Below are 288358 nucleotides of genomic sequence, written 5' to 3'. Positions count from 1 at the left end.
TGCACATGTGCTATTTATTCCAGGCTTATTTGTTCTTCACAGTGTTGACTTGACATTGAATTCATTTGGCAATCTGGGGTGCAGTGAGAAGGACACTGAGCCCAAGGATAGGAGCAGAGCAGGAGAGTAGGTGGCGATGACCAAATATGCAAGTCGAACTTACTTTGAGTCACCCTTTGAAAGTGGGTTACCAAGTGTAAGGGTTAAGTTTAAGAATTGTGATGTTTAAATCCACAATTCCATCCCCAAGTGGACATTCATCCAGCTCTTTTAAAAGGCAATGTTTGATCTACTTATATTTGCAACTTAACTGTTGCAAAAAAAATTATGACTGAACTGGACCTTCTAAAAATTCATGTTCTGTCCAAATATGGTTTACATATCGAGATACTGTACTCTAACTGTGTTTAATTATATGCAGCATGTTGAGGTATGTTGTAAGAAAGTTATAAACATTAAAATATATTTGTACATAATGTGTGTGTTTTTAAAGTGTCATTACCACAAAACAGATTCTTAGATTCTGATAACTTGTGGAGTTGCAAAGAAAATCTCTGCCTTGTATTTACTTAGACTGTTAATGCCACATCTTTCAAATTGTGGCAGTGGAGTAGGTACAGATTAATAGCAGGTGACAAATTACTGCATTAAACTGTGCTTGAGACTTTGTACATTTGGTAAGTGGAAAATGGAGAAACGTAAGGAAATCTGTGCTTTGATGAATAAAATACACTTCTGCATACTTGTTTCATGATGTTTATCTGTTTGTAATTGCTTGTACTGAGACCGGATTTACCCACTGTAATCTATTTGAACATTTTGAAGGATGAACTAAAATACATCAGGCCGGCTGTACATTACTGTTTGGCTAACAGTTAATAGGGTGTTTATCCTTCAAACTGTTCAAATTGATTACAATGGGTAAATCAGGTCTTAGTACCAGCAATTACAAGCAGATAGGCAGCACATATATATGCTTTTATTGAAGTGTTTTTAATGATGCAGTATTTATTTTCAGGTAATCACATTAATCAGTGCATCCTTGTGCCAATTTATCCATAAACAGTTGCATATGTGGTAACATTGGGCCACAAGGGTGGCACAGTGGCTCAGTGTTAGTCCTGTTGCCTCACAGTGTCAGGGATCTGGGTTCAATTCCAGCCTTAGGCAACAATCTTTGTGGAGTTTGTACATTCTCCCCATATACATTCTCCCCATATCTGTGTTGGTTTCTTCCAGGTGCTCCTGCTTCATCCCACAGTCCAAAAATGTGCAAGATAGGTGGATTGGCCATGCTAACTTACCGATGGAGTTCAGGGATGTGTAGGCTAGGTGCTTTAGCTATGGGAAATGCAGTGATATGGTTGGGGCTGGTTCTGGGTGGGATGCTCTTCGGAGGATCAGTATGACTTGTTGGGCCAAATGGCCTGTTTCCACCGTGTAGGAATTCTGTGGATCATGATGAATGGAATTATATAATGATGATAACAAGACTTGTTTTAAACTCCACTGCTGTTGATGTACCTATTTGCGAAATTGTACCTATTGAAATCACAGAAATGTAATCTCTGTCTCTGCATCACTCTGAGTATGGTTAACAATGCACAAACATCATGGCCACAGTTGAAGTAACACAGTACTCTAGCTCATCTTGATGTTCAAGTTTACATTTTCAATGCCTTCAGAGTGAATTTCACAAAAAAGCCCCAAAAATATTTCATGAAAAAAATTTTATCAAGCTACTTATTGGGAAACTCAAATTTTTTAGAGTAGAATCTCAACTCACAGATGTAGGAGGCTCCACAAATATCCCCATCCTCAATAATGAGAGACTCCAGCACATCAATGCAAAACATAAAGCTGAAATATTCACAACAATCTTCAGCCAGAAATGTCAAGCAGATGATTAATCTTGGCCTCCATCAAGGTGCCCAGCAGCATAGGTGTCAGCCTTCAGCCAATTTGATTCAATAGATTTGATATTGAGAAATGGTTGGAGATACTGGATACTGCAAAAGCTATAGACTCTGACAACATTTTGGCAATAGCACTAAAGGCTTGTGCTCCAAAATGTGTTGCACCTGTAATTGATCTGTTCCAGTACAACTACAACACTGGCAGCTACAATGTGGAAAATTGCACACATATGTCCTATATACAAAAGGCAAAAAAATCCAACCTGGTCAATTACCGCCCTATTGGTCTCGTCTTGATCAGGATTAGAGAAATTGCAGGATCTGTTATAACACGCTACATTGTGACAATTCAGAAGTCTTAGTTGCATGGATTCATTCCTAACAGAACATAAACAAAGATAGATAACAAAGTGTGAAGCTGGATGAACACAGCAGGCCATGCAGCATCGCTAGAAATTGCCAGAAAAGCTCAGCAGGTCTGGTAGCTTCTGTAGAGAGGAGTCAGAGTTAACATTTCAGACCGAGTGACCCTTCCTCAGAGCTGACGTTAACTCTGATTCCTTTCCACAGATGCTGCCAGATCTGCTGAGCTTTTCCAGCAGTTTCTGTTTGTGTTTCTGATTTACTGCATCAGCAGTTCTTTTAGTTATTTCGGACTTCACAATTACATGCTCCTAACTGGTAGACAAGTTACAGTCATTTCACTACACTCCTTTTCCACTTGTTTCAAATTAGGCGTCTTAAGACCATAAGACCATAAGACAGAGGAGTGGAAGTAAGGCCATTCGGCCCATCGGGTCCACTCCGCCATTTAATCATGGCTGATGGGCATTTCAACACCACTTCCCTGCACTCTCCCCGTAGCCCTTAATTCCTTGCGAGGTCAAGAATTTATCAATCTCTGCCTTGAAGACATTTAATGTCCCGGCCTCCACTGCACTCCGTGGCAATGAATTCCACAAGCCCACCACTCTCTGGCTGAAGAAATGTCATCTCATTTCAGTTTTAAATTTACCCCCTCTAATTCTAAGGCTGTGCCCATGGGTCCTAGTCTCCCCGCCTAACGGAAACAACTTCCCAGCGTCCACCCTTTCTAAACCATACATTATCTTGTAAGTTTCTATTAGTCCTCCCCTCAGCCTTCTAAACTCTAATGAATACAATCCCAGGATCCTTAGCCGTTCATCATACATTAAACCTACCATTCCAGGGATCATCCGTGTGAATCTCTGCTGGACACGCTCCAGTGCCAGTATGTCCTTCCTGAGGTGTGAGGTCCAATCATGCTAAACTAAAACTATCAGCAACCACTAGGTTTTGATTAGCTCTTTAGTATTTCTGATGGTCCTTTATATATATAATGTGTAAGCCATGCAACAACTCTTTCAGGGCTTGGCTGAAGTAATTTCATGATTCAATGGACACTAATGCTTCTGCACATTTATTACATTTAAGCACACACACAGAAATGGTGAAGCAAAGTAACAAGTAGGAAAATGTTAGTGTACTTTCAAACATTGTTCATTAACTACTATGGCATTTGTTCTTTATCAGTGGCTTCAGCAGCTCACTGGCCTATTGTTACCTGTAAAAATCAAAACAGACTTTTCATACATATTAAATAAAAACCAAAAGAACCGCGGATGCTGGAAATGAGGAACAACAGCAAAGTTGCTGGAAAAGCTCAGCAGGTCTGGCAGGATCTGTGAAGGAGAAAACAGAGCTAACATTTAACGTTTATACTTACAGTGTAAAAGCAATTTTTGATTTGAGCTCAATATGATCTGCCACAGGTTCCAACGAAGAGACACTGGACTCAAATGTTAACTTTTACTTTCTTTGCACACATGCTGCTAGACTTGCTGAGGTACGCCAACAACATGTGTTTTTGTTACAATTAACAGTGTTGCTTTAAAAAAATATGGGCAATGCTATGGTTCTTCATCTATATTTAGATTTTTCTTATTTTTAGAGAACATGAGTTGCTACCAGGGCTCCTATTGACTTCAACAAATTGGTAATTAGTGGTTGCTGGGAAATTATCATGGATACTATTGACCTCCCGTTGACAGAAATCTCTCCAGCAGTCTGCTTCTTCATATGTTAAACAGTTGCTATTGATTACATAGAAACAAAGGCAAACAATAGCTGGATTGAAGCATACCAGCATCAACATTTTGGAATGACTGCTTCGTCATCTACATGACAGCCAGGTTGAATATTGCATTTCTCCAAGTAGGGCCACAAGTTAAGTGACCACTGATTTATTTATCTATTTAATGCTGTTTTCATCATTCTGCCTGCCATGATAATGTAGGTGCCTTTGTGAATGTACAGTTGTTGGCATCTCTTTGGTATCTTATACAATGTTATCTCAAACAAACAGTCTATAAAACTCCTTGATCAATATAATGATGAGGGAGTCAATGGACTTGTGGTATTATTGCTGGACTGTTAATCTAGAGACTCAGATAACATTCCGGGGACTTAGATTCAATTCCTGCCATGACAGATGGTGGAATTTGAATTCAATAAAAATACCTGGAATTAAGAATCTAATGGTGACCATGAATCCATTATCGATTATCAGGAAAAACCCATCTGGTTCACTAATGTCCTTTAGGGTAGCTTTCATCCCATTAATGAATAAAGGGAAATAACGTTGTGAAGAGTATGGATAGTGCAGTAGGGAGCAGATGAAATACCTGTTGTTAAATAAAGTTTATACTAATGAAACATGCTAATGATGAACTCGGACTAATGTGAATAAGTAGAGGATGAGTTTTGAGTGTATTCAGATGAATGCAGGGAGGGTAAATAAAGTTGATGAGCTGGTGGCACAACTCACTACATTTGGATAGGCTACAGTGACAATGAAGAAGTCCTAGTTCAATGCAGTGACAACAAGAACGGAAAATGTTAGTATTCAGTAGGTCAGGCAGCACTGATGTAGAGAAACAGAGCGCACAGGTCTGATTTTCATCCTCCAATCAGATACTATGGGTTGAGAAATTCTCTGGCTAAGATAACCCACCCTAGCAAAAAAAGGCAACAAGGATGGGAACATCATTGCCAAGGGGTGGATGCCCGCTGATGTTTGACCAGCATATTCTGGGGAAGGTTTGGAAGCAGCCAAAGGCTTGCCTGAGCCCTGGAGGACTTTGTCGCAGTAACAGTGAATTCAGAAGGCCCTCCTTCTCACCTCTCACCCCTCCCCCCAAACTTAATCTGATAACACTCCCTGGTCCATCCATCCCCCTTTAAATCCCTATAGCTCCGAATGCTCCCATTCCAGACTATGCTCCTTCACCCAATTCCATAGACCCAGATACATGCCCTCCCATGATATTTCCATATTCAATCTCCCAATATACTCTGTAAATAATTAATGAATCCTTTGAAACAACTGGAAGTGTAATAAAAAAGTTGTTTTTTTAAACAGTTACTCTTGTTGTTGTTCCACAATATTAAAAGTCTTTTAACCATACAATAAAATGAAAATGTCAATTGTTGGACTCTTCATAAAAATTTCAATGGCTGAAACTCAAAATCTCTTGAAAAATCTTAACCTTTTGTAAATGAGCAATGAGGAATTGATAGAAAAAGTTGAGTAAGCAAAGCTGCCAATGAGCAGTGGCTCATGTACTTCAAGAGACTAATGGATTTTTGGGCTCTCAGCCATGTATCATTATGTATTCTTGGCACAAACCTGCTCCAATTCTGTGAAACTTGTAGTGGGCTAGGCTAAGCCTATCTCCCTAAGGGAATCAGCATGTTGGATTGCTGGGTGTGGGTTTGTGATGCAAACCGGTCTGCACCCTTAAAAAGCACTCCTGAAAACCTGAAACCTTGGGAATAGCGTCAGGAATCTCAGAATCGCGACTCACATGTCATTTTAAAGGAGCCCTGAGTCATGCTAACTCAGCAAAAATACAAGCCAAAGTTTCAGACCAGTGATCGTTTATTAGAACGTTCAAAATGGAGATGGTTTGAGTACAGAATGTATATATGAGCATAAGAACAGAAGAAGATAGGAGCAGGAGTAAACCAAATGGTGGTTTGGGTCTGTTGTCATTTGATAAGAACATGGCTGATCTTCTGCCTTAATTTCATTTTGCTACCTGATCCTCACATTCCTTAATTTCCTCAGAGAATAACCATCTATCTATCACAGCCTTAAATACATTCACCCCCTTGAGATAGAATAATGAGATATTCACATTGTTTCACTGAATTATTTTTCACTCATTGCAGTCTCAAATGATCAACACTTTATCCTGAGCATTTGCCCTCCATGTTCTCAATTTCTCGACCAAAGGAAACAACCTATTTGTGCCAAACATAGCAAGCTACTTAAGAATCTTATAGCTTTAATGAGATTACCTCTCCTTCCTCTAAACTCCAGAGAATATAGGTTGAATTTACTCAGCACCTGTTCATTCAAAGAAACAGCCCAGTGAATGTTCACTGTATCACCTCAAATACATATTTTCTCTTCCTTAAAGATGGAGAACAAAAGTGCATAGCAGGTTTTCAGATGTGCTTTCACCAACGTCCTGTCCTTATTCTTGTATGAACATACAAACTTATGAAATGTGAATGGAATTATACACGTGAGTCTTTCTGCTTTAAGATTATAGTTTATCAACTTTTGTTTCAAATTCTACATTCCAAATAACTTTGACTGGTGGCTCTGTGGTTAACACTGCTGCCTCACAGCTCCATGGACCTGGGTTCAAAGTGCAAAACCTCACATTTGCTCATGTTGAATTTCATCAGCCATTTCCTGGACCACTCTCCTAAACTGTCTAAATCTTTCTGCAGCCTCCCCACCTCCTCAGTACTACCTGCCTTTCCACCTATCTTCGTACCATCGGCAAATTTCACCAGAATGCCCACAGTCCCTTCATCCAGATCATTAATATATAAAGTGAACAGCTGTGGCCCCAACGCTGAACCCTGCGGGATACTACTTGTCACTGGTTGCCATTCCAAAAAAGAGCCTTTTATCTCAGCTCTCTGCCTTCTGCCAGACAGCCAATCCTCAATCCAAGCTAGTAGCTCACCTTGAACACCATGGGCCCTCAACTTACCCAGCAGCCTCCTGTGAGTCACCTTATCAAAGGCTTTTTGGAAGCTTAGATAGATAACATCGACTGGGTTTCCCTGGTCTAACCTACTTGTTGCCTCTTCAAAGAATTCTAACAGGTTTGTCAGGCACGACCTCCCCTTACTGAATCCATGCTGACTTGTTCTAACCTGACCCTGCACTTCTAAGAATTTACAAATCTCATCCTTGACAATGGATTCTAGAATTTTACCAACAACTGAGGTTAGGCTAATCGGCCTGTAATTTTCCATCTTTTGTCTTGATCCTTTCTTAAACAAACGGGTTACAACAGCAATTTTCCAATCATCTGGGACTTTCCCAGACTCCAGTGACTTTTGGAAGATCACAACCAAAGCCTCTGCTATTTCCTCAGCCACCTCCCTCAGAACTCTAGGATGTAGCCCATCGGGCCAGGAGATTTATCAATTTTTAGACCTTTTAGCTTTTCTAGCACTTTCTCTTTTGTAATGCCAACCATACTCAACTCTGCCCCCTGACTGTCCTTAATTGTTGGCATACTACTCATGTCTTCCACTGTGAAGACTGACGTAAAGTGCTTATTAAGTTCTTCAGCTATTTCCTTATCTCCCATCACTAGCCTTCCAGCATCAATTTGGAGTGGCCCAATGTCTACTTTTGCCTCTCGTTTGTTTCTTATATATCGAAAGAGGCTTTTACTATCATTTGTAATATTACTGGTTAGCCTACCCTCATATTTGATCCTCTCCTTCCTTATTTCTCTCTTTGTTATCCTCTGTTTGTTTTTGTAGCTTTCCCAATCTTCTGATTTCCCAGTGCTCTTGGCCACTTTATAGGCTGTTTCTTTTTCTTTGATACATTTCCTGACTTCCTTTGTCAGCCATGGCTGTCTAATCCCACCCCAGATAATCTTTCATTTTTTTTGGGATGAACCTCTGTACTGTGTCCTCAATTACACCCAGAAACTCCTGCCATTGTTGCTCTACTGTCTTCCCCACTAGGCTCTGCTTCTAGTCGATTTTCGTCAATTCCTCTCTCATGCCCCTGTAATTATCTTTATTTAACTGTAACACCATTTCATCCAATATTGCCTTCTCTCTTTCAAACTGCAGACTGAACTCTACCATATTATGATTGCTGCCTCCTAAGTGTTCCCTTACTTTAAGATCTTTTATAAAGTCAGGCTCATTACATAGCACTCAGTCCAGAATAGCCTGCTCCCTTGTGGGCTCCATCACAAGCTGCTCCAAAAAGCCATCCTCTAAACATTCCATGAATTCCCTTTCTTTGGATCCACCGGCAACATTATTCACCCAGTCCACCTGCATATTGAAGTCCCCCATGGTCACCTTGACCTTGCCTTTCTGACATGCGCTATCTATTTCCCGGTGCAGCCGTCAATGGTATCATGATCAGTTGCCGTAACCCCTTTCCCTGACCCCATTCAAAAAAGTTGATAGAAGCTCAAACCTGGACAACTGCAAACGCTGCCAATCCTGCACCTCTGCCCTGGGATCACCTTGCCTGGCTCACTTGCAGTCACATCTAGTTCTGATGACTGGGCAAATCAGAAGACTCAACCATTACTGATGTGACCCCATACTGGTTCAAAGAATCTAGATAACCTTTCCCAGTTCTGATGTATTGCTGTGCCTGCAGTTCAACCCCCAGCTCAAAAGCTCCCACATGCTACAGCCTTGACACGTCCACGATGAGATTTATTAAAATACCTAATTGCATTATCCATTCATTTATGTTGGACTTTACGCTGATCTCAATCTACAGATCCTCAAAATTGCTGCAGCTGCACAACTTCGAAGAAGCGTTGTTGTCAGACCTATTGAGTTTATCCAGTACATCCTGTTTTTAGAACATAGAACATAGAACAGTACAGCACAGAACAGGCCCTTCAGCCCACAATGTTGTGCCGACCATTGATCCTCATGTATGCACCCTCAAATTTCTGTGACCATATGCATTTCCAGCAGTCTCTTAAATGACCCCAATGACCTTGCTTCCACAACTGCTGCTGGCAACGCATTCCATGCTCTCACAACTCTCTGTGTAAAGAACCCACCTCTGACATCCCCTCTATACCTTCCTCCAACCAGCTTAAAACTATGACCCCTCGTGTTAGCCATTTCTGCCCTGGGAAATAGTCTCTGGCTATCAACTCCATCTATGCCTCTCATTATCTTGTATGCCTCAATTAGGTCCCCTCTCCTCCTCCTTTTCTCCAATGAAAAAAGTCCGAGCTCAGTCAACCTCTCTTCATAAGATAAGCCCTCCAGTCCAGGCAGCATCCTGGTAAACCTCCTCTGAACCGTCTCCAAAGCATCCACATTTTTCCTGTAATAGGGCGACCAGAACTGGACGCAGTATTCCAAGTGCGGTCTAACCAAAGTTTTATAGAGCTGCAACAAGATCTCACGACTCTTAAACTCAATCCCCCTGCTAATGAAAGCCAAAACACCATATGCTTTCTTAACAACCCTGTCCACTTGGGTGGCCATTTTAAGGGATCTATGTATCTGCACACCAAGATCCCTCTGTTTCTCCACACTGCCAAGAATCCTATCCTTAATCCTGTACTCAGCTTTCAAATTCGACCTTCCAAAATGCATCACCTCGCATTTATCCAGGTTGAACTCCATCTGCCACCTCTCAGCCCACCTCTGCATCCTGTCAATGTCCCGCTGCAGCCTACAACAGCCCTCTATACTGTCAACGACACCTCCAACCTTTGTGTTGTCTGCAAACTTGCTGACCCATCCTTCAAGCTCCTCATCCAAGTCATTAATAAAAATTACAAAAAGTAGAGGCCCAAGGACAGAGCCCTGTGGAACACCACTCACCACTGACTTCCAGGCAGAATATTTTCCTTCTACTACCACTCGCTGTCTTCTGTTGGCCAGCCAATTCTGTATCCAGACAGCTAAGTTCCCCTGTATCCCATTCCTCCTGACCTTCTGAATGAGCCTACCATGGGGAACCTTATCAAATGCCTTGCTGAAGTCCATATACACCACATCCACAGCTTGACCCTCATCAACTTTTCTAGTCACATCCTCAAAGAACTCGATAAGGTTTGTGAGGCATGACCTGCCCCTCACAAAGCCATGTTGACTGCATTTAATCAAGCCATGCTCTTCCAGATGGTCATAAATCCTATCCCTCAGAATCCTTTCTAACACCTTGCAGACGACAGACGTGAGACTTACTGGTCTGTAATTGCTGGGGAGTTCCCTATTTCCTTTCTTGAAGAGAGGAATTACATTTACCTCTCTCCAGTCCTCAGGTATGACTCCAGTGGAGAGCAAGGATACAAAGATCCTCGCAAGTGGCGAAGCAATTGCATTTCTCGCTTCCCAAAGCAGCCGAGGACAAATCTGGTCCAGGCCTGGCGACTTGTCGATCTTAATGTTTTAATTCAGTTCTCCAGCATCCACAGTATTTTGTTTTTATTTAGGCCATAGCTGGCCACCCACCTGCTCAAACTTGTCGGAGGTAAGAGAGTATGATCCCACCTCCTGCATCACCATCCAATTAAGGATGGCCAGAGGGATAGGTGTCCAGCTGTTCCAATGGAAGAGCATGCAAAAATGTTCTGACTTCAGCCACACTAGAAAAGATGAGTGCTGATATGAAAGGCATGAGAATGCAAAGTTACTTCAAGATGAAAGTGTCCTCTGAGAAAGGGCATATGATTTATAAGGGTTCATGGTCACAACTGCCAAGCCATCATTGTTAACGTGAAACCTCCTCCACAGGAGAGCCCCTTGCTGTCATTGGGATGCCACCTACTCTGGTTACATTGCAGTAGGATCCCCAAGTGGCCAATTAATTGGCATTTTCTGAAGAAGGGTCTAGGCCCGAAACATCAGCTTTCCTGCTCCTCTGATGCTGCTTGGCCTGCTGTGTTCATCCAGTCCTACACCTTGCCTTCTCATTTAACTGGCACTAATTGATTACAAAGCACTGCCACTTGAATGGTCAGTTCCATTGCTCACTGACCTCTTGCAATAACATTTGGAGACAGGAATGTGTCAGGTGGAAAAATGTCATTCTCAAAATATTTCCCATCACCCATACCTAATTCTGCCTTACCATGGCTGGTGAAATTCTGTACAATGACTATAATTCCAGACCAAGCGGACTAAGTTAAGGGGAGAGAATGGTTATCCCATGCGCTTTCATGATAAGATTGAGGTATAATTTCTAAGCAGGGAATGGGATATAAAGACTTCAAACAATTTTTGGGAGTGTTTGGTTAAATGGGCCAGCAAACTTCTGCTGCTGGAAGAATTTGAATGACTTAGGGCTGACAAAAAAACAATGCTGGCGAGCAAATTCCCCATGACAGCATGAGACCTGATCGAAGTGGTGACAGATAATACAGTCGCAGTTGATTTTAACTCCGAAAAATTTGCTTCCTATTGCTCCAGTTCCCTTCTCACAATGCCAGTTGACATTTGTCCCTTACTATTCAGAACTGCCAGTGGGTATTTTGCTACATTAGAAATGGCCCCTTTTAAAGGGGACAGAATGCAGCTGAGAGAGGTTTCTACCTGTGATTTAGCTTTGGCAACAAATCCATCCCAGATCCTGTTGTTAAGTAATTTAAATATCCAAGATGAATGCTTATATTCGTGGGGCATAACTAAGGTGCTCACTTGCTGAGAAGACAGAATCTGAAAGGCAGCATGCTGCTGCAAGTGGTGTGCACTGTATGTCTTGCATCAAGGCAAACGGGAAACATCGGATATTGAACCTTTATAACAGTAAAGATCATCAAGCTGCACCTCCATTTCCTACCTACTAACCTCATCCCGCCCCCTTGACCTGTCCGTCCTCCCCGGACTGACCTATCCCCTCCCTACCTCCCCACCCATACTCTCCTCTCCACCTATCTTCTCCTCTATCCATCTTCGGTCCGCCTCCCCCTCTCTCCCTATTTATTTCAGAATCCTCTCCCCATCCCCCTTTTCTGATGAAGGGTCTTGGCCTGAAACGTCAGCTTTTGTGCTCCGAAGATGCTGCTCAGCCTGCTGTGTTCATCCAGCCCCACAATTTGTTATCTGAGATGAATCCACTGTGTTTTCAGCAGTAATAGACCCAAGGACCAGAATTAGATCACCACCCCTGCTGAATTACATTTCCTTGAGCCCATCAGAGGTAATGTTGTGGCATTCCTGTGGCAAATGCGAATTTCTCTAAATAAGTCCTCAAGGCACACTCTGGATAGAACTGAAATTATAAATTGTCTCCAATTGGCAATTTGCTATAGGAACATAAGCAGTGAAAGGTCTTGGTCCTCACCATAAATACTGATTCCTGCAACTCCTCACCAGAATCACTGAGGATGGCCTCTATCCTATTAATTTGTAGATGTTTCAGATCAAGTGCAATTCCATTTGTAAATCATAGTGACTGCATTTTACAGCCATACCACAGGATGGCAGCATCATCCTCCCTGACGAGGCCTTCCAGATGGCTGAGTGCAGAGAACCATCAAAACATGCCTTCAGCTTGTGGCTTTATTGTAGAAAAAGGTCCCCAATAAGCTTCTCAGAAACATGACCAAATGATGAGTGCAAAGCCAGTGCAAGAGATAATTACTAAAACTCTGGACTAAAACATTTGGTTTAAGAAGGATATTAAGAAGGGAAGTGAGGGGAGAAAGGGTCTAGGGAGGAATTTTGGAGCATTGGGCCGACAAAGCTGCTAAAGTGGGGAGGGGAAGCAAGTGTAGGTGGGGGTTTCAGGCAATCTGGGGGAAATGTGTGGTGAAGAGAAGATTACAGAAATAGCATGGACACGCTAAATAGATTTATTCACAAAAATGAGCATGATAAATTTGAGGATTTGGATCTGGGTTGGAGAGGATAGGTGATGAGTGAACAAGAATTAATATGTTTTGCTGGAAAAGAAATGCAGTTTGTAGCTAGTGCAAAAGCTTTGGCCTTCCATATAATTAGCTGGAAGAAGCTAGATTTCATGGAAGACTGACTGTTGGGCAAGTAGTCTGATAACTAAGAAGCAGTGAAGTAGTTAAGCATACTGATGGAACGTTATAGCCATTAGCATCCAAGTAGAAGCAGACTTCATATGTGCAAACTATAGCATAATGGCTGTTTCGCAGATGACAAAGAGGTTGGGAACAATGGTGGATCCATTGGGCCCCCAGAGGAAAAGGTGCAATGCTGCAATAGAAGCCATTACTGAAGACGATTGCAAGGAAATGTAAACTTTCCCATTCAGATGGATGAAAGAAGATCAGGGTGTAGATTCATTTTGGGTGGGGATGAGGAATTGCATATGAAAGAACTCACTTGTGTCAGCGATTGAGAGGTCTGAACTTGCTATTGTATAATATTGGATTAATTACTGCTTCTGAGTAAAGGCACCTCTAGGTAGCAGTTATATCGAAGTTTACATCCAATTTGAAAAGGAGAAGACTGGGTCGAAGATTGATATTTTTAAACTTTGGAAAGTGTAACTGTGGCATGAAAGCTGAGCTACCTGAAGTGAACTTGTATATTAGGCTGAGGGACAGGTTAGTAGAGAAGAAGTAGCAAGTTTATATAGGGATATTTGAGAATAAGTATATTCCTACCATTAAAAGAAAATTCCAGGGGGTGGAGGACTCATTATCTGTGGTTGCCTAAAGAAGTTTAGGAGTATACAAAATTTCAATGAAAAAAAGAGCAGCATAACAGCTCAGTCGCTGGCTCTCAGCACCAGTGATCCGGGTTTGAATCCACCTTTAGACGACTATCTGCGTGGAGTTTGCACATTCTCCCTGTGTGTGTCTGAGTTTCCTTTGGGTGCTCTGGTTTTCTCCCACAGTCCAGAAATGTGTGGGTTAAGTGGATTGGCCATGTCAAATTGCCTATAGTGTTCAGGGAGGTACAGGCTAGCTGAATTAGCCATGGGAATTATAGGGTAGGTGTTGGGTCTGCGTGAGATGTTCTTTGGAGCGATGGTATGGACTTGATGTGGTGAATGGCCTGCTTCCACAATGTAGGAATTCTAATTCTACTCTATTCTACTTAATCGCAGAAAATTGATTGACCGGTCAGATGATTGGTCGTAATGAAGAGCGTGACTAAGCAGTTAATCAGGGCTAAGAAATAGAAATGTTTAAACAGCTGACAAGATTTTCCGTAGGATTCTAAAAAGGCAGAGAGTGTGCTGATCCACTCAAGAGCGAAAACGATAAGTTAATAGCAGACAATAAAGAAATGGCAAATGTGATGAATAAATATTTTGCTTCTGTCTTCACTATGCAGGATGCAAAAAGCATCCCAGTCATATACATATAACTCAGGAGGTTGAAGCAAGAGAAGTACTTGGTGTAATTATAAGTCGCTAAGTCTTGATGGTCCTCGTCCTAGAGTCTTACATGGTTGCTGATGTGATGGTAAGTCCATTACTGACATACAGTCATAGAGCCATAGAGCTGTACAGCATGGAAAACAGGTCCTTTGCTCCAACTTGCCCATGCCAACCAGATTTCTTAAATTAATCCAGTTCCATTTGCCAGCATTAGGCCTATAGCTCTCTCCGCACTTCCTGTTCTTGTATCCATCCAGATGCCTTTCAAATGTTGTACCTCCACCACCTCCTCCGACAGTTCATTCCATACACACACGATAAAGTTAACCCTTAGGTCCTTTCTAAATCTTTCTTCTCTCACCTTAAATATGCGTCCTCTGGCTTTGAACTCGTCCCACCCCGGGGGAAAAGACCTTGTCTATTTACCCTCTTCATGCCCTTCATGATTTTATAAACTTCTATAAGGTCACATCCATAGTCTCCAATGCTCCAGGGAAAATAGATCCAGCTTATTCAGCCTTTCCCTATTGCTTAAACTCTCCAACCCTGGCAGCATCCTTATAAATCTTTCCAGAACACCTTTCAAGTTTCTTGGTTCTAGTTTCAGCAAACTATTAGGATTGAAGGCAGACAAATCCCTTAGACTTGATGGCTCACGTCCTAGGGTATTAAAGGAAGTGGTAGTGGAGATAGTGGATCCATTGATGACAATATTCCAAAATTCCCTGGACATGGATAAGGTTCCAGTGAATTGGAAAAATGCTAATGTCATACCCTTATTCAAAAAGGGAGTGAGACAATACGTGGGAATGGAAAGAGTAAGCTTCCACTGGTCGGTAACAACTCAGAGGTGGATGAGTTTGTTTAAGCAAATCAAACGGTTTATTACAGGTAGTCACCAGTAACTGCAGAGAGAGGAGTTCTAGGTAGACATGCAGAATACTGTACACACTCTGATTCATGGGCACAAGTTCTAGCTTTCTATATACAGAAATAAACAACTTGCCTATCAGCAGTTTATCCCCACCCCCCTTCCTAGTGTGCTCACTCCCTAGGGCACATTATGTGCTCTCATTTTAGTTTGATAATTTAATCAGCTGTCTACTTTGTCAGCTATTCCTGTCCTATGGTCCTGTCTAATCTTGTCAACCAGCTATTCAACGGTCAGGGTGCACGGGGTCCTGTGGTCTAATTGAAATGTCAAAGAGGTGTCAGCTATTTCAACACAGTCAGTAGACCACATTGTTCCACCCAAAGAAGCCTTGCTTAAGCAGTTCAGTCAACTATTTCCAATTATACTTACATGTATGTGTGGATAATCTTCCCCTTCAGGAAATTATAGACCAGTTACTTTAACATCTATTGTTGGCACAGTGTTCGAATCAATTATCAAGGAAGCAATATCAGGACATTTGGAAAGTCAAAATGCTATTCATTAGAGTCAGTATGGTTTTGTGAAGACCAAATCATGTTTGACCAATTTGCTAGAGTTCTTTGAAGATGTAACAAGCAAATTAGATAATGGAGATCCTGCAGATGTAATATATCCATATTTCTGAAAGGCATTTTGGTAAACTGCCACACAAGAGGTTAATTTATAAGATTGTATTGTATTTATTTATTAGCTTGGATAGGTGACTGTCTGGTGGACAGAAGACAGAGAGTTGAGATAAATGGTTTTTTTTCTAGGTGGCAAGGAATAACTAATGGAGTGCCATAGTGTTTGGTCCTTGGACACCAGCTATTTACAGTCTACATGAATGACTTGGATATAGAGATAGAGGGCTCTAAAATCAAGTTTGCAAATGACACAAAAATAGGCAGGATAGTAAATTGCAATGACAAAATAAGAACTTAACAAATGACTCTAGATAGGTGAGGAGAGCGGGCCAAAATATGATAGATGGAGTTTAACGTGGAAAAGTGTGAGGTCATGCATTTTGGTTAGAAAAATGGGAAGGCAACCTATTATCTAAATGGAGAGAGACATCAGGATGCTTGGATGCAGACGGATCTGGGTGTCCTTGCTCAAGAGTCACAGAAAATTAACATACGAGTACAGGTGATAATAAAGAAAGCAAGTGGAATGTTGGCTTTTGTAGCTAAAGGAATAGAATATAAAGGTGAAGAAGTGTTGTTGCAACTATACAAGGCATTGGTGAAAATGCACCTGGAGTATTGTGCACAGCTTTGGTACCCTTATTTCAGGAAAGATTTAGTGGCATTGGAGGCAGTTCAGAGGAGGTTCACTAGATTGATCCCAGAGGTGAAGGGTTCATTATATGAAGAGAGATTGCACAGTTTAGGAGAATGAAGGAAGATCAGATTGCGGTATTCAAGATGATAAAAAGTTTTGGATAAAATAGATGTGGGTGGATGCTTCCTCTTGTGGGACATTCTAGGACAAGGGGTCATGATCTTAGAATAGGGGTAGCAAATCTAAAACAGAGTTGAGGAGAAACTACTTCTCCCCAAGGGCTGTGAGTCTGTGGAATTCACTACCCTAAATTGTGGTGGCTGTTGGGACAGTGAGTAAATTTGAGGAGGAATTAGATTTTTAATTGAAGGGTTATTGGAAAAAGGCAGGAAAATGGGGGTGAGGAGCATATTGGCCATGTTTAAATGGAGGAGTAGACTTCGATGGGCTGAATGGCCTAATTCTCCCCCTATATCTTATGAACTTATAAGTTTCACATTATTCTCCCCAGAGCAGGGAGACAAGAACTGCATACAATATTCTAAAAGTAGCCTAGCCAATGCCCTGTACAACATGACCTCCCAACTCCTATACTCAATGCGGTGATCAACGAAGGCAAGCATACCAAACACCTTCTTCACTATCCTGTCTACCTGTGGTTTTATTTCCAAGGAACTACGGACCTTCACTCTAAGGTCTCTTTGTTCAACAATGCTCCCCAGGATCTTACCATTAAGTGTATAAGTCCTGCCTGATCTCCCCATCCAAAATGCAGTACCTGACATTTAGCTAAACACAGTATTCTGGGTAATCCAAGATGGCTGACAGGAAAAATTTGTGGCTGTAAGCGCTGCTCCTATTTTGAAGTATTTTCAGTGTTGGAACTGATTTCCTTGAGTTCTGGGAGCAGTGCTTACTGTTTTATATGCTGTTGCATTGTTTTGGAACTTTGGGAAAAAAAGAGATCAAAACAATGGCACTTTATAAAGGAGGAAGAGACGCAAAATAGTGACCATGTGGGAAGTGAAACAAGCGGAGAAGTAAATCTGCACAGCTGTCTGACAATATTCCAAACGTTGTCAGGTTCTGGAAATGTTCCATTGAACTGGAAAATTGTAAAGATAACCCCTCTGTTCTAGAAAGGAAGGAGACAAGAAGCAGAAAATTGGAGCCAGTTAGCTTAATTTTGTCACGGTAAAGGTACTAGAATCGATTGTTAATGAGGTTATAACTAGGCACTTGAAAAGCTCAAGGTAATCAGGATGAGCCTGCATAGTTTTGTGAAATGGGCATCTTGTTAAGACAATTTATTGGAATTCTTTAAATAAGTAATTTGTGCTGTTGATAAAAGGGATCCCGTTGTTGAACTGAACTTGGGTTTTGAGGAGGCATTTGACAATGTTCCACTGCTTGTGCAGGGCATAATAGAATAGCCTGGGAAGACGTTTGACTGGCTAAGAGAAAACAGAGAGAGTGCAGAAATAAGTGTTTCTTAGATTAACATGAAATGACAATTGGTGTCTGCAGGGGTCTGTTCTGGGCAATCAAAATTATACAATATGTACCATTGACTTAGGTGAGGAAATTGAAAGCTTAACAGCTAAATTTGAAGATATCACAAAGTTACACAGGAAAGCTGGTTGTGAAAATGACTTAACAGGATTGATATAGATTGATGAAGTATTTGGGCAAAAATCTGACAGACGGTACATAATGTAGGAAATTGTGAAGGTGTTCATTTTGGCGGGTGAAATAATTCAGCGCAGTATTATTTATATAGAGAATTTCTGCAGAACTCCAATGTACAGAGTGATTCAGGTGTTTGAGTACAATAGGCACAAAAGTTATAATGCTGATACAGCACATAATCAGGAAGGTTAACAGGATGCTAGACTTTTCTACGAGAGGAATTGAATACATGGTTCTGTTATACAGGTAATTGATGAGACCACATTTTGAATATTACGTACAGTCTTACACTCCTTTCTTACGAATGGATGTAAATGCATTGGAGACAAATCAGAGGTGATTTATAAGATGGATACCTGGAAAGAATAGATTGTCCCAGGTAACCATAACTGATGTGATGGTGATGAAGAAACTAGGAGAATGGAAGAGATGCCTTATAGGAAGTGGATTAGGAACAAGTGTAACCAGGAGAGCTGCGAGCTAAGCCGTTTCCGCTCTTTGGAGTTTTGCCATCAGCAGTTCACTTCATTTGGGATAAAGAGAGAAGTTTGTCAGTATCATGGATTGAATGAGCACATGAGGGATATCAATGGTGGGACAAGAATGTACAAGATAAATTCAGATTCCAGCAAAGGTATTGTGGTATTTGTTTGGATGGGCAAAGGGCAGGGAGAAATAGCAAAGGCAGTAGGAACAGAAATTCTCAATCTTTGTAAAGACAAAGTTCATGAGCCACTTATGTTTGTCTAGGTGGGGTGGATGGTTTAATATAACGAGATCCACTTAAAACATGATAATGTAACTGATCACAATAATTTGACATTAATAAAAGAGAAGACACCAGTCTAGAATGGACATGTCAAGGGAGAGGTCTTAGACATTATGCTAAAGAAATGTATTTGAGAATCTGATGCTGTTAAAACAGGAGCATTAAAATACATTAAGAGTTGAAGAATGCATTATGTAGTGATAAAGAGCAAGCAGCCTGAGATAATCCAGACTGGCATCTCAATGTGCCAGTTGCAGTATTGGCTTAAAACACAAGGTAAGTACAGGAAGAAAATGATAAGGGTGCAGTTGGTGCAAGAGAAAATTTGTCTTGGACAAGCTTCTCCTTCTCCAGTCTGTTCTTTGTCAGGTGTGTAGTTTTGAGAGAGGACAGTGAGGCTTGAAAGCACATGATACGCATAAATCAACACTTGTGATAAATGGCTTAATTGATTATGTTTGACTTGAGGAGGCAAACTCTTACTGCAAGAACAATGAAACTCCAAAAAAAATTGCTCAAGCAGGTTGCTAGGATAGAATGAATTTCACTTTTGTTGACTAAAAACTGACATTGGCTTCCAGAATTAACCTATTGCATTGCATCACTTTCTGATGTTTCAATATAATAAGCAGGTATTAATGGAAGTATTTTCATTTTAAAACTAAAGTTCCTTGCTTTGATCTGCACACATACCGAGAAGGAAAGATGCTGGAAATGACCTCATGGTCCCTGCACTAGATAGTCACCTAATAGTTTGTTTCTCATCCCTCTCCAAAATCTTTGTACAGATTGCATTGTACCATATATTTTTAATCAAGCTGTTCAAAAGTGTCAGGACACCTCTCCATGGCAGATGAGACACTGAACTGCATCACAAGAATCCCTACTAGCTTCATTTTATCCTGTCATCTAGGAGACACATCTGATTTAGCACCCAGCTGTAGCTGCAAATATCCTTATCTACTGCCTTGACTAGAGGACCTTATTACAATTGAGCTTTTATGATTAACTTCCTCCACCATCAATTCGCATCTCCTCCCTGGCTTGTTGTTAACATTTGGTCCAGAGTGGATTAACTTTTCTTGTGCTGACCTTCCTTCACGCTGTTATCATTGACACAAATATTTGTCAATTGTGCTCCCAATCTTATACATTGACTATTTTTCCTGACCCAAATGATTGGCAATAAATAGCTCTAAATATTAAGTACAAATACTAAGTTGCTGCCTCCCAGTGCATGTATTCTAAGCACATTTTCATCTCCCCACGTGATGCAATATCAGTTTTATATCATTGTATTATGCATCATTGCATTGCGTTGAATTACCATTCCCATTCCACTTTCTTTTCTTCCCCTTTTAAATATTTTAAAATCAAATGAGTAACACTGCAATTCAGTATTTTCCTCGTAATTCTTTTCTAAAGTAAGATTTAGTTATTTTTAATTATTCTCACCAAGCTTGTCACGATACAGAAAACATTGCATCTAAGTCACAAGGACAAAGTAGAAGTTTTAGAGCACATCATAATCCAAGTGAATATTTCCCACTTGTTACAAAGGTTGATTTGAACAGCAGGGATAATACTTATTGAGCTCCAGCCAATTCTGCAATCGTGTTTGCCTTTGAAAGTAAAGGCCATGTTAGCCGTGTCCAATCTCAGGACACCCACAGTCTGGACCTCTCTACTTTTGTGGTTGAGAAGTCCATGCTAAGGCAAGAAAGGAATCAGGAAAAAAATTATCTGTGTTAGTTTTGAGCCTTTAAAAGATCTACCGCTGAAATGAAAGCATCATGCAGCCTTTTTCTCTGGATGTAAGAAAATTAGTACCATTCCACAGATTTCCAAATATATGTTTTCCCTAATTCCTTCCAACATTTTTCCTGAAGGATTTGACTCCCCTGCGATTTAATTTTACAATTATTGGTTATTCTCCAGCACCTCTACCAGTTAAGCATTTTCCCTGTATATGTCTAAACAATGGATGTTGTGGCATGCTTCACACTGATGACGCTGTCTTCACTCATTAGTTAATGTACAAAATTTTCTGGCAAGGATGTCTACATAGTAATCAATTAGAGAATCCCTTGCAGAATTTTACGCTCTACATTTGAAGGCAATTGTAGAAACTCATTAGTGCAGATCACATTATTTAATATAGATCATTTGACTGGGCTGGGTCCCATTGAGAGGACTCATATCTAAGCAGTTGGAAGCTGTTTCTGGTCCCATTCATTCACTGTGTTAGATTTGACTGAAATGCCTTATCCTACTGGAAATGTACAGCATAAGATTTTGCCTTGTCAGGAATGGACAAATATTCTACCTCTCGACATACAGAAAGCATTCCGAGATAGCAAGATCTGGGCAAACAGATCTCTATTCTTTATAAGAATTCCACTAGTTTTCTACTGGAGTTAGAATTAGAGATCATTATTAAGAAATTCTGGGTCTGTCATCTTATTTTTACTGGACATGGAGACATAGAGCTGAACAGCGCAGAAACAAACTGTTCTTTCCAACTCGTCAATGCTGACCAGATGTCCTAAATTAATCTAGTCCCATTTGTCAGCATTTGGCCCATATTCCTCCAAACCTTTCCTATTTGTATATCCATCCAGATGCTTATTTTTCTCCACGTTTTGACATTTCCAGACATTCTAATTATAAAACAGGTATTTCTAAAAGATAAAGGACCATCCTTTCTCTCTTTGAATCCAAAGTGTGTCTATTTTCTGTGCGATGCAGCATAATAAGTGGCATTCATTTCTGAAATAATGGGAACTTCCTCCGCCCACTGCTGACAGAACCCCGCCCACAGCCGACGCTGACATCGCTCCGCCCACAGCCTCCACAGCCAGCAGCTGCAGAGGAGACAGCCACACTGAGCCCTGCCGAATCTTCACCATCCCCCCAGACCTCCCCCTGACTGAGGACGAACGGTCAGTCCTTGGCAAGGGGCTCACCTTTGTTCCCCTCCACCCACACATCAATGAATACCAGTCACGTTTGGACATCGAGCAGCTTTTCCGCCGCCTTTGCCTCCACGCTTACTTCTCTAACCGGGAGCCTAACTCTCCCTCCACCGACCCCTTCTCCCACCTCCAACACAAGCCCTCCTCCTCCTGGACACCACCCCCAGGCCTCCTACCCTCCCTCGACCTCTTCATATCCTACTGCCATTGAGACATTAACCGCCTCAACCTCTCCACCCCTCTCACCCACTCCAACCTCTCCCCCGCAGAATGGGAAGTCCTCCCCTGCCTCCGATCCAATCCCAACCACACCATAAAACCCAGGGACAAGGGAGGTGCAGTTTTAGTATGGCTCACTGACCTCTACATTGCCGAGGCCAAGTGCCAACTCTCCAACACCTCCTCCTACCACCCCCTTGATCATGACCACACCCCCGAGCACCAAACCATCATCTCCAATACCATTCATGACCTCATCATCTCAGGTGACCTCCCACCCACAGCCTCCAACCTCATTGTTCCCCAACCCCGCACGGCCCGCTTCTATCTCCTTCCCAAAATCCACAAACCCGCCTGGCCTTGTCAATCCATTGTCTCCGCCCGCTCCTGACCCACCAAACTCATCTCCACCTATCTGGAATCCATTTTCTCCCCCTTGGTCCAGGAACTTAGCACCTATGTCCGTGACACCACCCACACCCTCCACCTCCTCCAGAACTTTCAATTCCCTGGCCCCCAACACGTCATTTTCACCATGGAGGTCCAGTCCCTATACACCTGCATTCCTCATGCAGATGGCCTCAAGGTCCTCTCCTTCTTCCTGTCCCACAGGCCAAACCAGTCCCCCTCCACTGACACCCTCATCCGCCTAGCCGAACTCATCCTCACCCTCAACAACTTCTCTTTCAATTCCTCCCACTTCCTACAGACAAAGAGGGTGGCCATGGTTACCCACATGGGCCCAAGCTATGCCTGCCTCTTTGTAGGTTACGTGGTACAATTCCTCTTCCGTACCTAAACTGGGCCTAAATCCCACCTCTTCCTCTGTTACATTGATGACTGTATCAGCGATGCCTCTTGCTCCCAAGAGGAGCTCGAACAGTTCATCCACTTCACCAACACCTTCCACCTCAACCTCAAGTTCACCTGGGCCATCTCCAACACATTCTTCACTTTCCTGGACCCCTCTGTCTCCATTTCAGGCAACCAGCTAGAAACTGATGTCCATTTCAAGCCGCCAACTCCCACAGCTACCTAGGATACACCTCCTCCCACCCACCTTCCTGCAAAAATTCCATCCCCTATTCCTAATTCCTTCGCCTCCGCCGTGTCTGCTCCCAGGATGAGGCATTCTATTCCCGCGCATCCCAGATGTCCGCATTCTTCAAGGGCCGCAACCTCCCCCCTCCCAGTGGTCGAGAATGCCCTTGACCGTGTCTCCCACATTTCCCGCAACACATCCCTCACACCCCAAGAGAATCCCCCTCGTCCTCACATACCACCCCACCAACCTCCAGATACAACGCATCATCCTTCGACACTTCCACCATCTACAATCCGACCCCACCACCCAAGACATTTTTCCATCCCCACCCTTGTCTGCTTTCCGCAGAGACCACTCTCTCCGTGACTCCCTTGTTCGCTCCACACCGCCCTCCAGCTCCACCACACCCGGCACCTTCCCCTGCAACCGCAGGAAGTGCTACACTTGTCCCCACACTTCCTCCCTCACCCCTATCCCAGGCCCCAAGATGACTTTCAATATCAAGCCTGCACATCTGGCAATGTGGTATACTGTATCCACTGTACCTGTTGTGGCTTCCTCGACATTGGGGTACCCAAGCTTGGGTACCGCTTTGCAGAACACCCAGGCTCGGTTAGCAGTAAATAATTGCACCTCCCAGTCGCGAACCATTTCAACTCCCCCTCCCATTTCTTAGACAACATGTCTATCATGGGCCTCCTGCAGTGCCACAATGATGCCACCCGAAGGTTGCAGGAACAGCAACTCATATCCGCTTGGGAACCGTGCAGCCCAACGGTATCAATGTGGACTTCACAAGCTTCAAAATCTCCTCTTCCCCACTGCATCCCAAAACCAGCCCAGCTCATCCCCGCCTCCCTAACCAGTTCTTCCTCTCACCTATCCCCTCCTCCCACCTCAAGCCGCACCTCCATTTCCCACCTACTAACCTCATCCCACCTCCTTGACCTGTCTGTCCTCCCCAGACTGACCTATCTACTCCCGCGCTCCCCACCTATACTGTCCTCTCCAGCTATCTTCTCCTCTATCCTTCTTCGGTCCGCCTCCCCATCTCTCCCTATTTATTTCAGAACCCTCTCCCCATCCCCCTCTCTGTTGAAGGGTCTAGGCCCAAAACGTCAGCTTTTGTGCTCCTGAAATGCTGCTTGGCCTGCTGTGTTCATCCAGCTTCACACTTTGTTATCTCACATTCATTTCTGAGCCAAGTTTTGAATATAGACATTCATTTGAGGGCCTCAACATGCACCCCAATATTTTTGGTGAGCTGTTAAACTGAGGCCTCCTCTATACAAGTGGACAAAAATTATCCTATGACATTGTTCAAGGGCATTCTAACTTGGTCCATCCTCATTCCTAAATCATTACTACCAAAAACGAACTGAGTGGTTATTTATCAAATTTACAGTTTGTGTTTCCTTACTATATACATATTGGCTGTTATATTTGTTTATATAAAAATAAAGACTACACTTCAAAAGTAAATAATTCACTGTCAAACACTTTGGAGTGTTTGGACTGAAGGGTTTTGTTAAATGTAAGTCCTTTCTTTTCTTCATTCTTCCAGAGTTGAATGGCTACCTATTCTCTTTTCCTGGTGCTGAATTACTCTTGTTTCTCTGCTTCCAAGGCTGAGTCTTTTCATTCTTTCTCTTCCATAGCTAAATAGCCTAGCTCCCCCCCCACCCCTCTCTTAGTGCTACTGTCCTTGCTACAGAGATATCATATCTCAATTATGAAACTGGAATTCATGTATTTGATTGCAGATGTATCCAAATTCACTTCAAACAGGAGCCTTGCAAATCAAGTTTGCAAGTATAAGACTGAACTGAATGTTAAATTATCTCCTGTACAAAGGAGAATTGGTGCAAATAATTTTTCAGCGTTTCTATGTGTAACCAGAATGATTATTGGCCTCTCCTGTGTTGTGTTAAGGACAGATTATTATGATTAACATGAGGCAGGAATTAAAATGTCAGGTAGCATTTAGGTAGGAATAGGAAGATTCTCAATGCTTCACTCATGAACATATAAATTTTCTCACAACATAAGTTGCATTCAAACCTAAGCCATTCTCCAAAAAGTGAGAAAACTATTAGACTAGAGAATAAATTGATGATGTTAGTGGAGACTACTAACTATGTCTGTATGACATGCCTGTTGTTCTGATAGAGGCAGACACTAATTTTCTTTAACTATGTTTATTTCTCTATCATATAAAAGCATTCATTCATTAATATCAGCAACAGTAAATTCTGACCTTTTAATTAATTCGCTGATAGGATACACTTGCAATTTAAGTTTCTTGGCTAAAATTTTAATAAAGATCAGTGTGAGTTAATGCACTATCTATGCTTTCCCAAGCAACGGTTGCTGATGGATGCCAGAGTGTATTTTGTAATTGACAGTAACTTTGTTGCTGACTTACTGCTAAGCAGAAATGTGTTGATGTTAAAGCTTGTTTTGTTGGTTTTAACACTATGTTGGATATAGCTCAGCAATAAACTTACTGTCAGTGGCTGTCTGAATATACCATTGGAGCCAATTAGGACACAGACACAACTTAGTTCAGTAATTATGCCATTTTCAGACTGACAATATACCATTTATTTTCATTTCAAATTATTATCATGCAGAATAAAACAGTTGAGCAATTCAGTTTTGAAAGTGGTTAGACGTTTTGACTTGAGTGAAATACATACAATAAATCTTTAATGCAAGTGGCTCAGAAACATAAAATTAGCCAAGTGTTGGAGGAACAAAACCAATTGATTTAAATCAGACTGTACATTCCCTACAGTTATCTAGTTTATTCTGCCAGTGTTATACATCTGATAAGATTTTATTCTATACTGGTAGTTGAGCATCAATGTGATCAAAGTTAATTTTAAATATCTTTAGTTTCGACAGTTACTTTGTCCGTGCATAATGGATCCATGAAGACAGTGTTACCACATTTTAGTTTTGTTGAAATTGTTTTAGACTGTGACTATTGCAACAATTTTTGTATTGCGTTACAGTTTTGCATTATTTTGAAGATATATAATGATATGGATAGGAATATGGCATTAATGTGGGGACAATTATTTATCTGATGCAACTGGAACAAGACAAGGCACCCTGCACATGAATTCATCAATGACAGCAAAGCCTGATAACACCAGATAGATGAATGTTCTTGAAGCATTAATCATTACAACTCAGAAAATGAATGAAGTGGACTGACTGCATTGTGTTGGTATTAAGCAGGGAGACAATATAGAGGAATAGTGATTACTGATACTACATTTGATGAGCTACATTGGACCAGTAAAGTTTGGACAGTGGGAAAGAGAGCTTGAGAAGGAGGGGAGAGGCCAAGGTTTTAAAAGCCTTGGCTCTGGGGAGTGGGGGAGTGGACGTCAGTTATATGCCAGAAATGGTGGAATGAAGATATTGAGGAGGCATTAATAACCCACCTATAGGCCTCAATTAATCCAAATAGAAGGCTGCGGATGCCTGATGCCAAATGAATTGCTGGTTTGGCTGTGGTGGGGGCAGGAACAAATGGGGAGGCTGCCCCTGTATAAAGTGCCCCTTCCACACTCAACACATTGACAGCGGAGTTTAAAATCCAGCCCTGCATCCTAACAGGTGATCTGTTTTCAAAATAATGTATGTAAACAAAGAGCTGGAAAATGAAGATCAAATCAACTGATGTAGAAATTCCCCAATCAAAAGCATTCCTGAAGCCTGTAGATTGAAAATATAAGTGACTGTATACTGGATCAAACCAGAAAATGATTGCTTCCATTGCATCTGATTATTCACAGTCTTTACCTACTCCTTTCACATCTCTCTCTCTCAGCAGAACATCTCCAATCCTCTGCTCACCATTTCCCTTCCCACCACCCGACTCCCAACTTCATCTTCAGTATAAATGCTACCATTTCCTAGTCACTAACAGTTGTGAAGAAGAATCACCAGACTCAAAACAGAAAGCTGAATTTCACCAGCAATTTCTGCTTTTGTTGCATAATTTCTGCCTTGTGTGAGTAAACTGGATAATTCCTGCCTTTCTCACAGCTAATTCTAGATGAATCTACTAATCACAGCCTTAAAAACATGTCCCATTTCTTTACCGGCTTTATTCAATGAACCCTGCTCTCTATGTCTCTATAAGTTTTGTTCTTTTAACAGTTTTTCCTAGGTAATGTCCATTGTCTACAGTTCTAAATAATAAACTTTGCTGCTTTCACTGTTATTTCCTGGATAAGTCTACTGTCTGTGGTTTAAATAAATGCATCTCACTTTTACGTGATTTAAGTAATTGATCTCTCATCCTTTTATGTATCCTAACTTCCTGCTTTGTTAGACTTTGTCTGCTAAGCTTCTAAATTGCCTGTTTATGATTTTAATTCTTTCTTTACAACATTCCCAGGTCCAATACATTATTGGTAATGCACAGATAGTGCATTAACTCACATAAAGACTGAACCTTATTAAAATTTTAGCCAAGAAACTTAAATTGCAATTGATATTCCTTCCTATAGCTGTGTCTTGTAGTGCCTGCTCGCTTTGGTGGTAACATTTGATCTGAGCTGTAAGTACTTTGTATACTTTTGGCTTTCCCAGGCAATAATTCTTCAGATTTTTGTTAAAAACAATTTCATTAGGGATTTGATTCAGAGCCTCCAATGTCCATTTACTCTCCAGTTGAGTCAGGACCAATTTCACAGATCACCAACACCCAAAGCAATCTGTAATCACCTTGGAGTGACTAACGCTCCAGTTACAGAGGGTCCCAAAGACACTGCTGCTATAGTGTATATCTTACCAGATCTGAACTGATTTTACTATTAACTGTAGGTTTTGTCTTACTGAATCTTTACATGAGGTTCTCTTGTGTATGGCTCTGAAATGTTCCGCTCTTCCAGTCGTTGATGCTGTGCTTGAGCGGTCATTTAAAGCTGTGGTCTGAAGAAACCTTTAGATTTCTATGCCTATCAGTATGTAGGTGACAGCCAAATGGAATCTGTACTGCTTGCCGCCAAGTTGTAAGTATTATTGATCAAGTCGTAGGAGCCATCTAGGCCTCAGCCTATTGCTGCTGGTATTGACCAAATCTGCAGGCAGGGCTGGGGCGGAAAGTGGGTAGTAATCACTGGAGTTCAGAAGAATGACAGAAGATCTCATTGAATCATGTAAAATTTTGACTAGGCTGGACTGACTGGATGTGGGGATTGCATTTCCCTGGCCAGGAGTCCAGAACGAGGAGATGCAGCTTCAGGATACAGAGTAGGCCATTCCTGGTTAAGATGAAGAGAAATTTCTTTACTTAGGGGATTGTGGACTCTGTAGCATAGAAGGCTATGGAAGCCAAATCACTGAATATATTTTCGAAAAAAATTGATCGATTTCTAGTTGCTAAAGGTGTCAAGGGCTATGTGAGAGAGCAGAAGTATGCCATTGAGATCGAGGATCAGCCATGATTTATTGAACGGTGAAGAAGGCTCAGTGGCCATACTCTTGCTCTTATTTTGTTTGTTTCTCGGAAGGACCCCTAATGTCCACATAACTGGCAGATGATATCGTTGAGCCTTACTGAGAAGAGATGGTACGATTTTTTCACCAGATCTCTAGCTAGCAGGTGAGCTCCCTAATAATAAGGGAGGATAGAGTTAGGGTAAGGTTAAAAGAGTTGGCATGTAGATCCATCTATTGCTCCAGTACTAATAAGATCTAACAATCCAAGTAATGTAACACATGTCAATTCTATTAACCTCAACAATCAAGAGAACCTTTCTCATGAGTTTTCTTCTGAGCTGTGGAGCAAGATTGTGACTGATATTTTCTATGTCCAAGGATACAATTACATTTTGGTGACTGACCATTTCACCAAATTCTCTTTTGTGTGACAAATTAAAGATACTGCTTGTGCCAAGGCCGTTGATACATTGACTGTCATTTTTCGTCTGTTCAATGTACCTCAACAAATTGTGTCCAACAACAGTCCATAGTATGCTTGTGCATACTTCCAGGAAATAAGGTGTTCAACACATTACCTCTTCCATCACTACTGACAGTTGCATGGTCTCACAGAATACATGGTTGAGACTGTAAAATCCATGATCATTGAATGTAAAGCAACTTGCCAAGATTTTTGGATAGTTGCGTTTAATCCACATGTTACGCTTCCAAACAGCAGTTTACATTCAATGGCAGCTCTCATGCTTGGAAGGCAGATCCACATGGTCCTTCGTTTCCACTCTCTTACCACCCAACCACATGTGCACAACATGATGTGGAAAGTGAAATAATAGTACAACAATATGATATTTAGCATGCAGACAGTTTATTCAACTTGAACTAGAACAAAACATATGAGTTTGCTTTTGTCATGTGAACACGTTTGTGGAAACATACTATGTTATTCTACCAAGTGTAGGGGTAATAGCAATGGTCAAGTCCTGTGAAGAATCAGGTGACATATCTGAACTGCATATCATCAACCACCCAACGCACAGAATGATGACTTCAATACTGAAGCCAGACAATGGCCACACATCGATGACAAATAATATACATCATTGATGACAAATAGCGCAGCACAGAGTGAAACAACGCCACCTAGTCATGTTAACTGTATGAGGACTGGATCTGGTTATGTCATACATCCTCCAAGGCAATTTTTGAAAGTATAGTGATAATAAATTGAAATGCAAGTTTATAGATGATATTCTTATTCTTCAAAAGGGAAAAGGAAAAATGTTGTATTATGACATAGATCTCAGACCTGTACCTTTAAGACAGTTACATGATATCATGAAATGTGATGCTCTGGGATAAAGATACTTACCTTGCATTAATTTACTGTCTTTGTGTAGTGAATTCAGTTAGTTTTTTGTGTGTATTGAATGGTAAACTTGGAACCAGTTTATGTGATACTGTATCAGAGATAATGGGAACTGCAGATGCTGGAGAATCCAAGATAACAAAGTGTGAAGCTGGATGAGCACAGCAGGCCAAGCAGCATCTTAGGAGCACAAAAGCTGACGTTTCGGGCCTGGATGAAGGGTCTAGGCCCGAAACGTCAGCTTTTGTGCTCCTGAGATGCTGCTTGGGCTGCTGTGTTCATCCAGCTCCACACTTTGTTATTAAGTGACACTGTAGCTTTGTAAATATTTAGTGCTGTATGTAAATTTTGGGATATCTGACTCAACAGAACCTTACAGTCTGTACTGTATTTGTTTTGTGTTAACATGTATAAAACCATAAACAACATTAATTTTTGTTGCTTTCTGAGTTGAAACCCATATAGATGCAACTGTTTTTGCCCAAGGCCCACTTTTTAGGTTAACTACAAATGTGTGGGTCCTGGCTCTTGCTGCTTTTCAAAACAAGAGTTGACAAACAACTTCCAGCTACAGTATGCTGGAAGAGGGTGGTGCAGGTCAAGTGATGCCTTTTTTGCACTGAGACATGATGAGTGTCGACTTAGTTTGTTAAACATAGATTTTTCACAAACCATATCAAGGAATATAACTAAAGAACTTTAAGGGCGTGATGAGTCTGAAATAGTTGTCTTCTTTTCCACTTTATGTAAACACCATAACCCGTTAGAATTGAGGCAGTCCTGAATAAAATACATAAAGCTGTTTAATCCTGAGTAGCCAATTCTTTGTGCCAGTTTTTGGGATACTGGAGATGTTGTGCCAGTTGGCTGACTTGCAGGTCTGCAGACAGCAGTAAACATATTTACTTTTTGGGTGTGTTCTGGGTTCCACCCTTTGCAAGGCTGGAATGGAAAACCACAAAGCTTTTGGGGCTATAAATGTTGAATTCTCACTTCAGTGATGTCTGACGTTTGTGATTAAACCTCCAACTGTAAGTGAAACTTCTGCTGTGATGGGATGTAAATGCATTTTATTAAAGAACAAAACATTTTCTTATCTGTGCCAAGGCTGTGAATATCCAAATTATTTTACTTAAAGCAGTTAATTTTCAAGAAAACCTGTTCGCTATGTTTTTGTTTTCACTAGAACCCTGCACTGAACTGTATAATTTTGGTCCTATTTGAGGCTTACTTCCAAAAAGGTAAACTCCAGGTATGTGCATTTATCAATGGATAATTCATTTTCCCAGAGCTTGTGCTTCTCTTTCTCGCTCTCCCTCATGCGATCTGGGCCAATTTCTGCTGGCTACAGGCTTAAAGCACAAAACTGCCACTATTTATAAAAATAAAGCAAAGAAAATGTGCATTAATAGACAAAAAAATTAATCAAAGTATTGCAAAGCACTTCACAGAAAATGGATTGTTTTAACATTTAGTGACTTTCAGGGAAGTGCTGTGCAAAATGCTGATGGGGGATGTGGAGCATACGGCAAGATGAGGTAGGATGGGGCTAATATAAGTTCATGGAACTGTGACGTGTACTTGTGTTCCTCTTGGCTCCACATAAATGAAGAAATTTTACTCACACTGTGACTGATTATTATGTTGTATTGATGTAGACAAAGCTTGGTTCAGTTTCTAAGTCCCTTGGGCCCCTCAGCACAAGGTCTGAACTGCCTGATTCATCCCATTTCATTCACATTATCTCCTAATACTGAGACACAAATTTTATCACTGAGCCAAGTCAACCTTTTCACAGAAATTAATGAAGAACTGAGAATGGTGGCTCAGTGGCCAGCACTGCTGCCTCACAGTGCCAGAGATCTGGGATAAATTCCACCCCCAGGTGATTGTGTGGAGTTTGCACATTCTCCCTGTGTCTGCGTGGGTTTCCTCTGGGTGCTCCAGTTTCCTCCCACAGTCCAAAGATGTGCAGGTTAGGTGAATTGGCCATGCTAAATTGCCCATAGTGCTCAGGAATGTGTAGCCTAGGTGGGTTGTGGGTGGGATGCTTTGAGGGACAGTGCGGGCTTGTTGGGCCAAAGGGCCTGCTTCCACCCTGTAGGGATTCTATGATTCTATGATTTCTTAACCATTTCTGCATCTACATGCTAATGTTACAGGGCTCATGCTTCAGTACACCTAAATCTTTCTGTACCTTGAAATTCTGCAGCCACATTCCATTTAGGTAATGCTCTGCATTTTTATCATTCCTGCCAAAGTGAACAATTTCGCTTTATACGCCATTTGTCAGATATTTGTCCACATATTCAGTTTTGTTTGCAATTTCCTGATGTCTTCTTCATATCATATTTTCCTAACTTTGCATATTTGTGTCAAAGGAAATTTTGTGCATATTTAATATGCATGCCTTTGATACTGATATAGGTGCAAGCTGTGTAGTACTGCAAAATTCAACAGGTACTTATTACAGCTTCTAATATTTACACATATATTACAATCAGATGCATTGCCATGCCTGGGCTAACACTGAGCAATTCAATTACAAATTGTACCACCCCTCCTTCAATGGGTCATGTAGCAAGTAGGCACAGTTTGGTGATAACTGAAACCTTTATACCATCAGGTCACATACTATGATATGGTATTGACATCAAAAGCTTGACCAGCAGGCAGCTATATTCATTCCCTTCACTACTAATGAACATGGCAGCAGTGTATACCATCTATAAGATACAATGAAACAATTCACTAAGGCTCCTTAGACAGCGCTTTCCAAACCTGCAAACTCTACCACCAAGAAGGACAGGGGCAGCAAATGCATGGTAACAACATCACCTTCAAATCCTCTCCAAGCCACTCACCATCCTGACCTGGACGTACCTTGGCATGCGTCTACACCATAGGGCTGCGGCAGTTCAAAAATGCGGCTGGTCATCACTTTCTCTTGAGGGCAATTATGGACAGGTAATAAATACTGGCTGAGGTAGTGAAGCCTGCATCCCATGCATAAACAAAATAAAACTTGTGCTGATCTGTTACTTAGGGGGTTTTCCTCAATGTGTTAAAATTGTCAAACATGACATGATACTGACACACAGATGTACAGGTAAGGGAGAACATGCCAGATGAGGCACCAGGAAGTTGCAGCAGGTAGAAATGACTATAGCTGCCTACCAAAACAGACTTATACTGCCTGCTGGTCTTACTTTACTACTGGTTGTCAAAGTCACCACAACCATTTACCACTTTCTCAACTTGTGCTGCTAACTTCAAAACTTTTTTGTACGCTGCTGGATATTTCTGTTCTTACTCATGCTTTAGCATAGTACCATTTGCGTATTTGCGTCTCTGCATTCTTTGTACCTAAATGCATTACTTTACATTTCTTCATATTAATTCTAATTTGGTACATGCCTGCTATTTCACCAGTACTTTTGGCACTCTGATGTTAGTTAGTATCCTCCTCATTGTCTCGCACATTTCAAGGTTTACTGAAAGTTTCAAAACTTAAAATAATGCCCTGAGGACCGAAGTCCAGAGCTGCAACTACTCCCTCAGCAACCTTGGACAAGTTCCAGCCGAACCCAATGATTTAGAATGCTGTCCATGTTTGATTGCAGTCTCATCATTTATTTTTATCAATTTGCATGATTGTTTCCATCAGTAAGAGGATGATGTGTGACTACTGCTGACTTTGAATGGATATTAATTATTTACCAATTTATTCCACAAATGCAGCCCAGGCATCCCTGCAAACAAAACATTGCCACCACTATGGAGGCTGAGTCCACTTGCGCATGGTTCTATGGGATGATATCAACCCCTGGGTGTGTGAAGTAAATTGGCCATGTCTACAACTTTGAACTGCCTGTGTCTGATCTTACGCATGGTTTTCCTGCATTTGGGCTGGCTTTCGTACAGCATGGAAACAGACCCTTCAGTCCAACTCATCCACGCTGACCAGCTATCCTAAATAAATCTAGTTCCATTTTCCAGCTTTTGGCCTATATCCTCCTCAACCTTTCTTATTAATAGACCTATCCAGATACCTTTTAAATGTTTTAATTGTACCAGCTTCCACCACTTCCTCTGGTAGCCGCTCTCTGGTGAAAAAGTTGCTCCTTAGGTCTCTTTTAAATCTTTCCCCTCACACCTTATACCTATGCCCTCAAGTTTTGGACTCCTCCACCCCAGGGAGAAGACCTTGTCTATTTACCAAATTCACACCCCTCATGTTTTTATAAACTTCTATGAAGTCAACCCTCAGCCTCCGATGCTCCAGTGAAAGTAATCCCAGCTAATTCAGCCTCTCCCTGAAGCTCAAACCCTTCAATATCCTTGTAAGTCTTTCCTGAACGCTTTCAAGTTTCACAACTTCCTTCCCATAGCAGGGAGAACAGAATTGCATGCAATATTCCAAAAGTGGCCTTACCAATGTCCTGTACAGCTGCAACATGACCTCCAAACTCCTATACTCAATGCACTGACCAATAAAGGCAAGCATACCAAATGCCTTCTTCGCTATCCTGTCTACCTGGGAATCCACTTTCAAGGAAATATGAATCTGCACTCCAAGGTCTCTTTGTTCAGAAACATTCCAAGGACCTTACATCTAAGTGTATAAGTCCTGTCCTGGTTTGCCTTCCCAAAAAGCAGCACCTTATATTTATCTAAATTGAACTCCATCTGCCACTCCTCAGCCCATTGGCTCATCTGATCAAGGTCCTGTTGTACTCTGAGGTAACCTTCTTTGCTGTCCATTACACTTCCAATTTTGGTGTTATCTGCAAACCTACTAATCATACCCCCTATGTTCACATCCAAATCATTTACATAAATGACAAAAAGCAGTAAACCCAGCACTGAACCTTGTTACACACCACTGGTCACTGGACTCCAGTCTGAAAAGTGACAAGTGGAGTATCCATCTCAGCCTCCTGCAGTGGTCCCCAGCATTACAGATACCAGTCCTTAGCCAGTTCAATTCACTGCACGTGGTATCAAGAAACAATTGGAAGCACTGGATACTGCAAAGGTTATGGGCCCTGACAACATTCCAGCAGTAGTACTGAAGACATGTGCTCCAGAGTTTGCCACTCCCCCGTTCCAGTTCAGTTATAACACTGACATTGGATAGAGGGTGTAAAGTGGCACGGTGGCTATCATTGCCCCCTACACTGCCAGGGACTGGGGTTCAACTCCAGTCCTGAGCGACTGCCATGTCCGGAGCTTGCATGTTTTCCCAGTGTCTGCTTGGGATTCCTGCTACCAGGCAAAAATGTGCAATTTTGGTGAAGTGCCATGCTAAGTTTCCTGTCGTGTCCAAGGATGGGCAGGCCATGTGGATTAGCCATAGGCAATGAAGGATTATGGAGGGGATTGAAGAAATCAAGGGTTATGGAGAGCAGGCTGGAGAATGGGGTTGACAAAGATACCAGAGATAACAAGGTGTAGAGTTGAGACTTTATAAAGCTCTAATTAGGCCCCATTTAGAATACTGTGTCCAATTTTGGGCCCCAATTTTGATCATCAGTAAAGCAATGGAAGTGTTATCAAGCAGCACATGCTCACTGATGTCCAGTTTGGGTTCTGCCGGGCTGTTCAGCGCGTGATCTCATGACAGCCCTGATTCAAACATGGACAAAAGAGCTGAATGAGGTGAGAATGACAGCTCTTGGCATCAAGGTTTCATTCAACTAAATATGACATTAAGGAGCCTTAGCAAATGGCATTCAGGGGCAAATCCTCTGCTGACTGGAGTCATACCTGGCACAAGGGAAGATGGTTGTGGTTGTTGAGGTCAGTCATCGCAGCACCAGGACATATCTGTAGGAGTTCCTCAGGGTAGTGTCCTAGCACCTTGTGTGATTATATTCCATACTTTCTTTTTGATATATAGTTATTGTGTAAAATATAGTAATCAACATGAGACACAAAATCACTTTAATAGCAATGAGCTTTTAATCAGACAATAGGAACTGCAGACGCTGGGAATCCGTGATAACAAAGTGTGGAGCTGGATGAACACAGCAGGTCAGGCAGCACCTTAGGGGGACAAAAGCTGACGTTTCAGGCTGAGATCTTTCTTCAGAAAAGGGGGAGGTTTGTCCGGAGGGAGGAGGGTAACTTCTTCAGGTCAGGGGTGCCTAGCCTGAAAAGCTTCTTCCAGGGATGCCTAACCTGAAGAGGTTACCCTCCTCCCTCTGGACAAACCTCAGGGGATCTCTCTCCCACTGCAACTCTCTTGTAATCCTCTATCCATCTTCAATCTGCCTCTCCCTCTCTCCCTATTTATTCCAGAACCCTCACCCCATCCACCTTTTCTGATGAAGGGTCTAGGCCTGAAACATTAGCTTTTGTGCTCCTCTGATGCTGCTTGGCCTGCTGTGGTCATCCAGCTTCACACTTTGATATCTTTTAATCAGACAATTTATTTTTGTTTGGTGTTGGCGACTGAAGTATCCCCTACTTCAAAATGTCACCTTAGGATCTTCAAATGCATATGAGGGGGAAGAAGGGGCTTCAATTTGTCTCATCCCAAAAGATAAGTGCCTCAAGCTGTGGAGCATCTCCTCATTATTGCACTAATAGTGTTGGTCGAGATATTGCATTCAGGTCGCTGATTTGTTTGTTAAAACTTCAATCTTCAGATGTGATTGAGGTGACATCAAGCAATGTCTAATACCTAAGAAGAGTTTAACACCTACTTTTAATCTTCTTTTTGGATTGAAATAATTTAAACCAGCTGAAACAGCTGTTGGGAGCATCCCAATTATGTCTCAAACTCCTAAGCTAGAGAAGAAAATGTTAGGCCATAAGATCATAAGACATAAGGCCATTCGGCCCATCAAGTCCACTCCACCATTTAAATCATGGCTGATGGGCATTTCAACTCCACTTCCCTGCACTCTCCCCATAGCCCTTGATTCCTTGTGAGATCAAGAATTTGTCGATCTCTGCCTTGAAAGCATCCAACGCCCCGGCCTCCACTGCACTCCGTGGCAATAAATTCCACAAGCCCACCACTCTCTGGCTGAAGAAATGTCGTCTCATTTCTGTTTTAAATTTACCCCCTCTAATTTTAAGGCTGTGCCCACTGGTCCTCGTCTCCCCGCCTAACGGAAACAACTTCCCAGCGTCCACCCCTTCTAAGCCATACATTATCTTGTAAGTTTCTATTAGATCTCCCCTCAACCTTCTAAACTCTAATGAGTACAATCCCAGGATCCTTAGCCGTTCATCATACATTAAACCTACCATTCCAGGAATCATCCATGTGAATCTCCGCTGGACACGCTCCAGGGCTAGTATGTCCTTCCTGAGGTGTGGGGCCCAAAATTGGACACAGTATTCTAAATGGGGCCTAATTAGAGCTTTATAAAGTCTCAACTCTACACCTTGTTATCTCTGGTATCTTTGTCAACCCCATTCTCCAGCCTGCTCTCCATAACCCTTGATTTCTTCAATCCCCTCAATAATCAAGAACCTTGCTCTGTCTTAAACACACTCAATGAGCCTACACAGGCCTATGCAGCAATGAGTTCTACAGATTCATTACCCTCTGGCTGAAGAAATTTCTCCTCATCTCAGTTCGAAAAGGTTGTCCCCTTACTTTGAGGCCGTGCCCTTGGGTCCTAATCTTGCCCACCAGAGAAAACATCTTCTCCACATCCACTCTATCCAGGCCTGTCAGTATTCTGTAAGTTTCAGATTCCCCCTTCATCCTAAAACTCCGAGTCCTGACCCAGAATCCTCAACTACTTCTCATATGACAAGCCCTTCATCCCCAAGGTAATTCTTGTAAACCTTCTGTGGACTCTCTCCAAGGCCAGCACATCCTTCCACAGGTACAGGGCCCAAAGTTGTTCACAACATTCCAAACGTAGTCTGACCAGAGCCTTAAACGGCTTCAGCAGTGCATCCCTGCTCTTCTTAAAATGAATGCTAACATTGTACTTGTCTTCCTAACTGCCAACTGAACCTGCATGTTAACCATGAGAATCCTGAACCAGGACTCCCACCTCCCTCAGAGATAGTAGGAAGTGCCGATGCTGGAGTCAGAGATAACACGGTGTGGAGCTGGAGGAACACAGCAGGCCAGGCAGCATCAGAGAAGCAGGAAAGCTGATGTTTTGGGTTGGGACCCTTCTCCAGAAATTTCTCCACAGGGACCAGTGCTGGGACCTTTGTTATTTATTAGTTACATAAATGATCTGGAAGTGAATGTACAAGGCATGATTGGTAAGTTTGCGGTTGATACAAAATTAGGAGATATCATTGATAGTGAAGAAGGTTCACATAAATTACAAAGGGATCTTGATCAGATGGGGAAGTGAGCAGAGCATTGGCAAATACTATTCAATACAGATAAGTGTGAGGTGTTGCACTTTGGAAAGTCAAAATGTTGCCAAGGATCTCGGCATACAGCTTGGCACCAGTTCAGTTAGGATGATGGCCATATTAAAAGATAGGGCGGCACAGTGGTTGGCACTGCTGCTTCACAATGCCCAGGACCTGGGTTCAATTCCACCCTTGAACGACTGTCTGTGTGGAGTTTGTACATTCTCCCTGTGTCTGCATGGTTTTCCGCTGGGTGCTCCGGTTTCCTCCCACAGTCCAAAGACGTGCCAGTTAGGTGGATTGGCAAAGCTAAATTGCCTGTAGTGTTGAGGGATGTGTAGATTAAGTAGCGTATAGGGCAATGAGTCTGGGTGGGATGCTCTGTGGGTTGGTGTGGACTTGTTGGGCTGAAGGGCCTGTTTCCACACTGTAGGGATTCTATATTCAATATTCTGGCATTCTGTCTGTCTAACCTTTTACATAGAGTGGGCACTTTGGCATAGTAACAAGGGCTGTGAGTTCATGTGGAATTATACACTCACTACCTTCAGAATGGGGAGGAGCAATGTTGAAAAAACCGAAAGAAATCGCTTTTCCCTTGTTGCTGTCCATTTCCTGTTTTTTTTTGGAACAGTGGAGACTAGTGGTATCTCTGAGGGCAATGCTGAGAAAAATAAAGTCACAGATCAAATGCAAAAGTACGAAAGTCATGATGGAGTTGTACAAGTTGCTAGTTAGGCCACAGCTTAGAGATTTAGAGATTTTAGATTTTATGGTTAGGTACACTCAAGTACAGAAGTACAAGGAATACTGTGCAAAATGTATAATGTTGCCACACATGGCGCCATCTTAGGTACGAAGGTAAAAAATTGGGAAGCTGCCGAGAGACCAGGCTGAGGCCTGCTGAGTGACCAAAGGGGAGACAAAGAGAAAAAGGAGGGGGTAAGAAAAAAAGAAGGAAACAGAAGGAATGGAGGAGACTCGGTTGAAGCGCCCTGCTCTGTCACCATCTTGACCAGAGTACCTTGTCTGCAGTCTGGTCATCACACTACAGGAGGGATGTGATTGAACTGGAAGGGGTGCAGAGGAGATTGTCCAGGATGGAGGCATAATTTAAAAATAAGAGGCACCATTGAGGATTGAGATAGAGAGAAGGATTTTTACTCAGAGAAATGTGGATCACTGACGGCGGTGGAAACTCAAGTTTCAGTATGTTGAAGGTTGATAAATTGGTGGTTATAAGCGACGCATAGGGTAATGGGGAGTGGGTAAATGGTATTGAGGTGTTCGATCAGTTTTGATCATGTTGGGACTAGTTTGATGATCTGAATGATCTATTCCTGTCCCAGCTATCTATGCCAATGACTTTTAAAAAGCTGAATGAATACTGCTTCAGGCCAGTGAAGAGTCTGTACGTTGGGGTCTTTAATCGGAGCATTCCAACAATGAGCCATGTTGTTGATGAAAAGAAAAATGTTTCCCAAGACTTCCTGAAACAACATTGTCATTCACCAGCAGTTAGAGAAAACTTCTTGCCAACTATTCCCAATCTAAATTCCACCTGCTGACTGCTCTGATGGTTTTCTGGAACGTAAGGGACAAGGTTTCCATGCAGTAGGTTGTGTGCTTATGGAATGAGCTGCCACAGAAAGTGGTGGAGCCTGGTACAATTACAACATTTAAAAGGTATATTAATAGGAAGGGTTCAGAGGGATATGGGCTAAAAGTTGGCTCATGGGACTAGAATAATATTTGGCCAGCATGGACGATTTGGACCAAAGGATCTGTTTCCATGCTATACATTTCTATGACTCTATGATTTGGGGTGTGCATCTTAACCTTGTTGTATGATTAAGGGCAGAAGGGATCCATGTGATGTGGGGTCCAGTAAGATTTGTGACAGAATTGAATTAGACCTCTGGCAATGCCCATCTTGACATTTGGTAGGCGTGCTCCATCTCTTATGCTTTTGGCAAATTGGCACAGCAAGATTCTTATGAGGCAGCAATGCATTGCCAATTACAGGAGATTATTATTTGTTAAAATGCCTTATTGGCAGCTCAACAGGCTTTATTTAATATTAAGCTTTCCATCTTCCCAAACTCTTCAAACAAGCTAGAGGCCGAGAAAACTCAGTTTGAACCAGGCTGCGTATTCAGACTGCTTAGTTGCCCTTAGCTTTCACTTAGTGCCTATGTGCATGCTCGTACCATCCTTGCGTTGCCTTGCCAATTAATGTAGCCATGCAGCCAGGCAGCATGTCTTGCTGCTTAGCATTCCTCAGTCAAGGGGACTCATAGCTGCACCATATGCCATAGCTTACTCAGCAAACACACTATATGTACAGCCTGCATACAGCCATGGCTCAACATGTTAGGGGAGTAGTCATCACCTAAACATGGAGGCAGCTATTAAGCAGCGTGTTTGAACAAAACAAGTCATGAACAATCTGCAATATCATTCCAGTCCCACAGTCGCATGCTCATTCAAGTTGATCTTGGTTGGCTGTCCATTCCCCTATAACCCAGAAGTGGGTCACAATCAGTCCCATGGCTCTATAGCATCCTGCCTGTGGACAGGGCTAACCTAATTGGGAAGATGTACAGCCACCAGGTCAAGGATCTGGGCACTTCTCATCCAGAGATCTCCAGTTAGGGCACTCAAGGGGGTGGGCCACAATTGGTCTATTGGTTCTAACCCCAGAAAATCAAGGATTTGCAAGTGATGCCCACTGCAGTGGGAAGGAGACTCGGCAAGTTATCCTTCAGGATGGGGGCTGCAGGTTTGGGGGGTGCGGGGAGGGCAGGAAGTGACAACTGTGAAGAAGGGCATATCTGTAAGGTGGGTGTGTAGTAAAGTAGGGATGGTAAGGAGACAATGTAGCATCTGGGACTCGTCCAGTATCAGGAACACCCTGGCTTCAAGTACAGTGGTGGGGAGTGAATGACCACAGGCACAGTCATCTTAGGTGCTCGGAGTTTAAGGGGGAAAAGTGGGCAGGTGTAGACTCATGTTGACATGTTGGGTGCAGATCTGTGCGATGCCTATTGGGAAGGGCTATCACAAAAGGCATCGAGGATATTTGGGCTGCACTAACACACTGAGGCAGAGTCTTCAAGCCGTCAACAGAGGAGCACTCGCTTTCACTTTCTAGTGTCCTGGAAGTTAAAAGTACACAATGGGGAAGAAAATGGCTGTGATGACAGTCAGAGTTGGTAGGATAAATGACTCGAACTGTGTGAGAGGGAGCTGCGGGCCTCACCGATTTTAGGACTTTTAAAGGGGAGGAATATTACAGGTCGGTCCGTTTACTGTCCTGGACAGAGATCCAAGGGGCCCTAGTTTCTGGCCATCCTAATGCATTGCTCCTTCTCTGTCTCCTGTGTATGTTGCATCGCCTTGCCACAGACATTGCTAAACTGTCATTCAAACCTATACTTCTGGATATAGGGACCATGAAGAAAATACAGACGTTGTATAAGGAGGGCCAAAGATGTCAGTGGCATCCATTGCCCTGTATACCCCTTGTTCACCTCACTCCTAGATGCTGCAGCAGGCTCTCAGCACAGACCTTTACCCACAAGACATCATCTGTGAGCCAAGGGGTGATGCCTGATTTGGTAGCAATGATATTCCGGCTACACAGAGAGACAACTTGCCAGATTCAAGGTGAAAGCAGTGACATTTATTTTAAAGAAAAGATGCTAAATAACATACAGTGCTTAGAAACCTGTGTCAATGTGCCCTCAATAGGTACGTTTCTTCCTCTCCTCCCACTAGGTCCTAGTGCCCTCCCTGGATCCGGCACTGGTTTGGAGGGTCTCTGCTCAGCAGTGGAATCTGGTTGTCCTGGGCTTTGGCTATGGCTTGTGTGTGAACAGGGCCAAGCATGCTAGGGGTCTAGAGGCAATTCAACCCTCCTCAGTGCGAACTTCTAAGGGGCAGAGAGGAGCAGGGAGGATATAATTGGGAGGGGTATGTCCTCCTCTGCGGGGTCCGACATGCAAATGTCTGAAGGACCTGTGTGAGGTTCCTCCTGCAGCTGGCTACCTGGCCTTGTGAAGACCAGCCATCTGGAGTTGGTGCCAAGCTTCCCAGTACCCTGTTGATATGGCCTTAGGCCTTATGGCTGGGTGCTGGGCTACCATTGTGTGTCCATCTTGATCAGGCCCTGAGAATGCTGGGCCAAGCTCTCCATGGCTACCACTAACGTGTCCATTGAGGCAGCAGATGGCATGATTTGCTTCAGCTTCTGGGAAAAGAGGGCAACAGCCTCCCACATTTCAGTTCCTCCCTGTGCCTATCGACAAGGCCACAGATTACTGACCCCACAGGGTCCACTTCTGCTTGGTGCTGAAAAGGTGCCTGGTCTTTGGCAGTATTTGGAATGCTCCTGGTCTCAGGCATTTCTTCCTTAAACAGCTGTCGCAGTGTGTGATAGGATTAGGGTTAGAGTCAGGGTTAGGGTTTGGGTTAGGGTTAGGGTGGCCCTGTAGTTTGTCATCCCTCACTCTAAACCTTACATGCCTACTGAGGAGTCAGCATCTGAGCTGATAGGGAGGATGTGCAGGAGGCAGCCTTGCTGATATTTCCTCTGAGGCCTTGGTAATTTTGTCCTTGGATGTTGAGGAGATGGGCTCTGCCATTTCACTGCAGAGCTGGCGGAAATGCTGGCTAGAGCTGCAGGATAGAGCGGCAGGGTATTGTTGACAGTGAGGTTACAGAAGTGGTGTACAACAAATGACACTGACAATGGAGTTACTGTGAGAGTTGCAGTGAAATAGACTGCATTTCTTTGTTGGTGGGGCACCCAGCAGGAGTGGCCCAGTCTTCTCCAGTGGGGCCAGGATTCTATCTCATAGAGAATGAGGAGCCTAGTGTCTGGCACCCTTCCCGCTGTACAAGCTCGCTCTGCCTTGTGATGGGTAGTCTTCTCCAATGAGAGAACAGGAGGAATGGAGTAAGCTGAAAGTGGGTTGCACAGCTATTAGCCCGGGCTCAGGGGAAAGGCAGTGACATATCTGAGGTAGTGAGGAGGCAGTGCAGAAAGCATTTAATTTGTGGGGGGTGAGAGTGAGTGAGGGAAGATGCTTCAGGCAACAGTGAGAGTAGTAGAGCATGAGCCTTAGTGGGAGATGGATGCACCAGCAGAGATGGAGTGAATGTGAGATATAGCAGACAGAAGAGCGTTGCACCTACTCTGGCACAGTGGAGAAGACTATAGAACCTGTTATGGCACTGCTAGCTGTTTGTCCAGACTGTGAGTGTGCCATTGATCTGGGTGGCAATCCTCCTATACCAGCACTCCAGGAAGAGGTCAGACCTACCTTTGCAGCAGGACTTCCAGGTCCTAGTTAGACAACCGTGGTGCTGCATCACAGGGATGTTTGTAACTGAACAGGACTGCTTCAGAATGCCAGTGCTTGTCCGAGTGCACAGTGGTGTTTTAAAGATGACACAGTCGCAAGGTGTGCTGGTCTTTTGGCAGATGTACTGGGAGTGGCGAGATGTTCTGGTGATGGTGTGTAATAAAATGAGGCTGGAATCTGACATGACGGACGTCATAAGGGGAGGGTAGGTAGTTAATGCAGTGAGTTTGATAAGATATGGTGGGGAAGCTTGCGAGGATGAAAAACCCTCCACAAAACTTGACGCAGGTTAGACTCCATGAAAAATCCATCCGATTCAGCCCATAGAGTTCATTTTAAATAGATGTATCTAGCATTCCAGGTAAGAAAGTCAAGTTTAATTATTAACATATAGTTTTTAAACATCATACGAAAGCCAAAAGTTCCTCTCACCCATTTTAACTTGTTAATGCGATACAGCGTTTTACTCCTTGTTTTGTTTTAAGTGGTGATATGTCCTACTTTCTGCAGCACAGGAACAAATTGCTTGAGTAAACACTCCACAAGGTTTCTCCCAGCCTATTTAGCACACCCTGTCAGTGCAATCTTCTGCTCCAGCCCTCCTTGATGAACCTAAGCTGTTTGCTTTCATGACTCCATTGACTCCAAGTTTATTATTTGGATGGTCATTTTTGTTTGAATCTAATTCCAGATCAATCTTTCATTCTTGAAAATAAGCCAAAGTAATAGAAAATAGGAAGCAGAGGAAACATTTCTGTTCAAAACAACTCCAGTGTGCTCCACTAGCATCACTTTCCTCAACGGGTTCGAGTCAGATGAAATTTAATACAGACATCTATAAAGTTTTGAAGAGAGGAAGAGAAAGGTGTTAGGTGTACATCCTCAACAATGTCATAACAGCTAAAGATGAAACTGAAGTCATTGTCAGGGTATTAGTTTATTCAATTCTCAGTAAGTCCAAACTCTGCAGTACTGTATCAACAGAATGAATGGTAAATGTTATAAGTTGCTTTTACATTGCAGTCGAATTCTTTAATGAGAAATCTAACATCATCACTTCAGCATTCACTTGAGTAAAACGCAGGTGATCTTCGTGTAAACTGTGCTACGTTAAAGACCTTCCTTTTCGGGCGCTCGCTGAGGTGCCTCTCCTCATGAACCCCTGCCCCATCACCTCCCATGGCCAGCCTGATTGATCTTGGCACCTTCAGATCTCATTTGTCGAGGCACACATTATCTCTTCATCCTTGAAAGGAGAAAACTCAATGGGCCATGTGAAGGTAAATGCAAATTTTTAAAAATTCGTTTATTGATCAAATTATAGAGCCATTGTTTAGTTGTATAATGTTACTCTAGAAAGAAAGTTAGGTTTGTCTACACTTTTAAGCAGAGCTGATAAAGTAAACTGAAGAGATTAACACTGTGGAAATCACTCTCTGTGAATGACCCACAGTGTAAAAATGGTTTAAGATACTGGTGGATACGATGATAGGAATAATTGTGTTCTTTGTGGATGGAAGAAGTAGAATGGACTTATTGGTTACCAATCCTATGAATTCTCACCTCAAAATACTTTTTATATTGATACCACACAGACTTGATTGCCATTAAGAAATGCTACTATATGACACTGAAATCACTCCTTTATCTTTCAAGTTTTAAACTTTCAATGCTTCATTTACCAATTTTAAGCAGGGTTAGACTGTTTACACCAGACATCATGCAGGCATTGTTATACAGCCTTGTTAGTAATGTCTCCTCATCCCTTTATCAAACTGTTTATTACCTGATGCACATTGAAAGTGAATATTATGAGAACCTATCAAACACTTTCCTGTGATCGTTGTCACCACGTGCCTAAGTACATAAAAGTTATTTCCATTCTCAGAGCAGCTGAAAATGACACAAATCAGTTCATTCTAAATGTGTATGATTCAATACGAAGTGAAAGTAATTATAGAAGGGTCCCGACCCAAAACATCAAGTTTTCCTGCTCCTCTGATTCTGCTTGGCCTGCTGTGTTCATCCAGCTTCATACCGTGTTATCTCAGATTCTCCAGCATCGGCAGTTCCTACTATCTCTAAAAGTATTTATAGTTGACCTTTTCATGATCTACAAACCCTCAATTTTGCCACCATTTACCACTAGTGTTTCATTGAAGAGGCAAGAAATCAAGTGGCACATTTGCAGCAACATCAATGCCTGCAATCCAACCCCACCTAAGAATATAGGAATAATTGTCGAACCAGAACTGTTGAGCTGAAGCAATGATAGAAGTAGAGATTCACACGATAACTGGGAGCATAAACGCTGGTAAGGATGCTCCCCTTAACAGTAACATGTGTCTGAATGGCAAACCACGATCATTCTAGCATGCATGCTACAGCAGCCGTCATGTGTGGGAAATTCTTCAATAGGAGTTCATTGAGGCAAGTGTAATCAGTACATTCCACTCCCCTTTGCATTTTAGGAGTGTTAGTGTGGGTTGGGTGTATCTATTCTCACAATGTCATATCACAATACAACTTGTGGGGTGGACTCTTGCCAACTCCTAAAATATTCTAGTTTTAATGATAACAGACTGCTGTTTGCTGCATGCCAACCTTGGCTAGGTTTTGGCTGCTTACATGTTATTTTTCTCACCCTTTAATTCTACCACAATCATCCATTCTATTTCATAAGTGTATAATTGCTAATAAGACAGCAACGACTTGTGCAGTACCACTTAAGGAGCCCAATTTTATTCAAAACTATGTTTACATTTTAGATGACCTAATTTTTTTTTCTTTTGTATCTGTGACTGTTAATGCTGTTTCAGGATAAATTATGTCATTCTAATTTCCTTGAATATATATTTCCATTGAAAGTACTGGTAGATCTTTTGAGGGGCTGGTAAAAACAATATATTTTTCTGTGTTTATATTTTTGTTTGTTCTGAAAAGGGAAAGAATGTTTTGAAAGCCAAAGATTGCTGCACATTTTAAAAGCAAGTTGCCTGACACCGAGTACTGCATATACAGTTGTTAGTTCAAGCAGTGTGAAAGAACTTAGTTTCAGGTGAGCTGGATCTAGTGGCAGTGTGCAAAAAGTGTCTTGGCCAGCAACAAGCAGACTATTCTTCTGTGATATGGTGACCAGTAATTGATGACAAAGACCTTCGGCTTGCCAACAGCTTTGTTGCAGTGCAAGTGTTTGAATGAGAAGACATCAGATCTCTGGCAGGGAGAGGGTGGTTTCCACTAGTTATTTCCCCTCATCAGTTGCTGGTAACTGTGTCCTTTAATTCAAAAGTCAGAGCCACCCTGTGCCTTCTGCAAACAAAAGAAAAAAAGGAATGAAGGCTGAGAAGCAGCATTCCAATCAGCAAAGGGATCATTTCAAACAAACACTTTGCACAGGGATTTCTGTGCTACCTTTCCTGTTTTCCTTCTACCTATAGTCATTGATTCTTTTTCACATCTCTCTATGAGTGTCGGGAGAATTTCGTAAGTGGTTGGGAGTTTTAACTAGTGGAGTTTATATAGATGGTTCATCGTTGCTTATCTGTCATTATAACATATTTACTTGTAATAAATAGGAATTCTTAAATATAGAAATGTGATCCGTGCTTTGTCAACCTGGCTCTAAAAAATGGCAAGTTTGATAATTCAACATAGAATCACTAATTTTTGTGACCATCCTGGGAATAGTGTGATTTGATTTCCATCTCATTATCCCAGTGAGACATAGCAGCAGCCTTTTTACTACTTCCATAACTTCCATATAATTTACTGCAAGAAACATGTATGAGGAGGGAATCCAGGAGGACATGGGCCCCAACCACATGCTAGCATTTGTAGGATGCAGGTAGAAAAGAAAGAGGCAATCAATGGCATCAGATGTCTCTCCCTCATCATGTGGCCTCAGCATAATTGGATCACAATCTCTAGGCACACGCTGTTAACCCAATATGTCACATCTTCTATCCACAAGGGACCAGGGGCACTTCAGGCTAACATTGTGAAAGCAGTGGGACAAGAAAGAGTTATGGTGGCCAATGCCAGAGGCCCCATGGACTCTAATGCAATGCAACAAGAAGTTCAATGAGTTCACATGTGTGGTAAAAGTCAGTGAATGCACTAACTGCATCATCAAGTTCAGACACTGCTGAATACGTCACATCAATTCACTCAATACAGCAATCTCTATCAATTAGGAATTATATCTAATGTTGATAGCATCACCTATTCTCACACAGAACCCTTAACCCAGAGCTTGTACATGCCACTAGCCAGTGATATTAGCCATATCAGTCCGTTGTGCTGTCTGAAACTTAGGTCATTCTACAAGGTTGGCTGTGGTCTCTTCCACTGAGCTTCAGCTGCTTTTCACCAGTCAGCCCACAGCCAATTGAGTATCACAGTAGGAGCACTAGGTCAGGAAAAGGTCAACAATGATTACAGGAATTCACAATGGTGATTACTGATTGTGAGTCCAATATTCCAAGTTTTAATTTATAAATTTTGTTTGTAATTTTCTTCCCCTCCACCCTGCTCTGTTGCTTTTAAATTTAGCATCATAGCAATAAGGACAGGGTGACCATCAGCAGTAGGGATGGGCTTAGCTGTTGGGGCTTTTGATGCACTAGGAGTAGGAATTGTGTGTTTGAGAGTGAGTTGATCATAGTTTTAGTCTGGCTTGCTTGTCTGTTAGTTGTTTCCTCATTTTTCTCATCTTCCTTTTCCATGTCCTTCTGCACCACCTGCTGTCTCACTGGTAGCAAGGACTATAGCCTCACTGTCAAGGATCTGATTTATGTGACAGACCAGCACAAGTCTTGACACATGCTCTGCTGCATTCAGGGTTTCCCCTAGAAAGACAGGCCAGGTGGATGCATGACTGAGGAGCTGGTGGAGGGGGAAAGGTTTGCAGTTCTAGAATCATTGGGATCTCTTCTGGGGTGGAGGTGACCTGTACAAGAGGGACTGGGTGCACTTCAACTCGAGGGGGTCCAATATCTCGCAGAGAGATTAGCTAGTGTTACCCAGAAGGGTTTAAACTTGTTTGGCAGTGGGATGGGACTCTGAATAAGAAAGGATCCTTTGAGAAGTCAGGGGGAAAATACATTAGCCATTGAGAGCAAGTTTACTATTCAAGATAGTCAGGAGTACTGTAAAGGAAGGGAAAAGACTTCTGGTTTAAAGTGCAGTTATTTCAACGCACAACGCCTGACTGGTAAGGGAGATGAGCTCAGAACATGGATTGGCTCTGGGGACTCGGATATTGGAGCTGTAACAAAAACATGGCTGAGAGAAGGGTAAGACTGGCAGCTCATTTTTCCTGGATACAGAAGCTACAGATGTAACAGAAGTACAAGTAAGCAAGGAGGGGCAGTTGCCCTTTTGATAAGGGAGGACATAACATCAGTGCTGAGAGAGATTATTCTGAAGGGGTCATTAAATGAGGCCATTTGGTTAGAACCTAGAAACAAAAAGTGAATGGTCAGTTTGCTGGGACTATATTATAGACTCACTGCTGCAGAGGGTCAGGTCCTCACCTGGGGCATCACCTGTCTCCTGTACTTGACAGTCTAACTTTTTGGTGAATCTGGTTGATAGCAGATAAGGGCCAAAACCTCCACTTGCCTAGGGCACTGTACGGGGCTGCTCAAGTCTACAGGAGTTGAGTGTAGTTAATAAACAGACTGATTGTCTCAATGCTGTGGCATTAATTGATCACTTGGCCATCTTGCCCAGGTTTGTCAGAGTTCAAAAGACGCCTACGGGCTCCTGAGATTTGGAGTCTCCCAATCAGCTAGACAGTCAGGTGCTGGTACACCTTTGTATGGAAATGGTGGTTTTTACATCTTCAGACCTAACACTGATACCTTTATGGCAGGTCTCCATGGAGATTATGCGCCCTACTCATACATTTCATCTGTTAGGTGCTCAGTTATGACATGGACGCCTTGTCCATGAATTGTCTTCATACCACTTTACAGGGGCTGCTGGTCTTTTACTAGCCCATGACCAAGATTTAGGACATTGTCACCTTACACTGGAGTTCTCTCCCATCAGAAACCATGGATTTCATTGGGGCAACTCTTCTGGCATTCAGATCCCCATCAGTATGGGGTTAGGTGGCTGCTGGGGTAACTGGACTCAAAATGTGCTAAAACATAACAGAATGGTGCTGCAAGAACTTGCCAGATGAGTATCTATTAATGTAAAACAAAACTGCAGAAGCTGGGGATATGAAGCAAAGACAAACTGCTGGAGAAACTCAGCAGGCACAGTAGCATCCAAGGGAAGAAAGTAGAGTTAAAATTTTGAGTCCAGTGACTCTTCAACAGTGTCTGCTAATGACCAGTTCACAGCCAAAGGAATCCAGAGCCTTAGAAACAGTGCTGCTTGGACTTGTGTGCAAACATGATCTTGATGTGACTCAGATATGCAGAGAGCTTCCACCTGAGCTGATCTCTATTAGAGAAATCTCACACTGGTCCTGAGCTCCAGAACCTCGCCACACCTTGAAATAATACCAGCACCACATCTACTAATGCCCTACAGTGTTGAAGACCCCTTATCACATTCACCAGAGGATTAAATTGGATTGCACCCTAAAAAAAGTGCCCATTTCACATTGCACAAGTAGTATTCTCCCAGGTGATATACAAATGCAGCACATCAACTTGGTGCCTCCTGCTTATTTAGTGGAAGCTACGTGTAGCCAGTGCTAACTCTGCCATACACTGGATACACGCTTCAGAGAAAGGCCTAAATACAGCATTAACTCACACTACTTAGAGCTATCCTTGTTACTAGACCAAGTGATGGGAGCTGTTAGGTCACAAAATCTGATTCAGAAAATGAACTATGGCTGATCACAAGAGAAAATGGATTTTTAGAAGTCTCAAGAGACAAACAAAACTGATAGCAATGAGAAAGCAGGATAAAGAAAGATCTGGAATTTTAAATAGAAGCTAAGTAAAATTCACTCATCTCTGCTGAAACAAATAGAAAGCTTGGACTGGTAACTGCACATGTCTGAAACAGATTTATATAATTTTGCAGGCCACTAAACCATTTGGCTGCTAAAATGATCCTAAAATGGTTATAAGATGTTTTTAACGGGCTTGAAGGTCTCCTTGATGATCATCATCTCGAAATGATGATAGTGAGGGATCAAGTGCAGAGGACAGTTCCAGCTGTCCTCAATCCAATGTATAAGACATATTTAGAACATACAAGATCATGTTGAATAACAGAGAAAGCTCAAAGGGCCAAATGCCTCTTTCTATTTCCATGTTTCTAACTCGGTTTGTTGGTCACCCATTCTCTTTCTGCCTGTGCACTCTTTACCAGAGGTGTGAATGCCACATTATATGTGCTATCCTCAAAGATCTCAGCCTCGCGGGGCAGCATGGTGACTCAGTGGTTTGCACTTCTGCTTCACAGAGCCAGGGGCTCAGGCTCGAATATACCTCAAGCAATCCCTACAGTGTGGAAACAGGCCATTTGGCCCAACAAGTCCACACTGGCCCTCTGAAGAGCATCACATCCAGACCATCCCCCTAGACTATATTTCCAATGGCTAACACATCTAACCTACCCATCCCTGGACTCTATGGGATAGCCAATCCATCTAACCTGCACATCTTTGGACTGTTACAGGGAACTAGAGCACCTGAAGGAAACCCAAATAGTTATGGGGAGAATGTGCAAACTCCACAAAGCTTGATCAAATACACAAATTTTAGGAGTGGTTTAAAGGAGATGAGAAATAGAGAATCAGAGAGGATGGGAAAAGTGGTGATTCCAAGACCTGGGGCTTAAGTAGCTGAATGCATAGTCAACAGTGGCAGAGTGATTAAAATCAGGCCAGGCACAAGACTGGCAAGGATAGCTCAATAAGTTATAGACTGGAGAAGGTTACAGAGATAAAGCAGGGGAATGCCATGGACAAATTTTAATACAAGGACAAGAATTTCAAAATCAAGATTGGTGTTAACGTGAAAATATGTTATCCTAATTGTACTTGTTAACACATTTTATATCTCAAAACAATTTTACAGAAAAAGATAAATCGTATTTATCTTTGGATTCTAAAAAAGGAAGAGTTTTGATTGCATTGATAATTATTATGGGAGAGTAATTAAGGAGGTATAAATAAGTTGAAAAAGATTACTACTTTGTGCATTAGATTGAGGCAATTACTTGCTTATTCAGTCTGGTGTAAAATATTATAATTGATTATCAGCTGTAAACTCAAAAATTAATTGCACTATAATAACTTCTATTATAACATTATAATAAATTTCTAAAGAAGGGTCTAGGCCCAAAACGCCAGCTTTCCTGCTCCTCTGATGCTGCTTAACCTGCTGTGTTCATTCAGCTCTACACCTTGTTACCTCTACTACCCTATCATTCTACTTTCAACCATTAACAATTAAATAGAATTGTAGATACATCAAGGCCACTCCTCAACAACAACCTGCTCATTAATACTCTGTATGGGTTCCACCAGGGTCACTCAGCTCCAGATCTCATTGTAGCCATGATTCAAGCATGGACTAAAGATCTAAATTTCAGATCTGAGGCAAAAAGCCTTGTCATCAAAGCACAATTTGACTGAGTGTAGCAGCAAACAAGCTCAGCAAAACTGAAGTAAATAGAAATCAGAGGCGTGTACTCCAGTAGTTGGAGTCATAGTTATAATCCATTCTACCAACAGAATATGGTTGTGGTTGCTATAGGCTGTGGGACATAGAGTCCATGAACTCTCTTTTGTTGGAGGTGAGAGTGGAGGAGGCAGGGCAGATGGATTCAAGAAGACAGTTTATTATTGAGAAAAGAAAACAGGGATTGTCTTTGTTTTTCAAGCCATTGATCATTGCTGCTAATTGTAATTCAGAATGTTATAGATTTGTCAAAATTTAGCTGCTATTATTCTGTCACTCACATTTTTATTTTATTTATTTATGGGATGTGGGCATCATAGGCATTTATTGCAAGTACTAATTATCCTTGAGAATCCTGGTTGCGAATAATGTTGTCATCCCTATTGCAGAGCAGGAGCTCGTCAATCCTTATTGCACAGCTCCCTGAAACTCCCTACATTCCATCTGTACCAATTTATGCCTCCTTATGTTGCCCACCCATACACACAATCTTCACACCCTCCATGCCAGCCTATGCCTCCCTAACAATCCCTAGGGCTCAATGTAACCTCTACTCTACCTGTGCTCCTCTACCAACTGTACATGGCTCCTTATAACTATGCTATCCCATTCCCCCATTCATCACCCATACCCCTTATAACCTCTATAATAAATAATGGCTCTTCTCCATTCAATGGCCCTTTACAACTCCTATGACAACTTAATTTCTATTTATTGAAATTTATGCCTTTACTGACCATCTTTTGCCCTTATCTGCTCCAGGCTAATCCATGTGTATTTACAATGAACAGACCTCAGGAGGTTATGGCAGCAGAGCTAAATCCCTTGACAGCTTTGACTTTACCCACCCAGCACTTATCCCTTCACACTTGGCCCTTGACCCCTCATCAACTCAAAATCTTTTTCCCCGTACATCCACAACTGGCCCTGAAAAAGGGGGACTCTTATCTTGGCCTCAAATGCTGATCCTACACTGAGTGGATGCCCAGGTTTAGGGCTGGATAAACACAGCAGGCCAAGCAGCATCAGGGGAGCAGAAAGGCTGACATTTCGGGCCATGACCCTTCTTCAGGAGTGATACCCAACATGTTTCCTTTAACGGAGTCACCCAGGTCAGACTACACTTGGAAGTCTGGCTGTAAGAAAATCACTGAGATAACCGGACAATCTTTCATAGGATTATTGCTGGTCAGACTTGTTCCGAAGATAATCAGAAGATCTAGACTGTTAAGCAGTTTTTTTTTTCACTTCAACCTACTACACTCCCACCACACACAGCTTTATTGTTGAAAATTCAACCTGCACAAATAGTGCTAAGGGTTATTTCTGTGGAGTCCTTACGATGAATGCTAATGGATTGTTTGACTTCATAGCAGATTTTACTAGTTAGTGAATATATTCAGATCCTCACTCTCTTGGGACTTTAAGGGTAATTCAGTCATTGCCCTGTTGCCTGGTTGTGATCAGCTAACTCAGCACTAATGAAAAAAACCAAGCATGGACAGTTCTGCTCTCTATGGCTCAGTTATGTTGTGAATCTTTTCAGAAAAGTATTTGACGCTTTTGTGGTTTTCGGGATTCTATATAACCGAATTGCCAAATGTCCCATCCACCACAAACCTGCCACATCCCCATTCCCACACCCTCCCAGATTTTAATGGGAATCAATTCCTCCGGAAATTCAAAGGTCAGAGCCATTTACTGCCTTTATCTTTTTGGCTGTAAGACAAAAGACATCCTGCTGATGGGAGAGTAAAGAAAAGTCTGTTGTCAGCAGAGGTCATCTCCTAAACTAGTTCAGCAACATTCTTTCATGGGAGCTTCTTGGGCTCATTCACATCTCTGAGAAACAATGGAACCTTCTCTGTCTCTCATCTTCACAGCTGAGTGCTTTAATTTCAAGGGGATAAACAAGCCCATTATTATATGCAAACCTGAATTTTCATTTTTTCAAAATTAAGAATGCAAAATACTTTCAGTAAACATAAACCTGACTTTTCTTTGTCATCCAGCAGTGCACTTACAACCAACTGAACTCTTTCTTCCCAGCATCAAAACACCCATGGTATTTTTAAAAATCTGTTAACCATCACCAGTAAATCACCAAATAAGAACCAAAAGAACTGCAGATGTTGTAAATCAGGAACAAAAACAAAGTTGCTGGAAAAGCTCAGCAGGCCTGGTAGCATCTGTGAAGGAATAAACAGAGCACATGTTCCTGGTCTGGTGACCCTTCCTCAGAACTGATGGTAGGTGGGAAAACGTCAGTTTGTATGCAGAAAATAGGGAGAGGAATGAGGTGGGGAGTAAATGATAGGATAGAGCCTGAAGAGAGAGAAGAGCAGTTGACCAAACAAAGAGTTGCAAATGATCAGGCTGGGAGGGCGAAAAGTTGCTAATGGGGGAACTGTTAGTGACAAACAACAGAGGGTGTGTAATGGCAGGCTATGTGGTAACAAGGCCTGGTGTGTGGGATGGGGGCCTGGTTCATGGGACAGTTTAGGCCTTAAAATTATTGAACTCAATATTGAGTTCAGAGGGCTGCAGGGTCCCCAAGCGGAAAATGGAGTGATGTTCTTCCAGTTTGCGTTGAGAGAGTAAATCACCCATGTTTTCCAAATGATTGATCCAAATTCAAAGTCTGTTAACAAGCCTGACTTTTACATCTAGTGAGCAAAGTAAAACAGCTGTCCTTTATTTGTAGCTGTCCAAGCATATGTGTTTTTGGATTGTATTCAATCAGTAACATAGATTTTACATAATGGCAGGTAATGGATGAAAAGTTTCAACTGTGGGGTTAGGATTTAATTGGACTTTAAATTGTAATTAGTCACACCGTATTGGATAATCAACTCGACATATAATTATGGTTAAATAAAAAGAGAAAATTCTGAAGAAACTCAACAGGCCTGGCAAATTAAACAGAGTTAATATTTCAAGTTCAAAACATTATTTCCATTTCTGTCTCCACAGATGCTGCCAGACCTGTTAATTTCTCCAGCATTTTCTCATTCAATTTCAGACTTCCAGCATCTGTAATATTTTGCTTTCAATTATAACTGGATTCAGCTTTCAGACATCCAGGTGGAAAATCAATGCAATAAAAGTTTAGACTATTAAAACTTAAAGTAGATCAGTGAGTGACCATGTTATATTGTAAGGCGACAAGCTATGACAAAAATTACAACTGCCGGATTCAGTTTTAGAGAAGGGAATTTTACAATTCCTCCACTGTCATCTTTGAATGTGGGAGGGGTATGAAATTAAATAGGTGGACAGACCACCAACCTCCAACCAAGACCAAACTGTGCTCCATAACGTGGTAGACAGGGGTAGGTCAGTTAAGGGCCTCATTCCATTGTGTGGCAAGAGAAGATGGAAAAAGGAGACTGGTGCAGAGCTTGCCTCCAAGGGCAAAAGACAATAAGGAAGGTGGAATCACCCGTTGCAAGTGAATTCCCTCTGCCCTTTGGGGTTCACTTGCTTCGTGTCTGACCATTCACATGCAAGACATCCCGCCCACCCCGTTACATGATCCCTCCCTGACCAAAGGGCCAGACTGATTTAATTCCAGGGCTTGATGTCATCATTCCAACAGAGACCACTATTTGCTCCTGGTACCGTTGGGACAGGAGCTGCTAACCAATCGAATTGGCTGGCGACTCCTAAGTGTTGGATTTCCTATGTTTGATTGGCAGAAGAGGGTCTCTCACTTTGTTGAAGTCATCCCAGACCATTAGCAGAGATAGTAGGAACTGCAGATGCTGGAGAATCTGAGCTAACAAGGTGTCAAGCTGGAGCAGAAGGGTCTAGGCCTGAAACGTCAGCCTTCCTGCTCCACTGATGGTGCTTGGCCTGCTGTGCTCATCCAGCTCTACACCTTGTTATCCCAGACCATTAGCAGCCTGTTTTAGAATTGGTGAGCTCAAGACAGACGTTTCTATTGGGAAGAGGAGTGATGAATACAACACCGTACCACTCATGTAAAATTCAGCCCCAAGAGTTTCAAATATTCAAGGGATGATATAGAGGTGGCTGTTTTAACTACATTCCAGGTATAAGACAGGCTACCCTACAAGAAATGAAAAAAAAGTCAAAGGCATGCAGTTTAAAATGTTAATTTTTGCAGTTCTCATCAGGATCAATTTTGATTACTGCCAAAGGCTGGCATCCATATTGAATTGACATGAAATTGAGGGTAAGCAGCTGAACTGGCTGTGATTGAATGCTGACTAGTGCATAGAGGTGTGTTCCAGCTGAGAAGGGGTGGACCCCTGGGCAGAAAAGACCACAATATTCTTTCTTAATTTCCAAATACTCCCGCTTCTTCTGGTCACAGGAGAACGTATCATTTTATTTTCAATCTTCCTGATAGGTGTCTTCAGTCTGTAGGCAGGACAGTTGTACAGTCAGGCTAAGTAATAGTCAAGGTCAAGGTTCAGTGACATTCCTCGCTCAATAAATTAGCAAAACATCGATGCATTGCCCAAATACAGTTTGTCCTGTTCAGGCATACCTCTGGCCTCTGCGAAAATGAATAACATATTTCCAGTGGTTGGAACACCCAAGCACAGGTCTCATTAAGGGGCAAACATGCTGCAATAATTTGTTAATATCATCCATGTTGGGTAGAAGAAGAGATGTCACTCTCTAATACAAATGCTGCAACCTCATTCTGCATATTAACACAAATCTGTCCAAGAAGAAGCTTTGAATCTTTTCCTCCAAGCTAACATGCAATACCTGCACTGTTTAGCAAGATTATTATATTGGAGTGCAAGTTGCTAGGAGACCAGGTGTACCACCCTGAAGCCATGCCGTTTCCATTACGTGAAGGCATGGGCAGATACAATGCTAGAATCTCTAATGGAAGAAACTGAAAGGAGGAGAGGGACAATATCTTACTCAAGGCTAGGAAGAATTCTGAAGAGATCTGACAGTGGGGCCAAAAATGCACAGAGGTCAATTTAATGCAAAAAGTTCAAATAACTCACACAAGTGGTCAATGCTAGTTAATGCGTCTTCATATGCCATATCTTACCAAGCACATTACCAACACTGCACATTGCTCAATACACAACATCCCCATCACTGAGTAACCCAATCGTTAATAACCAGAAGTCATGCCATTTGAGTGCTCTCCTTCCTCATCCTCACAAACTTAGCTTTATTGCAGACATCAACCTAAATCTCACAGCTTACACATGTTGTTAATATTCGACCATGGCAATGACATTGCCAGTCACTTTGCATCATACTCACAAACTCATCTGCAAGACATAGTGGTGCCCACAAATAGAAACACAAAGGATGGCAAAGGATGAATTCAGCTTTACCCCTGTTAAGGAGGTGATGCTTACCGATGTTGGAACAGCCATGACTGAGGTTCAGGGCCACTGATGGGATTGAAACTGTTAAAAACGATAGTATTCCCATAATTAATCCTTCAATTCATATCCACATCTTATGACTTACAAGCTGGCTGCACATGGTTTCATGTATTTTCAACCCTTCCTTTGTGACCACTATTCATTTATGTCATTCTCCTGTGAAGTATACAAGATGAGTTGAGCCAGCATGAGCTAATCACAAGATTTATTGAAATTTCATTCTGTGTGAGACCAAAGAACTGCAACTGTCTAGAGGGGTGGTGAATAACGAGAGGTTGAAGAATGAGCCATCACTTGCTATCACTCAGAGCCATTAACTCAAGTGCTAACACTGGGCACACTTTAGAGGCAGCCCTAAGTCTGGCTTCTCATGTGATAAGATGCTGTCCATCAGTGTCCTGCAGCTTGGAAAGGGCCAGGATAGCATAGGTGCTGGCTCACTGGTGGATGGAGTTGAGATGTGGTCTGTTGCAGAAGATCAGGTCATGACTTTGATAGGAGTAGTGCAGAAGAGAAAACTGATGAGAATGCAAACTGAAATATACAGATCTTTGGCAGGATTGTCAGAAAGCCTGCAGCCATGGCGCTTGTAGGAGTCTGGCATCAATTTAACACAGTGATGTGTATAGAGCTGACAGTCTATCCTCTTGAGCATTAAAGTGGTGATCATCTCCATCCTGTTTAAGGAGCCCTATGGTCAGTGTCCGAGACTCCATCGCAGCATAAGTTGGATTCTATTGTGAAAGCTGCAGACTAAAGTCATACAAGCTTAGCTTGCTGCAATGCAAGCTCAGACAGTTTCCAATGAGCCTCAATTTTCTTCACTAAGTTTCAGATTGCTACCATCACAGTTGGAGTGACAAGTATTCAAAGCTGATTTGAAAAGTGCCACAGCAGGCCAGTAATCTACGCAGCTAGGGTTGTGAAGGCAGTACCTAAGTAGTGGTACTGGTACTGATGAATATGAACGTGCAGTATTCTATCAGAATGACAGAGCTTATCCTCTATTTTATACCAGTGTCATTGCTTTTGGCTGTCAACCAGCTGGCCTGTCAGATGCTGGGCCCAGAGTAGCTTGAGGCAAATTGCTATCTCCCTAACTGAAAGTTAGCAGCCTTCCACCTGCCACACTGCAGCCACTGGACTGGACTGTATTAATGCACTCGGCCAGGCAGAAGCACTTGTCAGACACAAAGAGTTATAGAACCGTGATTAGATGATTTTTTTGTGTGCGATATGACATGGTTTTTGTGATTGTCCTTATTTTAGCATTCTGATTGCAGGAGTACTGTCTTTAGAATGGGGAAGTATAGAATTCGTCTGTGATGAATGGCCAGTTGAGGTTCTGTTCACTGATGATGTGGTCAGATGAGTCAACAGCAGACAGACTGACCAGAAATGTGACATATTGGTTGCCTCTTCCTCCTCATCCTCTTTCTCCTGCTCCTTTTGCTCCCCTGGAAGAAACTGGTAGCATGCTAAGACTTCAAGAGTGTTGGGGAGAGGTGAGTGTAGTGATAATCAGAAAGAAGAAGGTGCTGGGGAAGCTGAAAGGTGTGAAGGTGGCTACGTTACCCAGACCAGATGGACTGCCTGCCAAGTTTCTGAAATTGACAGCTGAGGACATAGTAGAGGCATTGGTGATAATCTTTCAGGAATCACCAGAGTCAGGGAAGGTGTCAGAGGGTTGGCAAATGGTTAATGTAATGCTGCTGGGCCTGCTGTGTTCATCCAGCCTCACATTTTATTATCTTGGATTCTCCAGCATCTGCAGTTCCTATTATCTCTGGTTAATGTAATTCCCTGTTTATGAAGTTAGAGAAGCAGAAAACGGGAAACTATAGGTTGGTTAGTCTGACCTCTGTCTCTGGCAACATTTTAGAGTCCATAATTAAGGATGAGACCACACAGTACTTGGAAGTGCATGGTAAAGTAGGGATGAGTCAGCACGGCTTTGTCAAGGGGAGGTCATGTCTGATAAATTATTAGAATTTTTGAGAGCGAACGAGCAAGTTAGACAAAAGACAGCCAGTGGACGTGGTCTAATTGTATTTCTGGCAGGCCTTTGACAAAGTGTTACACAGGAGGCTGCTAAATCCCAAAGAAAGATTACCCGGGGTGGGATTAGACAGCCATGGCTGACAAAGGAAGTCAGGAAATGTGTCAAAGAAAAAGAGACAGCCTATAAAGTGGCCAAGAGCACTGGGAAATCAGAAGATTGGGAAGGCTACAAAAACAAACAGAGGATAACAAAGAGAGAAATAAGGAAGGAGAGGTTCAAGTATGAAGGTAGGCTAGCTAGTAATGTTAGAAATGATAGTAAAAGTTTCATAAGAAACAAATGAGAGGCAAAAATAGACATTGGGCCGCTCCAAATTGATGCTGGAAGGCTAGTGATGGGAGATAAGGAAATAGCTGAAGGACTTAATAAGTACTTTGCATCAGTCTTCACAGTAAAAGATATGAGTAGTATGCCAACAAGTAAGGAGAGTTGGGGGCAGAGTTGAGTATGGTAGGCATTACAAAAAAGAAAGTGCTAGAAAAGCTAAAATGTCTAAAAATGGACAAATCTCCTGGCCCCGATAGGCTACATCCTAGAGTTCTGAGGGAGGTGGCTGAGGAAATAGCGGAGGCTTTGGTTGTGATCTTCCAAAAGTCACTGGAGCCTGGGAAAGTCCCAGATGATTGGAAAATTGGTGTTGTAACCGTCTTGTTTAAGAAAGGATCAAGACAAAAGATGCAAAATTACAGGCCGATTAGCCTAACCTCAGTTGTTGGTAAAATTCTAGAATCCATTGTCAAGGATGAGATTTCTAAATTCTTGGAAGTGCAGGGTCAGGTTAGAACGAGTCAGCATGGATTCAGTAAGGGGAGGTCGTGCCTGACAAGCCTGTTAGAATTCTTTGAAGAGGTAACAAGTAGGTTAGATCAGGGAAACCCAGTCAATGTTATCTATCTACACTTCCAAAAGGCCTTTGATAAGGTGCCTCACGGGAGGCTGCTGAGTAAGGTGAGGGTCCATGGTGTTCGAGGTGAGCTATTGGCCTCGATTGAGCATTGGTTGTCTGACAGAAGGCAGAGAGTTGGGATAAAAGGCTCTTTTTCGGAATGGCAACCAGTGACAAGTGGTGTCCCGCAGGGTTCAGTGTTAGAGCTACAGCTGTTCACTTTGTATATTAATGATTTGTATGAAGGGACTGACTGGGGGCATTCTGGCAAAGTTTGCTGATGATTCGAAGATAGGTGGACAGGGAGGTGGCTCAGTGGTTAGTAGGCGTTTGATAAGGTTCTCCATGGCAGGCTGATGGAGAAAGTGAAGTCACATGGGGTCCAGGGTGTGCTAGCTAGATGGATAAAAAACTGGCTGGGCAACAGGAGACAGAGGGTAGTAGTAGAAGGGAGTTACTCAAATTGGAGACTTGTAACTAGTGGTGTTCCACAGGGATCTGTGCTGGGACCACTGTTGTTTGTGACATATGTAAATGATCAGGAGGAAGGTGTAGGTGGTCTGATCAGCAAGTTTGCTGATGACACTAAGATTGGTGGAATAGCTGATAGTGAAGGGGACTGTCAGAAATTACAGCAGAATATAGATAGACTGGAGAGTTGGGCAGATAAATGGCAGATGGTGTTCAATCCGGGCAAATGCGAGGTGATGCATTTTGGAAGATCAAATTCAGGGGCGAACCATACAGTAAATGGAAAAGTCCTAGGGAAAATTGATGAACAGAGAGATCTGGGTGTTCAGGCCCATTGTTCCCTAAAGGTGACAACGCAGGTCAATAGGGTGGTCAAGAAGGCATATGGCATGCTTTCCTTCATTGGGCAGGGTATTGAATACCAGAGTTGGCAGGTCATGTTGCAGTTGTATAGGACTTTGGTTCAGCCACATTTGGAGTACTGTGTACAGTTCTGGTCGCCACATTACCAAAAGGATGTGGATGCTTTGGAGAGGGTGCAGAGGAGGTTCACCAGGATGTTACCTGGTATGGAAGGTGCTAGCTATGAAGAGAGGTTGAATAGATTAGGGTTATTTTGATTAGAAAGACAGAGATTGAGGGGGGACCTGATTGAGGTCTACAAAATCATGAGGGGTATAGACAGGATGGATAGCAAGAAGCTTTTTCCCAGAGTGGGGAACTCAATTACTAGGGGGCATGAGTTCAAAGTGAGAGGAGGAAGTTTAAGGGAGATATGTGTGGAAAGTTCTTTACACAGAGGGTGCCTGGAACTCGTTGCCAGCGGAGGTGGTAGATGCAGACACATTAGAGTCTTTTAAGATATATTTGGACAGGTACATGGATGGGCAGGGAGCAAATGGACACAGACCGTTAGAAAATAGATGACAGGTTAGACAGAGGATCTTGATCGGCGCAGGCTTGGAGGGCCGAAGGGCCTGTTCCTGTGCTGTAGGTTTCTTTGTTCTTTGTTCTTTGTACTGCAGCCTGTCAGCACCAGGGACCCAGGTTCGATTACTGCCTTGGGCGACTGTCTGTGCACACTCTCCCCATGTCTGTGTGGGTTTCCTCCGGGTGCTCCGGTTTCCTCCCACAGTCTAAAGATGTGCAGGTTAGGTGGATTGGCCATGCTAAATTGCCTGTAGTGTTCAGGGGTGTGTGGGTTACGGGGCTTGGATCAAGGTGGGATGCTGCAAGGGGCAGTGTGGATTTGTTGGGCCTGTTTCCACACTGTAGGGAACCTAATTTAATCTTAAGAAACATATCAGCCATGACTGAATGGTGGAGCAGCCTCACTGGGTTGAATAACTTGATTCTGCTCCTATATCTTATGGTCTTAAGACCTTGTGGTCATCTTCAACTGCTGGCAATATAGCTGGTGTCCCCTGCTGATGGCACTATGCAGTACAAATCTTGATATGTGCTCTGCTAAATACTGCAGGGTTTCTCTTGGGCTGTTCAAACAGCAGAAACATTGTTTAACCATTCCGGTGCTCTGCTGATCAGATTGTGTGTGGTATCATGGATTTTGTTATAAGCATAATGCCGTTGTATGTATGGGTTGTGTACTGTCAAGCAGTATGGTGTTATGTGATCAATTAATAGTCCTTCTCACCCAGTTATTACCCAATGCTTTGCCAGAGCAGTTAAAATGCAAATGGTATAAGGTTTGCCAGTCTTCAGCCAATTCAATTCATTCCACATGAAATCAAAAAATGGTTTGAAGTGGTGGACACTGCAAGGGCTATGGGCCCTGAAAACATTCTGGCAGTAGTACTCAAGACATGTGCTCTAGAACTTGCTGAAGTCTAGCCAAGTCGTACCAGACGGCTACAACACTGACATCTCTCGAGAAAGTGGAAAATTGCCCGGTATGTTCTGTACACTAAAAGCAGGACAAATCTAACTCATTCAATTGCCACTCGATCAGTCTAGCCTAAATTATCAGTAAAGTGATGAAAAGTGTCATCAATATCAAGCAGCACCTGCTCAGCAATAACATGCTCAGTGATGCCCAGTTGGGATTCCTTCAGAGCCACTCAGCTCCTGAACTCATTACAACCTTGGTTCAAACATGGACAAAAAGGTTTAATTCCAAAGGTGAGATGAGAGTGACAGCCATTGGCATTAAGGCCACATTTGACCGAGTTACTCTTTATTCTCGTGGGATGTGGGTATCATTGGGTGGGCCAGTATTTATTTCCCATCACTAGTTGCCCTGAGAAGGTGGAGGTGAGCTGGTTTCTTGAACCACTGCAGTTCATATGATGTGGGTTGACCCACAATGCCCTTAGGGAGGGAATTCTAGAATTTTGACTCAGTGACAGTGAGGGAACGGTGATATAATTCTAAGCCAGGATGCTCGCTGGCTTGGAGGGGATTTGCTGGTGATAGTATTCCCATGTATCTGCTGCTCTTGTCCTTCTTGGTGGAAGTCGTTATGGGTTTGGAAGCTGCTGTCAAAGGATCTTTGATGAATTTCAGCGGTGCTTCTTCTAGATAGTACGCTCTGCTGCTTCTGAGCATCAGTGGTGACATGGCTGCAGTTGGATGTGGTGCCAGACAAGTGAGCTGCGTAATCCTGGATGGTCTGAAGCTTATGGAGTGGTGTTGGGGCTGGACAAGAAGGCAGTGTGGATTTTGCAGCTGCTCCTGGGATTGCAGACTCACTTAAAGATTTATTATAATAAAATGTGAGGCTGGATGAACACAGCAGGCCAAGCAGCATCTCAGGAGCACAAAAGCTGACGTTTCGGGCCTAGACCCTTCATCAGAGAGGGGGATGGGGGGAGGGAACTGGAATAAATAGGGAGAGAGGGGGAGGCGGACCGAAGATGGAGAGTAAAGAAGATAGGTGGAGAAGGTGTGGGTGGGGAGGTAGGGAGGGGATAGGTCAGTCCAGGGAAGACGGACAGGTCAAGCAGGTGGGATGAGGTTAGTAGGTAGCTGGGGGTGCGGCTTGGGGTGGGAGGAAGGGATGGGTGAGAGGAAGAACCGGTTAGGGAGGCAGAGACAGGTTGGACTGGTTTTGGGATGCAGTGGGTGGGGGGGAAGAGCTGGGCTGGTTGTGTGGTGCAGTGGGGGGAGGGGATGAACTGGGCTGGTTTAGGGATGCAGTGGGGGAAGGGGAGATTTTGAAACTGGTGAAGTCCACATTGATACCATATGGCTGCAGGGTTCCCAGGCGGAATATGAGTTGCTGTTCCTGCAACCTTCGGGTGGCATCATTGTGGCAGTGCAGGAGGCCCATGATGGACATGTCATCAAGAGAATGGGAGGGGGAGTGGAAATGGTTTGCGACTGGGAGGTGCAGTTGTTTGTTGCGAACTGAGCGGAGGTGTTCTGCAAAGCGGTCCCCAAGCCTCCGCTTGGTTTCCCCAATGTAGAGAAAGCCGCACCGGGTACAGTGGATGCAGTATACCACATTGGCAGATGTGCAGGTGAACCTCTGCTTAATGTGGAATGTCATCTTGGGGCCTGGGATGGGGGTGAGGGAGGAGGTGTGGGGACAAGTGTAGCATTTCCTGCGGTTGCAGGGGAAGGTGCCGGGTGTGGTGGGGTTGGAGGGCAGTGTGGAGCGAACAAGGGAGTCACGGAGAGAGTGGTCTCTCCGGAAAGCAGACAGGGGTGGGGATGGAAAAATGTCTTGGGTGGTGGGGTCGGATTGTAAATGGCGGAAGTGTCGGAGGATAATGCGTTGTATCCGGAGGTTGGTAGGGTGGTGTGTGAGAACGAGGGGGATCCTCTTGGGGCGGTTGTGGCGGGGGCGGGGTGTGAGGGATGTGTCGCGGGAAATGCGGGAGACGCGGTCAAGGGCATTCTCAATCACCGTGGGGGGGAAGTTGCGGTCCTTAAAGAACTTGGACATCTGGGATGTGCGGGAGTGGAATGTCTTATCGTGGGAGCAGATGCGGTGGAGGCGGAGGAATTGGGAATAGGGGATGGAATTTTTGCAGGAGGGTGGGTGGGAGGAGGTGTATTCTAGGTAGCTGTGGGAGTCGGTGGGCTTGAAATGGACATCAGTTACAAGCTGGTTGCCTGAGATGGAGACTGAGAGGTCCAGGAAGGTGAGGGATGTGCTGGAGATGGCCCAGGTGAACTGAAGGTTGAACCGACTCCCACAGCTACCTAGAATACACCTCCTCCCACCCACCCTCCTGCAAAAATTCCATCCCCTATTCCCAATTCCTCCGCCTCCGCCGCATCTGCTCCCACGATAAGACATTCCACTCCCGCACATCCCAGATGTCCAAGTTCTTTAAGGACCGCAACTTCCCCCCCACGGTGATTGAGAACGCCCTTGACCGCGTCTCCCGCATTTCCCGCGACACATCCCTCACACCCCGCCCCCGCCACAACCGCCCCAAGAGGATCCCCCTCGTTCTCACACACCACCCTACCAACCTCCGGATACAACGCATTATCCTCCGACACTTCCGCCATTTACAATCCGACCCCACCACCCAAGACATTTTTCCATCCCCACCCCTGTCTGCTTTCCGGAGAGACCACTCTCTCCGTGACTCCCTTGTTCGCTCCACACTGCCCTCCAACCCCACCACACCCGGCACCTTCCCCTGCAACCGCAGGAAATGCTACACTTGTCCCCACACCTCCTCCCTCACCCCCATCCCAGGCCCCAAGATGACATTCCACATTAAGCAGAGGTTCACCTGCACATCTGCCAATGTGGTATACTGCATCCACTGTACCCGGTGCGGCTTTCTCTACATTGGGGAAACCAAGCGGAGGCTTGGGGACCGCTTTGCAGAACACCTCCGCTCAGTTCGCAACAAACAACTGCACCTCCCAGTCGCAAACCATTTCCACTCCCCCTCCCATTCTCTTGATGACATGTCCATCATGGGCCTCCTGCACTGCCACAATGATGCCACCCGAAGGTTGCAGGAACAGCAACTCATATTCCGCCTGGGAACCCTGCAGCCATATGGTATCAATGTGGACTTCACCAGTTTCAAAATCTCCCCTTCCCCCACTGCATCCCTAAACCAGCCCAGTTCATCCCCTCCCCCCACTGCACCACACAACCAGCCCAGCTCTTCCCCCCCACCCACTGCATCCCAAAACCAGTCCAACCTGTCTCTGCCTCCCTAACCGGTTCTTCCTCTCACCCATCCCTTCCTCCCACCCCAAGCCGCACCCCCAGCTACCTACTAACCTCATCCCACCTGCTTGACCTGTCCGTCTTCCCTGGACTGACCTATCCCCTCCCTACCTCCCCACCCACACCTTCTCCACCTATCTTCTTTACTCTCCATCTTCGGTCCGCCTCCCCCTCTCTCCCTATTTATTCCAGTTCCCTCCCCCCATCCCCCTCTCTGATGAAGGGTCTAGGCCCGAAACGTCAGCTTTTGTGCTCCTGAGATGCTGCTTGGCCTGCTGTGTTCATCCAGCCTCACATTTTATTATCTTGGAATCTCCAGCATCTGCAGTTCCCATTATCTCTAAAGATTTATTATAGTTATTTTTACAGTCATTGCAGTCATTGTATTGTATTAATGTAAGATTTTTATTCATCTTGTTTCATTAACATTCGAAATAAATCCAAAACAAAACTAACAAAAAAGAAATCATAACTTTTTTAAAAACAGGCTTTTCAGGGTCTACAGTGAACAGCTGAGGTTTATTTCTTATTCTAAAATCAGAAGTTTAAAAAATGTCTACATGTGTTTTAGAGGGTTTTCTTTTACATTGCAAAAGTTTTGTTTTTGAAAATACGAAGTTTCTTTTAAAATGAGGAGTTGCGTTTTCATTTTGGAGAATCCAACACGTGGTCAGGTCTGGAGAAGATTTTTTTCTTCGAGGAATTTATTGAAGAGGAGTCCATTTTTAATTGAGTTAGCCAGCTAAGTGTTTGTTTTTATTTTAGTTTTATATGTTTGATATTTTTAAAATATTTTCCATTTTAACATTACTTCCTGTAAGTCATGTGAGGTAGTTTATTTTATATTTAAAGTGTTATTGAAACTTTTTTTGAAGCTGAATGTTATTAATTGGTGTACAGAGTGAGACGGCTCGTAGATTTAGAAAAGTTATTACACAGCTGGAATAGTCAGACAGATGGCTGACAGTTGGGAAAGGTAAGAAGGTAGTTCAAAAGTTCCCTTAGCTATTCCTCTATGAAATAGATATTCAGTTTTTGGAGCTGTAGAAGCAGATAGTCTCTCTGAGCAAAATGGAAGGAGCAGTCAGTTATTGGACACTTGGTGTGATTCTTATGTTAGGCAGCGTTTGAGAAGATTTAAATGAATTATTGTCACAGGAGACTCTCCTGCTAGAAGTATTGACAGGAGATTCTGTGACAGTGAATGTAAATTTAGGATGATTTGTTACTTTCCTGCTGCTAGGATTAAGGACATCATTAAGTGTTTCAAACATATTGTCAAAGGTGAGAGTGAAAAAGCAGATATTATTGTACGCATTGGTAGGAATGACATTTTTAGGGAAAGATTAAAGCAGTACAGAATGAATTTAAGGGGTTAGGTAGAAGATTAAAAAACGTTGAAAACAGTCAACTCTGATTTACTCCCAATGCCAACATCAAACGAGGGAAGGAGTAAAGGTTTAAGAAGGTAAATCAATGGCTGAAGAGCTAAGGGATTCAGATTTTTTAAACAATTGGAATGTCTTTTGGGATAGAAAAGGCCTGTTCAAAAAGGATGGGTCTAACTTAAACTGGAAACGGACCAATATCTTAGCAAGGAGATTTTCTCATTCCATTAAGGGAGACCTTATACTGATAGAGAGGGAGAGTGGAGGAATTTAAGTAGCAGAGTAAACAGAAGGATTGATGGGTAAGGTTCTGAATGTGAGGACAGCAAGTCAATTAGTAAGGACAGACAAGAGAGAGTCAGAGTATGTACTAAGTCTGAAGAACTAGACTGCGCTTATTTCAATGCAAGTGGTCTTATAGGTAAGGCTGATGAACTCGGCATGTTTAAGAACATGGGACTGGGATATCAGAGCTACTACAGAAACTTGGCTGAAAGGTGGACAAGACTGGTAGCTCAATGTTGTGGGTTTTAGATGCTATAGAAAGGATAGAAAAGGAGGCAAGAAAGGCGATCGGGCAGCGTTTTTGATTAAGGAATACATTGCTACTGTAATTACGGAAGATATTTAGAACAAAGAACATAGAACATTATAGCACATATATTTCTGAAAAAAACATCCAGTGAAAATATATGGGTAGAAATTATGAGTAAGAAAGGAAAGATCAATTTAATGGGATTGTACTATAGGCTCCCCAGTAGTAAGATGGAAATTGAAAAACAAATATGAAGGGAGATCTCAGGTATATGTGACAATAATAAGGTTGTAATAAAGGGGGATTTTAATTTTCCAAACTGATTGGGGTTATCATATTCTTAAAGGTTTGGATGGTGAAGAATTTGTCAAATGTGTTTAAGAAAATTTTCTTTATCAATATGTGGATGACCAGACCAGAGAAGAAGCAAAACTTTCCTTGATCTTTAATAATTTCTTTTGGGCAATAAGGCAGGGCAGGTGACTGAAGTAAAAGTGGGGGAACACTTTAGCTCTAGCGATTATAATTCTGTAAGTTTGAAAATGGTTATGGAGAAGGATAAGGTTTGCATAAAAATTAAAGCTTTTAATTAGAGAAAGGGAAATTTTAATGGTACAGGACAAGAACTTTCAAAAGTTCTGTGCAGTAGACTGTTTGCAGGTAAAAGGACATCTGACAAGTGGGATGTGTTCAAAAGTGTGATGATGAGAGTTCAGAGACATCATGTTCCATTTAGAGTGAAGGGTAAGGCTAGTAAGATTAGGGAACAATGGATGAATAAAGATATTGAGGTTCTCATCAAGAATAAAAGAGGATCTTATTTTAGATTTCGACAACTTGGTTCGATTTAATCTCTTAATCAATGTAAAGAGTGTAGGGGTATTCTTAAGAGAGAAATCAGGAAGGCAGAGAGAGGATATGAGATATCAATGGCAAATAAGGTTAAGGATAATTCAAAGAGAGTCTACAAATACATTATGAGGAAGAGGGTAACATAGAGAGAGGGTGGATCAAGGAAATTAATAAAGATCAAGGAAATCATCTTTGTGTTGAACCCGAGGAGATGTGAAAGACACTAAACATATATTTCAAAGATAATAGGGACTGCAGATGCTGGAGAATCAGAGATAATAAGGTGTAGAGCTGGATGAACACAGCAGGCCAAGCAGCATCTTAGGAACAGGAAAGCTGACATTTCGGGCCTAGACCCCTTCATAAGGGGACTATTAGCTTGGAAGCAGATAGGAGGAGATCACTGGATGAAATGAGACCTGTAACCGTAGTGGATACAATGGCCTGATGTGCCATGGTGGGGTCATTGTCCAGGGGAAGGTAGATGGGGGTATCTAAGAGCTGTCGCTCAGCCTCTGCAAGGTATTGGTCAGTACCCCCGATAACAACAGCACCACCCTTATCGGCAGGCTTAATGACAAAGTTAGGGTTGGATCTGAGTGCATGGAGTTCAGTCAGTTCGGAGGGAGATAGGGTGGATTTGTTGAGAGGGGCAGTGAAATTGGGGTGACTGATGTCATGTCGACAGTTCTCAATGAAAAGATAGAGTGCAGGTAAAAAGCTGGATGAAGGGGTCCGGGTGGAGGGATAGTGTTGAAGTTGGGCAAAAGGGTCTGTGGGATGGGGAGAGGACTCTTTTCCAAAGAAATAAGCACAGAGGCGAAGACTGCGGAAGAACAGTTCGGTATCATGTCGTGCCCGAAATTCAGTAATGGTAGAGGGTTGCTTTTTGAACTGGAGGCCTGAGACTAGCAGTGTTCCATAGGGATTGGTTCTGGGTCCTCTTCTCATTTATATAAATGATTTGGATGAGAGTATAGAAGGCATAGTTAGTAAGTTTGAGGACATCAAAATTGGTGGCATTGAAGAAGGTTTTCGAAGATTACAAAGGGATCTTGAACAAATGGGTCAATGCGTTGAAAAAATGGCAGATGGAGTTCAATCTGGATAATTGCAAGATTTCCATTTTCGTGCAATAAACAAGGATAGGCCTTATACAATTAATGGTAGGGCCTTGGGTAGTGTTGTAGAACAGCAGGACCTAGGGGTTCAGGTACATAATTCTTTGAAGTTTGTGTCACATTCAGACAGGGTAGTTAAAAAGGTATATTGCACATTTGCCTTCATTGTTCAGTCCTTTGAGTAGAGGAGTTGGAAGTCGAGTTGAGGTTGTACTGGGCAGTGGCTTGACGCCTTTTTGGAATACTGTGTCCAGTTCTGGTCGCCCAGTTATGGGAAAGACGTTATCAAGCTGGAGAGAGCTCAGAAGAAACTTACCAGAGTGTTGCCAGGTATGGAAGGTTTGAGTTATAGGGAAAGACTATTAAGGAACAATGGATGAATAAAGATATTGAGGTTCTCCTTAAGAATAAAAAAGAATCCTATTTTAGATTTCGACAGCTTGGTTCGATTTAATCTCTTAATCAATGTAAAGAGTGTAGGGGTATTCTTAAGAGAGAAATCAGGAAGGCAGAGAGGACATGAGATAGCATTGGCAGATAAGGTTAAGGATAATTCAAAGACAGTCTACAAATACATTAAGAGGAAGAGGGTAACGTAGAGAGAGGGTGGATCAAGGAACTTGGAATTTTTCGCCGGAACATAAGGAGTTGAGAACTAACCTGATCAAATAATGAGAGGTTTTGCAGTGTTAATGGTGGTTGCCTCTTCCCTGGGATGGAGGATTTTAAGACTAGTTACACACTTTAAGGTTAGAGGAGCAAGGTTTAAAAAAGACATGAGGCAAATTTTTACACAGAGGGTGATTTTTTTCTCTGCGCAGGCACAATGAATTTAATGGTCAGCCCTCCTCTAATGTCTGTGCCTTAGGTTTCACAAGATCCAGCAATGGCCATGATTGTCTCATAGTTTTTAAGACACTGGTCATGCTGCTCCATGAGTGAAGGAACTCCCTAACAAGTCTGGGGAATCTTTACAACTTTCTATTTCAATTGATTTAATAGTCAACGTCTTTACTGACACTAATCATGCCCTACCTTGCAAATAAATACAAGTCAAAGCATGAAACTGGAATTATTTTTAAACATTAGATCAAAAGCTAGTCTTTTTGGGACTTTTAGTTCCATTTTTCTTTAAGGGACTTTTGTAAACACATAGATTTACATTTTGGATTGATGACATAAAATCTTGACTCGAACACCATTAGTTTCAGTATTATGGGAGGTAACTGTGAAATGGAATGGGGATCATTCCCAATGATTGCCAATGTAGTCTGCATTGATTGTTATGGAGTACAGCAAAAGACTGCAGAGTGAGCAGATCATGATGTATATTTGTGTGCAACACTGATTTGATACCTGAATGGTCATTTTGGACTTTGCCTGTATTCTCTGGCAGGCAGGCAATCCTGCAGAAGAGAACTGAAACAAATATCAGGGAACATGTGCAATATTAGAGGATTACTTAAGGGAGAACAACTCATCTCTTGTTATATTAGAAGTGCCCGTCCTTTCATCAGAAGGATATCTACAATCAAAAGGGGTTTGCCACGTTTGGGTGATTAGCCTTTTACTTAGAACATATTTGGACATTGAGCCACTGGAGCATTTTTTTTGACTAAGAAGACATTAAGAAGGGCATTGTATCGGCAGGTACACTAAAACCTTGTACTGTTTGAAACAGAGCTGTACGTGTGTATATGTGTGAGTATTTGTCTGCATGCTCTGTTGTCTTTCTTTAAGTCTCTTGCAAATGTTTGTTATGAGTGCTAAACAAGACAACATGCATGGAAAACCAGCTCCAGCTGAATGGCATATTTAAAATTGTGATGAAAATATTGTTTTAAAATACCATTATCAGTAGAAACCATTCATTTGACAGGCATAATATTTCTGAAATTGTTGCCTTCAGGATCCCTAAAAACAGCTTGGAGATCTAAATGAGCGATATTGTGCATTCTTCTGGCTTGGCACCATTCCGTGCTGCCCTCTGGGCACATATTGTGCTGAATATTTATAATTTTCCAACTGTAACAGGACTATTGATAAGACATGCAATGAATTAAATTGAGAGAGAAATGATCAGCTAAGCAACTTTTCCAGTGTTATCATTTGCTCATATTGCTGCTTAGACTCATTTATATATCACCAAATGTGAAATCTGACATGAACCAACACAATTGAGCAGCATTTTACCAAATTTTTTAAAGAAAGACATTAAAAATCTACCTGCCATATTTAAGAGTTGTAATTTGGTGCAGTTTGATTAATACAACCTCAGTTTATATTCATATACTACCTTTAATGTAACAAATGCCCCAAGGCAGCTACGTTACAAAACACAGAAAGCACAAGTCAGATGTTCAAAACCTTTCCCAAAAAGCTAGGTTTAAACAACATTTTAAAAGAGAAAAGCAAGGTAGAGAGAGGGAGAAATGTAAGGAAGGCATTCTCGAGCCTGGGTCCTAGGCAACTGAAGGTGTGGCCACCATGACGCATAAAACCCCCACAGTATGCAAGCAGGCCCTTCAACCCATCGTGTCCACACTGCCCTGCACTATCCCTGTAACTCTGCATTTTCCATGGCTAATCCACATAGCCTGCACATCTCTGGACACTCTAGGCAATTTAGCATGGCCAATCCACCTAGCCTACACATCTTTGGACTATGGAAGGAAATTGGAGCACCTGGAGGAAATTGACACATACAACAGGAGAATGGAAAAATCCACAGTCATGCAAGGGTGGAATCAAACCCAGGTCCGTGGCGCAGTGAGGCAGCAGTGTTAACCACTGAGGCACAGTGCCACCTGATTGACAAATTAAAGTTGGGGATTCACAAGAGACCAGATTGAGAGGTGTATAGATATCTTCAAGTGGAAATGGAGGAATTTACCCAGGGAGGGAGGAACAAAGCCACAGATGGATTCAAGAACAATGTTGAGAACTTTAAAATCTAAATGTTGCTTGACTTGTATCCATAAGTAGGTTACTGAGCACAAGGCCATCTGGGGAAACAGAAATTGCTGGAAAAACTCAGCAGGTCTGGCAGCATCTGTGGAGAGAAAGCAGAGTTAACATTTTGGATCCAGAGATCCTTTCTCAAAACTGATTGTAAACAGAGAAAGTTTGGTATTAATAGTAGTGAACGGCTGTGGGGAGAAGGGGACGGAGTCAACAATAGGTGGAAATCGAGCCCAGAGAGAGAAAAAATAGTTGGCAGACAAAGGAATACATAAAGGTCAGCATGGAAGGGGAGGCCCTTTGCTGAGATATTTGTATCATCGATAACCATGGGAGAGATGCTGGTAGGCTTGAGTTTGGCTAATGTGGTGCCATTATTTAAGAAAGGCAGTAAGGATGAGCCAGGAAGCCTGATGAAAGTGGTGGGTAAGTTGTTGGAAACGATCCTGAGGGACAGGGTTTACATATATTTGGAAAGGGAAGGACTGATTAAGGATAGTCAACATGGCTTTGTCCATAGGAAATTGTATTTCACTCGTTTGGTTGAGCTTTTTGAAGTAATGAAGAAGGTTGATGAAGGCAGAGTGGTGGACGTGATCTAAATGGATTTTAGTAAGGTGTTTGACAAGGTTCCGCATGGTAGTCTAGTTAACAAGGTTAGATCACATGGAATACAGGGAGAACTAGCCATTTTGATACAAATTTGGCTCGAAGATAGGAGATAGAGAGTGGTGGTGGACGGTTAATTTTCACACTGCAGGCCTTTAGCCAGCGGTGTGCCATAGGGATCGATGTTGGTTCCACTGCTTCTTTCTCATTTATATTAATGATTTGGACATGAATATAGGAGATTTGGTTCATAAGTTTGCACATGACACCAAAATTGGAGGTGTGGTGGACAGCCAAGAAGCTTCCTCAGAGTACAATAGGACCTTGATCAGATGGGCCAATAGGCTAATGAGTGGTAGATGGACTTTAATCTCAATAAATATGAGGTGCTACATTTTGGAAAGGCAAATCATGGAAGGGCTTGTACACTTAATTGTAAGGTCCTGGCAAGTGTTGCCAAACAAAGGGACCATGGGGTGCAGGTTCATAGTTCCTTGAAAATGGAGTTGCAGATAGAAGGGGCAGTGAAGAAGGCATTTGGCACACTTGCCTTATTTTTTCAGTGCATTAAGTATAGAAGTTGGGATGCTATGTTGCAATTGTACCAGAGATTGGTTAGGCCACTATCGGAATATTGCATACAATTCTGGTTTCCTTGTTATAGGAAAGATGTCGTTAAACTTGAAAGGGTTCAGGAAAGGTTTACAAGGATGTTGCCATGTTCGTATGGTTTGAGCTGTAGGGAGAGGCTATTTTCTCTGCAGTGTTAGAGGCTGAGGGGTGACCTTATAGAGGTTTATAAAATCATGAGGGGCATAGTTAGGGTGAATAACCAAGGTATTTTCCCCGGAATGGGAAGTCCAAAACTTTAGAGTTTAGGTTTAAGGTGAGAGGGGAAAGGCTTAAAGAGGAAATAGGGGACAACATTTTCATGCATGTATGGAATGAGCTGCCAGAGAAGGTGCGTGGAGGTGGGTACAATTACACAATTAAAAGGCATGTGGAAGGATACAAGAATAGGAAGGGTTTAGAGGGATGTGGGCCAAATGTTGGCAAATGGGGCTAGATTTATTTAGGATACCTGGTCAGAAAAGGTGCATTGGACCGAAGAATTTGTTTCTGTGCTGTACATCTCTTTGACTCTATGAATAACTGCTAATAGGGCCCATTAGAGGCTGACAATAGGATATTTATGGTAGCATTTCATGTGAGGACAAGGTTTGGTGTGTGGGGGTTGGGGTAAAAACATGGGACACAGTGATCAGCTCCTAAAATTGTGGAATTCGATATTGAGTCCAGAAGGCTACTGGGTTCCCAAGCGTAAAATGAGGTGTTGTTCTGATGAAAGGTCTAGGCCCAAAACGTCAGCTTTTGTGCTCCTAAGATGCTGCTTGGCCTGCTGTGTTCATCCAGCTCCACACTTTGTTATCTCTGTTGTTCTTCTAGCTTGTGCTGAGCTTCGCTGGAGCACTGTAGCAAGTCCAAGACAGAGATCTTGGCCCGGGAGCAGGGAGCTGTGTTGAAATGGCAGGCAATGGGTAGCTCAGGGTCATTTCTGCAAACAGAACATAAGTGTTCTGCAAAGCAGTCACCTTGTCTGCACTTTGTTCCCCCTGAGTATAGGAGGCCACATTGTGAGCAGTGAATACAGTCGGTTAGTTTGAGTGAAATGCAGGTAAGTTGCAGCTTCACTTGGAAGGTATGTTTGGGCTTTTGGATACTGAGGAGGGAGAAGTAAATAAGGAGGTATTACACATTCTGCAATTGCAAGGGAGAGTGCCGTGGGGCTGTGGGAAGGTATTGGGAGCGGACAAAGAATAGACTAAGGTGTCCTGGAGGAAATAATCCCTGTGGAAAGTTGGCAAGGAGAGGGAGGGGAATATGTGCCTGGTGGTGGCATCCCATTGAGGTGGTAGAAATGGTGGCTAATAATCCTCTGGATGGATGCAGGTGAGATGACAGGTGGAGACGAGGGGGACCCTATCACCATTATGGGAGGGAAGAGAGGAGGGTGAGATCTGAAGTGTGGGAGATGGGTCAGACACAGTTGAAGGCCTTGCCAACCATGCTGGTGGGGAATCCTTGGTTAAGGAAGAGAGTGGGCATTTCAGAGGCCTCCTTGTCTAAGTTAGCATTGTTAGAGTAGAACTGAGATAGACAGAGGAACTGGGAGAATGGAAATATTGTCTTTACAGGATGCAGAGGATGAGGATGTATAGTCCAGGTAAGTGTGAGAGTGAGTTTTGAGAAGATTTGTAGCTCAGGTTGAGGTTCTCTGTGAGACTGTGAGAGTCACTGGTTTTGTAATGGATATTGGAGGCCCACCTATCCCCAGAAATGGAAACAGAGGTGTCAAAGAGGGAAATGGAGGAGTCAGAGATGGGCCAGATGAAGGTGAGAGCAGGGTGGAAATTGGAAGCAAAATCAATTTATTTTTTTCCAATTCTGGAGGCAAGAGGAAAGCAGCACTGATGATGTCATCGATATCCCATAGAAAGAGTTGTTGGTGGAAGCTGGAGTAGAACTGGAACAGGGAATGTTCTACATACCCCACAAAGGGACAGGGATCACAGGGGCCTATGCAGGTACTCATGGTAACACCTTTAACCCCAAGAAAGTGGGAGGAGTTAAGGGAGAAGTTGTTCAAAGTCTGGACGAGCTTGGCCCAGTGGAGGAGGGTGGTGGTGGATGGAGACGGTTTAGGTCTATTTTCCAAGAAGAAGCAAAGAGCCATGAGACCATATTGATATGGGATGGATGTGTAAAGGGATTGCATGTCCCTGGTGAACAGGAGATGGCTGGAGCCAGTGAACTGGAAATTCTGAAACTGATGTGGAGTGTCAGAAGACTTGCAGACATATGGTAGGATGGGGACTGGGACTAGCAAGATAAAACAGAGGCAGCAGAAATCTGTATGATGACAATTAATGGATTATAGGATATGGGAAACCAGCCAGAAACATGTTCGAATAGCTGAGCTGAGCAATAGAAAATGCATTAATGGGAGTTTGTAAATGAGCTGAGACAAGGGCGAAGTCAGGTGATGTTACAGAGGTGGAAATGGTTGTTCTTGGTGATCGTGCAAATATGAGATCAGAGGTTACTTGTAAGATTACTTGCGACAGTAAAGTTGTGAACAAACCAGCTCAATCTCAAACAATTGCCAGGGAGCTGGATTGAGTTAGTTGCTACAGGGCAGTGTTTGGAGTGGGCACTGGAAGCAATGGCTTCAGTCTTCCAGATATTTAACTGGAAGAAATTTCAACTCATCCAGTACTAGATGTTGGGTCAACAATATGAAAATTTAGCAAAAGTCAAGACATAAGAAAGTGGTAATGAGGTGGAGCTCAGAGTCATTCACTGTGCTTTGAAGTGAGTTTCCCAAGCGGTAGTATGTTGTTAAGAAATAAAAGGGGACCAGAGATAGATCTTTGGGATGCAGCTGAAAATGGGATTGCCTAGTTTACCTCCTGCGGGTAGCCTGATTTTAAATAACAAAAGTGACTTTAAAAAATGAAAACAAATATTCACTAATTACATTGGTACTTAGTACATTTTTAAAAAGTTAATGAAATCATGCATATTAATGTCCATATAGCAAAAAAGCCTAATTTTAAAAGACTCTCTGATGGCCTAGAAATTGGTGCAAAACCAAAAACTCACCAATGCGATTAATTCAGTCTGGAAGGCTGGCAGCCTGACAAGGAAGTTTGGCTTCCAGCAAGGTGTTTTATGAACTTGTGCAAAAGATCGCAGAACTTGATTTGCAATGGGCAGAGCTTGTGCTTGCAATTCCCTTATCCTTTGCACTACTTCGGTTGATTTTTGAACAGTTATGAATGAGATAACTGGCCATTTGTGCCACCTTCAAAATGGAAAATGTCCACTAAAACAAAAACAGAATAACGAGGTGTAGGAGATCTGAAATAAAAACAGAAAATGCCGGAGAATCTCACTAGCCCGGTAGCATCTGTGGAGAGGGAAATAAAGTTGAGTCTGATATGACTCTTCTTCAGAGCTGTCAAGTTCCAAATACCTTAGTACAGAATTTGAGCTATTTAGAATCATTAGCATCTGTCTGTCTATGGAAGATGATGGACATGCGGTAAACGTAACCTATTGGTTAAAGGCTACTGTCATACAGTCACTTTTACAATTAAATTAAGAGACTAATCCCAGTGAGACAGGTTCTGCCTCAGTGCCACCTGTGGATTGGTGTTTCTTCGGCACCCACTGCCAAGCTGCTGTAGCCACTGGTCATCATAGTGGGGCATGCCAGCCCACAGGTAGTGTTGCCACTTAGCTGGGATCTCCCAAGTGTCAGGAGAATGGGCCTTCAAGTCTCACATATGAGTTTCCTTGAAGCAGGGGTTTCATGCTTCCTACTAGTCATCTGTTTGTGGTAACTTTGACATATAAACATGCCTTCTTCTAGTCTGTGAACATACCTGAACTAGGAAAGTTGCCTCTACTTAATGAGTGCTACTGTACTGAGGAACTTTGCGTTTGAGGGGAGTGCCACATTTGTGACATTTTTTTCTGCAATGAAATCTCTAGAGTGTGCCACTAACAACAAAGGTAAAAATTGTTGAGGATTCTATTTCTGACAGTGGTAATTTGTCCCCGTTTCAGAGCCATACAATAAGGTGTCTTATGAAACAGCATCTTTGTTCAAAGAGTCAGCTCGATGTCTTTCAAAGCCTACCTGATTGGTGCACCATGTAAACACAGCAGCTTAAATCACTGCACGCTGTAAAGCCAAGACATAGCTAAGTCACGGCAAGGAGGAGGTAAGGAGAAACTATGGAAATAAACACTCAATAAATCTACATCAGTAAAACTACCTTCCAGTGACAACAGAAATAAATGTTAGATATGATGGATCAAGAGGCTATTTGGTCTGGCCATCACCAAAATCACCAACGCTTTACGCATGAATGCAGCAGGTTTTAAATATCTGGCAAGGCCAGTACTTACTGCTCATCTCTAACTGCATTTGAGAAGGTGGTGGTGAGCTGCTTTCTTGAATCACTGAAGGTGACAGAGCAACGGATGTCCCATTGGGTTGAATATAGACATGAGCAGTTCTCCTGTGAGTTGGGGATCTCCTAGTCTGCATTGGGTGATAGCAAGAAGTGCAGAGGCTGGAGTCAGAGACAGAGTCAGAGGCCCTTTCTGAAGAAGTGTTCCCATTCCAAAACGTCAACTTTCCTGCTCCTCTGGTCCTGTGTGGCCCCCTGTGTTCCTCCAGCTCCACGCTGTTTTGTCTCCTAGTCTGTGTTGGATGTTTTCCTACAGTTTCACATCATGGTTGCAATGGGTGAAGAACACACATCACTTGAGCTCAATCGGCTATTGATTGCTAAGCAAACAGTAAGGCACCCAACAATGATGGAATTCCAGCCGGACTGTTCAAACACAGAATGTGCCATCTACTACCACACCTTTGACCTCTTCCTTTTTGTGTTGAGGAGTAGGATCTGTTTCAAAGGACAAATATGACACAAAATCATCAGATTATAAAACAAACAAAGTAGACAGAGGAGGCTGCAACAGCACAGAGGCCATTCACTACCTAGCAGCACTGGGAAGACGTTTGCAAAGGTCTCGCTGAAAATAACATCTATTTTTCAGATCAGGTGAACCAGGAAGTGTAGGGTCATTTCCATGCTGACAGATCTTCAGTGAACGTATTTTCTACAAATCATGTACTATACAGAAACAGGGGAAAACATTTACAGACCTTGCTTCCATAGATCTGATTAAAGCATTCATCATCCTGTCACTCCCTAGGCCCATGCTCTCGGGTCCCCTCCCCCTCTGCTCCACCCCTCCCCCATTGCCCAACCCTAATGCAGCCTCTCACAGGTATCCCAACTCCATCCTCTGCAGGGCTCATCAAAGGGTCAGGACAATTTTCAAACCTCAAAAATGGGTCAAAATGGGGGAAAAAATCCAGAAAATTTATTTTCAGAATGTCAGCAGAAGCTGCTGGAAGCTATTCAGAAATATTCTTCAATGCAGAGGAGTGAATAATGTGGGTGTACGCTATCAACGCCGCACATGCTCAGATTGTACAATCCAAAGCTCATTAGAGTCGCTGGCAAAATGTCAAGGCCGAGCTTCTGGGAAAAGCAGAGTTCTTCAACTGAAAACTTCAATTAAGGCATCAAACACACTAAAGAAAATCAATAACTAAGCTTTTTCATGTTTTTGACATATGTAATTAGTTTTTATTTACGTAGGTTTTTAAGCTGAATATTTAATAGTTAAGGCATCACGGAAAAGAATGAAAGATAGAAAAATAATTGAAAACATTCTGAACGAATTGAGCAATCTAATGGCAATCACGTTTTAGGAAATATTTCCCCTTATAATATGAGCTTACAACTCAAGCTGCAAAGATTTGGTACAAAAATGGATTAAAAGTATGATTAAAACTGTAACAGCAGGAAGTCAAGTTCTAGTTCAGCTCTAGTCCGTGTACAATTTAGTTGTGTTAAAATGCTGCCTTAATTCCTGAACTTAAAAGTAAAACAAAAGAGTCAGGCACAGTATTGGGCTTACTCAGAATTGTAACAAAAGTATCAATATATTTAAAAGAATTTTTTAGAAATCATGATCCTTTTGGTTGATTCCAGCCCGAGCCAAGGTGATCCTGCAAAATGTTGGGGAAAGCAAAAGTCAGCAAGGTTCTTTTTCTGTTCATGCCCTCTTAATGACCCTGCCTTAGAAGTAGGAATATAGATGTTGGGTGTGGAGAGGAGTCAGTGTGTGGTAATGACCCTTACAGTTGGAAGCTTGAACAATATGCCAAACTTGGTGACATGGAAAATCTTAATTGTGTAACATACCACATGGTATTTGTAATTGATAAAATGCAGTTGTTATGCATTTACCCTTTTTAGAGGAGAGGAGTGGAGAAAATTGCGCAAGGAAGCTGAAGGGGTTAAAATTGTGATCAGTGATAATGGGAACTGCAGATGCTGGAGAATCCAAGATAACGAGTGTGGGGCTGGATGAACACAGCAGGCCCAGCAGCATCTCAGCAGCACAAAAGCTGACGTTTCGGCCCTGATCCTTCATCCATTCATCATCCCTTCATTGATGAAGGGTCTAGGCCCGAAACGTCAGCTTTTGTGCTCCTGAGATGCTGCTTGGCCTGCTGTGTTCATCCAGCCTCACATTTTGTTATCTTTGAAAAAGAAAGGTCTGTTAGTAGTGCCTGCAAATTGCAGATTTGATCTATGTGGTGTTAACTGCTTATTTGTTCAGCATTTTTTTTCTTTTTTTTACCTCACTCTGGAAGTCATTGACTATTTCAAGTGGAATATTTGTTGAGGTTGTAGTTGCCTTCTTGCACATTTAGTATTTGCATGAGAGCTTCACTGGTGGGTTTTGACAAGCATTCAACCATGATGTAGAGAGTGCAGCAGGACCAAGCATCGACTGACATCTATTTAAATGCACTTTGCAGCAAGCTCAGTGCCTAAAAATGGGTAAATGTTCAAGTTAACATTGTACTCTATAGGCAGGCATACAGACAGGGAACTGAATGACGTGGATCAGCTCCTCGCCACATGCTCTGATATCAAATCAGTAGGTGCAGAATCCGAGATAACAAAGTGTGGAGCTGGGTGAACACAGCAGGCCAAGCAGCATCTTAGGAGCACAAAAGCTGACATTTTGGGCCCGGTCCCTTATGGGTAGAGTGCATGAACTGCAAATGAAAAATACCGTGATGGGAGTCATGTACGGCCTCCTAGCAATCATCAGGATATGGGGAAGAAGATAAATCAGGCAACAGAAAAGGCATATAAGAAAGGCACCAGTATAATAGTCATGGGGGACTTCATGCAGGTGGATTGGAAAAATCAGGTTGGTAGCAGATCTCAAGGAAAATAATCTGTGGAAAGTCTATGAGATTATTTTTTGCAGCAGCTTGTGGTCTAACCCAGGTAATTCTGGATGTGTAGTGAGGCAGAGTTGAATAGAACTTAAGGTGAAGAACTCCCTCGGGAGCAGTGACCATAATATTGTAGAATACTTTGCAGTTTTAGAAGGAGAAGCTGTAATCAAATGTAACAGTATTACAATTGATTAAATACATAAGGGAGGACATGGCCAAAGTTGTTTAGAAGGGGAACTAAGCAGGGAAGACAGCGGAGTGGCAATGGCAGGAGTTTCTGGTGGGAAATCAGGTGGCAGGCAGAAATTTATACCAAGGGAGAAGAAATATATTACAGAGAGGACAAGGCAACCATGGCTGACAAGGGAAGTCAGGGCAGCCCATATAAACAAAAGAAAAATCAAACAATGTGGTGAAGGTTAGTGGGAAATCAGAGGATTAGGAAACCTTTAAAAATAACAGCATAATATAAAAGAAGATTGCAAGAGTATTTTTTATATTGAGAGATAAGGGACAGGACATTGGACCACTGGAAAATGAAGCTGGAGAAGTGGTAATGGGGAACAACAAAATGGCACAGTAACTGGAAAGCTACACTGAATCAGTCTTCACAACGGAAAACACCAGGAACACACTGGAACGTCAGGGAGAAGAGGTGAGTGTGAAGCCATCAGTGAGGAGAAGGTGCTGGAGAAGCTGAAAGGTGTAAAGGTGGATAAATCACCCAGACTAGACGGACTACATCACAACATTCTGAAAGAGATAGCTAAGGAGATTGTGGACGCTTTAGTGGTGATCTTTCAGCAATCACTGGCATCAGAAGGGCCCAGAGGACTGAAAAATGGCTAAGCTAACAGTCCTTTCTAAGACAGGAGGAAAGCAGAAATTGGGAAACTACAGGCCAATTAGCCTCACTTCGTCATTGGCAAGATTTTAGAATCCATTATTAAGGATGAGACTGCAGAGTACTTGGAAGTGAATGTAAAATAGGGCTGAGTCAGCACAGTTTTGACAAGGGGTCTGATAAATCTGTCAGAATCCTTTGAGGAGGTAACAAACAAGTTAGACAAAGGGGATCCAGTGGACTATTTGGATTTCTGGAAGGCTTTTGACAATGTGCTGCACAGGAGGCTGCTAAATAAGAAAAGAGCCCGTGGTGTTAGGGGTCAAGGTACTGGCATGATAGAGGATTGGCTGACTGGCAGAAGGCAGAGAGTGCATGTAAAGGGAGACCAGTACAGTTCTGCAATGGTCAGTATTTGGACCTCAACTAAACATTTTATACATCAACTATCTGGATGATGGAACTGAGGGTACTGTTGCTAAGTTTGCAGATGATACAAACATAGGTGGAGGGGCAGGTAGTGTTGAGGAAGTCGAGGGGCTGCAGAAGACTTAGACAGACTAGGAGAGTGGGCAAAGAAGTAGCAGACAGAATACAATGTGGAAAAGTGTGAGGTTATGCACTTTGGTAGGAAGAATGGAGGCATAGACCATTTTCCAAATGAGGAAAGACTTTGGAAATCTGAAGCACATCGCTGAACACAACGTGCAATTTAGCAAGAACAATCCACCTAACCTGCACATCTTTGGACTGTGGGAGGAAACCAGAGAACTCAGTGGAAACCCACGCAGACACCGGGAGAACGTGCAAACTCCACACAGACAATCACCCAATGTTGAAATCGAACCTGGATCCTTGGTGTTGTGAGGCAGCAGAGCTAACCGATTTACTATTATTAGATACAGTGCAGGAGTGGATCTCACAATGATTCAACATATTCATCTATTTGGGAGCTGAGCAAACACACAACGGAGATTCTAGTTTTGATTTGCAATCTGGCCTGAATGTATTGATCTCAGCCAGAATAGTAGGTAGGAGCACTACAACTCAAAAAACATGTTCATGTGTCCACTTTCAAAATTGAGGACAAGATTAGCCTCAAATGTCTCATGGCTGAATCAGACTGCTGACACTCACCAGCAAGTCTCAACAATGTAGAATAGCTGTGGTATCAGATGTTGTGGAGGGAAGCCAAGTCCCATTTTGGGTTTTCAGCTCTTCCAGGACAAAGGCTGGAGACAGAAAGAATGGTTGAGCAGGGAAGAAAAATAAATGCAGAAAATAAGCAAAAAAGCTTCTAACTCACAAATACCAATAATCAACAAACCTTTTGCCAACAATCAAAAAGTTGGATAAAGTTGGTGTGATTTTTCCTTCCCTGGAGGTGATGAGAGAGGAGGTGAGAAGGGGAAATATTGAATGAGTTGACCCAGAGTGAAATTTGCCCACTTCTCACTGAATAAATTGTAGGTAAGAAGATCCATGGATGGCCCTCTCGACTCAGCACTAACTCAGGCAATTAAGCTGTAAATTCTTGGTCACTCAAGAGCTTCAATTTTCCACTTCCCTGATCACCTGACTCCTTGGTGGGTGAAAAAGTAGCTAGCATCCTTGCTGGGGTGATGTACCTGCCGAGTCTGGGGATTCTGTTAGAGGTATGGATGGTGGGCAAAATAGAAACTTACCTGTACTCCCGACACTTCTTGAACATGCCTCTCCCTGTGACCATCTCCCCAAGAGAAAAGGATAAAAGATGCTTATGTTTTTGCCACTGCATTTCCTCCCTCAATCAGCAGACTTAAGGACCTAGAAGCTGCAGGCTCTGGATTGACTGGAAGCTTCTTGGATGTAGGAGAGAGACTGGGATGCACCAAGAAACTCACTGACACTCGCCTTTCATGTCCTAATGAATAGACATTAACTAACACACTCGCCTCCTCACTTAAACAAAAAAAGGGAAATTCTGCCCATTGTTCTCATCCAAACTATTTATTTTTCTCAGAGAATATATTTTCAATGTGGAGAAATAATTTATATTCTCCTTAATCATGAGCAGTGTAATGAGCTGGCATTTTATTCACTGGAGGTGATTGAAGGCTGTATGAGTACAGAAGATGTTTATTGACAAGAATGCCATGACACTACCTGTAGGAATATCAACTCTGCTGCAACGTGTGCAAGCACTTGCATTGGACCAGATTACATTAACTGTCACCTCTCTCTAGACAACTTTCATCATCATCTTATGGAATTTCAGGCTTTCAGTGAGCCTGCTTTGGTCCTTACTTCAATAACCATATTTCCTCAAGTGCATCTAAGACCCAAGGGACTTTTCTAGCTGTTGAATGTGAGGAACTGCTGCTGCTTCTGGCTTTGAGAATTCATTTTTGGGATATGACGATTGCTTGCAAGATCACCGTTTATCCTCCCTTAGGAACTGGGCCATTCCCAACTAAGTGACTGTGTGTAGTGAGCCATCTACAATTAAATGGCTTTCCAGGTCATTTCAGAGGGCAGTTGAAACTCCACCACATTGTTTTAGGTCAGGAGTCACATGTAGACCAGATCAGACAAAGACGGCAGATTTAACCTCCTGAAAGGTATTAGTTAACTGCATGGATATTTACAACAGTCGAGTCCTGAGCATTATTAATGAGGCTAACATTTTATTGCAGATTTACTAGTTAATTTAAATTAAATTTCCTTCACGTTCATGGCACTGTTATTGTGTCCTTCCAAGGATTTCTGATTGAAATTCTGAAACAAGCCCAGTGAGGCCTTTTAATTAGCTCCACACCCAGTTTAACAGGCACTTAATTGGAGTTCCAGCAGTTCCAGCAATCTCTTAGGGAGTTCTTGAGGTGTATTAGTTGTGCCCCTACCTGTGAAGCCAGGAGGTCTGGTTCAAGTCCCACATGATCCAGATCATGCCACAACATGTCTGAACAGATTGACTGAAACCATAAGACAGCTCCTGTGATATAGTGGTTGTGTTCCTACCTCTGGACCACCTGCCCTGGATGTGTGTCATAACATGTCTGATGTGCTATTTTCATCCTTAAGAGGAGACGTTTCAGTGTTTCCTTTAGTGAGAGGCGTATTGTGGTTATGGAGTCATTTGTTTATAACTGAGCATCCCAATTCATTTATGATACAATTCATGGACTCTTTCTGCATAAGGAAGCGTTCAAATTGTAGTATCTCTCAGCTTTTACTCAGATACGTTTGGTTAGCTGAACACAACCACTCCCCAAGTTGATATAAAACTGAAAGAACAGAAATAGAAATTGCTGGAAAAGCTCAGCAGGCCTGGCAGCATCAATGGAGAGAAATCAGAGTTAACATTTTGGGTTGACTGATCCTGCTCCAGAACTCCCACTTTTGTCTTAGACATCTGTAATTTTTGTATGGATGTATCAGCATTGTGATAGGTAATAAAGCAAAGGGCTGGAAGATAGAAGGGTCTAGGCCCGAAGCGTCAGCTTTTGTGCTCCTAAGGTGCTGTTTGGCCTGCTGTGTTCATCCAGCTCCGTGCCTTGTTATCTCAGATTCTCTAGCATCTGCAGTTCCCATCATCTCTGACCTTCATCCTTGCCGTATTTTAATGAAAATAATTTGAAGCAGTTATTTTTCAGTGAATTTGAGAATTTGTGAACAAGAATGCTCTTGTTGTCAAAATTATTTTTGCTCTTAGTATCTCCTAGGCATATGCTGAGTTCTAACAGATAACAACCTTCTATTTCCTCAAATCTATGTGCCTGGCCCTAGCCACACCCTGCCTCACAATCTCTCATAGATATGTCAACTGCACAGCAGGATGTTTATGTTAGCTTATGTTGTAACTGTTTTTTTTGTCAAATGGCATAACAACTTAATTTTGGGAGCAGTAGTTTGTAATTATTTTTAGTGCAAAGTAGCTTTAATGTATTGGGTAGAATGATGTTGAGACTGCAGTAGTTAGCACTGCTGCCTCAGTGACAGAGTGGGATGCTCTTTGGAAGGGTGCAGACTTGATGGGCTGAATGGCTTCCTTCTGCATTGTAAGGATTCTTTGATTCTAAGCAAAACTAAACACAAAGTTAAATATGTGAAGGATGTCCGTAGGCTTCAGTGAAACATTAGCAGGCATAACAGTGCCTGCCAAGGACTGGGGTGGTTAGTCAGTGGGGGCCAGAGACTGTGGACTGAGACAAGAAAATACACATGGAAATTTTACTTCTGAACGTTTGTATCAGTTCCACACTGAAATGATTAGGACCATGTATAGATTTCACAAAATATCCTATCAACAAATGTCTAATTGCTTTGCTGAACTATTGTGCCCTGCGATATTGATGTGTAGGAACTTCTAATCCAACATAAAAAAACTGGCTACCAAACATCCTCTTCCACCAAGGTTTGTAGATACTTGGTATAATTTTTCATCTGTTATCAGGGTTTTAGTGATGGCTTAGTTACAAATTTTACCTCACACTTAGATTTTTACAAATGTTAAAGTTTCCATATTTTTGTAGAAACCAATTAATGTAATGTGTACTAATCAAAGAGAAACTTGGAAAAGAAAACCTGCTTCAAGCAAAGCTCCCTGCATGCTGTGATGCAGTCCCACAGGGTGGGATCAGGAACAGCACTCAGTTTAGGATGGTTATGTAGGAGTGAGTTACAGCCATGTGCAGTGAAGGTCAAAGGGGCAAAGACCACTGTTGAAGTGTAATGGGTATTCTCACTGCTGTAAATTTGTTGTGGAAAATGGTTGTTGAAAACTTATTTCCACCAAATGAGTTAGGAATCGTCTGCTACCTCAGTATTTTAAAGAAGGTTTAAAATTAATTGTTGCTTATTTCAAAAGGATTGTGAATTTCTGTATTTAAACAATATATTCAATGTCTGTTTTAATATTTTTGAGTTACATGTTCTGTACACGTACTACATAAGGAGCATAGACTTTTAAAATAAAAGTCTTGAAATGTTTACAGAAATAACGCACTCAGCAAATATATTCAACAATGTCATGTCATTTATGTTGCGCCTGAAGGTGGGTCCTCGGCTCATTGTCTCCCACTACTTAATCTGAGTTGTTTATTTAGCAGTTTTTTTGTCAGTGGGTGTTTGCAATTGCCTTCCAATCTCAGGGGCAGAGTGAGGAGGCGGGTCCAAGATCTACCTCAGCCAGAAGAGGAATTTAACCCATGCTGTTGGTGTCGTTCAGAACTACTCGCTGACCAACCAGCAACTGAGCTATGCAGTCCCATTTGACAAAACAACAATTAAGGTTAACATTGCAATATTATAAAAGACATATGTCGGTATATAGATTTCTCATTCTGATTGTTACCTCTCACTGCCATTGATGTTAAAACACTCAGCAGGGAAGCAAGTAAGTGAGGGAGACTACAGGCTTGATGTAATTTTAAAATTTTTTCACTGGAGCAGTCCCTTCCCCCAGTCGTTTGATTTTTCCCATGATGCTTCCGACCATTTGCTTTTCCCCAGCCTGATCAAAGAACAAGTGATGCTTTCTGTTCAAGCTACAGTGCACCACAGTTGCCTAGCAATGAAAGACTTACCCTATATGCAGACATAAACTAAGTTGAATGCCTTTGAAAAATTGCACCACTAAATGTATTTCACTATTTTCAGCCAATATTCCAATTTCAAATCTGCAAGATCTGTGAACCCACCCAGTCCTTTACCTGGCCAAAACTAAAGAGGCAAGTGATTTAATGGATCTTGCTGGATTCCTTGCTCAGCTCTGTTAAATACATGAATTGAAGTTAAAGTTTTAGGTTCTTCAATACTATAAGCATGGCAGACTCACAATCCATGCACAACATGTTGGGAGTAGTATACAAAATTCTCTCAATTCACATGCTAATGCTGCTCCTAAACTGTTGCCATAAAAATGGTGAAGCACATGGTGCTTGCCATATTGTACAGGCAAACGGTAAATTTATGTGTAACTTCAAGTAAGCAGCAAATGCACAGTGAGATGTGAACATCCAAAAATTTCGATCAGAGTTGCTGTGCTTTAGCTTCGTAAAATGATACCTCACCAGAGGACCTCCTTTTTTAAGGATGTCACGGTATTTTATAATGAGTTAAACTTTAAACTTACCACTGAAATATTAAGTCTTGTCATTATAAGTATAAATATCCTTTTAACAACGAGTTGGGTTAACATAGATCAACAATCCTCTCTGGCACTGAAAATTCTTCACTAAGTTATAGAATTTAATTGCTTCAGGTTTTGAATTTTGAGGTTTTAAAGGTGGAAAATTTAAGACTTTTTCTCAATTTTTGTATGCCTTTCTTAAATAAGTCTTCTTTTCTCTCTTTTTATGTATATTGCTGAAACTAATTGAATTGATTTTATCATCTTCAATTTGCTGCCCTCCTCAGTCTGCCCAACATTTATTTCGAACAGCACTTTTTTGTCATCACAACTGCAGGAAGTGTGCTCACAGCCATGCAGTCATTGCACATGTACCATCACTGCCAATAGCAGCCTGGTGCCCTGGGAAGAAATTACAAAACTGTTGAGCCACAGGAGCACTCAGAAAGAGCCCTCATTGCCTCCTCTGCTTCCTGAATTGATGAACAAAGTGTCAAGCCAGTAATGGAGGGTGCAACACAAGCTGGAGTCAGTGGGATGGTAAGGGGAGCAGTCAGGCAGGTAGCCAATGGAATGGGGAGTAGAGCAGTGACGGGGTGTAGCCTGTGGGATGAGATGGGGAACAGTGGAAGGGGTGCCCTCTGGAATAGTGAGGGGAGCAGTGAAGAGGGAATACATTGTAATAGCCATTGGTGTAGAGAGGGGGTAACCGGTGGAACAGTGAGGGAACGTGGTCAGTGGGATAGAGGGGAGCAGTGAGGGGGGGCTGAAAAGTAGGATGATGTGGGGAGAAATGTGAAGTATTGCTGTAATAATGGGTACAATACTTCAGTTCTGGTCCAAGCACAATGTGGGTGCACAATGGTGACATTAACATCACCGATTTCCAGCTCAAGTACATTGGCAGGAGATGGAGTGTTTATTTTTGTCCACAAGTTTAATTGGTTATGAAGTTGCAGTGTTCATTCAGTTCCCAGCTGTCCTGTTATACCACTGCGTTGTTTTAGACACATAACTGTGTACAGCTGGGAGCTGAAAAATGTTTTTGAGCCATAGAGCAAGTAATCTAACTACTGGTGGGTTTTATTTGATGCTCTGTTAGACAAAATGCTATAGAGTTCACAGTGGACAGGCATCTTAATTGCTAGAAAACACAAATGAAGCTAAGTCCAGTGCAGTTTGCTGTTGAATGAACACACTTTTTTACCATCTGCCATGTCCTTCCAGCTTTAACTTTCAGTCCTTGGGAAGAAAATAATGTTTTCTTTCACTTTCTCATCCAGCAGCAATATTACATACAACAGCTTCATCCTTGGCAATGGGTGATCTGTCTCATCTCAAGTTCTTGGAGACATTGAGCCCGACGTACAAGACCCCCCTGTTAAAGAAGCTGCAGTTGAATAGTACAGGAGCTGTGAAAAGCGATTTGTCTCCATGAAGTACACGCCAGTTGCATGACTGTGCTAAAAAGTGTTCTTTTATCCTAATTATTCTAAAGAGATTGGGGTAAAGCATCTTTCAGTTCACAAAGAGAAAAGCCCTTAGAACATTTTCAGTAATGTTTCCTAATCAGGTCATTGAAAGTCGCAGATGGTGCCATGCTAGACGCAGTTCTGGGCAACAACATAAACAAGAGGCCTGAAGGTAGGAGAACACTTGGAAATGAATGGTCATAACTTAGATGTGTGATATAAAAAATATAGAAAACACAGAAAGAAAGGAGTTATCACGACATTCTTCCCAAAACCATTTTGCAATCAATTAAATCCTGAAATTGCTGTGTAAGCATTTCCAATGGGAAATACAATGTTAAACAACATTGAAAGAACACTAACTTGAAATTATTATAATTTTTGCCAAATGATCCAGGGTCTTTTCATTTATCATTACCCTGCACTTGTCCAACAAACTCTTTATATTTGGTTTGCCTGTGCCTTACTGTGCAAAACACCTCTTAATTGCTGGACTATTAATCCAGAGATGCAGGTAATGTTCTGGGGACCCACGTTCAAATCACACTACAGCAGATGGTGAAATTTGAACTCAATAAATGATTGGAATTAAGAGTCTAATGATACCATGAATCCATCGTCAATTGTCAGGAAAAACCCATCTGATTCATGAAGGTCCTTTAAGGGAGGAAATCTGCCATCCTCACCTGGTCTGGCCTCCAAGTGACTTCAGACCTGCGGCAATGTGGATGCCTCTTAACTGCCTTCTGGGCAATTAAGGACGGGCAATAAATGCTGTCCTAGCTAGTGACGCCTTCATCCTGTGAAAGAATAAAAAAATTTTGTTGCCAAATCCAAATTATTTGTGTAGAAGGTTAAAAAGCAACAGACTTGGCAATGCTCCATGTGGCATCCTGTTCATGCTTGCTTGTTTCATTCTCAACCACACTGTATTGATCTTGAGGCTTAACCAATTTGTAGTTCGCTTCATAAATTTATTGCCTGTTGCATACATTTTCACCTTGAGAACTAATCATGAGTGGTGCATATCAAAACTCTTGCTGATATTTAAGTATGACTTACTTGTAAAATGTTCTTCCTATCTCTCATAAATTTACTCTAATTCTCTCCCAACAGACGACATCTATAGATGTTTCATCCTCTCCCTCTTCTTAATGCTGCTTTTTACTTTTGTCATCATGATAACTACTACCTCTCTCTCAGAAACTATTCATTTTTTCTAAGAAATTTGTTGTGTCAATGTCATGGGTATGATCAATCTCACTAGCCACTATTAACTACTTTTGTATGAGTTTCAACGGACTCGTCATCCTTAGCTAATTTTAAAGCTAGAAGTCACAAGACACCATGTAATAGTCGAACAAACTGATGTTGTGTGATTTCTGACTTTGTCCATCTCAGTCCAACACCAGCACCTCCACATCTTAGCCAATTTTAATTTAATACACATTCTCTCTTTCATTCACTTCCCACAACTCAAGAATTCAAATCCAGTAATGTGAAAACAATCCATCATTTCTTACTAACTTTTGATTCTGACTTTATGGATTGAATTTAAAGTAGGGCCTCTCTATTATCCATGCAGTGGCATTAGCACCACTCCAACATTCCCCCGAAATTGTGTTTGCTGTAAAGCATCTCTAAATAAGGTCCACTTTCCTTCCCTGCATTTATCTCCTATCATGTCCAATGCAGTCTCCTTGGGTCATGTATTTACATTTCAAACTGTTTTAAAACTTTGTGAGTTTCTGTTTCAGATTTTTTTTGAGAAGTATAGTTGTGATTTTCAATATCACATGGTCATTGCACTCTGACCTGCTCTTTCATCTTTAGTTTGTGATTTACTATTAAGCCTTCTTCTAAACATATTAAAGCCAAGAAATCTACAACTTTAGAGATGAAAAGGAGAAAAAGTGGGAGCAAATTATTGCAGATGCTGGAATCTATACTGAAAACAACAAATCCTGGAGGTCAAGTGAGTCAGATAGCATCCATGGATGAAGTGTCATCTAGACTTGTCTGTCTCCTCTCCACCTATCTTCTCCTCAATCCACCTTCGATCTGCCTTCCCTTTTCTCCCTACTTATTTCAGAACCCTCTCCCCATCCCCCTTTTCTAATGAAGGGTCTAGGCCCGAAACGTCAGCTTTTGTGCTCCTGAGATGCTGCTTGGCCTGCTGCGTTCATCCAGCTCCACACTTCGTTATCTCGGATTCTCCAACATCTGCAGTTCCCGTTATCTCCAAACGTTAGCTTGTTTTCTCGCTCCATGGATCCTGGCTGAACCTGTGTGATCTCCATCCAGCATTTGTTATTTCCAGAAGATAGAGTGAATTACTGTAGAACATGGGATTCATTAAAGCTGCAACTATAATTTAAAAGGGAATTCCTTATTAAAAGAAAAGAAATGAATTTGAAGAGGAAGAATCCACGAGCAAAACGTATGGGTTAAAAGGAATGAAGTGGTCGGTTCATCGCGGGGGTCAAAAACCGAATTGTTGTGATCCTACCCACTTCTGATTTTCAGGATGCATCCCCATGTCATTCAAAAATAACATTTTCTTGGGAGCATCGCCCCGCTTTGTATGTCAGTTCACGCCTAAACAGAAGGGCAAAGGCGGTTCCTGCAATGGTTAGGTTAAGTCACTAAATTACACGTTTCACTGCAGACTCCGAACGAAAGCAGAAAGGATGAAAATTGAATTGTTTCTGTTGGTGGTTACGTTCCCCTTGAGGATGTAGCCTATTCAAGTGCTGGAAATGTAGTTGTGGAAAGGGGAGTTGATCCCTTGCTCCTCCCTGATCTGTTTGGGAACTCTGGCAATCCCTACCCTGCTAGATTGAGGCGTTGCCGCACTGCGTGTTCCACGGTACAGAGCTGACGGGGCGTTGCCGCAAGGGTGGGGCTAGGGCCGAGCTGCTCGTTTCCACAGGCAGGATCGGCCCTCTTTTTCCCCATTATATTTGGGAAAGGGAAGGAAACCCACCCTTTTCCTGTACACACATACACACACACACACCCAGACCCCCACATTACAAGCTGCTGTTAGCAGCAGGAAGCAGAGTGAGAGAGAAAGAGGAGTGGTAGCAGCAGCATGCACTCGGAGGTGGAGAAAGTAAGTGACGAACCCAACCCGTTTTTTTGTTGTTTTGTGTCTGTAATTCCTTCCCCCGCTCAACCCTCGCCGTTCCCGGCAGGGTGAAGGTAGCACCCGGTACGGGCCCTCTCTTGCTCACTCCCACACAGAGAGGAGCTAGTGGGGCTGAGGTTATCGCTGCCTGACGTGAAGCCGTCCTCGCGTCCCTCACACTCTCAAAGGTAGCAGCCAGAGGTAGGGAAGGCAATCAGACGGGCGTTGTGCTCCTAAAGGCAGAGCAACTTCTCTCCCTCTTTCCCGTAACCCGGTTTGCGGCTGCATTTAAAAATGGAGCTACAACACTAACATCGCTTGTGGGAATGTAGTCAGTTACGTTTATGAATTGATTTTGTTTTCTGAATGTAGAGACTTCATGTGATCACTGTAATGCTTAGAACTCAATAATTCTTGCATTTAAATACAGGATGGATATGAGGGTCGAACGAGTTTGCATTGTTTTTGTAAAAAGAAACTTTTTAGTACACTTTTTCTGAAAATATTTACAGATTTAAATGTTTGCTGTTTCATTTAGCTGGCTTGCTTTTTCTTTTATCCTTGAGTTTTTCAATCGTTTTACGTGGACAGTCAGTTTTGCCAATGCGTAATCTCACGGCCCAACCTTATTATAATGAGGAGCGCATTCTTGGAGCAGCACCAGGCATACCAGAAAATGAGGTACCAACTCGGTAAGGCTAGATGTTTGCTTATAAAGCTAAGCGACCCCACAACAGACCAGTTGGATTAAAGCTCAGCAGACGTGCTATGTTGAATGATGAGTGTGAAACAACTAACGTAAGCAGGATGCTCCGTGAATAACTGTATCTTTGGTAGCAGAACCCAGTAAAAGAGTCGGGAATTTGGAACCACCTTCAGTCAAAGTGCCAGTGGATGATCCACCACTGCTCAAGCTGAAGCCATCATAATCAGAGAAGCAGCCTTCATACAATTTGATAATCCTATGTGTTGTGCTGTATTCAGCTGTTTGCTCTTACAATATTAAACCAATCCTGCTAGTTATTATTCCAGTAGCTTCTTCAAGCACAAGAAAGTGATGGAAGATGTTATGGACCAGACCAGACCCCCTCAAAATATATTAAGAAGATAGTCTAAACTGTAACTTATTATTATTTTAAAGTAATTGTGAGCTGTTGCATTCTAGATGCAATTCCACTGGTCAAAAAGATTTGAAGCAAAGCACACATTATTCATGTATTATAGTTAAAATACAATAAAAGAAAGAAGAAAATAACAAAATTAGCTGTAACTCCTTCAAAATGCTTAACAAAATAATGGATATAGTAGCTATTACTAATTAACTGTTCCAATGTAGTAACATCCCATAGATACACGTTTGAGAAGGGCAACTTCAGAAAATGATTGGAGTTGCATGAGAGAACAATCTAGGAGGAAAACATCAAAAGAAAATTCTGAAGAGAGATGGGAACTGGGAGAGATGAACTGCAGCTTCCAAACCCTGCTGAGATCCTAGCAACAGCTGCTACTGAAACTAAAAATCCTGGTTCTGTGGGAGTTTTACCACACCCATGCAGGCTGCTTCTATTGTTCCAACTTTTTAAAAAAAAACCCAAGGCCTCCCAAACTGCTTATTTTAGTGTCTGTGTAGACTGCTTTTCACCTCTGCCTTAAATTCTCTCTTCCAGAAAAAAACAGAACAAAATACACCTCTTAACGCCATAGTATCATCACAAAGGATCAATTGAAAGTGCTTTAAATAACACCAGCTCTGAAATAACTTGCTGACTAGCATTTGGTTTGGATTTTTCCAGGATCTTGACTGCCCAGACATCACAGCAACATCATTCATGTGATTGTGGCATCAAGAAGCCTAGTAAAATTGAAGCTTTAGAAATTGGGATCTGTCTGTCCATTGTTTTGGAGTCATGCCTAGCATGAATAAAAACCGAAAGAACTGCAGATGCTGTAAATCAGGAACAAAAACATAGTTGCTGGAAAAAGCTTGCTGCCGAGGAATGGTCACCGGACCCGAAACATTAATTCTGTTTTCTTCTCCACAGATGCTGCCAGACCTGCTGAGCTTTTCCAGCAACTTTTTGTTTTTGTTCCCAGCATGAATAAAGTTTGTTGCAGATAAACCATCTCAGTCCAAGGCCCATGCAGTGGGAATTCTTTAGGATTGTGTACTGGATACAGCCATTATCTGTCTCTAGATCAGTGGTCTTAATCCAAATATAATAGGGGAAAGTGTGACCGTTCACTGAATGAGCAGTGTTCAGTTCCACTTACAATCCAAGAGATAATGAACACTTCATGCCTGACTGTAAAAAGACCTGGGTGTTATGGAGACATGGATTGAAATGTGGCATCAATGTTGCTTGTCACTTAAGTACCAGAGAGTGATTATCTGCAACAACTATCTCCACTTTTCCTTGATTTTATTTGCATTACGACATAATCATCATTTAACCAAAGTATTAACTGGATAACAAAGTGTGAAGCTGGATGGACACAGCAGGCCAAGCAGCATCTCAGGAGCACAAAAGCTGATGTTTCGGGCCTAGACCCTTCATCAGAGAATTTTATGCTCCTGAGATGCTGCTTGGCCTGCTGTGTTCATCCAGCTTCACACTTTGTTATCTTGGATTCTCCAGCATCTGCAGTTCCCATTATCCCTATTAACTGGACCTACCAGTACTATGTATTTTGGCTACAAGACCAGTCAGAGGCTTGGTATTCAGTGTGAGATGTATCTGAAAACCTTTTTTCCATCTGACAGACACAAACCACTTGACTAGATGTGTTCTGTTTTGTTGTGTTAATGGTTTTTAATCTCCAAAATAATGCTGCCACAGTCCATTGCACTTTCTGTAAGAGCATTGCACTTTCTGTAAGAACTGTACTTGCAGCTTGATTTCCACACACATTTATCTTCACACTTTATAAGAGCTTATGCTCTCTTTCAGCTTTCAAACTTAAATGATGATGTAGTAAAGATGTCAGGTTGGGTGCTTCTGATTCTTATCCCATTACCCTACAAGTGCCACAATTCTCGAAGCTCGACATCTTCCATGATAAAATTGTCCAGTTGATCAACATGCCATCCTCCCACATTTGTAATGTCTACCTACCATACTGTCTGTGAAACAAAGCGCTTACAAGTTCACTGCAACAAGTCACTATACATTCCAGACCTATGACTCCTACAGACTAGAAACACAAGCTCATGAGATATCTGGAGACCGTCACTACGACCCCGTCTGAGATTTTCCAAGTCATTCATGATCCAATTTGTAAGTAAATCACAATCCCTTCTTCATTTCTAGGTCACAATATTGGAGCTCATTTTCTAATAGCGCCGTGACCTTGCTCACACTAGATGGACTGCAGCATTTCAAGAAGGCAGCTTGCCACCAACTTCCCACTGCTGTTAGGAGTAGGTAATAAATAGTGGTCTTGCTCGTCGTACCCATGATAGACATGAATTTTTTTTAAAGCTATGATGTAGAGGATTTTAAGAAAATCTCCATAGTTAAGAAATGGAATTGTAGTAATCATTAAATACAAAAAAAAATTGCATTTGTATTGTATGTTGTAATGGCTCTAAGTGTCTGAACACTACCCTTGAAGGACTAGTCTGGATCAGCAGATAGATAGTAAATAAACAGTGCTGAGGTAATTACCTAGCACTGCATTCATATGATGGTCACAGTCACATTTGATATCACTTTAAAAAAAAGTCCTCATTTTGAGCAGTGGAGAGTATATTTCTTATGCTCAGTGATTAGGGGTTTTGTTGCGTTAACTTTGAGTTGTGGGTTCCATTTCAATTAGATTGTTAGTTTGTTTTACAGTTCTATAGTAGCAATGTTTGAAGCTTCCTAATAGATATGTTAATTGGAACAAAAGATTGCAAGACTCATTGGCTACAATTTCCCGTCCTTTTGCACAGCAATGCCAGTTTCAAGCACACAAGAATGAGGACACATAGGTGTAACTGATGTACACCTGTGATTATACTCTGCAAGTGCGTTCTGTTATTTGTGCTGCTGTCTGAAACATTTATCCAAACTCTGAAAGTCCCAACTGAAAGAACCTACAACTCAAGTTTCCTACATTTACTAAATGCCAAATAATGTCTCAGATTACGATCTAAAAATCCTGACTCTTCTGTAGTTGCTGGGTTTATACTATTCTTTGCACTTGGCTATAATATACCCCAGTCCGATCACAACCCTTATTTAAGAAGGATTAGAAAATTGTGGCAAGAGCCTTTGCGATTTGCATCCTTACTTCCTTTTGTAATCTAGAATACCATGTCACCTTTTTACATTTGTATACTTCCATCATTTTAGGTGCATCCTCTTTATTTTTGTCCTGTTGAATATTGCTGCCACATACTCCCTTCAATGCTTATATTAGCAACATCACTTCTCATGAAGGCATTTGCAAAGTTCCCATTGTTGTAACTCAGCCGTGCCAAGACTGCACAAAATTATCTGCTTTGCTTCCCACCTTTTTTTTAAATACTTCTCTATTATTTGTGTTTATAAAGGATTTGCATTCCTTTTTAATAAGTAATTTTTGCTTATATTCTCTTTTCTGCTCTTGTTCATTTTAAGCTCTCCTCTGTACTTCATTGCTCTGTTTGGTCTTTTACTTTGCTCTGATCATTACAGCTTTCAAAGGACTCCCTTTTCTATTAATTTTAAACCTTGACACCTTTTAACCAAGGGTAAAGAACAGTTAACCAAAGAGCTAATTAGACTCCTTTCCTTTTTTCTTCATGGGAGTATGTGTACTCGAGAGCTAAGTATTTTTTAAAAATGTCTCCCATTGGTCAATTAATGTTTGCCTCCTAATTTCTGATTCCAATTCAACAGGACCAGATCACTTTTCAAATGCCTAGCTTGCCTTCCTCCAATTCCGAATGTCAATGCTTGATTGCACGTGTTGTTTACATAACCACTTTAAACCTGTTGTTATTATAGTTGCTGTTCCCAGAGTGCTGTCTCATTGAAACATGGAACTGCTTCATTCCTTAGATCTTGATCTAGCACTGAGATAGTGGGAACTGCTGATGCTGGAGAATCAGGGATAACAAGGTGTAGAGCTGGATGAATGCAGCAGGCCAAGCAGCATCAGAGGAGCAGGAAAGCTGACGTTTTGGTCTGGACCCTTCTTCAGAAAATTTTATGATGAAGGGTCCAGACCGAAACATCAGCTCTCCTGCTCCTCTGATGCTGCTTGGCTTGCTGTGTTCATCCAGCTCTACACCTTGTTATCCCTTGATCTAGCACTGATTGCTTTTTGATCTGGAAGCACACTGATAAAAAAAGCTTTAGTCTAAATATTTCGGGAATTGTTCCCCAATGTCCCCTTCATTTATGCTGTTAGTACCTCTACCCATATCACTGTAAATGACGTGCTGCTTACCACTATTCTGTACTTGTTGCATCTTTCTGTAATTTGCATACAGCTTTATTCCTTGTGGCTGTTGACCATTTACCCAGTCTTTCAGACAATGGTCTAGTCACAAAGAACATCCTGTGTGATTGTGACTATCTCTGCACATCCTTCTCAACCTGTCTACAGCCTGTCTCATGGCTGGACCATGTAACCCTCCCCTAACACATACTTGTTTAGTATTGCAGTGAAAGAATTATCATTAAACACTTGTCATACCTGCAGAATTACTTTTTGTATTCTTCAAGGATTTACCCTTGGTATCCTCTTCGTTTTCATCAAATGTTGTTCCTCAGTGATATTATTCGAAAACACAGTTTTGGTCTTCATGCATAGACTAATGACACCCCTGTTTAATCTCACTGCTTTTCTGGATCCATCTAACAGCAAAGTTGTCAGGCTATCTATTAGATGTCCAGTACTGGATGACTAGAAATTAAGTGTACTTAAATGTTGGGATATGCAAAGCCATCATCTTTGATCTTCATTACAAACTCTGCCTTTGGATAGTATGCTGAATTAAAGGCTGTATGCAAATATGAATTGTTCCTGTGTCTGACTCCATTGCTATACAAAACAGCTGTGTTCCTAATCACTATCTGAAAAAGCAAGGTGAAAAACTGAAAGGCATTGAAATGATTTTAAAAAAAACACTTAAAGAAAACAGCAAGTACATAGTTACTTCACACCAGTAACTTGGCATGCAGAAATTTTTTCTTGGCTCTTTCGAACAGAGAAATGAAATATTGTAGCTCATCTGACCAAGGTAGTTGACAAGCGCTCTAAGTGGTGTATTTTAAGGAAAAATTTCAGATTGACAAATGGCTTTGGTTACTTTTTAACATTAAAATCTGTGCATGGATTTTAGTTACTGCTGCAGTTGAAGTAATGTTTTGTTTACATGATAGGTGTACTCATTTTCTTGTTGATCTGAATTGGGAGTTTTCAAAACCATTCCGTTCCCCAAAGTTTTAAAGGCATGCGCGTCTTTCTTAAAAAGTTCATAATCAACTAGTTTCAGGGAGTATTATGGGTATGAAGGACTTTGTAGCCCAGGTTTGAAATATTTGAATATTTACTGAATATTGGTAAGCTCTCCTCAATTTCAAATTCAAATAAATATTAAAATAAAACAGAAAATGCTAGATATACTCAGGAACTCGGACAGCATCATTGGAGAGAAAAGAGTTAACAAGTCAACTGTTCAATTTGTTTATTGTTAAATACACAGCTCATTTTGTGTCACCAGTTATTTGTACACTGCAATGTCTAATAATGATGCATGACAATTTTGGCATTTTTCTATCTTAGATATTGCTTTATTCTATCTGAATAACTATATGACCGACACCTTGATTGTATTTGAGTTTCTGTTGTGGGAGAACAGAAGCTATTTTGTTAGGAAACTGATGTAGGAATCATCATACTGACAAGAACAGGTAGTTTTCTCTCACAGGTAGTGGACAAGTCGCAGCTGCCAGTCCAAATATACTGTCTTGCAACAGGAACATGTCTGTTTGAAACCTATAACGGAAGGTGAAATATCTTTTTATTTCCACAATCTTCAGGCTTTGACAGAATTGCTCCAATTTACTTAACAGTTTATCCCTTGGGCTTAATATTATACTGAAGGAATCATTCTTGATTCACTTACTCGTGATCCCAATGATAAAACTATTGAGAATTTTATTATGTAATTGTAGTAGAGGCCTCCATAAATTTATGCTTCTTGATTCAGTGTAACAGATAATACCTGTTGATAAAAGCATTTGCCAGGTCTGAATACTGCAGGCGGACATTTATTCTTTGCATCTAAATCACTTTACAGTTTGTCACAGCAATTATATTGTCGATTTTTACATTGATTTTATCAATGTGTGAATGTATAATAAGACATGATACCCCAGATGCATGGTGGTGTATATGCTATTTCTCGATGTTTATTCTAAAACTTGATTTTAAATTTGTGGATTGTCAGTTTTTATTTGGCTTCCTGAGCTTTGTGCAGATGAACAGCACAGTAGTAAATACAACGTGTTAGATTGAGCATTTGCATTAACATTAATAAAATACCTTGTGATAGTGCCACCCTGAGTTAAATGACTGAAATTGCTGTATTGCGCAACAAGTGAGATGCATTTTATGTTGCACTAAATTTCGAGAGCATGCCGACGCATAATCAAGAAATCTCCAAGTTAGTACCTTGTTAATGATGAGCAATGCACAGGTTGATCTCAGCCGAGGTCAGTCATATTGGTATTACTTCTGCATCGTTGGCCCTTGGTTCAAGGAGTAAGGAAAATCATCTGGTGTTCCTACTTCTCTAGCCTGAATGACAATAAGATTTGCTTTGCTGTAATGTTACAGTTCTCAAAATACTGTGCTGTAAAATTGCAAGTTCTTCTTCTTTTATTCTCATGATTACTGCTATTGAAGGGAACATTCAGCCAGCGTAATTCATTGTGCTTGGGCTGGATGTGGAGAAAATAAATTGTCATTTTACTCTTGTTTGATGCTTCCCAAACATTTTCTCACTGTAACCCCGTATTGAGGCTTGAAAATTGCCACCCCCACCCACCAGCACTCCCACCCCTCACTGGAAAATACAAGAGTGGGGTAAAGCAGCCGAGAGAGTGGGAGATTCTTAGAGCAGGAGTACAGGAGTACTTTTGTTTTAACTCAATTGGAGCTTCAAGCGACTCATTTCTGTCTCCAAACATGGGACCACACAGTGCCATCTTGCCACCCCACTAAAGGCCTCAACTCCCTATTTTGGGTAAACCCTGCTCTGAGTGTCTACATGGAAGTGCCTTTTCGGACTTAGACTGTTTAGATTAGCATATTCTCCAGTCTTGCTGCGAACTCCTCTTAAACATCTCGTCACTATGAATTCCAGAAGTTATTATCTGTTTAATGAACATATCATGCTGTTCACTTCAGCACCAGACTAGTTTGTGTTAGCTCACTGCCACATGATCAGTGACTTAAGAGAAGTGTCAGCCATCTGGGGTGACTTGATCAGATTTTGATGACCCTGACTGGAAAATGAGGTTGTGCAGATGTGTGTGAGGACAGAATCGGGTTTGAATGGATCGACCCTCAATAGCTAATACATTTGCTGACAAAAGTTGTCTGATTGCACAACAAATGACCATTAAACTGATATACCCTCCTTCCTACTGGTTTGATACCTTGTTAAAACCTTTGTTGAGAAAAGGAGAGGAAATCAGAAAAGGCAGAAATAACATACTTTCTACAAAAGTGGTGCACCATTCTACCACAGTGTTCTGTTTATAAGGTATAGAGGTGCTGCTGTTAGACTGGGGTGGACAAGGTCAGCAATTAAACGACACCAGATTGTAGTCCAACAGGTTCATTTGAAGTCACCAGCTTTCGGAGAGCTGTGCCTTTTGTCAGGTTTGTCCATTGAAGGTCATTCCATTTCTTTGCCCAACTTTGAAATTTGTGGATTTTTTGCATGTTGTGCTGTGTCAGTCTCTGGGGATGATTGTCATTGTCCATGCTGGAATGCCAGGTGGTTAAATTTGATGTGCTACCTTTGATTTCAGCTGCTTCTGCAGTGGTATCATGCAGAAGTAGCTTTTTAAATCCTTAATTATGCATCTTTAAGGAGTAATGGCAATGGGCACCTTTCTGCCCATATTCAACTTAATATTGTGAGAAGGCAATTAGCGAAAAGATAAGAAATTCTAACTCTAAGAATTGATTACCAATATATTGCGAATAATGTAAATTAAGAGAGAGGTTGGTGCTTTTTATATCTGTCTGCCGAACATGAACAATTTAATCAAACAAATGTACATGGAGCAGTATGCCACACGTATCAGTCCTGGGGCCTCTGCTTTTTGTCTTTTATATAAAATGATTTGGATGTGAATATAGGAGGAATAGTTACTTTTGCAGATGACACCAAAATTAGTAGTCCAATTGACAGTTTCAAGCATTATCTCTGAGTGCAATGTTCAGATGGTCCATTGGGCTGAGGAGAGGGAGATGGAGTTTAAATTAGATAAATGTGAGGTGTTGCATTTTGGAAAGCCACATCAGAGCAGGACACTTAATAGTAGGGTTCTGGGGAGTGTTGCTGAAGAAAGAGACCTTGGGATGCAGGATTGTATTTCCTTAAAGGTGGAGTCACAGGTAAACAGGGTGGTGAAGAATATGTTTGGTACACTTGCCTTTCTTGTCAGTGCATTGAGTATAGGAGTTGGGATGTCCTATTACAGTTATAGGACATTGGTTAGGCCCCTTTTGGAAAACTGCATTCAGTTCTGGCCTCCCTGCCTTAGGGAGGGTTGGCGAGTTTGAGCTATATGGAGAGGCTGAATAGGCTGGGGCTATTATCCCTGGAGTGTCGGAGGCTAAGGGATGACCTTTTAAAGAGGTTTATAAAATCATGAGGAGCATGGACAGGATAAACAGACAACGTCTATTCCCAGGGTATGGGGGCCTAAAACTAGTCGGTGAGAAGAGAAAGATCTAAAAGGGACTTAAGGGGCCATACTTTCTTGCAGGGGCTTGTGTGTGCGTGCGCGGGTGTGAGGTACAGCTGCCAGGGATGGTGGAGGCGACAGGTATAATTACGGCATTTAGACACCTGGCTGGGAATATGGATAGGAAAGGTTTGGAGGGATATGGGGCTAGGATAATTTTGGATATCTGGTTGGCATGGACGAGTTGGATAGAAAGGTCTGTCTCTGTGCTGTACAGCTGTATGACTCTATAGCAATTGCAAGACCTGATGTAAAAAATTAAACTGATGGAAATATAGAATCTTGATTGGTTATGCAGCTCCGAGCATAATTCAGGATATAGAACTTGTGTAATTCCTTTCCCAGTGATGATAACAAAAAGGTCTGAGGAAAGATGCGTTTTCTTTTGATGGAACAGTGTATTGAGATTAAGTTAATAAAAAAGCTGATTAAAGAAGAAAATAAAATTGTGTGAGGGGTCATCTCCCCATTTTCAAATCATTGCACCTTTTAAGTGTCATAGGATTTAACTTTGCTTTTCCTAGGCATAGTGACCTAGGATTTGGCTAACCACAGTGCTATGTAAGGGGTTTTGAACTATTTAGCAAAAAAATGGTTTTATGTTGGGGCAAATAAATGGCTTAAACCTTGGTAAGAAAATCCTAGTTTGACTTTCCTTTATTTGGTCAGTAGTCTTGATGTCTTTGTATCACATTTGCAGTGAGTCACAAGATCCCGGTTTCAAACCTTTGCAGATTCTGGGCATCTGCTGTGGTTTGAAGCAGAGGGCGCATGTATTGTGTTGCCTCGACAGATGTCCCACCCACTGACCAGCAGCGCAATAAACTGTGTCATGTGACTGCTGACGAATGCTGACAAGTGCAGTGGGCGGAAGAATAGGCTAGCTCAGAAAATCAGCAATGTGAGAAGTTTCCTCTTTTTTTTTAAAAACATACATTGCAGGACCATATAGAAAATCAGGTCAGTTGATGCTGCATGTTTGTTTGTGAATCGCCCTGTGCTTTGGTAATTTTCTTTACATCAAATGAAGACGTATGGGGAAAGAATACTTTAAGATGCTGAGAATGACTGAAGTAACATTTTCTGCTAGGCCTGCAAAGCAAGACAGCTCCAGGAAATGATGCAGCCCTTCACTAAGCTCCACTAGGGTGCTTCTAATGTGTCACAGTAACAATGTTACTCTGTTATGAGTTTAACTTTCTCTCTCTCTCTCTCTCTCTCTCTCTCTCTCTCTCTCCATCTCTCCATATTCTCTTCCTGTTTTCCAATCACAAGCTTTGTAAAAACCTTTCAGTCTCAGATGTGTTGTTCTGTTTCTTTTCACGCCGTTGTCTCCATCTGTCAGTTTTCTTTTTGCATTAGATGTTGTTGTGCTTGTTGAGTGAATTGGTTCTTGCCTCTCTCCGTTGTTAGCAAACTAACTATTCAGGAGAGCCAGAGCTCTCCTCCTCCCCCACTACACTGAATCATAATGTTGGACCCTGTTAAATATCTACAGAGCCACCTCCGGCCTCTGACATTTTAGAACCCTGCTTAGTTTCTTGCCATTCAACACACATAGCTGTATGTATGATTTAGAAATTTACAGAGTGGATTTTGGAATTGCTGCAATGATATGCTGAAGCCCTGCACAATTTCTAGCTGGCCATTTTGGCTGGCATAAACAGCTCTTGCACATCAGTGTTTTAATTGGTAATATATAAATCTCACAGAAAGGAGGTCAAATGCAAAATGTTCTTTTGGATGGGATCTCTCACTGCCCATAAATAGTGGACATTAGAAGATAAATATACAGCTTTGGAGTTTAGCAGGTGATTTTTTTTTCTTAAATGAGGAAATGAGGTACTTTTTGTTGTGACCCGACATTAGCCTCCCCTTTTGAGTTTGCTGCAGATGGAAGTGGATGGAAAAAGGCATTCACTTAACCCAGGAGTGAATTGCCTTTTGTCATATTTACAGAGCCAGGAACAGTGAATGAAAGAAAGAAAGAAAGAAAGAAAATTTGCATTCGTATAGTGCTCCTTCTGTTCTCAAGATAATTTAAAACATATTGTATCGGGTGGATTAGTTTGGCTACTGTATTTTTACTTTAATCAACCTGCTAGACATGTTAATGACACACCTCCAGCATGGTTTGGACTTGCACCGGACCTTCTGGTCCAAGTTTGAGCAGACAACGGTCTATTAAACAACGGAAAGACTCGTTAATTTACTTGTAGCTGTAGCAATAGAATCCCTCTGTTCTTTGAACAAGTGCCTATTGGGGATTGTTTTAGTAGTAAAGTTGGTGGTGGGGTAATGTCTTATCAAAGATGGGATATCTCTGAGAATGCTGTACTTTCTGTGAGCCCACATTTTTTTTTGCTGTAGTGCCTGGAATGGTGTTTGAACCCAAAACAACAGAACCACGCAAACACTTGTGTGGGAATGGTTATACAAAATTGGGTTCAGACTTGAGATCCAACAGGGAGACAAAGAATGGAGTTGTGCTATCAATGGCATTGGGATTGTGGATTACATTCACCAGTGGGATAGAACATGCCTGTTGTTCAAGAGGAACATTAAGGGAACATAGAGATGAACTCTAAATTTGCACTTGCTGCTCATGTCCAATCCTGAGGTGGAAAACCTTTTTATATTCTGACATTTGAACAGTGGGACTCGATGAATCAGATATTCCAACAGCCTCATCCATTTTAGTTCAGTTGACTACTGGCTCCTGGCACCTACCTCAGAATGCCTACTGATTAGTGAGAGAACACCTTAAACCTGACCATTGAATTAGCATAGACTGCCATTTGAGAAAGAGTTCCAAACCTCTAGTACTCTTTGCATGTAGAAATACTTTCTAACAGCTATCCTGAAAGGTCTATCCCAAATTCTTTGACTGTGCCCATGGTTCCAGAAGCTTCAAACAGTGGAAATGGTTTACAGTTTATCTATCTTGTCTCTCCCTATTAATATCCTGAAAACCTTGATTAGATCATCCCTTAATGTTCTGCATGCTGGACAATAAAGGCCTAATTTGTTGAATCGCTCCTCACAACTTAACCCCTAAAGTCGAGGTATCATCCTTATAAACTGCATCGAACTTACTCCAGGGCCACAACATCCTTCCTGAGGTGTAGTGCCCAGATCTGCTCTCGGTACTCTAAGTGGGGTCTAACTAGGATTTTGTATAACTGCAGCATAGTGTCTGTATCCCTGTACTTTAGCCCTTTAGATAAGAAGGCCAACATTCTTTGAGCTGTCTTGATTGTTTTCTGAGCCTGTTTGTGGCAAATTAATGAGCTGCGCACATGAACATCCAAATCTCATTGGACATTCACTGTATTTAACTTTGTTCATTGTTAAAACACGTACCCTGATCTGTGTCTTTTTTTGGTCCAAAATAAATAACCTTATACCTGCTTATGTTAAAATCCATCTGCCACAGCTTTGCTCATCTCACCTAATCTATCGATACTCTTTTGGAACTTTATGCTGTTGCCAACAATGTCTACAATGTAGTCTAATTTTGTGTTGTCACCAAATTTGGATGTTTGACTTGTTATGCCATTATCCAAGTCATTAATGAATATTGTAAATAATTGAGGCCAAAATTACACAACATTGTTTTTGGTATTCTTTACTACTAGTAGTAGTCTAAGCCTGGTTTGGGTATCATCACGTGCTGAATTGCCTTTGATTTTATGAAGAAGAATTAGTAGGGAAAAGGATGGGACTATTTCATCAGGCTTAATTATTTCTGCTTTCTTTTTTGGCTTCGAACATCTGCAGCTTGAGGTATAATAACTGTGTATAATTATTTGCCCTTGCATGCAAAAGGGATGTCAATGTTGCAAGTTTCAGGACCTCCTATGGAGTGCTTAAACTTGAATGTATGAATAAATGAAAGCAGTTTCTATTTATTGGAATTATTTTTCTGAGCATTCTTCTAGATTTCCATTTAAGTCTATAAGTAAAATGCCTGTACTGCAGCAGTGTGGCCATGTGTGTTACACAATGAAACTGTGGTTGTCCGAAGGATATTTGTTTTAGCAGAATAATAGGGGGCTCCCTGAGGCCTGCTCCATTGATAGGAATGCAGCAATTTTGAGTAATCTCTCCTATACCAGTTGCCTGCTTTGTTTACTATGTGGTGCTGTTCTCATGGTGGACTCAATAGTACATGGTACATTGGCACATAGTACATGTTGCTGACGTCTGCAACCCTATGATCATTTGAACAATTATAAGGTGGAATGAAATTTACCAGAAAAAGTTGCAAATTTGTGAATAGTGTATGACCACCGTCAAAACCTCTGTTTGAACCTTCGTTCACAGAGAATGTCCACAGTTTCTGTAACTTGAGAATTAGTCACAACCTCACATGAAGTTTGAAAGGCAAGGGATAGTCAACATGGCTTTGTGTTGCCTTGGTTGAGTTCTTTTTGAAGAATTGACAAAGAAGATTGATGGCAGAGTGTTTGACATCTGTATGGACATCAGCAAGGTGTTCAGCAAGATTTCACATGGTAGACTTGTAATCAAGGTTAGATCGTATATAACCCAGGGGGAACTAACCAGTTGGATAGAAAATGGGCTCAAAGGTAGGAGACAGAGGGTTGTTTTTTGGATTGGAGCCCTTTGACCAGCGGTGTGCTGCAAGGATCGGCACTGGGTCCACTGCTTTTTGTCATTTTATGTATGATTTGGATGTGAATATGGGAGGTATGGGTAGGTAGTTGGCAGATGACACCAGGGTTGGTGGTTGTCAGTGAAGAACGTTACTTCAGTACAACTGAACCTTGATCTGATGGGATAATGGGCTCAGCAGTGGCAGATGGAGTTTAATTTACATAAATGTACGATGTTGCATTTTGATAAGGCGGATGAGGCCTGGACCTACAGTTAGTGGTAGGGCTGTGTGGAGTGTTGCTGAGCAAAAAGACCTAGGGGTGCAAATGCATAGTTCCTTGAGAGTGGAGTCACAGGTGGACAGGGTGGTGAAGAAGTTGTTTGGTATGTTTGCCTTCGTTGGTCAATACATTGACAATAGGAGGTGGGAGGTCATGCTGTTGCTGTACAGGACATTGGTGAGGTCACTCATAGAATACAAAGTTCAGTTGTGGTGTCCCGGCTATAAGAAAGATGGTTAACTTGAAAATGTTCAGAAAAGATTTATAGGGACGTTGCCATGTTCGGAGGGGTTGAGCTGTAGGGAGAGGCTAAATAGGCTGGGGCTTTCTTTCCCTGAGTGTCGGAGGCTGGGTGGGGGGGGGGGGGGGGTGACCTTATTGAAGTTTATAAAATGATGAGGGGCATGGATAGAGTGAATAGCAAAGGGAGTCCAAAACTAGAGGCTTGGTTTAAGGCGAGAAGGGAGAGATTTAAAAGGGACCAAGGGGGCAACTTCTCCACGCAGAAGATGATGCCTGTTTGGAATGAGCTGCCAGAGCAAGTGGTGGAGGTGGGTACAGTCACAACATTTAAAAGGCAACTGGATCGATACATGAATAGGAAGGGTTTGGAGGCATATGGGCCAAATCCTGGCAAATGGGTATAGATCAATGTATGATATCCAGTCAATGCAGTGAGTTGGATTGAAGTGTCCATTTCCATGCTGCCTAACTCTCTACCTCAATGATTCTGTTTGAGTGAAAATGAGTTGAAAAGTTGGCCCCTCAGAGTGGACATTGAAAAGTAGTTCACAGCCTTGCAATGTACGGAGCCAAAAAAGTATTCCGTGATTCATGAGAAGTAGGAATCTAAAGGACAATACTTAGCATTGTCTGTTAAAAGCCTTCTTTTGCCTCTGCAAGAGCAATATCCATGAAGTGAGCAGTTGCGTAACCTTACGCATAACTTACCTTAACGCATCAGGCTGCATTATTGTTCATTGTCATTGCCAGCTGTTTACTAAGTGTAGGTTTCACAGTTCCGTCTGTCTAAATTGATGATCGACCATTTTTGTTTGAAGGAAACTATCCTTCTGTATAAAATTGATTCGGAATTGTGTATACTCCTCAGTTGTTATAAATATTATGCAGTGTTGTATGAAAGTCCTGCGTCTAAAGAGTCTTTTTATGATGCCTATAAGAACGGTGAGGCAATGGTATAGTTGTATTGTCGCTAAATCATTTAATTCAGCACCGAGTAATGTTTGGAGGCCCAAGTTTGAATCCCACCGTGGTAGATGGTGGAAAGTGAGCTCAGCCGAAATCTGGAATTAATGAATATCAGGAAACCACTGCCAATTGTCAGGAAAACCCACTTGGTTCACGACTCCCCATTAGGGAAGAAAGCCTGCCAGCAATACTGTTGACTCTTAACTAACCTCTCAAATGGCATAACATGCCACTCAGTTGCAGCAATTGCTTCAAAGACTTGAAAAAAAGTAGTGAAGCTGAATGGACCACTGAGCATCAACCTAGGCATTGGAAATGTCAGTGGCAAACGCAGCCTGTTGACCCTGCACCGGTTTCTTTATGCATGTTTGGGGGCTGGTGCCAAAATTGGGAGAGTTCTCTCAGATTAACCAAAAAATGGTCATTCTCAGGAGATCATATCTAACAGACAATTTCCCAGGCACCATCATCAACATCTCCTGACAGACCCAGCAGCAGATGTGGTGGCACACTCGAGAGGAGTTGCCTTGTGAGTCCTCAATATTGACTCCTGACCTTGTGAAATTTTACAGCATTAGGTTAAACACAGGCAAGAAAACCATGTGATGATTATCTTTTCTTGGCTGCTGAATCAGTGCTCCATGTTGAATATTGTTTGGAGAAAGCAATGCAGATGACAGTCGTTGAATGTCCTGTGGGTGGGACATTTCAATACCGACCACCAAGAGTGACTTGGCAGCAGAACTACTATCAAACTGGTCGAATCTAAAAGGTGTAGCTGCTAGGCTGTGTCGGTGGCCGCTGGCGAGGGAACCACTTAGAGGGAAGAACATAATTGACCTAATCCTCGCCAGTCTGCTTGCTGCATTTGACCAAGTGTAAAGGAGCCCCGCAAAACTTGAGTCTATGATGATCGGGGAAAACTCTGGTTGAAGTCATACATTGTACAAAGAAAGATGACAGCGGTTATTGGTGATCAGTTAAAGGATCTTAGTTTTAGGACCTCTACGCAGGAGTTCCTTTGAGCCGTGCTCTAGGCCCAAGCATTTCAGCTGCTTCCTCGGTAATCTTTCCTCCATTGTACGGTCAGAAGTGGGGATCTTTGCTGATGACTGTGTGTAATGTTCAGCACTAATAATGATTCCTCTGATACTGAAGCAGTCTGTTCGAATGCACGAAGGCCTGGTCAATGTTCAAGCTTTGGCTGTAAAGTGAAAAGTAACATTCATACCACATGAATGATAGGCAGTGACCATCTCCAAAAAAGAGATAATGTCATTCCTTGACATTCAATGGCATTACCATCCCTGAAACTCTCAGTATCAACATCCTTGGGGTCACCATTGACCAGAAACTGAATGTGATTTGTCATGTAAACCAGGTGGATACAAGAGCGGGTTGCAGTCTAGAAGTCCTGTCGTGAGTGACAGCCCTGCTGACTCCCTTAGCCTGTCCATGATACACAAGGTACAAGCCAGGAGTATGATGGAAGATTCCTCACTTGTCTGGATGAGTGTAGCTCCAACAACACGCTAAGCTTGATACTGTCCAGGACAAAGCAGCCCACTTGATGAGCGTCAGTCCACCACCTTCAATCACTCCTTCCACCACCAACATTCCTGAGCAGCAGTGTTCGGCAGTGCTGACATTCACTAGAGTGCCTTAGACTGAACCTTCCCAATTGGAAGGACAAGGGCAGCAAATATCTGGAATATCGCCACCCGCAATTATCCCTCCAAGCCACATATGATCCTGACTTGAAACTGCTTCATCATCCTTTTAGTTCACTGGGACAAAATTGTGGCATTCCCTCCCTAACACTATTGTGTGTCGCCCCATAGAATATAGACTGCAACAATTGAAGAAAGCAGCTCGCCATCTCCTTCCCGAGGGAAACTGGGGATGGGCAAAAAATGTTGGCTCAACCGGCAACACCTGTGTCCTATGATTGAGAGGGAGAAAAAGCAAACTGGTCCTTTTAAAGACACTGTCTTGTTTTGTTTCTCTCAGTAGTCCTTTTAATATGTGCTTACCTCCTGGCAAGACAATCCACCCATTCTTTCCTGAACAGCGGTGTCTCCTCTTGGTTCACTGCTCTCGACAGATAACACCAGCTCTGTTTTTATAAGTTGGTATTGTTTCATGGGCTCCTGGAAGGTCTCTACAGAATCCATTTTGAGATCGACTGGTCTAGATTATCTTTTTGGTATGCTTCCTCAACAATTGTATCCCCTCAAGTTTATAATTTTTGTGGGATATTGGGTCAATCGATATTGAATATGTGAAGTCTTTTCTTTTATTCACAATGTACCATTTTTCTTTTTATTGCACAGCACTTTTTCAGGTATCACATTTGAAGAATAATTGGTGCCCACAGTTCCTTTTCCACGTAGCTTTTGTGTTTGAAATTTGTGAGACATGCAGCAATCTCTGATTAAACGTGGTTATTTGCATTGCTCCTCTAATTTAATAAACATGCTTCCAATGACCGATTTGGTTACCTGTATGATATATGTTGGGTAACTGATGGCTGTACCAAATAAGGAGCCTTCCTTTTAACACTCGATGCCTGTCTGAATGTGTTGTCTTCCAGAAAATGTTCCAATGTTCTATATAAAAGGATGAAATTGTGAAAAATGCAGTTTCTGCACTGGTTTTAGAGAGAAATTCTGTTCTTAAAGAAGTAAATGAGATCATATTGGATGCTTAAATATTCAAGATGTCCAGCAACTATTTGAAATACTCTTTCTCAGAACATTATAGATTGCCACCAGTTGCCTTGCTCAGATGAACGAGCCAGCTAAAGCAGAACATTACCCATTCGATCTGTCAAACAAAGACAGGTGCTAAAATTTGATTTTGGAATTTAAGAATACCAGAAGATTAACAAAGCCCATGAAATTGCAACTTCACAGCCCCAGAAAGGTTAAGGGGAGGGGAAATGTTGTTGTGACAGTTTACATATAACCTTAATTGTATCTTTCTAAAGGCCGTGGCACATTCTGAGATATGGTTCCAGCATTGACGACTGATATTATATCCAAGTGGCCATTCTTCACATGGGAGTTGCCAGGTAGGCAAGGGATATTGACAAGGTGCCGTTAGATTATCGCAAATTAGTGTCCATTTTAAAAACAAAGCGAACAGAATAGATGTAGACAGTTATGATGATCATAGGTTTACACGTTAGTTTGTTATGAGTAATAACACTGATAATAATTTTCCTATACAGTAGACAATATATAAAAATGACTGCAGAGAACAAACTTGGAATTGTTTGGGCTTCTATAGATCAAGTTGCCAATGACTAATTATTTAGATGTGGTAGGGTGCTGGTGGCAGGTAGGTTACCACTTTGGAAATATTTCAATTTCTGTTTGTTTTTTGAAGCTGGAGCCAAAGGATATTAGGATTGTGAAGATATCAAAAATTTGAACTAATCACAAGTTGAAGTAACATGCATTGTTGTCATTTAGCAAATGTGAGTACCTACAGCCAAGCAATTGCCATCTCATTTGTTGCGTGTAACGTGAATGGTTCACCACTTACTGTAGTGAGGCTAGTCCTTGCTTCTGTGCAGCATTAATTCTGTCTTTACACAAGTTCATATCACTTGTGCTGAGGCCTCATCAGTGGAGGGTAGTTGTGCTGGGGCCAAGCTGTGATAGTTCAAAGCTCGCTATTTGACAGATGGGCTTTGTTACATAGTACTTGTTAGTGACTTCCCTGTTCCTTATTCCTTGAACCAAGGGTGTAGATCTTGCTTAGGAGCATTGTTCCATGTGGGCAGTTGAGAGGAAAGGCAGATAATAGGTTGTTTCAATATGTTGTTATGCAGTGAAGGATGTGTTGGGAGTGATAGTTGTGAGGACAGGAGACCCGAAAAGGGTGCATGATGAACATTTTTGCACTTAGTTAAGTGTCACCACAATGTTTGTGTGATGATGTATGCCAGATGCGGGGGGGGACAGTACTTGCTGCAGAATATGATAGGGCAGGTCTATGATATAATGAGAGGTCTGGATTGTTGTGGCAGCAGTGTAATGGCAAGTAAAAGTGAAAAACTGCAGATATTGCAAATCCAAAATGAAAAGAGAAACCAGGGAGGTCTGGCAGCATCAAGGGAAAATGTGCAGGACCAAATACTAAGAAGAGGATCTCAAAAGTGCTGTAATTGACCTTAATACTTCTGGGCTAAGAAAGTTGGCCTGGTTTCCCGCTCTTGCAGGCAGTTCAGTTATTAGTTGAAGTCTTTGCATGTCGCTATTGGATGAGAATATGACCAGATTCAGTTTAATGATCTTGTTTCAAATTCTAAATATCTCCTTGATGTTCATTGTTTATAGCTGGAAGTGGTTAGCTGGCTGAGTGACTGGATAGTTTCATATATACATGTCACAGATAAAGCAACCCCCTCGGGCAAATACAGAACATAAAATTGGTAGGCGGCAAACACTTGAAATTAATGATCCTGCCACTTTTTGCGAAGCAGGAGGAAAGCAGTAATTCCAGAGGCAGTTGCAAAGTGCTGCTGGTGAATTCAGAGGGCTGGACTTTCTTGGAGACTATGTGGAGATGTTAAAATGGTGGCAGGGATCCTTTAGCCGGCATTTAGGTTTTTACCAGTGTTATCTGGTTCACGTCACAAGCCAGCACTTTGAACTCTTGATCTAGCTAGGCAATTGTCCACAATTTTCATGAAGTGATGACAACTTTTAAAGGGTGCCTGGTTCATTGCATCTTGGAGTTGTCATAAGCCACAAATAAGAAACTCTCTCTTTCAATGCATTTCTAAAGGCTTCTTCCATTTATCCCCTCCATGCCACGGCACTCCAGCTGCCTACGCATGATCCCTAATACACTCCATGCCCAACAATGGCATATTTGCATTCATTCACACACACTATACTTAGATGCAATGAACTGGATAATGGCAATAGAATGTGTTTTATGTTATGCTTCTAAAAAAGGATTCATTCATGACTTGTCACTTTTAATTTTAGAAAGAACTCTGTTCTAATGGAACAGTCAATGAGACCCTTAAAATATTAATTACAGAACTACAAACACTCAAAACTCTTTATTTTATGTAAATAAACATTGACTCTCCACCAAACTAACAGACTAAATCAGAGCTGTCAAGGAAACCATGTTCTCCTTTGGGCTGTTTCAACATTCCAATAGATATGGGTATGAGGGACATGGAAACATAAGATGAAATGGTTGGGAGATGCGAGAAATAGAGGCCCTTGCTCTCATTGTTATAACTGAGAAGTCGTCCCTGAGACTGACATGGGCCTTTTCAACAGCTCATCTCAGCCCCTTAATAGTATCTGAACTCCTTTCGTGATGGTGGGTCTACCTCCTATTAGCTAATATTGGTGTGAGACTGAAGGTGATTCTGAAATAATACCATCGAAATTGTAGTGGAAAAGAATGGACTAAAAACACATGAGGATTTGAGACTTGGTTTAGCATATTAATTGTTTCCTCTTTGTTCACAGTTTTCCACAAATTCAACATCTTTTCTTGAGTTGTATCGTTCACATGGAGAAAATCTGGAGAAGAATAGTGAGGTAATAAGATTCCTGAGTAATGCTTAAATAGTCTGATAATACTTCAGTATAATGTGTGAATATTTTCCTAATAAGCTAACTGAAATTTTTTCATCAGCAAGTGGCACATTGTTTCAGAGAGGAAAAAAAATCGTAGTAAAATTAAAATCCCACTTGGTGGAGGAGGTACATTAATACTTGTCTTGATAATTTCTGAAACTAGTCACAGATCAAGATGGTACTGTTCTTTGTCAGTCCTCTGTGGTTATAATTAAGCTAAATGTTGTGGTTGTGTTATAACATTCAGGCTCACTTTGTCATAAGTAGCTTTCGGCCCATGTGGACTAACTTGTCACATCTGTACGTTTTGTTCACTCTCCTTCATCAGAGTCTGGTTCCAAGGACATCTGTAATTACCTGACCGCGCTCTAGTTATGAGCCTTATTATGACCAGTGAGAAGAGGTCATCCCGCCTGCCCTTTCTCTTTTGTCAACTGCCTTGGTTGGCCACAACAAAGCTTTTGATATATTTAGCATAGGGCTATACCTTTCTCCAATTAAAATATAGTTAACTAATTATGCTGGAAGGAATGACGAGTCAATCACAAGGTTTCTTGAGTTAAAGAGCAAGCTTACCATCTGCCAACATCAAGAAAAAGAACAAAAATGCAACACGCATGTGTCCATCTACCCATCACTACAAGTTGGAAAGAGCAATATGAAGATAAACAAATACGTAGCATAAAGCCTTTGAATGTCCTTGAGGCCTATGTTTTATCTTGTTTTATTGGACTATCAGCACGAGTGAATATTGCAATTATCATGTGATGTCTCAGTTCCCAGATGTTTTCTGTCTAGCCACTGCTCTTGGGTCAGGCATCTTGATGCTTCTTGCAGAGACAAAGAGAGAGTGAGTTGTCTCTTACCTGTGTGCAGCTGTGGCAATCCAAAATTCATCTCCTCTGCCAAAGGGAGCTCTCCTTGAAATAGCTGCTTGTTTGTATGTTCTACAGAAGTTTGTTTTTCCAGTTTTAGTGATTGCAGATGATGTTTCATCACCAAATGTGAGGATGCTTATAGAATGAATCAAATGGGAAGTGAGGACCTTTTAATATCTCAAAGTAGAGGAATGCAGTGCTGGCTGACTGGTTTCATTGCCCTGCTTAGGTAAGATATTAAACTCAGATTGACATTTGTTTCATGAAATGTGGCTAAGCAGGGTTGGTCACATGGTCCCATAGTCATTTTTAAGTCCATGATTTGTTCCCTTTTCAAAATTATTTCAGTCCATGAAAGTCCAAGGTATCAAATTGGCCAATAGAATTCAAGATATTTTACATTATTGTGACAGCCCAGGGAAAACGCAGTTCAACAGGAATAAATCATGGCCTGGAACAGATGTTTAAAGAAGTCACTTGCTAACTTTAATGAGCTTCTGCTGCTTGGGACATTGAAGTTAACAGTAGTGGACCAACTGCTGTTCTGATTAGGATGATTTGAGACACAGAATGGGGATTGAACCTGGCCTTTTTAGTTCCTTTACTGGGCGGTGTCGTTACGTTAGTAGACACCTGAGGGTTTAATATTTAACAAAATGTCAGGGTCCTTCCTGTTTAAAATCAATGTGCTTTGAATAATCCAACTCTTGGCCATGATATAATAACACAATAACAAAAGAATAACTACATTTGTGTTGAATTCCTTTCAGTATCTCAACCAAGTGCCTGTTGTAGAGTGTAGAGAGTGAATATTGCAATGGTTCTCATTTGATCATGATTATACTTTCTTTCAGTATGAACATGTGGATTTTCCACTAGGATGGGCATTTGCATTTTGACCTGTAGGAGAGGGTTGGAACTCGACTGTCAGCAATGAAGTTACTAGTGCTTCATTTGTCATCATGACTGTTGAGATTAACTAATCAGGAATAGAACTGAGAAATATTTTTCATTGTTTCTAAATTCCGTGTGGATGCTTGCATGAATTCTGGTTGATGGTGATTGACCCTAGGTGAATGATTGGTGTATAATGATTCGAGCACTGCCTGACAGTCTGATGCAGTTGATAGGAGACATCACGAAGATGCATTCTTTGACCTTGAGTGTTCCAGGGTGAAATTATTGAGAGTTGTGTGAACTTGTATGCTTCACGTTGACGTCTATGACTACCTGCAAACACTGCCTTTTGACAATGTCTGGAGGAGCTGCTCCCCTCCTGTGTAAACAGAAAACTTCTCTCCTCTACCAGTACATCCCTTCTAGCGTCTGGAACCTTCGGAGCCTATGCTCTGCTGTACTGTGCCTTTTGTCAGTGGTTTCCAGGTTGCACTGACTTCCTGTAAATTGCCAACACCCCCTTTCTGTCGCCACAATGCATCTCCCTCTCGTGAGGCACAGGCTGGGTTTAACTGGTGCTCGCTGCTGATCGTATTAGCTCTTGCTGATGCAGCCAGTTAGTGAACTGCGTTGAGTTAGTGATGGTAAGATGCCAGTACTTACAAATGTCAATTGATTACACATCATGGGGCTATCCAGTGTAGAACCCTGGCTATTTTTTAAGCAGTTTAGCAGAGAGATGAGTAGGCCATTTTCCAAGACGTGTTTACTAAGGTAGGAATAGTTGGAAGGTTGATTGCAATTAAGGCAGAGATGCACTGAAAACTAGTGAGTCTATTTCTGATTGGGAATTTGTCAGCATTTTTGCAAGTTAATGTAAGTGACAGAAAAATAAAGTGACACATACTTAAATTTTACAACAAAATATTTTGTGTAGAATTTTAAGTTTGTTGACAGCATAGAAATGATCTTGATTTTATCAGAGGTATTAACAATGATTTGTGTACCGACCTAATTATAGATGCAACTGGGACAGATCCAGTTCTGGTGCCATTCCCTCTGTACCACAATTACCCTCCTGAATCTGTTTTACAGGGCTTTGAAAAGAATATTTAATAGTCTGTGTGCAAACCTTGCCACCTCAGTGTGTGACATAATACAGTAATCACTCACTTGCAAATTATAAATCTTGAACTAAAACTTGAGCTTAGAGCAGTGTGCATTGACTGAAAGATTCTAACTGATAGATATTACAGTAAGATTGGCGAACCCACCAGGGAGTGGTTTTGTGCACTTGTAGGTTCTAACTTTTTCTTTCTTCTGTTATTCTGTCTTTTCTCCTCTCAGCACTGAGTTCTTAAGGTCCAGGAATTCTAGTTGCCCTTGAATAACGTACCAAATATTCATGTTGAAACCTTTACTGGGAATGTGGAAGCTATTCATGTATTAGTAAGAGACATTGCAGATCAGTGTGATATTGAGGGGGCAGCAATTTAGCTCAGTTTAAGTGAAATCATGAAGTTGGTACCATTTCTTGGATTATTAAGGGGCGTAATATGAGGGAAATATAACCAGAATTGTAGCCCATCAATTGTCTTGTAAAAACCCTCAACTAACTTAGTGGTCAGTGGATACTAGTTGAAGGTCTGGTTAATTTGTAACTTTCAAAGAAATGTTTTCATATACTTTGCAGGCTTTGTTTTATTTCTTTTGTAAACTTGGAAAATGTTTTTCGTGTTTTTTTTTGCTGCTTTGACTAGCTTACTGTTTAGCTCCTTAACAGTGTACGTTTCCCTGAAGGAAGAAGCTAGTATTGACTGTAGCCTACAATGTTCCACTGGATGCAGACAGTCTGCCCACAGTTTCACTTCCTTTGCCTCCCACTGGGAGGATTTTTGTAAATCCTAAGTGATTAAGTATGTCTGCGTTTCACAGAAGATATAAAGTAATGAAGACTGGGTAAAGGCCAAATTTACTTTAAAATTTAATATCCTTTAATGCAGGAGAAAAATTTTCCATCTGGGTTGATGTTTTTGCATGTTTGGACTGCTTATTCTGCAAAATTTGAAGGCAAAGTTTGTTTCAAGTGTGGAATTTTTCATTGTTTTAGCTAACAATTTGGACTAGTAGTGATTCCTTTGTTATAGGGTTGGCCACAGGGAAAAGCACGTCCATAGTAGTAACCGTAATTTCTGTTGGAAACATCACAACTATACTGCAAAGGTGTGTTCACTCCCTGCCTCCAAAGTACTGTTGTGCCTGCAGCTGTATTCACTGAAACTGACTTCTTGGTCCTCTCATGCACTGTGGCTGAAAATCTGATGTTACCTCAACCTAGTGTCAGTCAGGATGGCAAGATTGTGGCGACAACTTGGTACTAATGCTACGGTAGCCCTATAGCTTCATTTGTGGCTTTGGAGGAAGGTGTGCAGGGAGACTGTAGCCACATTTGACTGGCAGCAAACATCTTGAGGAACAGCAACTGGGCAGAAGTTGTGCAGTAGTACAGAAAGGCCATGTGCAGTTGGTCTCAAGTGCTGAATCTAGTTGAGATGCTGCCATGCCTTTTTTTTTTCTCTTGGTTATCTTGGTCCAGACTGTTGAAATCTGATGTGGTCCTGAGGCACCTAAACATTTCAATGTTGGACCTGCGCAAGCTGGTTTGTGGTGTTTGCTGAAGCAAGTGGATGGGATGCTCTGGTTTTTAAATGATTTTCCTGTTTCCATTAGTGACCATCAGGCGCTGTTAGCAATGTTCGGGATGGTTGCTGTCTTTTATTGCTGTTACTACTTTAGGTTGGATGGTCTTGGATGAGAGATTTTTGTGAATTATTGGCGATGTTGCATGTTGTCCAGGGAAGCATTGAGGATATCATTGTTGTATCTCGTCTACCCTCCTAATTGTTTGCCATGATGAAGCTCAGAGCTGGTGTCGGAGGTTTTGTCAGGCACATGGACGATATGACCCACCCAATGCAGCCTGTTAACCTTAACCAGTGCCTTGATGCTGGGGGTGTTGGCCTGGGAGAGGATATTGATAGTTGAGTGCCTATCTTGCCGTTGATTCTTCAACGTTTTGCAGGAGCATCGCTGGTGATAGCTTTTCATGACATTGAGGTGTTTGCTGTATATTGTTCATGTCTCTGAAGTATGCAGCAGGGCAGAGAACACTGATGCCCTTGTAAATCACAAACTTGTTGGGTTTGGTGTGTTTTTCATTTCATGCACTGTACCTCGGACTGCCATATATCACACTGGAGACAAATTTTGAGTTTCTTTGATGCCCGTCTACTCTTAGGGGAAGCTCCCAAGGTATGAGACAACCGCACGTTTTGAGAAACTTGTGCCTAGTAGCATTTGTGAAAGAAGCGTACTGGACCTGAAATGTTAACTCTGCATTTCCTTTATACAGACCATAAGACATAGGAGCAGAAGTTAGGCCATGCGCCCCATAGTGTCTGCTCTGCCATTCAGTCGGGGCTGATAATTTTCTCAACCCCATTGTCCTGCTTTCCCCATAACCCTTAATCCCCATGGCAATCAAGAACCCATCTATCTCTGTCTTAAATGTACTCAATGACCTGGCCTCCACATTCTTCTGTGGCAGTGAATTCCATTGATTCCCCACTCTCTGACGAAAGAAGTTTCTCCTTATCTCCATTCCAAAACGTCTTCCCTTTACTCTAAGACTGTGTCCTTGGGTTCTAGTCTATCCTACCAATGGAAGCATCTCCCCTACACCACCTCTGTTCAGGCCATTCAGTATTCTGTTAGTTTCAATCAGCTACCCCTTCATCCTCCCAAATTCCATTGAGTATAGACCCAGAGTACTCAAATGTTCCTCCATATGTTAAGCTTTTCATTCCTGGGACCATTGTTGTGAACCCACTCCAGGCCCAGGGTATCTGTCCTGGGATATGGGGCCCAAAACTGTGTATAATACTCCAAATGTGGCCTGACCAGAGTCTTGTAGAGCCTCAGTAGTACATCCCTGCTTTTATTTTAAAGTCCTCTTAAAATAAATGCCAAAGTTGCGTTTGCCTTCCTAACTCCTGACTCAGCCTGCAAGTTTACCTTGAGGGAATCCTGGACTAGATCCCCAAGTCTCTTTGCACTTCAGACTTCTGAATTTTCTTCCCATTTAGAAAGTATTCCTTGCGTTTATTCTTCTTACCAAAGTGCATGACCGCATACTTTCCCACATTGTACTCAATCTGCCACTTCTTTGGCCACTCTCCTAACCTGTCCAAATCCTTCTGCAGCCTCCCTGCCACCTCAATACTACCTGTCCCTCTACCTACCTACTGCAGATGCTGCCAGACCTGCTGAGTTCCTTTAGCATTCTGTTTGTTTCAGACTTCTGCCATCTATGATATTTTGCTGATCCCAAGATGTGAGAATTGAGCCACCTCGTCCAAGGGCTCACGATAGATCTTCATTGTAAGTGTTGCATTGAAGTACGCCAGTCAAGCACTTTTTCAATTTTGGATGTTTAGCTTCTGTGAATGCGTTGACAATTGTTTGGAGCTCAGCCACTGTGTATACAGACACACATCATCTGTGTACTGCAACTTGGTGACAAAGTGTGAGGTGATGTAGGTTCTTGATAGGACTTTGAATAATTTCTTACTTGTACCATAGAGTAGCTCCACTCCAGAGGGGAGGTTCATAAAGACAGGATGAGAGTTGTTGCAAGTAAATTGGAGAAGAGCATTGATGCAGTAAAACAGCCCTGCTTGGCTCCTGTTTGCACAAGTGTTGTGTCTGTACTGCATCTGTTGGTGAAGGTCATAGTTTGAATGTTGCCATACAGAAGACGAAGGATAGTGTCGGGTTTCTGCAGGTAGCCACAGTTGAGGAGGATATGACATATTCCTCCGAGTTGGCAGGATTGAAGGACTTTGTAAGACCTATGAAGACTGCTGTTTTCTGCACTTTGTTTGGACTTGCGTTGGTACGAAGATCATTTCCACTGTGCTTCCTGATGAATGGGAATCAGTATTATGATTCTCATAGGAGTTTTCAGCCACTGGGAGATTGCAATATGAAGCAGATTCTTGTGATAACCTGCCTGTGGTGGATAGGTGAGAGTATCTGTCCTATGGTAAGCACATTGCAGTAACTACCTTTTTCAGAGATATTTCCAATTATGATGGCTCGGAGGTCTATGGACAAGCTCCTTGTCTTCCAGATGAGGGAGTTGGGGTCATATGTTCATGCCATGAGTGTTTCTCCTCCATTTTTGACTCTTTTGGTGAGGATTTAGTTTCCACAAGTAGCCTTATTGATCTCCCACTGTCAGGTAGACTTTTCAATCTAATGATCTGGATTGTGATGAGCTGGTGGGGCGTAATATGTTGTAGGATGTGGTTGAGGACACTGAAGTTGAGAACTGGGCCTCCATTAAAGAGGATTAGGTCTTCGTTGAAGAGATCCACAAAGTGCTTCATGAGCGCTGACTGTCTTTCGGTCCTTGGTGTGTGTTGTAAGTTTTGAAAGCTTTTGCAAACATTCACTATTGCAAAGGAGACAAGTATGTTTCTTAGAGAAAGAACTGAAAGAACTGTGGATATTGTAAATCAGAGACAAGCATGTAAATTTCTGGAAAGGCTCAGCAGCTCTGGCAGCACCTGTGAAGAGAAGTCAGAGTTAATGTTTTTGGTCCGGTGAACCTTCCTCCGAACCCGAAACGTGACCTCTGATTCCTCTTCTTGGATTCTGTCAGACCTGCTGAGCTTTCCCAGTAATTTGTGTTTGTTTGTGTTTCTTCGAGAACATGTTGCTGGAAATTGGCACTCTTAATTGGGCAAGGTTTAAAATGTGACCTCTTGACAGAGGTGGTCCATACAAAGACCATACTGAGCTGACCAAAATTCTGAAATAATTTTATTTTCTGATATACTACTGACTTGACTATAAATCTGCTGAATTAGTTTGAATGGGATAGGCCATGGTTTTTCAGATTTACCTGACCAAAGAAGTTGTTTCTTTATGCTGGACTGTAATTTATTTTTCAACCTAATCCACCTGGCATGCCACTCACTTCTGGATTTTTACTAAGATCAACTATTGAGCAAAACTGGCAATTACGTGTGACTTTTTTTTCCCCTTTATTCATTAATGGGAAGAGGGTGTATCTGGCGAGGCAGCATTTATTGCCCATCCCAAATTGCTCAGAGAGCAGTCAAGAGGCACCCACATTGCTGTGGTCCTGGAGTCGCATGTAGGCCAGACCAGCTGAGGATGTAATTTCCTTTCCTAAAGGACATTAGTGAACCAGATGGGTTTTTCCAACAATCAACAATAGACTCATGGCCATCATTAGAATCTTAATTCCAGATATTTTATTCAATTCAAATTCCTCTGTCTACAGTGGCAGGATTTGAACCTGTTACCTGGATTTCTGGCTTTTACAGAGAGCGATAATATCACTAGGCTATTGCTTCCCCGATAATGACAGGATAGAATTGGGCATCAATTGAGTTCAAATCCCTCACTAAACAAATTTATGACTGAAAAATTGCCGCTTGTTCAAGGTGTCATTCCTTGTATATCTCTGTTGCAAGTCAGATCTTTCAGAAGTGATAAGTCAACACCATTCATGTTAAAGCATATTTTGTTTTATAAATTGAGAAACAAAACCATTTGTTAAATGTATTTACTGTCTTGTAACCAGGATACAATTGTTCAGCGAAGTCCACTGATAATTTGTTTTCTTAAAATTTATAATCTGAATGTGTTAGTTTAAAACACAGACCTTGAATTTTAAAGTTAACAGATTTTGATTTCTCTTGTAATTGATCACATTTACATCTTCCATTCTTGCAGTGAAATATTTGCAAATAGCAGGCTTGTTGCAATTTTCATAACTTCTATAAGGAATGATTGTGTTCAATTAGATTGCCAGTACCACACAGATATGCGATAATTCAAGGGAATCAAGTATGAATATGGGAATTGAAGTGTCAGCATTTGGAATTTGTATTGAAAATACATTAGTTGTGAATGTTTAGTGATTTTCCATTTCTGAAAATACAGAGATATGGTAGCTCCTTGTGTCTCACCTTAGAGTGAATAACCTGCTTGGATATCACAACGTGTAATGACTTCAGGTTGACCCCTAATCCTCTACCGTCTTTGGGGTTGGAATTGTGGCAACCAATTTGCAGCTACAGAGTCCGAAGAATAGCAGTGAGATTTCTGCTGTGTTTTGGAGACATTGCTCAAGACTGTCCTGCGCATGGGGAGAACAATCCTGCTGGTCTTTGACAAGTGTTCAGAATGTTGGTTTAGTATTTCATCCAAAAGATGGCAGGTCTTACAGTTTAGCACTCCCTCAATGCTTCCCGTAATGCCCTGATCCCTTTTAGATTGTGCTTTCAAACTTCAATCATTTCACCTGAGGTGAGAAATGTGCTTCTGAACCAAAGCTGTTCTTGCTAATAGGCATCAAATATGAATGGAGATAGCTAGGACTGCACATGCTGGAATCAGAGTCGTTCATATTGGATTCAATACAGTGTGGAGCTTGGGGAACACAGCAGGTCAGGCAGCATCAGAGGAGCAGGAGAGTCTGGGCCTGGACCCTGATCCTGATGAGGGGTCTGGACCCAAAACATCGACTTTAGACTTGCCTGCTCCCGTGATGCTGCCTGACCTGCTGTATTCCTCCAGCTCCACACTGTATTGAATCCAATATGAATGATAATGGTCAGTTCAGTCACGGGGGCAGTGTCAAAAGCAAATATTATACTGCAATTTCTAGCAAGGATGGCTGGAAAGCACATGGAAATCCTGACAGTTTTACCTTCGGAGATAGCAAGGTGTGGAGCTGGATAAACACAGCAGGCCAAGCAGCATCAGAGGAGCAGGAAGGCTGACGTTTCAGGCTTAGACCCTTCTTCAGAAAATCAGAAAAGTTTTACCTTGTCACGTCCCCCAGTTAATCCAAGCTCTGAAATTCCCTCCTTAAACCACTCTGTCATTCGAACGCAATTATGTCTTTTGCAATAACTGTTAAAAGAACGACCTCTTTGACCAAGCATGGTTCATCTATTCAAATGTATCTGTATGTGGTTATATTCAGTTATTTTCCATAATGCCCCTGTGAAACACCTTGACAGTCTTAATTCAACGCGTTACATAAATGCGGGTTTGTGTTATTCCACTTGAAAACACTGCTGATTGAATGCTCTTGTTTTGCTTTTGAGGATATTTTGAGGTTTATCTGGGTTGAGAGAGAATATTTGTAAAGTCCCTGAATGATGTTTTGTTGGAACCAGTAGTTGATGTTGTATAGACTGGGGCTTAGTGATGCTGCAGGGTTTAATGTGGATGATGTCAGTGGAGAAACAGATGCGTCTGTTTAACAGATCACAGCCCCTCCCCACTGTTCTGCCAGCACTGCTGTCGCCAACCTGTACCCGGATATAGATGTCTGCTGACATGTGCCTTTTGAAACAGTATTGTTTTTCCTATTAGGATGGGATGAGCCTGTTGTCAGTGTCACCTGGGAGCATAGAACAACATCTGGCTGCAGTAGAATCTTCTTTCAGAGTTCAGTCATTATTTTGCATTTCAGTTATGCTGTTGCATACACAGCTTTGTTTTGCCGCATATTCAAGTAGTGGAGACTTCTATTGATATTTTCAACAGGGTATGCCTTTGTAACTAACTATAGGCTGAAACTTATACTTTCTGGGCATGTCTGATAGGTGGCACATTCTTTGGGTTCCTCACTGCAAGGCCCAGAGAGTTTCTCATCATAGTTTTACAAATCCCAGCTTATTAATTGCCTACCATGTCCCAGTGGGGTGTCTCATAGCTGATTTCTGCCCCACTTTAACCCACATCCTGTCCTGAAACAACCTGCCACTCAACAGGAAACCAGAAATTCACCAGCCTCCCGGTACATCCACGCTTTCCGTTTAAAAACCCACAATGCACCTGGACCAGCACTGTCAGTCTGGAGCTACCCTTCACAGTGACTGGTATATGCCCCAAATATGGCAGACAGGGGAAGTTGGTGCCTCCTTGCTTGGGCAGGGATTGCAAGGTTCTGCTGGATGGGGCGGTACTGACGTGGTTGTTCCCCTTCCTCCAGGATTGGCAGTGGAAGTCACAACTTGGTAGCCTAGTCCGAGGTTGTTATCCAGGTTAAAGCACTCTCAGCTTTCTTGGGAAAAATGCCCAGTTCTTCTGTAAGAATTGGATCAGTGTCATTCTCCATTTTGCCAGTGGTAGTGACACCATCTTCTCTCTAGTGCATCATGGTCAGTCAATCCCTGCATTGTGTCCATTATCCTCCCAAAGCTTATCTTCCATGACTGTCTGTCTCTGTTGCTCGCAAGATTAGTTCATAGGATGTAGTCATCCCTGGCTGGCCTACCATTTATTGCCCAACCCTAATTGTCCTTGCAAAGGTGGTAAAGAGTTGGCTCCTTGAATTGTTGCAGCCTTTGTGTTGTAGGGATACCCACAGTCCATTAGGAAAGGAGTTCCAGGATTTTGACCTAGCAACAGTGATATATTTCCAAGTCACGATGATTGACTTGGAAGGGTTCTGTGGGTGGTGTTGCACTCGGGCATCTGCTGTTCTTGTCCTTCTCCATGATAGAGGCCATCGGTTTGGAAGGTGCTAGCAGAAGAGAATTAGAAGCATTTTATTCTCCTCCATATACAAAAGAAAATAATTGGACCAAAGCAAATTGAAGCTTTTTTTGTCTGTCTAGTTTTTACGTGTACCATTCAGTGAATAACAAAATATCTCTGCTCTGATCCTGTAGCCTGTCCTTTTGTCAGGCATTTTTCATTTTCATAGTCTACATGTCTGGGCTTTGCAATAGTGTGGGTGTGGGTGTGGAATGGGTGGAGTTGAATTTTTTAAAAAAATGCCTTTCACAGCAGGAAACAATCTACCAAGAATTACAGAACTAAAATGTTTCTGAAGAACTCATTTACTTTCATGAGACCCTAGTGTTTTGCTGGGATCATTAAATTGTACGATTTTAACACGGGATCTCTAAGCCATTTCTTTTCATAAACAGCAAAGTTTTCTTTTCAATGTTTTGATTAAGAATGTAAGGAACCTCCTTGTTTTAAAAATTGGAGAATTCTAGAAAAGCAGCCAGCTTGACTGAGCCTAATGAGACAGGATAACACTTTTTATCGTGATCCTTAATTGAGTCGAGAACGTGTAGAACCTGTTGGTGCTCTGAATTCAAATTTTATGGTTTCAGGATGCAGCTTAAAGGCTTGAGCACAAATCAACATTTCAGGACCATCCTGAGGGAGTGCTGCATGGTTAGAAGTGTCATTTTTGGGTGAGACATTAAACAGAGGTCCATTCCACTATTAATGAGATTTTACTAGAGAGCCTGAAACCTTTAACTCTCCATGGGCAATCTGTTGCTGAGATCAGAAATTGTGCCAAAGGATCCAATTCGGAAGAAGGGCGTAAGAATTCTCCATGATATTCTGGCCAATACGTTTTTCCTTGATGAATGTCAGTAAAAGAATCAGAATATTTGGCTGTTATCCCATTGCGCTTTCGAGAGTGTTTGTTCCGTACGAATTGGCTGCTATGTCTCCCACATTGCAACAATGACTACACTTCAAAAACACTTAATTAGCTGTGAAGAACTCTGGGACCTTCTGAGTTTTTATACATTAACTATCAGTAGTTGGTGAGCACTGTCTGCAGATTAACTAAAGCCTTTATAAATAGGAAGTAGCCGGAACTAGTTAGTTGGTAGGAGATGCATGTTTGTGATTGTACCTCTCTCTAAGTGACTGCTTTTAGAAGTGTTTGAAGAATGGCTCCATTTAAGCAAAGGTAAGTCTTTCTTAAACTTCCAATATAAATTTGCATTTTATATCTACTATTTGTTTTTATTCAAACCTGTAGCAGTTGTATTGCCATTTCAAGGCACTTTGTGGGCTGTGCAGTGACATGTTTTCTGAACTCATCTCCTGTATGCCGTGAGAACATGGTGATTTTTCATACCAAATTTGCAGATAATTGTTTTATTCCACGATTAGTGAAACAAATTACTCAACAGAACTCGGCCCTGATCTATATATTAAGAGTAACTGAACTTGAAGACCTTTGTCCTCCAATTGTAAACTCTTATCTCTGTCGCCCATTGTTCGAAAGTTAAAATTCTACAGCCTAATAAGACACTGTTTAATAAGACTCTGCTCCTAATAAAGCCACCACTTCAACCTTACCACTTCATATGTGTTATTGTATGACTTTGATCTCAACAAGGCCATCTTCCATCACTTCCATGTCACCTTCACAGTCCATTTTTGCTCCTACACCAGCCTCAACCAGCTACTTCCTTCTGTGTTCACTCCTGCAAATTATCTTTCCTCAATTCAATTACAAATGTACATTCAAACTGCAAACTGTCTCATGTTTGGCCCTTGCCATCACACTCTGAAGCCATTGATTTGCTCAAATGGTGTCTCATTTCCATCTTTGGAGCTCTTCTTGCCAGTGTATGATCTACAATGGTTTCTCTTTCTGCCCCTCCTTCTTCAGGATCTAGATTTGGTTCCATTTTCTTGTTTGACGTATACTTTCTGCAGATATCATCTTCAGACAACCGACTCTACATTTAGGCTGAAAACTTGTTGCTGCTCTTCTGCAAACCCTGCCTGACCTCTGCAGGTGAGGGGGAGGAGAGCGGGATTGAAAGTTAGTGCCAAACTGGAACCAGGGAAGAACAAGCTTCGGGGGAAATGTATTTTCTCATCAGCCTGTTCCAAGATGTTATTACACACTTCTGGAGCAGATGGGACTTTATGTGAACTCCTGGCCCAGATGTAGGGAGATGACAATTGCACCACAAAAGCTCTTTAAACCACAGGGAGAAGTCATAAGGAAGGAAAATAAACATGAAGGTATCATATTTCCAGCCTGGATAGAAAAATGGAATGGCCCTACAATGGAGTTAAGAGTATCTGTGACAGTATGATACAAGCTAGAAAACCAGAGGATATGGATAGTTCTCTTTATTCGGATATAAGAAAAAGTTAACGTGAGGGCATCTAATGGTATTGTTAGTGAACATTGAAAACTAAAGATTTTGGGAAGTTATTACGTGGACGATGGTTTAGTTCACCATTGCCTGTGGTAAGGGGAGCAATGAATTAGGTTGGAGTTTTGGGTAATGGGATTTGGGCCTTTTAGGAAACTAGAGCTAGAACAAGCAAGGAGAATCAGCAAGCAAAGTGAAGTCTGAAGTTCAGTAAAATTCTTTAGTGATGTCTCAAACAAAGTTTGCTTGCATTCACTCACTATAGAATCCCTACAGTGTGGAGGCAGGCCATTTGGCCCATCGAGTCTACACCAACCCTCCCTACCCTATCCCTGTAACCCTTCATACCCCATGGTCTATCTACGTAAGCTACACATCTCTGAACACTCCAGGCAATTTAGCATGGCCAGTCTATCTAACCTGCACACTTTTGGACTATGGGAGGAAAACTGAACATCTGATGAAACCCACACAGATACAAAGTATGTGCAAACTCCACACAGACAGCCATCTGAGGGTAGATTAAAATCTGGGTCCCTGACACTGAGGCAGCAGTGCTAACCACTGAGCCACCCTAATAATTATATCAATAATGCTGCTGTAAGACTTAGTGGCTAAAGCCACTGTGTGAATGCAGACTGAACTTGGTTTATCGACTAATAACTGTGAGTATACTTCTCAGTACTTAGCACTATCATATTTAAAAATGCCTCTCAGTAGCAGCTTCACACATAACACACATTGTATCCAAATGTTAAAATCATAGAATGTGTCATAAATGATCCTGGCTTGAGTTTTTCATGCATTTTGAAACAAAACCTTCTGATCCACTCGGTATTTTTAACATACAACAGTGCAAAGTGTAACAGTAAATGTGATTTTTCCAGCTTCAAATGCAGATCATATTTTTGTTTTGTGCTATTTATTGGCAAATTGAAAATAATTGCTTGCAGTTCAGGGGACAGATGAGCACCTGAAGCAAAGAATTGCCTTTTACGAACGGAACAATCACTCCATTGCACCCAAAGTGGATGACATTGAACACCCACTATGTTTATAGTTCCAAGGTTCTCCCTCTTTGTCTTTCACTGCCCCCAGGCTAAAGTTTATCAAAAATTGGGTTGTCATCAGTTTTCTGGAGACTTCCTCTCTATGAACCCTAATAAGGTACCTCAGGCAATGTGTTGCTGCTCAATTCATTATGTAAACACTATTTTCCTACAACACTGCTTTCATGCTATCTTGTGCTCAGCATCATTGGAACTACTCACTGCTGCCAGAACCTTCTGGCTTTTGTGCCACTGCCCTATCTAAAGCCCAGCTGTGCTCCAGGTCAAATGCTGCTGGCCAGGAGTTGCCCTTCACTGTGTACGTAATGGCAGGAAAGTGAGCAACAAAAGCTCCTGAGGGCACAAAAGTAGCATGGTTGACACTTAATTGAAAATAGAAGCTCACACTTGGACATGTATTGCCACTTCACATTGTCCCCTGTCTTATTGACTATCATGGTAACTGTAGCTACAAAAATGAAGCCACGGAGGCTCTCCTGTTAGAACCCTGTTTACTCTACTGTCTTTGACTAACAACCAGCGTAGTGTAATGTCTTGTCACCTGTTCACTGAAAGCATCACCTACTGTAGAACCTTAAAAATGTTGATAATGTTAACTCTTATTGAGAACAGGAAAAACAAAGCACCAACCGACAACAGTGCAATCAAAGCTGTAATTGTTCCTGGGAATAAGCAGGGCTGTTTGCTTCTTTAAAAAAAATCAAATTTACAGAATATGGACGATAACTTCACCCAAATTGCATCATTTGGAATCGGGTGTCAATTAAGACCTGTTTAGCTTGTAGCGCTGAAAACTGCTGCACTCTGTTGTGCTGAATGTGGTGCCGTTCCTCCTGCTCAATGTCCTCCACTTCCTCTGCTGCAGGCTGTTGTTGCTCTTCAGCATCCATCGCATCTGTCCTTTTCCTGGACCATCTGTGCAGCGCACAGCACGTAGATTATGTGGCACATTCTGCCTGGATTCTACTGCAAGGCCTTCCAAAACTGATCCACGTTTCAAAATCTTGTCTTGAGCAGCCTTCTGGTCTGTCCCAGCATGGCCCAGTTGGATGAATGGGCTGCACTGTATTTGTGCTTGACCTCAACGAGGGAGGTGTTCTGGAGGCATCAGCCATGGTTGGAGGGGGGTTAGGCGTGCTCTCCCAGCAGCCATCCTTGTAGGGCAACTGGTCCTTAATCATAGCAGCTTCCACAGAATATGGCACAGTCCTTTTAAGATATGGTACCTGTATCACAAATCACTTGTACGTTTACTGGACAGAATCCTTTTCCATTTATGAAGCCAGCTGCATTACGATATGGTCCTCTCAGCATGACATGTACAATCATAGTGCCCTACACCTGAGGGAAGCCAGTGATCTTGGCAAAATGTACAGCCTGAGTTACAGCACTGACCTCTTCACAGGGAATCAAGATAGTGGTGCGATCTAGCACAAATTGCTTTGAAAAATAGGCTTGATAAATTTGGTGAGTTGAGGATTGAGAGATTGCACACAGGTCCCTAGTAGAACCCTGGAAGCAGCCATTTGAATAAAAATGCAGAGCTGCTGCCAGCTGCTGGGATAGGAAGGAAATCCACCTCTTCAGGTCCTAGGTCCCACTCCTATTGTTGCTATAGTCTGTGGTGGGTCACAGGACAGTCTCAATCAGCAGTGGCCCTGAGGTGAGCTTCACTTCTCTGGAGGAAACTACATTGAGGATGAGACATTTTGGGCCTTCATCTGTGTTTCCGACACGTCTGCGTTGTTCAGAAGTCAGAGATTTGCTGCATGTCTTTACACAGCTCCCTGAATTGCCAGTAATCTCTGGACAGTTGCACTGGAGTTGTAGGACTGACTGTGACCCACTCCCAAACTGTCCTGATATGAACACCCTCGTTCCTGACACAGATTGGATTGATGCTTTTGACTGACAGTGGTGGAGCCTTCTGATTGAAGACAGCTCCCTTAACCTGACTGCGGACTATTCCCCTCAGACTCTGACACGTGGCCATTCCATTGAAATATGAGTCTGTGGTATGGTGTGTTTGGCACTTATCCAATGCCAACCTTCCTGGACGGAACATGCAGGCAGCCACTGGCCATGGAGCATGACCTAAGATGTTGGTGAATGTTGGCTAAGGTGGAAGCCTGGAGGAATAAGCAGCACTTTGAAGCTGCTAGGCACCTGCTCACTCGTTCAGGTTGAGAATTTTTGCAATCTCGTTTCTCTCCAGCACATGGACAATAGTAAATTACCCATTAAATGAGTCCAGAATGGGTGGTAATGAAATGTTACTTCATTTACATACGTCTCCAGCCATTCAGCAAAATTCTTGTCGTTCAAATTTTGTGTGGAAAATTACAATTTTTGTTTTTTACTACTGCTTTTAACAATTTCACTGTTTTTCCAATTGATTTGCCTTTGACCTGGAGGCTCAGGGGCGGGTAAGATTCATCTACCATCTCTTGTCTGTCTCCACCACCTCAATACAAGTAGAGCGGTGGTTTCAAACAGTTTGAGTTTGGTAAGTTATTAAGTGCCAATAGCTTTCTAAAAGTGTGGGCTGTAGCTCGTGATTAACTTTTTTTGTACTGGACTGAGAATTAAAATAAGGTAAAAAGTAAAGGAAGTTTCTTCCAGCTGTAGATGGGATAAAGAAGCTCTTCTGGAGAATAGCTGTATGTTTGTTTGTTTGTTTAGTTTAATTGGGTAAGCTGGTTCAGTCTCATTTTCTTGCACTGCAGCTACATATTACAGAAGTCTCTGTGTAGTTTGCAAGTGGAGCAGATTTCAAGCAGGGTGAGTGAGGTCTAGTCTGGACGAAGAGAGAGCTCCTCCCCTGTTTTTATTTACTTCGCCCAGTTGTTTGGTTGCTACTTTGGTGTAGCAGAAGGAGTTGCTGGTAAATATCTGGTGAGCTATTCTATTTTTAATAATTAATTAGTCAGTTTAGTTAAAATATGATGTAGAGGTAGCGGTGTTGGACTGGGGTGGACAAGGTCAGAAGTCGCACAACACCAGGTTATAGTCCAACTGGTTTACTTACACCTAAAGCTCACCTGTTGAAGGAGCAGCACTCTGAAAGCTTGTGATTTTAGATAAACTTGTTGGGCTGTAACCTGATGTCATATGATTTCTGATCCAATCAAATTATGGTAGGGCAGCTCAGTTGAGTGGGGTATACAGCCACGGATGCACCACATACGTCTCAGTTCAGCACATTGAAAGGAAGTATGACTTGAGCTCCAGGGTTTGGAATGTGAGCAGCAGCTGTAGTCACTGATGTTCATTTATGAGGCAGAAGACTACACAGATGGTATGCTTATGGAGGTGTCACACTGCAGCTTGTGCGTTTGCAGGCAGGTAAGGAATGGGTAACTAGCAGGCAGCTCAAGAAGACTATCGTGAAGCCTCAGAGCCCCTTGGGAATATCTCTCTCATTAATTGGTTTTCCACTTTGGATGCTAATGAGAACAATGGTTCCTCAGAGGAGTGCAGCCAGAATCAAGTCACTGTACTACAGGTGGCTCAGCTCTACAGGAAGGGAAGAAAAGGTGATCTCACTGAAATTTATAATTCTTAGATTGTGACAAAGTAGATCTAGATGGGGCATTTCACTGGCTGGTGACTCTAGTGACCCTAATCTCATAATAAGGACAGGTAAATTTAAGGCCGCGATGAGGAATATCTTTGTTTGGAGGGTGGTGATTCTTTAGAATTCTTGACTCCAGATAGCGATGCAAGCTCAGTCTTTGAACATATCCATGACACAAATCAATAGACGTTTAGAGGCCCAATGATTCAATATACATGGAGATTGTGTAGGAAAATGGCACTTACAAGTTCATCAGCCATGATCAAGAATGCAGTGACAGGCTTGATGGGCTGAACGGCCAACTCCTTTTACAATGTTCCTTTGAGTGTGTGCGTGTGTCTGGCTCTCTGCTATAGTTACCGTTATTGCTTTTGACATGTAAGGAGTATTGATGAATGCTGATACGTTATTTCTTAACTGAGAGCCTGATCTAGTCACTCACTATTTTCATTCAGCATCTCCTCATATGAACAAACTTGCATTTTCATAATGGGCTTTGCTCAGGACTAGCAGCCTTGGTAGATTATCATTTTCTTTCCTTCTGAGACTAGTTGGGCTAATTACAGGGCCACCCCATTGTGGAGATTAATATCAGCTACCTGAGCACAGAGCAGCATTGTACTGTGAGAATTTACTAGTCTGTATGGTTCAGTAGACAGGCATCCATTAAAATGGTGTGTTGCTGTTTGCCACATGCAAAACACACTGATTGTGTCCATTTGTACTATAATGATTATAAAGGTGTACACCAGACATTATGTCTCTGTGTTGTACCATCTGTGATTTCTGGATAACCAAGAAACAGATTACCAAAGGGGAAAAAAGTAGAAGCAGAGTCTTCATAAGAGCTGAAGTCAAGGGGATTGATGTTGGCTTAATGTAGTCCTTGAAACAAGATGGCAATGTAAAGCTAAAGGTCACAGCTGCGTCTGTGTATTTGTGTTGGTGTTTCCCTTCGTGCCAGACCCTCCTGTTAAACCACACCCTAATCCAGTACAAACGGCTGCAGTCATAGCAACGACCATTACATTCCTGACATTTGGGAGTGGTTAATATTGGTTTGTGATGTATCTTAATTGGGCAAAGGCCACACCCTGTCTAATTGAGCTTATTCTGGACTTGAAGTCTACTTCGTATCCGCTAGAGTGGTGTTTTGTTCCCCAGTTTAGTTCAGACAGTCCACTTTTCAAAAAACAAAACTTTGTAACTGATCTTTCTTTTAAATAGAAAGAGAAATGTTCAGTAAACATGCTTCATGTAGCATTCATTCTATAACACATACATGATGAACTACCGTGTATGTAAGTAATGTTCTCTTTTATTTTATTTCCTGTACTGCTGCATCATTTATTTAACAAGTAGTGTTCTTCATGCTTACTGTTTGTGGTAGTGCACAATTTGACTGACAGATGTTCAGCAAGGTCCAAGATCGAATGCTGCCAGTGCTGAGTTAGCTAATACCAGAAATGAGAGGCTCTAACCATCAGCAAAGATGAAACAGACTTGCTGGAAAAGAGAAGGCAGGGAGGGTGACTTGATTGGAGGTCTTTAAGATTTTGAAGTGTTTGATCGATTACACACAGAAGATGTTCCCACTTGTGTTCATTTTAACATCAGAGTCAATAAATATAAAACACTTCATTAGTGATTATTTTCTTAATTACTTATTAAACTTTTTAGTCGAGAGAAAGGCAAGAATGTGGAAACTGCAACCATTAGGTGTAGTTGAGGCAAGAGGCAGAAAAATATTTAGGTGGGGTTAGTTGGAATAGAGCAGGAGGAGGCTCATGTGGAACATAAAAACTGGCATGGACCTCTTGAACTGGATCCCCCTGTATCTGTTTTAGAAATGTTGCACAAGGAGGGTTGGTATTCTGTGAAATTAACAAGGGTACCTGTTCTTGCCTGTTACACAATGTTTGAAGTGAAATTTGGATTTAAACTGAATTTAACTTGGCACCCGTGTCCCCCTCACCCACTCCACAGTTGATTTAACATGTTCACACTTCCCATCTTGAATTGTACGTGAAGAATGATTACTAACAGATGGAAATGCACCCTTGTGTGAGTCCCTGTTCTCAGCAGAGAAAATGCTCATGGTGTTACAAAGCCTCATTCAGGACTGATAAGCGTCAGGAGAACTAGAGGGTTCTGATCAGCTGCTCATCCAGATCTTATACGAATATGGACAACATGAAGGGGGAAATTTAGGTGTGTATCTTGAATAAATTATTGACAGCCAGTGCCTGCCTGATTCAACTTTATTGAGTGGGCACCCGGTGCTTCTGCCCAAAACAGGCGGGAGCTGATTGAGGTCTTTCACAGGTTATTGGACCCTGATTGGAATGTTCACCCACAGTGAAGTGAATACCTGCAGCCTCCATGGTTGCGTACAGGCGTTGAGAGGGCTGGTCACGGACTCTTGAAGGGAGGCTTTGAAGTTGTCGTGGAATTGGCAAGTTAAAAATATGTTGTACAGCCAGAAGGAGCGCTTTGTTTCCACTGGCTCCATGCAAATACCCCTGCCCACTGTTGTCCTGTTCTCTCGTTCCATCTCGGAATGAGCCTAGCCTGACTGTTAATCCCCAGTATAAAATAATCAGATCTACAGCTTGCTGGCTGAACTCAATGACTTTTGAGCTCTATAATGATTCAGACTCCTGACCGTGACTTTGGACAGCTGTTATAGATGTTTTGCCAATTTCACATGTTTTGGACATCGGTTGATAATCTTCCCCGTTAGTTTATACCCTGTGTTCAGTCTCCTATGGAGTAATAGGAGTCAACAAAGCCAGGGTATTGCTGATATTGGAAATGTGCAAGAAAATAACACAAAATGCTGAAAATACTCTGGGTCTGGCAGTGTTAGTGAACAAAGAAATGGAATTACTACTTCAGGTCAAGAAGTCATAGATCATAGAATCCCTAGAATGCCTGGAAACAAGTCCACATCGACCCTCAGAGCATCCCACCCAAACCATCTGCTTATAACCACCTAATCTACACATCCCTGAACAGTATGGGCAATTTAGCATGATCAATCCACCTAGCCTGCACATCATTGGATTGTGGGAGGAAACCGGAGCGCCCAAAGGAAACCTACGCAGACGTGAGGAGAATGTGCAAACTCCACACAGACAGCCCCCCGAGGCTGGAATCAAACCCGAGTTCCTGATGCTGTGAGACAGCAGTGCTAACCACAGCCACCGTGCCGTTCTTCAAAATTCACAACTTTGTACATCTAACTCCGAGTAAATGTGGAAACAGGCCCATTGATCCAACTCATCCAGACCAACCAGATATCAGAAATTAATCTACTCCCACTTGCCAACACTTGACCAATATCTCTCTCAATCTTTCCTATTCATATACCCATCCAGATGTCTTTTAAATGTTGTAATTGTTCCAGCCTCCAGCACTCCTTCTGGCAGCTCAATCTATACACATACCACCTTCTGCATGGAAAAAGTTGTTCCTCAGATCCCTTTTAAATCTTGCGCCTCTCACCTTAAACCTATGCCCTCTGGTTTTGGATTCCCGCACCCCAGCGAGAGGACCTTTTATCTATTTACTCTATCCATGCCCCTCCTGATTTTATAAGCTTCTATAAAGCCACCCCTCAGTCTCCAACACTTCATGGTAAATAGGTCCAGCCTATTCAGCCTCATGTTAGCAATTATTTTGAGTGGGAATTGTTTGTGTATATAACTAGTGAAAGTGAGTGATATCGTGACATTTCTATCTGCAGTACATGTATGAACAGAGCATCAAGGAATGCCTCTTTTTTGGGAAAAAAAATCACTCGTCCGTTTTGCTGGACTCACTGAAACTAGGAAACTTGTGTGCAAACTAAATGTAACCACTGGTCTGGGTTTTAATGTCAAACTTGACTTTAGTATCAGCAAATTAGCCACACTGTTAATAAATTAGTTATTATCTACAGTCTCTAAGGCATTTTTCTATCTTTAGCAGCACGAAGCAGGTTTCTTCATATCATTAACGTATCTCTGGTTTTAATATTCATTATCTCTTTTGAAAGCCACTTGGTTTCCTTTGGTTAGATGTTGACAGAATGTACTCATCTTATTTTCGAATGCATCCATTGGTAGGTTTTACTCATCATGTTCTTAATTCTTGGTTTCAACTAATTAAAAATTTGACTATATATTGGGTTATTCATTAATGCTGTCTGGGCAAGCACTGCTGACATGTGCTGAGATAGATAGCTGCCACCATCCTGCATTTCTGACTGGATCTACAGGATCTTCTTGCCCTCAAGTTTTAGAGGAAAATCACTAGATTGCCTAGTGAGAAGGGCTTCTTTTTAAACCAGGTGCAGTTTATTATATTGGAGTAATTTACATTAGGAAAATAAGCATTATTGTTAAGACTGTTGCCTTCAGGTCTGTCCTCTTCAAGATTCTAACACATTCTGCCTTTCTGAACCCAAGTCCTTATCACTTAATCTGGTTGAAACTTAATGCTATGTTCTGCATTAATCTTACAGGGGAAAAAAACAACCTTATACAACCAGCAGCACTGAAAGCTCTGCTTTTAACTCTGGCAAGAATTGTGTAAGCAGGTGTGTTGAGCACAGCAAGCTTCAGTGACATTTAACGGTGTAAGGACTGAGCTATTTTACTGTTTGAAGGCCACTGTCAGGCTGCATTGCACAATGTCAACAACAATTCTCAAGACCTGGGTTCAATAGAGAAAGAAGCTCTCTGAGATCATGGGAACAAGGGTGAGTACAATTCATCGTCTCGCCAACCCTGTTAGCAATACCTATTGACTTATCTGTCACACATTCTTCAACAAGGACACTGCAGCCCTTCTCCTTCACAATCCAAACTCACCTGTCTTTTCCTGTGCATTCTTCACACCAGACCATAACATCAATCTTTTCTGACCATCGAGTATGTTTCCTTTCTCACTCTTGTTCAACCCCACCTTGGCTTTTACATTTGTTACTTCATGTCCCCTTGCCACCATCTTTTCTGGTTCTCAACCAGGGAGGCTGTGGCCCAGTGGCATTATTGTTGGACTGTTACTACAGAGACCCAGATGTTCTGGTGATGTGAATTCAAAACTTGCCAAGGCAGATGGTGGAATTTGAATTCAATTTTTTTAAAAAAGTCTGGAATTAGGAGTCTAATGATGACCGTGAATTCATCGTCAGTTGTTAGGGAAAACCTAGCTGGTTCATTAATGTCCTTCAGGGAAGGAGATCTGCCGCCCTCACCTGGTTTATGTGTGACTCCAGACCCACAGCAATATAGTTGACCCTTAACTGTGGGATGGGCAACAAATGCTGACCTAGCCAGTAATGCCGTCATCCAATGGATAAATTATGTGCTTGATCTGCACAAGCTTTGTTTTTTTTAAAAACAGGTTTAGAGTCTAGAGTTTTTTCACCAGAGGTGAACTGATCCTTGCCCTGTTGGTGTTTTAGATCAGGATTGTGAAGGAGCTTGCATGTGGCCTCTGGTCTTGTCTGTGTCAGCGTTGCCACTCTGCAACCTACCCTGGAGTGTGTATTTACCCCTGTTGACACTCCAGATGGGTCCTCACTACAAAAACCTTTGCAGCTTTGGCTGCTCTGTGGATTCTGGGCCCCACTAGGGAGAGCTTGGTGGAACAAATAGTGTCTCTAAAGGGCTGTCACCTTCTATGTCCCCTGTGGGAAGTGGTGAGTTCTGATGTCATGAAAACAGCAGTGGTGCCATGGGGCAGTATCTGTTGGGACTGAAGTGCATTTGCATCCTTCGTCTTCCAGGCCCAACCAGGGCACTAACAGTTTGACTGCCCAGCAGGAGGCAATAACTAAGACTTCCGGTCCAAACACTCAGGAGTTAGAGACGAACAGGTATTTCAAGAATCTCATTGTAAGAAACCGCAGCCTCCTACCAGCTTCTCTCACTCCACTTGGGAAGAACTTCATTATTAATTAGAGTTAGGAAACATTCTTTGCACAATAGCACTATGGCTTGATCAGCCTGATAGAAGGCATTTTTTTTATCCCTGTCATTCAAATTAATCTTATCACTCTCAGCATTGCAAATTGGTATTGTAGTCCCTTCTGAATCTGCATGATCAATGTTGATGTAGAAATTCTCTGAATGTTTTGAATGCTATTCAATGTGAAGTGACAGGGTGATGAAGGATATAGCAAAGTCTGTTACGCAGTGGCCTCCATGTTTCAAGACAGATGAGGTGTTCAGTGGAAGTACTGAGTTCGGAGCTGATTGCAGAACCCTGTCCCATTCCCAACCCTTCTTTGTGTGACAAACGCTGCTTCTCCTCCAGACGCAAAATACACTGTCATACAGTCTTGTGCAATATGCCCTTGGCAACAAAAATGTATGACATTCTAGCCTTGAAATTGGGCTGTGCATCACCTGAACTAAAAAAGAGGAGATTGGATGGCTGTCACTTTGTAGGCATTAGTACATATCATGAATCTGATCCACTACTACTTAGTGCTAGATGCAATACAGCACTTGCCTATTAGCCTTGTTGATACTACTGATGGATTTAACTGACTGAGCGGAAAATACATTCCCGACAACAATTGAGCACACATTTTACTTTCACTTTATGGTTCAGAAGGAATTTGCCGGATTGGCGGCTGTTTCTTTGACGTTTAGGTAACAGTAGAAGCAAAATTTTCACTTTCTCCTGATCTTTAATTATTTTGAGAAGACCTGAATAAGAGCAGCCTCATTCACTGTAGGTTGTGGGGGGTAGGGGTGGACAAGGCAGATGCAACTCATGTGAATGAGGATTTCCAGCATGTTAAGTAACTCCCTTTGGTAAGCACTGTTTACTTCACATACAATGTTGTGTACATGCCAGATTGCATGTACAACTTTGCCTGTTTAAATACATTTTTAGCCAGTTGAAAATATAACTTTTTGTCTATATGGTTATGGTCAAGAATAAAAAGAATGGAATGGAATAGAAATGTAATTAATTGGGGCAAGGCCAACTTTGGTGAGAACAAATCTGACTTTAGTTAATTGTACTCAAATATTGGCAGGTTAAAGCCATTGATAGTCAGTCTGCCTTTAAAGAAGGAAGTAGCGGCCCTCTTGTGGCACAGAAGTAGTGTCCCTACTCCTATACCAGGAGGTCTGGTTTAAGCCCCACTTGCCCCAGAGATGTGTAATAACATCTCTGAAGAGGTTGATTAGAAAAGTAGGTAAAGAGGAAGCACTAAAACTACAATGAAGATACATTCCTGTGAGTGGAAAAGAAGTGGTAAACAAATCCCAGAGCTCCCTAGATGATAAGAGATGGACCTTATGATGAAGGAGAAGAAAAAACGATGTGTATGGTGGGTAGATAATGTTAATGAGCACCGGATTAAATATTGAAGGTTCAGAGGTGGAAGGTAAAAAACATTAGCGAAGAGAGTATGTGAAGAGACTGGCAACTAACATAGGTGGAGTCCAAAATTCTTCTGTAGCCATAAAATAGTGAAGGGGCCTAAAAGATGTATGCATGGAAGCAGGTGGCATGACAGGTACGAAATGAGAATTTTCTGTCTTTTCCAAAGAATTTTACTAAGTTTGTGAAAGGATAGTTGATCCATTGGATGGGCTAAGAAGTGATTAAAAGGAGGCATTAAAAAGCATTTTTGAGTTCTGATGAAGGCTTAGACCCGAACTATTTGACTCTGCTTTCTTTCCACAGATGGTGCCAGATCTGTTGAGTTTCTCCAACATGTTCTGCTTTTGTTTCAGATTTCCAGCATCTGCACCTCATGGTTTTATTATATGGGCTAGTTCTGTACAAAGTTAATAAGGCTCTGGACTAGATGAGAAGCATCCAGGGATTGTGAACAAAGGTTTGGTGGAAATTGTGGAGGCATTGGCCATAATCTTCCAAGATACAGGGCTTGTGCCACAGAACTGATGAATTGCAAGTGTTCAGAATTGTTCAAAAAAGAATGTAAGGGTAACCTTAGTGACTATATGCCGGTCAGCTTAACCTTGATGGTAGAAAGTGTTTTAAAATGATAATTTAGGACAAAATTAAGTCATTTTGACAGACATAGATTAATTAAGGAAAGTCAGTAGGGACTTGTTGAAATCAAATCACATTTAACTAGGTTGATATAATTATATTGAGGTAACAGAGTAGATGTGGTGTTTGTAAACTTCTAAACAGTGCTTGATAATGTGTTGCGCTCTGGATTTGACAGCAAAGCTCAAACTCCTAAAATGAAAGTGACTGACTACCCGGGTGTGAAATTGGCTGAGTGACAGATACCTGGTGAGAGCAGCTGTTTTTCTACTGGAGAAAAATACAGATTAGGATTGCCTAGGTTTAGAGTCCCTGGTTTTCCTGATATGTTTATGACTTAAACTGGAACATGTAGCGCAAAATTTCAAAACTTGCGGCTGATGCAATACTTGGAAGCACAGCGAACCGAGGGGAATTGCAATAAACTTTGAAAGGTCATAGGCTGGTAGAATGGACAGCTGTGTGACTGGTGAAATTTTAATACAGAGAAGTGTGAGGTGATTTAATTTGAAGGGGAGAATGAGGAAAGGCAATACAAAAGAAAGGGGACAATTCTAAAGGGGACGTAGGGACAGAAGGATGTAGGGTGTGTGCACAAATCCTTCGAAGCAGCAGGGCAAGTTGAAAAAGTAGCTGTTAAAAGTAAAGCAGCATCCTGGACTGTAAAAGTAAGGGCACAGTGTGAAAGCAAAGAAATAATTATAAACCTTTGTTAAACATTGAATCAACGCCAACTAATGTCCAGATCTGGGGCACTTTAGGAAAGACTGGTTGCATTTCAGGGTTTAGAAAAGAAGTATGCTAGAATGGTCCCATGGATAAGGAACTGCGTATGTGTAGAAACATAGGAGGAGTCTCCTTGGAAAAGATCAAGGAGACTGGATAGAGGTTTTGAAATTCATGAAGGGTCAGGGCAGAGTAGAGAAACTGTTCCCTTGGCGGAAGGATTAACAATTGGAGTACTGATACAACATGAGTGGCAAAAGATGACTTGAGGAAAACACTTTTATACAGGAATTGGCTGGAATCTGGAGAGTATTTTCAAAGAATGTATTGGTGCTGGGTTCATTTGTGGCCTTCAAGAGGTAATTGAACAATTATCTGAATAGAGACTTTGCAAAGGTGAGGGAAAAGGGTGAGGAGGGTGTTTTACTCTTGCAGAGAGCTAGCAAAGACAGCACAGGGTGAATGACATCTTCCTGCATGTAATCATTTTCTGGTTTTGATGGTGGCCTACTGCAGTTGATTACGGTTAGTGTTACAACAATAGGATTAATTCTGATGCTTAAGGAGCTTCTTTAATATTCATAGTCCTGCAATGGAACAGAATGTGAATTTGTAAAGCACCTTCTTATTCTGAAGTGTAGGATTGTGCTTTGTAGCCAATTAAGTATATTTTAAAGAGTCATCATTGATACTTTAGCAAATTAGGGAATAAAAGATCGGACCAAATTGAGACAAAAGGAGATTTTGCTTGTTTATAACACAAAAAAAATCCTCAAATGTTGTGTGGCAAAAACTATGCCAATGCATTGCTTTATTTTCAGCATGACAAAACTTCTTGAGTTTCTGCTGTCTGTTTCTCTCTTCTGATTAAATTACAAAATATTAGTGGTCAATTTTACCAAATTATTTTGCTTTCTTTATTCTGTTGTTGCTTGAGAATTTCCTCATATTTTATAGTTAACATATTAGCCAAATGCAGATACCATAATAAAATGAAATGGTTTTTGAATAAAACCTTCTTTCTTAATCAAATGACATGTCATAACTTTCATTAATTGTCCCTCACCCAAACCCCTATTTGTCCCTCTCTCTCTTTCTTTCTCTGTGCCTATCTGTGCGTCACTCTCACTCTCTCTCTCTCTCTCTCTGCCTCTGTGCCCCTCTCTCTCTCTCTCTCTCTCTCTCTCTCTCTCTCTCTTTCTCTCTCTTTCTCTCTCTTTCCAACAGACAATTGCTAGAATTCTGATTTTTACCTTTTCAGTTTCTATTGGTGCTGAAACCAAACATGAGAATTAGTTACAAACAGAGCAGTGATTTAGCTTTGAATCTAGAACCTTCTGGTTGTTATGATGTAGTCATGTTGTCCCATGTCTTTGCTTCATGAGGCCTTTCAGAAATGTTTTTCTTGCCTTTAATCTTAATACTTATAGCTGACTTGTAACAATTATGTTGGTGTAAAGCCTGGTTAAATAATCTTTGGCTTTCAAATGTCAAAACACCTTAATAGATATTAACCTAATTGGCCATGCGTTTATTTTGATGTAACATTGGATTTCATGGCCAATTTTAATATTAGATGGCAACATAGGTTTAAATAGATAAAGGGTGAGATCTTTGTATAGAAATATTTTGGTAATATTTGTAAGACAAGTTTGCTTGGTATTGGGTGGAGCACACATGCCAAAATAAATAACAACTAGAAACATGTAGCAGGTCCATTTTGAGAAAGAGTCACACCCTAAATCATAACCTTTTTCTTTCTGTTCGTATGATGTGGAGGCTCCAGTATATTTGCAATACAGACAGTATATATGTGAACTAGGAGGGACTTTAACCAACTGAATCAACACCGTTAAACGATGTTAGTGTTGGCACTAGTCAACAAAGCCTCTCCAAGATCTGAATGCTTTGTGGTAACTTTGCGAGCTTCAAGTTCTTACAGTTTACAGATGTTGGTACCTCAGCAGCAGCCAGTGTTACGTGAAAATTTTCTCCAAATCAGAAGTATACTTGAACGATGAATGCTTTGTGCTTACATTTTCATTGTGCGGTGTCAGTTTAGTTGAGTGGTAACACTCTTACGTTTGAGCGGGAAGGTCACGGCTTCAGCCTTGCTTCAGAGACCTCGGAAAGTAATCTAGGTAGAGATTAATGGAGTATTGCATTGCTGGAATTGCTGTCTTTTGGTTGAGGTGTTAAACTGAGGTTCCATCTCTCCCCTCAAGTGTATGTAGAAGATTCATGATACTTCTTTAAGGAAGAGCACGTATCATAACCAGTATGTATTCCTCAAACAACATAATCGAAACAAAATGTCTGGTCGTTTGTACATTTATGGGACCTTGCAGTGGGTCAGTCCTCCACAACAATTCTTTCTTTAGTGAGTGCCCTTCAAAACGCACTGTAAATGGCTGCAGTGTTCTTTGGGATGTCCTTAACTCTTGAGCAATGAATCTTACCTTAAGACAAACTGAATCTCAAATTCCATATGCACCATTCATATGTGTTATCATTGCAGTTTGATGAGAATAAACATTGCTTCTGCAGCTATGGAGGTATAATTTCAGTGCAGCCTCTGAACAAATAACTATGAAGAAAATTGCCCTGAAGTTCTCATACTTTGCAATGGTACACAATTATTGTGTAGTATTCTTGAATTGAAAATGCTGGCTCATCCCGTAACCAAACAATGTAAATAAAAAGCAAACAAACAACAATTGGTGGAAAGCTAAAGGGTGAAGATTCAGGTATGAACCTCCTTTTGTCAAAACCTGTTGAAGAGGCCTCATCCAAAATGTTAATACCTTTGATCCCTCCATAGATGCAGACTGACCTTCTGAATATATTGAGCATTTTTTGTTTCAGTCATATGCCTCTGTCTGTATAAAACTCGTCCTGCAACAATAACTTGCATTTATTTGGCGCCTTCAATTAAGTAAAACATGCTCAGACTTATTAAGATCCCAAAGAATGGCTGGTAGTGGGGGAAAGCTTTCATTGTTGTTCCCTTGCACATCATCATAACTTTATGCCTTATAAATTCTCGATTAAATAGTTAGCTTTTCCATGAGTTTTGGAGCTCTTCAGCTGAAATTATGATGTACAGGCAGAAATATGCCAGTGGAAAATCAAAATATTTGTAATTGCACAGTTGTTAGGATCCTAGTTGATGGTAACACCAGACAAGACAGGTCCAGATTGTGACATGGCTTGTCCGATCTTAAATTTTTGCATTTTGATTACCATGGTGTTCAGTGACTGGACAAGTATACCTTTAATGGACAGACATGTGTATCGTGCAAAAGAAAATTTGAAGTGTTAACAACAAGAAGAAAAATCAACCATTTCCCCAGCAGTATCCTTTATGGACATTTAAACCGCAGTGAAGTGTCTCATTTACTCTTCAAGTTCTTACTAAACTGACAAAGCAGTAGGCATTTCCTTTTGGCAACTTTCTGCATGTTCACTAAATGCAGCATTCTTTCCATTACTATTGCTTCCCAGGTCACAAAGATACAAATACAACCTCCTCTCGATGAACTCTTTGGGGGTGGGGGTGGGAAAAATGCTTTCAAAAAATTTCTAAGCCCTGCCTACGTTGAAAGCTGAAAGAGCTTAACACATTCTCCCACCTCTGGCCCGGAGAAGATCACAAATTAAACTAACTTTCTGATGGACAAGGTATATGTCGCTTTGAACTGGATTTGCTTGTAGCTTATCTCCATTTCCCCCCCTCTGGATTGTAAATCTTAAAACACTTCAGCAAATATCACACCTAGTAGCTTGCCCAGATTTTTCACTTCAGTTGCATGATTTCTTGGAAATGCTGTTATGACATGGTGGTTTGAAAAAAAAAGTTTTTCTGACCTTTTTTTAGAAAAAGATGTCACCTTCACAGAGCTAAAAACATGGTACTGGTTTACCTCCGTTTTCAAGCTCAACTTCTCATAACATTAGTGTAAATCTTGAACTCTCAGCTAAATGTTTTTCTGAACAAAGTGAACAATGTATGAAGGTTTCACTCACCTATTTTTTTTGGAAAGGAAACTGTTAATGCCGACATTGGATTTGTATAGAGCTTTTGCATAAATCTCTGGTTGTGGTTTGAATGTGTTTTTAAAATCAGTGTAATTCTTTATAGAGTGGCCGCTTTGGTCAGTGGCAAATCTGACAAATTTGCAAGATATCAGCCTCAAATTCTTTGGTGAATATAAAGCTATTGTGAGTGCATCCTAGGTGTTGTGTATGTTTTACTCTGCAGGCACTCTGAATCTAGTTTTGTCAAAGCTCTGTTCTGAGTATGCCTCCTAGTTTCCAGGCAACAGTCTTGCTAGAGTAGTGACCTCTGCAACATTTGTTGACAACCCATTGGCAGCTCTGTGTTCTTATCTGTGCTAGGCCAATGTGGCTGATGCTTACAGAGCAGCTGAGATCAATGTCCCTTGGGCATAGTGTGACTTGTGTAAACTATAATAGAGTCACTTCAGCTGCCAGTGCAATGAAGAACTCCAATTTATAAGTACTTTTTTTCATCCTGTTTTCTTGCTTTTCTGAAGGTGGTGACTTCTGTTGGTGTATATTTTACAGACATGAGTTTTCCTGTGGTACCAAGTGGTCATTTTTCATGTTACTCTAGGCATTGAATGCTGTCAAGTTATTCAGCACAGAAGGCATGTGTCCAAGAGGGACCCTTTCCTCTTCTAGATATTCAGGTTATGAGTCATTAAACAACCGTCAGAAGACAGTGCTCAGTTTGATATTGAACCAATCTCTTTTTCCCCACCTTCCCCAATCCCAGAAAAATTGAGGCCATTGAAATTTTTCCATTGGCAAATAGGGCAGGGGTTGGTGTTGAGACCCAATTGAATAGTCTTCTGTACCCCTTTTGTGTTAAGCTGTTTGAAAATTGCTATGGTCGGCACTTTATAATGAGTGATGGCTACTTTATTTCACTCTCCTGCCTTGAGCTTTGTTTTGTGAAAACTAGAGGTTAAGCTTTATTTTGTTTGCAGAGTACCTCTTTTCGGTAGCCATGCAGCTGCATAGCAGGTCAAATTAAGATTGTGGTTAAAATAGTGACCAGCAGGATAATGTTGGTGCGTTCAACAGTTATGACTTCATTGGAGGTTAGGGAATAGTGATGTAAAGAATAGGAAATTGGCATAATTTATTGAGTACTGAAGTGTGGCCATCTTGTATTTGGCTCCACATACTGGGTTTGTTTAGGATATTTTATGTACAAAATAGCAGAAGGGAGGTTTAAGAAAGACTGTTAGAGCACACACTATGAAGTTATTTACTGAAGTCTTCAGACTTAGATGGAGAAAGATAACTGGTCTAAGATGCAGTGCATTAAGATTCATGTAATCCTGGTCGGTAATTTGGAAATTGAGAAGCAGTTTGGTACACACCTTAAGGAGAAATATTTGAATATTCAGACATGGCAGTTCGACATTTTTGTGTTGGGTTAACTCATTGTGAAGTGAGTCCCAGGAAAGTTTCTCATAGTTGGCTTGTTTGGATGGGATGGGAGAGAAAATCAGTAAGGAAGGAAAACAATTGGCGGGGGGTGACCGGGGAATGTCAAATTGATGATGTGCAGTAAATAGTACATTATGTTTGCTATCATGATGTACTTATTGTATGCCAGACTGCTGGATTGATTTGCTGTCTGAATTTTAACTTTTAAGCAGTGCTGCGCACAAACTTCAGCATGGGAGTCCATTCAATTAATAGTTCCCATGTAGTGCTGATGTATCTGTCTAGGACAAACGTGGACACCAATGCGACTAGAGCATATAGTCTGGAGTGTTACAAGATGCTGATGTGCCATGAAGTCTTCACTGAATATATGGATTGACTTACGCGTGAATGAAGTTCAGACAATCTGGATTCTTTGATCCAAGTTAATTCTTGTTGTTTTCAGAGCAAATTGTTTTGAGTTGCTTCCAGCAGAATATTTTGGCAGTCCTGGTCAAACTAATGAGAAATAGATTTTAGGTTCAACTTTTCATGGCCATGGCTCCAGGCCAATATTTGATGTGACCATCAGGAATCAAACAGCGACTTTTGACTACTTAATGTGTTATCCTGCCGGCATCCTGGTTTAGGAGATTGCCCTTTGCCCTTTGCCCTTTTAAGTGAATAAATTTTCAGCAGCACAGCAAGAGTTAAATTTTCGGAAAGTGTGCTTCAGTTTGCCCTCACCTTTATCTTTGAAGTGTCATCTTTATTAGCCAATATGATTAGACTAAATTTTCAGTACAATTTGTTTGATCCACCTAATGTATATGTTGGAAAGGGAAGTCCCTGTGTATTCAAATTGCCAAATAGTTGGTGTTTTGCATGAACGCACAAGTGCAACCATTTGTACTGTTAGCGTTGTGACAACGCTAAATAGACAGGACATAAATGCTAAATCAGATGAGTTCTCTGATTTTGTTCCACCAGCAGTAAATGCCCTAAGAAGAGGGTGTTAACCAAAATGATCACATCAAACAGTTTTTCACGCATCCTGCTGTTAGATTTTTAGAATTGGGGACTACATTTCTGCCTTTTGGAAAGGGGGTGGGGCTGTGAGGTGGGCTGGAGGGGGTCGTGCCATCTATTCATCCCTCATTGTCTGTGAATAGCATTGCTTGAGGGAATGAGGCCTCTCTTTATTTCCGCTCTGCTGGAGCACCAGTGTTCTGTTTGCACAGGGCAGGGAGGCAGCTCTTCCCAGCAATCTGCGTAACAGCTGGACCTCTTCTGCCATGCAGTAGTAAATTAGCAGCCTATACTCCACCCTGGAAAAGGGGTGGAGCCAGCGAACCTCCCAGCAGTCGACACCTTGGGATTGGAAGCTGTTTTTTTTACAAAAAAATCAAAATGGACCGTGTGTCAGTCTGTGTGCGTGTTACTAACAGGAAAAGGTATTCTTGATGTTTTAAATAGAGATCTTTTAACTTGCTAGCTTTGTGTTCTGCTTGGATGGAAGATGATGTTTGTGGCTGAGAGTTCAGGGAATAGAACTGTTCTGATGGCCTGCTTTTCTTCCCACCCCTCCCCCACTCTCTCCCTCTCTGCAGAGCTCTGTAGGCACTGGGGATGTGGAGTACAGCAGTTTGCTAATGCTTGAAGGAATGCCAGCTATAAGAATCAAAACGGAGCCGCCGGAACCTGGGCAAGGGGTAAGTCCAACTCTCCAGACACTTTGCAAATTACTTCCAGACCTCAGGAATGTCAGGAACAAAGTACCATAGTCTGAAGAAGGAAGAAAAAAATTTCTGTGCTGGGATTTAAATCTAATTTCTTACATTTTTAGAAAGCAATGTTTGATGTAATCTTTTGTTACATGGACTGTTTTAGTTTATCGCCCTGTTTGCGGGTGGGGTGGGGGGGAAGGCATTCTGTAATACTGATGAATGACATTTAATTTCTATCATTGACAAGTGCCAATTTTTTTTTTGAAGTAAATCATTATTTAGCTTGTGTTTACCTCATATTTACATTATATCTTGAAAAGTAAATGTTTATTTCCCTGACTTCTTAAATAATTATTTTCCCCATTTACAAATGTGACATGGTTGGGGATAGGGGAGGGAGAGAGGAAATAGACCATAAGGATAACCTTCGGTGTCACTTATTGAGGAAGTTAAAAGTTTAACCCCTTCCTTGGTCTCATTGGCACGCCTCTGGATCCCAATTCGCGAATAGGTAGGTTTTGCTTTTTACTCTTCCGGGGTCAAGATCTCTGCTCCAGATCCTTTCAACTAAACTTTTCTCAGTGCATTTTAGATGAACAAAAAGCAAGTTTATTTTTAAACTAAGATAACAAAGTGTAGAGCTGGATGAACACAGCAGGCCTAGCAGCATCTCAGGACCACAAAAGCTGATGTTTCAGGCCTAGACCCTTCATCAGAGAGGGGGATGGGGAGAGGGAACTGGAATAAATAGGGAGAGAGGGGGAGGCAGACCGAAAATGGAGAGAAAACAAGATAGGTGGAGAGGAGAGTATATGTGAGGAGGTAGGGAGGGGATAGGTCAGTCCAGGGAAGATGGACAGGTCAAGGAGGCGGGATGAGGTGGTAGGTAGGAAATGGAGGTGCGGCTTGAGATGGGAGGAAGGGATGGGTGAGAGGAAGAACAGGTTAGGGAAGCGTAGACAGGCTGGGCTGGTTTTGGGATGCAGTGGGAGGAGGGGATGAGCTGGGCTGGTTTTGGGATGTAGTGGGGGAAGGGGAGATTTTGAAGCTTGTGAAGCCCACATTGATACCATTGGGCTGCAGCGTTCCCAGTCAGAATGAGTTGCTGTTCCTGCAACCTTTGGGTGGCATCATTGTGGCACTGCAGGAGGCCCATGATGGACATGTCATCTGAGGAATGGGAGGGGGAGTTGAAATGGTTTGCGACTGGGAGGTGCAGTTGTTTATTGCGAACCGAGCTGAGTTGTTCCGCAAAGGGGTCCCCAAGCCTCTGCTTGGTTTCCCCAATGTAGAGGAAGCTACACCGGGTGCAATGGATACAATATACCACATTGGCAGATGTGCAGGTGAACATCTGCTATCACTGATATATTTTTAAACTATTTGTTTTCCCTGAAGATGTCATACACTGCCCTTAACCTCTCCCTATTTTTTCTCGGCTAGTTTCCATGTTACTAGTAGTATCAATGGTGCAGAAAGGAAATGTAGCAGATTTTGTTTCAAGTGAATATGATTTGGATTCTCCTAATATTCAAGCCTTCATAATAGAAGCATTAGTTACAGAACGGAATGAGGTCATTTGGCTTGTCCTAGCTGTCACGGCTCTAAGCATGAGTTGCTCAGCTAGTCCCACTTGACAACCTGCAGCCCTGAAATTTTTTCTCAGGATAGGAATTGCCTGATTTATCTCTGTCGCAAGTAAAATTCTTTGCATTTTAACAGCAAACCAGGCAAATATTTAGGTATTGTGCAATTGTATAGTTGTTTTATTGTCGTACTATTGATTGTCTTCTGAAAAATCTGAACTTGAAAAAGCAGCAGGTTTATCAGTTGACTTATTTAGTGTAGCCACATTTTGGTGTTGGTGCCTTTTTGGAGAGGATACAGGAAAAGAATTATTTGAAGTTAATAATGTTGGCATTCTATCCAGAGATACCTGTTGGAAACTGTGGTTACAAGGCCATTGGGAAAGTGGAGAGCAAGCTGTTCCTGTCATGCCTTCAGGCTGAATAAGCTGCCAATGTTCTGTACCTAGGATGGCACTGAAGAACTCACTTGGGCGAGGCACCAAAGGATTGCCTGAGCGCAAGAATCCATAGGTGCTAGCGAGTTTTGAGAAGATTTGTAGCTCAGGTTGAGGTTCTGGATGTGAGATTGCTGGCTGAGCTGGAAGGTTAGTTTCAGACGTCGGAGGCTCACTGATGATGTTACCTAGAATGGTGACGAAACGTCTGAAAACTAACCTTCCAGCTCAGCGAGCAATTTCACATCCAGCAAGAAACCATATTGAAACTCACACCAACCAATAGCATGTTAGCTTGTATTCATATTTCATGTCTCAACTGAGTTACTTCCTTCTAGTTTCAGATTAACTGACCTACTGCTTGCTGTACCTTTTATTACGAAAATAACTAACCTGTTTCAGTTATGTTCTGTCCTTTGGTGCATTGCAACAATCTATGACTAAATGTTTTCATTGCTGCAATATTTACCAGGTTTAATGTCTTGGAGGTAAAATTTGCTCTTCACTTGTATTTACTTGTGGATTAAAGTATTCACAGATGAATAGCTACGCTTTGACTAAATTTGATGTGACCATCACATTAAGTCTTTGCGATGGAACAATTCAACGTAATTCTATTCCACAGAGTCAATTTGGTATAAACTCACTTCGGTTCAATAGTGAACTGATCCTAAGGCAAGCAGTCAGACATGAGACAGACTGTGGGAGGGACTGAGAGAGACTGTGGATAGTTTTGATTGGCAAATGAATAAAAATTAGAAGGTGGCCAAGGCTCAATCTTTTGGAGGGGTGGTGGTTGAAAATGGCAGTGCAGATTGAGAAGATGGTCAATAAGGGATACAGGAAAGCATAGAATACAAAAGCAAAGAGATTAAGCTGAACCACCGGTCACTGATTCAGCCTCATCTGAGACAATGTGTCCAATTCTGGACACCACACTTTCGGAAGGAGGTGAAGCAATTACAAGGGATACAGAAACCTTCTGGAATGAAGTGTGGAACTGAGAAGAAGAACTATTGGAGATGTTCTGGATGTGACTGGGTAGACAAGTGTGAAACTACGCATCGTAGTTCATTCTGCTGAGGCATTTGAGTAGTATGTGAAAAGACGTGCCAAAGGTTCCAGACAGTTTAACTAAGAACTTATGAAGAACTGCCAAAACTGAAAATTCTGTCTTTGTAAGGTCTGGGTCTTTCCCTTAAGCTTCAAAAAAAATTTCAGAAATTTCTAACACAAATCTCATGCAAACTGTTTTCCTTGCTCAGTTGTACAAACACCCTGCATGTACACAAAAATAACAGTAGTTGCGAGGCTAGCTCTCAAACTATTTTAAAATAAATCACCACAGCTATAGATATGCTTACAAGTTAATGATTAAGCCCTTCAGACACACAGAAAAACCAAATCTAAAAATCCACACTTAAAATGAATCATTATTAATAATCTCACACCTTACATCACAACAAGTAGACCCATTGAATGGTCAGTTAGAGAGCTAAGTGGAACAGGAAGGAAGTTGACTGAATTATCCCTCAGTTGATGCACTAGAGAGAAATATTGTGAAAAACAAAGCATAGACTTGCTGTTCCTAAAGAGGCAGTGACGAGTGTCTGATGGATTACTTTACTCAGAGTAGTAAGGGAATGGAACGCTTTGCCTGCAGCGGTAGTAGATTCCCCAACTGTAGGTACATTTAAGTTGTCATTGGATAAGCATATGGACGTACATGGAATAGTGTAGGTTAGATGGGCTTGAGATCGGTATGACAGGTCAGCGCAACATCGAGGGCTGAAGGGCCTGTACTGTGCTGTAATGTTCTATGTTCTAACTTTAAGGGAATGCCCAGGGAGAACTAGAGGATATTGTGGACTTATTCAAGAAGCCTCAGTGCAGAGGAAGTAGAGTTTTTAGTACTGGAGAGTGGGGAAAATCTAGAGATAAGGAAGAGCTAAGATGGGATTTTCTTTGCAATAGGACCTGATTGCAAATTCTTGACATTAGAAGCTCCTTGACGGAAGGTTATGACTCTCAATAGGAACGTGGAGGAAGAATTTTGAGTTCAAACTCCAAGGCAGCAATAGTGATGTTGAGCTCAGACTGAGTTCTAAGAACTACACCTGCACCATGTAATAACAGCTAACAACAAACTCACTGCATGTGCTTTAATCCAATGGCCTTGTGTGAAAATCAAAGGGGTAGCAGTCCTTAGTGGGCTAAAGGGGCTGTCCAGTCTGTAAGAGGATTTTGCTGTAAACAGCCAAGAAGCTTGTCCTATTCCACCCTTGGGGCTGGCCATAGCCAGTGTGGCACTTGGTCCTACCAAAGTCTGGGATTTGTGTACCACAGATCAACTGCAAGCAATCTGGGATTACAGGTAGATTAGTTGGGGTGCTGTTGAGCATCAGCCCAGGGATTATCCATCTTTTCCTCTGAAACAAAGGGAGGGATGAAGGATGAAGGATGATGGAAGTGGATAAAAAAGTAGTTATGGTGATACAGCAGCACAAGAGGTTGTCTCAAGTAAATGAGTAGGAAGCGCAGATGGCAGAAAAGGTTTGCAGTATGGGAGGATGGGATGGGCGACAGCCTTTCAGTGGACATGATGCATGCAATACTGAGAGTTTCAGGGACGCAGGATGGCACCGGCAAGCAAGAAGTTGGTTTAAAGTGTGTCTACTTCAATGCCAGGAGCATCCGGAATAAGGTGGGTGAGCTTGCAGCATGGGTTAGTACCTGGGACTTCGATGTTGTGGCCATTTCGGAGACATGGATAGAGCAGGGACAGGAATGGTTGTTGCAGGTTCTGGGATTTAGATGTTTCAGTAAGAACAGAGAAGATGGTAAAAGAGCGGGAGGTGTGGCATTGTTGGTCAAGGACAGTATTACAGTTGCAGAAAGGATGTTTGGGGACTCATCAACTGAGGTGGTATGGGCTGAGGTTAGAAACAGGAAAGGAGAGGTCACCCTGTTGGGAGTTTTCTATAGGCCTCCGAATAGTCCAGATATGTAGAGGGAAGGATAGCAAAGATGATTCTCGATAGGAGGGAGAGAGACAGTTGTTGTCATGGGGGGACTTCAACTTTCCAAATATTGACTGGGAACACTATAGTTTGAGTACTATAGATGGGTCAGTTTTTGTCCAGTGTGTGCAGGAGGGCTTCCTGACACAGTATGTAGATAGGCCAACAAGGGACAAAGCCACGTTAGATTTGGTACTGGGTGTTAGATTTGGAAGTAGGTGAGCACTTTGGTGATAGTGATCACAATTCTGTTATGTTTACTTTAGTGATGGAAAGGGATAGGTGTATACCACTGGGCAAGAGTTATAGCTGTGGGAAAGGCAATTAGGATGAGATTAGGCAAGATTTAGGGAACATAGGATGGGGAAGGAAACTGCAGGGGATGGGCACAGTAGTAATGTGGAGCTTATTCAAGGAAAAGCTCCTGTATGTCCTAGATAAGTATGTACCTGTCAGGCAGGGAGGAAGCTGTCGAGAGTGGGAGCCATGGTTTACGAAGGAAATAGAATCTCTGGTCAAGAGGAAGAAGAAGGCTTATGTTAGGATGAGATGTGAAAGCTCAGTTAGGGCGCTTGAGGGTTACAAGGTAGCCAGGAAAGACTTGGAGCTCAGAAGAGCCAGGAGGAGACATGAAAAGTTGTTGGCGGATAGGATCAGGGTAAACCCTAAGGCTTTCTATAGGTATTTAAGGAATAAAAGAATGACAAGAGTAAGATTAGGGCCAATCAAGAATAGTAGTGGGAAGTTGTGTGTGAAGTCAGAGGAGATAGGGGAAGCACTAAATGAATATTTTTCGACAGTATTCACTCCAGAAAACGACAATGTTGTCGAGGAGAATACTGAGATACAGGCTACTAGACTAGGTGGGATTGAGGTTCACAAGGAAGAGGTATTAGAAATCCTACAGAGTGTGAAGATAGATAAGTCCCCTGGGCCGGATGGGATTTATCCTAGGATCCTCTGGGAAGCCAGAGAGGAGATTGCCGAGCCTTTGGCATTGATCTTTAACTCGTCATTGTCTACAGGAATAGTGCCAGAAGACTGGAGGATAGCAAATGTGGTTCCCCTGTTCACAAAGGGGAGTAGAGACAACCCTGGTAATTATAGACCAGTGAGCCTGACTTCAGTTGTTGGTGAAGTATTGGAAAAGGTTATAAGAGAGAGGATTTATAATCATCTCAAAGAATAATTTGATTAGGGATAGTCAGCACGGTTTTGTGAAGGGAAGGTTGTGCCTCACAAACCTTATTGAGTTCTTTGAGAAGGTGACCAAACAGGTAGATGAGAGTAAACCGGTTGATGTGGTGTATATGGATTTCAGCAAGGCGTTCGATAAGGCTCCCACAGTGGACTATTGGACAAAATGCAGAGGAATGCGATTGTGGGAGATATAACAGTTTGGATTAGAAATTGGCTTGCTGAAAGAAGACAGAAGGTGGTAGTTGATGGGAAATGATCATCCTGGATACAGGTTACTAGTGGTGTACCGCAAGGGTCGGTGTTGGGTCCACTGCTGTTTGTCATTTTTATAAATGACCTGGATGAGGGCGTAGAAGGATGGGTTAGTAAATTTGCAGATGACACTAAGGTCGGTGGAGTTGTGGATAGTGACGAAGGACGCTGTAGATTACAGAGAGACATAGATAAGCTGCAGAGCTGGGCTGAGAGCTGGCAAATGGAGTTTAATGCGGACAAGTGTGAGGTGATGCACTTTGGTGGGAGCATCTGGAATGCAAAGTACTGGGCTAATGGTAAGATTCTTGGTAGTGTAGATGAGCAGAGAGATCTCGGTGTCCGTGCGCATGGATCCTTGAAAGTTACCACCCAGGTTGACCGGGTTAGTAAGAAGGCATACAGTGTTTTAGCTTTTGTGAATAGAGGGATCGAGTTCCGGAACCATGAGGTTATGCTGCAGCTGTACAAAACTCTGGTGTGGCTGCACTTGGAGTATTGCGTACAGTTCTGGTCACCGCATTATAAGAAGGACGTGGAAGCTTTGGAAAGGGTGCAGAGGAGATTTACTAGGATGTTGCCTGGTGTGGAGGGAAGGTCTTATGAGGAAAGGCTGAGGGACTTGAGGCTGTTTTCGTTAGAGAGAAGAAGGTTGAGAGGTGACTTAATTGAGATATATAAGATAACCAAAGGGTTAGACAGGGTGGATAGGGAGAGCCTTTTTCGTAGGATGGTGCCGGCGAGCATGATGGGGCATAGCTTTAAATTGAGGGGTGAAAGATATAGGACAGATGTCAGAGGTAGTTTCTTTACTCGGAGAGTAGTAAGGGAATGGAATGCTTTGCCTGCAACGGTAGTAGATTTGCCAAGTTTAAGTACATTTAAGTCGTCATTGGACAAGCATATGGATGTACGTGGAATAGTGTAGGTTAGATGGGCTTCAGATCGGTCTGACAGGTCGGCACAACATCGAGGGCTGAAGGGCCTGTACTGTACTTTAATGTTCTATGTGCTATTTTCTATGTTAACTACTAGGCTCCTTTGTTAAGTATTCCGTTTTATTCTCCCTATGCATTGTAATTGTCTGTTGTCTGAGGCTTGAGACCTGACTTCTGCTACAAACTCAATATGTAAAAAGCTGATAACAAAGTGTGAAGCTGGATGCACACAGCAGGCCAAGCAGCATCTCAGGAGCTCATCCAGCTTCACACTTTGTTATCTTGGATTCTCCAGCATCTGCAGTTCCCATTATCACTGATATGATGTAAAAAGGTGGGTTGTTGCTTCTCTCGGAGCAAACACAACAGTCTTATCGTCCACTGTACTCCGGTCGCCTTTCTCAAGTCCCACTCAACTATTCTTTAACCCTCTCACACCCTGCTTTCCCAGTTTTCATTCTAGGGTCGTACACATTCTTGTTCATTAAAGTGGGCTCATGTTAGGAAAAAGTTTGGGAAGCACTGGTTCTAAAAGATGAAGTGAAAGGAAGTAAAACAGCACAACGAGTGGCAGAAGATGGAGAAGTAAAGCCTGAGGGATAAAGACACAAAAAAAACATGAGAAATGGAAATAGTGGTCTGGAGCTGCAGTCCAAATGTCTCATTTTATCAAAGGACAAATTTGAAATGCTTACTTTGTAATTGGAAATTTCTTGTAATTGCCTTATGCATAGCATGCTTTTTTAAGCTATTGGACATTGCCTTCTGTTTTCCCATGTGTTTGTTTCATGGAATTGTCAATAAAAATATGTAAGCTAAAACAACAAAATATTCCATTTGGTTAATCAATCTCTTTCAGCATTCATTATTTAAAATTAGTGTTTCATCTGTGATCGTCAGTGATTGGTCAGGAAGAGGTGATCACTTGTTTGTGAGTGGGGATGTCTTCTGGTCTTTTAGTAGTATTTATTTACAGCTAAATCGCTATAGACTGCTTATTGATGTCCAGGAAAAATACTAACAGTAAGACTGGAACCTCCTCATTGCATTCATTGACCTGACCAAAATATTTAACTCGGTAATTCACAAGGGCCCATGTTGATGTGTTCCAGTGATCTGGATGTTCAAGAAACTTCATCACAATCCTGTCAATTTTTCATGATAGCAACCGTCTTGATCGAAACAAGACAACATCACAATCTAGACTGGGTGAAGCAAGTCTGTGATAGCCTGCAATATTTACTATCTACTTGACATTGACAGTTGGTCTTTGAGGTGAATAACCACAGGTCTTGTGGCACAGTGGTAGTGTCTGTCCTTCTGTACCAGAAGGTCCAGATTCAAGTCCCACCTGCCCCAGAGTTGTCATAACATGGTCCAAACAGGCTGAACAAAATAACGTGAAATAACTTCTTAAAAGTTTTGATGAAAAGCTCCTTAATCTCAGTCACCTCTGTTGACGACCACAATTATGTGATCTACAATTTGCAGATGACTATAGTAGTCACTTTGCAAGAGATTTAAAAGCCACTCCTAATCTTTCAAATTCAGCATTCAATAGACAATCTGTCCTTCCATCACCAGGGCAAAGCTCTCGTATCAACATGGTCAGCCAAATATTTCCTGTCCCATTATATGTTGAAAAATAATTTGAAATATGTTTAGCATTTCTGCTACTCTGGTAGCCACTTCTCTGAAGAGATCACAGCTAATGAAGAAATCCAACGATAGAATGGTTGTACCAGTGTAGATTTCTAAATGTTACTGCAACAAGAATTTGATAAGGATCTCTGCAAGTCTGTGATGGTCCTGGATGCAGACCAGTTATCACCACTATTTCCCTGTACTCCTGTGAGAACTGGAATGTGTATCTGTGACCCCTAAAGTGCTAGCGAAATTTGATCATTTTCCAGTTTCAGGTGGGGTTTGGAGGAACAGCTATGCAATTAAACTAACACTAATGTCCATCTTGCAGCCAGCTCGACAGATGTCAGGCAAAATTCCTATAAGGTCAGGTTCGATGTACTGGATACTGTGTCCGGGTGGATGAAAACTGCCATCTCCTCTTTTCAACTCTCAAGTGGCAAATGTTTTGGAAATAAAGGAAAATGCTTCAAAAATATTCTTGAGGTCTGTATGAAAGGTGGCACCATTGACATTTGTAACATGGACAAGCTGGTCTGCCACTTCATCTGAACAGTCATAACCTGCCCAAAAAAGCTGCATCGTGGTTTGAGTCTCAACAATCTTAATAATGGCATTAGAGTTAATGGCTCCTCTTAAACCAATTATATGATTTGCCTCAATGAATCCTCTATCATGATTTAATTCTTTTTGCACAAAGTGTTTGTATGAAGTTGCCTAGGATCTGTGCTTTCCTACTTAATAATCTAGATGTTGGAATGCAGGGACTAACTTAAAATTTTACAGATGATATAAAACTTGGAAGAATTGTAAGCTAAGAGAATGGCGTAAAACTTCAAAAAGACATTGACTAGTTAGAGTGGATGGATAGATGGTTGGTGAAGTTCAGTGTGGACAGTTGGCAGAAAGAACATGGAAAGGGCTCAAAATTGGGCAGGAACTGAGACACCTGGGTGTATGTCCTTTAAGGTAAAAGGACAGATGGAACAGTTAATAAAGCATACAGCATCCTTGTTGTTATTAATATGGACAGAGTACCACAGCAAGAGGGCTTTGTTTAACCTGTATAAGACTCTTGTTAGGTCTTGTGTGGAATATTGCACGAGTTCTAAGTGCCACCCTTTAGGAAGGATATGAATGTATTGGACAGAGTGTATCACATCCAGGGAGTGAAAATTCCTTCAGAGATAATGGGAACTGCAGATGCTGGAGATTCCAAGATAATAAAATGTGAGGCTGGATGAACACAGCAGGCCAAGCAGCATCTCGGGAGCACAAGTGAAAATTCCTTGCTCTCTTTACTTTTTGGATAGAGGTTTCTTCCTGTTTGAGAACAGGAGGACTTAGTCCTACACTTTGCAAACAGTGAATTCAAGGTAGATAGAGATACTATCTGTTCCCTTTAATACTTTGAAAACCTCAATGGCATTACCCTTTCTCTTTCCATATTCCATAGGCTGCATTCCCTCCGAAGCCAGTATTCCCTTCCTAAAGTACAGAGTAGAACTGCGCAGAGGATCCCAGGTGTGGTCAGACTAGGCAACATAACTGAAGTGTGATTTGTACTTCCTTCTGTTTAAGGCCACTAGATATGAAGTCCAATATTTCTCTAGTTATGGATTATTTAGGATATTTTCTAATCAATCAGTTCAGAAATGTTACTGTGCATCCCTAGAGCAGGTGGGACTCGAACTAGGGCTCCTAGCTCAGAGGTGCAGACACTACCATCACACCTTAAGCACCCTACCCTTTTGATTATTTAGATATTTTCTAATCAAACTGTTCAGAGATGGAGCACATGAGACTTGAACACAGGTCTCCTGGTTTAGAGGCAAGGACACTTTATTGATCACTTGCTGTACCTGTAGTAATGATCTACACGTGAACCCACAAGAATTTTTGGACTGCTGCTCTTTCTAGCTCTTCGCTCAGCAAGTGGCCCATTCTTCTAGTTTTTTTTTCTAAGATTCAACATGGTTAACCTCACATTTACCTACACCTGAAGCTCATTTGGCACAGTTTTGCTCATTCACTTAATCTATCAATATCTTGTGCTTCCATCTATACTGCTGACAGAACTTCTTGTCATGTCATTACTGAATTTGGTTATAATGGCTTTGTACTGTATCATCTAAATCAATAAAAACCATGAACAGTTAAAGCTCCAGAAATCCTTGTGGGACACCACTACTTACATGCCTGCCTAATATCTATAATCTGACCCCTACTGCTCCAATTCCTAACCAGGTCAGTAATTGGCTTTTAATTCCATGTATTTCAAGTTTAGCAACAAGCTTCTTATGAGAGACTTCACCAAGAGCTTCTGGATAAAGCCTCGATAGACATTCCTCTGTCCACTGCGTTAGTTACCAATTCACAAAAATGTGGTCAGGCTCATCACTTTATTAATCCTTGATTTTCTTTGATCCACTGGAAATTCTCAAGACGTTCAGTTAATCTTCACTTACTTTGAGTTTTTTGGTGATTTTGAGCCTATGGCTAATTTGGGCATTTTCCTAAAAGTGGAGGCATTACTTCAATGTCTGCTCTGTCATTTTTAAGCCATATATTAGGTTACCACTTCTCTTCTTAAGGGAGTAGACCCAACCTGTCATCCTTTTTAGATCCTCTCATTCCTGATATCATCCTTGTAAATCTTTTCTGTGTACACCTAATGCCACTTGCCTCTTTTGATTACAATGGTTTCTAGAACTGCACACCCACACTTCAAATATGGTTTAGCCACAGTTTGATTTCAAATTGTGATCACATTGACAAGTGGAACAAGGAGGCAATATTGTCTAATTCTGCTACATTTCTTAGTTTCAAAGTAGTATGGGACCTTTTTAATGTTTGAATCAAAAATCACATCTATTAAAATTAATTTGCTTACAATAAGGCCATTTTGTATGTTTATTATTACTGCAACGTTAATATTGCAATTCTTTTTGGATTTGGCCATACCCCTGAACTAGTGATGTTTTCAAATTTAGAAGTTGTTTTTGATTTTGATTCCAAAGTCTCAATTTTTGAACTAAATGGGGAAAATCAGTGGTCCCAGCATTGGTCTTTGTAGGGACAGATGGCTGGGTGGTTGACCAGTGGGGAAGAAAGTGAGTTAGGTAACAGGCAGACGGATATTAATGGATTAGCCTAAGGGTCAAGTTAGTGGCTGACAGGATTTAACCCTGATAAATGTGGGGTGATGCACTTTTTAAGGGCTTAATTTTAAGGTTGAAGTTTGGAGATTTGGGGAAAGTTTGTTTTCACTCAGAGGATGGTAGGAATCTGGAATGCATTGCTTGGGATTAGTTGATGTTGGAAACTTCATCCTTTTTTAAAAAAAAAACTTCGATGAGCACTTGAAGAGTCATAACATTCAAGCTCATGGGCCAAGTGCTGGAAAGTGGGACTAGTGTAGATTTTGAGTGACATTTACTGATGTAGTCTTTTTGCAGTAAGATTCTATGACCCAGTTTACAACCCCTGTAAACCCAATAGCTACCCTTCACCTCTATATTCAGTGTTCTATCTTTGTGCTTCGTGTCCACAATTCAACATGTCCAGACTTTGCACCTTAGTCCATGATGTGGTTCCTTATCAAAGGCTATTGGAGATCCAGCAATATTCCTTCTGCTACATTTACTTGTTTCTTCTCTGTTATCTCTTTAAAGATTTCAGTATTTTGGTCGACATTTTAATGTCTGTATTGACTTTCCTCATTTTCTTGGTTTCTTCTTGTTTATCTTTGCCTTCCTTTGTCAAGGGTTTTATTATTTTTCCTACCTTTGGTGTTATGTGGACTGCTCTGGAGTTCTTTCCTTAATTAAAGGTAAATATTAGTTTTTTTTGTAAGTCTGATTAGTAATACGCTTCTTTCAAATGAATTATTAAATACTTGTAATGATGCCTAAATGAGTTCTTCCATTTTGTTCACAATGAATAAATGCAATCTATTTGGACAGGTAATTTCATTTCTTTTTTGTTTGATTGGTTCATTTAAATTTTTTTTCCATTTTTAAATGTGGTTGGAAAGTTGGACTAGTGCAGATTTAGAGTAGCATTTCTCAATGTAGACTCACGTGTGCTCAGGGATTGCCTACCATCGACCCACAAAGAAACCTGCTGTCGGTTAAGTCCCACTTGAGAACCTCAATTAGACCGTTGGGGAGCGGGCCACCTGATGCCATCCCGGCTTCTAGCAAAGTTGCAGTTTTGGCTTGGCCTGCCAAGTAATACCTAGTTGCTGATTTGGTATGTCACACTGTGGCAGGTGAGGAAGCATACAGTGTAAGCCCCCAACTTTTCTCTCCCCGGAATAAATCCCGTTCTTCGCAAATACATTATCATCTAATTTTCCTGTTTCATTGTGGTATGTTCAGTATTTCACCCAAAATGCTATATTGAAATGCTGCCTTAGTGCTGGAAAGCCTATCGTGTTATACTGAGCCACAAACAGGAAGTCTCCCATGCTCTGAGAGACAGTGGAGCAGTACAGCTGGGCTCGGCTAGTCCGAGATGAAGAGGAGAAAATAAAAAGCAGTTTTCTACTCCACAAACTGGGGATGCCAGAAATGGAAAATGTAAAATGCTGGAAATATTCAGGTCAGGCAGCATCTGTAGAGGGAGAGCAACGTATGGGAAGAATCTTCTGAGGTTGGAATAGTCTTGCACATTGCACAGCGACACCTGTTCTCACTCTTAGAAGGGAGACCTGCTTGTTCTTGAGCTCATCAGGCATTTTAAAAATGACATTGATTAGCTTTTCACCCGGTTGAGGACCCTGGGACATAACATCCTGCTAGGTTGCAGCTGCTGGCCAAGCAGGGGATCAAGAAGTAACTTCCAAAGAACAGGCAAACAGTATTGGTTTGGGGGAGTCTGGTGAAGAGGGGTGGTGGCCATTGAGGTTCACCTAATGTTCCTTAGGGAAGGAAATTGCCACCCTTCCCTGCCTGGCCAACATATAACTCCAGACTTACAGCAACCTGGTTGATTCTTATCTGCCTTCTGGACAACCGGGACGGACAATAACTGTTTGCCTAGCTAGCAACGCCCTCATCCTGTAATGAATAAAAAAACAAGATGCAAGAGTGGCAGTTGTTTTTGATGTTAGCTGCCGCACCCTTTCCCACGTCCTTGTTCTTTTTTCATGCAAAAAGTATGGGAGATTAAGTGTCTGGTGCCCCCTCTAACTAACCTACAGCCTGCACAGTTTCAGTTAGGCCACCTGTCAGTTGTTCAACCTGGAGCAGTAAGACATTATAGTCTCGGTGTGAAGAGACCCTTAAGTGGAGCTTAGGTGTTTGTTAATTAACCCCTTTAGGATCATAATTGGAGATGGCCGTGCATCTTCCTGTCTAGAATGTACTCGTGCAGAAGTGGGAAGGTGATAGATATTGTTCCTGATTTTCAAGTCCCTCTGCTCCTTTCTCACTTCCTGCAGGCCCAGAAGATTCTGCCCATTGTTTTGACTCAGTTACTGAATAAAGGTCATCCACCTGAAATGTTAAGTCTTTCTGTCTCCATAGATTCTGTCTTGCAGCATTTTCTGGTTTTGATAAACATTTTACATTCCTTCTATTGAATGACTGACTATCTTTTTTACTGTGTGAACATTGGATTTGGTCAAGACTAGGCTCAGCAGCGAAACCCTGAGAATCAGAATAACTTGCTCATATTTATTGCCTCTGCCAATGAAGATAGGTTTCTTTTTATTTGTCAGTAAACAATATATCTAAAAAAAATAGTGGTTTCAATGATAAGTTATTGTCTTGGAGGAGTTGATTAATTTTAGATGAAAATCCAGATTCAGATCCTGGAATTTTTGGAAAGGATCCCATTAACATTGGGAAATAGGATGAACTGACTTGTTGTTTATTTATATTCCTGGTTGTTAATAATCTAGGTTATTTCAACTGCACTAGTGGAACTTGTCAGAGTTTTCAGAGTAGGTTATTGGATATTAAATGGCTTTAAGCCTCTTCAGTAATTAAAAAGGTTAATTTTCCAGTCTTGAAGCTAATTTTTCAGCTAGGCAGGGAAATGCGTTGGGTGAGCTGTGTAATTGCAATAAAGTGGAATTAAGAATGAGTGACTGAAGTGTGTACTCTGCTGAGTGCCCTTTTCACTTTAATCGTAGAATTTTGTTACACAGAAAATTATGATGGGGCTCATTGTTACAGAGCTCAAAAAGAATTATCTGCTTGATTTTATTCCTGAGACACATTCTTTATTTTAATCCCCCGAAGTATTTGAATGTTCCATATCTTTGTCTTTTATGGTGACAATCTCGAATTTACACACACTAATTACTGACTCACTAACTGGGAAGTAGTTTTGCCTAATTTGCTTTATTGTAACCCCTTAAAAAATTTTTAACATGCTGTCCTTTGTAGCCTTCATTGATGCAAAATTCTAGTTCTTAGGCTTGTCTTCTAAATAAAGTCTCCATAGTATCAGCAGGGAATGCAGGCATTGACTGCATTGCACTGCTGTTGCTTTTTGAAATGGTTATTCAAATAACACTGCCCCTGGTGTCATCTTTATGAATCTGTTGGTTCTATTGACTCCTATTTTATGGTAAGGCGCCCAAAACCGGATGCAGTGTCTGATCATTTAGAAAAGAAAATGCTCAGTCCTTCAGTTTCTAACCTACGTCTATAGAGGGTTAGTATTGTCTGTCTTATTGTACTCTACAACATAAGTATTTAATCTTGAATCTCTTCTTTAAGTAAAGCTTTTTGTGAGAATGCTGTTTGAAAAGACTGCAAAAATTGTGGTAAAACCAATTTGAAAATGGAGAAAAGTAAGATTTAAAAACAATCACAATGTAGCCTTCGGCCGTTTGAAACATTGTCTGATCAAATAGTTCGTTTGACTAGTGAAGTGGCACTAATGTAATGAATACTGTATGTTAGATATGTCATTTGCTATAAACGATAAACAATTTCCTTCTATGTGTATCTTCTGAACAGTGATACAAAATATTCCAGACCATGCAGTATTGGACTATGACAATGGATGAAATCTGAAACAAACAGAATTACTTTCTTCCAGCAATGTGTATACATCCATACAGGAAAAAAAACCTTTTTATAACAATTGGAAGCTCCTCCTGACGATCATGGTTAGGATTGTACATGAAGAATGGTCATCTGAAGGGCTGTTGACATCTGTAGACTGTGAATAGCCATTCAGTGCGTTCAGAAGATTTGGGTCGAGAAAGCTTTCTCACTTTGGGATCTTCCAGTTAGACAATATTCATACTAATCTACAATAGATTATGACATCTTGGCACTTTTTCAAATTCACCTTACCATATTTATAACCCAACCAATATTTGATATACCAGTGCTCGATGCCTGACTGCAAAGCTTTTCTTTTGTTTCCACAGTTATTCATTATAAATTCTTGCTTCCACTTTGATCGTAGAAGTTGCTGTGTGATTGAGATACTACATGACTTTTACCTTTTTCTGTATTGTGGTGCCTCAGCTCTGTGTCTCCGAGACCGTGGCCTGTACTGCAGAGAAATTGTCAGATTCTGAATAGTCTATGTTCTGTTTGCTTGCTATTAAAGTGTAGATATTAAAAATCAACTCCAGCTATTACAGAAGGAAAAGTAGAATGTCTGAGAAAAAGGGAGCTTCATCACAGTGATTTCTTCAAATAAAGGCAGAATTCTTCAGATGCTGGAAATTTTAAAATGTAAACAGCAAATCTTGGAGACATTCAACAGGGCCGGCACTATTTGTGGAGAGAGATCCAGGGTTAACATGCCCTGTTCAAGTCTTTGGACTGTAAAAGTTAACTGTTTCTGTCTCCAAAGATGTTTCTGGACCTGTAGAATATCTCTAACTTCTGATTATTCTTTACTGTGTAATCTTGTTCTACCTGATTTCTACCCTTTGTTTCTATTTACTGAGACAATGCCATAGGAGATCAACTAGTACGTTTTTAAAATTCCTCATCCATTGTTACTTCCCATTCTCTTCCAGGTGGCAGTAGTGATGAGAGATTTAGCAATGGATAATTCTCTAATGTAGCTTTCCTCTTACAAATGCAATTTCTTTCGCAACCTCTGGCTTAGACCATAAATTAATGCTGATAACTAATTATTTGACTGTTGGACTTCTGAGCAGGGAAATGATTTGAATTGGTTTTTTTCATTGTTTTATGACGAAGAAAATACATGGTACTTCAACATATGAGTAAACAGAGTTTGCTTTATCATAGATAATAAAATGTGAGGCTGGATGAACACAGCAGGTCCAGCAGCATCTCGGGAGCACAAAAGCTGACGTTTTGGTCCTGGACTCTTCTTCAGAGAGGGTGATGGGGTGAGGGTTCTGGAATAACTAGGGAGAGAGGGGGAGGCGGACCGAAGATGGAGAGAAAAGAAGATAGGTGGAGAGGAGAGTATAGGTGGGGAGGTAGGGAGGGGATAGGTCATTCCAGGGAAGACGGACAGGTCAAGGAGGTGGGATGAGGTTAGTAGGTAGGAAATGGAGGTGCGGCTTGGGGTGGGAGGAAGGGATGGGTGAGAGGAACAACAGGTCAGGGAGGCAGAGACAGGTTGGACTGGTTATGGGATGCAGTGGGTGGAGGGGAAGAGCTGGGCTGGATGTGTGGTGCAGTGGGGGGAGGGGACGAACTGGGCTGGTTTTGGGATGCGGTGGGGGAAGGGAAGATTTTGAAGCTGGTGAAGTCCACATTGATACCATTGGGCTGCAGGGTTCCCAAGCGGAATATGAGTTGCTGTTCCTGCAACCTTCGGGTGGCATCATTGTGGCACTGCAGGAGGCCCATGATGGACATGTCATCTAAAGAATGGGAGGGGGAGTGGAAATGGTTTGCGACTGGGAGGTGCAGTTTTTTATTGCGAACTGAGTGGAGGTGTTCTGTAAAGCGGTCCCCGAGCCTCCGCTTGGTTTCCCCAATGTAGAGGAAGCCACACCGGGTACGATGGATGCAGTATACCACATTGGCAGATGTGCAGGTGAACCTCTGCTTAATGTGGAAAGTCATCTTGGGGCCTGATATAGGGGTGAGGGAGGAGGTGTGGGGGCAAGCGTAGCATTTCCTGCGGTTGCAGGGGAAGGTGCCGGGTGTGGTGGGGATGGAGGCCAGTGTGGAGCGAACAAGGGAGTCACGGAGAGAGTGGTCTCTCCGGAAAGCAAACAAGGGTGGGGATGGAAAAATGTCTTGGGTGGTGGGGTTGGATTGTAGATGGCAGAAGTGTTGGAGGATGATGCGTTGTATCCGGAGGTTGGTGGGGTGGTGTGTGAGAACGAGGGGATCCTCTTTGGGCGGTTGTGGCGGGGGCGGGGTGTGAGGGATGTGTTGCGGGAAATGCAGGAGACGCGGTCAAGGGCGTTCTCGACCACTGTGGGGGGAAAGTTGCGGTCTTTGAAGTACGTGGACATCTGGGATGTGCGGGAGTTGAATGCCTCATCGTGGGAGCAGATGTGGCGGAAGCGGAGGAATTGGGAATAGGGGATGGAATTTCTGCAGGAGGGTGGATGGGAAGAGGTGTATTCTAGGTAGCTGTGGGAGTTGGTGGGCTTGAAATGGACATCAGTTACAAGCTGGTTGCCTGAGATGGAGACTGAGAGGTCCAGGAAGGTGAGGGATGTGCTGGAGATGGCCCAGGTGAACTGAAGGTTGGGGTGGAAGGTGTTGGTGAAGTGGATGAACTGTTCGAGCTCCTCTGGGGAGCAAGAGGCGGCGCCGATACAGTCATCAATGTAACGGAGGAAGAGGTGGGGTTTGGGGCCTGTGTAGGAGCGGAAGAGGGACTGTTCCACGTAACCTACAAAGAGGCAGGCGTAGCTGGGGCCCATGCGGATGCCCATGGCCACCCCCTTTGTAGGAAGTGGGAGGAATCGAAAGAGAAGTTGTTGAGGGTGAGGACGAGTTCGGCTAGGCAGATGAGGATGTCGGTGAAGGGGGACTGGTCGGGCCTGCGGGACAGGAAGAAGCGGAGGGCCTTGAGGCCATCCGCATGCGGAATACAGGTGTGTAGGGACTGGATGTCCATGGTGAAAATGAAGTGTTGGGGGCCAGGGAATTGGAAGTCCTGGAGGAGGTGGAGGGCGTGGGTGGTGTCACGGACAGGTAGGGAGTTCCTGGACCAAAGGGGAGAAAATGGAGTCCAGATAGGTGGAGATGAGTTTGGTGGGGCAGGAACAGGCTGAGACAATGGGTCGACCAGGGCAGGCAGGTTTGTGGATTTTGGGAAGGAGATAGAAACGGGCCGTGCGGGGTTGGGGAACAGTGAGGTTGGAGGCTGTGGGTGGGAGGTCCCCTGAGGTGATGAGGTCATGAATGGTGTTGCAGATGGTTTGGTGCTCAGGCATGGGGTCATGATCGAGGGGGCAGTAGGAGGTGGTGTTGGAGAGTTGGTGTTTGGCCTTGGCGATGTAGAGGTGAGTGCGCCATACTACCACTGCGCCACCCTTGTCTGCCGGTTTGATGGTGAGTTTGGGGTTGGAGCAGAGGGCTGCCCGTTCTGGGGGGGAGAGGTTGGAGTGAGAGAGGGGTGGAGAGGTTGAGGCGGTTAATGTCTCGACGGCAGTTGGAGATGAAGTGGTCAAGGGAAGTTAGGAGGCCTGGGGGTGGTGTCCAGGAGGAGGACTTGTGTTGGAAGCGGGCGAAGGGGTCAGTGGAGGGAGGGTTAGGTTCTCGGTTGAAGAAGTAGGCGTGGAGGCGAAGGCGGTGGAAAAACTGTTCTATGTCCAACCGTGACTGGTATTCGTTGATGTGTGGTTGTAGGGGGACAAAGGTGAGCCCCTTGCTTAGGACTGACCGTTCGTCCTCAGTCAGTGGAAGGTCTGGGGGGATGGTGAAGATGCGGCAGTGTTCAGTGTGGCTGTGTTCTCTGGGATTGCTTTATGCTGATTTTGTTTCCAAATGAATGCAATTGGAGTTTATTCCAGAAACAATATTCAAAGTAATAAAATATTAGCAATTTACTCAGAGACTAGGATGAAAGCAGTCAACTACGTTGTGTTGCGGTGTGGTTCATAAGTTGTGAATGCAGTATTTCAATTGGAGTTGATACATTTTGTTCATTGATATTGCATTTTCGCAGTTTAACTTAAAACAGCTGGGGATCTACTCTATCCTGGGACGGCAACAGAACTTCAAACAGAAGAGGGAGGCTGAGAGTGTTGATCAGTTCTTTTGGATTTAACTCCGTTGAAAGTAGTGACTTAAATTTTATGGTATAGTTTGATGTTGAAGTGAGGCCATCATTTTCCTTCCAATCTCCCCTCAGCACCCCACCCCATTCCCCGTGAGCACTTTTGCTGCATATTTAATCTTGCAGGAAAATGATTGTGACTGAGTTGATCCTTTTGCTCTGCCTTGCAGCTGGAGTGTTTGAAAAGGAGGGGTTTAAAAATGAAGTATCTTGTTTCCCTTTAATTTTTACAGTGCAATAGAAAGGAGAAATTTCTATAATAAGTTGGTGAATCATAGCTGCAGCAGCTCTTGCTACGTGTCCTATATTCATATATTGCTATATGTGCAAGGATATGGCAATGTGATGAATCTTCTGATGCTATAGGTGCTGATTTATGCTATTTCTGTGTTCGTGTCATTTTTGACAATTCAGGCTTTTGAGTGACTTTAATTTATAATGTAATTCTGGTGGGCATCAGCCTTTGGAGGACTCATTGGTGTATCCGTGCAATATGCAAAATACAACCATTTTGGCTGTTTATTGATCCATGTTGCCAACCAATGTGCCTATGTAGAGCCAAGGACAGGGCAGAAGTTATCAGGAAAGAGATTCCGACTATCTGAGCTTTTATTAGATGAAACTGTTAGAGAACCAGAAGCCTCAATTTACAATGGGAGCTTTTACACACTGATACAGAGCTTGCAGTAGAAAACCAGCTTTTGATTGTGTTTGCTCTGCTTGTTTCCACTCATTGCTGCAGTTTGGAGACTGTAGGACGTACCGACATTGTCCTTAACACACAATCTATGTACCCTGAAAAACGGCCAGGCCACTTAGCTCCTGACATCGTTACAGTTGTGGCACAAACATGGACGAAGACCTGAATTCCAGAGATGAGTCAAGTGTGACGGCTTTCGGTGGCAGGGCGGCATTTGACGGAGGGTGGCATCAATGAGCTCAAGCAAAACTGGTGTCACTGGGGATCAGGGAAGACTCTTGACTGGATGGTGTCCTACCTGGCACAGAGGAAGATGATTGTGGTTGTTAGAGGACAGTCATCTTAATCCCAGGAGTTGCTCAAGTTAGCGTTCTAAAGCCAGTCGTCCTCAGTTGCTTTTTTGATAGCCTGCCATTCTTCATAAGGTCAGGAGTCATGGATGCTTGCATATTGTTCAGCAACATCCATGACTCCTCAGAAGCTGGAACAGCCCATATTCAAGTGCAACAAGACCTGGACAATATCTAAGCTTAGATAATAAAATGTGAGGCTGGATGAACACAGCAGGCCAAGCAGCATCTCAGGAGCACAAAAGCTGACGTTTCGGGCCTAGACCCTTCATCAGAGAGGGGGATGGGGAGAGGGAACTGGAATGAATAGGGAGAGAGGGGGAGGCGGACCGAAGATGGAGAGAAAAGAAGATAGGTGGAGAGAGTATAGGTGGGGAGGTAGGGAGGGGATAGGTCAGTCCAGGGAAGACGGACAGGTCAAGGAGGTGGGATGAGGTTAGTAGGTAGATGGGGGTGCGGCTTGGGGTGGGAGGAAGGGATGGGTGAGAGGAAGAACCGGTTAGGGAGGCAGAGACAGGTTGGACTGGTTTTGGGATGCAGTGGGCGGGGGGAGGGGGGGGAAGAGCTGGGCTGGTTGTGTGGTGCAGTGCGGGGAGGGGATAAACTGGGCTGGTTTAGGGATGCAGTTGGGGAAGGGGAGATTTTGAAACTGGTGAAGTCCACATTGATACCATTAGGCTGCAGGGTTCCCAGGCGGAATATGAGTTGCTGTTCCTGCACCCTTCGGGTGGCATCATTGTGGCACTGCAGGAGGCCCATGATGGACATGTCATCTGAGGAACGGGAGGGGGAGTGGAAATGGTTTGCGACTGGGAGGTGCAGTTGTTTGTTGCGAACTGAGCGGAGGTGTTCTGCAAAGCGGTCTCCACCAGTGTGGACTTCACCAGTTTCAAAATCTCCCCTTCCCCAACTGCATCCCTAAACCAGCCCAGTTCGTCCCCTCCCCCCACTGCACCACACAACCAGCCCAGCTCTTCCGCCCACTGCATCCCAAAACCAGTCCAACCTGTCTCTGCCTCCCTAACCGGTTCTTCCTCTCACCCATCCCTTCCTCCCACCCCAAGCCGCACCCCCAGCTACCTACTAACCTCATCCCACCTCCTTGACCTGTCCGTCTTCCCTGGACTGACCTATCCCCTCCCCACCTATACTCTCTCCACCTATCTTCTTTACTCTCCATCTTCGGTCCGCCTCCCCCTCTCTCCCTATTTATTCCAGTTCCCTCTCCCCATCCCCCTCTCTGATAAAGGGTCTCGGCCCGAAACGTCAGCTTTTGTGCTCCTGAGATGCTGCTTGGCCTGCTGTGTTCATCCAGCCTCACATTTTATTATCTTGGAATTCTCCAGCGTCTGCAATTCCCATTATCTCTAATATCTAAGCTTAGTTGGATAACTGCCAAGTAACATTGACTGACTAGCACCCATGTGGCATTAACAGCCATCTCCAGGAGTATGTAACCATTGTCTTTTGACATTCAGTGGTTACACCATCTCTGAATCCCTCACTACTAACCTTGTGCAGCTTATTATTGACTAGAAACTGAATTGGAACAGCCAAATGAATACAGCCTGAAATTAGGACAGAGGCTGGAAAACCTGAAGCAAGTAAGTCTCACGTTCTGACTTGCCAAAGCCTGTCCGCTACCTATTTTATAAGTTATGAAGAGATCTTGATCAGTGGGTCATTAGGCTGAGGAGTGGCAAATGGAGTTTAATTTGGATAAATGTGAGGTACTGCATTTTGGTAAAAGAAACAAGGGCAGGACTTCATACAATTCATGGTAGGGTCCTGGGTAGTGTTGTTACAGTGACCTTGGGGTTCAGGTATGTAATTCTTTGAAATTTGCGCCACAGGTAGACAGGGTGGTTAAGAAGGTGCTTGTTTTCATTGCTCAGATTCATGAATATAGGAATTGGGATGCCGTGTTGAGGTTGTAAATTAGAGTTCAGACGTTGCCAGGAATGGAGCATTTGCATTGTGAAGAAAGGCTGCGACTTTTGCCTTTGGAGCGTAAGACGTTGAGGGGAGACCTTTAGAGGTTTATAAAATCATGAGTGGGATAGATAAGGTGAATAGCAGGGGTCTTTTCCTTGGCGGGGGGGTGGTGGGTTCAAAACTAGGGGGCATATTCTTTAAGCTGAGAGGAGAACGTTTTAAAGAGGACATGCGGAGCAGTTTTTTTTTCAGTGTGGTTCATGAGTGGAATGAACTGCCAGAGGAAGTGATGGATGCAGGCACAATTACAATACTCAAAAGACATTTGGATAACTGTATGAATATTAAAGGTGTGGAGGGATATGGGCCAAATGCAGACAAGTGGAATTAGTTTAGTTTGGGAATATGTTCAGAGTGGATGAGTTGGGACAGAAGGGCCTGTTTCTGTGCTGTATGACTCTCTGTTAAGCACTTAATGTTGGACCTGCACTTACCAGGCACCTTACGGCTTCCAGCACCCTATTTACTTACAGATTAGTCTACCATGCAGAACCTTGTCAAAGGCTTTACTAAAATTTGTGTAAACAACGTCTACCGCTCTGCCTTCACCAGTCTTTGCGATTACTTCCTCAAAAGAGCTCAATCAAGTTTGTGAGACATGGCTTCTTTCTCACAAAACCATACTGACTATCCTGAATCAGTCCTCACCTCTCCAAATGCATGCAAACCCTATCTTTCAGAATCACCTCCAACAACTTAACCACCATTGATGTCAGGCTCACAGACTCCTCCAGGACAAAACAGGCTATTTGTTTGGCACCACATTCACCACCTTCAACACTCTCACTCTGTTCACCACAGGTCAGTAGATGCATACGAACACCATCTGTAAGTTCCGCTCCAAGTCACTTATCCTGGTTTGGAAATCCACCACTATTCGTTCACTGTCACTGGGTCAAAACCCTAAACTTCCTTCCTCCAGCACTGTGGTGTCTATACATGTCAAGGGCTACAGAGGTTTGAGAACAGCTCAGCAGCACCTTGTACAGGACAATTAGGGATGGGCAACAAATGAGGCCTAGCAAATCACACCTACAGGCTTTGAATGAGTGGAGGCAAAGAAAAAGGAATCGTAGTACTTAGAACCTTCAGATTTGCCCTCTACCCTGCACAACACCGTGACTCCTCAAATAAACCTGAGGCATTGAGCTACAATTAGGTTTAATGGTAGTGTCCCAAATGTCACCCCAGCTAAGATCAGCCTGTTTTGGACCAAACCTGAACTTAAGTTGGTACTTGTCTGTATGGACGAGATGCTCGAAATCAGACAAATCTTGAATTGTTGTGAAACCTATTAGAGACAGACTGTGAACCCTCAGCAAGTGAGGAACTGGAAGCAATTAAACAGAAGTTGGTCTGAATGAAGGCTTTCAAAATTGAATGCAAATTTGATGAAATGAATGACCTGCCTTGGAGCTGTAATATCTTCTGTTAGATTGCTACTAGGCTGTTCAGTCTAACTGTTGACTTCTCACAATGGATTACCTGACAATAAAATTAGCCAGAAGAAAAATGGAGCATAAGTGAAGACTCTAGGTTAACCGTTCTATTTTTGTGGTATCTGGTTCAAGTTTTCAGCTGGGTTTCTGTTGAAGGGAACTCTTTAAACCTGTATTTCAAGTTTTCAGGAACACTAACTCAATTGAAATCAACTTAGGAGAAACCTTATGTGATATCTGTCTTCGTAGAAAAATTGCGTTGGTTAGTTTGTAATATGAAACCTGCTAACAACAAGTAGAGTTTATGGAAAGGTTACTGGTTAACTATAGAGCTGGATTTACATTTAAACATAGAACAGTACAACACAGTACAGGCCCTTCGGCCCATGATGTTGTGCTGACCTATTGTTCTACTCTAAATCAAACTACCCTGCAAACCCCATATTTTACTATCATCCATGTGCCTATCCAAGAGTCGTTTAAATGTCTAATGTATCTGACTCCACAACCATCACTGGCAGAACATTCCACATGCCCACCACTCTGTAAAGAACCTACCTGTGACACCTCCCCTATACCTTCCTCCTGTCACCTTTTAAAGAAGGGTCCCGATCCAAAACATCAGCTTTCCTGTTCCTCTGATGCTGCCTGGCCTGCTGTGTTCCTCCAGTTCTACACTATGTAATCTATTACTAACCCACCCTTCCACTTCCTCATCCAAATCATTTATAAAGATCACAAAGAGTAGAGGTCCCAGAACATATCCTTGCAGAAAACCACTGGTCACCTAGCTCCAGGCTGAATACTTTCCATGTACTTCCACCCTCTGTCTTCTATTGGACAGCCAGTTTTGTATCCAGAGAGCTGAATTTACCTGAATCCCGTGCCTCCTTAATTTTCTGAATGAGCCTACCATGGGGAACCCTATCAAATGCCTTGTTAAAATCCATGTACACCACATCCAACACTCTATCTTGATCAGTGTGTTGTCACATCCTGAAATAATTTCATAAGGCTTCTAAGGCATGACCTGCCCCCCTCAAAGCTATGCTGGCTGTTTCTAATTAAACTATAATTTTCCAAATAATCATAAATACTATGTCTCAGAATCCCCTCCAATAATTTGCCCACCATGGCTACCTTGTAGCCCCTCTGGAGCCATGTACGATCCTTGCTTCCTCAACCTTAAGTAAGCTTCCTCCTTCCTCTTGACTAGTTGTTTCACAAGCCTTGTACCCAAGGTTCCTTCACCTTCCTTGCCTCAGTGGGACAAACATATCCAGTACCTGTAGCAACTGCTGCTTAAACAATCTCAACATTTCTTTCGCTGAGAACATATGTTCCCAATTTATGCTCTGCAATTCTTGCCTAATTTTATTGTAATTCCCTCTTTTTTTCCCTACCCCCCCCCACCCCCATTAAAAACTTTTCCCCTGCCATCTGCTGCTATCCCTCTCCTTGGCTATAGTAAAGGTCAGGGAATTGTGATCACTATCACCGAAATGCTCTCCCACCGAGAGATCTGACACCTAGCCTTGGCAACACCACCCACGCCCTCCACCTCCTCCAGGACTTCCAATTCCCTGGCCCCCAACACCTCATATTCACCATGGACGTCCGGTCCCTGTACACCTGCATTCCGCATGGAGATGGCCTCAAGGCCCTCCGCTTCTTCCTGTCCCGCAGGCCCGACCAGTCCCCCTCCACCGACACTCTCATCCGCCCAGCTGAATTCGTCCTCACACTCAACAACTTCTCTTTTGACTCCTCCCACTTCCTACAGACTAAGGGGGTGGCCATGGGCACCCGCATGGGCCCCAGCTATGGCTGCCTCTTTGTAGGTTACGTGGAACAGTCCCTCTTCCGCACCTACACAGGCCCCAAACCCCACCTCTTCCTCCGGTACATTGATGACTGTATCGGCACCGCCTCTTGCTCCCCAGAGGAGCTCGAACAGTTCATCCACTTCACCAACACCTTCCACCCCAACCTTCAGTTCACCTGGGCCATCTCCAGCACATCCCTCACCTTCCTGGACCTCTCAGTCTCCATCTCAGGCAACCAGCTTGTAATTGATATCCATTTCAAGCCCACCGACTCCCACAGCTACCTAGAATACACCTCCTCCCACCCACCGTCCTGCAAAAATTCCATCCCCTATTCCCAATTCCTCCGCCGCATCTGCTCCCACGATAAGACATTCCACTCCCGCACATCCCAGATGTCCAAGTTCTTTAAGGACCGCAACTTGCCCCCCACAGTGATCGAGAACGCCCTTGACCGCGTCTCCCGCATTTCCCGCAACACATCCCTCACACCCCGCCCCCGCCACAACCGCCCTAAGAGGATCCCCCTCGTTCTCTCACACCACCCTACCAACCTCCGGATACAACGCATCATCCTCCGACACTTCCGCCATTTACAATCCAACCCCACCACCCAAGACATTTTTCCATCCCCACCCCTGTCTGCTTTCCGGAGAGACCACTCTCTCCGTGACTCCCTTGTTTGCTCCACACTGCCCTCCAACCCCACCACGCCCGGCACCTTCCCCTGCAACCGCAGGAAATGCTACACTTGTCCCCACACCTCCTCCCTCATCCCTATCCCAGGCCCCAAGATGACATTCCACATTAAGCAGAGGTTCACCTGCACATCTGCCAATGTGGTATACTGCATCCACTGTACCCGGTGCGGCTTCCTCTACATTGGGGAAACCAAGCGGAGGCTTGGGGACCGCTTTGCAGAACACCTCCGCTCAGTTCGCAACAAACAACTGCACCTCCCAGTCGCAAACCATTTCCACTCCCCCTCCCATTCTCTAGATGACATGTCCATCATGGGCCTCCTGCAGTGCCACAAAGATGCCACCCGAAGGTTGCAGGAACAGCAACTCATATTCCGCCTGGGAACCCTGCAGCCCTATGGTATCAATGTGGACTTCACCAGTTTCAAAATCTTCCCTTCCCCTACTGCATCCCTAAACCAGCCCAGTTCGTCCCCTCCCCCCACTGCACCACACAACCAGCCCAGCTCTTCCCCGCCCACCCACTGCATCCCAAAACCAGTCCAACCTGTCTCTGCCTCCCTAACCGGTTCTTCCTCTCACCCATCCCTTCCTCCCACCCCAAGCCGCACCCCCATCTACCTACTAACCTCATCCCACCTCCTTGACCTGTCCGTCTTCCCTGGACTGACCTATCCCCTCCCCACCTCCCCACCTATACTCTCTCCACCTATCTTCTTTTCTCTCCATCTTCGGTCCGCCTCCCCCTCTCTCCCTATTTATTCCAGTTCCCTCTCCCCATCCCCCTCTCTGATGAAGGGTCTAGGCCCGAAACGTCAGCTTTTGTGCTCCTGAGATGCTGCTTGGCCTGCTGTGTTCATCCAGCCTCACATTTTATTATCTTGGAATTCTCCAGCATCTGCAGTTCCCATTATCTCTCACCTAGCCTGGTTCGTTGCTGAGCACTAAATGCAGTATGCCTCCCCTCTGGTTGGCCTGCCTAGAACCTTAGAACCCCCACAGTGTGGAAGCAGGCCCTACGGTCCAACAAGTCCACACCGACACTCAGAACATTCCACCCAGACCTACCCTACGTAACCCACCTAATCCACACATCCCTGACCACCACAGGCAATTTAGCATGGCCAACCCACCTAGCCTGCACGTCTTTGGACTGTGGGAGGAAACCAGAGCACCCGGAGGATACCCGTGGAAACTCCACACAGACAGTCGCCCAAGGGTGGAATTGAACCCAGGCCCTGGCGCTGTAAGGCAGCAGTGTTAACCACTGAGCCACGGTGCCACCCCAAATCTACAAATTGAGCCAGAAATCCTTCCTGGAGACCTGAAAAAAAATCTGCTCCATCTAAACTATTTACACTTAGGAGGTTCCAGCCTATATTAGGGAAGTTGAAGTCACCAATGACAACAACCCTATTACTTCTGCACCTTTCCACAGTCTGTCTCCCAATCCTTCAGTGTCTCTGTTGCTAATGGGGCGGGGGGGGGGTCTACAGAAAACTCTCAGTAAAGTGACTGCTCCTTTCCTGTTTCTGACTCAGTAGAGAAATCCTCCTCCATGACCTCCCTTTCTGCACCTGTGATATGATCCCTGATGAGCAATGGCACTCCCCCCACCTCTCTCACCTCCCAGCTTCCCCCTCCATTTCTTTTGAAACATCTATTCCCTGGAATATCCAACAGCTCTTCTTGCCCCTGTATTATCCAAGTCCCCGTAATGGCTACAACAGTGTAGCTCCAAGTACTGATCCATGTTTGAAGTTCATCACCCTTATTCCTGACACATCTTGCATTAAAATAGACACTCTTCAACCTGTCACACTGACTGCAGCTTTGCCTGATAAACTGTCTGTCCTTCCTCACGGACTCTCTGCATGTTGTATCTGCCCGTACACCAGCTACTCCATCTTCTGATCCATAGCTCTGCTTCCCATCCCCTTGCCAAACTTGTTTAAACTTTCCCGAAGAGCTCAAGCAAACCTCCCACCCAAGATATCAGTGCCCTTCCAGTTGAGGTGCAACCTGTCCTTCCTATACAGGTCCCACCCTCCCCAGAAGGTATCCAGTTGATCCACATACCTGATGCCCTCCCTCATACTCCAGCTCTGTAGCCACATGTTCTGCTGCACTTACTTTCAATCCTTAGCCTCGTTAGCCCATGGCACCAGTACTTATCCTGAGATTACTACTCTGCTTGTCCTGCCTTTTAGCTTCCATCCTAACTCCTTGTATTCACTTTTCAGGTCCTCATCCCTTTCCCTAGTTATGTCATTGGTACCGATTTCCTGGCTGGGTGGTTCGAGTTGGAAAATTGTCAGTTGGGGTTTTACTAAGTGCTAGATTGGGACAAAAAGAAAGTTTGTAAGGGAGATGTAGAGCTAGAGACTTTTCCACAAATGGGAAAGAATGTGGCCAAGAAGAAGAATTTTAAATTTGAGCCTTTGTTTCCTGTTCCCTCCACTGATGTAGGTCAAGTGAGGAGGGATCTTGATGTGGGATTGGATGTGTTGGATTGTGGATGTTAATGGAGATTTGAAGACGGCCTGGAGAGCTTTGCAGCAACTGCTCATTAATTTCTCGGCAAATTAGTGACTATTTTCTTCTGGATAGAGACTGTTAATGACACTCAATATTGATGTCCTCATGTGAAACAAAATCATCGTCATTAGCCTTGACAGCACCTTGAAGTGAGGTAGTCATTCCTTTGTACTTTCCTTCAATGGCATTCTTATTTCTACCTTTTGCCTTATAACTTAAGCTTCAAGCAGCTCTTAAGATTTGGCGTGAAACCATTAGCTGAGCAAGACCTTGGCGATGGGAGCACAAGCCAGGAGTTTCTTCCAACTTTCTTGCTGTTGAATTCTTACGTGTTTAACTCTGTATATTGATCTTTCTTACAAAACTGAAAAGATGCTTGTATGAATGCTTAATATGTATACCTGGCGTTTCTTTGCTGTTTTAAATGGGTAAATGTCTCCATTTATATAGTGGACAAAGAGATGTCATATAGCTCACACTGCTTTCACTGCTATTATCTTCTGGCAAACTTTCCTTGCTTGATGTGTGTTAGCATTTTACAGACAAATGTGAATTAACATCTAAACCAATGAAAAAAGCAGGCCAATATTTGTTCCATAGTTTAGTACTTTGTTAGATTGCTTTATTGTAAAATTTTGCTGGTTCTGTGTTATGAATATCTTCAGCTATGAAGACAGATACAAATTATTTGCTCAGACTCTCCACAGTTTCATTGTCTCCCATTATTAATTCCCTATTCTTGCCTTCTAAGGGACCAATATCACTTAAGTTACTCTTTGCAATTTTATATACTTGCATAAGTTTTTGCTGCCTGCGATTTATATTTCTTTTCAGTTTTCTGCTGCATTTTTTAATCCCTCTTATTCTTAGTTTCCCCTTTGCTGGTTTCTGAATTTTCCCAAACGTCTGTGTTGCTGCTAATCTTTAATGCATTCATTTTGATACTATCTTTAATTCCTTAGTTGGCATGGATGTTATTTCCCTCTCATGGAGACTTTATTTAGCAATGGCATATATCCTTTTTGAGAGTTAGGAAATATCTCCTTAAATGTCTGAAACTGCTTGACGTTGTTTTAACTTTTTAAACTAGTTTCCTCATTCTAAACTTGCTGACTCTCTCTCCATACAACAGCAATTCTTTATTTAAGCTTAAGGCACTATTTTCAGACCCACATTCTTAACGCATAATCTGATGTCAAGCTCAAACATTTTCTGATCATTTGTACCTCTCAGAATCATTTACAATTAGGTCATAAATTAAAACTGTCTTGTATAAAAAACAGCTTGTTCCCTTGTTGAGAAAGTCCAGAATTAAAATAATGATATCTTAAAACATAAAGTTTTGAAGAGCAGCACTAAAAGACAACTGAAGCTGTTTAAAAATAATTTAGTACTGAGGAAGGACACATTGTTTCAGAAAGTGGAAGCACCATTTGTTAGGTAATGCTTGCTGTCTAACTTGAATGGACCTCTTTGACAGCTTTTTGCACTTTTTTTTTAAAAAGACTCATTCACAAGATGTGGGTGTCACTGGCTAAGCCAGCATTTATTTTCTCACCTTTAATTGTCAGATGCCATTGTTGGTACTTTAAGAAATAAATATGGACATTTATGGTGAGATACCTTGGTGTTTATGGTGCGAGTTACCATAATAGGAACATGCTAACAACAATATTCTGGGGCCTAGATAGTTTAATTTGCTGAAAGCTGGCTGTGTTGGAGTATCAAGGAAATGTGATAATAGAGTTTGGGTATCGTCTTTTCTGGAGCACAAGGAGTATAATAATAATAATTGGTGGCTTCAGACTGACTTCCTACTGCAGCAGTTTGTAGGTTGTGTGTGTTTCCAGTAAGTGATTCCAAACTGTTTAATATTTTGGGTTTGGGTGGAGTCTGGCCGCATCACCCTTTTGGATCACGTCCCAAAGTTGTTTCATCCTCATGTTTATTGTAGGCTCAGTCACATTGCAGTACAGTTTAAACATGGTCTAGCAACTGTGTGCCAATAGTTTCACTGGCCTGCGTGTTGCAGAAGGAATGTATTTCCTACTAAGTATGTCTAGTACAATTGAATTGTAGAGATTGAGATGTCTGCTGTGTTCTCTTACAAATCTTGGGATTTGGTCTTTGTGCCTAGCCAAGGTTGTGAGACAGAGCACGATAACCTGAATCTCTATCTTTGAACTGCTAATAAGTTGTGCCTGAGATTGGGAAGGGTGAGCTTTTCTTTGAGTTGTCACCTTCCTTCCTAATAAATTTTCCACCGGCATCAACGAGGATGTAACGTAGTTACAGGGCTTTCCAACTTAATTTCAGGAGATCCAAGCAATATTATGTTATCTTCAATCCGCTAAGTTTATGGCAGTAAGTTTATTGAGATGGTGATTCGGAAAGCAATGACTGTCAGGTGTGTTATAGAACTGGAACCGCTGGGTCCATAAGAGAGACTCGTAGATACAGCATTAAAATATTATATGTTTAAGTTTTAAACTTCTGGTTCCAAAAACAATGGTGGCTAGGACTTAGCACTTCAAAAGTAGTTATAAAGACAGGGATTAGTGTAATTGTTGAACTTCTTGTCTGTTGTAAGCAATACATAGAAAAATTAACATCCAAACCACTACATTTTAATCTTTAATGTGATATTTCTATTTCATAATCTCATAATTCAAATTGTCACCAATGGCTAAATCTGTAGTCACACTCACTTCTCTCTAGGATAATAAAATGTGAGGCTGGATGAACACAGCAGGCCCAGCAGCATCTCAGGAGCACAACAGCTGACGTTTCGGGCCTGGAACCTCCTTCATCTCTGAAGGGTCTAGGCCCGAAACGTCAGCTTTTGTGCTCCTGAGATGCTGCTGGGCCTGCTGTGTTCATCCAGCCTCACATTTTATTATCTTTGATTCTCCAGCATCTGCAGTTCCATTATCACTCACTTCTCTCTAGTCTTGTTTAGGTCCAACACAACCCAGTTTGGAAAGAGCAGCGTTTATGGCAGAATTGTTTTTGGATGCAAAGAATGTCTGGTCTGCTGGCTGAAGAGTAGGCAAAAGTCCTGCCTTGCTTTCTCCAAGAAGGCGTCCTGGTATTCTGCCTCTTCTATACTTCATGGAAATCCCATGTGCTCAAGCCTTCTAGCCAATCAGCAGCTGGTAGCCCTTCTGCTCACCAGGGTGACGGTGCCTGTTGCTGCTCTAGGGAGACTGCAGAGAGCCAGGACAGTGCAGCGGCCCAGGTCAGAATGGGAAGGGTTTCACAAGGTAGAGATTGTAGGGAGGGCTGTTGTCATTGAGAGCAGGGGCATGGCTCTCAGCTGGCCCCATCCACCCCAAAGCCAGGTCCCATAATCAGGCACTGAGGGCCTTTGATCAAGGAATCACCTTGCTGATGACCCTGACCCAAGATTACTCGCAGCTCACACATCTTTTCCTGGAAAGAGGCTCTCACGTGGCCATGAATTGGTTAATTGCTGACCTCAATTGCTGATTAGATGGGGGAGGTCGACCATAGGGCATCTGGCCCAGCCTTAATTTTGGCAGAAGTAGGAAGATGACAGAATCCTCATATGTTCACCTGCAAGCTGATTAACTGCCCTGTCTACCCTGAAATGTGCCACGAGAGGGCATAAAACTGCCCTTTAATTCTGTTGAATTTGAAATTTTGAGATATTGAAAGATTAGTCACAAAGTAAAAGGAAGCATGGGTAAAGTTTAGGAGACTGAAACAGACAAGGCCTTTGAGTAGTATAAAGAAAGCATTTAAAACAGGGATTTAGTAGTGCTAAAAGGGGCAATGAAATGTCCTTGGCTAGTAGGATTAAGGAGAATTCCAAATCATTTCCAAATCTATTAGGAGCAAGAGGGTGCCTAGAAAAAGGGTGGATCAACTCAAAGACAAAGGAGGGAATGTATGCGTGGAGCCAGAAGTGGGTGAGGTCCTTAATGAGTACTTTGCATCGGTATTCACCAAGGAGATGGATATAGTTGATAAGAGTAGGGAGGGGTACATTGATATTCTAGGGCATATCACTATTAAGAAGGGGAGAGGTTTTGGGTGTCTTGAAAAACATTCAGGTAGATAATTCCACAGGGTCTGATGAAATCAATCCCAGGATACTGAGGGAAACAAGGGAGGAAATTGCTGGGGCCTTGACAGAAATCTTCGTACCCTCTTTAGCCACAGGCAACGTCCCAGAAAACTGGAGAATACTCAATCTGGTTTCTTTAAGAAGGGTAACAGTGATAGTCCAAGGATTGTAGTCCAGTGAGACTTGTATCACTGATAGGGAAACTATTGGAGAAGATACTTGGGGATAGGGTTTACTCACATTTGGGAAAGAATGGGCTTATTAAGGTGCTCAGCATGGCTTTGTGCAGAGGAGGTTTTGTCTCAGAAATTTGAGTTTTTTGAGGAAGTGACAAAATTAATTGATCAGGGTAGGACAATGGATTGTGTCTAAATGGACTTGACTAAATCAATTGACAAGTACCCTCACGTAGACTGGTCCAGTCAGATGGGGACCATAGTGAGTTGATTAAGTTGGTTTCAACTTGGCTTGGTTAAGGAAGACATCTGGTAGTTGTGGAGGATTGTATTTCCGATTGGAGTTCTGTGACGAAAGGATCAGTGCTAGGACGACTTATATGTTGGATGAAAATATTGAAGTTCTGAATAGTAAGTTTGAGGATGACATGAAAGTTGGTGGAGTTGTGGATCGAGAGGAGGTTGTCAAAGGATATAGATCAGTTGGAAAATTGTGTGGAGAATAGGTAGATGGCATTTAATCAGCATGTCTGGGGTGATACATTTTGGGAGTTTGAATATCAGAGGAAAGTGTGCAGTAAATGGCAGGACACGTAGGAGCATGGATATACCGAGGGATCTCAGGGACAAGTCCATACTTGCCTGAAAGTGGCAACACAAGTGGATAAGGTTGTAAAGACAGTGTTACAACATAGTCATCGGTCAGGACATTGAATACAAAAGCTGGCAAGTCATGTTGCAGCTGTATAAATCTTTTTATTTCGGCTGCATTTGGAGTATTCTGTGCAGTTCTGGTGGCCACGCTATAGGAAGGATGTAGAGACTTTGGAGAAGGTGCAAAAAGTGTTTACCAGGATGTTGTCTGGATTGGGATACATGAGCTATGAGGAGAGGTTGGATTTAGATTGCTTTTGCTAGAGGGTCGGAAGCTAATGGTGACCTGATATAACTTTACATACTTCTGAGGTATGGATAGTTGGGGATGGGAAGGTTTCAATGAGATATACAAGGAAAGCCTTTTACACAGAGGGTGATAAATGCCTGGAACATGCTACCAGAGGAAGTGTTACAAGTAGACGCAAAAACAACATTTACGAGACATTGAGATAGATACATGAACAGAGAATAGAGAGATGCAGACCATGTGCAGGCATGTGGGATTAGTTTAGAATGGCGTCATGGTCAGTGCAGACATAGTGGGCTGAAGGGCCTGTTCCAGTGCTGTACTGTTCTGTGTCCTTGCATCAAGTCTTTATTCATTTTAAGTGCATATATTAAAATATCTATGCCCAGCATTGTAGTTTACTGAAATGTTAGTGATTGTTGTTCAGTCAGTGGAGTTAGTGACTGATTTTCAGAATTTCAGAATTTCAGATTTTCTGTAACAGAAAACGGCATTCGGCTTTACCACGGTATAACTTCCTGCCAATTGAGAAGGTGACATTGGTCAACCCTGCAACAGCTGTCAAAAACAGTGCTGGTTTGACAGTTTTGTGTGTTATAGTATAAACTGGTTTTGATAACCTTCCCCATCAATGGTCAGAATGTTTTCCAACAATCTGACTGAGGAATGGTATACTGAACAAAAGGTGGAAATCCCAAGCACTTACCAACCCTCAGACCATTAAAAGAAACTTGTTTTAATACTGTTTGCAAGATAACAAAGTGTGAAGCTGGATGAACACAGCAGGCCAAGCAGCATCTCAGGAGCACAAAAGCTGACGTTTTGGGTCTAGGCCCTTCTTCAGAGCATCAACAGCTCTGATGAAGGGTCTAGGCCCGAAATGTCAGCTTTTGTGCTCCTGAGATGCTGCTTGGCCTGCTGTGTTCATTCAGCCTCACACTTTGTTATCTTGGATTCTCCAGCATCTGCAGTTCCCATTACCTCTTAATACTGTTTGCAATCTGCTTTTATATGGCTATGTTCTGATTATGGAGTGTGCAACCTGCCTTCAACTCTTTATGCTTAGAAACAAGTGTTGAACATTTCTTCAACATTTAAGCTATATTCTTTCAAATAGGAATGGCTATGTTCAATAGCTTGGTCAACACCAGAAAGGGATGGATAGGTTAAAGATTTAGCTCGTAGTCGTCTATTTTTCTACCTCTGCTGGAACCAGTTAACCTGCATGGATTTTCTTTCAACTCTTTTCAAATGCCCCAAAGAAAAGAAAAATGTTTAGGAAATTGGCCTTTTCTGGGGTGAAGCAAAATATCCTATGTACTTTGCCCACACTTGACAGTGGTAGTTAAGCTTGAATTCTCACCTGAAATAAAGTGGTTTGAGCTCTGTTCTGATCTGAGATGAGGCTGTAGTGCTCTGGAACAACTTACCAGCTGTGGCAGCAATAATGAAGACAGAAATTGAGTTACTGTTTCAGGTGGATGGCCTTTCATCAGAATGATACAGCATGGAAACAGGCCCTTCAGCCCAACTCATCCATTCCAACCAAGTTTCATAAACTAAACTGGCCCCATTTTCCTGCATTTGACCCCTATCCCTCTAAACGTTTCCTACCATTCTCTACAGCCAGCACTCTGTGGTCAAAGGTCTCGATGAGAGATCATCAATTGCAATCAATGGCATGAAACTTGCTGAATTTTCTGTTTCAATTTCTGATTTCTCACACCTGCTTTTGTACTAGGATTCTGAGGTCAGATGGATATCTAGCCACAGAGCAGAGATCAAGTTTGGTCTGAGTAATCCAGTTAGTCAGGGTAAATAGTCCATGAGAGAAAAGAACATGGAAGAGCAGGTGAAGGAGATCACAGTGACTGGTGACAGAAGGAAGTGCTAACTCCCAATGAGGAGGTGATGCACTGAGCAGTTGATTTTTAAAAAAAATCACGAATATCTCAGAAGAATCGATGTTTGGAATTAAATATGCACAGAGGATGCACAAACAAATTATTGCGAAGAAAAGAAACAGATGTAGAACAGGTCAACTGAATTGGAATAAAGGTAGATAAAGCAGGAACTGCAGATGCTGGAGAATCTGAGATAACAAGGTGCAGAGATGGAGCCTCATTCCACCCCCTTGACCTGTCTGTCCTCCTTGGACTGACCTATCTCCTCCCTACCTCCCCACCTACACTCACCTTTACTAGCTCCATCCCCGCCTCTTTTTGACCTGTCTGTCCCCTCTCCACCTGTCTTCTCCCATATTCATCTTCTATCTGTCTCCCTCTCTCTCCCTATTTATTTCAGAACCCCCTTCCCTCCCCCATTTCTGAAGAAGAGTCTAGGCCCAAAACATCAGCTTTCCTGCTTCCCTGATGCCGCTTGGCCTGCTGAGTTCATCCATCTCTATACCTTGTTATCTTTGAATAAAGGTAGGCTGTGTTAGTAACTCAACCCTTTGAAGTAGTGAACCAGTAGGTAATACTGAACTTCAAAGTCTGACGTTCAATTGCTATTCTGTGCTGAGTTAGTTGAGTTTGTAACAAGTGGTCTGAACAATTCAGACATAACACAGTATGGAACTGGAGGAACATAGCAGGCCAGGCAGCATCAGAGGAGCAGGAAAGCTGACATTTTGGATTGGGACCCTTTTTCGGAAATTTCTGAAAAAGGGTCCCAACCCGAAATGTCAGCTTTCCTGCTCCTCTGATGCTGCCTGGCCTGCTATGTTCATCCAGCTCTACACTGTGTTATCTCTGACTCCAGCATCGGCAGTTCTCGCTATCTATCTCTGAACAATTCCGCCTGCTTTGGTTCCCTTGGGCTAGGGAGGAGAAAATTGGACGAGATTCCTGCTCTTTCAATGACAGCCACGCCTTTAGGGAATTATGGGCAAAGGGTGGGGCAAGGTTAAATAGGGCCAAGATGCATCCAATGATCGAGTATTTTGGACAGTTTTATGATGCTAAGGGTGAATTGCCAGTTTGATGAATTACCAGAATGTTGTTGGTACCTGTTTAACTGCATTGTAGAGTGAATTACCAACATCAGTGAAAGCAAAATTACTTGAAATCCATTTTCACTGTCTTATTTTTAAACACCTCTCCAGGCAAGCCTTGCAGAATCTGAGTGGGCAGGGTGTTAAAATTCCCCATGTTACTGATCCCTGTGGATCTTTATCCACCTGCTGTTTTTAGTGAGCGAGCAGGCAGCAAGGTCTTGTTTTCAATATGCATATTAGGGTGCAGCGACATATTTGGATAGTTGGAAGCAGAAAGAATTTAAAACCAACATCTGAAGTGAATGAATGGGTGGATGTAGAAAGATGCGTATAAAAGAGCTTGAAAGAAGTCTAGGTAAGCTTTAAGAGAAACAAGGTAAAAAAGAACAAATGGAAATTAAGATATGATCTGAATTGACATAACTATACAAAGTGAAGCCTTTAATTTATTGCAACACTGAGAGTAAAGAAATGCTCAGAATCTTGGAAGTGGAGAGCATTAATAAGTAAAGTGGAAGGATTGTGTAAGTGAATTTCTAAAGGAAAAACAGACCAGCAAAGATCAGACGTATTAGCTTGAGAGGGAGCAGGGTGTGGTTGTATGAACAAGCCTCGTGGTAGAGACATATTTGGAACTTAATTCTTCTGAGAGTAAATGCACTTGATAAGACATTGAACAGGAGCACTTGAGGTAAGTCAGGATAGTAAATGTTTAGAAGTAAAAAGCAACAAAACCAAGGTGTGATTTTGAAGGGGAAAGAGTTTTAAATAAAGGAAATTACTCAGCTGAATGAAGAAGCAGACCTCCAAAGAATTTTTCATTGTTGAGGAGTAATACAAACACAAGTAACAGTAACTGGGCCCTATAAATTGAACTAGATGTGGAATGGGCAGTTATTGCAGTTTTGCTTTTTATGTAATTTAGTGACCAGAAGTCTATTGATGAAATATTTCATTTCCTAACAAAGCTGCAGCTTTCACTCCTGTCACTAGTTAACAGGCTCCCACCCTTGCACCTGTTACTGCTGTGAAGTGAGAATGTCTACTTTCTGTCTTTTCAGTTTTCTTCTGTTTCAAAGTAGTCTTGACAAAATTGCAGGATCTGAGTGCTGACTGCAAATGCTGGCAATAGTTAACGGATTGGACTCTGACATAGGGTTGCAGCGAAACATTGCCCAGTATTTCTTGCAGGTGCCAGTCAGCCTGCTGTCCATCGCAAACGTGTTACTTGATTTCTGGGTATTCTTGTACATACTTACTGTTTGTATGTGTGGTAGAATAGTACATTTTAAAAAGTCACAATTAAGTTCTTCATTAAATAACATTGACATTATCCCAGCATTATTCCAATGGTTTGAATGTTATGTGACTCTTCATATCAGTCACCAGCCACCCTTATTTCAGTGGCTGCACTGCATTATTAATGAACTCGTGTCACTGACTCCGCATAGATCACTTGTACGGGGAGAAAGCTTAGTTTCTACTTGTGTGACCTTCCCTGTCTTTGAAGAAAAGCCAATGCATAGAAACAACAGGCACAATGTGCAGCTTTCAAACAACAGGCACAATGTGCAGCTTTCGAACAACTGTGTGCATGTAGCCTTGAGCATACACAGTTGTCTGTGTTACTTAATCTGTCCTACAATGTAAATGGGATTGATTCCACAGCACCAGAAATCCTGGTGTATTCTAGCACTGGTTAGGTAAAATTTGTAATGCACACTTCTTCCAATATACAAAGAATACTGAATCTTAAAAGGAAAAGATTTCACTTTTTTCCCCTCATTGTGTTTGCTGTTTTACTGTGCTGCTGGGAGGAGAGCAAAATGAAACATTTTCTAAAGGATACACAGTGGAAGAGTTAATATATTTTGAAATAGAATATTAAGTAAAATTGGTTGAGCTGAGGTGACTGTGAGAGCTTTGTGTGCAGTAAGCTTCTCTTGTGCTTTGGTTGCAATGTTGGCATCAGATAGAGCATCTCTGTTTCACTGCTGGATTATAACGCAGCTGGCTGCTGGGTTGGTGCTAAAGAAGTGGGAGAGAGAAGCATTTAATTTACAGCAGGAGGAAAAGAATGGCACATTACTGTATACTTTTGGTTTATGTATGATGGCATTCAGACAGGAACCATTTTGTAAAATGATTGTTGAAAGTTATGGGGGGGGTGGTTTTGGAACTAATTAAAGGGAAATTCCTTGGTAATGACAGTATTTACCAAACATGAAACTTTTTAAAATTATAACCCATTCACTCTTATGAATTAATTACATGAGCATTATTGTAAGAATATAGGAGCAGAGAAGACCATTTGGCCCATTTTAACCTGCTCCACCATACAGTACGACCATAGCTGATCTCTGTCTTCAATTCTTTGTTCGCACTGATTTCTGGAGAGACAGAGAAATCTGTCTATCTCAACCTCGTATATCTTCAATAATGGTGTATTCACACCCCTCTTAGTTGGAGCATTCTAAAGATTCACAACAACCTTATCTAGTTGAGGTATATGAGATGCTAAAAAGGGATTGATAATGTAGATGTAGAATGGATATTTCCCTTTGTGCGGCAATCTAGAATGAGAGGTCATAGTTTTTGTCTAAATGTGGTAGATTTGAAATAGACAGGGAGGAATTAGTTCTTGCAAAGGGTCGTGAATCTGTGGAATTCACTACCCCAGAGTACGATGATCATTGGGACATTTTTGAAGAGAAGATAGACAGACAGGTTTTTACTTAGTAATGGATTAAAGGGTTTTGGAGAACAAGCAGGAAATGAAGTTGAGATGAAGATGAGATCAAACATGATTGTACTAAATGACGGAGGAGCTCAGGGGGCTGAATTGTCTACTGCTTCTCATAGTTCTTACATGCCTCGTCTCGCTGCGAAATTATGGACCTTTATTCCTGGAAGTGTGCCCTGTTCTAGATTTTCCCAGCCAGAGGAGACAAAACCTTGCCCTATCAACCCCTTTTATTGTCTTAAGTTTATTGTCTTATGCTTCAATGAGATTACCTCCCCTTCTAAGTTCCAGAGAACATAGTACTCAGCCTCTCAATATAGGACAACCTCTTATCCCAGGGATCAAACATGTGAACTTTTGCTGGAATGCCTCCAACACAAGTATACCCTTCCTTAATTATGGAGACCAAAATTGCACGCAGTATTCTAGTTGTGGTCTTGCCAAAGCTGAATAAATTAAAGCTGATTTTTTTTATACACTCATACCTTTTCAATGTGTCAATTGCTTACTCTGCTTGATTGATTTTGATTTTCCTAGTAAGAGTTAAATATATTTCCAAGGTCTAAAAGGATCAAGGGGTGTGACAAGTAAGCAGCAACAGTGCACTGAGTTGGATAAACAGCTGTAATCATATCGAATGACAGAGCAGCCTTGAAGGGCTGAATGGTGTACTGTGCATCCCATTTTTAAATGTTTTCTGTCTTTGCATGAATACACCCTGGTCCTGCCAAACTTAAACTTTTGCTACACATTTGTAAAAGAGATTTTTCTTTACAATCTTGCAACCAATGGGAATACACTCTCACTTGGCCCAGTTTATCACCTTGTCGCTCACTCACTAACCTGTCCATATCCCTTTGAAGCTTCTCAATGTCTGCGCCTCAGCTTGTATTTGCACCCAGCTTTGTAACACCATCCACCTGAGAAACAGTACTCGCTGGCCTGCATTCGTGGAGATTTGCAGACCCAGCAGAACTTCCAAAATGGCTGGTGGGACCCAGATGTGGAAGCCATGCCCTCATTTCTGTTGATATAATTTCCACTGGTAGGGAAAGGGCGGTACATTCCGATTCACACAGGAACGAAACTTGAAGTCAGCAAGGCTATTTGAATTCAATACTGAGTTGAAAGAGACCTCGTTTTGATTGTTGAAGGAACCTTAACCCGCAGTGTAGCTATCTCAAATTCATGGAGTTCATGTAAGCACTCCTGAAGGTGGATAAGGTCCATATAACTGTCATGATGTGAAATTATTTAAGCCCTCCTCTCTTTATTAAAATAAAAATAAAATGGACTACAAGTGTTACTTGTAAAACTTTTTTAAAAAAACAATTCTGTCCTAAGAGTTTTATAGTAGCTGATTGTTAAATTTGACTTAAGACTCTTTGTGAATGTTTGTTTGCATGATTTCCAAAAGGTAGTTATCTAAGCAGAGTATTCTGAGTTTGTGGTTCAGTCGTCAGCTGAAAGAGGTTATTAAAGGATTAACACTTTATGAGAAATATGACTGGGAGGTTGTATTTTGTAACAGATTGCCCACTTTAAATCACATTCAAACTTCCCAATTTCAAGATGGCAGTGAATGGTACAAAATAATTTCAGTTAATCTATTTTTAAGACTTTTCTGTTATGCATATACCACTGGCATAAATGCTTATAATACCTTTTGGTGAGGGTTAGAGGGCCTAAAGTGTTCCTGTTGCACTGGGACAAAGTCTGCCCTCCTCCACTCTCTCCACCACCACCACCACCAGTCAAAAATTCCATTTTTGGGGACCTTTCCAATGAGATAAACCTTATTTCAGTGCTTTGGCAGTGAAAATTCAGACTTTTGCTCCCTGCGTCAAAATTGTTATCGCTGATTATAAATAGCTGAGGTCCTAGCAATGAGCCTTTATGGTATTCATTGAGTCATAGCCTGCCAGTTTGAAAATATCCTATAAATCACTGATTTTTGCTTCTTGCCCATTAACCTCCTTTCTACCCATACAAATATTTCACCTAAACGAGAGCTTAATATGTGTTAATCTTTTGCGTGACATCTTATTCAATGCCTTTCAGAAATGCCAAATATACAATATCTACTGGCTCCCCTTTTTCTACCCTTCCAGTTACAAAATCAAAATTTGTGAGAAATTTGTCAAAACAGGATTTTCCTTTCAAAATACCATGCTGATATTTTCTAATCATACTCTGTTTTTCTAAATGTACAGTTAAGACTTCCTTACACCAATGAATGATGTCAGACTAACTGGCTTTTGGTTTCCTATTTTCTCTCTCCCTCCTTTCTTAAATAGTGCTATTAAATTTGTTACCTTCCAAACTGCTCAGACTGTTAACATTTGTACTAGTAGAACTAGTTAAGCTGTAAATGAACACAATGCTTATATTTACTCCATACAGATTTAAATTACACCCCACGTTTAGAGAGAGAATCTTAAAACTCATTAGCAATCTATGTGCTCAACTAATTAATACTGAAAAACACTTGCCGATTAGGAGGGCTTGGTTTTTTTTAAAAAAGGTCCGAAAAGCGCATCTACCCTGTGATATGTCATGCAACTCTAAGTGCGTACATGTGAATTTCAATATTAATTTTCTAAGTGCTGTTTAGCCACATTAAACCAGCTGGGTCACTTTTCAGAGACAGTGGGAACTGCAGATGCTGGAGAATGTGAGATAACAAGGTGTAGAGCTGGATGAACACAGCAGGCCAAGCAGCATCAGAGGAGCAGGAGAGCTGACGTTTTGGGCCTAGACCCTTCTTCAGGAGGGTCTTTTTCTGAAGATCGGTCTAGGCCCGAAACATCAGCATTCCTGCTCCACTGATGCTGCTTGGTTTGCCTGTGCTCATCCAGCTCTACACCTTGTTATCTCTGGGCCACTTTTCAGCTATTTTTCATTAATCCTCCACAGTTAAAGTGTGATAGGTTGATGCTTGAGAACGGGTGAGTCAAAATCTGTTTGTTTCGATCTTCTCTGGTGTAGAATAAGTTTCTCAAAGGAACTGGTGATCTTGCCAATGTGAATTGTTGTGAAGAGAAACTGGTCTCAGTGTGGCAAGTGTATCCCATGGAAGATGTGTGAAATTCCAGCACTTTACATTGTGGAACTGTCAGTCCCTTCGCTGGTATCAACTCTGTACTTTGTTTAAAAGTATCTTTTTAAAAAAATTGTTCCATTTGTATTATAGTAGTATCTCTTTTATCCTAAGTCGTCTTAAAAACTTGTCTGGTTTGATAAGAACAGGTTTTTCATTTTCTCTCCAATAATTAAGTGGAAATTTACTTGAGCGGCAGGATTTGTTTTGTGTAGCAGGAGGAAAGATGACCTTTACTTCAGACATAAATTGATCGGTGCCACTCATCCAGGTTGATGGCTAAACCTTACCCATCTCTGCAACTATCTAGGCCCATCCTCACGTTGTACGTGATCTGAGTCTTGTTTATATTCTCAGTTGGCAAATCGCATAAGGAAAAGCATGAAATGAAGTTACACTCGTTTTATTCCTCCTTTCTTTCTTGATCAGAAACTGTTTCAATTTTGATTCCTGTAAAGCATCATGGTGGGCTCCTTCAATAAAGTGTTAATTCAATAAAAAGTACTCACTAATCCCAATAACTAATTGGTAAATAGATGCAAGAAATAGGACTGCGAACCTTGCAAGATGTCCTGTGTACTGCATGGACAGCAACTTCTCCCCCTCCCGTCTGTTGATTGAAAATGCCCTTAACTGCTGCTCTTCCATTTCCTGCACTTCTATCCTCAAAACCCCTGTCCTCAACAAAAATAAAAGATAGAGTCCCTTGGTTCTCACATACCACCCCACCACCCTCCACATCCAACACATCATCCTCTGCTACTTCTGCAACTTTCAATCCGACCCCACCACCAAAGAGAGGCCTCCCTCCCCCACGACCCCTATCTGCCTTTTTGTAGGGACAGCTCACTCCACAACTCCGTCTGCTCCACCCTCTCCACCAGACTTGGTACCTTCCCTGCAACTGCAGGAAGTGCTACACCTGCCCCTACACCTCACTCCTCATCTCCATCCAAGGCCCAAGACAAACTTTGCAAATTCAACAAGGGTTCACCTGTACATCTCCTGATCTGGTCTGCTGTATCCGCTGCTCCTAATGTGGCCTCCTTTACGTAGGTGAGACCAAGATAGATTCGGTGACCGATTTGCGGAGCACCCTGCCAGTCACCAACCATTTTAACTCCTCTCTCCCACTCCCTGGGCAACATGCCCATCCTGGGCCGCCTCCAGTGTCACAACGATGCCACCTGGAAACTGGAGGAGCAGCACCTCATAGGCTCCCAAGGTGGAATATGACCCAATGGCCCAAAAATAGAACTCCTCAGCTTCAAAATCTGCCCACTCCCAGCCTCAGCCCATGACCAACCCCCTCTCTCATGCCCGGCTCCTTGACCTGACACAACCGGTCTGCCTTCTCTCCCATCTACCCACTCCTCCCACCTCACTGATCAATCGTCAACACTGCCTCCCTGCGCTCACCTATCACCATCCCACCTACCTTCCCCAGCCCCTTCCCTGCTCTCTCTATTTATTTCTGAGCTCCCTTCCTCCTCTTGATGAAGAGTCCTGACCTGAAACATTGACTCTCGCTCCTCTGTTGCCTGGCCTGCTGTGCTCCTCTAGCTCTACACTGTATTGACCTTCCAAGATTACTCTGAAATCTCAAAGAATGTAAAGGATAATCTTCAGGAAAGTGTGCAGGAAATCCTGGGGGAAAAATGTGTATTTATAAAAGAATCTCAAACATTTTAAGTTTTGAAATACTGGAGATGGGGCGGGGGTTGAAAAATCTTGACTGGGTGGCATGATTGGATGCAGCTTCCCACGACATAATCCAACCAAAGTTGGCAATACTAAGTGGTGTGACAATAAGACACAAAGAGCAAAACATTGCTACGTGCTAACTGTTGTCACAATCAGGCTAGACCATCTCAGCCTGGGCAGTGGTAATAAGCTTCTTGAACTATAGAGGGGAGACATAGGATTGCTGCTGTTGGCTGATGTTTTTGCTGGACAGCGAATTTGTTTTAGAATTTGGTTGAAAGTGGATCTGGGGTTGCCAGTTACACTGTTGTAGTTGATATATTCATCGACTGGACTAGCCTGCAAATAAGTGATCCTGCTGATATAACAGAAGGACATGACCAAAAGTAAGAAACAAGAAGAAAAGAGGCCAAAGTAGGTCCTTGCACTTACTTTTTTCAAATGGGAGTATAAAACAAATGGAATTCCTTATCACTGGTTGCTGTACTTGATTATAGTTAGCAATGAGAGTTTTAAGACTTGTCATCATGTTTTCTGCCAGAACTGGTTTTAAAAGTTGCTGAAAGCGATGTAAGTATGTGGATTTGTAGAGAATCCTGTCCTCCCCTTCAGATGTTCCAAAATGCTTCAGCGGCAATGGATTGCTTTTGGTATGTTACCCCTGTTATATAGACTGGTAAAACAATGTGCACGCACAAGGCTCTGTAATCCCCATGACTAGTGTAATTTGTTCTGGTGATGATGATCGAGGGATAAAAGCTGGCCAGGTCTCTCAATAGTTCAATATTCTTCAATCGGATACGTGAGAATTCTTCGGGAGAAGTGAGCAGTGTGTAGTTTCAAAATAAAATTTGGCAATGTCACCTTCACAGAGGTGAAAGCCTTGAAAATCCTAGATTCAAACTGCCTTGAACTGGGATGGTAAAGTGAACAGTATGTTTGAAAAAAATACGAAGTGAGCACATGACCATAGACAGGTGCCTCATTCCTTTTAGACTACTTCTCTATGACCAGTCGTTGACCTCCACTGGCTATATCCACCTCTTTGCTCCTTACAATGTGACCATGTGGCCCTTTGGCTTCATGCAACCATAAACCACCTGGATGAAAAGAATATAAAAACATGTGCTGGGGCATCTCCTATGGTCCTCCAGGCTCCAGAGGCTGCCTATTGTCTTTAATTCAACAGTGCTTCCTATCTTTTAGTTGCTAATTAGACAATTTGCAAAAAAGTCCTTGTTGAATGACTGGTCAGGCAGCATCTGAGCAGTAGGAAAGTCGACGTTTCTGTTCAGGACCCTTTTTCAGAACAGGAGAGGGGGAAGGAAGCTGGAAAATAAATAGAGGGAGGGGTTGGGGTTGGGGTTGGGGGTGGGGGAAGGTAGGTGAGAGGTGAGCGCAGGTAGGCGGTGGTGGGATTTTGTCGGTGGGGTGGGTGGGGCGGATAGGTAGGAGAGAAGATGGATCGATTGTGTCTGGGTCAAGGAGGGGAGAGGGGTGGGGCTGGGGAAAGGTAGGTGGGGTGGTGATAAGGTGGATACAGGTGGGGAATGGTGGGAATTGGTCAGTGCAAAGGGTGGGGTGGATAGGTGTGTCAGGTCAAGGAGGCAGGGATGAGAGGGAAATTTGGACATGGAATGAGGCCGTGGGTGGTGAGATTTTAAAACTGGTGAATTCCGTGCTTAGGCCATCGGGCTGTGGGCTTCTGAGGCGGAATACAAAGTGCTGCTCCAGTTTGCGTGTGGCGTCATTGTGACGCTGGAGGCCCAGGATGGACATATCACCCAGGGGGTGAGAGGATGCATTGAAATAGTTGGCAACTGGATGGTGTTGTCATTTGTGATATACAGTGCGAGATGCTCCACAAAATGCTCCCCGAGGCAGCGCTTGGTCGCACTGATGTGGACGAGGCCACACTGGGATAAATGGATGCAGTTAACCAAGTTGATGGATATGTGGGTGAAACTGTCTCCAGTGTGGATGGTGTGTTTTGTGCCTTGAAGGGTGTGGTGTTGGAGCAGATGTAGCTCTTCCTGCGGTTGCAGGGAAAGATGGCAGGGATGGTTGGGTTAGTGGGGAGTGTGGAGTGGACGAGGGAGCCGCAGAGTGAGCGGCCCATACGAAGGGCAGATAGGGGCAGAGAAGGAAATATATCTTTGGTTGTGGGGTCAGATTGTTCGTTGGGGAAATGGTGGAGAACGATGCGGAGGCTGGTAGGGTGGTATGTGAGGACCAGGGAGACTTGATCTTTATTTTTGTTGGGGGGGGGAGGGGTTTTGAGGGCAGAAGTGCGGGAAATGCAGGCGACGTGGCTAAGGGCATTTTTGATCACCAGCGTTGGGGAGGCGGCGGGGTGTGATTTGTGTTCCTTGAAATAGCAGAACATCTGGGATGTCCAGGAGTGGAACACACCATCTCGGGAGTAGATTCAGCAGAGGCGAAGGATTTGGGAGTAAGAGGTTGCATTCTTGTAGGAGGTTGGATGAGAGTAGGTCAGCCATGAGAATCAGAGGGTTTGAAATAGTTGAAGGTGTTGAGGTGGTTACCACCCCCTCCCCAGTTCTGAAGAAGGGTCACGGCCCAAAACGTCGACTTTCCTGCTCTTTTGATGGTCCCTGACCTGCTGTGTTCCTCCAGTTCCACACTGTTGTCTCTGATTCCAGCATCTGCAATTCTTTCTGTCTCTTAGTTCAATGATTGTTGGCTTGTTTCTGACCTCCGCCCATTTATACCTGGCTACTGAATCCCAGTGCCTGAAAGTAAAATCTTGCCCTAGGTGTAAGAAGTCACCAATGCTGCAAGAATGGAAAAGGTTTGATGGGAAATAGAAAATGTCTTGCAAATGCAAGTATGTTGGTAAACTTGATGCCATTTTCAGTACGTTCTTTTAGTTAAAATTTCACAGTATGATAGAACAGTACACTAGACGGTTCTGAAAAATGCCATGACATTTGTGATGGCCTCCTCCAGTATTTTGTTTCATTTGCCAGGTTTTTTCAGTCACTGAAATTTGTGTCCACTATTAAGAAAGTAACGTATGTACATTTCACAGTAACATGCTTAAGTTAGTCGTTGAAGTGTATCTTGTGTTTTTTTTTGGAGTCTTCATGAATGTTTAGGCTTAATATTTTTCTCGGGTTTATCGTTCTAATTTTAGATTGCACGGACTGACCATCGCCCTGTCTGCCACAATTCTTCATTAACTTTCACTCACTTTAGCTCAGGAAACCACAGCAGTGTCCGCACGAAGGTTTTTCAAAACAATTCAATGAAGAGTTGAAAGCTGTATTCCTTCATCAGAAAAAAAACTAAGGTTATCCTTGAGAGAATGAGAATGATGTTGCTCATTACTCACCAGTTGCAGTATAGTGGTCACTATTGTGTGCTCTTTAAGCTTAAGGGAGAAGCATTAACCTCAAACATACAAATCTAATCTGCGAGTGCGAGCATGGCTCAATGGATTTTCCATTTAACAAACCCAAAGTTGGAAGCACTGTTCTGATCTTGCTGATGGGATCATTGATGTGACCCTGTTCCTAATTGTCATGGGATAATCCACCAGAAATGTGCTCTGGCACTTCTGGAGCAAACAGAAATATTAACAAAACAATTTGATCCCCCTCTGGTTCATGCAGACCAAGTTAATAAATTTCCTTAGCCCAGTGAAAATGAGAGTTTTTTTTTCTGAATGCTTCAGTGACATATTATTGGCTGACAAGAAATCTAAGGGAGACCACACAACAGGCCAGGCAGCATCAAAGGTGCAGGAAAGTTAACGTTTCGGGTTGGGACTCATATTTAGAAGTGGGGAGGGGGAAGGGAGTTCAGAAGTAAATAGAGGAGGGGTGGGGCTGGGGGAGGTAGGTGCATAATAGGTGAGTGCAGGTGGTGATTGGTCTGTGGTATGAGTGGGGCAGATAGGTGGGGAAGAAGATGGACAGGTTGTGTCAGGCCAAGGAGGTGGGGATGAGAGGGAGGGTTGGACATGGGATGAGGCTGGGGATGGGGACATTTTGAAACTGGGGAGTTCCATATTCACGCCATCGGGCTGTAGGCTCCTGAGGCAGAATATGAGGTGCTGCTCCTCCAGTTTGCGAATGGCCTCATTGTGAGACCCTGGATGGACATGTCACCCAGGGAGTGGGAGGGGGAGTGAAAATCGTTGGTGACTAGGAGTTGCTGTCATTTATCACGTCTACAGCACATGTGCTCTACATGGCAGTCTCTGAACATCTGCTTAGTCTCACCGATGTAGAGGAGACCACATCGGGAGCAGTGGATGCAGTCGACTAAGTTGATGGATGTGTACATAAATCTCTGTCTGATGTGGAAGGTTTGTTTTGTGCTTTAGATGGGGGTGAGGAGGGAGGTGTAGGGGCAGGTGTAGCACTTATTGTGGTTGCAGGGAAAGGTGCTGGGGGTGGTGGGATTAGTGGGGGGTGTGGAGCGCATGAAGGAGTTGTGGAGAAAGTGGCCCCTACAGAAGGCAGATGAGGGTGGAGAGGGAAATATCTCTTTGGTTGTGGGGTCAAATTGAGAGTGGCGGAAGTGGCAGAGAATGATACGTTGGATGCAGAAGTTTGAAGGATGATGCGTCAAGCCAGGGGGGATTCTGTCTTTATTTTTGTTGGGGGAAGGGGATGTAAGGGCAGAGGTGCAGGAAATGCAAGAGATGCAGTTGAGGGCATTTTTGATCACAGGAGGGGGCTATTGAGGCCCTTGAAATAGGAGGACAACTGGGATGTTTGGGAATGGATTGCTCTTTCTTGGGAGCAGAGGTGGAGGAATTAGGAGTATGGGGATTGCATTCTTGCTGGAAGGTGGTTGAGAGGAGGTGTAGTCTAGGTAGCTGTGGGAGTCGGTGGGCTTGAAATAGATGTTGGTTTCGAGGCGGTCACCAGAGATGGAGATGGAGATGGAGTGGCCCAGGAAAAAGGGACAGGTATCAGAGATGGTCCAGGTGAATTTGAGGTTGGGGTGGAAGATGTTAGTAAAGTGGATGAACTGCTCAAGCTCCTCGTGGGAACACAAGGCAGTGCTGATACAGTCTTTGATCTAACAGAGGAAGAGGTGGGGGATAGTGCCAGTGTATCTGCGAAAGAGGGACTCTTCCACATATCCTACAAAGAGGCAGGCCCGTGCGGGTGCCCATGGCCATCACCTTAGGCTGTCAGAAGTGGGAGGAGTATAAAAGAGAAGTTGTTCAGGGTAAGGATGAGTTCAATTAAGCAGATAAGGGTGTCGGGGAGAGGGACTGGTTGGGCCTGCGGGAAAGAAAGAAGCGGAGGGCTTTTAGGTCATCCGCATGGGGGATACAAGTGTACAGGGATTGGATTGTCAGTGGAGGGAGATGAGATACTATTGCCATCTCCGGGGGAACATTAGAACAGTTCAAAAGCACTTTGGCTGTAGACTGTTTTGGGAGGTCATGTGATCATCAAAGGTTTATTTTCCTTTTTGTAATGGATAGAGGTTTTCGGTGAAGTGCACGACTTGATGCTGCCTGTGACAAGGAAAGCTGGGGGAATTGGAATATCTGCCTAGAGGTTCTTCCTAAAATTTGAAAGGGATAAAATTGAAATTTCAGGTCCCTGTGGATAGAAATCTTGCTGTGTCTTTCCCATTTTCCTCAAAAGGTAGCAGCAATGCTTGCATATTTGTTGATGAATTTCATCCTTTATGATGGAGGTTCTGTAGCAGGGCATGTAGAAGCACACTCCAAAAATGCTCAGCTGTATGTTTCAGTTTCCTCCCTTTTTCTGATTTGAAGGTGAAAATTGTAATTGGGCTTGGCAAGGTCAACTGGAAATGATTTAGGAACAGGGTGTGGGCTGTTCCTCTTTGAGGTCATATTCCAGCACAACTCCACCTGAGATCATTTTAATGCAGTGCAGATTAGGGACTGAATCTGGAATCTTCTTCGTTTATGTGGCATTGTACTACACATGCATTGAGGACAGCTCTTGTAACAACCAGTCGTGTTTAATTGTTGTAACACAGCATCACAACAGATATCTTGCTGAGTTTGCATGTGCCTAAAATCATGAGGTAAGACTATAAAATATGCTATTTTCTTGTTTCTATTCAATGTGTACCATGTAAAGGGCGGAGATGATATTTTAATGAGCTACGTACTGGTGTTTGTTCTGTAATAATTGCTCAAAGCTCTTCAGTAGTGCAGGCTGTGCTCGCCTCACATGGAATCCATGCCCATATAAATAGGGTGGTGCTCTAGGGAGAGGTTGCACAAGTTATATCTGGTTTCTATAGTGATGAAAGGACTTTCACACCCACATTTTCTACTGAAGCACCACACTGTTTAAAGGCAGGAAATGTGACATAGTGGATATCTCCCCACAGGATTTTTTTAACCAATGAAAACCGAGGGAGTGGTATCACTTCAGAACTGGCAGCAAAGGTGCTGTTGTTGAGGAAATAAACTCAAATCTTATGCTTGAGCTTTACAATATTCATTTGCAACAGCTGGGAAACTACACATCAAATAAACTACTTGTTAGGATGAAGACATTCGGCATATTACCTCTAAATAGAGACAGTAAAATGAAAGAAAGGTTTGGTCAAAATAAATTTTGTGCACTGCCCTTACTTTGGATGCTAAGGAATAAAAAAATATTCAAGTCTGGAGGAATAATGAAGAGGAATCATGAGATTGAATTAGAATAGTTTTGAGGAAAGACTGCAGAGGTTGGAATGCCCTGAAAGGATATGACTGACCATATCGAAACAGCATGCTTTCTTTTTTGCAGAATGTCTTTTTATTGTAGGTGAGTTTAAACCAAGGAAGAACAGAATGATTAATCTGTCATGATGTTACTTGTTGCTACTGTTGTTGTGTCATGTCTCTCAATCAGTTTGTCACCACGCCTTTAAGAGATTTGCTCATGATCTCAACACTGCATCATAACATGTGACCTGAAGTTTGAAAGACCTCAATCTATCTTATCCCCAATGGCTTGAAACATAACACTCTACTAACTTAACTTAATATCTAAGAATGTATGTGCTAGAGGAAGTAATGCCTGTATATCATAGTTGCATTGGATGTCTGTTGTATTCTTCAAAACCATGATAACCACTCCCAGTTTATGGTACAGAAGACATCAAGCATTACCTCACCAGGTAAAATACCCTATTGGATGCAGACTCTCCCCATTGGACATAATTGCCTTGCTTTATAATTGCATAATCTTAGTGAATTGAAACAGATTATGCTATGCATGTTTGTGACAACAGACTTTCTGTGGCTGTCTTCTGCTAAAGGAAAAGCAGCAGCAGCAACAGAGACTACATGCAACTGATTTATGACACTGAAATGTAATGAAGATCACTTTCAACTTCTTAGAGGTTTAAAAAAAAATCAAAACAAAACTTCTGCCCCATCATTCAAATAATTGACAAGGAATGGATTTGCAGATGGATTGCTATCTGAATTCAAAGCAGAGACTGGGAATCAAGGGTAGCAAAATCAGAACGTGGGAAGCCATGTCTCAGGATCAATGCTTAGCACCACTGGTGTTCACGTTCCCCATTTCCATGGTAACGTAGTGTGAGCAGGAGAATGGCACTGAGGTAGGGAATCAGCCATGAGCGTATTAAATGGGCTGGATGGACTGTCTTTGTTTCTGAGTTTAGTGCCATCTACAAACTGGTGTATTGGGGTCCAAAGTCCATACTGAGGAGGACTGAAATATATTACAGGAAGGCATTTAATAATCTTACAGAAATAGCATGTAGAAGGCAAATCAAGTTCAGCACCAATAAATGAGGTGGTCCATGTTGGTAGGAAAACTGAGGTGGTAATTTATTACTTAGAAGAAGCCAATCTAGGAGGAGAAGAACAAAGAATCTCAGAATACATGTATACCAGTCACTGAAAACTGCACCATTCATTATCAAGGTCATTACAAAGCAAATCAGCTATTAGAGTTTATTTATGGAGGGTGAGAATTGAACAAGAGAAACTATGCTAAACCTGCGTTGAATTAGACCATGTTTAAAGTATTATGTGTAGTTCTAGCTGCCATATTGTTTTATAAAAAATAGAAGCGAAGAAGGTGCAGAGATTTACATGGGCGATGCAAGAATTGTGTGAGCAATATGTTTCAGACGAACACTGACAGGCTGAGTTTCTTTTCTATTGCAAAAGGAAAACTGAGGTGTCATGTAATGGAGGTCTTTAAAACAGCAGAAGGATTGGACAGATTGGAGATGGTGAATGGAAATGATAAGTGGGTAATTTCACAAACACGTAGCAAAGTTATAATTCTGCCCTTGCTTCTAGGGTGGCATGTTAACATTTTCCTCCAGAGATTTCATAGAAATATTATAGCAGTATATCTATAGTTAAACATTGACAAATTTCCTTAAATCACATCTTATCCCAGTATAAAAACATTGCTGTAAAGTGAAGAATTTTCAGTTTTCGCCTTGATTTAGATATTTTAACTTTCTCCCCCCTCTTGAAGGCAAGGATATAATTGATAACTTTTCTCCAGAAACTGGACCGAAGTGACCTAGCTTTGTGCGAATCAACAATACCAAATTACTCCAAATAGTGGAAGCTTTCTCCGTGCTATTCTATTCAGTGAAAGGCCAATTTGGTGAATGCCACCTAATAGCATTGTATTTCTCTTCATTCCACCACCTCTTTCAAAATGATATTTGTATTTTTTGGATATCTTTCTTGTTTCATAAATATTGCAATTTGTTGATAAAATGATGTTGAAAATGGATTGGTTGTAGTTGACTTACTTCACACGGTGGAGAAAGCGCATGTTAATATTTCACTCTAGTGTTGAGCTCAAATGCTAATACAACTGTACTGCTGACAACTGCGAGGAATGTTACTTAAATTTCTGTTATGTGTAGGTCTGTAAATGAGGCCTTAGAACTGGGAGTGGATCTAACCTATTAAGACTCTGTTGGATGGAAGACACTGTGCCTAGGTTGTCTTAAAGGGTTTAGCTGTGTCTTGCAGTTGGCATTGTCAGAGACAGTGATCAGAATGAAAATATGTTGAAAAGACAGCACATCAAATTGCGCCCCAAGTGTATCAAATCATCCCACTGACCACACTTTGAACACTGTAGGATTTGGAGAAGACTGAAGTTGGAGGTTATATATAGGGGAAAATTTAGAAGTTACATAATAACAGAATTCAACCACTTTAAAATGGAAGCTTCACTAAAGAAAAGAAAACAAAAAAGCTAGAAAAGCTCAGTGAACAGGCAGGGTCAACTAAGAGAGAAATAGTGGTTAAAGATCGTTCCTTAAATGGATTGATTGGAATACTTGGTTTCTTTGTTATTTTTGTACCCGATCTTAAAGAAACATTTTATTCTGAACTGGATTTGTAAATGTTGAGTTTGAAAAATGATTCTGCTGTCACAATGTGTACAAACCGTGTGTACTTTGTTTGGCCTCATCTTCTGTGAGCATAATATAACGATGTAGAACTAGATGAACAGGATCAGAGGAGCAGGAAAGCTGACATTTTGTGTCGAGACGCTCCTTCAGAAATTCTTCAGGATTTCTGAAGAAGGGTGTAGGCCCAAAATGCCAGCTTTCCTCCTCCTCCTCTGATGCTGCTTAGCCTGCTGTGTTCATCCAGCTCTACACCTTGTTATCTCAGATTCTCCAGCGTCTGCAGTTCCTACTATCTTGGAATGTTGTGTTGGTATTTTGGATTCTGTCACTTTTTTTTTCCACAAAGTCACTTGCATTGGCTAAATTATTTGTAATTAGCCTGTTCAGACATGATATTCCCAACTCCATGGCAGATGGGAGTTGAAGCTGGACTTCTAGGCCAGTGGCAGGGTCAATACTACTACTCCATGAGCCCTTAAAAATTCATTCTAACTACCTGCATTTCTGAATGATATTGATGGGGAGGTAAAGTACAGTTGCTTAAAATCACCCAAATCTAAGATGTATCTCCAACTTTGTGCTTCTGATTGGTGGTTCTGCTGATATAGCTGTTGCAGGTTCATGACAGAGAAAAAAGCCTTTAAATAATGAAGCCTCATAAGAAGACACAACTCCTAAGGTGATGTCCTTCGACACTGTAGCACTTCTCACCGTTGTTTTCATTCAGAACAACTTTGAACTTCCTCCTTCCAGCTGTGTACACCAAAAGTTATGAGTCACATGTTCAAACTCTAAGCTCCTAAAAGTATTGACAGTTCCTCATTATTAGGAAGGGCACTTTGAAAGAAAATAATCCACAATTATCTTTTTGCAATTTTGAACACATTAGAACTGCCATTGAAGGAGGCTTGGGAGAAGAAGTTGCTCATAAGTAAAGTACAACACATGCTGGAAACCAGAAGTAAAAACAGGAAGTATTGGTAATATATTTGTGGAGAGAAAAACAATTACCATTTCAGAATCAATGATATTCAACTCTAATGCTTGTGCCTAAGTTACAGCATAGTGCAGATCTAAAGTGAATTAACCAATTTCACAATGAAGCTCTGTATTTCACTCCTGCCTTGGACAGTGAACCCACTACTTACTCTCTCATGAGAAATTTGCAGTGGGTGGCTGAGTGTTTGTTTGCTTGTTTCCCCACAGAGTGGGGGCATTAGCCTGAGGGTGGGGTTCAGAAATCTGCAGGGAAAATCCTGCACGTGATTTTTAACTGGGCTTTTGTTCATCTTTGTCCTTTTGACTTGGCTTCTGATTTCCCTTGTGCCATTTTTTCTGTCTACAGAAATTCAAGTAGTTTTTGTTAATTGCTGTACTATTTAAAAGAGCTTGTACTGTTTCATGCAGCTCAATGCAAAATGCCCTTTTTCATTAAGCAAGCTTAGCATGTAAAACTGCTTTGTTTTATTGTATGCCATCTGTCCTTGTCACTTGCATTTGGGGAAAAAAAAGTATTGTAGCATGTCTTTAACCAACAAAGCCTACTGATGTTGTTGTCATATATGTCGACGTGGTAAAATGGCCCAAAGTTGCTGTACTGTGAGCTGTAAGGAACTTAAGAGCAGCTGTAAAGGGTGGGGAGCCACAACTGGCCCAGTTTTAACATGTGGCTTGATGTGCAATGAGGCAGACGTCTTCATTTCTTCAGGTGCCAAAAGAGCACTTTTCTAAAATATATTTTTGTTGCAGTAACAGCTGGCCAGTTACTTAAGTCAGCTGCATCTGCTGGTTTCAAACGAAGCTGTAGTTGAAATTTTGCTGTTTTTGTTCTGGTGTTGGCTTTCAAACTCATGTTCTGATCCATTTTGCTTTCCCTGTAGCTTCTGTCTCCTTGTACAAACCTTAACTTGTTATTTCATTTCACAGTAGCTGATGATGTCTGCTCCCAGCTGATTAAAATGGCAGCCAGGATGTTGAAGTCTTTGGGCTTGGAGCAACTAAGATAGACTACTCAAATCCTAGCTTCCATTAAAGCTAGATTCCTTCTATAAGTGTCATAATTGAAGCTAATTCGGATTCACTCGGCAGATACACTGTTGGGTGAGGGCAGATGGATTAAGTGGATAACAGTTTTCAGAACGCTTGGCACTATCTCCAGGTTTTATTGAGGTGGGCGAAGGGCCGCAAACCTAGTCCAGAAGGCAAGTTGGCAGGTTAAATATGCTAATGAAGCTGAAAGCCTCAGATTTAACATGCTTTGCAGATTTAACAGATCAATTGGCTTTCTTGCACCTTCGGAAACCTGAAGTCTCCTTGTGGATTAGAAGAAGCTGCATTGGCCCTCCTCTTCTAACCCACAACCCCCTCCCTTGCTCCCCTCTTTCATGTACGTGCGTACACAGACACGAAGATCCCTGCCCCTCCCCCTCCAAGCACACTCACATTCTGATGCCCGCTCTCTCATCCCAGTGGCTCTGGCTGGGTGGCAGACAGTCCCCTGTAACCAGCAATTAGATCAACCTGCCTCTGTGCGTTGCTCTGGCCAGTTGAAACCAAACCTGTCAGGAGCAAAAGTCGCATACTTTTAAACTTCCAGGTTCTGTCTGCTGGCTTACAGCTCCCAATGAATTGACAAGTAACCCTGATTTAATTCTGGGAACCTGGAAACCTTTGAACTCAAGCCATAACTGGAAAGGAGCATTCTGGACCACTTGCTAAACTGCAAGTGTATTTAAGAATTTGTAAATTTGTATCAATTTTTGTTCAACAACAATTGCCTTGTCCTCTTGATCTCTTGGGTCGTCCAGTGCGAAAGCAGATGTATCCATACCAATTTATTGTCTGTGCAGGGAGGTGTGGAAAAGCTTTCACATGTTCACTGCCACTGCTTTGATGATTATCCTGGTGGTGCCGTGGTTCAGGGTTAGTGTGAGAAGATAACTTTGCGCGTCTGCGTGCTTCACAAGTTAAGGATTCTGCCTCTCTCGAACACCCAACTTCTTTCAGTGCAGCAGTGCAGATGTAAAAGGGAGTTCAGTTTAATTAGTTGATGAACAACTTCAGACTGTCTTTTGTAAGATATTTTAAATATTAACTCCTTTACATTTGTTTGATTATAGCTGCCAATTGTTGAGACTACTTCGTATGAAATTATTTCAGATAAAAATAAGGATAATCTAAAGAGATTCTGCGAGTATATTCAGAGCAAAATAGCATCCAGGGAGAATAGGGCCCCTTAAAAATCAGTAAAGTCATCTATGTGTGGAATCACAGGAGATGGGACAGATACGATTATTTCACATTAGTTTTTTTTGTGGAGAAAGACATTGAGGCTCAGAACTCAAATAAATATTGGTGTCATCAGATCAGATCAGTCTGCATTACAGAAGAGGAGGTGTTGGTGCTCTTATAAAAAACATTAAAATTGCATAAATTTTTGATCAAATGGATCCCAGGATGTTGTGGGAAGTTAGGGAAGAAATTGTGGGAACCCTAGCAGATATTTGTATCATCTGTAGCTACAAGTGAGGTACTGGACAATTGGAGGTTGGCCAGTGTTATGCCTTTATTTAAGGAAGACTTTAAGGAGATGCCTGGGGACTCTAGACCACTGAGTCTGATGTCAGTGATGGGTAAGTTGTTGGAAGGGATTCTGAGAGATGGGATTGGAGAGGAAAGGGTTGATTAGGGATCGTCAGTATGGCTTTGTGCATGGGCAAATTGTGACTCCCAAACTTAATTGAGTTTTTTCGAGGACGTAACCAAAATGTTTACGGGCAGAAGGGTAGATGCCTGCATGGACTTTAGTAAAGCCTTTGTCAAGGTTCTGCTGGTAGACCGATTAAGTGAAATTAGATCATATGGGATTCACAGAGAACTTAGATACAAAATCAGCTTGATAGTAGGAAACAGAGGGTGGTGGTGGGCTGTTGTTTTTTTGGACTGGAGGTTTATGACCAACGGTGTTCCGTAGGGATTGGTTCTGGGCCCCACTGCTGTTTATCATTTACATAAATGATTTGGTGTTATAGTTGACGTTGTCTATGATTACAAAAAGATCTTGATCAATTGGGTCAATAGGCTGAGGAATGGCAGATGGAGTTTAATTTGTGAAAATGCGAGGTGTCACATTTTGATAAAATGAACAAGGGCAGGACTTGCACAGTTAATGGTGAGAGTCCTGGGTAGTGTTGTCAAACAGAGAGACCGCGGTGTTCAGCTAAGTAGTTCTTTGAAAGTTCTGTCACAGGTAGACAGGGTAAAAGTGTTTGTCATGCTTAGCTTCATTGGTCAACACAGAGTATAGGAGTTCAGATAATACGTTGATGTTGTACTCGACAGTGAGGCATCTTTTGGAGTACTGTGTGTCATTCTGGTTGCCCTCCTGTAAGAAGGGATATTATTAAATTGGAGTGGGTTCAGAAAGATCCACGACTGGAGGGTTTGATTTATAAGGTTAGGCTGGAACATGTTTGCACTGAAGCATAGGAGATTGAGGGCTAACCTTTATGGAGGTTTATAAAATCATGAGGGACGTGTATAAGCTGAATAGCAAAGATCTTTTCCCAGTTCAAAACTCGTGAGCAGATTCTTTAAGGTGAGCGGAAAAAGATTTAAAACGGACCTGAACGGCAGCTTTTTCATGCAGTGGATGGCTCGTATGTGGAATGAACTGCCAGAGGAAGTGGTAAATGCAGGCACAGTTACAACATTAAAAGACATTTGGATAGGTATGTGAATGGGAAAGACTTAGAGGAATATGAGCCAAATATAGGCAAGCAGGACTAGTTTATTTTGGAAACTTGGTCAGCACGGATGAGGACGACCGAAGGGTCTGTTTCCTCGCTTTGTGACTCTGATTCTATTGCAGTGATTGCTGGAAAATCACTAACTTTAATTCGGTCTTTACATTTTGCATTAATTGAAACTCCTGGAAAACACATCCCTAGTAAGTTATTTTGTAGAGGAAAATCCTGAGAATGGCATGGAAAAAGCACGTGATCATTTGAAAACTGCAGGCTGGCTTCAAGCCACATGCATGGTTCCTGAGATGCTGTGTGTTATTTGCTTATAAAAGGTTTTTAGATAGTTGAGATACTTCCTTTTGGAGAAGAACTCCCTCAGAATTTCTGTTGAATGTGTTGGTTTGTCCTGGAGGATGACTGTTTGGACACCTTGCACCCTTCTAAGTATGCGAGTAGCGTTTCATTGGTGAACATCACAATTGAGCCCTTTCCTGTCCAATGTAATTTTTTTCCCCCAGGAGAAGTGTGCGGGACAGCAATTAGCAGTGTATATCCTAGCTAAAGTATTTTCTGGGTTGAGTTGTATATTACTAAACACAATGTAAAGATGCAGACTAAGCCTGTATTCTGCACATGGTTGCTGACGAAAATTATGCCTTTAATAGAACACTAGTTAGACCTCACCTGAATTACTGTGGATAGTCCTGCTACCAGGATTGGAGGGCATGCTGTAGAGATTTGCAAGAATGGTGCCAGGAATAAGGGACTTGTTAGATGGGAATACTTGAATTTTGGGCTATTCTCCATAAAGCAGATAAGATTGAGTGGAGATTTGGTAGATGCCAAAATCATGACTAGTTCTGATAAAAAAATAAAGAGAAAATATTTTACAGTTGCATGGTAGCCCCAGATAACCCAGATTTATGCTAATTGGTCAAGTAACCAGAGGGGAAGTGAGAAATGAAAGCAGAACATGCTGGAGAAGCACAACAGGTCTGACAGCACCTGTGGAGTGTGAAACAGAGTTAACGTTCAGGCCCAGCATGGCTTTTTTTCAGAAGAGGAGAGTCCAAAGAAATCAGATTGGAGTAGAAACATTAACTCCTCTGCATAGATGCTGCCAAACCTGTTGAGTTTCTCTAGCATTTTCTGTTTTTGTTTCAGGTGTCCAGCGTCTACACTATTTTGCTTTTATTTGAAGCAAAATAAGGCTCTGTTTTAAAGAATAATCGTTAGGATGCGGAATGCATTCCTGAAAGGATTATGAAAATGGATTTGATAGATATCTATCAAAAAGAGAATTGGATAAATCTTTGAAGGGGGTCAAGTTGCAGGCTGATGGAGAAGGAATAGGTGAATAAGATTATTTGGGTAGCTCTTTCCAAGAACTTCCATAGCCATGATGGACTGAATAGCTGCTTTCTATGCAGTGAGTTCACATGTGTCCCCACATGTGGTTTGGCTGATCTTCAGATGCACCCAAGGGCAACTTTGTAATGCCACACCCTACCAATCGAGCTGAGAAATGTGCCTGTGCAGCTTGTAATGTGGTGTACTGGCATCGGGTGGCTCCAGAGCAGGTCGGAGGACACACTTCCTCCCTGTTATTTACAATGGAGCTGTTCCAGGCCGCTCCCATAGATCTGCCTAAGAGGGAGCAGTCATTACAGACAGGTCTCTATACTGTCAACAAAATAAATGATTTCATTTTTGAAATGCCAGGAATGTGGTTTTCTTTGAGAAGATCATTGAACAAAAGGCAATTCCTTAATATTTTATTTTCAAGATCATCTTCTGGTCCCTAAATATAATAAGAATTCTATAGTAATGCATTTGAGATTTATAAGTATTTTGCATAATTAATTTTGATCAAACCTGTGACAGAGAATCAAATTTAATTAGCCAACTAATTCAATATATTTTGAAATGAGTTGAAATAATATGCTTTTTTTAATGATATTGATATTATTTTAAGTACATTTTCTTAAATGTAGTGTATCCATTGAATTTGTTATAGCGTGCATAGCTTTTGTTTGTATTCAAATGAGAAACTTACTTTCATTCCAATTCATATTCTCGTCCAACACACTGGGATCTTGGAGATAATGGGAACTGCAGATGCTGGAGAATTCCAAGATAATAAAATGTGAGGCTGGATGAACACAGTAGGCCAAGCAGCATCTCAGGAGCACAAAAGCTGACGTTTCGGGCCTAGACCCTTCATCAGAGAGGGGGATGGGGAGAGGAAACTGGAATAAATAGGGAGAGAGGGGGAGGCGGATCGAAGATGGAGAGTAAAGAAGATAGGTGGAGAGAGTATAGGTGGGGAGGTAGGGAGGCGATAGGTCAGTCCAGGGAAGACGGACAGGTCAAGGAGGTGGGATGAGGTTAGTAGGTAGATGGGGGTGCGGCTTGGGGTGGGAGGAAGGGATGGGTGAGAGGAAGAACCGGTTAGGGAGGCAGAGACAGGTTGGACTGGTTTTGGGATGCAGTGGGTTGGGGGGAAGAGCTGGGCTGGTTGTGTGGTGCAGTGGGGGGAGGGGACGAACTGGGCTGGTTTAGGGATGCAGTAGGGGAAGGGGAGATTTTGAAACTGGTGAAGTCCACATTGATACCATATGGCTGCAGGGTTCCCAGGCGGAATATGAGTTGCTGTTCCTGCAACCTTCGGGTGGCATCATTGTGGCAGTGCAGGAGGCCCATGATGGACATGTCATCAAGAGAATGGGATGGGGAGTGGAAATGGTTTGCGACTGGGAGGTGCAGTTGTTTGTTGCGAACTGAGCGGAGGTGTTCTGCAAAGCGGTCCCCAAGCCTCCGCTTGGTTTCCCCAATGTAGAGGAAGCCGCACCGGGTACAGTGGATGCAGTATACCACATTGGCAGATGTGCAGGTGAACCTCTGCTTAATGTGGAATGTCATCTTGGGGCCTGGGATAGGGGTGAGGGAGGAGGTGTGGGGACAAGTGTAGCATTTCCTGCGGTTGCAGGGGAAGGTGCCGGGTGTGGTGGGTTTGGAGGGCAGTGTGGAGCGAACAAGGGAGTCACGGAGAGAGTGGTCTCTCCGGAAAGCAGACAGGGGTGGGGATGGAAAAATGTCTTGGGTGGTGGGGTTGGATTGTAAATGGCGGAAGTGTCGGAGGATGATGCGTTGTATCCGGAGGTTGGTAGGGTGGTGTGTGAGAACGAGGGGGATCCTCTTAGGGCGGTTATGGTGGGGGCGGGGTGTGAGGGATGTGTTGCGGGAAATACCGGAGACGCGGTCAAGGGCGTTCTCGGTCACCGTGGGGGGAAAGTTGCGGTCCTTAAAGAACTTGGACATCTGGGATGTGCGGGAGTGGAATGTCTTATCGTGGGAGCAGATGCGGCGGAGGCGGAGGAATTGGGAATAGGGGATGGAATTTTTGCAGGAGGGTGGGTGGGACGAGGTGTATTCTAGGTAGCTGTGCGAGTTGGGCTTGAAATGGACATCAGTTACAAGCTGGTTACCTGAGATGGAGACTGAGAGGTCCAGGAAGGTGAGGGATGTGCTGGAGATGGCCCAGGTGAACTGAAGGTTGGGGTGGAAGGTGTTGGTGAAGTGGATGAACTGTTCGAGCTCCTCTGGGGAGCAAGAGGCGGTGCCGATACAGTCATCAATGTACCGGAGGAAGAGGTGGGGTTTGGGGCCTGTGTAGGTGCGGAAGAGGGACTGTTCCACGTAACCTACAAAGAGGCAGGCGTAGCTGGGGCCGATGCGGGTGCCCATGGCCACCCCCTTAGTCTGTAGGAAGTGGGAGGAGTCAAAAGAGAAGTTGTTGAGTGTGAGGATGAGTTCAGCTAGGCGGATGAGAGTGTCGGTGGAGGGGGCCTGGTCGGGCCTGCGGGACAGGAAGAAGTGGAGGGCCTTGAGGCCATCTCCATGCGGAATGCAGGTGTACAGGGACTGGACGTCCATGGTGAATATGAGGTGTTGGGGGCCAGGGAATTGGAAGTCCTGGAGGAGGTGGAGGGCGTGGGTGGTGTCACGGACGTAGGTGGGGAGTTCCTGGACCAAAGGGGAGAAAATGGAGTCCAGATAGGTGGAGATGAGTTCGGTGGGGCAGGAGCAGGCTGAGACGATGAGTCGACCAGGGCAGGCAGGTTTGTGGATTTTGGGAAGGAACACTGGGATCTTGGAGGGATTCTGTAAATCTGTCCCTTCAGCCTCTGATCCAAGGCCCACATCCATGTGATTTCTCTTTTGTCTGGAACATAAAAAAAGCCACTTCAGACTCTTGCAAGGTTTAAAGTTATGATATTTCCCAGTGGCTTTACATTTATGAATGTGGGAGACACATGTTGCCATCCTCTGTGATGACTTTTTGTGTGAAAGCTGAGTATCCTGTAAGACCATTCTGCAGTTGGCTGAATGTATTGACCTGGGATCCAGGCATTGAGGTGTCTGTTTTTAGCAGTTTGGAGTTAGTAGGGAAAGTTTCATGGAGTTCTTGTGGCAGCAGGTTTGTGTGTGTGTGTGTGTGTGTGTGTGTGTGTGTGTGTATTTGCTTTGAATGATTTAGATTGATTTAATCCCTCCGGTGTGAATCGTGACATTGGCGAATGTCAAGATTATATTCCAGATTCACGCCTTCTTTATTTTTGCAGTACCGAAGTAAAAGCGTGCACTGTAGTATTTTTCAGCTCTCCTTCCATGTCCTGTTCTTGTTACCGTGGCAACTGCTGGCTCAATGTGAAGTGGAAAAATGATCCATGGGGTTGGGCACTAAACCTGGCATGTTGCTTACAGGAAGGATTGAGAGTTTCTGCAAATCAGCACCACCAGTAGGTGTGTATTGGGATGGGAAGGAGACTATAACCAGGTTGCATGTGTTTTTGTTGGGGAGGCTGGAGGAGGAAATGTTGAACAGAAATGTAACAAGACTGTGTAGAAAAGGGAGAGTCTAGCAAGATGAAGCATAGCAATGTAATACTGGCTGTGACAGGAGCAGATTATGGCTGATATGGCAGGACTATATGGGGGAGGTCTTGCAGCATGTGTATCTGTAACACAACAACATAATGATTCATCAGTAGTACGGCAGGGTACCATAAATGTACACACAGTAGAGCACCTGATTTATTTTGGAAAGCATTTCATTTATTAAGTAACAGTTTGAAAGAGAAACATTCTCTTTACGTGGTTGTAATGTCCATCTTTGCTATGTTGAATCTAGCTCCATTGTAGGTTTTGGGAGGAGTTTTTGTTTGCATGAGAAATGTTGGGGAGGTTACTTCTGAAGTTGGAGACTATTTTTGTCTAGCTGTCAACATTAGAGCTTCAGTGGCTCAATATATTTGATGAGCCATGGTGCTACTTTTAGTTTTCTTTTGGTTATTGCCTTTGGTAGTCGCAGCAATACTAGGCATCTTTTGATAGCTTGATGAATGTTCACCAGCTGTAATAACCCTTTTTACAGTATAATGCTTACACCAGGAGCTTCTGCTGCTGCTGATATTTGCAGCTTTTAATCAATGGGTAGTTTACACAGCAGACAAGTCACACGTATCTGTAAATAGCTAGAACTCGGAAAAGGAACTTCTTTACATTTTTGTACACTTAATCTATTCCATAGTAAGTGAACACTTTCTACAATTACGTGCTTTGTTGAAGGTATTTGTGCAAGGATGCTAAATCTGCTGAAGGCTGGCATATGGCTCGCTGGCACAAGCAGCTTCATGTTCAAATAAAGGGTAAGTGTTGGGAAGACATATTACTGAGAATACTCCCCTTCAGTGGGCAGAATTTGTGAAGATGATGAGGGCATTGCTCGCAAGCTGGGGATCCTGTGAGAACCCTATCTTGCTTCCTCCTTGGAAAGACCCACCATCTTACGTGCCAGTCATGCGCAGTGTCAGTTCTTCCTAGGATCACAGACGCTGGGACTGCAAGTCCCAGAAGTTTTTCATTATTTGACAGCACCATGGCTAAGCAGTGGTTCTAGCTGATTGTGCTGCCGTTTAAGGCCTCGGATCATGGAGGAAGATAGGCCCACAGATGAGTGATGGTGGGATGAGGAGTTGGCAGCAAGGCCAGGGGGTGGCTTGATTGGGCTCCCTCTTCCCAATGCCAATGCTGTCAATCGAGCGCTCAGTTTCTGAACAAAGATGCAATTGGGAAGGTAGCAAGCTCCCAATTCGTCACGCTCTCATCCATTTAATTGCTCCCTGCCACCAAGCATACCATGGAAGGAATTAAAGTTGGCTTACTGTCTACATTTTCAGTGGCAGGAGTATCTCAATGATTACCACGGGTGAAAGCCCAGTTAATGTCACTTTCTTAACCCAGGGACACTGGATAATTCAACCCTGCCAGCCTAATTGATATCAACTAACGTAGTACGAGTTGACACCAAACTTGGCATCTTCTTGGGTTAGATGATTTGTCATACACCAAATTGGGGTACGTATTTTTTTTATTAAGCATAGGTTTCATATTTAACAGTAGACTGTAGAGATGCCACTTTTCTCCGAATACACTTTTAACCAATGTGCAAACTGCAGCTGATTGTACTCATTAATGTGATGAGTGCCGTCAGTTTTTCTGTAGTTAGCATTTTGTACCCAAATTAATTCTAACCCTAGTACGGCTGTACTTCCTATTTCGCTGACCTACTCATTAAATGGATTATTTTCTGAATTGAATCGGAATAATTCTGAGTGTTGCACTGAAGTGTTCTTGTAACAAAATGACCATAGAAGAAGTTCAGTTTGAAGCTGATGAAGATAAACCTGTGCTAATGGAAGTTCCTTCGATCAGTGATCCCATTCTTTGAAATCTCCTTCATGGAAATGAAATTCAAGTTGATTCTTAAGAGGTTCTCCTGTTGGTGGTGGATGTTAATATTTGATGGCAGTAATGAATTGTCAATCAGTATGTTGTCATAAAGGCCCTGATATCTTGTGATTTGGTTTACTGTTTATTTTACTATAAATAATAAAAATAGTACAATCTGTGAACTTAGAACTACACATCAAAAAATTGCATGTATTGATTTTTGTGATGGAACTATATAGTGTGATTCACTAATTTTGCGATTGATTTACCCTCCTGTAACCTGTCAGAGGCATTTCGTGTTTTTCAATTTACAATTTAACTATTGTTCTATTGATTCTGATCTGTCTTAAAATTGACAGAGCTGCCATTTACAATTGTGTCCAAACAGGCTGGCTGTTAGTTGTAAGATGACTTTAAGCTTTTTTCTTTAAGCTCCTATTACTTTTGTACTGCATGGAAGTACGTAACAAATGGTCTCTTAATTATGTAGAGATAGTAGGAACTGCCAATGCTGGAGAATCTGAGATAAGACAGTATAGAGCTGGATGAACACAGGCTAAGCAGCATCAGAGGAGCAGGAAAGCTGACATTTTGGGCCTAGACTGTCCTTCAGGTCATGGTCTCTTAATTATGCCACGTAATAATCTACACTAAATACAAAATGGTTTTCAAAATTTAATGTTCCACCAAAGGTAGAAGCTAACAGATTAAAAAAAAATATGTTTAACTTCACACCAAAGCCTAGATGTTCAAGGAATCGAGTCAACTCTGGAAGCACTTAGAAGTGGCAGGTGGGTCTTGATTCTAGGACTCCATTCCCAGATCCACTGATCCTGCAGGATAAGAGTTTGGCTGGTGATCTCTGTATTGCACCTCTGTCTGGCTGGCTGCATTGTATGGGGATGCATTTTATGCACTTGCAATTTGCGTAGTGTTTGGGGCAGATTCTGAATGTTTTATGGTTGATAATCCCTCGGAGTAATGAGCCAAAATTGGGATATTAGAACCCATTGGAAGATAAGTTAAAATGGTTTACCAAGCTCCTCAGTATGCAGTGTGTAGTGAAAAAAATGAAACATTTAATAATAGCTTGTCTTGAATTACTGAGCGGGGGATAAATCTCAAAATCAGAAATTTGGTTTCAAAAACATATCCGTTCTTACAATTCATGGAATCAGCAAACCTACATAATAATAGATACCCATACCTCTCAATCTTATCCAAACCAACATCTATAAATATTGACAAAACAGAGCCAAGAATAAAATAATTCATTGAAATCTTTGATGTTATAATCAATCAAAGCAAACAGCCCATTTCAATTTGCCAAAATAGAACCCCTACTGAATTAATCCACTTGGAAGTTTTAGAGCTCAAGCTAGCTGTCATCACGTTCTGTTTTGGAGAAAACCAGTGTCAGGCCACCTGCCCCCAGCCTTAATGTCAATTTGCTTGTTCCAGGATTAGGTATTGAGTGCCTAATAATGAACAATTCATCTAGTATATCTTCTTTCTAATCATTGACTCTACCTGAATCCAAAGCAATTTAGTGCAATATGGGTGTAAATTGGTTCATTGAGTTTAATCAACATCCCAGTGGCTGGGAAGTGTGTCTAGCCAATATGCTTCCTGTTGTGTCAGGTTGGATTACAACCACTCCTAGATATTTTGAATCCAACTGTTCTAACATGTTATGACTCACCTCTGAAGCAGATGAGACCTCTGGCCCAGAGGTAAAGATGCTGTCACTAAGCCAGAAGAGCCCTTATGTCCTGACCTATAAATAGCTCTGTCTGATCCATCCTTTTCAAAGGATTAAGGACAGAAGGTTTCTGTTCCAGACATATTTCTGAAGGTGTGATTTCGTTCCTACAGGAACACAAGACTGGCTTATGTGCTTGGTTTTCTGGTGCTGTACATACTGACAGTGGACTGGAAGGCCATATAAAGGCGATTGGGGACAGGGAATGTGGAATGGGCGTTCAGGGATAATGGCTAGTGGATCTGACAGGTATGAAGTCATACAGAACCAAGACAATCCTTCTAACTAGACTGCCCCATAGAAAACTGCTCAGTGCAGATCCTTTTCATAAGAAGATGGGCCTGCCAAACTAAGATGTTGCCCACCTTCGTCGTTAAAATCTGGCCATAAATCATCTCGGGAAGTGCTAGCCTCTGATCACTGGTGACGCTTTTAATTCTGAGGCGAGCCTCACCCCAGAAAATTGAACAACTGTAATCTAAGGTGACATTTCGGTTAGACTTTAAGGGAGCACCGCAGTGTATGGTGTCCTGGATTTGGGATGAGGTGTTGAACAGAAATGCTGGGCTAGACTTGCCCAGCCCTATGGAGGGGGAAATGTAGGGACGCTTGGAAAGTAAGGAGTCGCACAATATGGCGCAGGCTACGGAGCTGGTAATTCCAGAAGCTGCCTCCTGGTAGATTGCTGAGACAGTTTCCCTGCTGGCAAGTGCAAGCTTGGGAAGTCTCGCACCCTGTCCGCCTCTCCATATCTGTCTGGGTGGATAGGTAGGCAGAAATGCCCATGGTACTATTTGAAGAAATGCAGGGAAGTCAGTGTTCCTGGTCAGCTTTCATAACTGAACCATGTTTGTTGAAGTAGACTATCTGGTTGTTGTCACTGTAAATTGTCTGCCTGCTACATTTACTTACATTCCATAAAAGCATTTCCAATTGTTGTGAAGCACTTTGCAACACTGAGCATGTGGAAGATGCTCTATAAACGTCTGCACTTAAAATAAACAGTGAATACTAAAAGTAAAGTTCAACACAACTAAAATGGTATGAGAAATGGGTCATTTACCCCTCCTAAGCACATCCAATTCTGTTATCATTTTGATTCATTCAAAAGGCAGTCTGCACTGCAGATCTGCCTGCACTTACAAAGCAATTTAAGAGCTGCATGGGTTAAAATATCTTCTCATTTCATTTTAACAAAACAGGTGCTGTTGTAGTACTTGTGTACCATTGGCTTTGACTTCTTCAGTGTTCTTGCCTACAGCTTTTGTGCTGAATCAAATGTAAACAAAAATTGCATCATACATCATAAATTATCTTGTCATGTCAAACAGCATTATTTTGATGTGTAACGTTAAATCATTCAGCTCCTTTAATCCTTTATTTCTTTAGAAACCGGATACAGATATAACACTCCTGCAGGCCCATTCTGCTGCATACAAGAGTTTTTGGTAATTTTATCTAACAGACAGTCTGGACAGAATTTCTGCTGATTGCAGTGAATGTCAAAGGATCACTGGGAAACTCGGTAGTTTTAGCCTCTGTTACATTTAATAAATCAATGACAATACACCTGCTTCTGGATATCCCTACGGATCAATATCACAATTATTTTTCCTCTTATGAAGATCAATACTTTGCTTATCTATTTCTACGTCTGTTATGACTCCAGACTACTCTTGGATGATGAAAGATGGATCTTGTGCTACATGAGGATAAGTGACCCACTACTAAAGGCATTTATGTTTTATGTTGAACTTCACTTCTGGTATTTACTAGTTGTTTTAAGAGTTTGTATATACAGAAGACTATATTGCAAATCATTTAAACGTGCTTCACAACAACTGGAATATTTTTGTGGAATCTCACATTTTGCAGAGAGTTCTCTCAAACAAAAATAACCAGGTGGCCTATTTTACTGACGTTGGTTGGGTAATACATAGTAACCTGAAGTTTTATCCTGACAGTCCATTTCATAAACTCCTGTTCAATGCTATTAACTTCACTGTGTCTGGTTGGACACGTTAATTTAGATCCATCATGCTATGACAATGCAACACTCGGCAGTTAAGGTTGTTCTGAGGAATGGTCACCAGACCCAAAACGTTAACTCTGTTTTCTCCTCCACAGATGCGGCCAGACCTGCTGAGCTTTTCCAGCAACTTTGTTTTTGTTCCTGATTTACAGCATCCGCAGTTCTTTTGGTTTTTAATAAACGTGAACAAAGTATGTTATTGTTTCTATAATCATTTAGTGCTAAGTTTCTGTATTGCTTGAAAGAAGGTGGCACTATTTACAGTCTGGACTATGTTTCCAGAACACTATGGGGTTATATAAAGTGAAAGCATTATGGTGTGGCTTATTTGCAGCTGTAGCAGAAATAAATGGTCCAGAACTAACAGGATCCACAAGTTTGTGTAAAGATAATCGGAATATTCGCCTCTCCAGGAGTGAGGGGAAGGTGGCAGGAAGGGCAAATATTCAGGAATGTTGGCACTTGAGATATATTGACGCCCGGCCGCCCCCGTCCCGCCACCACCTCAGCATTAAAGTTCAGGAAGGGAGTGTCCGTGCTTGACTTTCCCGGTCAACCACCAATTTAGGCCCTTAAGTGTACATTTGATTACCGTAATTAAGGCCTCAACACAACATCAGTCTAATTATCCGCCTTCCTTGCAGGCGACAAAAGTGGCTGCCTTTCCAACTGGCAAAGCAGCTTGCCTGTTGGAGTTTGAGACTGGAAGCCAGCATGTGCCTTAATCTGGGGAAATTAGGGACACATGCCTTTCTTTGCCTCTGACCTCCCTGGGTCTGGTACACTGTCTCTGCAAACCCCACTCCATGACCCCCAACTCTCCTTACAATAAAAGGTCACTTGGATCCAGTCCATGTGGGTGCTGTTCAACCTTCTCCACAACACTGATACAAATAGTGGATGCTGGCCTGTAACTGGCTGGCAGCTTCATGTGGGATGGGAGTGCTTGGCTTGGGACTGGATTAGTTGACTAGTCCCTGGTCAAGGCTTAAGCACTTGGTTGCCACTTGATCCAGTGGACTTGTCCTTAAAGACATCCTGATCCACACTTAGCCTGGAAAAAAAAATACCAGCGAAAGAATTTGCTGGATTATTGTTTGATGCTTTTTAAAAAAAACTGAGCAACTTTCCTGCCCTCATTACTCTCCAGTGATAGCTGTGTGTCTTGATTGATTGAGGATAAGGTTGAGTTTGGGTTTTAGACCACTGCAGTCAATCTCCCAGTGCTCACTGTCAAAAGCTATTGAATAATGGCCTCTCATCCGAGACTTAGGATAATGTATGACATCTGTTGTACACTTACTTCACTGACTTAATTTCCCCAGGAGAGAAGTTTTTTTTAAACATTGGAGAGAGATTGGGTTAAGTAGCAAAAACAAAAGGGAGAAACTCAGCAAATCTGGCAAAATCTGAACAGAAAGCAGAGTTAATGCTTTCTGTTTAGTGATCCTTCTTCAGAACTGTTTTTGCTTTAGTCTGAGATTCCTGCAGTTCTTTGTTTTTAAGTAGTGCTATGTTTGCAGAACAAAACGTATCTCACAACTTTGGAGAAAGGGAGAGGCTATAAAGATCATCCAGAGGAAACCAATTGGCAAGCAATCACTGCACAGCAGTGCAGAGCTGTCTAACAAAATACCTTCAGTGATAATGGGAACTGCAGATGCTGGAGATTCCAAGATAATAAAATGTGAGGCTGGATGAACACAGCAGGCCAAGCAGCATCTCAGGAGCACAATACCTTCAGTACCACCTAGCCTTGAAACAAAGCTGTTGGAGTGCATTCGGTGACTTGGGCAAGTCTGAGAGTACACCAATGCTCCGTCTGAATCTTCGTCGAAGAAAGAAGCAGCAGCAGAAGGATATTCATGAGTCCATGAACTGAATGCTTGATTGCAAACTGTTCAACTTTGTGCTGTGTGCATATTCTTACAGCCAGGGTGGATACTCTTCCACAGATTTTGATGCATAATAGAAAATTATTATAACAGTAAGTAAAATAAGTTGGTTGTGTCATTACTTCAGGGTTTCTAATTACAGGCCTGGTCTAATCTGTAGTTCTGTAATTACCTGTACCATGAATGAACCATTTCTTCCATGCAGGAACAAAATACAGCAGATGCTGGGAATCTGAAGTTGAAAAATGTTGGAAAAACGCAGCAGATCAAATAGCATCTGTAAAGAGAAACAGTTAATGTTTCAGGTCAATGGCCACCCCCATTTTGGTGCAAACTAAAGGTGCGTTACTGAGAGAGCCAGGAATTAACAGCAATTAGTATTGGTAAAGAAAGTAGTATTGAACAAATTATTGAGACTGTAAGTTCCCCGGGACCCACTGATCTACATCTGAGTGCTCAAGAGGTAGCTATAAAGATAGTGAATACAGTAATAATCACGTTTCAGTATTTTATCGAGCCTGGAATGGTGCCTGCAGATTGACAAGTTGCAAAAGTAACTCCGCTATTTTAGAAGGCAGTGTGAGAGAAAACTGGGAATTACAGAACAGTTATCCTGACACCCATCGTAGTGAAAATGAAATCTATTATGATGCATTGGATGACTGGACACTTAAAAGATCTGATTGGTCATAGTCAACATGGATTTATGAAAAAGAAATTGTGTTTGTCAAACCTGTTGAAAGTTTTGAGAGGACGATACAGGCATGACAGATACAAGGAAACCAATGAATAAGGTGCATTTGGCTAATAGAAAGAAAATGAGTGGGAATAAGTGGGTCATTTTACCTTTTGGTCAATGGTATAGGTTAGCAGGCTGTAACCAGTGGTGGACCACTTGGGACTCAACTGTTCACAACCTATTTCACTGGTTGGATGTGGGGACCAAATGTAATATTCCCAAGTTTGCAAATGACATAAAACTAGGTGGGAATGTGAGTTATAAGGATGCACGAAACTTTGAGGGGATTTGTAATAGGCTGCGTGAGTGGAAAGAACATGGAGGATGGAATATAAATAGATAAGCGTGAGGTGATCCACTTTGGTAGGAGGACCAGGGGTGCAGACTATTTTGTAAATGATATTCGATTGAAAACAGTTAATGTTCAAAGGGACATAGACATCCTTGTTCATATGTCAATGAAAGCTACCCTGTAGATGCAACAACAGTTTAGGAAGGCAAATAGTATGTTAACCATTATTAAGAGGATTTAAGTACAGGGGTAAAGATATCTTGCTTCAATGTGTAAAACTTTGTACCTGAAGTATTGTGTACAAGTTTCATCCCTTACTTAAGAAAGCAAATGCTTCCCACAGAGGAAGTGCAGTGAAGTTTACCAGACTTATTCCCAGAATGGTGGCACTGATGTATGAGGAGAAATTGAGGATAATGGCCCGAAATTCTCCTGGAATTTAGAAGAATGTGAAGTGACCTCATTGAAATATGATTTTTCAAGGGCTAGACATGGTGGATGCCAAAAGGATGTTATGACAGTTATCTATGTAGAACCGGGGTCACGGTCATGTGATAAGGTGCAAGCCATTTATCACCGAGATGAGGCGGATTTTCTTCAGTCAGCAGGCAAAGAGTCTTCGGAAGTTTTTATCTGAAGGATGTGCAAATTCACTAATTGAGTAGTTTAAAATAGTGGTGCATAGAGAAATCTTTAGAAAAGAGATCAAGTACTGAAGCATATGTGGCAAAAATGACACTAAGATAAATGATCAGCTGTGTCCTATAAAAGCAGAGTAGGCTCAAGGGGCTGAATGGCCTACTCCTATGTTCCCAAATGTGATTGAGTTTTACCTATTGTTAATTGTCTCTGGAAAAGACTAGGAGCCACAATTCCCCTGTAAGTGAATTGCCATTATTAATGTGTAATGATAGACATTGTATGTGGCTCTGGTTATTTTAGTTAGCTGATCACCATGGTGCGAATTGTTTTTGCCTTACAGTGTTGCTTATTTCCAAAGTATTCTTTTAGAGAACTGATGTTGGCCATGATTGCCAACTAGAGCACCGTGTAGACTAAGTGGCACGTCTAAGCTGCTTCTACAGTAACTTAAATAGAATTTTAATCCAGTTGGGCTAATGACTTGCCCACCATTCTGTGGCACATATGTATATCTAAATATGCATTGTTTCAAGGCAAAAAATGTTGTTTTTTCACTTGCCTACCCAGCAATACAGTAATCTGTGTATTTGTCATTTCCTTTCTATTACCTGTGTAGACGTGATGCCAGACAATTAACACGTCCAGTGATTTTTTTGGAGCCTCTTGTATGCTTGAAAATAATATCATAAATCACTTATTAATGCACTTGTTAATGTGTCTTGCATTGTATTATGGCAGGAGAGCTTTGCATTTTTCAACAAATTTTAAAATGAAATTTCTTCTCTTTTTAACAGTCAGTTCAAGCATCCGAATACGTGCGAATGGAAGCAGTCCCCATGTTGATAAATAATGTGAAAATGGAATCTTCTACGTTGCTTAGTGATCTAAAAACAGATGCACCAGTGTTACTAAGCAACATTAAAATGGAACCACCAGAGGAATTACTTTCAAATGATGATAACCAGCCACAGACAGAACCTGTTGATTTGTCCTTAAACAAATCTAGGACCTCACCTGTAGCACCATTGGTTTCATCTTCACTTCCAGTTGTAACAACAGTCTCTTCATGCTCTTCTTCGGACTTCTTCTCTGGTGCACCAGTCAATGTTACTTCAGCCATCCCAGCAGTATTATCACCAGGCTCTATCTTGGCCTCGTCTCAGGCGGTTGGAGGACAGCAGATCCTGCATGTTATACACACTGTGCCATCAATCAATTTACCCAGCAAAATGGGAAACCTTCAGCACATACCTGTGGTTGTGCAGTCATTGCCTGTGGTCTACACAACGGTGCAGCCAGATGGTGTAACATCATCGATTACTGTTCCCCTGATAGGAGATGATGGGAAAAGCGAAGGAGCAGGTAAGGAGTCTGATTTGGAAATAATGTGAAGGTTTCTGCAACAAAGTTGTGCTCCATATCTTCTGTTTACTGAGTGAACAAATTAATTTTGCAATTGATTTTTTTTCCGTATTGGCAGGCAGTTGACCTTGTGATTGAAGATTCAGGTACAACACTGCAGATTTATGTAAAATTGGAACTTGAATTTCCTGCATGTTTTTTTAAAAAGGTATTTTGGAAAATAACTAATTCAGTCCATGGGGAATCATTCCAGTTGTGGAAAGTGTTGGCTTGTAATTGTGGTATTTTACTGTAGGATGCCCAACTTGAGGGAAAAGCAGTCAGACACTTAGTCATTATTTTTGTTGCAGTAACTGTCAGTCAAGGCAAAGATGTTGATGAGTTTACACTTTTGTTTGCTGGGTATTCTGTGTAGTATATTGTGCCTCTTATTTAAGCCTGACATCCAATAAAGGCCTTTTGATACACTTTTTGTGTTATGTCTCCTGGTCAGTATGTTAATATACTTTTAAGAGACCTGCTCACGATATCATCACTGCATGATTGCATGAGGCTTGAGAATACAAAGGTCTCAAAGGCTGTTGTGGTGCAGTGATAGCATATCTATCTTTGAGCCAGGAGGCCCAGGTTCAGGTCCCACCTGTTCTAGAGGTGTGTAATAACATCTCCATCTCCAAACAAATTGATTAGAAAATAGATTTTGTTAACAGAGATCTCATACTCCATCTTACCCTGAATCACGAAAAGCATGACACCTTTCTGGATCTGTCCTCCTCTGTTGTAACACAGTACCATGATATTAGCTCAACACTTGTGTAACTGAAGAATGTAACGTTTGTACATAATAGTTGTAGTAAATGTCTGTTGTCTAGTTTTTTTTATGTTGTGGGAGAAAGTATAAACATAGTCCCAGCAGGAAAGTGGCCAGATAAGAAACTCACTAATGAGTGGCAAGAAGCCTATTTGGAACTATTAACATGTTATTATTACTTAATTTTGCTTCGTTAATTCCAATTATCCACTTTCGTACCTGCTGGATAGAAACTAAGTATGACAATACAGAGCGGTTAGCTAGTTACTCCAATTGCCTGCCTCCTTCTCCAGGCCTCCATCTTGGATAGTAGCCACTACCATCACAAGGTGCATTCTTTGTTAGTGACCTCTCATGATCCCATGGACATTAATACTGAACTTATATCAGCTTTGCCATACCCTCATGGTACATTTCCAACCCACTTACAATCTAATCCTGCAACTCAGTACTGCCGTTTCAAGGCACTGAGCACCAATCATTACTGTGGTCCTTCTAAGCCACTTCAAACACTGAAACGCCCATCTCTTGTATGGAGCAGGTGACATCTCAGGATTCTTCACTTGCTGTCTTAGCGCATAAGCCCTTTAAGTCAGCTTGGATGTTCACAGCATCTTTGCTTTCCTTGTCTCGCTTTTTTTGTTGCAGCTTAAAAGCACACGGTACTTCTACTTTGCCTTGCTGTTTAATGAAAGCACAAAGTGAGGCAGCTTGTCATGAATGTTCAGTGATCAGTCAAGGGAGTGGGTATGTTGCTGTACCGCACTCTGCTATGTCAGTCTCACACCTACAGCATTTTCCAGCACCTTATGCAGCATATGCTTCAGCTAAATCGTCATGTCTCAAACTCTCTGGGGAGTAGTCGCCAGCCAGGTCAGGGGCTGTTGGCACAGTAAGCCATTGTCCTGTGCCAGGCCAGGGGCTTGGACACGATCAGTCGGTTATCCCTTCAGTCCAGAGAGTGGGTTGCAGTCAGTCCTGTATGTCCAGTGTAAACAATCCAAAGGGAAGGGGGCTGGGGGGGCTTTGGTATCTTTGACCATCACAATCACCTGTCTTCATTGGGAGGCAGGGCTGCACCACGGATGGCAAAACTATGCTGATGGCATAATTTAGGCATTTTGAGGAAAAGTGAAACTTCCTTGAATGAGCTTCTAACATGAATTGAGACCAAGGATAGGTAGCCTGTACAGCTTGTTCTGCTAAACAACAGAACATTTATGAATGTGCACTTGTACATGCAGTGGAATGTCACCGTTATGCCCTGAGAAGCATTTCATTTGGGTTCCTGTCATAGTACATGCAGAGTGAGGGGTTTCTGAGGGCTGGCTGAGCCTGACCATGGTACATGATTGAGATTTAAAAACGTTGTTGGTGTCAGGAATGCTGGGAAGTTCTGGTAGTGGCGTTTACTTCTGGCTTTGGCTAAAGGGAAGGTGGGACAAGCAGGGTACTATAGATTCATAGTGAATAACCAATGAGACATGTTCTAGAGAATCATGTTTAAAACCTCATTAGAGTTCAGAAAGAGAAAGTCTCATAAAACCTGCCAGAATTAGCACTTAGCCAATTTCTTGTAAATATTCTGTCCAAGTTGCTTTTAAATTGCGATTGTAAGGGGTAAGCCCTATTTTCAAACAACAATATGATTAATTTGGCTATGTATTCCTTGTGGTAATAGGTACAGCTGTGTGTTAGAGGGATTTTGTCATAATTATAGTTTATCAGTTACCATGAAAGTTAATGCTTTAAGAAAATTTCAAATTTATACTTTGGGCAGAAATAACTTTGCAGTACATTGTGCTGTTAGGCATCTCTGACTTCCTGTGTTCACTTCCTCTTATCCAACGACTTAAACTTCCACTAAGTCTCCCTCCAACACTAGCACTGAACTTATCCCTTTCTTTTGCTTCTCTCTTCAGTAAGGTATATGAGGAAGAGAACATAGCTATTCTCACTAATCAGCTGACCACTCAAGCTTCCTTCCTTTAGCTCTTAGCTGATGTTTTAATGGTTCTCTGACATTGCCCAGACTTAAGTCCACTACTGTCACTGCTTTTCACAGAAAAACCTTTGATTCCTCTGTCTTTGCAGCCTCTTATTCCATCTGAAGCTCTGTTTCCTCTTCAAAATCCTTTTGTATGTTGCTGCCTCTTAAGTCTCAGCTAATCTTTCCCAAAGCTCTGTGTTTGAATCCCTCTAAATAGGTTTCCATTCCCTGCTACGTACTGAAACGGCTCATCGCAAAGTCACAAATATCATCGTGCATAACTGTGACAGAGATAAACTACTCCACAGGTCTGGCAGCACCTGTGGAGAGAAAGCAGAGTCAACGTTTTGGGTCCAGTGACCCTACATCAGAACTGATTGTAGCTAGGAAGAGGTGGTGTGTATGCTGAAGGTTAGGGGAGTGCGGTGGGGAAGAGGGGACGGAGTAAAATACGTGAAGATGAAGCCCAGGGAAAAAGAACTGTAATTGAGCAGACAAAGGATTGTGTAAGGGTGAGCCAGAGAGAAAGAGAAAATTCTAATAGGGACTGTTAATGAGTGAAAATGGGTTGGCTGTGATTAAAACTGCCCAAATCATGACCAGGCCTGGAGTCTGGAGCTCAGTAAAGGACATGGCAGAAGGTGTTCAGGGCCTGAGATTATTGAACTCAATATCTAGTCCTTGAAAAGTTTGCAGGGTCCCCAAGCAGAAAATGAGAACCTGTTCTTCCAGATTGATCTAACTCTCACCAGAGCACTGCAGTAAGCCTGAGACAGATGTTGGCCAGGGAGTATGGTTGTGTGTTGAAGTGACAGGGCATTGGAAGCTCAGGGTCATTCTTACACACAGAATGTGGGTGTTCCGCAAAGCCTGTTCCAGCCTGTGTTTTGTCTACCCAATATAGACATTGTGAGCAGTGAATACAGTAGACCTAGATTGAGTAAATTGCAGGTAAATTGCTGATTCACCTGGAAGGTGTATCTGAAGCCTTGGACAGTGAGGGAGAAAGTCAGCAGGAACTTCAGCTCTTAAGATGCTGCTTGGCCTGCTGTGTTCATCTAGCTCTACACTTTGTTATCTAAGAAGGTGATTTCATGGTGCCTTAAGGATGTAGGGAGGCATTGGGAGTAGATAAGGAATGGACCAAGATGTATTTTAACCCTGCCACTAACCTCATTCCTGAGTCACTAACCACATTGCTCTCCCTGGGAACTGTTTGAGACTGAGTCAGACTGGTCATAACCCAGATGCCTTATTTAACCTCAGTGAGCTTCCAGCCATTCATCTGTATCATCTCTAAAACCAACCATATCCATTTCCATAATGTCATCAGACTGTTCAGCACATCTTCTGTAGAAGTCCTTGTTGATTATTTCTTAATAGTTTGAACATACGCCCAGACGGACAGGCTCCGATGTTCTGTAAACCTGATTTCATCAAAAACACCTACCTGATATACACCTCGATCCGTACACCCATTGTCAATGAAAGTTATGAAGGAAATAGATAGGATAGACGCAAGGAGGTTGTTTCCACTGGCAGGTGAAGCTAGAACTAGGGGCATAGCCTCAAAATAAGGGGGTGCAGATTTAGGCCTGAGTTGAGGAGGAACTTCTTCACCCAAAGGGTTATGAATCTGTGGAATTCTCTGCCACTGAAGCAGTTGAGACTATCCTGCTGAGTGTTTTTAAGGCAACGGTAGATTTTTGAACAGTAAAGGAATTGACGGTTATGGTGAGCAGGCGGGTGAATGGAGCTGAGTTCACAAAAAGATCAGCTGTGATCAAATTGAATGGCACAGTAGGCTTGATAGGCCATATGGCCTATACCTGCTCCTGTTTCTGATGTTCTTATTCCTGTGCTTTCTAATCTACATTGTTTTCCAGTTAAGCACTGCCAAATCTCACCTAGGTACCTCCATACCTTTGATTCTGGCCTCTTTACGTATCTCTGATTTGGATCACTTTACAATTTGTGTCCATTCCACCAGATGCTGGTGTCCTAATCTTTGGCATTCCCTCGGTGAAGCTGCTCACTTCCCCACTGTTCTTTCTCCCCGAAACCCTACCTCTTTTTGAAACAATTGATCATTTGGCGCAATATCTCTTTCTTCTGTTTTCTGTTAGACTTTGTTATGTAATTGTGGCTAGGCTGAGTTTTAAATATGAAGAGATATTGGAACTGGGATTACTTCTCTTTGCAGCAGCAGAGATCTGAGGTAGCACATTACTGAAATGTATAAAATTGAGGGTTCTAGACAGAAAGGAACTTTCTCCTTTGGTGGGCTCAGTGACTGGGAGCATAGTTTTAAGGTAAGGGCAAGAGGTTTAGAGGAGATGTGAGGAAGAAATTTTGACTCCAGGAGGTGGGAATCTGTAACTCACTGCCTGTAAAAGTCATATAGCCAGCAACCCGCATAACATATAAGTAGTACTTACGTGCACTTTAAAACTAATAGTTCTAAATTGGTGCAGCCAGAAAACCTGGTACAATGACGTATAGCATTGGCTGCACTTGTATATAGTATCCATGGGATGTGTCAAGCCACCTCATCGCTGTTAAACCTTATGTTACATTGGAGATATATTCTTTCCAATGCACAGATATGGATGTATGATATGATCATCTGACTGAGTTATACTGCCAATCTTAAGTTGATAATGCATCCTAAATGTTGTGACACTGATGCACAATTGATATCATAACCAGATTTCTACCAGACTCAGCCAGTACAGTCAGTGGATCATAGTAAAAGAGTGGGGGAAAGGTGAAACATTTTTGAAGGTGCAAGAAAAATGAGGCACAGCATGCTATGTTTTAAGAACTGAAATGTAATTCAACTTTCAGACTAAAGAGTAACTTGTACGCTAAAATACCTGGTATCACTGGCCAAATTCTGCTTTAACAACATAGCTTGTCTCTGCTCCTGCCTCAGCCCATCTGCTTTTCACATCTTCACCTGTGCCTTTGTCATCTTTAGACTCAAGATATTCCAGTGCTTCCTGGCAAGTCTTCAGATTTCAATCTCTGAACATACTCATTGAAGAATCTGTGAAGCTAGGCTACATCTCTATTAGTCTCTCCAAATCTCGATCACCATTCACCTCATGTTTCGCGACCTGCATTTATTCTTAACCAGGCAATACTTCTGTTTTTAAAAATCTTTGTTGATTTGTGATTTTATATTTGAGTCTGTGTAAGCTGCACCATAGTTAATTGGGTTCTTAACTCAGTTGCCTGGAACCTTTTTTATAAAACACATGCTTTGCGCAACTCCCATATCTCAGACTCATAAATGCAGTCTGGGTTCTGTGCTTACTGTATGTTACATGTTGGCGATGGAAACAATTAGTTTCAATCTTGTACCACACTTCAGTAGGAATCTCATGTGGATGGAGAGTTTATCTTGACTGTTGAGGTTGATGGAATTGACATGTTTCACACAACTTGATCAATTGATCTGTATTCATTACATTATAGTGTGTTTTTCCACTGACGACTAAGAGTGTACGGCTAAAAAAATTAAAGGAATGGAGACCACTTTATAAGCCACCCTTTGCCTTGTATTATAAGCACTTCCCATAAGTATTCAATTTTGGTGCAATAAAATCCTTTCACGAGCAGATTTACTGAAGAAATGCATTTGGTTGATGCTGGTTTGACACTGTTATACTGTTGAAAAGAAACCATGTTTGCTTGATAGTGCCATGTAATGATGGTGCTTTGTGTCATGTTAATGTTGTGTTCTTCCAAGAACTGTGGTGCCATCTGTGAAGCCAGGACAACCTGGTAGATTCTGACTAATACATTTTCTATATTATTGGACTATGTCCTGGCAGATGGATAACCCGCATGGTAATCTGAAGAAACAGCATCTCCCAAAAAGTTGTCAGTTCCTATAATTTCAGGAGAGGTGCACGGGCCAGTATCTGTTGTTGGCGTCCTGCATGGGAATGTATTTGTCACCTTGATAGTGGGATGGAGTTTGTTCAGTGTAGGAGTCTTCTGTGGTGCTTTCTTCAATCATGTAGTATCTAAGCATTCAGGTAGATTGCTGTTGTTCTTCAAAACAATAATAAAGCAGCACCAATTGAAGTATTACTTGTCTTTGTGGATGCTGCTGTTTTGTACCGTGGGAATACAATTTCATTTTGACCTTCTCTTGAATGTGAATGTAAAAGCAGAGTCGGTGCTGAGATGGTCATCATTTTTCAACTGCATTGCTGTTAAAATTCATTCGAATCGGTCGGGTGATGGATAAATTCTGGTGTGACCTGGGGTGTTTGCTCATTCATGGATTGAAATAAGAAGTAGATTCATGCTGATAGAATGTATAAGATTAATCTATTTTAGTTATGCAAAATGTTACACTTTCCATTGAAGGATCTAGCAGTTGTGGCAAATAAGGACAAAGTTTGTGAGAGCAGGGCTTTGCTGGCTGGCCCAACATTTTTAGCCGATCTCCAATTGCCTTGGAACTCAGTGGCTTGCCTAGCTATTTCAAAAGCAGAGTCAGGGGCGTTGCTGTGGGTTTGGAGTCACATGTAAGCCAGGCCAGGCCAGATAAGAACAACAGATTTCCTTCCCTAAAGAACGCAATTAAACAAGATGGGTTTTTGTTTTATAATAATCAGCAATGGTTACTTCATTACCTTCAGCTAACTTCTAATTCCAGATTTTTATTGAATTTAGATTTTGCCATCTGGCATGGTGGGTTTCAAACCCGTGTCCCCAGAACTTTGGTGCCTAGAATTCTTGTTTCGTCATGCAGTGATATAGCCACTGCTTCCAAATTACATCGGACCCAATGGAAGCATCTTATTTTGTGTGGACATCACCGTGCTGTTTTTCCAGTCCTTTATAGTTTGTAAAATCTGTAAAGAGATGATACTTGCAATTGCATCAGCCTCAATCTTGGCACAAAGACCATGTTGTCCATTCCTTTCAGGGTATATCACCCAGATCAAGGTAGAGGCTTCAACCATTCTAATAACATTCATGTGGTGTGTCAGCCTGACCACGTGTGCTGACTGAATAAGGATACAGTTACTTCTTTAACTTTGTGGAAGTGATATGCCATGGATAGAACTTTTTTGTCTTTGTTCTATGGTTTTCTCCGCTTACATTTTACTGTGGAGCATTGTGTTGTAACTTGAGTTTCCCTGGGTGACTGGATTTCTTCTGTATTTTAAGCAGCTTTGACATATGCAAGCTGTGTGTTGTCTGACATAGTCTCACCCAAGACAATATACAGTCAGAGGTAATGGGAACCGCAGATGCAAGATAACAAGGTGTGGGGCAGGATGAACACAGCAGGCTGAGCAGCGTCTCAGGAGCACAAAAGCTGACGTTTCGGGCCTAGACCCTTCATCAGAAATAGTTATATACATATACAGCCATGCAAAATTAGGATGACTCTCAGCACTTGTTGATGGCTGCAGTAGTTGTTCCAAAGTTGGGCACTTGCTGATGCTACTGGCCAGCAACTTTCCTCTCAAACTCTGCTGTTCATTTAGCGCTGCGTTGATTGTTCTTTGTGTTTGTTCAGAAAGGTCTTCCAAAAAGATTCCATGAATCTCGAAGCATGACTGGTTCCATCAGCCTTCCAGCTAAATTAGCTTCAGGGGAATCACCTTCTGCACTTTTGCGTCAACATCTGCCTATGAATTAAGTAATTTCCTCAAACAGTAAGCTGATCTTCTGAAGAATGTTATCAGCAGTGTTTACAGTCATTGTCAGACATACTGGAGAATTTTGTTCTCTTTAACTTCAGGCTGCCCAATGCAAGGAGGTATTCAAGTGACTGCTATTCTTTGTCCACTCATCCATAAATTTAAAGATTGCTTGTTTTCTTTAAATAACTAAAATAACTGACAAGGCCAGTGAAATGCCAATCCATGCTTTTACACTTCTTTTCCATCTGTTTGCTCTTTAAAATGCCAGTGTAATAATCTGTTTCGTTGCAGTGTTTTTCTGTGCTTTTGTTTGCTCTCTACTCTTTCTAAAATATGTTTCTGCCCCTTTATGATTTGGAGGTTTGTATTAGCAGGATTTTGCTTAAGGTGGCAATTATGCCAAAAAAAATGCACATTTTAAAAACTTTTTGTGCTGATTTTGGGAAAAGAAAATCATTGAATTAACCATCACCTGGACACAGGTAAGCCATTTTAGTGTAAACTTTTTTTTGATTCTGAGTGATCTTTTTAGGGCGATCCTTTTGACACTGAAATAATTGTTTCATATAAATTGGATCAGTAGTGGAGTCTAATTCTCTAATTCTTTAATTCCTTAAGGGAGGGAGGTGGAGTACTCCCCTTGTATCTGTGTGTGCTTCACCACATGTTTGTAGCCTTTAGTTTTATTTGTCAGCCCTTAAATTGGACACATTGGATAACTGTTAGGAAAAAAAAGACTTCTCACAACTTCCAGAATGTTGCAACTTTTTTCCCTAAACTTTCAGCTTCCACTTATTGGCACTAATTAGTTGTCATAACTTACTACCAGTATGATGCGGTTTGTGGTTTTCTGTATGTTTAGTCCTCATAACACATACCAGAGAGTTCGGTCATCCTTAAGTCAGATATTTTGACATTGATTTACAACTTTAACTATTTATGAGGCTACGTCATAATATACTTACACATGCAGTCTGTATGCTGCACCTACTGACTTTTCTGTACATCACGTACACTTAGGAACACTGACTCCGTTATGAGAGTGACTCTAGCAAGATGGGTACTTTTATACTGGAACTTCACATGTCATGCATGTAGCTATCTTAAAGGTACATGCTTGTCAAGTTTGGAATCAATGCCGTAATGCAGCATTTGTTTTTGATTTCATGTTCCTTTTATGGTTTTACTTTATTCCTTCCTGCCTTTGCAAACATCTTCAGTTCCACAAACCTCCTGAGGTATTTATGCTGCACCAGTTCTGGTCCCCTCATCACCTCTGGCTTTAATCCTTTGGCGTTTGGGTCCTAAGCTACAAGGGCCCTAAGCTCTGGAATTTGCTTGATAGACAGCATCTTAATGAAAAAGAGCAATTTAAAATCTAACTGTTGAATAAGTATTTAGTTATCTGTCCTGGTATCTCTTGGGACTCAATGTCAAATTTTATTTGGTAAACACTCCTTTGAAGTGTCTTAGGAATTTTAAATTTTATTTGAAGTGCTGTATAAACACAGTTTGTTGTGTGCAACAGTTTTCAGTGCTGTGATTTGCAACATTACAATTGAAGTAGCACTAAATGTTATATGGGATAAATAAGTATGGGCAAGTCCATTTAAAAGTTTTGCCTTTGACCTCTGCCTGATAAGCTGGCAGAGAGGTGGCAGCCCCTTACAGGGGGAAACAGAAACAGTTGCTGCGCTGTCACTGTCTTTCAACACTAGTTCCTCTAATTATTTGAGGAAAAGAGTACCATATAAAGATATTTTATCTTAATTCTTTAGAAGGTATTTATCTAAAATTACACAGTTTGAGGCAGTTTTTCAGTGATTGTGTGTGCTGGCACGTGTATTGATTAGATTTTGGAAGTTAGGTGGACATGGTCCTCGTTTGTACATGGCAACTTCTGGATTAAAAAAGTGTTTCACAATTACCACAATTGTGTGTTATATTCCTCTCTAATCTTTGCCTGATATTTGATCCTACAGGCTTGGGCACTGAGCATGCTTTCAAAAATAAAAATAAGCTGTATGAGAGAGCATTAAAGTCAAGCTGCATTTTCCACAGACAGAGAGTGAACCCTCAGTGTGGTTAATGAGCAGGCTCTTCTTCCTGCGTTTCCACATTAGTAGTGTACAAGCTGTACCAGGGGACCAAGAAACAACACACATCATTGCAGTAACTAACAGCTAAACCCTGTTGGAAGTACGGTGCAGCTCATGTTTGAAGCCAGCGTGTGATGGACTGAATTACATTGCATCATATCATCAATGACTTTGTAATTTATTTCTGTTACTCAATAGCAGACTGCTTTATGGCAAATGTATGGTATGAAGAATAACTGTACAGATAGGATTGAAACCATTTGACAAGTGAAAACATTGTTGAATCTCTTATACCGTTTTTTAAATTGCTGTGTTCGCACTGTCTCATTGGTATTTGTGTCTCAAGCTGTGGTGGATAATTGGGAGAACCCAGTAAAAATCCACCTTCAAATGTCTTATCACTAGTTCAGTATGTACAGAGCTCATTTTGTAGAATGCAATATGATACACCACAATGGAGATCCATAGACTATGATGTATTTACCAGATAAATATTATATTACACAAAAAATCCAAACAACCACAGATCCTGGCAGCCAGAATCAAAATCAGAAATTGGAGGAAAAACTCAGCAGGTCTGGCAGCATCTGGAGAGAAATCAAAGCTATCGTTTTGGCCCAGAGTTCTTCAGAACTCCAACGTTACATTGTATTGTGTCCTCATCTTAAATGCCTTGATTGTAGTATCAAAACCAATGAAAATCACTGTCAGCTTCAGAGTTGGAACTGTAAAATTTAATTATTGTGTCTTTACTACTCATTTACAAATTCAACATAAAATTAGATATAAAACTTCAGACTTTGCAGACTTGTATTGACTTTTACCACACTACACAGTACATTTTCTCACTTCAAGAAGGAAGGAGTTTCAGAAGTGTTACTGAAGAGCGGAGCAGACTCAGCTCAGAGTTGAGACTATCTATTGAGTGACTTGATTCAGAATCCTGCAGCCCAATGGTATCAATGTGGACTTAACAAGCTTCAAAATCTCTCCACCCCGACCTCATCCCAAAACCAGTCCAGCTCATCCCTGCCTCCTTGACCTGTCCGTCTTTTCTCCCACCTATCCACTCCTCCCAGCTCACTGACCAGCCCCCTACCCTGACTTCCTAGCTACGAGCTTCAACCCCGCCTCCTTGACCTGTTTGTCTTCTCTCCACCTATCTGCTCCTTTATCGACCTTCCATCATCGCCCCCCCACTCTATTTATTTGAGTCCCCTTCCCCTCCCCCATTTCTGAAGAAGAGTCCAGAGCCGAAACATCAGCTTTCCTGCTCCTCTGATGCTACCTGGCCTGCTCTGTTCATCCAGATCCACACCTTGTTATCTCAGACTCCAGCATCAGCAGTTCCTACTATCCCAGAGATCATCAGTACACTTTTACACCATCATGCTCAGTCAGCCCCCACTGCTTGGCAGTAGGATCTATGGTATTAAAAATAATGAGACAGTATTTATAAAAGTAAAGGCCTAGCTGAGTACAAAAGGATTTCAAGAAGTATTCTCTACTGTAAAGGTAAAAATGATTGCCAAAAGCAGAATGTTAAAGCTAACAAAAACATTTTAGTTTAAAGGGAAAAAGGCTCTTTGACGGATGGTTCAACAGTTATCCTTGGTTGATGTAAGCTGATACATTCCTGTTGCAGCTTTGAATTTTATCTAACTATATGTCTGTATCTGTATAAGCTTCCAGTCTGCGGTGTGCCCACCACCTGCCGGATGCTGCATTTCAGATATCACACATTTAAAGAGTCAGAAGTTGAACTGGGGAAGAAAGCCGGGCATTTTCCGATTGGGTTTTCTGTCTTTGGAAGATGAGAGCCCCCAGAGAAATAATTGACCTCTCCCTGGACCTTGAAGTTCAGGTGTCTGTTCACTTGAACAGCATAATAATATTTGCCGTAATGCTTCAATGTATGAAATAGCATTCCTAAGAAATTTGGCAGCTTATATGGGCATCCTTACTGTGCTGCAGACCAAATGTGAAAACAGTTGGAGAAAGGAGGAGACTTTTCAGGAAGTAGGGCTTGACTAGAGATTTTGGGGTGAAGGGAACAAATGCAGATCTCAAGTTTGAATTCTTGGGAAAATGTTAGTGCAGTTGTCAAATGGATTGTGCTATCGGTTTTCAGTAAACTGTAAAGCAAACTTGTGTCTTTATTGTTACATTCTGTTTCATTGTGCGTCTGTTTTTTCTTTGCAGTGAGAATTGATCAGAGTCCTATGTCCCCTACGGAGACTAAAACAGATAGTGAGGAAGATGATGACTCCCCCAATATATCCTTCGATAGTATTCATGAGAGCAGTTCTGCCATTCTCAATTTATCAGGGTCTATGAGAGAGTAAGTAATGTCACTGTCTGTTGCTGCCTTCTACTTTGCTGTTGTAATTATTACATAATCCCAACTGCCAGGATTGCATACCACACCCGAGACTTCTGCCTTTGTGGTTAATACTGCTAGTGGCTCACCTCCAGTTATCTGATGTGTGACTTATTTAGTGTGTATTGCCTGTGCCTTGAAATGATAGTTTCCATAAGTTGGGCACTATGCTGTGTTTGTACCTGAAATTCCTGAGAGGGGGACAGGTTCTCTCATAGCCTCACTGTGAGACCACAACAGCTCCAAATAATTATAAAATAAATTACAAATGTAATTTCTTTCAATGAGGCAAACGTTTTGGGAACATATGTAAGCCTGTGCTGTTTTTGAGTTCCTTGCTTGCAGGTTGTCCACATTGTACTGTGAGTGCCTCAGATTAAAAACCATGATAGAAGTGACTGAGCAGAGCTCCTTGCTTTCATTTCCCCAGGGAGGACTCGGTGTGGCCTATTGACCCGAGCCGGCTGCTGGACGATCCATACAGGTGAGTTGAGACAGGACAGCAGCTATTTTGTTGTAGCTTTCTGCTTTCATTTGTTACAGTCACGGAAGAGGTAACCCATGTGTTTGCAGTAGGCAACGTTTCCTTGAAATTTCCTGCTACTCCTGTGACTTCCCAGATGCTGGTTCATAGTTGATGTCACGTACAAAGCAGAGAGCAGGAACTTGCTAATTGTAAGAGTTAGGGAGGACTGTTGAAGAGCAGGTCTAAGAGTTGTCCACTCTTTCCTATCTCAACAAGGAAGTAATCCAGGGAGCTATTTGGAAATACTAAAGAACTGTGGATGTGGGAAACCTAGAAACATACAAAATAGATGCAGTAGGCCAATTGGCTGGTTGAGCCTGTACCACCGTTCAGTATTCAATTTGGAAAAGGGAAGAAAAGTCAAAATGGAAAGAGCAATGATGAAGATCAGAAAGATTGTAATACAATCCTGCATCCGGCCAGCTGACTTCAATCAGGGCAGCTGATGGGAAACTACATTTGGCTGCAGGATCCCTAGATGAGTGAAGGGGTAAAAAGCAGACTAGTTTCCTGACTTATTATACAGTAACCCCTGCTGTAAGCCCCTGTATACAGATTTCGGTGACAAATTCTGATCTGAGATGACTCTGTAGTCAAAGGCTTCATGTGTACTGGCTAATTCAAAGGGGCTTGGAGAGCAGCTACTTCTTATGCGCAAGTCAAGCTCCAAAGAGATACTTCCAGATGAGGGGGTGAAAATAATGCAGGTAGAAAAATTTGAAAAGCAATGTAAATTCATGGAATGGTGTACAATTAGCCATGTGATCTAACAGATTCTACTAACCTCTTGCTACAAAGTAGATTTACTTTTCTAAGTTATTATTTACGTACATAAATTGTAACTGTGGACATGTTGCTTAGATGCTGAACTACACCTTTCAAGTGACTTATCCATTGGTGTTAGCAGTAGTTTAATTGTCAGGAGATTATCAATACAGTTTTACTGATATTATACTGATATTGTGGGGTTTGTATAATATTTCCCTCCTAGTTCTTAGCCAAGGAACAGGATAACAATTGTTGTTCCACAGCTCAGATCAACCATCTGCACACAGCAGAGGAATCAAGTCAAGAACCAATGGACTAGTGCAACAACAGACTCTACCTTTACACCCTGAGGCATACATTTTGCCTTTTTTTAAATAGTATTCTCTTGACTATTTACTTTTCAGATTAACATGCAAAAGAGTTCAATCGCATGGATTCCTGATCAACCTGTTTTGAGTTCCTGGGAGAATAAGAGAATAAATAGAGTTGAGATTTTATGAATGTGTGGGTTAAGCCGGCATCTGCTTCATTCCACCCTGGCACCCAAGTGGCTGTTAACTTGAAGCCTATAAGAATGGGTGAACATACCACTGCAGAATAGAGGGTGGAGTCTGACTATTATTTAGTAGCATTAAGATGTACCCGCAGTTCCTAGCGTTTGTGGTTATTGCAGGTAATGCAAATTTAGTGTATCCACAAGACAATGGGGACATATTTGAAGAGGAAGAATATAAAAAAGCATAAAAAAAAGTGCACAAGATTTATGGGAATGCCACCAATTGTTAGTTCTCTCCATATCACAAACAGCCCATTCTCCTAAATGTCATTGCTTTAAAATCCTGCAACTGAGTTCAGTGGCTGGTCATGACCCAGTAGATTGCGTTATGAAAGCAGAGCTGAAGATGCTGGAGGTCTGAAACAAAAATTGAAATTGCTGGCCAAAGTGGCAAAACTCAGCAGTCATCTGTGAGGAGAAAGCAAAGTTAACATTTCAAGTCCATTAACTCTTCAGAATCAAAGAATTGTGGTTGTTCAAGAAGGTAGCACATCACCACCTTCTGAAGGACAATAAACACTGTCCTTGTCAGCATTGTCCACAATTAAAAGAAAGATTTGGAAGCTCCATCTGAAGTACTAGTACAGGCTTTGTTATTGGCAGTGGACTGATGCAGAATCACAATGTGTGAATATGAGTGCATTATTTTTAAAAAGTACTAAAAATAGAATACTACATCTCAAATGGCTGTTGTCTTGGCAACACATGAAGGTAGCATTACTACAGTGTGCTCATTAAGCCTATGTTTAAACAAAATCCATATTATTAATGAAATTAAATAAAATTCAGTCTTGTATGAGATCATCTCCAAGCAAGATTGTTGACCTTCAATAATGTTACAGTTTAAATGTTTGACTCCTTTATTTTACAAGAGAGCATTTTTTTCACATCTTTTCACTTGTCAACTTCCCTCTCTTCCTCCTCCACCACTAATCACCTTCCCTTCTGCTGCCTTTGAAGCTGCTGTTTCCCACTGGGATCTATTCCAATGAATGACAGCAGCCCTCTGATTTCAGCAAATAAAAGTTCTTCATTCTTGTGTCAGTAAACGTAGAGCTGGAAAAGCACAGCAGACCACGCAGCACCGAGGAGCAGGAAAGTCAACATTTCAGCCGAAAACATTGACTTTCCTGCTCTTCGGATGCTGTGTGACCTGCTGAGCTTTTCCAGCTTCACGTTTATTGGCTCTAGATTCCAGCATCTGCAGTCTTTACTGTCTCCTCTTCAATCTCGTGGTAGGCCGGTCAGGCCCAGGAAAAGAATAGAAACACAGGAGGTGATCCTGACTATCTGTGTGCTTCAGTGAGAAAGGATCACAAGACATCATGGGGTTATTTTTAATTAACCAGCTCTTTTGACATGTTATGACACACCTCCTGAGGAAATTGGGACTTGACCTTTCTTACCCGGAGGTAGGGACATTACCACTGCACCTCAAACACCCCGAGACATAAGTATAGAAACATCTGACTAATTGGAGGTTGCTCATTGGTGATTGGCTGCTGGTGTAAATTAGACAAGAGCCTTACACTGCTCTGCATTGCGTCGTCACCTCGAGAAGAAAGACAACCCTGCAGTTGACTCCTTTTGTGTCCTAAAGGTTTTTTGATTAGCACAGCCTTTGGGCAAAGTTGCATGTGTTCAGTAATAGTAGTTGCAGATTACTGTGCTCTTCCAACCAAATGGTACAGTGCACTTATCCAGAGCAAACCAGAGGAAAGGCTAAAGTACAAACTACATCAGAAAATGAAAATCTCCTGGAACTAAACAGAACCAAAATAATCTCACAAATAAACAGGTTGAGGGAAAATGAAAAGAATTATGGTGAAGAAGAATGAGAATGAAGGGCAGTACTCGGTTAGGAAGGTGGGATCAAGGATGTGTCGTTTAACACTTTGAGCTTGTTTTGTACTTCAGTTAAGGATTGACTGTACTTCAACTCTATTTGCTAACCTTCTCCATAGATTTCTTTAACATCCTTGCATGAGAGAGATTCATCATTATTTTGAAATTTTTGAGTAACTTAGCCGCAATAACTTTTATGGGAGAAGAAGAGTTTAAGCTTTCCAATGATCTCAGTGAAGACATCATCCATCTCACTCTGAGATAGAATGGCTCACCCATTGGATCGAGCCATACTATAGATGGAAACAAATAAGGAAGTGGTGTATGCAGCCACAGCACTGTGCTCCTGAGGAGTTAATACTGTGATGTTGAGCTAAGTTTCAATGTGCGTTATGTACTGCACGAATAACCTGGCAGAGGAGTGGGACGCCTCAGCATTCCAGTGACATCACCAGCCCACTGGGGTAATGATCATGTGGTGTTTACTCACCCAAAATCTGTTGTTTGCTTTCTGTAGTCAGCCCGCACTCAAGCGATCCCTTCTGTGTCCCAGTGCACAGTGCTTGCTTGCCACGCCTTGTCACTGTACAGCAGGCTTCAGTTATCGGGTCAGAGTGCACCACATCCTGATGTCACACTTGGTATGTCAGTGCTAAACTTGCTCAGTAAGCCACATCACACTGCACATCCTGTCTCATTATTGCCCCCAACACACACACTCCACCGATGGAGAAACACACAGGTGTCAAAAGACTATGGAGACAGGGTTCTGTGGTTTGATAAAGAAATAAAATATCAATAAAAGATGGATTGAAAGGGCTCAGCAGAGTACTACCAATGATTTGGGGCACCCTCTTGGTCCATGTACCAATTTCGGGGCACCAATTTACATTTGTCCATTTCTATTTTAGCCTTAAGGTCTTCAGGTCAATTAGTAAACCAACTTCCGTTTTAATGATTTCACTACCAGCACAATACAGGTGGAAGTATGTTTAGCATTGTGTCAGCGGGCAAATGTGATTTTTTTTTAATATAGTTTTACTTATGTTATTTGTAACATTGTGAAAGCATTCAAATAAACAAGGTTTGATTTCAAAAACTGGAACAAGTTTTTGGTTTTCAGACTGTGCACACCCAGCAGGGAAGGGGAAGGGCCAATGTTAGCTTACCCCTCCCAGCTGAAACGGCCTTCCTAGGTAAACATGTTACGCAAGTGTCTGTCTGTGTGCAGCTTAGGCTGTACGCATTGAAACAGCAGGAAGCAGGCTGCTGGCCAAGTTTCTCATAAGGAGGTTAAGTCTCTTTGTCGACTTGCACTAAAGCTGATTTAATCGCATCTTACCCAAGTAGGGGAAAGATTGCCAATGGTGCCCTCTGCTGCTCATGTTGCTTTAATTCCGTAAAAAAGGATAATTTTATATATGTCATAAAATCGATTCTTTGATAATTGGCTGAAGAACTTGTTTTCTAAGGAGTGATATTTCAGTCATATCGCTTGCCTGGTAGGTACACCTGAGACAAGGGTAGGGGTTGGGAGTGTGTGTATATGCGTGAGAGAGGGGCTGTTTAATTTTCACTCTGTCTTTCATGCCAGTCCATTTACCCATTTTGAATCAGTCAATTCAAGTGCCTGTGAATCTAAACAGAACTCCTCCTGTAAAAGAAGAGAGGGAAGAAGAGAAAGGAGAAAGTGAGAGTAAGCGCATACTCCTTGTCTTACTGTTCTGGCCTCTGTAGTAGCTGCAGTGTCTCATTAGGCTGTATGTACTGTTCATTGGTCCTAAATGACCATTATTTTAAATAATCGTTCAGTTTGAGAAACATGCCTTGGGCTGAGATGTTGGAACCGAATCCATTACTTTTTCCTTGAGCTTTTGCTTTGCCACAACAATGAGAGAAAAATAGACCATTTTGCCTCAGTTCTGATGAAAACTGCTTAGTCCTATGGTCACAGAAGAGATTGTGTTATTCTTAACCTGCATAAGTGTTGCATGTGCATCATAAGAAGATTCTACATCAAGTTAATGAGTAATTTCTTTATGACATTAAAAGTGTGACTCATCTCTCAATAACAACCGAAACACACATCCTGCAAAGTTGGACTATGGTAGACTGTGCCATTGGATTGATTGTCCTAGAAGGATGGGTTAGAATAGCAATACTAATTAAAACATTGCTTATGGCTGTCTTTGTTGTGCAGAGCCCGAACGTTCTGTGCAAGCCCACCAACTTTGGAATCTCCAGTGGTGTTGCAAATGGTTTTGAATTGAGCGATCTTTTTAGGGAAGGAGGGGACCATCACTGAAGAGTTCTGGGAAGAGGTTTTTTAAAATATCCTATCGCAGGATATGGGTATTGCTGGCTAGGCCAGCATCTATTCATTGCTTATTGCCGAGGAGGCAGTTGAGACCCAACCCCATCACTGTGGGTCTGGAGTCACATGTCGGCCATACCAGGACAAGACGAAAGTGTTTTCCCCTAAATGACATATAGAAAATCAGAAGGTTTTTTCTGACAATCAATTCATGGTCATCTTCTTTTTAATTCCAAATATTTATTGAATTCAAATCCCAACATCTGCAATGGCAGAATTTGAGCCAGTGTCCCCAGAACGTTTCCTGGATTAATGGTCTTGCGATAATACTGCTGGGCCATCACCTCGCCTCTCACTTGCAGTACCTTCATCTAATTAGGTTGGAGCGAAACCTTGAACCTGTAGAAAACAAGATCCAAGCATTTTTAAAGTATATCTGATGGCTCCATTCATCTGAGAACCTCACCCCTGACAAGGTACTTTGTCCTTCCATGTGAGGATAACTGTGGCACCTCTTTCCTCCTCCTCCTCACCTTGCATTGTTGATTTTGGAGATGTTCAAACAGTGCAGTTATTTCTACGGAGGCAATTCCTAGCTCACTTCTCAATCTCATGTCTGCAGAGTGCTGCCTGAATGCTCAAAGGCCACTCCGTAGAGAGCTGATCAATATTCAAGGTTTTAAGTTGGTGAACAGCGAAGGGATTGGTGGATTTAAGACTTGAATCCTCTAAAACCTGATCAGTAGCTCAACTAGGACTGGAGAGACAAGTATTGGATTCAATTTATGGGTTTTCCAGTTGATCTATTTGGTATAACTGTGGACGGTAGTTGAGTGATACTTGTAAACTTGAATAGTTGATCACCATAAAGGCAGCAAGACGGATTATATGTTGCAGATGTCAATGTCGACACCACTGTGATCCATGGCAGCCATTTCAAGACCAGCATCCCTATTGTTCTGACGAAGGTGCACTAAACTTGAAACATTAAGTTTGGTTTCTCTCTACAGAAGCCGCCGGACCTGAGTTTCCACAGCAATTTTAGTTTTTTACTTGCAGTTGTTGCAGCTGGAGAGAACAGGAGCTACACCATTCGGATAACTTTCACTTGAATTGTATTGCGATTGATGCACGGGCAAATCCTATAGCTAGGGCTATAAAGAAGGCTTGAAACAAAACAGTGAGGTGATAGGAAAGGCTGATGTGAGGGATACTTGGAATGTTTAACAAGAAAAGCACGGCACTAAAGTGGTGCAGTGACCTGGGTGGTGACACCCAGAGAGTTTTGGGAAGATTTGTAGCTCAGGTTGAGGTTCTGGATGTGAGTTTGCTCGCTGAGCTGGAAGGTTAGTTTTCAGACGTTTCGTCACTTTTTTTTTTAATTTGAAAAAATATACTTTATTCATAAGATGTACAAAAAATAAAACATATTTATACACCTACCCAGTCATGCAAGCCGCTCCAGGTTACCCAGTGGGTACATACACCAACTAAAGGAAAAAAACAAAGAAGAAAAAATAGCAAAGCAAATACCCCAGCAGTCGTCTCCCCGCACAGTCCCCGTTGGCCCCCTGACCAGTTGGGGAAGGCGCCAGCTGGGCCCAGTTACCAGATAGGGTCCTTTTTCCTATTCTGGACGAGGGGTTTCATACAGTGGTCTTTCCCCACAGCGCCTTGGTGGCGGCTGCCCCAAGCTTTAGTGCGTCCTTCAGCATGTAGTCCTGGACCTTGGAGTGCGCCTGTCTGCAACACTCGGTCAGGGTCAGTTCTTCCAGCTGGTAGACCAGCAAGTTGCGGGCAGACCAAAGAGCGTCTTTCACCGCAATGATGGTCCTCCAGGCGCAGTTGATGTTGGTCTCGGTGTGCGTCCCGGGAAACAGCCCGTAGAGCATGGAGTCCCGTGTCACGGAGCTGCTCGGGACAAACCTCGACAAATAATACTGCGTTCCCCTCCAGACCTCCTGCGCATAGACACACTCCAGAAGGAGGTGATCAACAGTCTCGTCCCCCCCGCAGCCACCTCGAGGGCAGCGTGCGGTGGCGCAGAGATTCCAGGCATGCATAAAGGATCTCACTGGCAGAGCCCCTCTCACTACCAGCAAAGCAATGTCCTTGTGCTTGTTTGAAAGTTCTGGCGATGAGGCATTCTGCCAAACGACTTTGGCAGTCTGCGTGGGGAACCACACGACGGGATCCACCCTCTCCTTTTCCCGAAGGGTCTCGAGGATAGTACGTGCTGACCACTGCCTGACGGCCTTGTGGTCAAAGGTGTTTCCCTTCAAAAATTTCTCCACAAAGGACAGGTGGTACGGGACGGTCCAACTACTCAGAGCGTTCCGCGGCAACGAGGCCAGGCCCATCCTTCGCAACACCGGGGACAGGTAGAACCTCAGTAAGTAGTGACACTTGGTGTTTGCGTACTGAGGATCTACGCACAGCTTGATGCAGCCGCACACAAAGGTAGCCATCAGGGCGAGTGTGGCGTTCGGTATGTCCTTTCCCTCATTTTCCAGGTCTTTGTACATGGTGTCCCTGTGGACCCGGTCCATCCTCTACCCGCAAATGAAGTGGAAAATGGCCCGGGTGACCGCAGCAGCGCAGGTCCAGGTAATAGGCCAGGCCTGCGCCACATACAACAGTACCGAAAGCCCCTCGCACCTGACAACCAGGTTCTTACCCGCGAAGGAGTGGGACCAGAGCATCCACCTGCCTAGCTTCTGCTTCAGTTTGGTGATACGCTCCTCCCAAGTCTTATTGCACGCCCCAGCTCCACCAAACCAAACACCCAGCACCTTCAGGTAGTCTGTCCTGACGGTGAAGGGGATGAAGAAGCGGTCATCCCAGTTCCCGAAGAACATGACCTCGCTCTTGCCCCTCTTGACTTTGGCACCTGAGGCCAGTTCAAACTGGCCGCAGATGTCCAACAGCCTACTCACCGACCGACGATCGGTGTAGAAGACGGCGACGTCGTCCATGTACAGAGAGGTATAGACCTGAAGGCCTCCGCTGCCTGGGATTGTCACGCCCTTCAGGCTCACGTCCTTCCTGATGGATGCGGCGAAGGGCTCCACATAGCACATGAACAAGGCAGGAGAGCGCGGGCAGCCCTGCCTGATTCCAGATCTGAGGGGAAAACTGTCCATTTCCCACCCGTTGATCGAGACTGCGCTAACGATGTTGGTGTAGAGCAGCCGGATCCATTGCGGATGCCCTCCCCGAACCCCAATTTGGAGAGGCTGTCCCTCATGTAAGCATGAGAGACCTATTCGAAGGCCTTCTCCTGGTCCAGGCTGACGAGACAGGTGTCCACCCGCCTGTCCTGCACGTAGGCGATCGTATCCCTGATGAGCGCAAGGCTCTCAGCGATCTTCCTGCACGGCACAGCACAGGTTTGGACAGGGTGAATCGCCGACTCCAGGACAGACCTGACCCTGTTGGCTATGTCCTTGGCCAGGATTTTGTAGTCCACGTTCAATAGTGAAATGGGACGCCAATTCTTAATTTCTTCCCTCTCCCCCTTCCTCTTGTAAATGAGGGTGATGATGCCCTTCCTCATGGACTTGCACATTTCCCCTGCCCGAAGCGCACTATCGTACACCTCCAGCAGGTCCTGGCCAACCAGGTCCCACAGAGCGGAATACAGCTCAACCGGTAAGCCGTCGCTCCCGGGAGTCTTATTCCTCTCCAAGGACTTGAGGGCTCTGGTCAGCTCGTCCAGGGATATCGGCCGGTCCAGCCACTCCCTCATGCCGTCGTCTAAGACCTCCGTGATAGATGACAGGAACGACTCAGAGGCCATGCTGTCCATGGGCTTCATGTCGTACAGTCCGGCATAGAAGGATCTGCTGATGCTCAAAATGTCGGGCCGAGACGACGTCACCGAGCCGTCGCCCTCCTTCAGCCGGCTAAGCACAGAGCTCTCTTTGTGCACCTTCTGAAAGAAGAAACGCGAGCACGTCACGTCCTGCTCCACGGAGCGGACCCTGGTCTGGAAGATTATCCTGGAGGCCTCCGCGGCGAAGAGCGAGGCTTGCTGGCCCCTCACCTCACGGAAGTCCTCCGTGACATCGACCCCCATCAACTGCAGAAGGAGCAGGTTCTGCACCCTTTTCTGGAGTCGCGACAGCTTTCCCTGCCTCTCTCTCGCCTTCCGAACACCCTTGAAGACAAAGAACCTCTTGATGTTCTCCTTCACCGTCTCCCACCAGTCGCCCAGAGACTCAAAGAGGGGTTTCACGGTTCTCCAACAGGCGTACTCCCTCTTAAGCTCCTTGACGTTCTCTGGGGTCAACAGAGTCATGTTGAACTTCCACGTCCCCTTGCTGGCCGGCTGGTTGTCCTGTAAGTGACAGTCGGCCAGCAGGAGGCAGTGGTCAGAGAAGAACACTGGCTCGATGCCGGTGGACCTGACCGAGAACGCCTGTGACACAAACAGGAAGTCTATCCTTGAGCGGATAGACCCATCTGGCCGCGACCAGGTGTATCTCCACTGTGCTCCATCTGCAGGGGTGCTGAAGACGTCGAGCAGCTTGGCGTCCTTCACTGTGCCCATCAGGAATCTGGACATGACGTCCAGTTGACTCCCCCCACCCGCTGTCCCCACGCCGGATCTTCCATCTGCATCGATGATACAGTTGAAGTCTCCGCCTAGGATGACCGGCCTGGACGTAGCCAGCAGGGGTGGAAGCCGCTGCAGGACGGCCAACCGCTCACTCCGTACCACTGGAGGGTACACATTGATCAGCCTCAGGGGAGCCACTAGGAGGCGCTCCCCCCACCACCTCCTGAACTTGAGAGATGGTGAAGTTGCGCCCCCGCAGCAGAATAGCCAGGCCCGAGGAGCGACAGTCGTTACCCCCCGAACAGATCGAAGGCCCACAGGTCCAGGCGCCGGACCATTTCCCATACCCGCTGAGGTGCGGTATCCCACACTCCTGCAGAAACAGGAGGTCCGCTTTGATGGTGGTCAGGTAGGCCAACGTGGATACACATCTTGCAGTGGACTTGACACTGCGCACATTAATGCTCGCAACTCGTACCCCCATTGTGGGCAGTGACCGCAGTACCCTCCCCAAGTCCAAGGTCCAGCCCCTCCATCTGTCCCTTCATGCCCATTGCCCGGGCTAACCTCTGGACGCTCTCCGGGCTCAGGAAACCGTCCGTGCTGCCTTCCGGGTGGCATCCCCCCGTCAGGGGTGCGGAGGCAGGTGGGTCCGGCTCTGGGTCAGGCTTGGGATGCATTGTTTCCTCCTTCCTGCCTGGAAGTTCCGGGGGGCCCTCCAGTGCCCCAGCGGCACTTGACTGGGTGTCGGAGTGAGCCTCAGGACGCCTCCCATCACCTGGAAGCGGGGTGCTGCTTTCCTTCTCCCTCGAGATCTTTAACTTCTGCTTCGGGTGGGCCCTCTCCGAATCCCCCTCGTCAGAGGAGCTCTTATAGCCCCCCTGTAGCTGCCTCTTCCCGCCTGATGGTTGCGGTTCCTGGGCCTGTCGACGCACCTTCCTCCTCGCTTTCCGGACCGTCGTTCACTCCCCTGGGTCGCCTGTCACCGCCTCCATCGACTCCGGGTTGTCGGGGGGGAGCGGAGCCTGCAGGGGCGCTTTGCTGGCCTCGGGCCTATCCTGCGGGGCTGGGCCCTCCTGCACGACCCGGCCCTCCTGCACAGCAGTGGGGTCCTTGCTGGGCCCTGGTGCCACCTTCTCCTCCGTGGGGGCTGGCCCTGCATTGCCCCTACAGGCGACCTGGGCGTGGTTGGTCCCCCGCCGCGGGCATGCCCTATAGAGGTGGCCCGCTTCCCCGCAAAGGTTGCAGCTTTTCTCTTGTGGGCAATCCTTTGCAAGGTGTCCCTCCTCCCTGCAGATGGTGGCTTTGCAGTCGGCCGCCACGTGACCTGACCTACCACAGGCATGGCAGACTTTAGGTTGCCCTGCATAGGTCAGGTAGCCCTTGCTTCCGCCGATCGCGAAGCTGGACGGTGGGTGTACGACATTCCCGTCCGCGCCCATCCTCAGCGTCACCTTTACCTGCCTCTTACTCGTCCAGATGCCAAAGGGGTCCATGATGTCAGTTAGGTCCCCTTCGACCTTCACGTACCTTCCAAGGAAGGTCAGGACATCAACTGCTGGCACATGCGGGTTGTACATCCGTACAGTCACCATACGTCTCCTCTGCGCTGGCATCACAAACAGTGGGACAGCGGTCAATACAGAGAGGGGGCCCTCACCTCCTTTCTCCTTGAAAACCTCCAGGAAGGGCTCGCAAAGCTTGGCACTCCTGAAGGTTACATCGTAAAAACCTCCTCCGGGGAAATCCTGCAGGCAGTAAATGTCCGCAGCAGCGAACCCACAACAGTCCAACAGGACCCTCTTCACGAAGAAGGTGCGGTCCACAGGTGCACCTTCATCCAACTTCTTTACGGAAACACGGATGGTGTTCTGGACCCCCTGACCTGGGGCACGAGCACTTGCCGCAGCCATCGTTGCAGGTTGGCTGCTCCCCTGAACCAGCGTTAGGCCGAAGCCAGCATTAAGATCCACTGGTCGCAAGGGTGCACAGCCAACCCGACGTCCTCCTTTCACGTCCAAGACAGCACTCTCCTCCTCTCGGTCCACAAGAGAGTGGGTCTTTATTTTGTTCCAGATGTAAGCTGGTTCACTGAGCTTGAAGGTTTGTTCCCAGATGTTTCGTCACCATTCCAGGTAACATCAACAGTGAGCCTCCGACGAAGCGCTGGTGTTAATGTCCGCTTTCTATTTATCTGTTTAGGTTTCCTTGGGTTGGTGATGTCATTTCCTGTTCTTTTTCTCAGAGGATGGTAGATTGGCTCCAAATCAATGTGTTTGTTGATGGAGTTCCAGTTGGAACGCCATGCTTCTAGGAATTCTTTTGCGTGTCTCTGTTTGGCTTGTCCGAGGATGGATGTGTTGTCCCAATCAAAGTGGTGTCCTTCCTCATCTGTATGTAAGGATACGAGTGATAGTGGGTCATGTCTTTTTGTGGCTAGTTGATGTTCATGTATCCTGGTGGCTAGCTTTCTGCCAGTTCGTCCAACGTAGTGTTTGTCACAGTTCTTGCAAGGTATTCTGTAAATAACGTTCGTTTTGCTTGTTGTCTGTATAGGGTCTTCTCAGTTCATTAGCTGCTGTTTTAGTGTGTTGGTGGGTTTGTGGGCTACCCTGATGCCAAGAGGTCTGAGTAGTCTGGCAGTCATTTCCGAATTGTCTTTGATGTAGGGGAGAGTGGTTATGGTTTCTGGGCACGTTTTGTCTGTTTGTTTGGGTTTGTTGCTGTGAAATCGGTGGCCTGTGTTCATTGGTTACCTGTTCTTTTTGAATATGCTGTATACGTGATTTTCTTCTGCTCCTCGTAGTTCCTCTGTGCTGCAGTGTGTGGTGGCTCATTGAAATAATGTTCTCATGCAGCTTCGTTTGTGGGTGTTGGGATGGTTGCTCCTGTAGTTCAGAATTTGGTCTGTATGTGTTGTTTTCCTGTAGACGCTGGTTTTAAGTTCTCCTATGACTTTGAAAGTAAGTCAGTGCCAATGATGTCCACAGTCTGTGTGATTTGCACATTTTAAATCTGCTCAGAGGTGGAAACCTCCTTGCTACCTGAATCCTGCTGGTTAAAATGCTGAAGGCAGGAAAGTAGCAGCTTTCATAAAGCCCCTTTTCAAAATTATTGGTTCTGTTCTTGATGAGCAGATTGCTTTTAAACTCAGTCCATAGTTATTAATCACAATTGCCAATAAGAAATGATTTTCTTTTGGAATCTTTGCACAATAGTGCACTTTTGATGAGATTTAAATTGGATATAGTTAAGATGGAATTGGACAACATTTGTACAAGTTAGTGGGTGAAAAAGTGACTTTGTGCTACCATCAACTAGCGATGAAGAAAAGGGATGTATGATTTGAGGTAGGTATACCTGTATGCATACCTTTATGAATGAGTAACTTTGTGACTCTCTAAAATGTTAGGGAAATGCTTACATTTATTCTTCTAACACTTCTAGTGCATTGGTAGAGAATACTTTCCCATTACAGGTAGATCAAAATGTTCTGAAATTTTGATCATACCATTTATCTGCAGAACTGCAAGGTGCCTGAGTACAAAGTAAGTGTCGTCTACAAGGATTATAGAGGTATTAACAATATTGAAGTTACTGTTTTAGCTTAAACTCCAGTTTATATTTTTAGCTTTTACACATACTATTTATGAAGTCTGTGACCAGTTTCATTATTATTGAGTAGAATTCTGGGACTTTGCAGGTCAAATATTTCATATGTCACTGCTGACTCATTGTTTATCCTTCCCTCTGTTTATCCTATCCTTCCTAATTGATGCTGTAGTGTGATTCTTGGTGAGGGATTGCCTATATTGGCTTGCACAAGGCCTTTGTCTCAAGAGAGAGACTACAATGTGCAATGGTAGATTAACTCATGCTCAGTTCCACTCTGGTCTGATGTCTATCCACATGCTTATTTGGTCACTGTAGTTTTAAACTGCACACGCTTTCTCTTTATAATGGACCTTGCTTACATGTTTATTAAATTTTGCTACTATTAAACAGAACTACTTCAGTCTGTCAACACCAATAGGAATCAAGTTTTGGCTTCCTATTTTGATTTTTGGCTGGACTTCCTGTTCCAAAAGCTACCTGTTCAAATAATGACAGTCCACAATGACATTTGGATAAAGGAGTGTCCCAGCAAAATCCAGTTAAAGTCTGTAGAGATTTATGATTCGTGCAAAAAAAATTGAGGCTTACATTTCAGGCAAATTTGCAGTTATTCTGATCCAGAAAGAATTTTGCATTTGACATTAGGGGTTAACTAGCCGGAAGTTTGGCTAGACACCCAACCCACCTGTCTTTACTCAATGTGGAAGAAAATCATAATTTTTACCCAACTATCCAGTGAAGAGCCAGTGGGATCAGTTTGGCAGACGGTTTTGTCTCCTAGGCCTAATGGCAGGTTAGTTGAAAAAGATAGTTAGGAGTTTGCAGGCCTAGTAAAATGCCAAGAATGGAAGATTTAATAATAAAACAATGAGAATTGGAAGTGTAATGGAATAGGCTCCTGACAGATTGGTTACACGTCTAATGTAAACTAAGGCAAGGGAGAGAAGACCAAAATCTGTAAAGTGAACTAAAATTGGCTGTTTGGCTTCCCAGCACATCATACTTGTTACTTAAAACAGGAATTAGATTTAGTCAAAATCTGGTAATTGTAAACATGTTGACCATTCATTTTGGGTGTTTTCAGGCAACAGCATTCTTCTTTTTCTGATGAAGGGTCTCGGCCCGAAACAGCAGCTTTTGTGCTCCTGACATGCTGCTGGGCCTGCTGTGTTCATCCAGCTCCACACTTTGTTATCTTGGATTCTCCAGCATCTGCAGTTCCCATTGTCTCTGATCACCATTGTTTTGGTAATGACTGTCGATAAGCCCCTCTTCAATGTCAGGAGTTTCTTTCTGCTGATAGCTTTATTGAGTCCGGCTGTGTGTTCCTGGGAGAACTGAGAATTCTTGTGCATGGTGCGCACCACCACCAAGCGGTATGTAGGGATTTGGCCACAGTGTTGGAAGAAAGTCTAACAATGGTCTTTCTGGGAGTGTGGCGGAGGTGGGCAGAGGAGAATTGGCAAAGATCAAGCAAAGTCTTTTGTGGCAGGAGTTAGTTGGTGAGTGTGGGTGTTGGAATAAATGTTTGTGCCTGTGTTTAGGAAGAACTTATTGGAAGAAGCTGCAGCCCTGGCGAATTGTCAAGTAGACTAGAAGAAATGCTGTACTTGGTTTTTCTCTTACTAAATTTGAATGAGAGGTGGGGAAAGGGAGCAGCAGCTTTGGATGTTGGGAAGTAAAAGGGAAGGCAAGATCCACATTTATTGGATGGAAGAAGAGAGAGATGAGCAAGGAGTTTAGGAACCTACATCATGGTGATCTAATCGAATCTCACTTTGCTTTCCATCACAAAATTAGGAGCTTGCTAGTTATAAAACGTGCACTCTGTTTACCCACTCTTTGAGTGTAAAGGTTCTAAATTCCCCAAGACTTTGAGAAATGCTTCTATTTTTGAGAAGCAACACGTTTCAAGAAATACTGCAAATTTAAATCTAGTGCCTAAAACTGCAATGAAAATGATCTCAAACTTAAGATGAAATTTGATTTAAATCCCTCATTTGTGAATTGGGTGTAGTTTAAAAAGTAACTTTGTTTTCTCTTGAGCAATAGATCATTTGCAGCTACAGCTGGAAATATTTTTTAAAAGCTTAAAGGACAAATAATTAATTCCCTAGACCAACTATACAGTAGTTTTTAATGTAATGGAATCCTTTCCATCCATGCTCCCAATGCTCAGTACAGATTCCAAAGTTCAGGTAATTACACCAGTTAAAATATCAAAAGACCAAATGTAGAAAATCAGTCTTGTTCCTTTGGATCTTCCCTTTTCATTAGTAAATCACATGTAGGTTAGCTGACACAGCTAATGCCATACACATTGCCAACACAACTTGTCCTTTGCTTCCTCTGTCCTCACTGTCAAACGTCCCAACTCCACTTTGTCAGGTGAATCAGTGATCAACTGTGCTTCTGTCCAATCTAGGCTACTGCATCTGCTGCTCACATTGTGGTTTCATTTATAGTGGTGAGACTAAACACAGACTGGATGACTGCTTTGTGGAGCATTTTCATTCTGTAAGAATGATCCTGACTTTCCAGCCTGTGGCCATTTTAATACACCATTGTGCCCTCATACTAATATTCCCGTCTAAATCTTGCTCCCGAAAACCAGAATGCAATCTGTAGGAGCAGCAATTGATTTTCCACCTTGGCAGCTTACATCCTTCAGGACTCAACATTGAGTTCAACAACTTCACGCCATGAACACTCTCCTCCAATTTGGTTAGACGCCTTTCCTTCCCTAGTGTCTCCTTTGTACAGGTTTGCTCTCAGTGGGGTTGACCAGTTTTTATTTTTGCTATTGACAGCTATCATTAACATCTATCCTGCATCGAAATCTCTATTACATTAGCATCCTCTTTGTCTTTTGCTGCAGGCACTTTGACATTCTGTTTCACTGACTGCTTCTCCTTCTTTGCCAACAGCTTAGAAACCATTCTTCCAGACCCCGTCGGTTCCAAAGAAGAATCATTTTGGACTTGAAACATTGACTCTTTTACTGTGGCCATAGATGATCCCAAACCTAAGCTTCTCCAGCAAATCCTGTTTTTAATAGCTCTCCAGTATCTGAATTACTTTGCTTTTACACCTGTGTCCTGTACACTGTTTTCCCGTCCTAACCTTTTTAAAGCTCTTTTTTTGGATTGTGTCCTTTTCTAGGTTTCTTTTTGCCAGCTTTTCTAATCTTTCTAGATTTTCTTGTCTGTATTAGTTTATCTGTCGAGCAATCAAGCCATAAACTGGGATGCTTGCTGGGAAGCCAATAAAGTTGTGAAAAAGAGTCTGTTAACTCTAAATAGAATTAAGGTACAGGAGAAATTAAATATCAGAAAAGAAAAAAAAACTGCTGTGATAAAATAGTGAGCTTTGGAAGTTTTTAATCTACTTTGTTGACATTGGTTCATTTTTGTATCATTTCTGTAACCATCTTGCTGACCGTATAACTGCAAGCTGACTTACTGTTATATTCCAGTTGGTGGCAGTGTTGGCGAATGGGTAATTAGATCTGTTCCAGCATCCCCGCTCTGAGACATATTTGTGCAGTTGCAGTCATACAGAAGCAACTAGAACCCGAACCAGTGCAAACTTTCTGCTTTTGCTTAGGAAATACAGGCAACCCTTCAGATAGCTGCCCATGAGGAAAGGAAACCCGCTGCCATTCTGATTTTATTTAATGAAGTAGCTGAGATGAGACTTTTTGAAGAGCTTTTCATGTATAATTCCCCCGTTCGATGTAATGAAGGCATTAAGCAAACTTGTATTTCTCATTTCCTTGCTGGTTCTACAGTAATAACTGGATTTTATTTTGATTTGGAAGAACTTTGAATTTTTTTTTAAAGAAGAACAGTTTGGCACATTTTTACTCTCCTAACATGACATCCTTTGCCCCTCTCAGTGCACAGAGCATGCATGGAATTCGGCGGCTGCCAAGATCTGAGTCACCTGACCCCAAGAGAAGGCGTGTCCACCAGTGCGACTTCGAGGGCTGCAACAAAGTGTATACAAAGAGTTCTCACTTAAAGGCACACCGAAGGATTCATACAGGTAGATGTAGCTCCCAAAGTGCTGAATCCAGGCAATTTTTATTCCACTTGGTTTGATCATTAGAATCAACTAAATAAACAAAAAAAAGGCTTAACCCAATGAGTGAAAGGGGAGGAAGGCAGAAAAATGAATGAGGAAAGTCGAATCAGCCGCAATCCCAACTGAATGGCAGAGTAGGCCCAAGGAGCCGAGCGACCTACACCTGTTGGTTGTCTCATTCAGATTCCAGGAAAACACAGGTTCCCATTCCTGTTCCTGCAGAGGTTTAGGTGGCTGTTCCTTTGCTGTTTGACAAAGACCAGGCTTTTGAAATATCTTGTCGATCTAGCTGCTCAACTAAATGATATAGAGGTCATGTGTTTGAAGGAGTGTCAGTGGTGGGTGGGGACTTTTTTATGCAGAATTTTGTTTTGCACCTCTGATTCGCTGTTGTAGATTATTTTCTTGTCTTTTTGAGTCTGTCAATCACTGCAAGACTCTGGGCAGTAAGGGGGTGGGAAAACTGCTGACAGCCACCTCTGCAGGAACAGGAATGGGAACCTGTGTTTTCCTGGAGATCTGAATTAGACAACCGTCAGGTGTAGGTCGCTCGTCTCCTTGGGTCCACTCTGCCATTCAGTTGGGATTGTGGCTGATTCGACTTTCCTCATTCATTTTCGTGTCTTCCTCCCTTTGCTCATTGGATTAAGCCTTTTTTTTAAATTTAGTTCAGTTTGATGATGTCTACAATATTTCTTATTAATTAAAATTGCATTTTTTTTGCACTTTAAAAGGTTGTTAAGCATTCTGACTGATGATGATTAACTGAGTAACCTTGAACTGAATTCATCACCTCTTTATAAACTCTCCTGCCTTCGGTTCATATCAGTCTACCATGTTGTCTGTTTCCAGCCAGCTGGGAGATGATGTCCCTCCTGATAAAAGACTGCTGCCAAGATAATTTAATGCTCCAAGGGTGGGACTTGAACCTAAGACTCACTACCTAATAGGTGAGAGTGCTACTTGCTGAATATTTCCTGTGTTTTCATGACACAGGTTAAAAACACAGCCTGCACATCCTGATTGTTGTTCCGGTGTCATTGCTCCTTTGAGGATCAGGGCCAGTGAGACCCGATCCTTAAGCTCCTTGTGTAATGCCGAATGGAATGGCTTGCATTTTCCATTATTGTCACTCCCGGATCCTCTTGCTGAGTAGCACTCTGCTTCACCCGGTGATAGGCCCACTGTCTCATTAACAAATTTTTGCTTTGTCAGGAAATTTGCTTATTTTGTAATATGCCTTGGGCCAAGTTTTCAGTCACGGTCCAGACATTTTCAACAATGTCAGATCAGCTGTCAGTTAGCAAGCAGGTGCAGCCATTTATCTGGAAATTTGTTTATTAAGACAGCTACTAAAGGCCCTGTCCCTGCATTAGTTACACGTTATGGAATGAGCTGCCAGCAGAACTGGGTGAGGTGGGTACATTAACAACATTTAAAAGGCACTTGAATGAATGCATGGATAGGAAAGGTTTAGAAGGATATCGGCCAAGTGCAGGGAATTGAGGTTCACGTGGATGGACATTTTGGTCAGCACGGACTAGTTTGGGCTGAAGGGCCTGTCTCTGTGCTGTAGGGCTCTGACTGTATAACTGGGTGTTTCACTCCCCAGTGCAGGCTGCACATGTGACCTAGACCAATACCAACACTTTGTGGTGGACTCAGGATAGGAGGAAGTGGCAGATGCAGTGAGCATTTGCAAGCCAAGCAATGATGGCATGTTTACTATGATTGTCTTGTCATAGTCCAACTGTACTAGGTTGTCAAGAATCAAAAATACTGCATAAGTTGTCCTGCGTTTACAAGTCTTTTTTATCACAGTTCACCATCTATTTTCAGTCACATTGAGACTACAAGGTGTAGAGCCGGGTGAACACAGCAGGCCAAGCAGTATCAGAGGAGCAGGAAAGCTGACGTTTCGGGTCTAGACCCTTCAGAAAGGGGCTTCTGCTCTTCTGATGTTGCATGGCCGGCTGTGTTCATTCAGCACTACACCTTGTTGTCTCAGATTCTCCAGCATCGACAGTTCCTACCATCTCTCGCCATCAAACATTGATTCTGTTCTCATCCATAGAAGTTGTCTAATTTGCTTAGCCCTTTCAGTACTTTCTGCTTGCATTTCATTTCATTTTCATGCCATCTGAGTTGTTTGGAGGTATTGAAAGTGTATTAAGTAATATAATATTTTAAAAAGTAGTAGTATTTCCGGGGAGCTGTTCTGAATATTTCAGTTTTCCATTCACATATTATTTTGCACTGATAGAATAATGTGTAGAGATGGACCTTGCTGCTGTCCACTTAATTGTAAGGGATATGGACCAATGCAGGCAAGTAGGACCAGTTTAGTTACCATGGATTAGTTGGACTGAAAGGTCTGTTTCCATGCTATATGACTTTGCCTCTATTCAAATCTGTCTTTGCCTAAATTAATCTGTATGGAAATTATGTGACAAGGAATGGTGAATTTAATCCCAAAAAATTAACTTTGTTTCTCTCTCCACAGATGCTGTCAGAATTGCTGAGTTTTTCCAGCATTTTGTGTTTTTATTTGATGGTTCTAGTGAGTGGTGGAAGTATCATCAATATATTCAGCTACTACCCAACACAGTAGTTCGGTGTCTGTTTTATGCTCTGCAACCCAGCCTCAAGCTCTGCCTGTTTTATCAAATTTTCTCCCATTAATGGCCCTGGGTTGGGCAGAAGAGCTACTCAACAGGTCAGGGGAAATGTCACTTTGTATGTTCGCTCACAGAAATCCCCATACAATTCATTAACCATAGGAAGGACTGGATAACAGAATATTGTTCTTTTATCCAGTGCTGTAGCTAGTTTTAATCGTTCAACCACTGTTACAAAACCAGATTATCTAATCACCACACTGCTGTTTGTGAGATCTTGCAGTGCACCTTATTGCTTGTCGTGTTACCTAAATTTCTGCAGTAACTACACACCACTAAAGCACTTTGGCTTTAAAGCACTTTCAATGTCTTATGATATTGAAAAGATTTATATACCTGCCAGTCTCGGGTGGTTTTGGCATGGTGGTAGTGTCCCTACCTCTGAGCTAGGAGACCTGGGTTCAAGTCCCACCTGCTTAGGAGATGTGTGATAATATCTCTGAACAAGTTGATTAGAAAATATCGAAACTGCATGACTTTAAATAAAAAATATTGATGCTGGTGCTTTCAGCACTCCTCATAGTGGTGCGGTGATACAAGATAAAGATAATGTAGATACAGCTATCAGTGGCCCAACATGGTGGCCTTCTAGTGGTACATAGCCCTTGGTTTAGCCTCAGTGTTGACTTATGGCCTTGGGGTAATTTCTTGAAATTGTGGTCCCACAGTGGCTAAGCACTTTAAAGACTGTAATGCTTGAACTTCAAGCTTTATTTATTTCTTTTCTACCTAAATCTAAGAAGGTCTGCACTTTATAACTTTTAACCTTATTTTGTATGTTTTACTCTATTCTATAACTAATACAACTTTTAACTTTTAACTTTGTTCTTCCTTTCTACCTTGTTCTTAAGGTTGTGCTCCTAGGTACTTTTACCCAAGATGTTGCCTGTACCCTAGTACTTGAGTACACATGACAATAAAATCAAAATCAAATCAAACCCCTAAGATTCCCCCAGTCTGCAAGTTTCAGCTTGATCTGATTTTGTGTGTTGGTTGCCAGGCATCTGGGTTTGAATCCATTACTTGGCCAATTTTCTTTTTGTAAGATGCAAATTAGGCAAAATATTCAAGCTCCTCCTTTTCTTGATGGCAGTGTATTATGCAGAAGGGCTGTCTATGTTTTCACCAGAAGAACCGTAGCTTCACTATCAACTCTGGGAGGTGCCATTGGATTGTTGAACTTGGATGGGGTGGAGAGTGAGAAAAGCCATTGTAGTTAAGACATTGTAAAGCTGTCCCCTGATGAATGAAAGGGCACTGATACAAGGGAATTTGCAAAAGAAACAAATGGTGTGTGAGAAAATATTTCTTCACACAGTTCAGCGTTATGCAAAAAGACCAAAAGATAGCATTTCAAATCATAATGTTCATTCAGAGAGCCAGTGCAGACATGTTTGAATGGCCTTTGTCTGCATTGTAACAATTCCGTGATTAAGCTGCAAGCGGGGATAAGAGAGCTGATCTCCAGAGATGAGGTGAGAGTGACGGCCCTGGTATCAAGCCAGCATTTGACAAGATAGGATGATAAGAAGCCCTAACAGCACTGGTCAGTGAGGGTCAAGGGCGAATATCTTCGTGGTTGGAATCATACCCATCACAGATGGTTGTAGTTGTTGGAAACCAATGACCTCAGTCTCAGGACATCAGTGAACAGGTTGCTCGGTAGATATTTTTAATCAACTTGTCTAGACATGTGCTGTTGAAGTAATGGGACCTGAACTTGGGCCTTCTGGTTCAGTGGTAGGAATGCCGCTACAACACTGAACCACTGCTGCCTCACAGCACCAGGAACCCGGGTTCGATTCCACCCTCTGGCGACTCTCTGTGTGGAGTTTGCACATTCTCCCTATGTCTGTGTAGGTTTTCACTAGATACCCCAGTTTCCTTCCACACCCCAAAGATGTGCAAGCTAATTGGATTGGTCATGCTAAATTGCCCATAGTGTTTACAGATGTGTAGGTTAGATGAGTTAGCCATGGGAAATGCAGGGTTACAGGGAAAGAGTCGGGGGATAGTTCTGGGTGGGATGTTCTTTTGGAGGGTTGGTGTGGACTTGTTGGGCTGAATGGCCTGTTTCCACCACTATTGGAATTCTATGATTCTGTGATAAGGTCAGAAGTGGGGATGATTATACATTCAGCAACATTGTTCAGCACCTTTCATGGTGACCTAGATACTGAAGCAGCCTGCGTCCGTGTGCAGCAAGAGAACAGGTACTAAGTTAAGAACAAAGATTTAAACGGCAAAAGGTTGGGGAAGCCAATAAAATACAGGATTGGGCTGATATATTTAACATAGGTTTCACCAAATGCCTGCAATGACCATCTCCAACAGGAGAGAATCCACTCTGCATCTCACTTTGACATGTAAGGCATTACAATCGGTAAATTCCCCAACTTCAACATCCTGGGGGGGCTGCCATTAACCAGGAACCAATCAGGACCAAGATCTGGAATTCTATGGGGGGTAATTAACCTTGCGCCTCCCCTCCGAAGACAATCACCGAAAAAGGACTAGTCAGGAATATAATGGAATATTGTCCACCTGTCTGAGCGAGTGAAGCTGCACACCTTTCAAAATGATTAACACCACCCAGGACAAAATGGGCCTGCCTTGGGAGTACCCCATTCATCATTCCAACTCGCAAGTACAGTGGCAGCAGTGTTTACTATATACGAGGTACACTTTGCTGAGATTCCTTCAACAGCATCTTCCGAAACACTGAGAGACCTCTACTACTTAGACAGCCCTAAGTAACAGGTGATTGGGAACATCACCGGCTGCAAGTTCCCCTCCAAGCCATATACCATCCTGAATTGTAACTAAGTTGCTGTTTCTTCACTTCCGAGTGATGAGCATCCCAGAGCTCCCTTCCTTACCACACCGTGGTGGTCTCGCATCAGATTGTGTGTGGTAGAGCAAGTGAAAAGGCTCACCCCCGTCAACACCTCTCGGGCAGGAACGGCTGGACAATGAGTGCTGACCTAACCCCACATCCTCACAAATGATAATTATGAAAAAGTGAAATGCTGCAGGTCCTAAAAATCTTAATTAAGAACAAAATTGCTAGAAACTCTGAACAGAGTAGCTAGTGTCTGAAGTGAAACCAGTTTAACTTTCCAGCCTTGTAACCCTTTGATTCTAACAAAGGAAATAAGGTCTGATCTATTAACCCACCTCACATTTTCCATGGACCTAGCCTGACCAGTGTTTCCTAAATTTGTTCCAGTACATACATGCCTCACTTTGACAACATTTAATGTTGAACTTATTTATCATAAACCTCATTGTTAGCCTCCATGCATACGTGACCTTTCTTCCAGTCCTTCCATCGTCACCCTCATCCCCATTTTCCAAAGCCATCTCCATCCCAGTGATGTCCTTGCATTTCTCCGGACTGGGCTTCCCCACCCTTTTGCCGTGTTAAATATCTGTTCTTAACTTGGTACCTGTTCACTTCTACTGGCAACTGGGCCCCATTCTAAACCTGCACTGAAGCCTCGGGCCCAGTCTAGCGTCGAAGTCAATTGGTGCAATTTCAGCTGGAATTTCAACAGCTACCTGCACCAACCAAACCCTGCCACTAGATGGAGTATGGTCAATCTAAAAGTGCTGCGGTGTCGGTGAGTACGATCTCTGAAAAACTTCTTATTTTGAATTTTACACTCTTTTCATACACAGCCTCTTATTTTAAGAGCTGTTACAATGAGGAATTCACGGTTCCGCAAATCCTTGATGCAGTATTTTTTTGTTTTGGATTAAGTTCCTTTGAGCTAACTTTGCCTTTAACATTGATTTTAGGGGAACATATCATTCGCTAAAAGTTGTGATTTTCAGAAACACAGTCAGGACTGAAGTGAGGACTCCCAGACCTGGTCTTGTATTCCGTTGATATATTGAGACATTAACAGGGCAGATTAGCACAGAAACACTGGGAGCTGTTGTTAAAATCACTAATTGGTGGAGGCCCTAAACTTCCCTAGTTTCTGTAGAAGAGTGTATTGTACTGTCCTGGATGTTTCTTGTCTGCAGTATTGTAAAAATATGCTACTAATCTGCACAGGATTGCAGTGTATTAGTGACTGGAAACAGAATGAAGGGAACGGCTGGTTCTGGAGGAGGAGGAGGAGATGCATAGAAATGGCTTGGGTGTTATTGGAGTGGCAGAATGTGACCTGAAATCTGAAGTGGTCATTGGGAATAAATGTTGCAGATGGGCTATGTTAATTGGAGTACTGTCTTTGATCCAGCATAATTCCTTCTGTTACTCACTGTTGTTCTGAGGAAGAGTGCCAGACAAGGTAACCAATTGATTCCACCATTCATATTTTTGCCACAATTAATCCTGGCACCACCGAGCTGATGAGAGGCATCCATTTGAAGTTTATCTGGTGCCAATGGCCAGTTCTTTCACAATGTGACCCTATTAAATTTTCTCGAATTGTTTGTCAGAGAACGCATTCCAGGCGACTGTGCATGGGAACATTACTGCGAAATGTACAAGTTGTGAAAATCTGGCGCCTATTCACTTTTCATTGATCTGTAATGAAAACTGCAGGCAAATGATGACAAAGGAGTGTTTGGACTGTGAAGGCTGTCTTGGTGGAGATGGTTCTTGCATCTTGTTATCCAGCTCCTCTCTCTCACAACAATTGCTTGGCAGGCAAGACTTTTGGAACTGTGCAATGGCAGTCAGGCGAAAACTGTCCAAAGGACTAATATCAAATGACAAAATCAGAAATTGCGGGAAAGGCTCAGCAAGTCTGGCAGCAGCTGGGGAGAGAAAGCAGAATTAACATTTCAGGTCCAGTGCCGCGCCCCCCCCCCCAACCACTTCAGAGAGCTCCTTTAGTTGTTTGTTTAATATCAAATTACAGTTGTGCAGAATTTAAATGTATCAGCATAGGTTTGATTCTTTTGCATACTAGAGTTTTTTTTGTGCAAAGTGTTGACAATATTAGATGAAAAGGAATGATCATGTTGACCTATTTTTAGTACTGTGTCACACTTTGCTGACTGGCTTATTTAAGTACGTTTCAATTTTCAACACATTTCAATGCTGACCAGTTACTACGTACAGTTGAAACTCCATACTCATTTTAGGGGATTCAGTACAGATTTGTGCTGCGTATAATCACCAAGGAAAAATACAAAGAATTGTAGGGACTGTAGCATTATTTCAATGCAGTTGCTGCTAAAGTTGTGCATAATACTTGAAACAAATGAAAGTTGGAGCTTCATGCCTGGATCTGGTCAAAAGTGCTGATGTAAAGATGGAGTTCACATTTCTTGCTAAAACTGCAATATCAGTTTCTCTACTTCAAAGTTAAACCAGCTCACTACTTTGAGTAAGGGCATGTAAATAAAATTAGTATTCTGTTTTCAATGATGTGTCTTCTGTGCATCAATTTCAAGAAATGTTATGTTGTTGAAGATCAAAAGGGTTAAAACTGACAGTAAAAAGTAAAGAGATAATGGGAACTGCAGATGCTGGAGATTCCAAGATAATAAAATGTGAGGCTGGATGAACACAGCAGGCCAAGCAGCATCTCAGGAGCACAAAAGCTGACGTTTCGGGCCTAGACCCTTCATCAGAGAGGGGGATGGGGGGAGGGAACTGGAATAAATAGGGAGAGAGGGGGAGGCGGACCGAAGATGGAGAGTAAAGAAGATAGGTGGAGAGGGTGTAGGTGGGGAGGTAGGGAGGGGATAGGTCAGTCCAGGGAAGACGGACAGGTCAAGGAGGTGGGATGAGGTTAGTAGGTAGCTGGGGGTGCGGCTTGGGGTGGGAGGAAGGGATGGGTGAGAGGAAGAACCGGTTAGGGAGGCAGAGACAGGTTGGACTGGTTTTGGGATGCAGTGGGTGGGGGGGAAGAGCTGGGCTGGTTGTGTGGTGCAGTGGGGGGAGGGGATGAACTGGGCTGGTTTAGGGATGCAGTGGGGGAAGGGGAGATTTTGAAACTGGTGAAGTCCACATTGATACCATATGGCTGCAGGGTTCCCAGGCGGAATATGAGTTGCTGTTCCTGCAACCTTCGGGTGGCATCATTGTGGCAGTGCAGGAGGCCCATGATGGACATGTCATCAAGAGAATGGGAGGGGGACTGGAAATGGTTCGCGACTGGGAGGTGCAGTTGTTTGTTGCGAACTGAGCGGAGGTGTTCTGCAAAGCGGTCCCCAAGCCTCCGCTTGGTTTCCCCAATGTAGAGAAAGCCGCACCGGGTACAGTGGATGCAGTATACCACATTGGCAGATGTGCAGGTGAACCTCTGCTTAATGTGGAATGTCATCTTGGGGCCTGGGATGGGGGTGAGGGAGGAGGTGTGGGGACAAGTGTAGCATTTCCTGCGGTTGCAGGGGAAGGTGCCGGGTGTGGTGGGGTTGGAGGGCAGTGTGGAGCGAACAAGGGAGTCACGGAGAGAGTGGTCTCTCCGGAAAGCAGACAGGGGTGGGGATGGAAAAATGTCTTGGGTGGTGGGGTCGGATCCAAGTAATGGATTCAAACCCAGATGCCTGGCAACCAACACACAAAATCAGATCAAGCTGAAACTTGCAGACATGTCCATCATGGGCCTCCTGCACTGATGAAGGGTCTAGGCCCGAAACGTCAGCTTTTGTGCTCCTGAGATGCTGCTTGGCCTGCTGTGTTCATCCAGCCTCACATTTTATTATCCAGTAAAAAGTAAAAACTGCATCTAGAGCCAGCGTTAATTGGATTTTCCAAAACTGATGTGAACTGAGGAGTGGTGTGTTGTCAGTTCATTTGTCTGAATGTGAGCAAACCTTTACATTTTAGAAAATTGGTATATTGCATCAGTTCAAGATTGTTGGGAGGATATTAGATTTGCTCTGAATAGCGACATCCATGTCACTATTTACTGACTGCCTTTATTAGTTGGAACATTCGGGATCTGAATTGTGGAAGAAGTCCTCCCTTCATTACCTTCTGAGTGCATAGAGTAAATGTTTTATTTAACATTCCTCTGATCCTTAGGCGTGTACTGATTTGTACAGGATTTAAGGATATACAGGCTGACAAGGTGGCTCGGTGTGGGGAAGTGTGCTCGGAACTAGTATGTTTTGGAAGCCAAGCGGGGAAGCACAATATATGGGATTGATCTTGGGGAATTGTGCGTGATGTGCACTGGACAAATCACTTGCTCTACAAAGGAGTACCCTGCTCCCTCCTTTTCACCTTTTCACCCTTTCACCAGCCTTCTGTTGGCCAAGAGTGTAATGGCCCTGGAGATAGAATGAGATCCATAGTTGCCATTTAACTGGGCAGCTAAGGACCTCACAGGGTGGGCAGTCTAATAAGTGTCTTACTCGTCCTCTATGATAGGATCTGGTTGGGGCAGGAGGGTCTCCCTTAATATTATCTAATCAACCCGTTCAAAGATGCTATTACACACCTCCCAGGGGCAGGTGGGCAGCAGCACTACCACTGCTCCCAAGAACCCAGGGTTGACTGGCTAGGTAAACGGTGAGCTGCCCTCCTGCCTTGTTTGATCTGTACCCCTTCTGAAAACACTCCTGTCGGATGGGGGTGTAGAACTTCCACTGCTGATCACATTGTGATGATTGTAAAAAGCTACAGTCCTTACTGTTACCCTGACAGAGATCAGCACTGACAGCATCCCCAGATGAATGTTCTGGTCCACCTGTCTCAATGCTTCACCACATTCTCTCTACATCCAACTACCCACCGAGTGATCCTTCTTGACTTTTTCAGTCACACTATGCCATAAAGCTCCTTCTGTTCGAGTAAATCTAATTTCTGGACGTTAAATTGACCAAGTGAACATCAGCCAGATAAAACTAACCAGTGACTACTGTAGATTGATTTTTGGAGTACGATTGCCTTGTGTGACAAAGTCCAGATTCCTTATAAAAACCTTTTTGTGTGTGCTCTAAGATGTTACTGAGATACAGAGGAGGCAGTTTTGGTTTGTGGTTAATTGTAGGTAGTAATCTCAGTCAGACTGTCAGATCAGGCAATTAGATTCCTAAAGATGATGATTTAAAATGGATGTGGATGAAACTAATAATGAGAGAAAGAGAGCTGTGTTTAGACCTGACATTGAGGACACAGAAAGGAAACCAGTTCAGTAAAATACTTGACCACCATGAGGGGCTTGCTCATACTTCTCTGTCCTGCAACCTGCTCAAATTAGATTAATGAGATGGTCAATGTATGAGTTCAGTCTTGTTCCCACAAATGTGTGTTAGACCTACTTGAACTTCTTATAAGAAGCTAATAAACTTTGTAAATGCGTGCTTTATTTAAAAGCAAAACCTTAATAAATCTATCATGAAGCAGAATTCAGTGAAGTGTGTCGATAGTGGAACAATTTACAATGTTTCCAATACAGACTGGAGAGCAACAGGAAATGGTGAAATTCAAATTCTTTTGTTGCGCCCATACAAAGAATCACTGTGTAAAGGTGCTTGGTTATGTTGAATAGTTTGCATGTTTTCACAAAGCAACATTGATATGCCAGCAAAAGGTATTGAGATTTGCATAAAAGTAAGCCAGCTGCCACCTACGCAGTTTGTCCTAATTTGGTTGTGTTCGTTTTCTATAGGGAGGGTGAAATCAGCAGGGACATTAGATCATCTCTTTGACAGCAGGGTTTCTATTCATTGCTTTTTTAAAACAATCACAGCTGTATAATTGAGTCATGTTATTTCTTGACTGACTGACTGTGAGTAAAGTTGCTGTGTACTACACTCCTCCCTCATTGAGAATAGCAAGTGTAGTATTCACTAACAGATTTGGGGCCTTAGATTCTGCATTCTATCCTTTCAGTAATGAGGTTTTCCTTCTGAATAAATAATCGAAAAGACTTCCATTTCTAAGATTGTGCAGCAGAGTTAATCACTCTGCAGTCTTCTAGGAGCTGGTTTATACTTGTAGACTGCTAATGATTATTTTTAATTGCATTCCTAAATTAGGCCACAAAATTAAAATAAACGCCCTTTTACTTCAAATTGAATTTTTGATGGTCAAATGATTCGTGCCCATTTTGCTTCCCTTTATTCTCAAATTAATATTATTCCTTTCAGAGATAATGGGAACTGCAGATGCTGGATATTATTCCTTTATTGTTTAATTTATTCATTCATGGGATGAGGGTGTTGTTGGCTAGGGCAGCATTTATTGTCCATCCCTAACTGCCCAGAGGGCAGTTAAGTGTCAGCCACAATGCTGTAAGTCTGGAGTCATGAGTAGGCCAGACCAGGTAAGGATGGCAGTTTCCTCCTCTAAAGGACATTGGTGAATCAGTTGGGGCTTTTCCAATAAATGACAATGCATTCATGGCCATCGCCAGACTCTTAATTCCAGAGCTCTGTATTGAGTTTGAATTCCACCATCTGCCATAGTGGGATTCAAACCCAGGTCTCCAGAACATTATCTGCATCTCTTGTTGAAGTGTTTCACCACTTCATTGCCAATGCATGTCCCTCATACCACCCACTCACTTCCAATTGATCAGATGGTGTTCTTTTTAACAATTTCTTCTCCACATTTGAAAAACAGGGGATTTAAAAACTGCAGATCATGACACTTATTTATTTTACCTTCCATGGTATTTATATCTAGTCTACAGATTTGTAACTCCCACAACTACGTTAAGGCCTTTGCAACCGTCAAATTGGGGTCTGTTTGAACTTCCTACTAAGTTCACATGGTTCTGAGGAGTTTGGGATTCCTGCCTTTGTCAGTTACACCTCACCCCCATTCCCTCACTGACAAAGCAAGAGTAGGACTTTCTTTTCTAGGTCCAACCCATCAGTTTTAATTGCTCAGCGAGTCTTCCCAACTCTCCAAAAACTCACCCTTAATGCTAAGCTAATTTTCTCATTACTGTTTCATGTGCACGTGTACTTGAGCCTCAACTGTCCTAGCTTCTGTACTTTAATAACACGACACACTTCCTTAATTCCCAGACAGCTGAGTGGATAAATCCAATGCACTTTTTCCAAGTTATTTATTAGGAAGCATTTAACATTAAGCTTTGTAGCACAGTGTTTATTGAGTTTTGGAATGAAGTTACTGTGACCTGTGATTAAAGAGACAACTTAAATATGTTCAAAAAGTGGAACTTATTGACCATTGAATCAAGAACAGTTTGCACTTAGTCTTTTCTCTCAATCCCTTTCTTCATTATTTTTAAAGAATACAAAAGCTGCAATAATTGCCAATCCAAAATAATATCTCTTGTCATTTGAACACTATCTGAATAAGCCTTGTGAAGTTTGTCCTTTTGTCTGTCTTAATTCCGTAAGAAAGTGAACCAAAAGTACACCGATCCAAAGAAAAATATTCCACCATTACAGTGGCCCATGCATTTACACTGCAAAGTCCATGAGAAAGCTGAGACTCTTGTAAAAAAACTTTATGGAGGGCTTCTAGTTGTGCAGATGATAAATTCATGCAGCAGTTAAAAACTTAAATAAAATACACAAACATTTATTACAGCACAAAAGGAAATAGAGTTGGTAGTTGGGACAGTTCAATTTTACAGGGATACATACATTTCTCTTTTATCCTCTTATGAGAATAGCTTCTCTGTTCCTGTGAAACAAGTTAAAGTTGCAGTATAATCTTGAAATACTGTTAATTAAAATTTTGCAGCAATTAACATTTTATTCTGCTTTTCTAGGAGAGAAACCCTACAGATGCACCTGGGAAGGCTGTACATGGAAGTTTGCACGTTCTGATGAGCTGACAAGGCATTTCCGCAAGCACACAGGCGTTAAGCCTTTCAAATGCACAGACTGTGACCGGAGCTTTTCGCGCTCAGACCATCTTGCACTGCACCGCAGAAGGCACTTGATGATGTGAAAGGTACTTAAAGGCCAGCTTCACATAAGAGCCCTGGCTCTGCCTCCATCCCGTGATTCAGCATTGCTGAACTCTGACAGTATCTGCTGTGAGATGGCACCTGTGGATGCCAATTCAGAGAGAGAGAGAGAGAGAGAGCCCGCCCGCCCTCAAAAGACTGTGAAACTGTTCAAACCAGCTTTCCTTTTGATGTTAAGTACTGACTGCATTTATGTAATTTAAGCTAGGCCTGTCATTTTTGTCATAAATTTTTCTTCTTGATTATGTTAACACAGGGCAGAAAAAAAGCAGGCAGTCCATTACTTGCAGCCAAAATCTATCATGTTTAAGGGCATTTAAATCTTCATTGGCTTGTGAATGACCTTAAGGATAAGGAAAAGCAACACCGAGGTTGGTGTTAATTGTTGGTGGTGAACTCTTCAAAGAACAGAAGATTTTTCTAGGTTGTGTCATTGTATTTTGCATTTAATGTGAACAATTCATACAGTGGGAAGTCTTGATGTTTTGTCCAATTTTAACAGTTATCCTATTTTAATGTATGCTTTATTAATTTGGTGGTATTTAGCTAAGATGCACAAATTTTGCTGACAAAAATATGGCTGCTTTTCCCATGTTTCAGCTGTTTGCCCCGTGGAATTGTTGAGTAGATACAAACAACAAAAGAAAAGGGGTACACAGCAATGTTGCAAAACAGGTTTTTTTTTTGGTTTTCATCCTGCCCCCAGTCTCTACTGAAATAGATAGAACTGGTTATTGGATTTGATTCACTGTAAACAGCCCTGTCTTATTCTGGCTTGTGAGAGCTTTTTTGGGAAGGCAGCATTCTCATTCTACTGATGAATGTGATCAGCAGTGATGGTGTCTGGTTTTGGAGCCTGGTGCTCGTGTTTTGCACTGCTGCAATTCCAGCACTATTTCAGTTTCTGCAGCAACAGAAACAACAGCTGGATCTGAGGTCCACGCAGCCTTTTGTTTCCACACGTACTAACTGAGATGCCTTGGCAGCATTATCAATGATGTGCCACTAGTCTTAGTTGCTTACTGTGAATATCTTTGCTTGTTACAACATGATACAGTTTTGGAGTCGAACGATATAAGTAAAGAGCATATGAACATTGAACTCGGTCATTGAAAGCTAACTCTATTCATCCGTTTTAATAGACACAATTAATAAATTATGAATAATTTTCACACTCCTTTTCAGCCAGTTTGATGAACTGTGAAGCCAGATGTAAAGTTTTTAGATCTCTTTCTGAGCACCTTGTGCTTCTGCTTTATTGCATATAAAAAGAGGGAGGTTAGAGTGCAGACCTTTAGCATTGAATGACTTGCTGCTGGAATGAGTTAAAGCTGCAGCAGTCTGAGTTTGCAAACACATGCCCCATCTGCTTTGCCTGTGCTGTTTTTACTGCCCTGTGAGGTATTGTTTTGATTGTGTAATCTATTTATCTTGCGTGGTAGTTTGTAGGTTTAAAAAAAACTCAGCCAGACCAGCGAATCACATTTTAATCGGAGTATATGGGAATATTTCTCGAATGGTCTTCAAGCTTTTGTTGGTGTAAGAGTGATCTCTAGATTTCATTAATAAATGACTAATGCTGATCAACAATTGCCATGCACACATTTAATTTTACTTGCCACTGTTTAACCCAAGTATACGGGCCTGGAGCAGAGACTTAAATACGCTATTACAATTCATTTAGGGGAATTGTAATGGCATTACAGGAATGATGGGTAAGCAACCATATCCCACAAACTCAGTAATTGTTTTGTGCCATTTCAAAAGAGAAATCTCATTCTTACTGCCCCCTTTAAAACTCATTTTTTGAATGCGTGTCATTTTTGATATCTGAAGTCGAGTGGTGTTGATCTCGGGTGGAGAGAGGTTACTAGCTGGGAGTAGAGATTAAGCCCAGGATGTGGAAAACTGAATTAATCCATACAGAGTAAAACTGGCAGCATCTAAAGATGGTGAATATTGTTATTCAATCTTTGTTCATTTCCATTATTTCTGCCATATATTTTCCCCAATGATGCTGCCATTTGTTATTTAAACACACATCATGGTCATTTTGAAAAGAGGAATCAGCCTTTGTTTAAATGGTGCTAACAGTGAGATTACCTCTTAATGTAAAGAGAAAACTGAAGATGGACTTTGTACCTCCGTTCTCATTCGTCGGGAGCTGGATGTCCATGAATTAAAAGAACCGACTTGTAAAAGTGTAATTTCTGTAATAAATGTTGCATCTTTCCATCTTTTTGGATTCAATCTTTTGTAGTTGCAGATATAATTTGTAACAGATGTGATGCTTTTCAGAGCTTTATAGTGACAGGGGTACTGCACTGCACTGCACTACACAAGATTACAGGTTGTCAGTACAGACAGTCACATGATAACAGAGGCCTTCACAACACAACACCATCACATCTGTAGCCTTTGTCATATGCAGTTGCTTGTGGTTTTCTCAATTTCACAGAACCATGAAGGTGACGTGCGTCTTGGTTAGTTGCATGTACAGGACAATGTGCTAGCTCACTCAGCAAGCTAATTTGAGAAGTGCGTTAATCCTTTCCTGCTAACTACTTATTCTGGGAAGTTTATGTGAACAGATTGGAAATAATCAGTTTGAGTAAATCATAGGAAAGCCAAAGATCTTTACAAACAGGATAAGTGAAGCTGTTAGAATTTTGAGATCTCAAGCTTTTTCCTTCAGTGAATTCAAACACTTCCAACCTTTAAGATGAAGTCTGTAGTAAGGCATAATAGCCTTACTAGGAGTTCACCTCACTTTGGAAAAGAAATGTATTTTTATTCTAATTCTTAAAAATTTTCTTCTGTTAATGTGAACAGAACAATTTAAATAGAGCGCTGCTGATAGATATTTTAAACCACAATGGTGAATTTTCTCTGTAATGTTCCCACTTTACGCCAATGTAAATTAGTATGCTTCATGGTACTTCTCAAATATGAGTAGAATTTTAATCTTGTAGAATTTACTGAACCAAGAGGCTGCAGTTAGTTCTGTAGTCTGAATGCAATAAGTTGGCAGAAATGTTAATAGTTATTACTGAAATGAAGTAGCTTGCCTTAGCTGCTTGGTTAATGTATTTCCATACTACAGTCAGTCAAGTGAGTTAGAAAATGGGATTAGAATATTAGATGGTCTTTTTGACCATCATCGAGTTTTTTTCTGTGATGTAGACCTCTATGAGTCTAAGTTTAAACATCAGAGAAACACACCTTATCCCACCTGAACTAACAGTGTGGAAATGGGAGGTAAAATTCAATAGCGACTTCATGTTCACAAGCATCAATATCCTGATTGAATGTTTTTGTACTTGTTTCAGTACTGATGGACTAATTGTCTGCGGCCTCCGTGATATAATGGAACCTTAATACTCAAAACTCCTCTTTGACCTTTAATTAATTGTATGTAGTGTTGATAAAATTGTTTGAGCAGCTTTTTTTTTGTCAGATTGTATTGAATTCTTTGCGGGGCGTTTGCAACGTCAGCCGAGCTGAATACCTGGCTGGTGGCTTGTTAAAATGGAATGGCTTAAACCCCAAGCTGTTACGGTTTTAAAAAAGCATGGTGTATTTTGGTCTGTGAAGGCACATTCCATGATTCAAGCTCCTTGATGTCCTCTGAACATCCAAGACAGCAGATCATCAGCAGCTGTCTCTTGACAACTATAAAACAAGTCTAAAGACCAAAGAGGTGTTTCAAGACAAATTTAAAACTTGACTTTGGGACCAGCATGAAAGGAATGGTGGAAATCGCTAATAAAGCTAATTTGGACCTTGCTTTTCTACACCTAAAATATACCTGAAAAATATTCAACCAGTTTTTGTGTGTTTCTAGTAGCCACCTAAACCAGGCCTTCGACACCTTGCGTATCAGAGTTTAATGTCTGACCAGATTCTTTGTATATTCCACTGAGGACTTCTCAATGGTGACTGACACCAAATTGTAAGGTCTATCTTTTTAAAAAATAAATTGCAGAACCTTGGGGAAGCAAGTGTTCTCCTGTAGCTCCTCTGATTATATATGGCTCTTGCCACTCTTAGCTGCTATTGCCACCGTTGCCAGGACTACACCATCACCATGACTACAATCTTTTTGCTCCATGCAGCACCCTCCAATAAACAATTATAGAGCTGGAGGAACACAGCAGGCTAGACAGCATCAGTCGAGCAGGAAAGTTGATGTTTCGGCTCAGGATTCTACTTCAGGTCGGAACCCTTCTCCCTTTTCTGAAACATCAACTTGCCCGCTCCCCTGATGCTGCGTGGCCTGCTGTGTTCCTCCAGTTCCACGCTGTGTTGTCTTCGACTCCTGCATCTGAACTTCTTGCTATCTCAAATCTGGAAAATGCCCAGTTTAAATCATCATTTGTCCAAAGTAATTTAGTCACAGAAAACCAATTTTATTAGAACTAAAAGAAAGCTTGATTGATATTTCAAAAGTACTTATCATTGTTAAAAGACTAGAAGTTGGACTCATCAGAACTAGGACATAAGAAACATACTTGAACGAAGGAGCATTGTTTTATACAATCTAAGGTGAGGGTGCTGATTAGGTGGACCATTGTTGCGATGGAGATACAGCCGAAAAATTTAACTGTCAATCAGAGTCCTCAGAGATTCTGATTGGTCAGGATGTTGTCATGGGGATACAGTAGAGATTGACTGACTGTCTCCATGACCCCTTTTGTGTTTTGTATAAATTTCTTTGTATAAATAAGTATAAATTCTTTTTGCCTCCATAAAATTTTATCCTGGGTCTTTTAAATCTTATAAGTTCGAGCACACGCAGATGCATCTCTGAGTCCGAGTGATGGTTTGAAAACCATTTACAGAGCAGTTATTAGCAGAGTTGAGATTATTCAATGAATGATTTCCAAGTACAGATTCACATCAAATGGATATATTTTTCTTAAGCGAGCATGGGTTGGTCAGCTTGCTGCCAGGTCCCTTGGCTGTGTTTTTTGATATCGTTCGCCAGTCTGTGAGCCCATGTATGTGGGATCCCATCAGCGCTGAAACTCTTGAATAGCACTTGCCCATGTGTGTAGGAGGTAAAATACTCTTATTGTTTTGTGGAGAAAACCATTCATTGGTTTAATGCATAGTGGCGGCATGAGATAGCTGGTTGTTCAAATCCTATTGTTCAAAATTTTGAGACAACATCCCCTTCCAGGGTAATCTGCACATCATTCAAGGCTAAAAGAGGTGGCTGTAGACATGCTTTTCCATGAGGTTTTGGGATATCCCATGAGTGAAAAACTGATGGTATCTGTTGCCACGGGAACTCGAACCCTGGCCTTCTGCACAACCACTAGGTTATGGGAACACTCTATATAAAAACCAAATGTGGTTGCCATTAGACAAACATTTTATAGTCCTGTACGTATTTATTAACAGTCCAGCTTGCCCCATCCATTTTTTAAAATTGAATTCAAATTTCACTGTCTGCCACGATAAAACTTTAACATGTGTCTCCAGCACACTAACCTGGAGCTGTTGATTATGAGCCCAGTGAGACTACCACTATGCCATAACCTGCCCGTGGAATTTATTAAGCTGTGTGGCAAGTTCTTTGCAACTGTGAATTGAAATATCACATATGTGTTCTTTACGTATTTGAGATGTGCAAGGCATTAGAGATCAGCAGTCTTTCCTTTGAAGATGCATTTCCCATGGTAACCATCAAAGGTGTTAACTAGCCTGGTCCTAGAAGGAATCCCATGGCAATGCCATTTATTTGGGTCTCTGTGATATCATTGATACTGAACTCAGTTTCAACAGTGCATTAATTGAGGTGAGAGGTTCCACAGGAAGTTTTGTTGAGGGCAGTAATGATGAACTTCAGTCAAAACATTTATCTGTACGAGAAAAACATGTATTCTTTTTAAAAATTGAATAACATTTCACTGTTTCTGTCATCTTTAGCATTCCACAGATGATAAATTGTAAGTCAGACATGAAGTGAATAATCTGATGAAGGGTCTAGGCCTGAAATGTCAGCTTTTGTGCTCCCGAGATGCTGCTTGGCCTGCTGTGTTCATCCAGCTTCACACTTTATTATCTTAAACGTATCATTTTGGTTGATTAAGAGTATATGATATTTGTAAAAGGTTGACGAGATCTGTAAAATTAACAAATTGCCTTCTGAGATCCCTGATGTTATAAACAAAAACACAATGCCATGTATCTCAGTGGGAGAAAATGGTGTCTGCAATTTCAGAAGCTGTTTGTTGACACAATCCTGAAGGCTATCCATATTCCTACTCCTTGACTGCTTCTACAACCTATCATTGCAGTGAACAGTCTGTAAATTCCATGTGTGATTAACTCGAAATGAAACTGGTAACTGTCTTATGACATGGGTCGATGAGTACAAATATTTGTTTGTGCAAAACTTGAACATTATTGGAAAGAGACAAGAAGCTGAAGCTTTTCAACTTGCACCAATCAGATCCAGGACACACACAACAGGCTTGACAACAGGTACACTGCTTTATACAGCAAGTGAAGAGGATGCAGCATACCATTCGTAATCAACTAGCCCTTGCTTGTGCGTCTAGGAGACATGTATCCACCTACTAGATTCTGCTATTGGAAATCATTCATTGAATAATCTGAATTGTGCTGAGAGTTATACAAATTTATTTAACATCAGCTGAGCTTGTAGCGTGATATATTTGCATGTGCTAGAAACTACATACATAAGTGTAGACAAAAGGAATTTTACATGTATCACCCCTTTGTGTAAGTAAAAGAGATTGTGGAAGTAGCCAATCTTTGCACCCCCATTGCAATGCCCTCATTAATTAGAATTCAACTGCTTACTTTGAGAATTAAGATTGATGGTTGGCTGGTGTACATATATGAATAAAGTTAAATGTATTATCAAAGTTTTTTAATATTATAAAGTCTCTAATTGGTGCAGAAGTGTATTTCATTTTGTCTTAAACCTCCTGGAATGGGCACTGAGTGAATTGGCATGGGGGATGTAAGAACACAATGTATGTAGAGGGTATGGGATGGCATATGTTGCCGTGGGGTTTAATATTTTAATGAAGGTCTATAGTTGAAGTTGAGTTTGGTTCTCCGAGCTGACTGGTTTTCATGCAAATGTTTCATTTCCCTTCTGGGTGACATTGTCAGTGCTGTGTAGCCTCTTTGCTGTTGTTCTGTCTCCCTGTGAATTTATGTGGTCCAGTCTGCCACGGTGGGCACTCTTGTTTGTGGTTTTGTACCACAGTGGTATGTAAATAGGGTCTTTTTTGAGATGATTGTTAATTGCATTGGTGGTTGAAAACCAGGCCTCCAGGAATTCTCATGCTGGTCTTTGTTTCACTTGGCCTACATGTCCTGTGACTCACCTAGCCAGCATATCCCTGGACACAGCAATTTAGCTCGGCCAATCCACCTAACCTGTCTATCTTTGGACTATGGATCACCAGATGGAAACGCATACAGATACAGGAAGACTGTGCAAACTCCACACAGATAGTCACACCAGGCTGGAATTGAACCCGGTCCCTGGCCCCGTGAGGCAGTAGTGCTAACCACTGAGCCACCATGACACCCACTGTATTACCCCTTCTACACATGCTATTTGGGACTGAAAATATAAGCCTTTGAGTCAACAGATAATATACTCCAGATTCCCCTAAATATTGATCTTTCATTTGATATTGTGTTTTCAATTTAAAATTTGAGAACTGGATTTAGTATGCTGCAAAAGATTTTTACTCCATGTTAATATTGTTATGGTCCCACTTAATGCTGTTGTTGTACAAAATAGATCCTAAACTGAAACATGGTTTGATATATCACTCCTTTTAGGTTTTAATGGGGTGGTCTACACTGAAATATATGCAAATAATATTGTAGATTTGGTTTTAACAATCAACCAGAAGTTTGTTTGCAAAAGAAATGAAGGCAAAATAGAACAAGCCAAGCTATTCACATCTAACAACATTGAAAAAGAATTGAAACATGTAGTAAACCTCAGGTGTTTGGCTCCCTTTAATTTTTGTTTGTAATTCTTTGCACCTTCTGCAACTTAATTGTTTTCTAAATGTAGGTCAAGATGCACAGAGTTTGCACTTAAAGTATTGTTTAAGAATTCAGCATCGAGTGAACTTGCATAATGGCCCAGTTCATATCAAACTTTTGAGTACATTTTTGCCTTCATACTTGTCATACCTGTGTATCCACACTGTTAATCCATGTAATAGTGGCAGGTTGGTTAAGATTTTATTTCAATGAAGTATTTCCTGCCTGTAGGTTTACAACATACTATTTTTCAAATTCTAATTATTTATCTAGAGCTAACGTGAGACCCAGTTAGGACTGACAATAATTCATCAAACCACAACAGTGTAAAAATACCTTGCACTACAGCTTTTATTTTGATGATTTCTGCCGTTTTCTCCATGCTAGGCTTTCTTGATACTTGACTGAATTGGGCGGGGGAGAAAAAAGCTGTCGATTGTGATGTAATTTTATACAGAAGTGCAACCATCATGTCTCCATCGACAAATGATGTGTTCCTCTTTAAAACGTTCACTAAAAATGCTCTTTCCATACAAGTCAAAGCTGAGAGTCTGAAAATGTGCAAATCAATGTTTTCTTTTCTAGTTTGCATTTAATTCAGGGTGCAGGGTAAGTTCTATTTCAAATCATTTGGAGGTGTTTTGCAGTTTTTGAGAACAAGGTCACAAATTCCAGAATGTTATTGTGTAATACCAGGTGCTACAGATTGAGGGCATTATTGCACAGAGTAATAATTTGCAGATTGGAGCCTGATGATTGCAATCATTAGACAGTTTTAATGTATACCTTTTGAGGTAAAAATACAGCGATTTATTTTTTTTAACTCACATCAGCAAACCGCCCAGACAGGATAATATCATTGGGCAGTCTCCCTGAACGTGTTGGCATTGGGTAGATCTTGTTCTAAAATGTGCTGACATTACTCTGAGGAAGCATTTGCACAACGTCAAACATATTTACTCATGAAATGCTGACAAGGCCCCCTTTATTGCTCAACACTGAATATGATAATGATACTATATGATCCACTGCAATTACTGAATACTTAATGGAATAGAAGGAGGCTATTCAGTTCATCCTTAACGATGCCTCATATTAGTGTTAAAGATTTTGACCAAATAACCAACAATTGATGCTTGCATGTCCCTTCTGGATGGTAGCACCCTAGTAAAAGATCAGGAACTTCCCAATGATACATGGAATGAACTAAATTTGATAATTCCGTTTCTCTCTCCACAGATGCTGGCATATTGACTGAATATTTTCAGCATTTTATATTTGTTCAGATTTCTGGCATCAGAACATATGCTTTTGTAGTCGGCTTGTTTCCCTTCTGGCAGATGGAGAGAACACAAACAAGCTCATCCCCACAAACTGGCAGCTTTTGGCCAGCACAGACAGGACAGATCCCACTGAGTTACTTTGGATGATGAGCATTTGAGATTTTCTCACCCAGTGTGTAGTTGCTGCCCAGTTCCCTGGGTAATTTGATGTAGATTGGAAACTTGTCAGGTTTGAGTCTTCAGTGAGTCAGTGATTTGTGAGTTTGAGAGATACACAGTGAGCAATGATCTGAATGGGGTAGCCATTATCCCACAACATGGCTCAGATACAACAATGTGAAGAAAGTAAGGTCCAAATTTGCCGTACTGAAACCTTTGCATTTAATCTGAACATGTCTCAACCTTAAGTTATCTCAACCTTAACCATAAGAAACATTTTGCTTCTGTCTGTATAATAATCAGAAAATGTCGAAAACATTCTAGAGTCAGACAGCATCTGTGAGAGGAAACATAATGCTTCAGGTTGGTGACCTTTCTTCTAATTTCATCTGTCTATTCTACCCATCTTTTTACAAGTTTAAACAGTGGTCATAATACTCTGTAATCTTGGTTCTTAAACTTGAAAGATTGTGTTTTCTTGCTCAATCTCCTTTTGTATTTTCTTGTACCTGGCAATGTTCTTTTGAATTTGTGTTTCTATCACTGCAACATTCTTGGTATAGTGTGATGTCCAATGGTGCAAATCTACTATAATTGACATCTTTTAATAGATTTCAAATTCATTCATTTTTAAGTTTTTAAGTCCTTTTACAGTATTCCAGGCCTTCAGTGTTTATGCTTAGCATCGAATGGATACCAAATTGGCTCGACGGTAGGAGATAGATGGTGATGGTGGGAGGTATTTTTTGGACTGAAGGCCTGTGACCAGCAGTGTTCCACAGGGATTGGTGCTGGGTTTACTTTTGTTTGTCATTCATATGAATGATTTGGCTGAGAATATAGGAGTTGTGGTTAGTAAGTTTGTAGGCAACACCAGAATTAGTGGTATAGTGGACAAGGAAGAAGGTTATCCATGATTACAAAGAGATCTTGATCTATTGGGTCAATGGGCTGAGGACTGGCGGATGGAGTTTACTTTAGATAAATGCTAGATATTGCATGTTGCTAATACAAACAAGGAGAGGACTTATACAATAAATGGCAGGTCATTGGGTAATGTTGTGGAATGGAGAAGCCTAGGGTTTTGGGTACATAATCCTTGAAATTTGCATCACAGGTAGGCCGGTTGGTTAAGAAGGCATTTAGTACATATGCCTTCATTGCTCAGACCTTTGAGTATAGGAGTTGCAGCATCATATGAGGTTGTTGGGAACATTGGTGAGGCCTTTCCTGGAGTACTGTGTGCAGTTCTGGTCACCCATCTATATAAAGTGATGGATGTAGGTAGAGTTACAACAATTAAAAGACATTTGAGTAAGTACATGAATTGGAAAGGTTTGGCAGGATATGGACCCAAACACAGTTAAATGGGACAAGTTTACTTTGGGAACATGGTCGCATAGATTAATTGGAGCAAAGGCTCTGTTTCCATGTTGTATGATTCTTTGTGCCCCATTTCAGCATTATGTTTACACAGTGAGCAAATGGTTTAGCCTCTATTTATGAATTTCAGTTCCAGGATTTCCGCTGTCCTTTAGTGAAATGCGGCTGAGGAGCAGCTTTCTTTTGCTACAGCCCTCTATCATGTGATCGGAACTCAAAAACTTTGCTTGATCCACTATACATCGTGAACTTCTTAATAGCACATGAAGTGAGCTGAGTTTGTTGCATACTGCTCTCTGTAATATTTCTGACCTTAGCAGAGGGACAAGCAGGGTCATCCATTTCAGTTTCATCTCATGCCATAGGCCCTGCTAGGGTTGAGGATAGAGATCTTCAGTAAGTCTCCTCCCCCTTGTTAGTTACTTAAATATGCCCAGTATACTTGACTGCACAGGATTTTACGTGACCTATTTTTTGTGAGAATTTTTTAGTTGTCTTTATTCTGTTTTCCAAACAGCCTGGAATTGTAGCTTTACTAATAAGGTACGGCTGGTGCTGCAACTGGCATACCCTTCCAAATTTGGAGATCATCCCTGATTTTAACAGAATTAGGTATATTTTAAACTGTGTTTGTTTTTCCAAGTTGAGCTGGTATACAAATCTGCTGCTGTTGATCCAGGGCATCTTTAGTATGCCCATCAGTTTGGGCTGCTAATTTAGTTCCTAGTTTACTCCGTTTGGTAGAAGAGTCTTGTCACAAAGTGCAACAGAGGGGTCTTCACGGTGAAGATTAGACCAAATTTTCACAAGGATGGTCGCTTTGGCCAATTAGAACAGATTCCATAGGACACTGCAACTATGTCCCTACATCTGATGTGTTGTCATGGTCAAAAATCACATGACACCATGTTACAGTCCAGCAGGATTATCAAAACACAAGCTTTCAAAGTGCTGCTCTTTCCTCAGATGTAGTGTGTGAGAGAGAGTATAAGACACAGAATTTATATGCAGGAAGATAACAACCCTAAAACTGGCTGCCTGTTGTTGAATCTTTAATTACTTAGGAAGGAGACTACTAATGGAAATGCAAAATCCAGATTCCTTTCATGTCGTTGTCCTGAGATAATTAAAGGTTTTATCAAAAGGTGACATCTCAGGTCAGACAATGCAATTTAGGTGTGAGCTCTTGCTTTAAATTGGAGTCAGGTTTTATTTTTTCAGCAAAACAATGTATCTGCAACTACATAAACATCTTGGATGAAATAATGTGTGTGTGTGTTTGTGTCTGTCTGTCTGTCTGTGTGTGAGAGAGAGGGACAGACAAAGAGACAAGGTGCGTATGTGTGAGAGAGGGTCTGTGTGTGTGTGTGTGTGTGTGTGTGTGTAGTGTGCTGGGGGTAAACAGTAGTGCGACATGAACCCAAGATCCCAGTTGAGGCCATCCAAATGGGCATGGAACTTGGCTATCAGCCATGCTCGGTGATTTTGTGTTGTTCTGTGTCTTGAATTCCACCTTGGAGGGCGCTTACCGGAAGATCAGAGGCTGGATGTCCTTGACCCCTGAAGCATTCGCCTGCTGGGAGGGAATAGCCCCATCCAGTGATCATTGGGCGGTGTCCATTCATTTATTGTCAGAGTCTGTAGGTTTTTGCCAATATACCATGCCTCAGAGCGTCCTTCTCTGCGTTGTCTGAGAGAGACAACATTGGCTGAGTCACATGGGTATTTGCTACGTGTGTGGTGTTCCCATGTGTGACAGTAGTATCCATATCAATGGGCTGACATGCTTTGCAGAGCTCATCATGAGTGGTGTTGTGGTCTATGTTGTCCTGAAGGCTGGGTAGTTTGCTGCAAACAATGATGCAAAAATCCCCATTATGTAAAATACTGGACTAAAATCCTGACGTTTTCAAAAACTTTTAAATAAAAAGGTAGCTGGGCTGAGCTCTGGGAACAATACAGACAGAAATGGTTACTTAGAACTACTGTTCAGCCCGAAAATCCAATTCGTATTTCTACTCTAAGAGAATGTTCAACCAGACCGAACACTCTAGACTAAAACTAAATTCTTTTACACCTTAGGCTACTTAACACAGACATTTTGGAACCTACACAGCTATCAGACATTCAACTTCAATCAATATTCATTCACAGAGATATCGGGCAATTAACTTCAATCCAAATATATTTGCACCGTGATCTTAACTGTCACGAAGCTAACTGAAACCAGAAACACAATGGCAAAAGCAGATTTGGCATGAAGATAAGAGGCCTGCAGTTAGTACAATTACAGGCTCTGATCTCACCTGAGAGACCTATCCCCACAGCTATCTCCGGAAGAGGAATCCCAAAAAGCTAAGTCCTTAAGACCAGTCTCTTGGCCGCTATTCCCCAGAAGGCATTTTAAGCAGCCAGGCCCAGAAGAAGAACACCTAACTACAGCGGCTATTTCCAACAGCAATCTCTGGAAAGGAGATCTCAACACAATTCCAAAAGCTGGGGAACCAACGGCAACTGACACACAACCTGCAGACCAAAGAGCTGACGACCACCGACCTGACTGACACCACAAGGCCTGAGCCACGTTCTAAGGTGAAAACTGGCTCACAAAAACTACCACAAAGTAGGGATAACCATGTACTCACCAGATAAAATCACTATGCGTCCTACCACATCTGCAGACTCAACCGAGACTAAAGGCTTCTGACTTTGTAGGCCTGCCTCGAGGCACTGGGTACAGCAAGCAGGAATGGCAAGCTCTACTTCAAAATCATGTTTATCCCCAGTGGTGAGTTTAAACTCCCAAGATCCCAGAGTATCCAAGGATTATGGGAATTACAGATGCTGGAGCATCTGAGATAACAAGGTGTAGAGCTGGATGAACACAGCAGGCCAAGCAGCATCAGAGGAGCAGGAAGGCTGACGTTTCGGGCCTAGACTCTTCTTCAGAAAGGGTTCCTTTCTGAAGGCCCTTCCTGCTCCTCTGATGCTGCCTGGCCTACTGTGGGGTCACCAGGTGTAGAGCTGGATGAACAAAGTATCCAATCTAGCTAACAGAGAGGGGAGGGAGGGTGGTGACTGTGCAGGGAACCCCAAGGGTAGGAAGCCTGATTAAAGCTAATGTTTACCTTCTAATAGGTTTAACTTGTGTCTAATCTAAGTGTATTTAAGTACTGTCCTTTGTATAGCGGTTTGTGTCAATTTCACTGTTTATTACATTTGCCTTTATTTCTTATATTACACTTAATTTTTGTACTTAAATGCAGAGATTTGTTTGCCCTTGAAACACCTGCCTGCTGCCACCTTCATTTTGCATTCCTAAATAAATCCAGTGTCAGAATCAGGGATTGGGGTCAGGGTGGGGGGAGTGATTCGAACCAGCTAAAATTCAGCAGGTTACTGATCGCAAACCAGAACCCCTACAGACACTGATGTGTCCTCATGTTCAGGAAGCTCACATTTTGACTTCCCTTGGGATCTTTTCAACATGTCCATTATCAAATGACCAAATGTTCATCTTGGTGAAATGAAAGCAGAAAGGACTGGAAGCACTCAGCAGGTCTGGCAGCATCTGGATATCAACACTGGAACAGTGTTAATATTTCAGGGACCTTTCAGAAGGCAGATGTTTGTGAGATGCAAAAAGCTTGGAAATGCTGGCTGTATACAAGGCCACATACAAGATTAGAGCCAAGTTCAAATCCCACCCGACCTGCAGGTGTGTTGCAGCATGTCTGAGCAGTTTGATTGAATTAGCCAATGGTTTAGATTCTAGGCTACTCAGCTTTTTGCATCATTGTTTTAACTCCCACCAGCTTTGCAGCAGTACCCACTGGCTGACAAACCTAGCCCTATCAAACCCAGAAATGAGAGGCAACATGTCAGATTCCTGAAAGGGATTTAACAACATATCTTGCACCTAAAAGGGTGACTGCTAAATCCAGGATCCCTGTGAACATCAAGAAGTAAGAGAAAGGAAAAGAATACATTTGTCAATTAACTGGTCGTTCAGTAACTCCTGAAAAATTAAGCAACTACAGAAAGTGCAGGGACAAAATTGAACTGAAGCAGAGGAGAGCAAAAAGGGTTGAAATAAACATTGAGTAAACTGAAGGAAAACCGAAAAAATCTTTTCTAGACAGATGACTAGTAAGTGGATGACTCAGGAATGAGTAAGGCCTACTCGAGATCAAAAACACAACCTTTATAGAAGCAGAATATGTGGGCATGGTTCTTAATGAAAACTTGTGTTTGCCTTCATAGAAGGGTGGGGTTTGGGGGCGTGGGGAAGGTCAGGCAATGCAGACTGTGTAACTAAGATGGAAAATGCTAGGTAAACCTACTGAGAGGGGAAATATTTGAAAGTAGATGGACCACCTTTTAAGATAGATACGCACTTTGTAACCTTCTAAAATAAGTCACAAGCAGAAAATGAGAAAATATGGTCACTCAGGCTGAGTTTGATCTTTCTAATGTAAAGAAGACTTTATTGTAAACAGTGAATAGAGTAGATTAGATTGAAAGATTTGTGTTATGGCCTTGAGGAGGTAGGAGGTGATACAGCAGGTGGTATGCACTCTTTCATTACATGGGAAGGGTGTTGGTTGAGGAATTATGATGAGTGAAGGGAAGTGATCTAGAGCGATCCACCTCTGCTGCAAAAATATTCAAACCCTGCTTCCAGCATCACATCATGGACTGTTCCAATGAAAATGACCTTGGAGAGGAAAAAAAAATGCCTGATCTGTTTTAAATGGATGACCCCTTATATTTAAATAGTTACTCCCAGTTCTTGATTCTCCCATGAGAAAGTACCTTCACCACATCTTTTATATTTCAATTAATTCACCTCTGCTTCTTTTAAAAAAAAATCTCCAGCAGATATAAGCCTGAGATGTTCGAGCGCTTCTATAAGGCAACCTGCCTATTCCAGTGAGCACTCTGTGAACTGTTTATGTATCTCCATCTTTCCTTAAATAAGGAAAACAATACTATAGACAGTATAACAAATATGATCCCTATGGATCTAAAGCATAACCTCCCTGGTTTTGTATTCCATTCCGATCGCAAAACATTACAATCTTTCTATTAGTTAGCGCACTAACTCTTGTATTTTATGCACGAGGATATTCAGACCATTCTGCAGCTCAGAGCTCTGCAATCCCTCACCATTTAGATAATACATTTCTTGTTTATTCTTCCTGCCAAAAATGGACTATTTTGCATTTTCCTACATTATAATCCATTTGCCAAATCTTTACTCACTCCGAAACCTATCTATATCTTATTGTAGCCTCTCCACCTTTCCTTTGCAACTTACTTTATCATCTTTAAGACCATAAGACATAAGAGTGGAAGTAAGGGCATTTGGCCCATCGAGTCCACTCTGCCATTTAAATCATGGCTGATGGGCATTTCAACTCCACTTCCCTGCACTCTCCCCATAGCCCTTGATTCCTTGTGAGATCAAGAATTTATTGTTCTCTGCCTTGAAGGCATTTAATGGCCCGGCCTCCACTGCAATCCGTGGCAATGAATTCCACAAGCCCACCACACTCTGGCTGAAGAAATGTCTCCTTATTTCCGTTTTAAATTTACCCCCTCTAATTCTAAGGCTGTGCCCATGGGTCCTAGTCACCCCGCCTAACGGAAACAACTTCCCAGCATCCACCCTTTCTAAGCAATACATCATCTTGTAAGTTTTTATTAGATCTCCCATCAACCTTCTAAACTCTAATGAGTACAATCCCAGGATCCTTAGCCGTTCATCATACTTTAAACCTACCATTCCAGGGATCATCCGTGTGAATCTCCGCTGTTCACACTCCAGCGCCAGTATGTCCTTCCTGAGGTGTGGGGCCCAAAATTGGACACAGTATTCTAAATGGGGCCTAACTAGAGCTTTGTAAAGTCTCAGAAGCACATCGCGCTTTTATATTCCAACCCTCTTGAGATAAACGACAACATTACATTTGCTTTCTTAATCACAGACTCTACCTGCAAGTTAACTTTTAGAGAATCCTGGACCAACACTCCCAGGTCCCTTTGTACTTCTGCTTTAGGAATTTTCTCATCATTTAGAAAATAGTCCATGCCTGTATCCTTTTTTCCAAAGTGCAAAACATCACATTTGCTCACGTTGAATTTCATCAGCCATTTCCTGGACCACTCTCCTAAACTGCCTGAATCTTTCTGCAACTTCCCCACGTCTTCAGTACTACCTGCCTGTCCACCTTTCTTCATATCATCGGCAAACTTCGCCAGAATGCCCCCAGTCCCTTCATCCTTCTTTGTGTCCTCAGCAAATTTGGCAGACATGCCTTCTCTGCCTTTGGTCATTTATATAAACTGTAAATAGCTGAGGTCTCAACATTAATTTCTGCGGCAGCTCTGTCTTCATTACGGTTAATAGTCTTTGATGCCAGTTCCTGACACTACATTTGGGTTTGCTGTCAGTGATTCACCAATAATTTTAACTGAGGACTTGAAACAAAGGAAATTTCAGTGAAATGCAAAGACTTTTCCCATCGAAGAAAGAGCTGACTCTAACACGGAGCTGGCAATTAAATCTGTAATATCATCTATTTAGCTGCTTAATGACTCATTTGTTATTGCAAACTTGAAGACAAAACAATATTTGGATTTTATTTTTCACCTTGCAATTTTGCTGTTGTTTTTCAAGAAATGGGCCTTTTTGACCACATAAAAGCCTCTGAATGCTTTGGTGGACTATTAAATATAGCTGGTTCTAAAACTAATTGTGGGATATGCAAAATGTTGAGCCTATGAACTTGTGGGAACAGCTGTGCTTCAGACTGAAGTGCATTTCAACCTGCCAGGACTTGATGCTCCTGCATCTTGTTCTCCATTATCAGAGATTCTAAATTGCAAGTCAGATAAAGTATATTTATTACATTCCTCACTATAATGTGATGAGAGACTCATCCTGTGAAATATCCAATTTAAGGAATTTGAAAGCTTTTCTGCAGCTCAATTGCCATCTTACATCAGTATCACCAAATACAGAACACAACTGCCCAGGAAAATATTAAAAACACACTTGAAATGTGAGGGCATTCAGTTTGTTTGTTTGTTTGTTCCTTCCTTTCCTTTCATTTCTTTCCTTTTGTTTCCTTTCTTTCCTTGCCTGCTTCATGACTTACAGTCACATAGCATGGAAACAGGCCCTATGGCCCAACTTGTCCATGCTGTCTGGGTTTCCTAAACTGAAATAGCCCCATGTTCCATCATTTGGCCTATATCCCTGTAAACCTTTCAGATTCATGTACCTGTCCAAATGTCTCTTAAATGTTGTAATTGTATCTGCCTCTACCACTTCCTCCAGCAGCTCATGCCATACACACACCACCCTCTGTGTGGAAAAAGTTGTCCTTTTAAATCTTTCCCCTCTCACCGTAAACCCGTGCCCTTTAGTTTTGGACTTCCCTACCTTGGGAAAAAAGACCTTGGCAATTCATCTTATCTATGCCCCTCATGAGGCTTACAAGGGAACCCCTCAGCTTCCCACACTCCAATGAAAGAAGTCACAATCTATCCAGCAGAGTTAATGGGAACTACAGATGCTGGAGAATCCGAGATAACAAAGTGTGGAGCTGGATGAACACAGCAGGCCAAGCAGCATCTTAGGAGTACAAAAGCTGCTCCTTGGCCTGTTGTGTTCATCCAGCTCCACACAATCTATCCAGCATCTGCTCCCAACTTAAGCTCTCTGGTCTTGGTAATATCCTTGTAAATCTCTTTTGCACCATTTCCAGTTTAAAAAGATCCTCCCTATAGTGGGGAAACCAGAATCGTGCACAGTACTCCAAATGTGGCCTCAAGAATGTCTTGTACAGCTGTAAACTGACGTCTCGATTTCTATCCGCAATGCTCTGCCCGATGAAGGCCAGCAATACAAATGCCACCTTCACCACCTGATCTACCTGCAACACCAATTTCAAGGAACTAGGTTTGATTCAATTTATTTATTGTCACACGTTTTGTTACAAAATAGAGTGAAGAGTGTTGTAGACTGTTGCCACTTTCCAGCACTATCTTAAAACACGATAAAATA

The 288358-nt window shown here is 42.3% G+C and overlaps 1 protein-coding gene across 21 annotated transcripts; it reads left to right on the top strand.

Moving 5' to 3' along the window:
• The first annotated feature begins 93037 nt into the window (after positions 1-93037).
• LOC125458746 (Krueppel-like factor 8) lies at positions 93038-271645 on the top strand. 21 transcript variants are annotated; one of them, XM_059651465.1, is made up of 11 exons: positions 93046-93332; positions 96656-96769; positions 112409-112492; positions 114924-114995; positions 138008-138244; positions 149325-149426; positions 224071-224638; positions 237416-237554; positions 238024-238077; positions 255677-255825; positions 269210-271645. In XM_059651465.1, the coding sequence occupies exons 5-11, from the start codon at positions 138233-138235 to the stop codon at positions 269389-269391; spliced, it is 1206 nt and encodes a 401-aa protein (XP_059507448.1). In that variant the 5' UTR covers positions 93046-93332; positions 96656-96769; positions 112409-112492; positions 114924-114995; positions 138008-138232; the 3' UTR covers positions 269392-271645. The 21 variants fall into 21 exon arrangements, with proteins under 21 accessions (XP_048400287.1, XP_059507448.1, XP_059507445.1 ...); XM_059651462.1 differs by lacking the exon at positions 96656-96769; XM_059651468.1 differs by lacking the exon at positions 112409-112492.
• The last annotated feature ends 16713 nt before the right edge of the window (positions 271646-288358 follow it).

This window comes from Stegostoma tigrinum, chromosome 15 (assembly GCF_030684315.1).
Source record: "Stegostoma tigrinum isolate sSteTig4 chromosome 15, sSteTig4.hap1, whole genome shotgun sequence".
Taxonomy (NCBI): Eukaryota; Metazoa; Chordata; class Chondrichthyes; order Orectolobiformes; family Stegostomatidae; genus Stegostoma; species Stegostoma tigrinum.
Note: the sequence above shows the minus strand (reverse complement) of the source record. Positions and strands in the feature narration are given on the sequence as shown.

Bases quoted from the DNA above. Each gene is read 5' to 3' on its own strand.
- LOC125458746 (XM_048544327.2), top strand. From the start codon at position 93,312: ATGCACTCGGAGGTGGAGAAA. The intron at 224,639-237,415 runs GTAAGGAGTCTG...TTTTCTTTGCAG, and splicing joins TGGGAAAAGCGAAGGAGCAG to TGAGAATTGATCAGAGTCCT. The intron at 238,078-255,676 runs GTGAGTTGAGAC...TGCCCCTCTCAG, and splicing joins CTGCTGGACGATCCATACAG to TGCACAGAGCATGCATGGAA.